At 38.8% G+C, this 288358-nt stretch overlaps 1 protein-coding gene and 1 long non-coding RNA gene across 2 annotated transcripts; one reads left to right on the top strand and one right to left on the bottom strand.

Annotated features, from left to right (window-relative positions):
- Positions 1-72129: 72129 nt before the first annotated feature.
- Positions 72130-81592, bottom strand: ETAA1 (ETAA1 activator of ATR kinase). The gene is made up of 6 exons (XM_071425051.1): positions 81287-81592; positions 79623-79760; positions 79280-79356; positions 77622-77740; positions 75181-77321; positions 72130-73389 (listed from the first exon to the last, which is right to left on the bottom strand). The coding sequence occupies exons 1-6, from the start codon at positions 81468-81470 to the stop codon at positions 73274-73276; spliced, it is 2775 nt and encodes a 924-aa protein (XP_071281152.1). The 5' UTR covers positions 81471-81592; the 3' UTR covers positions 72130-73273.
- A 9668-nt stretch (positions 81593-91260) lies between these two features.
- LOC139588526 (uncharacterized) lies at positions 91261-223965 on the top strand. Its single transcript, XR_011678729.1, has 3 exons — positions 91261-92177; positions 102779-102875; positions 223876-223965. It is a non-coding gene; the product is annotated as an uncharacterized lncRNA (long non-coding RNA).
- Positions 223966-288358: the final 64393 nt, after the last annotated feature.

The raw sequence follows: 288358 nt of genomic DNA, 5'->3' as shown, positions 1-288358 counted from the left end.
TTGACCTGCAGCGTTCCAACTATTGCAATCCTTGACCTTTGAAGAGCAGCTGTCAGTAACAACAGGCTTTTTTTCCCCCTCTCAAGGACTGCAGGGACAAGCAAATTTGTTTTGAATGTGTGATGTGAGGTAGTCAGTAATGGCAAAACACTCACATCCTCTATTCTCCAGTATTGCCTCTTCACCCGTAACTGCAATTAACACCAGCAAGATATTAATGCAGAAAGAAATGAGACCCTTGGCTCTATGTTGACTGATGGCCCAACAGATCTCTTAATCGGGTCCCTTCTTCTCCAAATACTGAGACACAGACAAACCCACAGGCTGTGTCAAAGGGATAAAGAGGAAGGCTTTAGATTTTTACTGACTAGTAAGTGGAAGGGACAGATGAATCCATATGGTAATGGTAGTCTTTTACCTTGTATTTCATACATGAAAGAAAACAGTTGAATACTTTCTTTGTGTGTGCTCTCATTTAAATAAGCACAAATCTGGGGTTGACCAACTCCCAGAGAAGTCAGTCAAAGACTGTCACTTGGATGTGAGGTATGCCTTACATGTTCCTTTGGAGGAGAGCCTTTAATAAAAAAACCTGTAAACTCATTTTGCTAGACGAAGTTGATGGCAGAGTGTCTTCATCCCACTTCCCCTGGCTCCTGCATGGCTCTTTGCAACAACATGCTCTCCACCAGCCCCCTGGATTTGGGGAAGCTGTTTATAAATAGTACATAAACTAGAGATGGGACCTCACATTGTAGGATTTTGTGGAATCTGTATCTAGTTGGCTGATGAATTACATTTTCTGTTTTAAAAGTCTCAGTGAAGAATCTGAAGGAAAACTGATTTGGTTTAATTTTGTACATGTCCAGAGATACGTTTCTCTCCAGATCAGATTTACTTGAATGCTTACACATGATGAGAGATTTTGGACTCAAAACAGGCTGCTGCTTGTTTTGACTTCCCAGCAGTTGTTGCTGTCAGTTATTCATGTTTCTTTTCTCTCCTGCCTTGCATCACCCTGGCTTCTGTGGGGCTTTTTTTCTTTTTGCAACTGTACTTTCACAGACAGTTTTGAGACTCCTGTTCATGCAATAAAACCTGAATTTGCTTCAAGTAAATACTCTTTCATTTTTTCACCCTGATTCAAGAGTAAAGCTAATGTCAATATATCAGACTTTCTCATTGGGATTTCAGAAGTCTTTGCTTCCAAACACCTTCCATAAATTTGGACTCCCAATTTTCTGTTTGTTTTGGGCAAGCTTAGGAGTCACTGCATTGGAGAGATGGGAACATGAAAAAACAGCAATGAAGGCAGAGTGAGGGACTAGAACAAAAAGTCACATGAAAACATTCCTATTGTAATTCCATGGGACTTCTTAATACATTGGTCTGGGCAAAGTGATATATTTGGAGAGGTCCAAGCAATTTGTCATGTAGCTTATTAGTTTTGTTTTCTTTTCTCTCTCAGACTCTCTGTTTATTAATTTACTTTATTCATACAAGAATTTCTTCAAACATTCTCAGAACATCTGGATTATTTTGGTTTTGACAAAAAAAATTCAGACATGGTATTCAAGCAGGGGATAATTATTGGCAAGGGAAGACTGGATATGATCTGAGCAACATGGTCTAGTCGAAGGTATCCTGCCCATTGAAAGGGGTTTGGAGTCAGATGAGCTTTTCAAGTCCTTTTCAACCTAAACCATTCCATGCCTCCATATTAATGGGGAGCAGAGGAGAAAGGAAGAAGGTAGAGTATTGTAGAAGGAGAATTGGAAAAGAGAAATAAATAAAAAACAGAGGGAGAACAACATTAGGAAAAGTTGGTGAGCTTATCTTATGGTCTTATGAAAAAGAAGGAATATCACAAGTTGTTATCACAAAGTTAACCCTGCCTATGTGCTTGTATCCTGATTGTTTCCATGTCTGAGACTGGGTTTCCAGATAATGCTCACTACTCACCCTAGTGACATTTCCTGAGGAGCAGCAGAGTTAAAAAAAGTAAATAACAGTAATAGCAAGTAATAATACTAACAACAATAACAATAAAAACAATGACAACAACCTGGCATGACCTGGTGGGACACCTGCTTATCTTAGACATGTACATTTTTCTTTGGTTGTGTCTTTTCTGTGTCCATAGACTGTCCTGTAATTCAGATTACCACCTTGGCTTGCCTTATTTTTAGATAGCTAATTTTTAGTGTCCACAGTCAAAACTACTCCAAAAGTCATGTTCTTTTCACAGAGATCACAACTTTGACAAGCTTTAAGTTTTCACTGCATGGCACCATATAGCTTAATTAATTAATATAGTTGGCTGATGCAGGGTCTCAGGGGTCTCACTCATCCTAGATTTTCCTTTTAGTAACAGTAATAATTTAAGGATATGTGCAATCTACAAAAGAGGGGAGGGGATGGAGCGCAGTTGTCAAAATGTAAATACCATTACTTTAATAAAAAAGAAATTATCTGATGATTTGACTGATTTTTCATCAGCTGACATGAAACAAAAGACATGGCAAGATTACAACTAACTTAAAATAGGAAAAAAGGGTTAGGAACTGGTGCTACAGGAAAGCAAATACAGAACTGAATATTTTCATATTACAGGCCTGAAGTTAAGCAGTACATTGTGCCATTGAAAAAACAGGGAGTTGACTTGGATGTGAAGAGCTTTAGTTTTGAATTTGGAGATTTTTCCTTTGCTTTTCTAGACTGTCCAGCTCCCACATTTCTGGCACTGTATCCATAACCCTGGTTGGAGGAGCTTATCTCAACCTCTCCACTGGGGAATGGAAACAGAACATATAGTGCAAGTTCCTTGGCTCATCATCCACTCTGACAACAACCACAGCAACAACAAGAAGCTGGACTTATTTTTACTACTTGGCAGTGGAACAGCTTTGGGAAGAAAAGGTTTCTGAAGTTACATTTTCATTAAAATTTGGGAAAATATTTGAGGGGGAGCACAAGGACGTATATTTAATGGTACATTGAAAGACTTATATTCACTTAAGCTGAGGCATGCATGGGAACAACATTTTCTCCTGGACAAATACAGAATGCAAGAAGCTGAAACTGAACCTGCAATTGAATCCATATCCAGAAAAACTGTTAGGAAAACAGACCAACAGAGAGGGGAGGGCAACCTTTGAATTAGGAATCGGGATTAATCTCTTCTTCAGCTATCATGTCTTAGTAAATAAGTCATAGTTTTTTTTGCTTTCTGGTCAAGCAAAAAAACTTTATATCAGTTTTATGACAATTTGTATCTTTTATATAATGATGGGAGATTCTGTATTGAGGAGTGTTAGTGTACTGACTCACAAGTAAGACATGTTTGATATTTTTGATGGACTGATTATCTAGATGTTAAGAATATTTTCCATACTTTGGAATAATAAGGGAAAAAATGACAAAATTAACATTTATTGTGTTTGAAAAATAATTGTTATTCATCACTTCTTGCAATTAGCACTGTGTTAATTATCTCTGCCTAGTTCATTTCCTCAGTTGCATCTGATGAAAACAGCAGTTTCTGGAAACAAAACTATGTCTATTGAAGAGATTAAAAGTATTGCAGGAAATCTGCAATTCATTTATTTGATTCTGCTACTAAAAAGTCTTTGTTAAGCTACAGATTTAAATCCTTTTTTTACTCCAGATTTGCAGAACTTTAAATAATAAACTCCTATAAATAGGTTTTCAGGAGTTCTTTTATGTGGAACATCTTGGTTCTGCACAATTCAGAAGTTGGCTGGTTCTCACATTCCTAATGATGATGTGCAGAAAGGAGTTCAGCATGTTGGCTGTTGATTTGTCAATAGCTTAATTCTCCATGACAACCTCCCCAGAGGAGTGAGAAAAGTCAATAGCACAAAGTTCACATCACCTTGGATAGCCGATGGGAGGCAAAACACAATAAGGAAGATAGAGGCCATAAACTGTGATAGGCAATGATTAACCCATCAAAATGGAGAAATATAAAGAAATATATTTTTTCATTTTGTCATTAAAATGACAAAATACTGTGAGTCATTTGACGCTGATCTAATTAAAGAATGTTCCAATGTAAATCACAGAGTTATATAATCTGAAAACCAGGGGAAAAAGGCATTTGGCCTAACCAGTGATTTCTGAAAAGTCCCTATAATTATATTCCTCCACTTGACATCTTTGTCTTCTACTTGTAGTTCATTTTTGTAAATTTGGTCAGGGCAAGCTCAAGCTAAACCCAGTCAGAGATAGAAGAGGAGCTCTGACTAGTTTCTGTATGTTTTTTTGGCGCAGCCAAAAATGGATTGGTCAATCAATTTGGCAGAATGGATTTTTTTTCCAGTTGGGGAAAATGATTTTTTTTTTTCTCAGAGTTTGTAATTGGGTCTCATTGTCATTTGATAATTTTCTTTTCTTCTTTATTTCTAATGGTATTTCTGGTGACTGTTTCAAAAGGTTTGCCTTTGGGAGAAATTGAGAAGAGAGATATGGATTTCAGATCTATTTTACCCAGGCCCTGGGGCTCTGAAATTCCTTTCTTTAACAGGAAAACCAGTAATGACTTGTTTTTGCCAGAACTTCATTAGTAGTAATTTGGTTTCATAACATAAAACCAGACTGGGTTGGTTCAGGTTTAGTTCCCTTTTTTACTGCATGCGCCAAGTCTGAAGATGAAATTACTTGGGCATTTTAAAACTTTCTGAATTTTGAAGCAAAAGTTAAAGTTTGTGAGCTTAGTTCTTTTGAAGAAGTTCAAAATATGTGGTGACAGGGACTTCTTAGCTTCTGCTTCGTGTTTAGATGTTGTTACTCTTGCTGGTATGCACCTTCCATCACAGATACCCCCTAATCTGTATTTGCTCTGATGCATGAGGCTGCCATATTTACTCACAGAAAGTTTAGCAGCTGATGAACAACAGTACAGAAATTGATTCTTCTAGTTTCTTCATGGCAAGAGGCAGCATTTCTGATTTTGCTGGTTTCATCATCTGTATCCAGGCCAGATATTAGGTATATGTGAAACAGGATCAAGAAGACTGATGACCAGCTCTTAAGTATGCTTTTTAGAATGTCCTGCTTTAATGCAGTTGGCCATATTGTCCACAGTGTGTGGTATAATTTCACATGAGTTCATGTCACTATGTTGCTCTCACCAATTTATTATTCATCTGCCATGTCTAAAATATTTATAGGCTGTAAGGTTTGTTTCTTCCCCAGCACCTGTAGTGTTTATGCCCAACAGTAACTTGGGCATCTGTCACAGCAGGCAGATTTGGTGGTTTTGGCTGCTGTTCCATCATCAGTGACCCAAAAGGCTCCCAAAATGACCTAATTATGAAATGTTGCTGACCAATAGCACATTTACATCTCTCTGTTAACAACATTAATTTTAGTGTAACTCTTTCACTTACTATCCTTCTGATCAATTAACAATGCCAGCATCTGCTATAGTGAATGTCAGGTCGCCATCAAATAAACCTCTCTTATCCATTAGTAATTATTGGCTGTGGTCTTCATCAAAAGAGTGAGCTTGAAGTGAATGTTCAGATGATATTTGACTAATGTACCATTTGAATTTGACCTCTTCTTCATTGTGCAGTGTAGGCTGATAAGAGACTTTGTTCCTTTCTAGTGAAACATAATCTTGTTCATTAAAACCTGAGGTATTTAATCACAGCCTTTTCAATGAGGCCAGAGTTTCTCACAGTAGAGGAAAAGACTGACATTGTCAGGGGCTGCTTCAAATCCTTCAAACCCTTGTCTTCTTTCTTCCTAGTTCAGTCTCCATACAAAGTCCTTGCAGGTTTTTGAGGTGTTTTTTCTGTTTTCAAGCTATTTCTATGTTCAGTAAAGCTTTCCCTTGTTGCACCTTCCTTGTCAGCTATAGTCACTCTTTCTGGTGATGATGAGTTTCAGTCTGGTGATGATGAGTTTCAGACTTGATAAGACAGGTGGGTGTTTTGCAGGCAGTTGAAGAAAATCGGAAAAGTTCTGTTGTTCCATGGATGAAAGTGGCTTAAGGCTCTCTTCAGAGGCATCAAGTCTCTTACTTCTCTAGCTGTGTAACAATTTTTATTTTAGAGTTAGGACTGTTACTGTTTGCTGGAAGATTAGGCTGTTGCTTTTACATTATGTTTAATGGAACAAGGTTGCCATTAAAAACACTGAGAAGGTGCAAGTATCTGCAAGTGGTCCCAAGCTTTATCTACTATTACACGTATTTTAAATTTTGAAATTGCTGTTTTTCTTTGAAGTGGTCTGTTTTCACTGAAAGAATCTCACTTCTAGCTGCAAAGTTCTTGAATTCTCCACATCAGCTCTCCATTCTCCTCAATTTTTATAATTTTTTTGGCCCCTCTAATTGGGCTGGTTTCTACTTTGCAGTGATTCTGGAAAACATCATGAAAGTCTTCAGGGCTATGGCTGTTTTCCAATACCTGCTTGATTCTCCATCCCCGCTGCTGTTTCCCAGTACAGATGTTTTTCCTATATCTAGTTGCACATTAGAAATAGAAAACCTCTTTCACTTGATACAGTGAAGTTAAATATCTTCTAAAGCCTACTTCCCAAGGTGAACAAGCTTGATTAGTTTGAAATTGGATGAACTTAGGTCTAATGAGCTGATTCTGCTAGTTGATTTTGTGAGGTAGAACTTACTGTTCATGAGTTTATTTATTTCTACTGGATGTTATTCCTTTAGGAAACTCCACAGATCTCTCTCATTACTTCTTACCCTGAGGATTACACACAGACAAAGACCCCAGCCTCTTTGTTGAATCTCACCTCCTTGAGAAGATTGCTACTACTTTCTTATTTCAAGGTACTATTTTGATGTTTCCATTTTGCCTCCAACATAAGAGGAAAGGAAAAACTGGAGTGTGATCATGGCCTCAAGCTCGCCCAAGCCCTTATGCTGTGGCTCATTACAACTCTTATAAATGGGCTGAACTTAAAATGAACTACAAATAGGACAGTTTCCCATGCATCAATTCAGGTGTGTGCTTTAGTGGTATTGTTAAATGAACACCTAGGCATTACGACTTTGCTTTGTGAGGGAAGAAAGATTGTATGTGCCATGTACATTTGCCACCAATCAAGGTGTATTGGAAAAGAGTTCCAGAAAAGAGGGCCTTATGGTGAGCTAGAAATGAATTCCCAACCTTAAAATTGCAATGACCAGCATCCAAACTCAAGTTTTCTCCTTTTTCCAAACTGGATGGCCAATGGCAAGACCAAAGGACTGTTAGAGACCCGAAACCAGTAAAAATTTGTAGCAGTGGTTTCATGCAGCAGGGCTGCTTGTGCTGCTGTGTTATCTAATTTCAACCTAGACAACTTTCTTCTCAGTAATGGATAAGAGTTGATAAGCAGTGATTTAGGGCTAGTGGGAGGGACAGATGCAGGAGAATAGCAGTTCTGGCTCTAACATTGTGCAGCCTGTTGTGTAAGATTAACGACTGTGGACTACTCTCTATTTTTCTCTCTCTACAACTGTGATCAATCGCCTCCAAGATCAGCCCACTGCTGGCTAGCCAGCAAATAGATAATAAGATCCCTGTGTGTTAAATATGCACAGCTGCATGTCTGACATTGCTGATCCATCTGCACTCCCAGATACCAAGGGCCAGCTGCCTTGCTGGGGTGAAGGAAGAAGAGATCCATTAAAGAAAGAAAGCTTGCAGTATAATCTCAGACCTTGTAGCTGCTCTGGATTCCTGCAGTCTCTCTCCCCTCCCCATCCTTTTTGGCTACAAAGGTTTGAAAGCACCAGACACTTTTACTTTACCATTTAAAAAGTGAGCTGGGTTGTCAGCTGAGTTTTCCCTGAGCTCCTGCAGTGCTAATTTTCACTTCCTCAAGGTGGTTATTCAGAGGACCTTGGCCAGTCAAATGAGTCACAGTACTTTCCTACAACACTCTTTTATTGCCTGACACTTTCATTCAGCAAGAAAATGAAGCAGTCATTACCTTTACTTCCTTCTCTATCTCCTGCTCTCCATCCTCTCCCCCTCCAAGTACTTTTGTTTCTGGCACACTCTTTGGCAGCTCTGAGAGAAGAAAAACACTATACTCATAACCTTCTGTGTGCTGATGGCTGAACTGGTCTTTAGGAGTCTGACAGCAGCTCAGTGAAGGAAGTGGCGTCAGCTCTTGCCAAGAGTTTAAAAACCAAGAGCCTTCAGCATTTCTCCTGGTCCATGGTCAGGCACTGGAGTCAGTGTGGGTGTTCTTATATATGCATTCTTTGAAAATAAAGATTCCTTGATAGTGGTGCCAAGGTAGAGATTAATTGTGTCTTCCTGTGTTTCTGTCACCTGCCTCTTACACCCTTGGGCAGCAAATTTTGGCCATCAAGGGCTGAAGAGAGAAAATGGGGGAAGGACATCTGTATGGAGGCCAGTGACTGCACCAAGGAGTGTTTTGCAGTGCCAGTGCTATGGTAAACACAGCTCTAAGGCTGCTGTTTCTGGGTGAACCAGCTCACATCTCGCCATGCTGGATGACAAGAGCACACTGATGTCTGTATTCAGAAGGCCACATAGAAGATGGGTTCCCAGAAAAGTCCTTCAGGAACTTACTACACAGACTCTTATTTGGTCTTATCCTTAATATTTTACTTGCAGCTGAAGCTGTGTGACATACTTGTAAAGGAGGAATGTCATCTCTGTTTTACTGACAGATGTAAAGATTCTTTAAACCTTTAAACTTTGATTTTATTATGTAAACTTCCTTGTCACTGATGTTCTGTCAGTACTCTAGTGGGAGGGCTTTCCTCCCCAGGTATAACAGTGCAAATGTTATGGTTATGGCACAAGGTTCAACTTGGTCAGATTCTGTCACATAAATATACATCAAGTTAAATCAAATACAGCTTTCACCCTGTTGGGAAAGCCCATTCATAAGAAGTTGTTTAAGGTTCACAATATAACCCAGTGTGTAAAGATAGCCAGTTCCTCTAAAGCCTTGTTCCTGGGAAGATGTGAAGTGTAAGTGAAGTGCAAGTGAAGCGCAAGTGGAGACCAGTAATTAGGTTAAAACTAATAGATGACCTATGTCCTTGGAATTTATATGCTTGGATTTCCAGTACTCACCTTTTTTTTTTTTCCCTTTGTTTTTGTGGTGAGAAACAGTGAAGGAATACCCAGAATCTGGGAGGGAGCCCTTCCAGAACAGCATGTTACAGACAGTCACTGTCTGGGAAAAAAGGAAGTGATAATACTTTGGAACATAATGACATTTTGTATATAAAATAATGGAATTGGCAAAAGTTTCATACAAGAGCACATGCTTGGTTATTGCTAACTGAATGTGAGAAAGAATCCCCTCCTCCCATCCTGTCCATCCTGTGTTTTAAAGTGCAAAAACATTAGCAGTATCTAAACCCCAAATGGTACAGAAAAGTTTAGCAGAATAAGCTAAAATTGATATAAACAATTGATAGAGGAGAAGATATGTTTCTCACAGTCTTTTGGAGAATTGGGTTTGCTGTGACTACAGATAGGATACTGCCCCAAAATATAGCAAAAATAGCAAACTCTATAACCCCTTTTGTGCTTGAAATATTGTGGAATCTGTTGTAAGCAGGAAATTTCCCTTGATAATTGAGACAGCCAAATAATGTATCAAATATACTTTCAAGGATGTATCATCATTGTTAATATTTTTCTTCATGCTTTTCAGTGTATTTTGTTAGCTAAGTGCTTGTTCCAGACTTCAGCCTGGTTTTAAAAGGGCATGAGCATATGAACTCCTGATAGGGATCTCTATAAGTGAGACTGGAGCCAAGGCAGTATCTAACATGAGTTTGAACCAAACTCTGGCATCAATATGATATTTTTTTCCTTGTTAAAACCCTTTGGAAAAGTATCACCCTCTTTGTGAGCAGAACAAGGCCCTGGATGCAAATGGATTTGAAGATTTTTAGGACTACATTTCTAAAGAAGACTTGATGAAGCAATAGGCATCTCAAATCCTTACACTTATTTATCCCAGTAAATTACATTTTGCAATCACCTGCATGTACATCTCACTTTTTACATTTAAATGGTGTACTTTAATCTCAGCTACCTCTTTGGTGCATTTTGATTAAACAATTGGAAGAATAAGGGGTCCTAACTTGAATAAATCACCAAAATGGAAAAAGCCATGACACTTCATTGGTTGTAAAGGTGGTCTAAGGTGATTTAGGCTACAGATGTGGGTACTGTAGTTAACTGCCCAAAGTTGGGTGGACCTGTGACCTTTTCTGAAGGACTTTGAACCCTGGTCTGCCTGGTTCCCATCACATGTTCACATTGCCTAGCGACTCAATCAGATCTAAGAGCCTTTCTTAGATAGGAATATTTGGCCTCTGCTTGCACAAGTCAGCAGGAGACACAGTTCAGAGTGGAAATCACAATTATTGTAATTTTATGTATCAAGATTTGTCATCTATCTATATACACAAGGTACTGAAGAGTGTGTACATAAATTATGTTGTTGAAACCAAACAGGGATAAGTAGATATCTAGTGGGTTATCTGACAGCATAACCCAGAGCTGATTTATGCCTGCAGTCATTCTAATGGAATGTGCAGTTTTTTGGAGGCCAGAAAAATTGGAGACTTTCTTTTTGACTTCTGTAAATTTTAGGCTAAGCCCCCTGTAACTAGTGCATTTCTTCATTCCCAATGGAAAAGGATTGACTTCCCCCTTCTTTACCAGAATTTCCATTAAGATAAAGATGAAGAGGCTATAAGATGTCTCAGCCTTCAGTGTTAAGGAAAATGGAAGCACCAGAAACAGGAAAATACCATTCGGAGTTATGAAACCATAATATGTCCAGAAAAAGCCAGAGAACCTCTGAAAGTTGTCTGATATGGGGGTTTTGTTAAAGAAATGTAACCAATTGAATCAGCCAAGATTCATTCAAACAGTTACAGGGTGAACAAGGCAAGTTGCAAAAGCAAAAGTGCAATTATCCACAGGAAATTTTTGCTTGTCTGTGGTACCTGTTCTCCTAAGACTTTCAGAGGTGTTCTAAAATCCAAACAGTAAATGTATCTGCATCCTTTGCAAAGCCAGAAGTGAGACTTCACTACAGCTCTAAATTTTGCCCTTTTTGGTAGATTTACTCTTCTTTGCTGGACCCACTACCTGAAATCCAGGACCAGGCTGTGTGCTTGCGTCAGTCTGTGTAGATCTAAAGTACTATCTTTTGACACAGTGAGGTTTTAATGGGATAAAAGAAATTTAAATCTGGCCTTAGAAGCATCACATTCTGGAAAGCTATGAGAAAGGTTAAATCTACATGTTGATATGCCAGTGTACCACATAAAATCTATATTCTCAATGTATTTCTATGGGGCCTGAAATTCTCATCAGGGTTCTTGTCCAGTTTTATAGGCTTGTGAAGGCAGATCATAAAAATCTGAAATTAGTGGGTTACCTCAAAAGTAGTTGGCTGCATATTTGAAATATATTTTAAGAAGTGTGTCCCATCAATGGTAATGACAAAATCAACTCTGTGTATATTGGTACATAAAGGAAAATGTACATCTCAAGGAAAAATACTTTGGGCTCTTTTCACCTTTGTGCATTTATAAAAATCTTTCCCACATACCAAAATGATTTCTCCTATATGTTTAGAGCACAAAAAAAAAAAAAAAAAAAAAAAAAAAAAAAAAAAAAAAGACAGCCACTAAATCTAGTAAGTTGATGAAAGTTGATGAAGTAGAGTAAATAGTAGAGTAAATCCTGCCTGCTGTCTGCTTTTTGGGAGAAAAAAATCTACTTTTTTTGAGTCTTCTGTAATAAATGATGACATTTTGCCCTCAAGGAGCAAGTGTGACTTTTCCTGCTGGCCACCACTCTCTTGCTTTCTCTTTCTTCTCTTTGGGTGCATATAACACAACCTCACTAAGGAGGAAAACAGTCTTAAATGAATTGCAAAGCTATCGATCTTTTTTTACAAGTGTTGTAACTGCATGATGTAGTCATAAATTAAAAGCCAAAATAATATAGAGAACTGAATGGTGGAGTCAGTTCTCTCTGTGCAATGGAGTCAATTCCCTCGAGCTGCAGCTGTGCAGGGAGGAAAACTGCAAACCCAGGAGAAGCAGCATTTCTTTTCTGGCTTTCCGGATTTTTCCTGGTAATCTTCTGAACCAAAGGTCTGCAGGTAGAGTGGTTTGCATGAAATGGAAATCTTGCAGGCAGAACAGGGCCAGGGGGAAGATTTTTAACCACTCTGAGTCTTATTGCAGGACTGATGACCACAGGCTTTCAGTATTTCTCTCCTCTTCTTTCCCTTGTGAGGCACCGCTTTGACTTTGGTGACAGAGACAACTGTGCAGGGCTTGGAGAAAGATCCTGAGTCAGGGTGGAGAGCAGAAGTGGTGTCCTCCTGCCATCCCCTCCTTCCATTCTGCTTTCCATTAGGGATCTGGGTAGATTTGAAGCAGTCCCTTCACATACTGATGGAAGATGCATTTGCATGTTTGGTTTCAATGGGGGAAACAGGCTCTGGGACTTCACACCTTCACTAAAATGCCAGAGTTCTCACTGCTTCTAAAGTGGAAATGCCAAAATAAAAAGTGACATATTTTAATTATGAAGTCGGGTGGAAGTGGGAAGGAGGGAATAGAAAGCAATCCAACAAGCCAAGATTTAGGGTGACATCATTTTCTATATAATCGCAATTCCAGCAGACACTCAATAAACATATCAGCATTGTTAAAATGATTTATGACCCAAATAGTTGAATATAAAATATTATCAATAGATGTGTCATCATTGATCTTTCCTGGGGCTAGTAGTTGAAGGATGGAAGAGGGAGGTGGTTTTAACAAACAATCCTTGACAGGAATCCAAAGGAAACAATGTGCAGGGACAGACAGCTGACAAATTCAGTATGGGGCTATTAAAACATGTGATGAATTTGCTGGGAAAGTATATATTTGTGGAAGAGGTGAGCTCATATCTACCATAAATTTGTCAGCTGTGACACAGTGTTCTCAGGCCTGGCATGAATAATGCCTAGCTATTTACAGGCTTTGTCTGGCAAAAGCTCTATCACTCACTCCAGGGTTATTTACAAAGAAAAGTGTCTTTCAGTTGCAAGGACATGACTTTGCCAGTAAAAGATAACAGAACAAGTCAGCCAGTGGCCTCTCCATGCAAGATGAGTCTTCTCCAGAGAAGCTCTGGGGCTGGAATGAATCAGATGGACTGCAGGAGGACCTCCTGGCAGAGTGCCTGGCATAGGCTGCAACAGTACATTTATCCACACTGATTAGATTAGAATTATTAATAGAGGTCTATGGAGTGGAGCAAAGGGTCATTTAGAGTTTAATTCTGTTCTCAGATAACTTCATTTCAGCTGATGGGATTGTTATTGTTGGGGTTTTATATGTTTATAGGAAACAATATACTCAATAATGAAGTCATGCATCCTTCTGGAAGATCAGGAGAGCTATTGTGTAGCTGGAGTGAAGTCTTCACAATTGTGTTAATTAAGTAATAGTGATTTGACTTTGTCTCCTCATAAAATGCATTTAAGAAGTGACTAAAAGCTGCTGAGAAAGTGTTCCCTCAATAGAAATATATAGCAAAACAAGCAAGAAATGAAAGCAGCCTTGGATTGAGTAAATAGAATTGCTGATGCAATGCTTTTACTTAAGATAGACAACAACTTGGTTTGGATTTTCTGCTTCCTGCTATGTTAATATAAATGGATCTCAGTTTACTATTGAGTATATTAGGGTTTTTTTCCTTGATAGAAGTGGAAGGCATGACATATAGATACCACAGTATATTCTGTGATATTTGTGGCATGTTTACATTTATCAGTTGCTTGTTTCAAGCTTCAAACCATGAAGTTTGAGATTGTGTCCAACTTCTACACAGTGGGCACCAAAAGTTAGACATTGAAATCTGCATTTGAGATGATAGATTGAAATGGGCTGGTGATGTCTAGGGCAGAATTTGTAAGTGTTTATGAGCAGTGCCAATTAAGCTACTTTCTGAAGAAAATTTAGACATATAAATCTCATATCAAACACTACAGACCAAAAATATTGCCTGTGTTCTTTTCTGAAATGCTGTTGTTTGGATTTCATACAGCATGTCATGGTGTTCTAATAGCTCAGTTGTGGTTTTGTGACTGTGTGCATTATCTTCAAGGCCTTAAGTATGTTGATAAAATTTTTCTGAGAAGTTTGATTTTACCTATTATTCAGTGGCAGGGAGCCAGCTTCTTGCATGGTGTAAATTGGACTCTTTCCATCCTCTTCAGTGGAACTGTAGTAACATCCACCATTTGAAATCAAATTAGTCAGTAAGCATGGAATGTGAAAAAGCAGCATATTAATTGTTTCGGGATAGGATTTCAAATGCAAGTGAAGGAAGTCTCTCATTCGTGACCCCAAGATTTGACCATAGAATAAATAATAAATCCTGACAATGCAAAATACTTCCTTAGCCTTCTAAAGGTAGTATTCTCAGTTAAAAAGAATGGTAATCCCACCTTTTTCAGCCAGAATGGTGCAGCTAGATGGTCATTGAGCAGATGCTTAACAGGATGGCAATTAATGAGGAGAAAGGAAGTCACAGCATTTCCAAAATGGCCATGAGCTTCTGCACTAAAGGATTTTAAAAACACAGGTGTTTATCTCACAGGCTTTGCAAGCATGTCTGACAACCCCATTGGTATGATAAACTGTAAGTGCTCCAAAGGAGCTATCATGGTCAATTGTGTCAGTGATATGTTGGCTTCAAGTGATTTAGTGTGTGTGGTATATGAAATAACTCAAAGGAGTTTATATGGCCCGTTGATCAACTCTATTCTGAAAGAACCCCTGGAAGCAGCAAGACCTATTGCTCAAAGTCAATCTAGATATGGCAGGTTTAATTCCCACCATGGTTAAAGCAGCACTATGTTCTTATATTTTTAAGTGGATGAAAAAAATATTAGGGGCTGGCCTGAATACTTTTATCCATTTTGTCTTTAGTTTATTGTGTTACAAATAGAAAATCAGTGATTTCCAGCCAGGGCATGGAAAATGGAGCAAATACACCTGCCATCATACTTCTACTTTGTCTCTTTCTCCACAGAAAAGTGTGCTGGTTCAGAAAAGAAAGAGACAGCTATTAAAGATTAAGCATATTTGAAGGGAATCTAGTTCTCTGTAAGCCTGGTGTTCATTTTCACTGGGGGAGGAGTGTTCTGAGTGTTTGGGAACTTTTGTTGTGAGGACTTGCGTCATCCATTCACTCTGGGAGTGAACAGACTGGAGATCTGATTTGGCCCTGTCCTGAGTCTGCTGGGAGAGTTTTGACAACTCTGGTACCCATTTGAATTTTGGCCATTCTATCTGTGTGTCCAAGGATTTATGCCTTTTCCTGGCTGTGTGTCCCATGACTTCAGGAATTTGCCAGCCAGAATGAAGATTATTTTAATGAAAAACAAAGTTTGGTTTCTACTACAGGAACCCCAACTCCAGCCCTGTGGATTCCCATTGAATCCAGCAGAAGTCAGAGGGAATACAAGTTTAACAAACAGTTCAAAGCCTATAAAGACAAAAAACAAATAATCTTTCTTCAATGAACTTTATGTCAGTTTCAGAAAGGTGTAATACTGCATATTGACTTGGTAGGAAAAATATTCCTGTGCTGGCCTGGAAACTTTGTGTATGCCTCGTTTTTATTGGACTTTATATCCAGCCAGCTGTTCCACTGAGTTTCTTTTTTTCTTCTGAGGATCTTATTGGCTGTGTTTTGCTAGATTTTATTTGGGCTTTTGTATTAAGAAGGGAATGGTAATAGACCAGCAGACTAGGGAGTTTTGAGGTGGAATTTAAGGTGCTTTATCTGCTTTGGAAAGGTCAGTGCCAGGCTACAGATCCCAAGGCTCTTGTGTGAAGCCTGGTGCCTTGATTCTTGCATTGCATGAAGGGAACTAAACTGCACATGGCAAAATATTTAGCTTGGAAAAGGGACATAAAGTCACCTCCTGAGCCTAGGGCTGTATCTGTGGGGGCGGGTGGGCTCTGGAGATTTGCAAGCACCTGACAGAAACTTTGAGAGATGTGGGAGGGGAGAAGTGGATGTGGGCCGGCCAGGTTTGCCTCTAGCACATGCCAGTCATGGACATGGGGAGCTCATGGAGCTGTTGGTGCAGCTCAGGTGGCACGAGTGGGAGACAGAGGTGGCAGAGGGGGCTGGAGGTGACAGGTCTGCCTGCTCACACTCTCATCCTGGATGGGATGCCTGGGCCTGGATGCCGTGCTGGCAGCTCACAAGGCAGGCCTGCATTCTGAAACCTGCTTGGTGCTGCGTTTTTTTGGGATTTTTTTGACTAAATATAATTTGACTATAAAGAAAAAAAAAACCCTTAAAAGCTCCAAAGTGTCCAGAAGGATGAATTTCTCTGACAAGTAACTTTAAAAACATGTATTCAATTGAGTCCATGTGTCTGCTTTCAGACAATTTGTACTGAAAATGCCTCCACAAGTAGAGACATTGCTGTAAATAATCAGATTTCAAACGCTACAACTCCTAATCAGTTTGAATATGGTTCTGGATTTGGAATAACAGACATAAAAACTGGCTATTCTAATACAAAAAAAAAGGAATTGTAAGGCCATCAGCAAAATCCAGCCCAGGAAACGCTGCCAACTTAAGACAAAGTAAACTGAGAGCAGTAAATCAAACTGAAACACATATTTTTATTGTGGACCAAACAATACAGGGACTAACATTTCCACAGGCAAGGCACAAATGTCCTTTTACTATCAAAACCAAAAGCTTTTAAACCTTCAAAAGGAGCTGCAGGCAAAGAGGCAAATAATAAATGACAGGCAGAGCTGGTCTGATGGGGGTTAGGCAGGTTGTGTTACAGGGGTCTTGAATGATTCACAAATGTCAGCTTGCCCTCCCAGCATCACTGCTGACCATGTCATCCCCAGCTGCTAACACTCGCAGCATTTTGGGGCAGGTGAGCTAAAACAGCTTAACAAGTGACCGCCCTTCAGCTGAGCATATCTGTCCTCACTGGCAGCTGCCTCTGTTGCAAGGCAAAGTACATCCACTGGTATTTCTTCTGCTGAAGATGCCAAAAATCAACATTCTGATAAGACAACCAACAGTTTGAGCTTGCAGTGGGGACTGCTGGCAGGGCCAGCTCAGCTGACAGGAGGTACCTCCTCGAGCTCTTCTGGCTGGGTCATAGTCCACTGTGAGCTTGTGCCCACGCTGTCACTGTGAGGTCTCATTCTGCAGCCACTGAAAAAGCAAGCATGCAACTTAACCCAGTGGATGCAGTTTGATTTGGCTTTTAACTTAAAATTGTCACTCAGGGTGTCAATTCTTCTGAAATCTTGTACATGGAGGAAATGTGCCTTGACTGCTACAGAGCCTGAGTTTCCCCAGCCAAAGGCAGGAAGTTTTTCAGAAAAGGGAAAGCTGCATCTCTTCTGTGTGGAAGAAATGCAGAGAGGCGCTACAGGGTGTTCCATCCACATCTGAGCAGATGAGACACCTTGTCATCCTTTTGAAATGTACTTCAGGGCCCCTTCATCAGGGTACTCTAGTCTTAACAGTTCTCTTTGCAGCCCTGTTTTCTGGCCTATGGCTGCCTTTCCAGTGCCTTGTCTCCATAGGGCTTATCCTCACACTGCTGTGGGTGACATTTGGCCCACACAGGAAGATAAGAATTAAGATTGAAAGGAACTTCCAAAGTCATCAAGTCCTGTCCCCTGCTGCTGAAGGCAACCACATCATATGATATCTTTCAAACACTTGTCTAGTTCCATCTTGAAACCATTTAGGTTTCTTGCCCTCACTACTCCTACTGAGAGGCTGTCTTTCTTCTCATGAATTATAAACCTTCTTCTAATTTCCAGCCTTAATATGTCCAGGGCAGTCTGAGCTGTGTTTAATAGATACAGAGAAAATAAATTAGTCATCAACTTGCTTTAATTTATGTGCATCAAGCTTTTGATATATGTCTAGGGCCCTACTGCTTCTGTATGTATTTTTTGCTCATGGGAAGGTGTCTGGGTGAGGGGAAAGTGGGGCAGCCCTGCTAGGTGCCTGCTGCATACTCCAGTTTGGGGTGGGGTGGGTGGCCTGGGCACTAAAGGAAAAAGCAGGGGGCAAGGGGACAAACAGAGAAGGAAAGTGAGGAGTGGGGAACAAGAAGATAGCTGAGCTGGGGCAAGGGCCAGGAACAACATATTAGGAGCAATTAGGCCTGGTAATGAGCAATAGAGAACTTGGGAAACAATGTGGGGCAAAAGGCACTTTTAAGAAAAATAGATAGTGATGTAGGTAAAACATAAGCAAACAAATAGTATTTATGCAACAGGCAAGCATATGAGAAGTAATCTAGCATGAATGAGAAGGATATACAAAGATTTTAGAGCAGGGGGAAAAAGAAATCAATTCAGCAATAAAAACCAAAATGGTTTCAAGGGTGAGGGTGTCTGGCTTGTGGAGGCACACTCCAGTTCTGCTCCACAAGCTGCCTGGAGATAAGCTCTTCTCTCAGCTGTAGATCTCAAAATTGAGAAATGAAGGCCTAGTCTTTATTAAAAAAAAGAATCTTTAGAATGCAAAAATGTATTTTCTGAGAATATTTTAACATTATTTCTGTGGAGAGCATGAACTTGAAGAGTGAATGAATGGTAAAAAAATTGTTTTCTGGTTCTCAACAAAGCTCCTTGCTCTGCTGGAGCACTTCTCAGTGAGAAGTTGATTTTTACTATGGAAAATATGAATACTAAAGGAGAAGCCATCCTTTTCATCAAAACAGGCTTCACATAATGAAAAAATTTCTAACAAATCAGATAATTTTGAAAAAAAGTGGGGCTTTTCCCCATCCCCAAGGCTAGCACCCTATGCAAGCATTATGTGTGGAAATGCATGGATGGAGTAAGAAAAATGTGCGGCAACAGAAATACAAGTAGGTGATATCACAGGTCTTTGTACTGAGCCAGCATTAGAAGTCCTGCAAAGAGAAGTATTTACTTGTGGTTCTTACCAAGCATTAAATTCTAAGTTGTATAAAGCCATGTCGGGTGGAAGAGTGAGGGAGCTGTAAGGTGACCTGTAATGCTGCATTTATGGCCACTGAGGATCTTGTATTGCAATGACTTTACACAGAGCAAACACTTGCACAGGGGCCTGCAAGCTCTACTGGGTAGGGATGGAGGCAGCATGGGAGGTACAGATACCAGCCACATCTGAGCCTCTAAATGTTTTAGCATGTCCTTGGCTTTGAGAAGTCCTGGGGATGAGGCAGGTCGTTCTGCACAACACTCGTGTGATCCTGCTTTGCAGGATCAGGATCTGCTGTGTGCATTCTGCATGTGGTGCCGATGTGATGTTCTGTCATGAGAATTTTGCCAGGGGCCAGGGAGAGCTCTAGCTTTGTACTTGCTGATGGTGATTATAAGCAATAAAGGGAAATAGAATTTCAGTTGTCAATGGGTAATCAGATGGTGATAACTTTGGCTATCCTATCTATTCTCCTGCTTTCCTTAACATACAATTTAGAAGATTCTTTTTGCTTACTTCACCTGGAACTCAGTGGGAAGGAATGTACCAATTCCTGTATTTCAAAACCATTCCTCTCAAGCTAAAGATAATTTATATCTTCATGTCTGTTATATGAGCCTGGTGCTGCCAGCACTAATTCTGGCTAATCTTGCAAATTAGCCAGAATTCATCCAAGAGCATTAGTCTTGCACTACTCTATTTTATTCAGAGATCTTTAGGTTTTTCCTTTATTTGATTTTTTTTCTCCTTGGATGCACAGGAGAAATGGATGGTTTCTGTCCTTTTAGAGAGAGAGCTAGTTTCCATCAGGCCAGTTAATGAACTGAATGGGATCTTTGGTGTTAGCACCAGGGGTTGCCAGCTGATCAGTGAGCTGAGGGCATTGCCTGCACCTTAGTACAAGTCATCAGGTGGCAAATTCACCAAGGAGTCTGCCAGCTGTTTAACTTCATTACAGTTTGTCATTATGTCTGCCTCCTTTTTTTTATTTCTATGTTTAATCACCTAATATAATTTTATCAGCTTGTCAGGGTGTGGGAGAGAGCAGTGGGGAATTAGTTTTACTTTCTCGTATTACATATCTATTTTGGTAAAATATTATGGCAAGTTCACATCTCTCCTACTTTGAAACAATAAGATTCAAGTGAACTAACTAAGCCTGTGAGTACCAAAGCATCTAATTTACTAATTAGATGCTTTACTAGTATTAACTCTTAGCTGTAAAACCAAAATAGGTGTCTACACTGCAAGATACATATCTGTGTGGTTTAAAATCCATAATGAACTAGGAATGGGCATCCAGACAGTTGCTTATAGATAGCACTTTCCCAGCTCAAAGAAGGCATTGGCTTTTGATTGAATTGTGTTATTGTCAGTATGTAGAAGCTATCACATACAATTAGAGAACTGAGCACCATTTCCAAAGGAATCCTCAGCTGCAGTTTGATGAGGCATCAACCAAGTCATTCTTCATCCCTTACAGCTTGGCCACAAAAAGGAAAACAACTTACTTTGTGCCATATATGTATTCAAGATGTGAAAAAGTATTGCAGGTTTGGTGGAGATCTAAGAATTGGTTGACTGGTACAAGATTTTCAGAGGGCAATTTATAGTGAGATTGGAAATTGAAATTCTAGCTATTCAACATTTGCTGTATGTGCCGTGCCTGGTTTCAGATGCTGTAATTGCAGTAGAAGTACATTCTTGCACGGACATCAACCCAAAAATAGTTGTTGTTAAAAAAAAAAAAAGTTTAAAAAACCCAGTAGGCGTCTGAGGTATCCTTGCAGCCAGATATATTGTAATGTTATGAATTTGGGCTGATGTAATGCATGCAGTGGTGTTCATCTTTTGATTCAGAAAAAAGCTAGTTTGACACATATCAAGGTGATTCTAAACATTCATCACCTCTCCTTCAAGAAACTGCTTCACAATAGTGATCCAAATTTCACTGGAAATTCCCCTTTGTGAATACACTGTATAAATCACACTTTCCCCAGCTCCTCCTCTGCCAGCTCTTCTGTCTACTGGCTGCATTCAGAAAATTACCTCTATCCCAGAAGGTCAGAACAAGTGCTACCAGTGGTGAGATCCCCTTCTATGGAATCTCCTGTCAGATTCCCTGGGGGTTTGGAGCTCTGCTGATTGTTCTCCAAATTACTGCATCTCTCTAACAGGCTTTAGTGTCTCAAAATTTACTCTATTCCTGACCTTCTCAGACCTCTCAGCTGGAAGTTTTCCACAATGCCATCAAACTGCACGGTGTAACCTTTTAAAAATGTTGTTAATGTAGGTTAAAATCACAAATGCATTTTAGGTTTGATTTCTCTTTTTGAAATTCCAAATTACGCTGCATATTGGAAAGGCCTGCTTTGGCTCGGAGCCATTCTGATAGATGTCACATTGCTAAACAAGATGGGCTTAGAAATATGCCTCAGTGTTTCCTTTTTTATTTCAAACAAATACAAGCAGTAGATTAACATTTGGCTGACCCTGGCAACAATTGCTAAATTTAATGTTTAGAACAACCTAACACTCTGATACTCTGTAGTCCTCCACAGTGGAATGTTGTTTTCAGACAGCTTTCCAAGCTGTACAAATTGTGGGCATTTCTACATCAGGAGCCAAAGGTACTGACCAGCAGATCTGATGGCATCCAAACCATGTGAGTGATAGGGGTTTTTTCTTGACCTGGTTATGCAAGCAACAGCAAGGTGTTCCTGCAAGCTGGCTATTTGCTTCAAAGGGTTGATTAAAAATCATACTTTTGTATCTGTTATAAAGTTTGTGTGATATACTGCCCAGAAAATCTTTCACTGTACACATGCCAAAAAGTGTGTAAGCAAGTGATAGAGTCAAATCATGTGGGAGAAAATTAAATTTTCATATCTTGTAAATGAAATATACATTAGGGAGTCTCTCCAGTGACCTCTAGACTTGGTAATTTTTGGATTGGATCTGAAGATCTAAATCATACAGCCACAATGGCCAGTAATGTGTAAGTGGTGGGTACTGCCTTGCTATGGGCCTGTGTCGGTAAACAAATAGAACCAGTTTTGGAGAACTGCTATTGACAGTAAAATTCTAATTTTGCTCCAGCTCCCAGAACAGATGTACCTCAGAGTCCATAGACTGCAATACTTAACTGCAGCTACTCAGCTGTGACCTTCAGCCTCAGGCTCACTGCAATAAAATTTTCATGCAACCATATGGAAGAATATTTTAATAGAGATTTACTGTCAGTAACTGTCCCAAAGGAGCAAATAAGGAAGCTGTAACATATTGCGTACAGTAAATCAAGGGGACTTCAATGGAAAAATGAAACCTCCCTGAGGCAAGCATCTTTAAAATTACAGGCAACACTTTGTACAAATATGTGTACAAAGGACTAGTTATGCACTCAGTTAAACAACACAAAATGGTTTTGATTTTAAGATATATTTATTAGAATTTATTTATTGTGTTTTGTATGTGCTAATGGGGGAGGGGGCCATCTAGCTGGGTTCACCAGCAACTGCTGTGCAAGTTTGATTTCATCAGATGTGATGCAAAATGGGCAAAAGCAGAGGGAGGGAGAAGGATTGCCAAGTTGATGAGTTCACACAGCAAATTGCATCTCCCAGCAAACACAACTGCAATGGTACTCTCTCAGCCTCCCTGACCACGTTGGAGGGTTTTAGTTAAAAGCAATTAACCTCTGCTATTGCACACTGCTTCCTGAAGCCTGGTGCAACCAGCAGGGAATGAAGGGGAAAGTCCTGCTGGAGTGCTCAGAAGCAACCAGGAAACACAAATGCCATAGCTTTGGGAGCATGTCAGAGCTGTTCCCTGCTGGCACTCCTCTGGGAACCCTCTTGCAGGCAGGCAGATCTGAGAAGCACGAATCAGCAGGGGCCTGTCTATTTGTAGGTCTTCAGGGAGTTCATAATTCCCTTTATAGAGCTTCAATCTCTTACTCTTTCCTTTGACAGTACTTTTTTGGGAATTTCTGCAAATGGATAAAGGAAAACAGGAATGTCAATTTCCCCTCTAGTCTCACACAGCACATACACTTGTTTTGTTCTTCTAACAAAACGAGTAACATGACAAGGCAATAAATCAGGTTCAAGTAGATTAAATGCTGATGGAAGTAAGACCGAGTTATCCTTTGAAATGTTCAGTACAGTCACGTAAAAACCAGCCTACCTGAAAACATACAGGTGTCTGCTAAGTACACTGACTTAGGAAGTATGAGATGAAAAAAAGAAGACATAGCAAAGCCCAGGGAAAAGAAATAGCCAAGTGACAGGAAACAAATCTGTCTTTTTGAAAGAAAAGTGGAGTATGGCATATGAGGGTCTCACCCAGCCACAAAAATGAGGCAATTGTTAAATTTCATTAAAGTAAAAGAAAATGATATAGTTATTCTTTTAGGTAAATCTTTGAGGGCAGAAGGCTTAAGGAGTGTTCTCTGCTTAGGAGGGCTGTGGTGATACAGATCTCAGGGCTGGGGTGCATTAATGCTTATTGCTTTGAATGGATTGTATAAAGCTTATTGCTTTGAAGGAGAAGTAGCAGGGGTGTATCTCAATAAAAAACTGTGAAGAAAGGAGTTACAACCATGCCACAAACCTGTGCATTTGGTGGGTAGGAAAATATCACAGGAGAGAATGAGAAAAAACAAATATTCTCCATTTTTGCAAATAAACACACTGTATAAAAGGAGCTGCACTTCATCTGCCATATTTTCTTAGAGTGTTCAGTGAGACCCTGCATTTTTACTAATTAAATGGTGCAAAGAGACCCCTAGAAAGTAAAAAGCACTTTTAAGTAGTCCTTTAAGTCCGGCCTCTGAGGGGCTGCTGTTGTATCAGTGACCTAATTCCAGAAGAACTTTATGATTTTCAACTGCTATTTCAAAGGAAGGACAGATTTTAACTTTAGAACATCTCATGCCTATTCTGGATAGCAATTAGAGGTGTTTTAAAGGAAAAAAATAATCTTAAGAAGAAATACTTTTCAGTTATAATTTTCAGCCATCTCTTCCTTTGCACTTTGCAAATCATTCATTTCTCTGCTCTAAAATAGGATGGGAAATCATGGGTGGCAGCTGTGTGATCCCCTTTGCTCCTCACATGTGCCTTCTTATCTGTAAGAAGTCCTTAGCTGCCATGAGTCTGAGCACTTCCATTTCTCCAAAATCTTGCTGTGCTGTGAAATAACAGCTACAGGCACATTTCAAAAGGCAGGCAGAAAGAAGCTTTTAATGACTTAAAGTTATGTCTCCCCCAGAGAAAAATGTGCCACTATGTATTTGTTTTGATTTTTATATCATTTTTGGTGGGGGTTTTGGTACTATCCCTAGTGCTGGATTCTGACATAAGGTTTTTTCCTTTTTGTTTCTATGCTCCTATTTCCATCTTGAAATGCTCTGTTCAAAGAATACCAAAATGAAAGGATTCTACAAGTTTTGTTTTGCTGTTGACAGAGGCTTTTGAGGAGAGACAAATCACTGAGTCTCAGAGCATCAGAGAGATTGTCGCTTCTTAGCTCAGTATCATTTAATCACCTGCAGGCATCCCAATTACCATAAGCAGAATTACTATCCCAATTAAGCAGCAGTCCTTGCCACTTGGTGTCATTAGGCTTAATTTGGTTCCTTGGGAAGTGTCCTGATTAAGTTGATTACCTGATTAAGTGGGTGTACTCTATATGATGGGCCTGATGCATCAGTGCTTTATGTCAGTTCTGCTTGTTGATTAAAGTGCTATTATGGCAGCGTAGAAATAGAGCAATGCCAAGGTGAATCTGGACCATTGGTTTTAGCAGTCATTGTCCAAGCTTGCAAAACACTTTGCATTTTTAGCAGGAAGTCACTGAACACAAACTACCCCTGGGTTTGTAATTCTGTAGTGTTGGAGAAAACCAAATTGTGGTGAAATTGGACAGGCATTTTGGTTTTTTCTTCTAAGAACAAGAAAGTGAAATTTGCTCTCTGCAAAGGAGATGGCTGATGTGGTGGAAATGGTCTTGAGAAATGCAAGATAGGAACATTTGGAATTTAAAGAGGGTGAAAAAAAAAAACAACCCAACCCCTTAACAGCTCAGATTACTCCTATTTTGCCCTGGTTTTCCATGCTTGAAAATATTGGTGTAGCATATCACCCCATTTCAACCCTGAGCTAGAAAACTGCTGTCTGAGAATACAGCCAGAATTATTTTTTTAAATTCTTTTAATCTCTGTTTGTGGTTCTTGACTATCTCTGGGTCTAACGTGGAATATCAGAATATTAGGAGCTACATTCATCCACTGATTGACACCATTAAATTGAGTGATATCATAGGAGAGGTTAATTAGACATAAAAAAAAATCACATATTTTCTATCCCACCCAGAAGTAAGAGGGAACAAAAGCAAAACTAGTGAAGCAAAGTCTAGGAAAACTTTCTTTTTCATTTCTACTGAAGGAATAAATCATGTGGGATACTGCTTAAGTGTTCTATCTTTTTGATATAATGACAGTACTCAAAATCTGCAGGTTAATCTTTGAGAATTTACTCCATATCTAAATCATACCTGTAATAGCATTCATCTCAGCTGCCTCTGGGCACATTTGTTGTAGGAGTCTATATTGGGATGTGTCTGGACTTCTTTCACAGGCGGGGAAGCAACAAAGGAACTTTTGGTGTCGACCCAACCTGGAATAGATATCTACATTAGGATGGGTTGCCCTGTTGGTGTAGAGTCTCTTCAGCTCACTCAGAGGTTAATATTGGTGCTGTAGGCACCTGGACTTGGCAAGGTGAATCAAAACTCCACTTTTCACTGAGGTGGTGCTACTGGGTTGCAGATGTGCCCACTACTTTCAGCAGAACACATTGAGAAAAGAATCTGCCCATCTGGCGTGAGATGGAGGGGTGGTATCTCACCTTACTTTTATCTCTTGTCTCTTTCTTCCGGAACATATTGCTGCAACTGGAGTTAATACAGCTATTGGCAATGATATGAACATATTTGATTTTTTCCTCCCATTAGGTTTTCATGGTGGACAGGAAGCAATTTTCCCTCCTGTCATGCCATTTATCTAAGGATAAAGGAGGAGGGATGCAAACCTGCATTAGACTGTCTTTGCTAAAAGAAATCAGTTGTCCAGCCATATCTGTTTGATCTGTCCAGTTGATGGAAGAGATACAGCACTGACTAAGCTGACACTGTATTGTCTGGACTGTTAGCCAGCTTTTTTTGGTGGCCCTGTACAGTTAAAGAGCAGAAAGAAAGCAGCTTGCCCAAAGGGCTAATCAGAGCAACCCCCTAGTTTAGGTGCTTTGAAAGCCTAAATATGATGGATATGGTAGCAGGGGAGGTTCTCCATTTAAAAGATTCTTAAAATATCACACAGCTGTTGTAATATTTGTGTCTTTCCTTCTTAGCCATTCCTCTCTAAAAGTCATTCATCCCTAAACACTCCTGCATGAAGACTACTTAGCGAATGGCGAGGTTTCATTTGGTAGACTGTATCCAGGGAGCATCCTTGTAGAAGTCTAGCTAACTTTTCAGATTGATCTAATCTGTACTGGGAAGTGGCTTTCCTAGGAAAATAACCTTTTCCTAGATATTTTATCTTGCATTTACAATAGCTTCTTCAAAGCAGTTGTTCTAGCCCAGACCACATGAATGAAAATGCTGGTTTGGACAGTAGTATCCAAAGATGCCTTTTGAAGTACATGAACCTGTGAGATAGAAGTGTGCATCATGAACGGAACTTTTAAATCTCCTTTTCCTTTGGAAAGCTCAGCCTAGCTTTAATTGCCATCAGGATGGTTAACAGTCTGTGCTGAGGAAATGATTCTGAACCTTGTTTGTAAGCACTCATGGGTCAGATTGAAAATAGGGATCCCCGTTATGAAATTGGGCTGATAGACAGCAGCTGGAGTGTCTGGCCCTTTGTACCGGCATCTCCTACGTGTGTACATTCAGCTGTTGGGACCTGAGCATGTGCAGCTCAGTATTTTCTCTATCTTTGTAATCTGGCAAGAAACTATAGTGCCCTGAAAGGTTACAGATGTGGCTATAAAGTTTGCATGAATACTTGCTCAGCTGCATGCATCACAGCTACTTGAGCCTGACTCCTCCTCAGAGTCAAGTAAAGGAGGAGCAGGGATTTCTGTAGAGAGTGCGCCTTTAAAATAAGAACATAAACACCCACTGCAGCATAGGATTCCCCAGGCTAGCTATCATTTGGGCTAGTAGGCCATATTCTGTAGCAAAAAATCCATATGGGAGTGTTTCCTGCTTGCATATCCAGCTGCCTTTGGCTGCTTAACCTGACTGATTTTCAGAAGCATCAGCATTCAGCCCAAGCCTATAAGGAAGCTCAGCCTCTTGTAGATTTTGCTATGCATGCCTCAGCTTGGCTTTTGCTAAATATTAGGCACAAACTCTTTATTTGCACTGCCTCTTTGTTTCATGCTCCTGAAGATATGATCCCTTTCCACAGATGTCAGCAATGATACCCACATTTGCATCAGTGTGGTGTGGCTGGGATGGGCAGAAGTGCCCCTATGGCTGTTCCAAGTGCATCTGCTCCCTGGGTTGAGTGATCTGTTCCTTGTTCCCTGCATATGCCACACGTTCAAGGTCTGTTCTTTCATTTTGACTGGCCAAACAGCCTATGAAGTGTCACTTCTTTGTGCCTGGATAAACACAGCACTTAGGATCAGGCATCTAGTTGGAATATTCACAGCAAATGTACTTAAAATGCTTTCTAAGACAGTTCTTCAATACATCATTTGGGGTCACTCCCTCTGGAAACTCTTGCCAGCAAACTTGTTCACTGGAACACTGACAGGAAGAAAACACAGAAAAGGTAAAAACATAATTGAATCCAATTCCTTTGAATGGAATGAATGAATGAACGAATATTGCTGTAAAATATTTGCAGCAATCGCGCAGATGTCTTGGATTTTGGATGAACTTGGCTCAGAAGTACCTTTTTTTCCCCTAAGTTTTTGAACAACATTTTACAACCCATAATAAGTAAGGAATATTAAATCTCATACAGTCTTTCCAAGATGATGAAGAAAAAAGGGCACTGTATCCTACTAATATATCATTGTCTCCAAGAAAGCTTTGGTACCTAAGAACTGGGAATGGACCTGGCTCCCCCAAATTGAGTACTTCCCTCCATTTCTGGGCTACAAGTTTTAGATTTGTAAATGTGTATTCCTGCAGCTTTCAGTGAGACAACCAGGATGCTCTGTGCTTTGTCATGTGTCTGTAAGATGAGATAAATCATCAGGATGTGTCTTGAGAGATTTCCACAATTACAGACCTTGGAAACTTCATGAAAGGAGATCATACCCCAGAGTTTGTGTCTTGCTGAGGTCAAAACCTTGTAAGAACACAGCTATTCTAAAGAATTAAATGTGAACCTGATGTTAGCACTGATTAATCTTGCTCATAAACTTCCAACTTGAGCCAAAATCTCTCTACATGCGGATAGCAGAGATGACAGCTTGATGGATCTGAAACTTAAAGCATTGTGTACAGTTGGGGTTGCTAAGTAGGACGAGGGATACGCAGAACCTTGGCTAGTCCTGTCAGGATGTATAAGCCCTTCACAGTTTTTTCAGATGAAGAGCAAAGATGGATTTATGTGTTATGATGAAGGGAACAGGAACCTTCCTACCAATGAATGCTAGGAAAACTCTTACATTTTCTCCTAAAGATTGCATGCCTGCATAAGCCAAGGAGATTAAAATTGATGGTACTGCATGCCAGGGGCCATAACCTTCAGAGAGTACAAGTGGCTTTTGAAGATCCCTGAAAAAGAATGAGACCTTCAGGTAATAGAGGGTATTTTTAGGGATTTTGGTTGAGTGGTTGGCTTGTTTTTACAGTTAAAGGAAATGAAATGAAAGCCCTAACTTGATTTCTCCTTGTAAATTAATCTGTGCTAATGATTGCTATTCATAGAACGGTGTACCCTCAAGGTCCCAAATGTGCAGAGACTTGTACAGCTATTTTATGTAGCTATTGAACCCAGAACTGACAAACAACTGCCTACAAAGTTAAAGGTACATGTCATTGCAGGAGTTGGGCAGGAGGAGGGGTTTGGAATCACTGTTATTTTAAGAGCTCAAACAAAACAAGGGTGGGTATAAAACATAAAATTAATTCTCTTTATTCAAACACAGTTTGTGATCAATTGCTTTCTTTGAGGCTCTCTAGCTAAGCCTTGTGCAGAAGAAAGTAGCAAGGAATCGCAAGTGAATGACAAAAATCAATCAAAGGCAGGAAAGAAAAACAGCCTCTTTGGTTTTGATAAGTATCAGTTCTGTTTCCTATGTGTTGGCTTCACCCACAGCCAGCTGTAATCAATAATATCTCTCCTTTGACTCCAGAGCACTTTGGGTGAAAGCCTGCTGCTGCACGTTTGTTTTCCACTGTGAGTCTCTGAGCAGCTGTACAAAATACTGGGCTGTGGTACAATAGTCCTGGGCCTTGTGCTGTGCATGGTGTCCTGCAATAATCCCAACCCAGGGCTGTGGCTGGCACAGCTGCCTGGTCACAGTGTGCTGCTGCAGTTGCACCATCCTACAGGAACATCCCATGCCATTCCCCTTGCAACAGCTTGTGGCTCAAGGAGAAATGTATCGTGAAGTGTATACTGGGTGCCTTCAACATCAGCTGCCTCCTAACAAGCTACTGCTCATGGGAGAGTTACTGTGAAGAAGTGAGTGCATGGCTTTACATTGTGGTTTTTTTCTAGCCAAACTAATTGGGAAGTGATTTGTTTCCTCACTTCTTTTTTAAAAAATTCCCTATCACCCCACCATACACAAACACACACAAATGGTCATGATAGTGTTTTGACCCTTCTCTAGGAAAGACAAAGAAATTGTGCTTAATTTTGGTAGATTTTTGTTTTCCAGTTTCATATGGAGATGATGCAGTTTTAAATTACTGCAGAAAAGAGACTCTTTTAAAAAGGGATGGAGAATCTAAAATATGAATAAAAATAGAAGCATTTTTCAAAAGGAAATGTAAACCTTTATTGGAAAAATTTCAACTGCGTTTTCTTGCTGTATTTTGTTTTATCTCTATGATTTGGAAGAAGAGGAAGGCAACTGCACAGTGCTTCATCCAGCTGACTTCATATTTGTAGGTGTGGAACAGATCTGTTTTAAGTTGCTGGATAGTCTTGGAAAACACATGACATTTCGGAAGCAAACTGGTGCGACAAACATTACACCCATGCAGAGGATAAAGCAGATGTTAAGGCTTCTAATAAACAAAATTTTAGACCTCCTAAACATTTAGATTAAATACAAAACTGAGATAATTAAGCTCTTATACCGGAGATTAATCATCTTGTGTGTTTCATAACCAAACTAGGCTGGGTTTTCCAGAGAAGTCCAGGTTTACTAGGTGTCCAACCTCAAAGAAAATTCCTTTTGAGAACTAAGGGAGTGTGATAATGAGGGTCAAAGCAGCACTGTATCTGTGTCTCTAGTGACAGCACAATTAAAGGTAGCTGTGATATATTGAAGTATTACACAAACCAAAAATTTCAGCAGCAAGCTGTTGGTGGAAGGATGTGGAAGTGAACCCCCAAAGTGTGAACAAGGTGTCTCTTGGTTCATGTTTTCTTGAGGTCTAATATTTGAGAGATCAGTTTTAAGCACAGAGGCCACAGTTGTAGTCCCATCCTGTCTGTCATCTGCTGGATCAGGTAGAAAGAAGATAAGGGAATTTTTGAAAGGGGTAGAAGACTGATCTCAGAGATTTAAAATTTTTTGTCTAGAACTGAAAGCGGTTTCCATGAAGTTTAAAAAGTGTATTTTGTGATATATTTAGATGTTCAGGCATTAAATCAGGTTCAGCTTTTGAATACAACCATCACACCCTGTTGCTATTTGTGTAAGACTGGGCCACCCTCATTCAAAGAGTGATACTGTTAAGCATTAAGAATAAGAACAGTGACTTGTAAAGAATATTGAGGCTGAATCACAAAGCTGTACTTCTGAAACATAAGTTTTCATTAAAAAAATAGAATGTCTTCTTAGCAAGAAACTGCAGAGTGCTTTAAAAGGCTAATGATGTTATTGGTAGGTGATATATTTTGAAAATGGAAGACAAGGAAGAGAAAACATAATTTCCTCTAAATTTAGCATAAATTCTATTACCTCTGTCATTGTTCCATAGGCCAATGGCACAGCTTTCCTAGAGCATCTGCTTCCTAAATTATATGCTATGGTTTGTTCTTTCAGAGCACTGTATTGTTTCTATGGAGATCAGAGCAAACACTTAGCTCTTCATGCCTATATAGGGTTTATGAGTTAAAGAATAAAAAGAGAGTAAGTTGGGCATCTATATATGTACTTAGGTACCAGTAGCTTGGAATACACTGGCAGTTCAGCAACTGTAAAAATTCGCTTCATGTTTAGATTCAGGGAGCTGAGTGCAGGGTCTCTTATAGTCAGAGACCCCCTGGCCATAGTCTGCAAGTTATTTACTGATCAGTCGTATTTTATCTTGATTCATCATCCTTTTTCCTTTTAGTTGACTCTTGCAATTAAGCACAACAACATTTTTAGACCCCTGTGATGAGGATTTAACTTTAACATTGCTGGGCAGTTAATACAAAGCATTTTTCCCATGTTGCTACATAGATACCATAAAAAGCAGGTTAGGATTTACTAAGTGGTGATACTCTTCCATTGTATATAGGAGGTGGAAGTAGATTATATGCTGTTTTGCCCAAAGCCTCTGTCAGAAGTGAAAAGTGAACTCCAACCCTATTTTCTTGTTTGGATGTCTATAATCCCAGAACAGACTTTCTATCTTATCTTGCTCACAAACTTTATTAGTGTGGGGCTGGACCTTGGTGTCCCAGCCACTCAGTGTAGTTATCCAGCAGTGTCTTGCAGGACTTGGGTGCTGGAAGTATTAGATCTATTTTACATAATTTATATCATTTACTCTTGAATGTCAGAAGGGAAAAGGAACCCCTAAGTTTGATTAGACACTAAATTCATTATTTCACATTAGAATTGCCTTCTCCAGAGGACCAAGGATACTTATTTGATTCAGTAACGAGAGCTGCAAAGGGTACTAATTTAGTAAGACTATTGACTGTTCATTACTCTGATGTTGCTCAAATAGCTGAGAGCATGTGTGGTGTTTAATGTGATCTTAAACATTACTATCTACGGTAAATCAGAAACAGGGCACAAGTGCTATAGCTGCTGTTTAATGATGTATGAAAATGCTGCCTGGTAAAGTGCACCATTAAGAAAATCTAAAACCAGTGCTGAACAAAGACCTGATGAAATATTGATACCTTTGAAGCCAGTACGATTTCTTCTTACTTGGAAGGCAAAGTCTGGGTTTCTGAAATATCAAACTTAACTTGAGCAAAGTAATGCAATCAGATGGATGGGAGCAAACTATCTATTAGGGGAAAAACAAACCACAAAACAACAAGGAAAAATAATATAGTTAGTCTTCAACATGTCAGTGTTTATTTTATAACTGGGAAGACTTCCAGTTCAACCATTACTCTCTTTCCCTTGAAATACTGAACTTTTCCCACCCCATCCTTAACTCTTTCCTCTTTCTTAGAGAAAGAATCAAATAAAAAACCTCCAACTTAGCAAGACATTCCAGTTCAAAAGATGGACTACAGGATGTAAGATTCATCCCATCTTTAAAACTGTAAAAAGTATAAAATGCTTGTGGAAGCTTTCTCAGGTCAGATGCCATCATTGCTACCTACACATTCTCTCAGAGATTCTTGGGAAAATCATCGCTCCACCTGCAATGGACTTGCATGTGCTAATCAGGGACAATGGTTCTCCTCTCCACACGGGTATCTGAGATAATGGCTCTGTTCAGCGCTGTCATGAACACTGTTACTTAACTCCAGACCAATAAAGTGCCCTCACTTTTGCCAATATTTTGCCATAAAGCTGGTGTTTGTGCTTGTAGACCTGACTCCAGGACAGGATTTTTTAAGCTAGGAAAGCACCTCTTTGACTCTTTGTGAATCAAGGCTCAAACATCTGTGAAAATTAGGTTATTGTTATTTTACTTTCAACTGCTTTGTTTTTTTTTTTCCCTCTTCCACAAAACTCAGGCTTTTCTGTAACTAGGGCTGTGGTAGGTCAGTGCTGTTGTCTATTTTTCCTGCTGCAAGGATCTTGTGTCCAGACATGTGATGGAAGTTCTCATAATTTAGGGTTGTATCATAGTTGTGGAAGCTGGCAGGGATGGCAGTATCCGTGCTGGGTGGTGAGAGTGACTCCCTCACAATAACAGCTCTGTAGTTTGTGTTGTGGGAGACATGAAGTTTGTCCTCCCCAGCTGCTGTAAGAGTGTTTTGTGGGTCCCATAGAGCCCTCACTCAGCCTGGAAAGAAATAAATGTGAAACAGAGAGGGTACCCAGAAATGGTTGAAGCAGGGAGTTTAATAAAACAAAACCTAAAGGAAGTGCTTCTTCACATAGCATGTAATGAAATTATGCTACTCGTGAACACAGGATGTTGAAGAGACCTGAAGAATAAACTCAATTCAAAACAAATAAAATAATAGGATTAGGCAACTTTATTAGAAGAGGTCCATTGCTGGTTATTAATGAAATAGGTAGAATGTCCAGGTCAAGAAATCCTGGAGCCATTGATTTTAGGAAACAGGAAACTGTAACCAGGATAGAATCATGCTTCACTGGCCCCATTTTTATATGGAGCTTCTATTACTGAGGTGTGCCAGGGACCTCAGGTTAAAGCAGAGCAGCCTTTCTGCTTAAAATATCCTGAAACTAGGGACTTGATTCAGTCCAGGTGAAACCCACAGGTCTCTGCTCTAAGAGGGATGGTGCCATCTACATGGATGTGAAAACAGGAGATCATATTTTGGGATTTGGCAAATATCTGGAGAGAGCCTTTTCTCTTAGCAAAGTCCCAGTGGTCAGTCTAAACTTGGGAGAAGCTCCAAATTGACAGGATAAAAGCCAGGCACATGGTTACTAATGTGAGGCTTTGAATAGCTCTGCCTACTGCAATATACACAATAAATGTACAGGATGTGTACACATGCATGTATGTTTCTGACTCTGCAAGAGGAGCAAAATGAAAGAGGATCAAGAATTATGTGCTCAATCTTTGGTCCAGCAGCATTTCAAGTTTTTTGGGGCTGCAGCATAACTTTTTTCATAGTGGGTATTTTAAAACCAAATAATAAAAGAGATTTCAGAGATAATTGATGTAGATCTGTGGTATTGTGCAAGAAAGTGCCCTGAGAAAGACCTTGAGATAGGCAGCTCATTCAGGTTGTAATTAGCTCACAAAGAATAGGTGAGGGGAGGGAGAAACCTCCAGCCTTTCTATTCTTCTCCTTAAACAAAGACCACCTTTACAAATATGTGTATTAGAGCCTTTGGTCTGCAAATATCTCTCTTGCTCACACCATCATAAAAGATTTAGAGTGCTGTATCTTTTTGATTACTAATTTATGCTGTTTACAGGCTGGGTAAGGGGAAAAGAAGAAAAGCTCTAAAAACTCCAGGAGCTGTGCCTTGTTATTAGGAGAAACCAGCATTCATCATTGTGCAGCCTGATACAGGATTTTATTTATTTGGAGAGGATGTAGAGTCCAGTTTAACAATATGGGTTCTGAGGAAAGTAACACAGAGTGGGAGCAGTAATGATGCCAGGTTTGGAGAATATTTGCTGAATGAGACCTGACATGAGTCTGAAGCCAGGCTCTTGGAGATGCAGTTCCACTAAGTTGTGGGAAAGGCTTGTGTGCTTAGCTTCATATGCCTCCTTCCCACCTCCTTCCCTGCATCAACCTGAGGCTGGCCATACACAAAGTGATCCCCTTTCCTGAAAGAAATTAGAGCCATAATGTCCCACTCGTATTTCCTAGAGGTCACAAGATGTTTCATCTACCTCAGGTGTGTGTCTACCTGGGAGCAGGGTAGCATTTTGCTCTTGCTCTGTCATGAGGCTGAAGGACCACTCTTACCATCTGTACTGCACTGCCATAGTCCCCCATTTCATTTCTCTCAATACCAAGCCTTGATTTTCATCAGATGGGTCAAGATATGCAAGGAAAGTAGGTCTAAGCCCTTCCAGAGACCCCTATAGGGTCCCTGAAACTTAATTTTTTTATTTCTCTTTTTCTTTTCCATTATTCAAGCAGAAATATGACTCTCCTCCTCCACAGCAGTGCAATTAGCACATTGAGGATCTACATATTGTAATCCCTTTGCATCTTTTCCCAGGATTTCTTAAACTCATTTCTTCATCTAAATATGTGACCAAAGCTTTTCCTCCCTTGCCTTGAATGAATTCAGATACTCCTTAAGTTAAAAGAAAAAATGACATTGGGGTGCTATCTCAACTTGAGAGAAGCCAGAGGAATCAAATTAAGGCCATCACCATCATGTGTCCTTAATTCACACATTTGTGGGAAGGAAAATTGAAAGTTCTGCAGCATGACTGAAAGATGGAATCCTGGTTTGTCATCTTCTTTTCTTAAAACATACACTTCAGTGATTTGATGGATCACAAGGATCCCTGTCTCTGAAACAAGGAAGTAAGATGATGCTCTTTTGCTGGTGATGTAAAATAGAAGACACAGAAAGGCTGTGAGGATGCATCCTCTGTTAGGCATGTAAATAGTTGCACTTGCTTGAAGTTAAGTACAAATTATGGCTAAACTATTTCTCAGCTAGTGAATTACAGGCATGGATAGTGTTTCCATTAGAACATGAAAGGATGAAAAAGAATCAGTCACACTTGAAAATATCAGTACCCATGTGACAGATGTGATTTGGGGTGTAGAATGTAGGCTTGTCTTTGCATATAAGTGGGCTCAGCTACTCTTTGTGTCTGTAGTTTTGTTCACTTGTACACACAGTCTGCAGATGATTTACTTTGATAATGTATTCCCAGTTCTGTTCTCTTTAACCTGCAAGGAGTTTCATCTGATGATGACTGGACTTCTTAAAAAATTCACTTGTACTTTTCAAAATCAAAAGAGCTTAGAGAAACATTTTATTAATAGGAAAAGCTGGCTTTGACATCTGTAGAAGAAAGGGGAAAGTAGGTGTCATAAATAGATCATGTATTTGCTTTTCTAAAAGTTCAACAGGGCTCAGTGGTCCGGCCTGAATATTTGCAATGTGCCTCCAAAATCTGCGAGTACCCAGACACCAGCATGCACAAAAATCTACCCATGGTGGCAACACATGCTTCTGTAGTTCAGAATAACCTCCTTCCCTGAAGGGCCACGTGCACAAAGTGCCAGTACATAATAGCTCTTGTAACTGAATTTTAAACTGAAAATAGCATCTCAGAATGGAAGTGCTGACATAGGCTTAGTGACAGCAGTGCCAATTTAACAGTTGTATGCACTATGGAGTGTTTTTCCAACATTTCTCATCTGAAAAACAATCTGTGCACGGTATAGATTAGTCTGGTTGGGAAAAAAAAATAAAAATTGTGGGGAAAGAAAACCCCAACTGTGGTCTTGGCTGCCAAACTCTGTCAACCAATGCAATCTGTGCTCCTGATGTTTACTGCTTGAAGCTAAATAGGATATTTAGCCAAATTTCAAGTTGTGCTACAAATAAGGCTCAATTTGTGTGTGTGCATACGTATGTGTGAGAGAGATGATTGCTCATTTAAATGACAACTTTATATATGATAATTACAGTCATTAATGAAGACAGAGTTACTTTACCATAGATTACAAGGATAAAAGAAGATCGCCCAAGAATCATGTTCTGGTATAGAGTAGAGTCAATAAGAAAATTAGTCCAAATATTATCCGGAAAATTGTTCTCAAATAATGCCCTAAAGGTTAAAGGAACAATGGGTGTAAATTCAGTGGAAGAAATTTGAAAAACACACTAGAGGTCACTGTTGCTACTTGAGCAAAAGCTTTTTCTGATTCCTTTTCATTTAAGACATTAAAGATCAAATATTTCAGCAGGGAAAAAAAGTACTTCTGTTTCTATATATTTCAAAGCATGTATGTTTTGATATTCTAAAAAATAAACAATATATTTATACAGAATAGATGTTTGTGCAATGACTGTGGAAATCGTATATACTTATGAAGAACTTGGAGTCATAGGACAATGCAGGTCTATTTTGTGCAGCATCTTTCATACAAATGACATTCCCCAATACTTTATAGCTTGTAGCATTAAATAATATAGCTTTAAATTGCAGAGATAAATAATCAGTGGGAAAGAAATTAAATGTTATGGGCAAGGGACAAAAGAAATGTTAGATATTTGAAAGCTGTGAGAAGGCATAAATTGCAAATCTGAGCCAAAGATAAATGAGGAAGCCAAACAAATAACTTTTGTGATGCAGGAGAAAATACTTCAGTCTTTGCAAATTATTCATGAGCTGGGTATTAAAGGGGAAGCAATAGTTTTATATCATAAATACAGTCCTATGCCTGGTTATATTTATAAAGATGTGTGTGTGTGTGTGTGTGTGTGTGTGTGTGTGTGTTTGAGCAAAGTGTGTGTCTGCGTGTATATAAATATATATTTAGATCGGCAGAAGAAATCCGTCTGAATGCCCAAGGGTGTAGACACTCACTATAAATGCAGGACTAGACCATGGCATGTTGCATTTGTTACAGCCTTCAGCAATTAAAAAGGACTGGATTTAGCGTAACATTTTTACTCATTGATATGGAGAATAAAATCATACACTTCATATAATAGGAATATTATCATAGACTTCAAAAGCAGAAGGTGAAATATTCCTGAAAATGCAGTTTTTTTCCTCTGGGGTTTTGGTTGTCTCATGAATGCCATTAAATTTCAGGAGACAACCAGTTTCTCTAACAGCTCAAGGAGTTAAGCTTGATAGTAAGGAGTGCAAGTGACTGAGAAGGCGGGTACATTGAATATTTTCAGAGAACACTGTTCTGTGTTTGGTCTTCAAGCTCTAATTATCACCTCATCTTTCAGAGCTGCCACTGCATTGGATATGGGTTTAGGGGGTTGCCCAGTGATGGTTGCTGTTTCTGACAACTCCTCACTTGCTAACACCATTGGGATCAGAATTTCCAGCTCCTTGGGAGCATTGATACTTTTCTAGCTTTCCCTCAGTCTTTTTGAAACGTGGATTTTTCCTCTGTACATCCATTGCCCCCTGTAAATAAGAAACTCAAGGGTTATTATCCCATACCTGTCAATATCACCATTTTTAGTTATAAAGCATATCCTTTACAATTTATCTGTGGTCTTATTGTCCCTTTTTTTCTGTGTGCCTGGGATTGTCAGGAATCTGGCAGCCCAATCAGCTGCTGCACTGACTGGCTGTGGGCTGTCTGGACAGTGGGCCTCTGCCACAGGCACACAGATTGTTTCTGTAGCTCTTGTCTGTTGGTGGTCTGGCATCATTCGATTCTAGGGGTCTTCAAACATCAGCAGCTCAAGATTATCCTGAAATACAGTACTGAATTACAGAACTGGGAAAGTAGCAGCAAGATTTTATCTACATATATTCTGTATGTATACAATATGAATTTATATATTTAATACAAGTCAGGGCCATGCTAAAGCCCTAGAGTTTTTCCCCCCAGAGTTGTAGTGTATTTTTTTTTTCTGAGCTATTTTCTTCTTATAGCATTAGGCATGGCCCTATCTTTACATATGACACTACCCACTACCTGTAATGTTTTCTATTTAAACATCCAGAGCATTCCTGATACCCAGGTAGCTTTATTAAAAAGTGGAAGTGGGGGAGGATTGGCAGCTGCTGAGGGATGATGGACCAACATGGTCAGTTTTCAACAATGATATTTTTATGTCTATAATTTTCCTCTTGGCCATCTTTGGACTGAGAAACTCTCTCCCTTATAAATGAAGCAATAATAATGAGGTCGACAGGTGGAAAACTGGTGTCTACATACAAACCTGTATGTAAGGGCTGAGACGTTCAAACTCAGATGCACAGTCTGAGTAATCTTTGAGAAATCTTATTTTGAGAGAGCTGCACAATCATTTTGTGGAAACTTAGCTCCAGCAGCTTCTTGCAACTGTGAGTTTAAACTGGATGTGGCCTGCGAGCAGTGTACAAGGAGAGGAGAGAATGAATAACTTTAAAAGACTGGCAGAAAAGTTCAGTTGTCTCCGTCTGGTTTTCCTGTTTGTATTGTTTTAGCATTGGTCTTTGACTATGTAACACCTGGCTTTGGGTCTTTTATTAAGTCTTCTTTTGAACAAAGCTCTTGTCAAAGTCAGAAAAGAAAAGAGGATACTAAAGCAGGAAAAACCCCATGTTACCCTTCCCAGTTTAGGGTAAGTGTGAGGGATTGTGTGGTGTATGAAAGGCTCAATGGATGATTCTGATCTTTTTCTATAGGAGAAAATACAGCCCAAAGGATAAGATGTTTTCCTATTGGCTCTCATGACTAGTATATCTTCTCCAAATTTGTCAGCAAACCCCTGTCCCTCATTCCTTTCAAGCCCCCCATCCAATTCCATCCCTAACATGCTCTCTTCAGTGACTATTACAGCCAGAGATGGAAAATCCTACATGTGCTTTTCCTTCTGTCATTCACCTTGCATCTCAGTGTATCCACTGAAGATGTTTGCTGTGCATACATCTCCTCTTATGTGTCAAAACCAAGACCAAGGTTTTGTGGTTGCCAGTGAGTTACACTTGGGTGGCCCAGCAGCTTGGATTGGAAATCATAAGTGAGCTGGTGAATTCCCAGGCTGCTACCAAGCTGGGCAGGTAATTGCCTCTTTCTGTTTTCTCTCCCATCTTATTTTTGTACTATAATTCTTTAGAACAGGGGATATCTGTTACTATGTGAATACACATAGGTATTCACAGGTGTAGTGTAATACCTGCTAGACATTACTGGAATGACTATTATAAATAGCTGGAAGATGATTTAGCAATTTTAAGGACTACAGTATTTATTTCCGTGCCAGCCTTTTTTTCCATGGTTATTTTCCTCTTTGTCTCTTCAGTGATTGTTTTTTCTGAACAAAAGCAGAATCTTACTTCCTTTATGAAACACGCAATGAAAATGTGAAAACTCTAGGTACTGCCTCAATATTATTGAGAAACAATAAAAACATGTCCCAGTATCTAGCAATCACTGCATGGGAGAGAAAGAGGCAGGAAATAAAAGAATCATGTTGCATGCCCTTACTGAACGAATATTAGCTCTTCAGGGTACTGTATTATCACAATGCACTCAAGAAATCCAAATTATTGTAACAGTCTGAATCAAACTTGCTCAGTTCCTTCCCTGTCACACAGGCTCAGCTGCTGATGTTATTTTAATCAAAGATTTGATCAACAATATTAGGAAGAGAGATAGCAGGGAAAATTAACACATACTTCTCACTAGGGAAGGGATTATTATTTTTAAATCTGCATTTAGTTTCCCAGTACCCAGAGTGATTTCTTTGGAGATAAGCACAGCAGCCAAATTGCTGTGTGCTGTATCTCAAAGACAGTAGAAATAGTCACAGTGCCCAGAAATTTACGTCATCTTTTTGAGGCTTTTTGAGGTTTTTGAAAGAAAACAATTCCTATCAGTTTTAGTATGAGGTGAAGGATCTTTCCACTTTGCAGTTTCATGTCTCATGTGAACACTGTTGGATGAAAGCTATTTTTCTTGCAGTTGGATTCATAGTATTAGCCTTTTAATTAAACCTGGGTGCTGGAAAATTAGATCAGCCCCTATGGGGGAAAGAAACATTTTCTGCATTTACCCTGTTATCCTCTCACAACAGGGTAACTCAAGTGAATATTCGTGTTTCCTGTAACTGTAAGGAAGGCAAGAAGCTCAGGACTGGCAGGTTTATGTGCAGAAACTTGTCCAGGTACTGGAAGCAGCCCTTTTCATTTTTGCCTGTCATTCCTCCTTTCCCAGCTGACTTGGGCAGACAGCACAGCGGAACGGTGAAGAGCGGCTGCCCATCCCACTTGGAAAGAACTTCCATTACCCTGTGCCACTCTCTTGGCCAAATGAGCCAGCTTTGGAGCAGGATATGGAATTTCAGTTCCTCTGAATAGCCAGGGGAGAAGCCTTAAAATGAGCCCAGTGCATTCATATCCAAGTAGGTAGCATGGTCCAGAATCCACATAACAGAGCTGAAACATGATGGCACAAGACATTTAACTGATGTCAAATTTAAATCCCTATTAAAAAGAAGTGTTCTCTAGTCTGCACCAGGCCATCCATTCTGGTAATCTCATTCCATATTTCTTTTTTCATTGAAAGAAGATGTAGATTAATGACAGAATGAATCTCAGCAGAAGGAACGCACTCCTTATAAGGCAGGCTTGGGGTAGAGATGGTGGAAATTGTAACATAGGATGACTTTATTGGCAGAGAAAGTTGCATTTGTACCATTTATATTTGAAAATCCTTCACCCAGGGCAGCATAGTTCAGCCAAATTAACTCCATCTGGATAGATGGAGCTGAGGATTTCCTGTCAGAAAAGGACCTAGAATGGCATATTGTAACTTAGGGAGACATTTTAAACACCTCTTAGTGACCGTAGTGGATCCATTCAGACAAAGGTGGTGGATGGGAGAGATACAGTGGGGACTCCTCAAAGGGATTAAAATCTGAAAAATGCCTGTTTGTTCAGCTGTCTCCACCCCGACTTGCTGTTGGCTTTTAGAGAAATATGGTTGTGGCTCTTGATGGTCTTGAATTAATATACAATCTCACCAGACAAGTGAATGTTCACTATTTGCTCTGCTGTCAGCACATGATGTTTAGTGAGATTCCTGTGATGATTTCTAAAGCCTTGGGTTCTGTAGTCACATGAACATAGAGTCATCTCTAGCTTCTTGTAAACAAAAAATCCAATCCCAGCCATAAAATAGAACTTTGATCCTCATGAATGTAGAAGAATAGGACAAAAGCATGTTGCCAATTTGCATGTTAAAAACAATGAATAGCAAATGAAAACAGTGTACTTTTGACAATGTCACAACCTTGAAACTTGCTTCATGATGGAGAGAAGATGCTGGTGTGAAGATTCAAAGCAGCACAAAGCCATATCATGGTGTAGGAAGGCTTGTGGTACCTAAGTATAAACTGGTCAGGTCACCTGTGGTTATTTAAACTCGGGTTTATGTGCAGGACCACAAATTTTCATGCAAAATGGCAGATCTTCCAAAACAGGCATTCTTCCCCTGCCACTCATTGGCAAAGCCTGGGTTTGTTCAAGGCCACCCATAACATCAGCAGAGAAAGGAAGTGGCACTTTTCCCTTCCCATTACCTGTCTGCTAGAGCAGTTTCTCCTCCCTCTCCTGTGCTCCTGTGGCCTTTTTGTCCCATAACTGCCTTCATGGGAAGGTCAAGACATACTCTCACATACAAGTCTGTGTTGTCAAAGCTGGTGGAGATGGAAGGTTTTGCTAAATATGCATTGGCCTGTGGAGAGAATTGATATGGCCATAATCCAGAGTAGACTAAGGGCATGTACTCTAGTACTTCAGGTCTCAGGAGCAAAATCTTAAAGTCCACATTTTAAGTAAAGGCTTCTCCAAGTAATGCACTCCCTTGGCCATAGAAAACCAGTGAGAGTGCCTGTGAATGGACCAGATTTTCCTATAGTCCCTGGTAGCCTAGTATTAAAAGCATCCCCAATTCATTATATATTGAAGGATTCTAAAGAAAGTGGGGTTTAAACTGCAAGATATGTGTCCTCAGAGCGTGACATGTGGGGGAAACAGGAAGGGAAGAACATGATCATGTCCTTCTCTCTTTGTGTACAGTGTGTGCAATGTAGTGCTTTTTTAAATGTATATTTTCATCTTATATTTTTTGACCCTTAAATGGAGATATTTTTTATGTATTACTCCTATGGGAAAATGTTTTTGAGTTTTCATGGGGGAGAGGAGGAAGAAAAAATGTTCTATATCAGCTGAAACAGATTTGATTTTTCTATTTTAGCCATTGAAGTGAAAAAAAAATCAATTATTAGTACAGCCCCAATCTGGGGATGTGTATTTCAGAAATCACATTATGCTGAATATGTGTATTCCAAACACAAAGTAAAAATCCATGGGAAAAGCTATTTATAAAAGAAATGCTTGCTCCCAGGTTGAAACCACGTGTCAGCATGCAGCAATCTGTTAAACTTGAGTTAGGAACCCCTGGAAAAAAAATAGTTGTTTGCAATGCCATTGCTGAGTATCATAATTCAAGCAGAGAAGTTTCATGCTGACGTTCTGCATAGGGAATGTTCACTACATGCCTTTGGTGGGAGAATTTTGTTTCTCTTCTCTCAGTAACATTTATTAGTTATCTATTTTAGCTGTCTCTTTCTAAATTAAAAAAAAATACATTACAAAAAACTTTTGCATATACAAATGATCAAGATGAATTTTCTGTAATTTCAAAAAATCATGGTCAACGTATCTTTCCAGAATTTGAGGCTACCTCCAGTTCACCTGAAGGGCTATTAATTTCTCCTCAGTGTGAATTTATGCAGCAGGGTTATTCTTAGAGAGTTAAGGCATAGGTAAGTCAACTCAAAACTTTTTTGCGGAGCTCAAACACAAGATGTTGTTCATAACCAGAGAAAATTATTTAGGATTGTCTTGCAAATGTGCTTTTGATTGGATTGGTTAGTAAGTTATCCAGGTTGGCCTGGCAGGAAATTGTTACAGATACTGTTGTCCCTTGGGGATTTTTCCTCCACCCACACCTTGTCCGTGCAGTGTAAAAGTATGATGCCTTTGAAGTCAAATTCTCAAGGTAGATGGTTGTGCTAAAATCAGTTGGGTTCCACTGTTGGGGTAAGTCATAGCTCTATTTTTCTATCTGCCATTAATTTTTCTGTGGGCTATGAGCCAACATCTGTTTTTTCTGCAGCAGGGTTTGATTCTCATTAATGCTTAGGCTTCTTAACACCTTTGTGACTGTAAAAATATGGCCTTGCAAAAGAACTTTATTTACACATATTTGGTGGTCCCCTTTTTAAACTTCTGACACACTTTTCTGCCTTTTCAGTGTGTTGCCCTGAAGAATTCACAAGTGTTTTGCTCTTGAATCAGAGTTTTCATTACTCTGTTGTCTGCCCTCATGTATAGTCTTTATTTATAAATTATAAGTAAAGATCTGCTAACTGCCCAACTGAGGATACTTGCTCATCTGCACACTTCAGTCCAAGTGCAATAAATACAGATCAAATGTTCACCATCCATATAGAAACAAGAATCTGATCCAAAGCACATTTTTATTTCTACAGGGTTACCTTCCATCACGTGTTTTGCTGTGTTATATATGGGTGCATCATTATTTAAATAAAACTAAGAGAAGGTGCTGAAAACAATTTTAATTGCAAGCTAGAACTCTTGGGACACTCTGAAAAGTAGCGCCTTAGCCCATATCTATTAATACATTTTGTCTGTGCAATTTACAGTGCCATTTATTTTACATCTTCCCTTCCCTTCCCTTCCCTTCCCTTCCCTTCCCTTCCCTTCCCTTCCCTTCCCTTCCCTTCCCTTCCCTTCCCTTCCCCTGTTGTGCCCATTTTTTAAAGGATCTGAGTATCAAAAATCATTGGAAATTTTACCTTCAGAAGTAGCCCTGGCAGTATGTTTGTCCCAAATTCACATACATGGATTTAGACAATTTAAAGCACAAAAATTTCCTCTTGCTAGCATTTATTTGGTACAGGAAAGTTGATACCTCTGAGAAAAAGTAAAATCAATCAATAATTAGGGGGCTAAGCTGACTCTTTGGCATATGCTGCTGGAGGCATCTCTGTCTCCCCCTGTAATCCTAGGGTTGTAAGGGACATTTGAAGACAAGACTACAACAAAGTCACAAAGAAACAAACCACCTAAACATCTGCCAAGACATTTTCTCAGGTAATTAGCTAGGCTAGTAGCAAATATTACTGTCCCAAGATGTTCTTCATCGCTCATGTCCTGGAGATTATTGTACTCGGTGCCACGGATGCAGGTGTGCTCTAACTGCGCTCACTGCTGGTCTGCCTTGGAGCTTTGAACCACATTGAAGGCAGCCCATGTCAAAGAATCATGGAACCATAAAATGTTAAGGCCTTGGAAGGTACTTTAAAGATCATGATCATCTCAACCTCCCCGCCATAGGCAGCGATACCTTCCACTAGACAAGGTTGCTCAAGGCTTTATCCAACCTGGCTTTGAACACTGCCAGGGTTGGGGCATCCACAACCTTCGTGAGATACCTGTTCTGATGTCTCATCACTCTCACAGTGAATAACTTCTTCCTAATACGCAACCTAAATTTCCCCTCTTTCAGTTTGTACCCGTTCTCCCTTGTCTTGGTGCGAGAGTTCTTGATGATTAGTCCTTCTCTGGCTTTCCTGTAGGTCTCCTTCAGATACTGGAAGGTGCTGTGAGGTGTCCACACATAATTTCCTATTGTATTTGCATTCCCTCCAGATGAAGGAAGGAATGATGAATCTGACTCCATGTTTTCAGAAGGCTAATTTATTATTTTATGATACTATATTATATTAAAATAATACTAACTATACTAAAGAATACAGAAAGCATACTTACAGAATGCTGAAAAGATAATAATAATGAAAACTTTGACTCTCTCCAGAGTCCTGACACAGCTTGGCACTGATTGGCCAATGAGTGAAAACACTCACACCAGAAACCAATTGAACAATCACCTGTTGGATAAACAATCTCCAAACACATTCCATGCGAGCAAAACAGAGGACAAGGAAATGAGATAATTATTGTTTTCATTTTTCTCTGAGGCTTTGCAGCTTCCCAGGAGAAAAATCCTGGGTGAAGGGATTTTTCAGAAAATGTGAATGTGACAATTTCCTTCTCCAGGCAGAAAAGTCCCAGCTTTCTCAGCCTGTTTTCATAGGGGCAGGTGCTCCAGTTTGTAAGGGAAGTGTTCCATGTCCTGTTAAATGACAAGACTCCATCACATCCACACTCCATACATCACTCCACCTACAAATAGAGGTCTTTCCCTCTGGACAAACCTTTCCCTGACTTCACAAGCCACGCTGCAGCATCCTCAGACCAGATGCAAATATGAGGCAGAGGCAGAGAATCCTTCAAACACTATTTAATTTAAATAAAGTAAATAACTTGAAGTAAATAACTCTCCCGCTTCATCTGTTTCCTGCCTGAAAAGTGATAAAGCAGGATTTACAGGAGTTAAAAAGAAAAAAATAAAGATCTGTAGACTTGTACTGTCTCCATCCTGGGACATGATTAAGATTTCTCTAGAAATTTTTGGTTGTTTTGGATGGGATGTGTCTCATGTAATTTTAGATGGCAGTTAAGTAGATGCTTGTGTCTAAGCCAGTTGTGGAATTTTCTTCTTCTTGATGTTGGGGTGTATCTGTCATATTTTTAGGCCCCTGCTCAACAGAGCACCAGGGCACGTGTTTTACTTTAAAGTGTTGGTTCCAGTCTTTGCTGTGGAGAGGTGGCTTTGAGCACTGCCCTGAGTGCCAGGCTGAAGTAGCTTCTTAGTGCTCTTTTAATGGGATGCTTACAAAGAATAGCAAAAATTATTCCACTACCACCAGGTTTATGCTAGATAGCAAAAAACTCAGTGAAGATCTATCAACGAAGCCAGAATTACAGAAGCAGGAATAAAAAATTTAGTTTTCAATGTCCTGTTTGAACTCGTGCATAGAGGTCCTCATCTCCAAAGCAAGATGTTGCTGTTTCTGTTATAGCTGCTGTATTTTATGTGTATCTATGACAAGCTTTAAAAACCTTTTTTGCATTATTGACTTTAAAAATATTACAGAAATGTACTTCTTTCACCTTTAGGGGTATTTCTTGGAAAACTTCTGTTCTGTCATCTATTCCCACCAGTGGTGGCCCACATAAGTGAAGGCCCAGAGACAAGAAGCGTGGAGCTTTTTATATAATGAGGTGGCAAGGAAGGCTGCTCCTGCTGTCTTTAGCTAAACTGGACAATGTTTTTTCTGGAACAAAACTTCTATGTTTCATCTAGAATGGGGGGAAAAAGCCTTAGCTTTATATATTTAGCGTAAAAAAGCCTTAGCTTTTGTATATTTTGTATAAATATTTGTACCGTGTTTATTCTCAAGTTTGTGTGTGGTCATCTTTAATTGTTTTAAATAATCATAATAAAGAAAAGAACCACTGTTTTTTTACAAGATAGTCAGAATGCAATTATGTAGGGAGGTTGAAGTAGTGGCCTAAATTTACACAGTTCAGTGAAATATGGAAGGAATGGATTTGTCTCAGAAAGTCTGAGACAAAACAGAGCTCTTTCAGGAAAGCCATTGCAAGTATCAGCCTGGATATTGGCAATCTCTGCACCTGCTAAAGATTCACATTAACACCAGTTTCCACTGCACCATCTTTTGGCTGTATGAATAAGAACAGCAGAAATTTGGATTTCAGAAGACCTTATTAATGGCATTGTGGAAGAGGGTGAAGCTAAAATGACTTCAAGAAGGAAAAAAAGGATAGAGCAGCTGAAAAAGGGTCTACTGTATGTTCAGGTGGTTTTGAAAGCTGGGCTGATGTTAAATCAAGCTTGTGGATGTGAAAATTAAGTCTGTCTCCTTGAAGCTTCTGGCAGCTGCCCTGAGAGCCCCGGTTGCTATAGAACAGTTGCATCAACACAGAAAGTGACACCCTTAGTTACGGGGATGAGATATTATACCTGGGTTTTGCTCTGCTTACTCTCCTTGCTTTGGGTTATTTAAGGCTGTTTATTTGCATGGACTAGGCTGAGTGTTTTCTAGGCTTTGACTGTTTACCTTTGCCAAAATAAAATTACCACTTTCTACTTCTCCACCCAAATACCAAAGGAGAAATGTCCAAACCTTAGCCCTTGATCTGAAGGGAGCACTGAATTTTGGAAGTGTCCCTCTGCTAATAATGAGCTGACTTGAAATCCTGTGTCTGACCAGCTCCAGACTTTCTGGGATTTGAAAACAACTTCAGATTTGATATTTGGCCTAGTTTCTTAATGAAAATGGAAAATTGCATTTCCTCAGCCTTCCTGAAGAAGAGCCCATGAACCTGATGAACTTGAGTTAAAAACAAGGACTAGCAGGATGCTATGTCTCCTCTCAGATGGAGGTCAGCAGGAGTTTTGAGCAACGTGGGACCGGCCCCTCTAGCTGGAAACTTCTTTATTTGCCTCTGAACTCCACAGCCACTGGGGTTTGAGACCTACACAGGTGTGCAGTGCTGAGTGAGCCATTTCTTTTGCTCAGAAGAGGATATTTGTGATGAGGAAAATGACAGATTTTATGTGCTCACATTTTTGACCCTCCTTAAGCAAAAAGGAAACATTTAGAATGCCAAAATCTTGTCTTAATATTTCACGGAGGTAAGTCTTTTATAAACGCGTTGTTGTAAATGGCACTATAAATTCTCCACTATGGAAAATTGCTATCTGGTTTGAAACAAGGCAGGATAAATAGAACTATAAAAGGTTACCTGGAGTAAACAGATAGGGTTTCCAAAATGTACCACATGAGATAGATTTGAGCTCATAGTAATCTGTTTTCCATGCTTAACATATGATCAGCATCAGCTGAACTCTGTAACTGAGCTGCCATCTGTATCAATCCTGTTCCTAGATGTCTTGGCCCTGCTAATGAAATCTGGAAGTGGAATTGTAAATGGATTCAGTGAATGGTAGATGTCAGCCCATTGCGTGATGGGCAATCATCAATCATCCACTGTCAGTTATTTCTGTCTCAGTGAGTAAGCCTTTATTTAAAGCATAAAGTAAGAATGTTGCCAGACCACAGGAACAAGCCCTGAGCTGTTTGCAGGTGCTGCTATTCACAGCTGCCAATTAAACCCCTGACATTTCCATAATGGCCAAGAGGCAAGGCATATGCACTTGATACAAACATTTTTGTAAAAATTAATCTCAGTTTATCAATACTTCACTTTTTTTCTTTTTTTTTTTCCCCAGAGCGACGTACAACATCCTACTTTGGGCCTATTGTTTGTTTGCTGTAGAAAGAGAGAAATATGAGTTGGAAAGCAGCCAGGGCATTCATTTCCCCAGGATATACAGAAGATTCCAGTGGCTCATTTCAACCCTTAATTGGGGAGGGAAAGCACAGTAGTGAGGAATTCCACCTTCAGAAAATGGTGTGTGTGCCCTTTGCCTCCCAGCCATGTGCACATGTTCAATTCCAGCATTTCTTATCACATGCTGGCCCCTACCTTGGTAAAAATGTAATGTTTGGTTTGGCAAATGCTGTTCCTGAAGTTACCTAGCCCACTGTGGTTTGTTGCTACTATAACAAAATGTTACCTTATCTGGATTTTTATACAGATGTCTGGACATACTTTTCTATCTGGTCCTTCTCATTACCCCTCCACTATCTGAAAAAAAAAAAGAGAAAATCCAAACCACAAAAACCTAGAAATGTGAGCATGTTTTAATATGCTCATTCTTTTCTTTTGGGCGGGAGAAAAAAAAGAATTGTCATCTTAACTTATCAAAGACATTCCTCAATATTTCTGCAAGTTTATATAAATTTCATAAAATTGCCAGTGATGAGCTAGGGTGTTGTTTTTTTGGTTTTTTTTCCTTGAGAAAATATTTTCATGGGAAAAAAATTATATATTTCTGCAGAAAAATAAACTGCCTAGTATTGCCACCTGACATTTATAGTTTGGAGGACATAAAACTTTTCAGAGGTCCTTTTATTTCTTGCTCTCAGCTGTTTATAGTTCTTCAGGGGTACCCTGATCTGTAAGTAAATACAGAAAAAGAAAGAACTACATTCACATTTTGGAGGAGATTTCATTACATGCTGATTGCTCTGCCCTTTTTTGCTGCAAAGACTAGAAAAGGCAGAACACTGAGTGGGAAACTGGATAGCACTGGGGCATTTTAAACTTGTCTTCTTCAGTCTTCATGGTACTGAGGGAGATCACATAAGTCACCCAGAAATTTGGAGTGGATTCTCATGTTTCGTTCTGTCTGGTTATAAAATGCTGCACTATTGGATGAAATTAATTTCTGAAACCTATAGAATTCTGTTAACGTGGCATATTTAGAATTGTTGTTAGAGAGCTTGCTGGCATGTGGGTTTTAAACTGGGTGTAATTGTTTGCCCAACAGCTGTGCCAGTGTGCTTGTTGTCAGATGCAGAAGTGCCAGTGCAGTTTTATCAGCATAACTTATTTTGCTTCACCAGACTGAAACAAGCTGTCCTGCCTTAAGCATTTAATGTCAATGGAAGTAGATAAGTGTACCTATGCTGAGTAATTTCCTATCTATCTTGGATCTGAAATTTTAAGTATAGAGTGAATTTTGCTTAACATTCCGCTTCTTTTGTCCATGTAGGTGCTTTGTGAAGTTCCACATTGCTTTTCAGGCATAGATGTTGCTTCAGGACTAGTTTTGAAATCAGCTAATTTGGCTTATTTTCTAACAAGTTTCTTAATTTTTAAAATTTTCTTTTTCATTCAAAACCACTCCAAATGTTTGAGATCTGTGAAAACATTGCCTTTAGATGTTAAATAAGAATGTTAAAAGCTGATTAATGTTTTAATTAGGTCTCTTCAGAGCTTGAAGGACCAAACTATCTGAGTTATCCAGTGTAGATCAATTAATCCCACATATATTGCTGTTTTGTTTTAAAATAAAGAAAAAAGAAAGCACTAACTTAAAACTAGCTGACTTAAAAAAGTCAAAAATCAAAAATTCTCCCAAGTCTCAGCATCAAGTGCTTCTCTGTAGCATATCTTTGTGGCTGCAAGGTAATTTCCTGTGTTCAGGATGACTCGGCTTTCATTATCACCCAACATAATCATCTTCTTTGGGTGCTTCCATGTAAGCAGAAATCACTGAGGTCATGCTGCTGTGCTGTCCTCGCTGACTTGGCCCCCCGCTCTGAGCTAAAAGGCAAAGGCAAAAGGTAACTAATCCCTGTTGGACTCAGTTCCTCTGATCTTGTAGATGTTAAGGAAATAATAACAATATTGCTCTGAGTATGTCCACATTTAGAAATGCAGAAATGTCCAAGCTGGATGTAAATGAACCATTGTGGATACTGGACACAGTCAAGATGAGCCAGCAGAGAATACCAAGAGGACTAATTTACCCTGCTTTTTGACAGTGGTAGCTCCATATAGGCAAATTTATCCTACCAGAAAGCAGGCTCATTTATGATTAGCTCATTTACAGCTAGTCTGACTACTGGAATTTGCAATGTAGACATACATTCTATTAAGATGACTATGTGATTGTTTTAAATAACAGTATGGAGGTTGAGATTTTGGAGGTATCTGAGGGCCTCCATTGAAGTTGGTTTAAGAAATTACTACCTCCAGTGATCTCTTTTGCAACTTCTGCTGAAGATGATATGCCCCATGAATCAGCACATGAGATCACATGCCTGCCTAAGAGCCTCAGGTGTTTACAACACAATATTTCAGCTTAAACCACTGAAGATGTGCCTGCATTTAGAGTCCTACTCTAAATGATGAACTGAATTAGAGCAATTGCATCTCTTGATGTGGCAGAAGCAGGCAGACAGTTTGGTGATAATGCTCTGTATCTCTCCTTTTAAAGAGCCCAAAGAGACCTGGGTGCCAGGACCCATGGAAATGTCCTTCTGCTCCACTGTGTATCAGTGGTTGAGCACCTCATTCTCCTCACATCCTGTCAAAAATCTTTGTCCTTTTAGGGTTGTGGCACTATCTAGTCTCCTACTGTAATGTTTGATCCTGGTACAGAAGGCAAAGCACAAACGCAGATTTCCAGCCTGATGACAGTGAGATTTCTCAGGGGCTTAAATCAAAACATAAAATTCCCTTATTCAAGTTATATTGCCTTTAACTTCAGAGAAGTTTATACATATGAACATTCCTGGTACAAAGGGATACTGGTATGTAGAGGAGGATTTGACATTATGAAAGCTAACAAGTACCAGTAGCCATTCTTCCTTCTATTGTTGCACTCATGCATGATGAACTCCAGGTCTGTTTCTTGCTTCTCTACTCCTGACACTGCCCAGCTATGATCTACTGTACTAACCTTACTAGCCAAGTAATGGCTTTCATGCGACCAAATCCCATCAGGAACTTCATGTCTCTTGTGGTAGTCTTCATCTATTGCTAACTTGTATTATCATTGGCACACTTAAAATTGTGATGTTATGTTTCAAAAGTTTTTAAAGCTGAAACACACAAGCTCTTTTATTTCTCTTCTGCCTCGTAGGATTATTTTAGCTCTACACATGCAAAACCTCATATTAAGCAAGAAATTAATCATATCAGGGTAAAGTAGCTACTGAAAAATTGCCAAGCACCGTAAACATTGGTCAAAATGCAGGCCAACCATTTGCACAGCAAGTAATTGAAGCTAGAGATTCACTGGAGCGGCGCGTAACTTTGGAGCGATGCGTAACTTTTCATTTTGAATTAGAAAGCTTTTCAAACATAAAATGATATCTGAGAAGACTGCACTACCTAAAAGGTTTCAGTAAACACTGAAAAAAAAAAAGTGTTAAAATATGCTGGAGAGATCAATCATGCTTTGTGGTTACTTGCTTCATGTAGTTTCACACACATTCTCTGATAAACAATGTCCTGCACACTCTGCCCAGACCCATTATTTTCTTCAGCACCAAAGCGTCAAGGGCCAGATCCTCATTTGGTTTAAGTCAGCAGAGCTCTGCTGAGGTTGACTGCTTGCCACTGATTTATGCCAGCTGAAGATCTGGCCTGAAGAGTGACAAAAATATAATTTTATGTTTTATTTATGGGTGTAAAACAATAGTCCTAAAGGGAGCAGATGTTCCATGTCAAGGGAGGAGGTTTATTAAATGCAATTCCAGACACCAAAGCTAATCTTTGTGGTCAGGGAAGGCATGAGGCCTGTTTTACATGATGAACTTTAATTGAAATCTTGCTCTTTTGTGTTCATTTATTTCTTCTATTTGGTAGCTGACAAGCGTCATTTAAATTACTTAACAGCTGCCAGACACCTTAAAAAACAATAAATAGTTGTCTTAGACACCTGGAGAAGGTTAGACAGTCTTCATTTGTCTTCCAAGTACCTGCTGAAATGGTATTAATTTGGTATCACATATTTTTAATTAAGTGGTCACTTCATTAACAAAATTTCCATCTGTTTCAGATGGAGCTGTGGGGAGAAAGATCACTCAGCTTATGGAGGGTTTTGCAATTGCAAAATGTCTTTTTTTTCCAGCTTGGATTTAAACCCAAAGGATTTTGAAATCATCTCGAAAAGAGAAGGGAGTGTCTGCCTCTAAGTCTCAGGCCTCAAACCTCTTAATGTCCACAGCACCAAAACTATTCCCTTTGTGGATGATCTTCCCTCTCTAGGTCCTAGAGCAGGAGTTCCTTGGCTGCCAAAAACTGAAGTTAGGGAACTGAAAGAAAATCAGTGGCAAAAGCCTGCTTGCAGGAATGTCACAGTTTTTTTGAAGCTCTCCTCATCATGTTTTCTTTCAGTGAGCCAGCATTTTTGACTCCCATGTCACTGCACCACCCTAAAAAGCAGAGAGCATTCAGTGATGTGCCTGTTCCTTGGGTTTAAATGGCCCAGAAATGTACCATGGTGAGATCTGAGCTCTTTAGAGGCACACAGCAATAGTCAGCAAAGCAGTGCTGATTCACATCAGATAAATTTTGGACTGAAATGCACAAGGATGACATTTACTCCCTGACCTTCTGTGCTCCTTCCCACACCCTCACATGGATCGCTAGAGAACAAGCTGTACTTATCAGAGGTCAACAGTGACATGTAAACTGGAGCTTCAGAAAGGACAGCAAATAGAAGAAAATTGGAGTGAATATTCCTGTATTCTATTAAAAGAGAGGAACAAAAGTAAAGATTGAAGAAGGCTGTGTATGGAAAAAGAAATGGAGAGGGAGCAGACTCCAGTGTGTCAGCTTGGATGGAAATCCCACATTTAATGTGAGATTTTGTTCTGAGTCAGGCTGAGCATAACAAGTTTGAAATTGTCTATGAACCAAAATTAGAAAAAAGAAACCTGAGGCTAAGCTGACAGTGGGATGCAGAGAATGCTGAAACATTTCATTCATGTTTCAGCATAATTTTTTGTTAATTTATGTTAGAAATCTGGTATATCTTCATTGGAACACTTTTCAACACAAACATCAGCAGCAACCACAACCTTCCATTCTATAAATATCAAAGGAGAAACTTCCAAGATTATAAAAAAGCCTAATACTTGTTATCCTCCCTGAATAAGAAGTTAACGGAATAAGTTTTTCACAACAGATGTATTTTGTTTGACATAACATTTGTTTCCTTTCAAAGCCACTCTGAATAACATTTTCAGTTGCACATTTCCAAAGGCATGACTCACTTCATGGGGTGGAATATGTCTATGGTAAATGTATTCTACAGCCACACTGGGCCTTCTAGACTCCTTTATAAGCTTCCTAGTAGAGAACCCCTTCACGACATAGTCTCACCTGTTTTAAACCTCTCCTTTAGGATGATGTGAATTAGAGCCTGAATCCATCTTTTTCCCCTTATCACCAAAAAGTAGTGTAGGGTGAGTAAGGATCAATCTAACTTCACCCAAATATTCTTGTCCTTGGGGACAGTTGCTGTAGGATATTGTGGTAAAGACTTCACATCTACAGATACCATATGCAAGACAAAGGTTTAGGCATTGGAGTGAAGTCACAGAAGAATAATAAAATGCTCCAAAAATACAAAGGGCTTAGTTAGAAAGAAGTATGAAAAGGCCTAAATGTACACGAATGCAAAGTGCAGGATGAATATGTTATATGCATAATGATCACTTCAAATGTGAAAACAAACTGAGGGGCAGTAAAAATTAGGATTTTCCAGGGAAAGAAAATAGAGGATGGGTTGTGATAACAGGGCAAACAATTTTCTTATCAGATGATCTGTTTTGTCTGGGGGCCAGTTTTCAGGAGAAGCAGTAGCCCCAGAATTTGAGTAATTTCATACCAGAGCTTGGAAATGCACAATAGAGATTATTCCTGTCTGGGAAGAGAATGAAAAGAGGGTCTACTGATCTCATCCAGCCCTCACTTCATTCAGCAGGAGTCTTTTCCTCTGACCGAAGCAGGATTTGGATCAGACCCTTTTTTACCTACCATGTTGATGTCTGTCTAAAAAAAAGACTTAGGAAGAGACATGAACGAGAGCCCAAGTATGACACTAAGAATGGCTTTTTTGGGCTGCTGTAAGGAAAAAGGCAAGTCTCAGAAAATTATGAAGCAGGCAGTTGGCAAATCAGAGGGACTGTTTTACAGCTGCAAGCTGAGTCAATCTCTAAAATGTCTTTACGGAATTAAATGACATTAAGCTTGGTGTCAGTAATTCCCTTAAAACTGTGAGCAAACACTATTTGAACAGCAGATTTAAGGGCAGCATCATCACTTGGCAACTTTTGCTACAGCAGGTCTTTGCTCTCTAGCTTACTCTATTTTTACACACAATATTTGAAAGATGTTTTGCTATGGTTAACAAAACATAGCTACGTTTTATATCTGATTCAAGAGACACCAATAATAATAGAAGTGGGGTAACATTTTTGTATATGCCCGACTGATTCCCTTTGTCTGTTTTGAACCTACCCAACGGCAAACCTCACTTCATTCTACACTGCTCTAATTAATTTGACAGGACTGGAAACTTGCTCTTCCTGTTCACACTTATTATTCATCTCTTCAGAATGCCATGTAGGGAGTATGAAGCACAATAAAGCAGTATTTACCAAATCCCTCAATGCTAAATACACCTTTTAAGCTGACTCTGCACAATACCAGCAGTGAGGAGATCTGACTAAAAGGGCAGCCAAAGAAAAACAACATTTTCCAGAGCATCGTCTCTTTACATATGGCTAGCAGGTCTTAGGCAAGGAAACTATGTCTTTATACCCCACTTCAAATTCTATAGTAGGCTCTGGGGATCCCAGCTTAGTCCTACTGTATCTGAAAGCTTTGCTGTAGCCAAAGCAAATGACAGAGTGATCATACTCAATGAGCTCTGATGTTAGTTCACAGGAGCCACTGAGTAATTTCATACAGGTGTATCTTTTAACCTTTCATCACCCAAATTAGAAACATCATAACACAACATAAAACACATCTGAAAAATCCATCGGAGACAGGAACTCAGAAAAATGCGAGTAGAAATAAGTGTTTTGAGATTTAGGTGTTTTGAGAAAACACTGACATTGAATGTTTGATTTCCTTTTTTAAAATTCTCAATGCAGAAAGGGATCTTTTACAAACACACAAAGTGATCAAGGAGTTTAAAAAGTGAAACATGTTTATTTGCACACACTAGGGAAGTAACTCAGACATTTCATATTTTAAAAGTGGAAGATCAGTGAAAGAGATTTTCAGCAGCAAGTTACCAGTTGGGTCCTTGAATCTAATCATGAGGTCCCTTTGCACTTTTATGCCTCTATAAATCTCACTTTACATGAAGCTAAAGTGAAGTTTTCAGAGTACCTGAGAAAATTTCTACATGGCATAGGGCAGCACTGTGCACAAATACCCACATCAGCTCTAAATGAACTAACTCAATTACCAAATGGGACAGAATCACTGTAGCAGAGCAGTTTTTCCAGCTTTCTGCTCTTAACCTCCAAATATTTCTTTGTGTGGCATCCACCAGAGTTAGTTGCCAGAGTGTGCAAGTCACTGTTTTTAATGAGGACTTTCAAAGAGGTGTGGAGAAGCAGATGGGCATTCAATGGGACTTTTCAAGGCACATGTTAAAATGGAAACTAAAGTAACTACACTTAGATGCTTCTGAAAATTAAACACTTTAAACTCCTGAAAAAAATCAGATAACTAAATACCTGCCCTGCTTCTGAAAAGTTTATGTTGAGTAATTTTTCCTAGCACCTGAATTTTCATATTCATATTTTTGGAAAAACATGGACACAATCACACACAGGCTTCCTTATTCCCTTTAGTCTTTGCTTTTTGTCATTTATTGACTTGTTCACCTATGGAAAATTTAAACACTATTCTTTTCACAGTCATGGAGCTCTTACACTGATGTTACACTGTTCATCTTTAGGCAAAACTTAATGAAGACAAACAGGAGACTCCCATCAGTTCAGCTTGGTTTTGGATCAGATCCTAATAGAGAGGAGTTGGGTTTGTTGAATTGTAGATAGAGTAACGGCATAACTCCTCTCTGAATTGTTGTAGAGGAAAACCCACTCTAAACAGATTGAATCTGGGAAAAAAACTTGTATAATTGGGAGAAGAATGGGTCCATTGACTTCAAGAAGAGCTACTGCATGAAAAAAAGGTGGTCTGGCACTGGCTTTTGCCATGCTACATGTGAAAGATGGTTCTTGAAACTAATTAATCCTTGAAAAGATCAGCTGACCCATCTCATTGTTAGCAATACATTTTTAATTATTCGTTTTAGTCAAGCATCATTTGAACACAAGTCAATTTGCAATTTCATTAGAGTACAGAAAAGGCCTGGGGTCTATTCCCACTAAAAAGGAAAAAATCTCTGGCAAAATTTCATAAAAGATGTTAATCCTCTAATTAATTTTATGTATCAAGCAAGAATTAATGTGTCCTGATATTTAAGCAGAAGTCATCTTGCCAAGAAATGCATTTTGTCATACCTTCCCCTCCAGGAAAACCTCTTTACAAGCTTTGTGGCAAAACACCCTGGCAACTAATGACTAGCTTTGAAGCAACATTCACAGACCATTTGCTTTGATGACATTTGGAGCTTTTATTCTCCCCCCCACACTACTCATTCCAAAGTCTATTGTAAGTGTAGAGCTCTCACCCCACTGCTTTTGAAGACTAATCAATAAAGTAAGATTTGTCAGGTTGCATCTGAGGAGTATCACATCTTTTAACTCCCTTCTTGGTTAAGCTGCTGTACACATTTTTAAACTAAACCTTACAAACAGATTTGAGTATGTTATATGTACTATATTCACAGGCATACAAGGGCCACGCCTTTCTTTTTTCTCTTATATTAACTTCAAAAGCTTAAAACTTCTGCCAGTTAACCTTCCATAAAACTGACATTATATGGTCATCATACATAATCAAGTGATGGATTGCATGCCAAGAAGACCCAAAAAGCAAATGTTTACACTTGTTATAACTATGACAATTACAGTATTCAAAAATGGAAAAAGAATACTTCACTCCATGCTAAAGAACTCCAAAGAAAACATATCCATTTTAGCAAATACTGAAACGAATTTTGAATACCTCACTAGCATCAGCGTAAATCCTTGAGTGAGGCAATCTATACTCACAGAAAAGAATCGAGATCAAAATATGGGCCAGAGAGTTTCATCTTTATTCTAACTTTTGACTTTTCTCAATCAATGCTAAAATCCTTAGGTCTGATTTCTCATTTTAATGGCTTTGTGTTGTGTGTCTCAACCATACCTCATCTAATTTAGTAAGATGTAAGCTAAGGAAGTACTTAAGTTACTTATCAAGGGTTTCAGATGACACGTTATTATTGTACTCAAAAGTCAATATTTGCTAATCATGTTAGTAGAGGAACTGATCCAGAGCTACAATTCATGAATTGCTAAGGCATTTAAGATTAATTAAACCTGTCTTCTCCTCACTTGTCATATACACACATAGCACAACACCCGCAACCCCCACCCCTACCTCTCTTCTGAATTGGACAAGTCAGTTTCTCCATATGGAAAACCTGTCTAGTCCACAGCTATAGGATGAAAATCTCTTAATTTTCTCAGTTTTCTTCCTCCAGTGTTGGGATGGCCATTCAGAACCTGACTTCAGGTACCAGGGCAGGTCATGTTCAGCACTTTGGGGTTGTGCCCTTTCTCTTTGACACTGGTACATCAAAGCAGGCCGTTGTATTCTACCTGTGATCTTTGCACAAGACTGTGGTTGAAATCAGGAGAGAGCTGCATGCTAGCAAAAGCAGAGCCAATCTGGCAGTGTGACAAGGTTGAAAAAGCCTGATTGCTCATCTTATTTCAACTGGGATTGTTCATCCCATGGTCTCACACGTTAAAGGTACTGAAATGCTGAGCAGGTCTTATTCCACATAGTGGCAGAAGAGAAGAAGAGAAGTGAGTTTACACCTTACTATCTATCCTAATTTTCATTTTTATCACGCATAATGGGAACAGTTAAAAACTGATCTATGTCTTTCTTTCTCTCTTTCTAAGCTGCTGTTGAATTTGGTGTGTACAACGTGAAAAGATTAGTGTATTTCCTAGGGCTAAGTGCAGTGTAAGCAAGTAATGTGCAAGCTTCCACATGCAGACTTGCCAGTGCAAGTTGATCAGGCTAGATTTCCAACCCTTCTGCTGCAACAGCCTCAGTCTCCTCTGAGTGTACCATCAGCTGCTCAGAGGCCATGTCAGTGTCTGGACCTGTGCATTTGATTAGCAATGTGATGGCTTCCTGATAGGATCATATATTTATTCAGAACCTGGCTTAGAAGGAGGTACAGATCTGCCTTGAAGCAGGAATCTCTTAGTGGCTTACTTGCTACCCAGAATATGTTACTGTAGTTTGTGTCTTATTGTGGTTTTCTCTTGCTTGACTTTAAGCAATTATTATACTGGTCTAAACAGAGTGGATTGAATGTTTATATGAGAATAATAGAGCAGAGTGGAGATTTGCAATCAGACACATTGGGAAAGTTTCTGATCTACATAAAACTTATGCAAACCAGGAGGATGGTTTAGATTAGCCCAGATTTACGCTCATAAATGGGACAGTAGTGTTGGAAGACACAGGTATGAATCAACAGAGTCACTTGTAAAATTGGTGTTTTGCAAAGACTTATAAAGGGGGAGGTGTTCACTGTTATCAGGAGATTGAATTGATATTGTGTATTAAATTGTACAGTGACTGCATGGGGTTTGATAAAGACATATAGAGCATCTATACGCACATTAAAAAAGTAACTGTTTTGAGTACTGTGGTATCCAGCCTGCAAATGTTTCAGATCAGCACATTATTAAGTATAATACTCAGATGGACATTTTGACAAATCAAAATGACACATTCTGTTTAATATTCCAACTAGTGTTAAACTATTAATTTAAATGTGCTAATAGTGGCTGTCATGTAAGTTGAGCATCTGAAAGCCTCCCAACAGTCATGCCTTATCCTCAAGTAATTTATTTTTTATATTAATTCAGTAAAAAAATAAGATAATTTACTCTTTAAAGTGGTTCCCCTCCCCCCTTTTTTAAATTAAACATTATTTTATGCATGCCTTTTAACTTACTGATTTATTAATTTAGCCCTGCCACACATAGGTTGAGTTACTATTTTTTTTCTTTATTTATTTGTCTTTAGATCAATGATGGTGTTATTTTTAGCATGCTTTTGACATATGCAAGATCTCAGGTTTTTCTCTGTATGTGTATCTATTTGCCTCGGTAAATTGTTAGTGAATATCACACTTACGCTTTACTGGTCTATGCAAACTCAGTTTGATAATCTTAGCTCATCTTCCAGTAGAGCACATATCTGTATCACAGATATCATCTTTGAAACTGGCACTAATTGGCATTTATGTTGGAATTCTCAATGGAATGGCCACAGACACAACGTGAAAATTTGGCTCTGTTGAAGGCAACAGGAGTTTTGTCATTGACTTTAATAGGGTCAGGACTTCTTCCAGAGGCTGAGCTGCCTCTCATACAGATGTTCAGACTGAGATGGGAGATTCAAATCCTCTGTGTCTGTTCATGACTAACAAAATGTCATTTTCTGCTAACCTTTGTCCCCCTTCTGCCAGATCTAGTCTTTTTTTTTTTAAAGGAGAAAGTGAATAAGTAAGGCCCCCAGCTTCGTATTGCATTGTCTTCCTCAAATTCCAGTTCCCTTCCCTCTCTTTATACTTGATATAATATCTCTCCAGGTACAGTGCAAGTTCTCTGTCTACTGTTATCTCTTGATTCTTCAGTTCTTGTTTATTTTTAACCACTCTGTTTTCATAGCAACTCTGCTTTCACGGATGCTCTTGCTCTTGAAAAAATGAAATTCTGTAATTCAGTCTATCTTTCTAACAACCCACTGTTTTCCTTGTGTCTGCCTCTATTTTCTCAGAAGCTGTTGTTTCTTGCCATTTCTAAGAAGTTTCTCACTCTCTGGTAAGAGAATCTACACTTCTCCAGGTTCTGTACTTGGCTTCATCTAAAGAGAATCTTTGTCCTTTTCTTTACTGATCCTTCCCTCCCAACACCTGGCTTCTGTAATCTGCTCTCATTTCAGTTTGCTTTGGATATGCACCTTCACTGACAGCTCCTTTATTTTTTTTCTGTCTCTCTTTGCCACTTGCTCTCCCCATCGCCTCACAGAGATGTCCATGTCAGAATCCTTGAGGAACTTGCCTTTCTCTGACAGTTATTCTCCTCTGTACATCACAGTTATTTGCCTCTGTGCATCCTGCTGTAACTCACATAATGGCTTGACTTCCTAAGGTTAGTTATTTACCACTTCTTGCTGATTTTCAGATCCACATCTCCTTTATCAATCCTGTTACACTTGCTGTTCCTCAGTTGTCTCCTAGACCATCTTTTACTCTTATCTTGCTGCCCCTTCTGCCACTGATTGTCTTCTCTATCGCAGTGGCAATCATGATTTTTTTCATCAGCACAAACTAAAAATGTTATGATAATCTCTGTTATTGATGGATGATGTCAGCAAGATCTCCCCACTTCCTCTCCTTCCATCTAAAGTACTGCTTGCTAATTCTGCCTTGTCTCCACCAACCATCATCTTCCTTGATTTTCTACTGCCTGCTATAAGAAATGCAAGACATTAAAAATTCTGTGAAATCTACTGCTTGAGGTTCTACTGCCATTTATCTTCCACTCAATTTATCTGACTGCTTCTCCCTTTCTTTTCTTTTACAGACTTCCTCTGTCCCCTTTTTCCTTTCTGTGTTTTCTTCTGTGTTGCTTGCTCCATAGAGTCGGAAGCATTTTTTTTGGTCATCCCTCAGCAATTTTTTTCTTTTGCTTCCTGAAATCTTTCATTAGAACTCATCTCTCAGCTTTGAACTGCGCCTTTCAGTCAAGCAGAGGCTTTAATGCGCTGGAAGACAAAAACTGTGATGCTGGCCAGAGGCCTGTTACTGTAATGTCCCCTCATGCCCAGGTACAGCCCCAGTGAAGTCACTGTTCCCAACATCACCTGGAGATGGTAGAGAGCACAGATTGGCACTCATGTTTGAAATGCATGAACTACATGTTCAGTACTACCTCAGTGTGCTACAATACATTGCTGTTAAGAACACAGAATAGTCAGCATGCTCAGAAATGAAATAACTGCATTTCTCATGTAGTAAAAAAAAAAAAAAAAAAAAAAAAAAAAGCAAATGGGGAATGCCTTGAAGCCTAGAGTAAAGCCGAAAGCTGCAAATTCTACAACTGCTCTTATCTTGCATTGAAACACACTGGCTACTCTTTTGAAAGTTTTGCATTAAAACTTAGGACAGGAGTTCTTGCTACACCCAATTACTTGCTGGGACATGGAAAGCCTTGCTACACAGAATTTTTACTGGGTGAGTTTTTAAAACTAAGGCCATGTAGGAATTAGCATGAGGTTATCTTGGTTTTACAGAGCAGGGTGATTTTTTTGCATAGGTTTTTATTTTATTCTGCAAAGTTTCCCCTGGCAACACAAAAGGAGTGCCGGATGAGTGCAACAATTGAACTCCCTATGACAGAAGTAACAAAATACTGCAGTGTGTGGACTATTAAGTGAGATATCAGAAATATTCCCTCTGACACAGGAAGAGAATGATGCCACGTAGTATGATGCAAAGTATTTAATTCTTTAGAGTCATGAACTAGAAGCTCTGTAGGCCTTGACTCAAGAGTCCAGATGTACTTGCGGACAAGTGAGTCATTTTCCAGTTCATACGGGGCTACCCTTGATGTTATGAACTTCAGACCAGTATATTCTGTGTTCTGCAAATTACTCTCTTTTTGTGTAAGGACCACGATACAGTTTGGACAAAGTCTAGAGCGGAAGGTTTTAAGTGGTGAGTTCCAGAAAAATGAATGGAAGAATCCAGAATTCAGTCTCCAGATCCATGTCACAACCTTTGTCATCGTTAAAACTCCTCCAGTACAGGAAATCAGATTAGATTAAATGTTTTGAGCCACTGCATGACCTCTGTATTCCACCTTCCTTGTTGTGCAGTCCATATATTATGCTGAACCATTTTTCTTTACAGAGTGATAGGAAAGGTTTTCTTTTGAGAATACTTCAGTTCTGAGCCAGCTTTGACCTCTGACTCAGAGATCAATGCTTCTCCACAGTCTTGAAATTTGGAAGGTGACCACCATCCCTTCACTGTGTCCCTGTGGCACAAAATCTTGTCCTCTCCCACACCTGTCTGTGTGCTAGCAGCAGGACCAGCTGGCTGTCCCTCGGCAGTCAGGCCTAGGCCTGCCCTCTCCATCACAAAATTGATTTGAATACATTTACATGATTTACATGATTCAGTTCTAGTGCCCAGGATTACCTCAGTTGGTCAGAGCATGGTGTTAATAATGCCAGGGTTGTGGGTTTGATCCCTGTATGGGCCATTCATTTAAGAGTAGGACGTGATGATCCTTGTGGGTCCCTTTAAACTCACAATATTCAGTGATTCTGTGAAGGTAATTACTGCAAATTCCTGGCCTCTGAGCCAGTCAGGGCTAATCAAGCCTCATGACCCCTTCAGCATAGTGCTGGTTGGCCATGCAGTACTATGCTTGCCTAGGAATACTGAAAATCTGTGTGGGCTACCAAGTGCTGTGTGAGTTGTCCAGCTGCAAGTAAATTTTCCCAGGCATTTAGAATACACCTTAGAAAAAGGAACTTAAAAAGGCATCTCTGTGATGTTTTCCAGCTGCAAGTAAATTTTCCCAGGCATTTAGAATACACCTTAGAAAAAGGAACTTAAAAAGGCATCTCTGTTACCAAGTGGACCATTGCAAACAACTATCTCGGCCAGCAAAAGGTGAAGCACACCTGTGGGGCTGGAGTAAGAAACCACAAATTTACCACTGAGCTAAAAAAAAAATTTTCATGTTTCTGTAGTAAAAGGACATTTTATGTATCAGAGGTTGACTTTCTGTGCACAAATCTTCTGGTTGTGCAAAGTGCCCCCGGCTCCACGGAGGAGCTGTGACAATTTATACCAGCTGAGGTGCTGCTCAGCATTTTTGGTTATGGACCTTATTTACTCATGGCTAGTTAGAGTTCCTCTGGAGCTGTTAACAGCACTGTGTGCATGTAAATCTTGCTTTAGATTACTTTGAAACAGTTAGGAGACAGCCTGCCTGTCTATAAAGTAGAAGCATCCTCAAGCATATGCCTGGCATAAGGTTAAAATGGAATAGTGCCCCAGCAATATGAAATATAGCTATTATCACCTAAGTGAATACCTACAAATTATGTCCACTAAAAAGTTGCCACACAGGATAATTAGGTGGTAAAAAAAATCCCCTTGTGTTTTGGCATAGCCTATTTCATTTGTGTCTGTGGTTTTAAGCAGCTTCATCCCAGAACACACCTAGCTCCTCATTCACTTCAGGGTGTTGTGCTAACTTACTGACATTTTCTTCTATGGCATCAGGGAGTGGCATCAGCCATTTTATTGAATTAAGTTTGCTAAACGGTCAAACAGCAGCCTAAGGTAGGCAAGGCCTGAAGTACTGACAGGCAGCAGCAGTTACTACTCTTTGCAGTAAAATAGGTCAGTGTAAATGAGAATTTAGTTGTCTGGCTAGCTACTTTCTGTGTATTCACACAGGTAATTCACATGTCCCTGTGGTGGGATGCAGCTATGCTGCAAAGGTCAGGTGGCATTTTCACAGCAAGGCCCTGAAACACAGACATTCAGAACCCATTCCTCTCCCTGTAACACTGTGAGTGGTACCAGCAGAAAACCAAGGTAACAGTGAACAGGGAAACCATTAGTTTGTAAACCTCCCTGAGATCAGTATGCACAAAGTCAGCAGTGAGCAGGAAGAAGGAAAAAGCTCAGTCTTGTGTATCCTTATCAGCTGTCCACTTCTTGGGCAAGCTGGTTCTGCAGAGCACATGACATTTCAATGTTCCCTGATGTTGTGTGTGAATATAGGGATATAAAGCACATATTTCTAGGTAGCAATAAAGGGGAAAAGTAGGTCCCCTGAAAAAATATTTCTGTAGAATTTTTTCGCTTATGATACTAAATTAGAGCAAAACTTCTCAAGACTGTTCTTGCAAGTCATTTATACCATAACACAAAAAATTACAGTAAGTCTCCATTAGTACTGTAGCTACTATTGTAATCAGTTTTGAAGAATATGCTCTATTAGTGGAGATATTTTGATTTAAGATCCTGTTGAGGACCAGTCTAAAACATATACTTTAAATTACTCTTTAAAATAAGTCCCATGGTACCTCCCTACAATGTATATAGTACACTGGCTCAGTGTAATAAATTCTTGTCCAATGTTGTCATTAAGTTGCAGTAAATATTGAAACTACCTTCATTTTAAAATAATTTACTTCTTGATTTTAACTGATATTCTTGTATAGAAAATTAATAAAAATATGTACACATATATAAAACAGAGCAGGACTTCTGCTTTCAGCTGTTACTATCAAGTATCCTGGCTTCTATCAGCAGTATGGCTGTTGACTGACAACAACATGGAGAAAACAGTCATACAGAGGACTTCTCAGGGTGAAAATGAAAGGAATGAAAGTCCCAGGCCCTCTCCTATCTTCTGTCATTTCTAGCACCAAATTAAATATTAATTAATTGAAATACTTCCTGTGAATAACAAAAAATCAGATCTGAAGGTTAGAAGCAACCATTTCTCATATGTGGTCAGGCCATCATGGGCACAACACTACCATGAAATGGAAAGGACGGAGAAATTCCACTGAGTAGACTGGGTGAGAAAAATGTCAGCTCTTTAGAGTCTAAAAAATAATAGTATTTTTCAGAAGTTTGATGAAACTGAGTGAGATGAGGGAGGAGAAAGTCTCAAAAAATCCTTGAATCTGCCAAAGAACTCATGGAGGCAATCATTGTTGCTAGAGAATCCATGGTAGATTCTCATAATATGGGACTCAACCAGAAAAGGTTCAATTTGAACTTACATCTTTTAGAAACTCCATTAATTAGTCTGTAGGAAATCAGGCTCAATTGCTTTCAGTGCTCACAAAACTACTTGTGTTTTTTCTGGAACACAGGCAAATTACTGAGATGACCAATATATGTCTTCCAAGAATATCTCTCTCCCTTTCATGAATGTCTGAATATTTTCATTTCCCAAATGTATACTTGTTTGACAGTTTTATACCTAACAGATGTTTTATGTAGATTTATTGGTCCCTCGGACTTTTCAAGAACATGAAAAAGGGTCTGTCTTTACCTGGACTACACTGATCGACATTATCTTAAACCATTGTCAAATTTCTTTCCATTCACCTCCATAAGTCTTTCCACAGGCTGCCCTCCAAGTTTTCTTTATATCTCTCTGGTTATCTATTACAGAACTGCCATTTGGTCAGACCCTTTTTAATGTGTTACACTATCAAGATTTGACACTGTGGTGGAGTGTATTCAAAGTTTGCTTTGATTTCTACAATTTTTTCATCTGTGATGAGGAGTCTTTAAAAAATTTCAGGTCTGCAGATTTCTATCAATCATATATGAACTTGTTGTTCTGACTCCACACACATCCTTTAGAAGCAGTCCAACTGCTCCTCCACTCCATACCCAGAGATTACAGACTGCTCAGTTTTAGCACATCAAACTTGGGATCCTGAAATGTTAGGAGTGCATGATTTACAAAGAAGAAAATATCTGAGGTAGAGATCTAACTAAAAATAAATGTAAATTTGAAATAGTAGATTGTTCCAGTCTCCCACAAAGGAGCAGGAGTCTGGTTGTTGTGGAAGCTTTAATAGGACAAGATTCCTAGTTAGAACTACACAGCACATCACATCAGACATTTTGGCATTACAGTTACAAAAGGGAAAGAGAAGAAAAGAGCCCTGAGGAGTTTCAAAAATGTCCATATGATATATGGATAGCAGGCTTCTCTAAGAGGTTGGCCTAGAAAAAGAATTGTACCAAAAATAGGTCTGTGAGACTCCACTCCCAGCCCATAAACAGGCACAGTTTTCCTTACTATTGGTTGGCAATCTGGCATTCCAAAAAAGGAGAAAATCTTGAAAGCTTTTGACACTGTATGTTGGATATTGAGGTCTTTGTTGATTTGACTGTCACTTCTGATATGTGGTGTACATTGAAGTCACAGGACAAGTGAACATGCTACAATTTCAGCAAGGTGGAAAATAGAGTAAAATCGTTCAATAAAGAAGTAGCTATTCCAGTTAATGTGGTCTTCTTTTGCAGCATTAGAGTTTACAAAAACATCTATCCCTAATGTCCCTATCCAGGTACAGTATAGCCTAAAAGAAGCAACCAAAAAGTCAGGAATTCAAATTTCTGAATTTCTAAGCATATTTCAGGATTTTGATATAGAACATGAGAGAGAACTTTTTCTAAGAATGATCCTTTGCAAGTCATTATTGGTGAAGGAAGTTGTGCTGATTTTGGCTGGCACAAATTTTCTTTGTTAATTTTCTTCACAGTGGCAGATGTGAGGCTGAGTTTTGGATTTATGCTAAACACATGGCTGGTAATACAGAAATGTTTTTGTTTATGCTGAGAAGGGCTTACCCAGAGCCAAGGCCTTTTCTGCTTCTTGTACTGCCATGCTGGCAAGGAATTTGGGGGTGCATGAGGAGACACAGCCAGGACAGGTAACCACAACTGACCAAAGGGATATTCCAGACAATATTGACATCATGCTCAGTATATAAAGCTGGGGGAAGAAGGAGGAAGTGGTGGAGCATTTGCAGTGATAGCATTTGTCTTTATAAGTCACTGTTAGGCGGAATGGGAGCCTGCTCTCCTGGGGATGCTGAACACCTGCCTACCCATGGGAAGTAGTGAATTAATTCCTTGTTTTGCTTTGCTTTCCCTATTAAACTGTCTTTATCCCAACCCAGGAGTTTTCCAGCTTTTACCTTTGTGATTCTCTCCCTAACCCTGCTGGTGGGGCAGTGAGGGAGTGGCTGTCTGGGCCCTGGCTGCTGGCTGGGGTGAAACCATGACAGAAGAGTTAACACTTCATTTACTGTTTCTGAACGCTTACTCGTGGCTTGGAGAACACATTTTTCTGTCCCTCATTATGTCCATTTTTTTTGCTGTCACGCTTCAGCTTTCTGAAGGCCTCTAACACCCATAGGTGCAGCTAAGTAGGTATAGTGAATATCTACTGGGATACTCAAAACCAACTGTTCATTGGGCTCTTTATCATACCCCTCTGAACCACCAATGTGACTCCCCATGAGTAACTTCCTAAGGTGCTTAAATATCCTTTGATACTTGGCCCTAGAGCTACAAAACTTGCCTGATGTACGCTCAGCTTGAGGCATGTAAGCAATCCCCCCTGCTCAGCCAAAAGAAAGTACAACACCTCAAACCTAACTTGCCATGATCAGTTAGAATATGATATTTATTTGGATCTCTTCTGTCCATGGAGTGTGGCAGTGTATGCAAAACTTCATTTCCATGTCTACACAGATCCTAATTTCCCAGGGTTAAAACTTAAGTTTTTCCTTTAGGGAGTACAAGCTGCAAAGAGCAGACAACCTTCATTTAAATATAGATCTATAAATCCTTTAGTCTTCACCTCTTTTAACCACATTGTTTGAGGTGAAAGCTGTTAATTGTGGTCTTTAGAAGTTATGTGGAAATGCAACCTTTTCCCCACAAAACTTTGAAACTTTGAAAATCAATAATATTTTTGATAAATGCTAGTGCTAAAGAAAAGAACTACTTGTAATAGTGAAATGCATGGGCTTGATTCTTTATTCAACTGAGTCACCCCCTTACCTCCACTGCTTTAAGGAATTCACTGCAAGAGCAGGATCAGGCCCTTAATGGTCTGCCAGCTCCATACTGACATTATACCCAGACAACTGTCACTGAAATTTATATTTAGTTCCATAAGAACAGTACATTAGATATCCTTAAATGTTTTAGGAGGCAGGACTTTTCTGGCAAAACCACCAGTACATGTCGAAACCAGAGCTGTGAACAAATACTGCAGTTATGATTTACAGCACAATTGCCAGAGTCTTCCCAGCTTCCTCTCTGATGGCTACTTACTCAGGCTGTCATTTTTAGCTCCACAGATTATATCTGCCTTGGCCTCTTCCACAAACACTGGATTCACTGGAGTGTGTTGCAGACAATACAGCTCTCAAACAATGAAGCATTTGTGTTCATTTTCTTCTATTTTATCTTAGGAATTCTACTATTTAGGTCACTATCTTCTGCTTCCAGCTATTCTTTACTGAAAAATTGTAGCTCTTTTTAGGCTTAAGAAGATAAAATCAATGAATTCATCTATGTTATTCCTCTGGGTATAAAGGTCTAGATGTAATAAGTGGTACACATAGTATAAGATTACATTGCTGTTCCTGAACTGCAGCCCCAAGATTAATTGTGCCTTATAGGCCAAAATTTGAAGAGCTGCTGGATGCTGGCCTCTCTGAAAATCTGATACAACTAACACAATAAAACCCCAGTATTACCAAATTTCTCAAATGCTTTAAATGTGATCCCTTCCTAGCATGAAGAGGAAAGGTGTGAATGTATGTCTGAGTAGAATTTTAGATAGAGATATGGAGAATAATGGTGAATGGATCCTCTTCCTGATTGTATCTGCCTTTCCTAAAAGAAACAAAAAAATCCACTACAGGTTTTACTTGAGAAAGATAATGCTTGGATTTTAGCAAGCAACATCACTCATTGTGAAATCCATCAATATCTGTGGAATAAAAATTATACTTACATATGGTGACATACAGGAATTCCATTTACATTACATTTAAGCTCACTTATAATTCTACTGACATAAAAAATTGGTATGCTCTGAATGAGAAGATGGGTTTTTAAGAAAACAGTCATAATTTAATTTAGAATGGATTTAAGATTGTTGTTACTATTTGTATAGGACTTTTTTGCCTGGAGGAAGATGTGGCTTCATAATGAAATGCCAGCTATTGAAATACTAAACTTCTTAAGTGTACATATGTATTAATTAAAATTATGTAGATACTTTCCTAATGAAGATCTATTGTCTACCACAATCAGTCAAAAGACTCCATGATTGAGGCATACTAGTGGGCCATCAGAACTCACCAGGAAGCACAAAGGATGCTGAGCACAACCTGTAAAATCCGTGGGGTCATGAGCCTGCTGCTCAACGTTCTTTCTCAGTGGTGAGGGGACAAAGCAAGTCAAGTGACAAAAAGAAGTAATTCTATTCAGTTTGTTAACTGAGAGATGGTATAGCAGGGCATTTGGGGATAGTCAGGCCATGACCAAAAAACCATGGCAGTTTGTCTCACTATCAAAAAATAGGCACTTATTAAAAGTAAAATAAATAACAAATAAATAACAAAGTCTCTCCATCATGATTAGTTTAAAAGCAGAGAGCAATAAATTGCATTTACCTCACTATCAAAATTGGTATGTGTCACACTGACCAGCAGATTCTTTAAATATGGTTTAAATAAGCACCACATAGGAAGTACTTGAATGGGTAAGAAGTGACAATTAGTAAAAATGGAGTTTTTGGAGTCTCACTGCATTGGAAAGTTTGCAAGGGGTTCTTTCCACACATTCCATGGAAAGAGCATTCCCCTTGTCATACACTGAACTCTTATTTTACAGCACTGACACTCATGATAAAGGATGAGCCAGTATATTTTGGCCAGTATATTCAAGGACAGAGCAGTGGTGGCATTTTAGGTGGGCAGCTCCAGGACCCTTCTATTGTGGATGCTGAGAAAATCAGCAGTTAGCTGGTTTTAAACTTTCTGAGTTTGCTCAACAACACACAGTGTTCAGGCTGTGTCATTTCCATGCAGAGCTTGGGGAACTATAATGTGGTTAGCCTGTATTATTTATCCATTATTTACCCCCATTTCAAACCTGATTAAAAGTCAGTCCTTTCACATCACAGAATGAAACCTTCCTAAAAAAAATACTCAACATGTACAGCTCCTTCCTTTCATCTTCTCAAATTGTAATTAACAAAATTATTCCTGAAAACAAAATTTACCCTGGTTTCTTTACAGAATTGTATCTGGGGAAACATACTGGGAAGGGAATGATGGTTAAGCTGAACACTGTTGTAGCAAAAGCCTCTCTTTTATCTTTCTCAATTTAACATTCTCGTGCATCAGTACCTTAAAAGCCACTTTTGTAACTCTCATATTTAATACTGATGGTAGTAGCCTTTTCTCATTGCCTTTTGCTTGGCATCTGGCCTGTTACCTGATTGTGTTCTAGGAGAGTCTAAACTAAGAAAAGCATACCTCAGATACACAGAGCAAATTATATTGTCTGGATAAATCAAATTTCTCCAATAGCTGCTGTTTGGGGTTTACATATTTTGGCGTTTATTTGGCATATGAACATGCAAATCTTTTAAACACAAAACTGCCAGCAGAGGCTTGATGATGCAACAAAATCTTGCTATTTCATGGTATGTTAGCTGTGGAGGGTATTATGATGAACTTCTTTGAAAAGCTGAAAAATGTTTTTTCTGGGTTAATTTTCAGTCAGATCAGTAAATGAATCCAACTTATCATATATTGCTCAACAGTAGCAGGGGAGGGAGCTGCAGCCACAGACTATAATGCTTACTGGGCACCTGCACGGGCTTTGGTGGCCTTAATCAACTGACACTGATCCCACAGTGGTTAATACAAGCAAAAAGACCCCAGGTAAATACTTCAGGACTGCACTGCAGCTGGTTGTATGTTGAAACAGTTTGTCCATCAAGGACTGTTAGCTTAAATGGATCAAAGGAAGCACTTTGTCACCACTATGGGTAGAAAACTGAGGTATCGAGTAATTAGGGAAATTACCAAGTGAGGGCTTCAGGTAAAGCCCATATGGAATCCCCATTTCACTCCCTTTTACCAGTTTCTGTAGTAGAGTATTTTCAAAAACAGACTAGAAAAATGTGAAAAAAAGTTTAATGATGACTTACAAATATACAATACTTACATTTTCAAGAGTTACAAAAACGGCATACTACAGAAACCAAAAGCTTCCCCCAACCTTTGGAGGAACATTTCCTAGTTACTTATTTACAAAGAAAAATTACAGTCACTTTTCATAGTGTCACATGTTTACATATAAATATTTCTCAGTTGAAAAATATCTTGCAGCTTACCCAGAAGCAGTTTTTGCAGTCTGAGCCTTACATCATCTATCAGATCAAAAATTCTATCACACCCTTAAGCTGACATGACACAGCATTCTTATAATTTAACCTTTGTTAATTTAGCCTTTGTTTGAAAATACGTACAACCCAGATGGCTAAAATGAGGCATAGTTGAGATTTCACCTAATGTATTATGTATTGCTCATGATTTGGTAAAATGGCATAGGCTACCTTTTTTAATTAGGTTGGTGATGTGACTTTAGAAAAAGGTGGTCTAATTTCCTTAAGGTATTTATAAGTTCTTCCTGAAAGGAATTTAAAAGAATATAACATGTCCTCTGCAGGACACTTTTTCACATAATGAAACTTTGTTAATAAATTCTTCCTTCTCTATGTACAGTTCTTACTCCTAGTAAGAGACAAACTGAGCACATTTTCCAAAGTCTGTTCATTTCCATCATTTTTTTGATGTTGTATGTTTCTTAGATTGTAGTTTATTTAACCCAACATTTTAAAACTTTCTTCTACCTGAGAGCAAACATTAGTATTTCTTAGTCTGTGTGTACTTGAGAGTCTTGTTATAGATTAGAATACTTGCGGTAATACAGCCAAAACACATCCAGTCTGTTTTTGACACTTTCATTATGTGAGTATACCAATACTTTCATGATTTTCAGGCCATATAATTTCAACATGTGACCTCAACAGAATTTTCATCTAGCTGAATGTAGTTTGGGACTACACATTTATAACTGATAGCTTTTAATTAAAACTAAGTAGCTCCAGAGTATTAGTTATAGTTCAGTTCCAGATCTTTTTATATTCAAAACCAGAAAATACATGCCATCAATAGCTGTGAACAGAGTTCAAAAAGTGTCTTCCAGCATTACAGTATTTCCCTACCAAAAGCTTACTCCACAGACAAAATACACTCCAAGTTCAAGCATCTTTAAAGAATGCCTGTGTTCTGGACTTTCTTCGTGCAAGAGCTTCTTGTTTTTTTCTTTCAATCTCCTCTTGAGAACATTTTCTATTTTTTTGTTCTACCACAGACACTGTAAATAAAAAAAACATGTATTAGGAGCTTCAGGTTTGTTCAATAAGTATTTTAACTTAGCCATTTCCAGTGTTTGAAGATCTATGGCAGGAGCACACTATTCTGATACACTAGGCACCCAAGTTAAAAAAGGCTCATCTATCCTGTCCCCTAGGCAGGAAGGGGGCAAGATGCATGACCTTTGTAGTGCTACTGATTACTACCTCCCAATGAAAACACTGGGATGCACACATTTGCTTCAAGGAAATTTTACTTGGGTGCCCTTCAAGTGAACCTTATGACATCAGAGTCAACATAGGAGATGGTGATGGATTAAGAAAATTAAGGCTATCAGAGTGAAAAGGGCTCTACAATTTAGTGAGTTAGGCAGAGATATGAACATGGAGATATTATAGATACAGGGGTCAGATACAGTACAGGTGTCACACAAATAAAACAAGATAGGTTGAAAAAAGGTCAAAAGTAGCAATAAAAATTGGCAAAGGAGACAAGAACATGATAGCTAAGCATAGCATTTTATATGGTGTGTTACAGAACTATAAATTCCCATACTATAAAATCCTGACCTCACTGGAACAAACAGGAACACTCCTTGAACATATCAATAATTTTACCATTTTTTATACACCAATTTCCAATTAATGTATTTTTCATAAGTATTCGAAGTGAATAAATAGAACAAAGAGTATATTTGTTTCTCACAAAAAAGTGTCCATGAAAAATTAAATAGCAATTTTCAAAAGGACCACTTAATATCAATTTTTTGGTTAACGCCCTTTCCCTTAAAATTTAAGATGAAGCAAGCTATGGTTTATCTGTACAGAAAATCTATGCTATTTTCATTCATTCCCTTACTCTCTAGAACATTCCACAGAATAACTAGTTATCTCTCTGCTTTTTTCCCCTTATAATCCAAAATTGCTACTTTCCATTTATATGCTTCTCTGCTGGGGAAGAAACATAAAATATTCATTCTTCAATAATTGATTGTTTTGTTGCTTTTGCAACACTGCTTCTTTATAATGGAGGTTAATACAGGACACTTTTAAAGGCATGTTTTATCAGAAAAAATATTGATTAAAACCTTGCCAAGCTGTGAGATCAAGTAAAAATAAGACTGACTGGTACTTGACTGGTTCTCCATTTCCCCAGTAAGTAACACTGAGCATGGAATATTACTGATGGTCTCTTGGGAATAAAGAAGTGACTGACCTCTCTTCTGGATGAAAGGGCATCTTAGTATTTGGACTGATAACACAACAATATTTCACTGGCAATTTCAGCCACAGAGCAAACAACAGAGGCTGAGCTCTGAAAAGTATCAAGTGATTTGAGGTTCCAAATTCCAGGTGTACAGTAGTATAAAGAAACTGGCATTCCATATCACCTGGTGTCTTCTTCCCCTGTCCCATCATTAACTAGGGTTTTACTATGCATCAAAATACCAGTATTTTTAAGTAATGGTTTAAGAAAATGGTATGCTGAGTGCTGCATCAGCCTATAATTGATCCTAGGGAACCTGAGTGTCTATGGAGAGAGGGTGTGAGGTATTTAGAGAAGTGGAAGGGAAACAGGTGTCCTGAAGGACAGGAATTCAAGATATGCATCAAGACAATTTAATTTTTGAGAAAATGAAGTCCAGATTCTCCTTAGAACATCTGCTAACACCTTAACTGAATAGATGAATACTGAAGCCTGTTTTAAGCTGCAGTACAGTATGAATTTCTCTGACATTCTGACTACAGAAAGGGAACAAACAGTCTAACAGTGATACAATAAAGACAAATACCTGATGTAGTCTGTGCAAATGACTCTGAAAGATGCCTCTTGAAAGGTGATTTCTTATTGTCAAGCTTGCGGTGCAAAGTGACATTCACCTGATTCTTGCTTCCTTCCAAATCCTGCAGAGTAATTCCAATGCCAGAATGATTCCCTGAACTCTCAGACCCTACATGATGACCACCCTGAGAATTGTTAATCTTTTGGAACTTAAACTTTGAAGGCACAAGTGAAGTTTTGTTACCAGAGGTGCTACTTGGAATCTTTCCCGCATTATACAAGAAATGTGAACTGTCGAGTGCTTTTCTACTAAAAATATCTACTGCATTAACAGGACTTACTTCAGAACCTGTCTCTCCTGCTGGCACAGAATTTGACCTGTACCATTTCCCTGAAACAGTCTTTGCAGTATCTTCAGAAGTATCTTGATTACAGTTTTTAGGGAGTGTGTATTTACACTCCACAGAAGGACCCGAGATTGCAGTCAGAGGATTTGAGATGTTCTTACAGTTCATGACATGACCTGTTGTAGCCAGCCCATGCACTGTCTTTGATGAATTCCTACAGGCATCATTTAGTGAGAGAGCCTCTTGTTTTGCATTAGTTTTTTGCACCAAGAGGAGATTGGGTAGTCCTTGTTTAGATGCTGGGAAACTGTTATCAGCATTTGATCTGGAATTAATACTACCTCCTTGAATAGTTTTAATTTTTTCATTTCCTTGTTTAACATCCTGGCTTTGAGTTTGCTTTTCTATATCATCACACACCTGATATAACAATTCATCATCCTCACAGTTTGCATCCCAAAGACTATCGGATCCACAAAACATACCTAGTATCTCATCAGAGAATTTCGGTTCATTCCAGTCATCAAATGACAGAGGACATTTCTTTGGTATTTCAACTTGATTTGAGTGACCTGTATTACCTTGGTTAACCACTTTGGTTAGACCATTAGGTTTCATGTTGGTAGAAACACTAGATGACTGACAGGAAATAGTATGAGTGTTATTCCCAGGTTTTCCTGCTGATTGTCTATGAGGATTAAATCTTGAAGGAAAAAGAAGAAGAGCATCGCTTTTAGGCTTAGTAGATTCATTTCCAGTCTCCATTTCAGATTGCACTGAAACAGGAATATGGTTCAAATCACTGTTTTGGGTACTCTTCCAAACAGATTTAGTTTTATCTGGTTTAACATCACATTTACCATGCAAGGCCTTGGTCTCTGTCTTGGCGTTTTCTGTCTTACATGGCTTTTGTAAAGACCATGATTTTACATGTTGTGAGTTTTTACTAGAATGTTTCAAAGGTGAATACTGCAAACTGTTAGATTTGCTCATAGTCCCCAAAAGAGTTACTGAATTGCCACTACTTCTTTGCTTTGCTCTGCTAGCATCACTGAAATCACGCACAAATGGATTTGCAGGAATTTGTGGTGGTTCTTCAGTACTTAGCAGTTCAGGATTTTGGGTTATTTGCATCACAAAAGAGTCATCTGCCAAAAGATCTGTATCCCAGTCATCAAAGCCATCATTAACTACTCCAGCAAGCTTAGCAGAGGCCACCAATTGTGTCTTCAAAGTAGGAGGATTTTTTTTGGTCAGGGTGTCAGTATCAGCTTTTGGTACATTCTGGTCCATGCTTCCTACTGCAAACAGAGTATCTTTTTGATATGCCTCGGAATTACCATGCTGTGTCTCTTCAACTTTCTCAGGAAGATTCTCCTCCTCCAACGTACTTTTAATTTTATGAAAACTATTATTTAAAGAAATATCTGACAGTCCTTGGCTCAACTGTCCGCTGCACTTCTGGGTAGAAGAGTCAAAAAGAGCATGAAGGGCTACTTCAGCCTCAAGGTCTACAGACTTTTGACTGCTGGACTGACAGGGCTCTGCCACAGGGATGCCAATGCCCTGTCCAACTGGTTTCAGGGACGCAGTAGGATCTGCTTCAGATCCTTCACCAAGGAGTGATTTCTGGTTCTTCGTATTCATTTCATCTTTAGAATTACTTGAAGACTCTGAGGTGCTCTGGATGAAGTTGTGACCAAGCTTCTCCTGTTCCTGAACAGCATCTAACTCTACTAGATTTTTATCAAACTCCTTAGCCAATTTCATGAGTTCCTCTTCAGGATTTTTTATTTTAAGATCTCTGGATTAAAAAGAAAATACAGAAAATAAAGTCAGAGCTACTGAGAAAGTTTGGCCAAGTTCAGTTACATGACCCTATGAGCTGCTCATTCTATAGTTTAACAACTACAAAGGTATGACTAAATCCCACTGCTTCCAATATGCAGTCAATATACACCCCCTGCAAGAAGACATAACAAGCCCACAGTTAAAAGCATTCTATATGCTAATGTACAATTATATGGTTCATTATACATAGAAGACCACATAATCTTCTTCATGAAAGTCCAGCTATGATGAGCAAGAAAAAACTGTAACTTACCTTGTACAACTTAACTTTGTCCTAGCTCGCCCTTTTACTACTATAGGTGTACAGGGGATAGCATCCTCACCAATCCATGTTCCTAAAAGGGAGTCTTCATTACAGCCTGCTTTTTCATCCTGAATAATTAGATTTATTCAGGAAATTAGAAATTAGATTATTAATTTATTTAGAAATTTATTTCAGATAAAGACTGGATTAGACACACATCTTACATTAGTTAAAAGTTGCTAAACTAAATAAACTGGATAAAGCCTGTTGAAAAGCACAGATAAGAGCAAAAACAAGTTAAGTGAGATTACTGCAACATTGTCCACTGATAGTTGCATCACTTTAAGTATATCAATTTAAAGCAGAACTTCAATTAAAATAACTGAATTATACTTTTGGCACGCAAGTCTAGTAGTCTAATTCAGGTTTACACACATTCATGTTACAAGCAGTCATCTAGTTTACTTTAGTATACTACTAAGGAGCTTGCTGAGGCCAGCAGCACAAACAAATTAGAGACCTTAAAATAAATTACATTCTGTATGCTTACAGAAAAAAATCTGACTTCTTCCACTACAACTAATTTACAAAAAGAGCCTTTAAACAGAATTAAGTGACATTTAGAAACTAAATGAAATTGTTTCAGAGCTTCAAAGTTCAGGCTTGAATTTGAATTCTGAAATGAAGGAGATACAATACTGTGATGAATTGTTTAGAGGGGCAGAGCAATGGGATGTAGGAAATTACTGTGTGTAAGCCAGCAAAAGTAATTTGAACTTTACTAACTAGGGTAGTTTTAAATAGGTTATCTTATTCTTAGTAAATTTAACATTTTTTAAAATTTATTTTTGTTTAAAAAAGAATATAAGCAGCAGATTACATTTATGGCAGAACTGTAATTATTTAAAAGGCATGCAGTGGCACTCCTTATCAATGACTTTCCAATTCTTTTAGTAAAATTTATCACAAATACGCTAAACAGTAAATATATTTTAAACAGCAAATATATTTTAAACAGCCCTGTCAAAAAAGCAGGCATGTTTTGCAAGCTAAATACTACAGATCTATTTTAGGAATTAAATGTTTTGTTCTTGTACTTCAAATGCAACAGAACTTTGGTTTTGACTTTCTGGGCTGTGGACATCAGGTTCATGGCAAGAGGGAAAGGGCAAGAGATACTGGGGTAAAGAGGAAAATTATTTATAGTATTGAAGCAAGGTTACTATGTTTATATTACTGCAAAATATCTCTCATCTTGGTCATCAAAAATCAGCAGTCAATCAAGACTCTTCAAAATGCTTAAAAACAACTGCCAAGTCAATCTAGTATTTGAAAAAACTCTTACCTTTTAACAGATGAGTAATTAAGGGTAAATAAACAGTATTCTTAAGACCAAGGGCAGCAATTTGCATTCTGAAAGTAAAGCTTTCCAAAATAGAGCTGCTGCAAGTCTCTTCATGTGCCCTTTTCTACAGCATCTGTGACTCACACAACAATCAGTAAATGCTATGCTTACTATTTTAATTCAATCCTGTTCTATAAACTAGTTTTCTATATGCCCAACTCTTACCATGACACTACTGTAACTAAAACAAGGCTAAGGCTGAAACACTACTCTCTTTTGATTAGTGCACATGCACAGCATTGTTTTAGAAAGTTACGATTACCTGAGGAGCAATACGATTAACAATTTCCGAAATTTCTACCGCGCATCTACTCGTAGTCTGCTTGCTTTTTCCATTGCCTATGAAAACAAACAAACTTCTTGAAATTTTGAATAATCTATCCAGTTTATGAAGTGCAGTACATCTCAAATAATTCAAATAAACCTATAGACATGGGAGCTTGATTCAGTGCTGTATTGAAGAATTTATGGGTTTTTAATGAAAGTAAAATCAAACAACCATTATAAGAGAAAATAACCTTTTAACAAGAAATCGTTTATAACTTTTGCTACACTCCCACTGCATGCCTCAAACAGATGTCCTGAAGTCTGGATTTTAGTATTACCTAATCTGTGTGCAACTGGTGAATGAGAATCCCAAAAGATTTCTTGCTGTGTCTCAGTGTCATTAATAGGAGAGCTGAAAGTAGGTATTCGGGATTTTCTACTCAATGATCTCTTTGGTGTTTTATGTAAACATGGTTCTGTGTAAAAAGAAAGAGGATCTTTATTAGAAAACAACAAATAAGAGACAAAAATCACTTAAAACACAGAACAGGTCAAGGCAAAAGAAAATGCATTAGGAACGTCAAGAATAAAAATCAAGTTCACACTCACCAGGATTCCTTTACTCACAACAGGAATACTGTACAAAACTAGATATGAAATACAGGACTCTTAGCTTTGCCAATCATATCTCCACAGAGATAAGAGAAAATTACATGATACTGACACCTTTCCACCCAAGATCCGATTGTAAGGATGTCAGTTCTTACATTGACTTAATCTTATATTAAGAGAAAAATTATGTATACCTCTATAAGAGAATATTTTGTATTCTTGCTTGCTTTGTGTCTTTCACCCGGACTCTGAGCTGAACTACTATTTTAATGGGCATCCAAACTATTCTGGGTCATAACCTACATTTGTCTATATTTCCTCCCCTGGGCCCTTCCAGCTAGGACTATTAAAAGCAGGAATGTAGGTATACAAAACCTGCTTGCAACTGCCTTTGATCAATAAGTGAACTAAACACCCTAAGTGAAACTCAGCTAGTCACCCCTACCCTTTAGAAATGATGCTGTAGATGTGAAAGCCTAGAGAAATAATTTAGAAGATGCTATTACTATGGGAGGAATATCTTAGAGGATGTTTTGCCCTGAAGTGCCTAGCATGGCCATAAAGGTTTTATCCTCTCCTCAGTTAGTTCTCAGTATTTGCTGTGGGAATCACAGAATACGTCAGGGTGGAAGGCACCACAGTGGGTCACCTTGTCCAACCTCCCCCTCAAACAGGGTCATCCCAGAGCACACACCACAGGATTGTGACCAGGTAGTTCTGGAATATCTCTCCACACTACCTGTGACCAGGTAGTTCTGGAATATCCACACTCTCTCTGGGCAACCCGTTCCAGTGCATGGTCACCATACAGTACAGATCTTCCTTATATTTAGGTGGAACTTCTTGTGCATCATTTTCTGCCTGTTTCTTATGCTAGTGCTCAGCACCACTGAGAATAGCCTGGTCCATCCTCTTTGCACCCTGCCTTTAGATATTTACACAGATTGATGATGTGCCCTGTTTTCTCTTTGCAAGGCTAAACAGATCCAACTCCCTCAGCTTTTCCTCATAAAAGACATTCTCCAAGCCACTAACCAACTTTGTAGCTCTCTGATGGACCTGTTCCAGGAACTCCATGTCTTTTGTCCTGAAGAGCTCAGAACTGGTCACAGTATTCCAAACGTGGCCTCACCAGGGCTGAACAGAGGAGCAGGCACACCTGCCTTGCCCTGCTGGCAATGCTCTTCTTAACGCACACCAGGTACCATTGGCTTGCCTGGCCCCCGGGGCACACTGGCTCAGCCTGCCCTTGACAGTAACAGCCCCTTCCCAGGGCACGCGAGCCGGGCGAGCTGAGATTTACACCGCACCAACCCCTCCTCACGGCTCAGCCGCGCCTCCCCCGCGGATTCGAGAGACGGCGGGCAGGGCCGGAGCCCCCAGGCCGTACCTGCAGCGCGGGGCGAGCACACCGCCGCCTCCCCGGCGGGCAGGCCTCGGCCCGCACCACGTTCCACCGGCCCCTCCTCCGCGGGGAGCTCCGCCCGCCGCCGCGTCAGCTGCTCCTCGCCCCCGCTGCGCCTCCTCAGGGCGGCGGGCCCGAGGGACAGCCCCCTCCGCCGGCTACTGGGCATGGCGGCCGGTAAGGCGGCACCGCACCGGTCCCGCTACCGACGGCACCGCCATTTTGCCGGGCTAGCGAGACTACCGCCAATTGGCCGCCGCCGTGCCGCCTCAAGCGGCTATTGGCCCCGCGCTGTGGAGGCGGGCGGATGGACGGGCTTTCGGACGCGGCGGAGAACTGAGGCCCCGCCCCGCCGGCCGTGAGGCTCTGCCGGGTCCTCCTGCCCCGCGCTGCCGCCACCGTAGAGTGGTGACACCCGGCTGTCCCTACAGCTGGGGGAGGAAAAGCTCAGCCATGGGCAGAGAGGCAGGATGTGCCCTCCTGCGGACTCTTGCTGTCGGCTTGGCCTGAGGTGCCTCGAATATACCGTTAGGAAATTCTGGCCTGATACCTTGGTGGGTGGAAATGCTACTGTGCGGGAGGGCAGGAAGGCTCTACAGAAGGATCTGAGACAGACTGGATTGATGCGCCAAGACCAATAGTTTGAGGTTCGACAAGGCCAATTGGGGGGTTCTACACTTTGGCCAGAACAGCCCCATTCAATGATAGAAGATGGGGGATGAGTGGCTGGAAACGGGATCCAGCAAAAGGACCTGGGGGTGGTGGTCACTGGCAGCTGGACATGAGCCAGCATGTGCAGAGGTGGCCAAGGAGGCCTGTGGCATCCTGGCCTGTATCAGGAACAGTGTGGCCAGCAGGAGCACAGGGGAAGGGCACCAGGGGAAGTGATTCTTCCCCCATTGATGAAGCGGCACCCCAACTGCTGTGTCAAGTTCTGGACCCCCCAATTCAGGAAGGACATGGAGGTGCTGCAGCGAGCCCAGTGTAGGGCAATGAAACTGGTGAGGAAACAATGAAACTGAGTCAAAGAAACAATTCTTACAAGGAGCAGCTGATGGAGCTGGGGGTGTTTAGCCTGGAGAAGAGTATGCTCAGGGGTGACCTACTTACTCTTTACAGCTCCCTGAAAGGACCTTGTAGCCCAGTGGTGGTCAGTCTCTTCTTCCAGCCAACCAGCAGCAATATGAGAGAAAATTTCATGAATCTTTGCCAGGGGAGGTTTGGGTTGGACATCGGGAGGAATTTCGTCACAGGAAGAGTGGTTGCATTAGAATGGGCTGCCCAGGGAGTCACAGTCCCTGTAGATGTTTAAGGAAAGTCTGGTTGTGGCACTTAGTGCTGTGGTCTAGTTGACATGTCAGTCATAAGTTGGACTCAATGATCTCAGAGGAATTTTCCAATCTAATTGAGTCTGTGATTCTGTGAAACCCATCAGGCATAAATCATTTAATCCCAGTGAGGCAGGTGATGCTGGTGAAGAGAGGCTTACAGAACCTAAATTTGGTAGATAAGAAATTAGCTTGGGGTTCCTGAGGGACTGTGATACTACATCATTATTTTAAGCAATATAAATGCAAACATATGTATATGTTATGTAACAATGCAAATATTTCCTCTCTGAGCCTCTAAAAATAAATATAAAAACATATCTATTAAGCATATAGGGTCAAGGAGTGAACTACTCTGTCTTTTTTTTTTCCCTGGTTTTCATTTAATTTAATGGGAATACTTTGGGATAATTCTTAATTTGTAACATGTAAGCAGTGGGTTTCAGGGTGGATCAGGAGTAAGAAGTTTTGAAGTCACTAAAGACTGATTTCCTGAGCCATGAAACCTTTTCTTTTCACCTGAGGCCTCAGGCAAACAATATTCTTTTTCACTTCTCCATTCTCATGTGTAATTAAAGCCAAGAGAGCACATTTTAACAAGAAAAAAATAGGTACTATGTATTAAATAGAGAAACAATATCACATATGTAGCAAATTTATAGCAAGCACAGAAAGTTGTGACATTTGAGTAGTTAACTTGTTTATGCCAGACCTGTAAAGTATTGAGCAGACTGTAAAATATAAAGAGGACTGAAAAAGCAAGTCAAGATTTTGGCTTCAAAATCCATCATAGATATCTGAACATTGCTACTGTCTTGTAATCATACCAATGTGGGTAGGTCTGTACATCAGCATGAAGTGTGGCAAAGCTGTGCAGGATATTTTCATTGCCAGTTTGCACTATAGTTATTAAAAAATGGCTTCCCTGGACTTCATGCAATAGGCACTATGTAAGGTACCTGCTGCTTATTTATGGTTGGAATAGATACTGAGAAGAAATTTTGTACAGTAGCAGCAGATACATCTTAAGGGAATGCAAAACACTGAAACTGACACACTTACTAGAAAGTACTACTAGATCTTGATGTCTCCTACCACTTTCTGGCAGCCTTTTAGCAGCTGGGTACTGTACAGTGGTCTACCTTGTATTTCTTTCTGTTAACAAGCATAAATCTACCTTGTATTTCTTTCTGTTAACAAGCATAATCTGAAATACTGTCATCAGTAATGAAAATTAAGTAACATCTGTCATATTCACTGAATGTTACAAATTTTGCAGTGCCTTCTTTGATTTCTTCCTTTCTCTGAGCTCATTGTTCACTAACCCCATTCATAAAATGTGAATATTTGCCACAGGTCTTTCACACATTTGTGAGGTTTTACTCATGCAGTAAAAGCATTTTGGAGAAAAAATAGAAGCATATTTAACATGTGTTTCATTCTGCATGGGAGATCTTTTTGCATCAATTTAAGCCTGTGTAACGTTGTGTTACCAAAAGATGGCAAAACCCAAAATAATCTCTACGTATAGATAAGATAAACAGATTTATAATGGGAAAGAAATCCCACTTTCCTAATGAATAAAAGTGTGTGTATGTTACTGCAGCTTAAGAACTCAACTCTGAGCTGATACTGTTTATTAAGTTTAGGAATGTAGTGTTAGAAGTCTGTGATGTTGGAGGGTTTCTCTGTGGAGCTGTAGCCTCAAGGAGGGAGTTTGCATTCCCTTGGTGTGGCATGAGCAGCTGGATCAATGGCTAATTGTGGTGAGGCTGTGTTCCAGGGACTTGCAGCAAACTCCTAGTGTGCAGTTGTGAGTCCTACTTTCAAATCAAAAGGGATAAATAATGCAGGAGATTGAATGAATAATAAAGTTAGTTCAGTTTTTAATAGTAGTATAAACTGCCTGAGAACTTTTCACTGTATTTTATGAGACAAAATCTAAAATTAAATTAAATGAATGTGGCAGATCTGAGAAGTTTCCTAAGAATTTCCCACTGGTGTAATGAATTCATTGAAAAAAGGACTGAGAAAGTCTCATTTTTAAAGTCCTTTGAACCCAGAACTTTTAAGTGAGGATTTTTATCTTGGACGGAATATGTCTCATTAGTGAGTTTTTCAAAATATCTAATGTATTGCATAAATATAACAAAGAAAGGGAAGTGACTATGTTAATCTTTCATTCTTGTTAGGGCTGGGGAAAAGGGAAAATCAATAATAATGATTTCAATGAAAATATCAAGAATGAGTATGGAAGTTATTATAAACAATGAAATTAATTTGAAAAATACTGCTTTTTTTCTAGTATGTTTTTAAATGCTCTGTGATGTTTTCAAAGTGAGCAGTCTTTCATTTTGAAATTAATTTCTTTTCAACCACTGGAAATGAAAGAAGCAAAACACACACATGTTCATAATTTATCTCCAATGAAAACATGTGTCTATGCATTTTGATCACCTGAGACCAGGTGAAGAAGCAAATTCTCCAAGCCATATTTTCTGTGGTTAATTTGTTTTTAAAATGGTGTGGGTACAAACTCTAAAACTCAGGACAATTATATGGTACTTTAAAACATGTTTTCTCCTAAGGAAGGAGCAGTTAAGTAATGTCTATGTACCTATATGTCTCATGTGTTTCTACAGAGGGAGACTCAGCAAAGCTCAGGGATTGCAGATGGGCACTGAGAGATGTAACTCAGGGAACCTGATCTCTTCTAGCCAGCTCTTCCCCTTCAGAGCCAGCTTGGGTGTTTCTCTGCTGCACTGCCTCACCTGCTATGTCTGGTTTCATAGGAGATAATAGTACTTACTGTAGCATGGATTGTCCTGGGGAAAACTAAGGAGTCATGGTACAGCAGTGAGGGGAACTATATGAACAGAGGAGAGAATTTAGATGCTTAATGTAAGATGCATTTATAAATACATCTTTGTCCCTGTGACCCCAAACAAAAATTAACCAAGATACCTTTATAACATTTAACTATGAAAGTACAATATTTTCCACCTTTTCTCATCCCAGAAATCCTGCTTATCCACGTGTTATCTTAAGAAGCCTTGGAATGTTTGCTAAAATTGAGCACTGTGTGATTACATGAGTTAACAAGAAGAGATTTGTGTTTCCTTGCTGGTTTTGGGACCTTAGGAAAAACTGAGAGAATATCTGAAATGTCACCTTAATGGATAATATTTTTTTCCATCCATAGAGGAAGGCAGGCATCATGTGTGTATTTTTGCTTTTATTAATAGCATTTTGATAGTACAGTTATAAAAGCTTGTCCTTGGCTTGCCTTGAAATATCATACTGACTTTACTTATTATAGAATGTTACTTTAATTTTCCAAGGTGAAGTGCTCGCAGAGCAGAAACTGGTGAGGAAAAAAATATGGCCATAACAGTTACATATACCTTTAATTTTAAAGTGCTGTCCAGAAAGGTTTGCAGCAATTTTTGCTGATGCATAAATTGACCTAGACAGTAAATGATACATGACCTTAAAAATACCTGAAGTAGCCTTGCTTGGGAATTTTTAGTAGAGAGCTATTATATGTCAGAGTAATTTACACAAGCCTAGTTTATACTTTTGCATTCTCTTTTCCTCCCTCTCTCTCTGCCATGCCATCCAAGAACCATAGAAGCATTAAAAATATTTTACATCTATTTCTTTCTTTTTTTCCCCTCTTCTTATCATAGAGCTTCATCTTAATTTATTAATCACACTCAGAACATCTCATCAAATGTGGGACTAAAATGTGGCTCACAAAGACCTGATCCAGCAGAGCACTTAAGTACCTGCATAACTTCATTGCAATGACATTTTCCATTGCTCATTAACTGGAATTTAAAGAAAGTTTTCCGTTGCTTGGTGTCTGGGCATTTAGAGGTAATTGTCAGCCAAAATGGCTGAGCTATTTAGAAGAATTAGGTCAGGCAATGAACAGACTACAAGTTGCAGAGATCTGTAGGGAGCACTGGAGGTTCAGACCCCTGGCAGAAAACTGGAGATAGTCGTTGGGAGGGCCTTTCAGGTATTTATTGTAATGTAGACTTAATTCCACAGCTCTTGTCCAGGGATCAGAGTGAACTGCATTGAGGAGAAGAGTCAGGGTTGTGCAAGACAGAGGAGACTTATGCCTTAAACCTTAGCTGGGCCAGTCAGTTTCAGTGCACTGCTGCCTAGATACAGCTCAACAGCTTCGTCTGGAACAGGTATGATCACTTGGGCACATCAGTGTTATGCTGGCTTGCACTGAGGAATTATCAGGAGGAGTCTTGAGGCAGTCATCACCCATCCACTCAGTTATTTGCTGTGTCTCTCCTTATGCCAAGGAGCTTTCAGAGTGTCTCGCAGTTTTTTACTCATGTCCATACTATTATTGTTTGCTGTGGCATGGAGGATGTGCTCTCCCAGCTGAGATGCATCCTCTGCTACCTTATTATTAATATATGAAGAGAAGATATAAACAAGGATCAAAAACTGTTAATAGAAATTATGGCAGCAAGATTTTCTTTTGTTTTGTTTTGCTTAAATCTGTTGATCCTGCTATATTATAGCTCCGGGCTATCAAGTGGTGACAAATAGGTTTTCTGTTCTCTTCTCTTAGTTTCTGGAATTTTTTTATTCCTTATAGGAAAACAAGTTAGAGAGTTCTTTAAAGAACAAGAAAGAATGATTTCCAGTTTGTTTGGAAAGCCTGGCAAATGTGGCTCTACTATATATCCTGTAGATTTTTTTTTTCATCAGTGACAAAAACTAAGCTGTATTTCAGACCTCAACTTGCTAAAACTCTCACACGCTACAGTGTAAATTAGTGAAGCATTTTGTCAGCTACCAAACACAAAGCAGTGGATGGTGAGAGAGGAGAGCTTTTTGATCATGAATTCTGGTGAAGAAAATACGCACTGCTTATTTATTTAAAGCAGGTTTAGCTTTTGATGATACATCTGTTCCAGGAGAATGTTTAGCCTAAATAGCTTACTAAAAAATCAATGATCAAACTAGTATGAAGTTCTCCAAATGCAGTCATTCTCTCTGTTTCTCCAATATACTCAGCAATTTCTGGATAGATTATTTTTGTGTCGAGGGAACATTGCTTGCAATTGAAAAAACAATTTCTGTTACCAAAGTGCCTTTTTTGAGGCTTTCATTTTATAAATTCTATGCATTATCCTTTGAGCCTGTATTCCATTAACTATAAGTCAAGTTTACATGGAAATGCTTAACAGTGAAGTCTCCCTATTCCATGTGTGTGTGTTACTCTTATTATGCAACATAAACTTCTGCTGATTTTAATGTTGGAGTGATTAGAAGTTACCATCTCCCAACAGTGGTTTTGTAATCACTGTATAATGATTTGAAGTCTAGGACTAGTTCCTCATGGCCCTACAGGTGCCCTAACTGCCATTGTTAGTTGTTTTGGTGACAAGATTCAAGCTAGTACTGGATATGGAGGTTTGACTTGGAATTTTAGAGCCCTGGTTTCAGGAATGAAGCAAGAGAAAAATTTATGTTTCTGATGCCTGACTTGTTTTCTGGTGGAAGAATTTCTTTCTCTGGAATGATTGCTTCATCAAGCATTCCTTGGGGAATGACACCTTCCTTAAAGCAGGATTGAGTTCTGGGCCCAGTGTCCCTTCCAGCTTTATATGCCATGGCTTGGTCATCTGAATTCATAGAGTGAGCAAACAAGTGCCCAGATAAGAATTAGACACCCTTTTGATTATTATTTTTTTCATTTATTTTCAGATGGCTTTTCCTTTTGTCGTGTTGTTCACACATAATGCCTCTGACTCTTCCTATGTCACACTACATCTTTGCAGTAATTTTCTGTGCTGTTCTGTCCCTCTGGATTTTACAGCCATGGATCAGAAAGGAAGTGCAAGCCCTAGCAGAAATAATAAATCCACTGCAGGTCTTGAAGGTACTAACTTCTGCAAAACAAAATACTGCCTCAATTTTGTTACAGGCTAGAAGGGGTAATCAAAGTGAAATACATTCATTGCGGAATTGGTTTGCAAAGCCTGTTTCTAAACCATTACACACACTTTCTAGATTTCTTTCCCCCACCCAAAAGAGTAAATAACACAACTGTGTCTTGCCTGGCCTGTAACACTGCACCCCATGCAGCTCTTGTGCAAGGATTGTTCCCAAACCAGGCCTATCTCATGAGATGGACAGGAAGTTATGTTTGCTTGGAAAGGGGTCACTGGATATTATGAATCTGGATAACACATTAACATCTGTGAAGGGCTGCACAATGCTCTACTTGTGGGTAAGGCAGGGAACCATCCACAGGTTTGCTGCACTGGATTGCTGGGAATCATGGTCATCTCCCAGCTGCCAAATTGCCCAGAAGTCTGTGGCATATGTCCAGAAGGTTGAGATGGTTGGTCTTTGCTGGAGTAATATGACATTTGAAAAAATATTTTAGGAACTGTCTTATAATAGCAGGTATTTTTAATCTGTGCAATCTATCTAATTAGGTTCAACCATGCCCCATTCCTTGTCTGATTGCCTGAGCATTTCCGCTTAACCAGAGAGGTTTATTCAATAAGGTGTCCTATAATGCTATTTCCTTCCCTGAGAGTATATGTTATCATCCCCAACACAGACTTAAGAATCCCTCTACTTTTTCTCTTATTTTGACATCCTCTGTCTCCATGGTAAAGCCCTGTGCTTTAGTTAGGAGTCATCTAGCTAAGGAGAAACCTAGGTGAGACTTTTGATCACATTAGTTTTATTTTTAAGAACCTCGAAGATTCTTAACAGACACAGCAAGTATAGAGCAAGCACAATATAGGTAGAATCCCCATAAATTTAATACAATCTGGTTAAATTATGGATTCAAATAGCTAACAAGACTAGAAATAATAAGAAATTAATACAGTTGCACAGGCAGTTGACTCACTCTTACTGTCATTTCCTTTTGGCTTTGGTCATGGGGATAACAAGGTAAGAAATAAGTGTTTCCTTTTATTGATTGGTTTGATAGTTGGAATAAAGACAATTTTTTTATATATGAAAAGGTCTTTTCTAACTTAATATTATGTTAATTAGAATGAATGTCTTTCTGAGCCTTATTTTCTTGTTCATTTGATCTAATTTGCTGATTGATTTTTAATTGCCTACCGAGAGATCTTTACCATGTTGTGATTTGGGTTTTACGTTTACATTTGGAAAATAATGGCATGCCTAAAACGACTCAGAAGTATTGTACTAAGGAATTTCTGCAAGGGATAATTACAAATTATGATTTCTTCCTGCTTCCTAATTTTAGTGCAATCCGTTTTGAATTAGTACTCTTTAATCAAAAAGGTTTGCACAGTGTGGAGTAGTGACAAGGTGTATCAGTTAGGGAAGCTTCATGGTAGAGAGTCTGTCAGTTGGTGGTCAAATGGAAAATAAATCTCTTGGCTGTTTATGAATTGCAGTGAGCACTTCCCAACTTACAACATGTGTTCCTTTTCTCCATAGTAATGTTCTGAGATTCTTAGAATTAATGTATTAATAAGCTTAGAAATAGAAGTATAAAGTTCTAATAAGGCCAAGTGTTGATTAAAACTTATTTTCTGGTGACAGAAAATAAAAAAATCATAGTTCTTCTCAAGTTATTCAAGTTATTCCCTAAATGTTTAAAATTTACACCTTAGTTTTATACTGAATTAGTCCTGCTATAACTTCTAGCCCTTCGATCTTGTTCTTTCTCTGCCTGCTAGGTTGAAGAGCCCTCTATTATCAATTTTTTCTTCCCTGTGGGAGGCACTTGTAGCCTGTGATCAAATAATCCTTTAACTTTTACTCTTATAAGTTAATTGATTGAGTGTCTCGAGTCTCTTGTAGTAAGACATGTTTCCTAATACCATAATTGTTCCCCTGGCTTCCTCATAATCTATGGAAATTTTCACAGTCTTTCTTAAAACAACAGCAGGAACACAGTGAAACTACTAGTCAGTTCACTGATGCAAAATAAGATAATACAACCTCCCTATTCCTATTTATTATTATTCATACATCTGATGAGTATGGTAGCTTTTTGTTACTCTAAAAATTCAGTACTCTTAGAAGTACTCTAGCAGTTCTCTAAAAATTCATAGTAATCTGGTTACTTGTCATGGCCTGTGGTCCCAAAACCTTGCCTCCTCTGTGGGATCTCTTTTTTCCAGAGTTGAGTCTTTCCTCATTAAATCTGTCTCATTGTACTAATTCCTTGATCCATGGCCTTCCTGTTAGCTATACTGAGGTACATAATATCTGGTTACGGTCACCTAATCCAACTGTCTTCTCCATTATTTTCCATTTTTTAGTCATCTTCCCATATTGTGAATTTTTTTTTTTTAAAAGTGAAAAGTAGTCTAGGAGGCAAGAGCCAATTCCAATACTAGTGCCTTGTTCCCCAATCACATAATGATTGGTTAGATATATCTGCTACATAGTTTATAAGTAGTTTAGGATGCTATTCTGATTCACTGTATCTCATTTTAGCCATCCAAAAATTAGTTTCTAATGATTGCTAGTTTTCTAAGCTCTTAATAGTCAATGGAGAGAGATGGAGACCTTCGCAGAAAGATGGACTTATCTGAAAAACCATAAATCACTTTTTGACAGTGTCTTTTTCTTTTCATAGACTATAATGGGAATATAGAGAAGTTAAGACAAGCTGGCAAACTTTTAGACAGCTATAATTAGTGTGGATGAATCCCATCTCTTATGCTTTTTAGCTTTTCAGTCAAACTGTGGTGTGATGCAAAGCCAGTTCTCTTACAGGCATCTATCAAAATGGTTGCCTTTAGCAGTCCCATTTGTAATCACATCAGAAAATAGTATCAATTTAGCTTGACAAAATCTGCTTTCCAGAAACCCATGTGGATCAACTTTAATTTGATTATCCCTTTTAGTTCTCTATCAGGTTAGTTATCCCTTATATGCCTCTTTTGCTTTTTTATCAGATCCTTTTATCAAATCCCTATTTTTTTAATATTGACACACATCCAAACTGTGAAAAATCTGAGGCTCTGATGTCTTAGATTTTTCTATTTGTTTCCACTCCATCTATATCAGATGGACTTTTCTCTGGGGTACTCCTTCAATCCTTGACCAGACACCAGGAGGTCTCTGGATGACTTAGAGCCATTTCTGATAAGATGTCCTTTCCATGCAGCTTGTCCGTATGGTCAAGTCCTGCAACCTGCACAATGGAGGTAATGGTTTTGGGGTTTTTTTTAGCTATTTTTTGTTTTGGTTTGGTGGGGTTTTTTTGTTTGTTTTCAGGGTTTTTTGGTTTTGTATTTTAGGACTTAAAGTAAAACATTTCATAAATATATTAGATTGTGTGTTTCTCTTTCCAAACATGCATGACTTTAAACTTTTTGTGTTTTTATATCTGAGGAAAAGTTGCCACGTTTTTGATTTTTCTTCATCTTTCTCATTTCTTTTTCTTTGTAAAATAGAGATGTCTGATAGAAAACAGACAGACCAAGGTAGTCTGTTGCCTTCTGACTGCAGAAAGGCTTACAGGGCTGAAGGGAAGGCTGTGACCTTGTACTACTTGCTCGGTAAGTACCTGATATTTTTTAATTAATATTGTTGCATAAGCAGAATGCTCTGGAATAAGATGTTTTGCCTTCAAATTAAAAGAATGCTCGCAGAACAAAAGCAATAGGAGAAAATATACACAATGGTGTTTTCCTGAAGTGGAGACTCCCCAAAACTCAAAACTACCTGACAGAGAAGAAATACTCTTGTAAGACTGTTCAAGTCAATGTCATCTTAGAAACTACTGGTGGCAATTGAAATACCAAAATGCTAATTTACCTGGTATCAAAGTGATGAGCTGTGAAGGCAAGTCATTACCATCCTGTCCTGCCTGATCCCTCTGTCAGATTTTGAGCAGCACCTCAAAGGACAGAGGGTCTTATATTTCATTCCAACCACTCCTGTTCATCTGTTGGAGGGATGTGTTGCCATTGTAGAAGTATATCCTATCACAAGATGCATCAGGATTTCTTGAATTTAACAAATGGTGGACTGCAATGTCTACAATTAGAGGAATAATTTATTTTCTGTAAAGATGGATTAGAGAAATAGTTCAATGATATGTCCTTTTTTTGGATAAGGATTTTGATGGGAGGGCAAGATGGTATCACCTGGCAATGATATTTCACACTGCCTAATTCTAAACCTTCTGATAAGTATCAGGGATCAAGTTAATGTCTAGTAAAACCATCCACTGTTGGAAGTTAATTCACCTCAATAGGAGGTGTCTGGAATTTTATTTCTTCTCTTTCCTTAGTCTTACAACTTCCTTCATTTTTTGCTATTGTCTGCTATTTCTTCCACTGCATCAGAAGTAAAGGTAATAGTTTTGCAGGGGCCAGACTACCAAATGGGCTAGTTGGAGAGTTTCAGTTCATTAGGGTTCTGAGGGTGTTGTTTTTTTTAAAATTCCTACTTTGCCAGACTAGTGTCATGTAGGACATTTTGAGAGAATATTTCCAAAATGCAGTTTTGTAGTCTAGAACTAATATCTTGCAACACAGCAAGTGTTTCACAGCACTACATAGTTACCTTTCCAACATCTACATCATATTAAAAGAATATTTGCACTGAAGCAATTTCAGATCTTTGGGACAGATCACACTTAGGCTCGTTATAGGAGTTATCTAACCAGGAATGAGTTGCATTTCATCGTGAAGGTATTTACATGATTATTTCTTGGGAGGTGTTCATCCAAGTGTAAATTACTCTGCCTCAGAACAGATTTTAGCTGGTGCTGACAGCTTGGATGACTGGCACATTGTCATTTTCATAACACACCTAAAAGGAAGGTGCCAAAAGAACCTAAGTGGCGTTGATGCAGCAAAAAATTTCCAGTAAAAATTTGTCTCAAGGTATATGGCTGGTTTCAGGTAATATCTGGGATACAACAGATTAAAAACTATTATTTTTCTTTCACACTATTTAGGGAGGAGGGATCTCCATTCATGTGAAAGCAGTGTATGGTGATAATGCCATGGTAACACAAAATTATGTGGTTTATGCTTCTAATGCATACTCATCCTCTTTTCAGGTGTCCCTGAACTACTCCAGTTGCGTTAATGTCATGAAAACAGTTTATTTTCTCTCCTAGCCATTTTGTCAGAGGTCTTGTGGGGTGAAACTTCTGTGGTCTTGTGAATGTTTTGCCCTGATTTCCCAAAGAATAGAAGGGATACGCAGTCACTCCATGTGCCAGACAGTCAGTTGTGTTCCTCTCTCTGTTGACCAGTTACAACAAAATTCGATGTAAAAAATTATTTCTGAAATTAAATTCCTACTAGTATTAGGAAAAGTGGTGGTTAAAAAGAGCAGACAGACTCAATTTACTACCCCCATTCCTTTGGACAAGAGAATCGCCTCACTAGAGTGATGCTACATGTGCTCCAGGGTTCACACATTACTAAGCACCTCACATGCACTTTATTAGACAGAGTATAATCCAGACATGGAATGCAAATCAAAGTGAACCACACTTTGTGAGTTTACAGCTCAGGAAATGGAGAGAAGCTGCTTTCCTTCTGCTCACTGCAACAGAAGTCCTTTTGAAAAGAACCCTAGTTCCAACCTCTGCTTTGGAAGTGTGCTGCATGTGATTTCATCCCATTAGCTGTGATGGTCACCATTTGGTCCTGTAAGTGATGACGTGATATAATGGGGGAATGGGTTGTTGTCAGTGTTATCAGTATAAATCTTCCTGTGAACACTTGACCAAAAACACACGTTTTGCAATTATGTCAGTTTAAAGAAAGCAGCTATTTCCCTACAGTACTGCAGAATGGTTTTGTTTTTTCTTTTTTTTTTTTTTTTTCTGGCAAGAGATGTGAAGAATTTGCCATTTCTATATATTATAATAATTTTTAATGCTGGAATGGTTCACATCCAAGATTTTAAAACAGGAGACATGTAGCCTAGAGTTTTGTTTGTTTCATTTATTTAGCATGGCATGGCTAGGTCCTGGAATTAGCTTATATGAGGTCATTACCCTATTGATTAAATAGTGTGATGAAAAGGGCATGATAATACACTGCTGGGAGATTATTGCCAGACACTTTGCAAACAAAGCTGCTGAAAGGGGAGCAGTTGTGAGACCTTCAGTGTGGTGTGTAATTAGCAAGTGAGTGGAAATTAAAATAAAGGATACATGGCGTGATACAGTGATTATATGCAGATAAATAATATTTTGAATACTCCCTTTTGGAAGATGTATTCTAATGAGAATATGTCTTAGTACAGGAAATGTCTGCTGGGACTACACTATCCAGAATCCTTAAACAAGCTGTGCAGAAAGTTGTCCCCAACAGTGAAAAAAAAGCATGGATGCAAATGCTGTGGATCTGCCTCTCTCTTCAAAACTTTTTCTCTGTGTCTTTCTTCTCTTTGAAAAATCTCATACTGGTATAACTAGTGTTAGAGAAAAACAGTACATCTGTTCTTTTTCTTTGGGACGGAGCACCATTTCTTTAAAAAAACTCCGAGCAATCATTTGGGGGACAAGAAGTGGATTTGAACAAACTACCTTTCGCGTGGGAAACATCAGCCACTACAACATGAAAGAGTTGTCTAAACCTGGGATGTACAGGCAGTACCAAACTTCTGATTCTTGCACTCAGCCTCCCCTCTGTCCTCCTGCAGAGCACAAATACATGTTCCTGAAATAAATCAGGGTACCTACAAATCCCAACAGATCAGAGGCTTTTCAGGCAGCATCTCAGTTGCCTAAAGGGGAATTAAATGGAAATTTTCCAAATAAGGCATAGACCAACTTTAGGGAGAGAGCAACGGATAGACATTAGCAGACATCTTTCTGGCCATTTCTTTGCCCAGTTTCAAGATCCTTCCAGTCATGAAATTCAACACAAGACAAAGCAAATTTCCAAAATAATATCAATAAAATTCTTCAGAGCTGTTACCCATGGTTTAATAGATATGGGAGAGACAGCTCCTGTATTAGTGTCTATCAAAAATTTCAAGATGCACCATAAATAGGGAAACTTAAACAGCCACAGCAGCAGTAAGAGAGGGAGAGAAGAGGACACCAGGGGAAAAAAAATAAGGGAAGAGAGAAGAGAGGAAAAAAGAAAAACGGGGCTTTTATGGGAGAAAGCATCCACTCAAGGCAGAGGGGTTGATGTAGCCCTGGTGAGGGTGAAGTAAATGGGGAATACTCCATCTGGCTCTATTAACCTTAATTTTAATTCCTCTTTTCCATTTTTCAGCTTAAGTAAGCAAGCATATAGTCATGTTTATATAATAGCTGGGATAATGAAGATGGAATATACCAATTTGGGACTAATTCTGGCCCTCAGGAGAGCACAGGCACTGCAGCTGTGGCCAGCCCCTACCAAAAAGAAGTGGTGAGGAGAACAGCTCCTTGTGTCTGACTTGCCATTACATCCTCAACAGGGACCACCATAGTCTAGCCCTTAGAATAAATAGATTTGGTTAATTTTTCCATCTTTAGAGTTGGTTTAGCAGCTCTCAGCGCTGGTTCAGTTGTGCTCCCACTGAAGCTAATGAAGTGATTTCCTTGAGAACCCAACAAGCCCATTTAGAATCTTTCTCAGATACTGGAGTTTGTGTCTTCAGACTGTCTTTTGTTCTCTTCCTATTTGATATCTTCACCTTCCAGATCATAACAGGCAGGGTTTTCCTCAACTTTATCACAATGCTGTTACATACTTATAGCCATAATATCCCTTGATTTGAGGGTGTGGGAGAAACATGCAGCATGCCACATTTGACCACATCCTCTGAAACTGAGGTTGTGGTTGAGCTAATTATTTTCACGGCTGGAAGAGAACAGACAATGCTGCCTAAAGAGTGGGAAGATATGTGTCTGTGTGAGTCTGTGTTTGTGTGGTTATACCATCTGGGAAGAGCAGAGCCAGATATACTTCCCCTTGGCTTTTTTTTTAATGTGCAAATCCTCAGTAAACATGCAAATGGTGAAGTCTCATTTCTCTGCTGAAGTCCTGCGTTTGTCTGAGGGTTGGAGTGCTGGAGACTGCATCTTGCTGCAGAAACCCTGCCCTCTGGAATTCCTGTTTTTCATTCCCCAACTGACTCTTTTTGCTTCTGTGGGCAGGGGGGAAGTTGCCTTTCCTCTGCATTTCTCGTTTCTGTTACACAAGCAGTATGAGGTACCCTTTATTTATAATCTGAACGTTAGGGATGTTGGGCCAATCTGGTGCTTCCAGCTGGCTGAACACTTCCTAGTGCTTTGGATGCCAGATAGAATGTAATTTATTGTGGAAAACAGTAGGGGAAATACACTTCTCACTATCAAAGGTTAATGTAGAATATCAGCAGCTTTTCAGCAAGGGTACATGTATTGTTGGATAGTCTGTGATGATGTGTCTCTTAATAAAATAGAAAACCAAATTGCTTTCCTTTTTGATGCTGCTGTTTAGCCTCTTCTATTTTCCCTCCTTCCCCTCAGTTATTTTAACTCCTTCATTGCATTTTGCAGTTTTCACAAGTTACTTCAGGGAGAAAAATATAATTGTACTTTGTTTGTTTGGCAGGACACTGAGCAAAATAAGGGGGATTTTTTTTCTTTTCTTTTGCCTTTGTTTTAACTAAAACACCCATTTCTGTGCCAAGACAGAGCAAAACTGCTGAGTTAGCCGAGGCTATAAATTGAACTGATCCTTTTACCTCTAGAAAATATTAAAGCATCCTTCTGCCACTGAGCTGGCACTCATTGCTGGATCAAGTGCTACTATTAACAGGAAATCAGGAAAGTATATTATCACTCCAGTGCTGTCATTACCAGAGGGTTTCACTGAGGTATAGAATCTGGAAAGTGACACTGGGAAGACCAGAGAAAAATGGCATACTTTGAGCAAGGGAAGGGAAACTTCAGACAAAAAACTTGGAGACACATTAAGAGTTTGTGAAAGTACCCAACATGAAGGCAATTGGCTGCTTTTAAAGGGGATGTATTAGGTAAAGTGTCCCATTATTCTTCAGATTTAGAGATAAACTCATGCAGATTTTTCTAATGGGCTCATTTTATCAATTCTAGAAGGTCTGAAACCTGCCAAGGCAAGACTGAGTCAGGCTGGAATCTTATGAGGCTCATTCTGCACCAAGGAAAACCCCAAAGAGAGATTTTATTGGCAACTTTTTTTCTTGCCACTGAAGTAAGTTCCCTCTGCTTAAGTTCTTCTGCTTAAGAGAGGTTTTTTTTTAATCATCAGAAGTACAGTGAACTGCACTGATAGTTGAATTAAAAATATAAAGAAACATATAGAATAATAATAATTAAGTAAATGTAGTGGTTATTTAAGACATAAACTTATTACTTACCCCAAGTGTTGCCAAGTCAGTAGACGGGGAAGCTGCTTTCTTCCTGCAAAGCCATGCTGAATTCACCAGTTCTTTTGTCATTAGAGATATAAGGAAGACTTAGTTGAACATTTTGTTATAGTTCACAGTCTGGGCTGCATCTGACTTCTATTTTATGGGATAAAAAAATGACAAATAATAATAAATTCAGTTTGGTTTGCTTTTCCTTTTCAAAGTTCTCTAGAGACCTGAAATAATCTTCCTGACACCCATGCAAGGTAAGCATAGCTATCAAGTTTTACAGATGTGGAAACTGAGGCAGAGAGGTTAAATAGTGCCATTTGAAAATATAGGTGCCTAAAATGAAGCAGCTTGGGTCCATGATCCAAACACCAGAAGCTCCAAGCTCCTGATTTCACTAGAAAACAAGGGTGCTCAGAATATCCAACAGCAGGCCCTGAATGGATGTGCTGAATCTTCTGCAGAGCAAGTATCTCCCAAGTATGGTTCCCCATCCTGTAGTCAGACCACTAGACCAGAGCACTCCTTCATGATTGTCAGGACCTGCATGTGGTTCCTAGCCCCATTTAGGATTTGGGAATCTGATGTTTTTTACTGATATTTGTTCCCCACTTACCTGCTCTTAGTCAATTCTCTTAATTCTGTACCTGCATTTTTTTCTGTGTAAGAAATCTTCTTAATAGGCATGATCAACTTCACAAGAAAAGCATTATAGCAACATAAAATATATTTTTTGTTTCTTGAGATAGGCTTCCCTCTGAGAATTACTCACCAAGCCACATATTTGCTTTGCTCAGCACTATTTTATTAGAAATATTTCTTGTTTATTTAGTCTTATGCACTGGTCTGACATTCCCTTGTTGCTACAACACATTTGAGTAAGAGATTGAAGCACCCAGGGAATCCAAGATTATGCCCAGAAGTTAAAAACAAGCACTGATTTTAACTGTGATTTTTTGGGGCCTCTGGTTGGAGTATCAGCACATGCAATTTTTCAACATGTCCTGAGCTCTGACTCTGTGTAAATCTGGGATTGTTCTGGGTGTCTGAAGGCAGCAGCTCCTGTAGTTCACAACAAATATTTCCAGCCTGGGGCTCCCAAGGAGCAGATGTACCTTTGAAACATTTGTTATTTTCAGTGAGAACCTATTAGTTTGACTAATACAATTTCTGTCAATTCATAGTTGCAGTAAATTAAACAATATTGAGCTACTATTTCACAATTCTTCCAAAGTCATCTATTCCCTAAGCTACAGCAGAAAAGAATATTTCCTTGTCCCTCCCCCTAAGTTGTTTTCAAAAAAGTTTCAAAAATCATTCAGATAATGAGACTTTAGTGCTGTGAAATTTTATCAAAGGGCACTCTTTCCCTGGACTCAGATATGAGCATATTTTGCCAATCAGATAAAACTTCTCAAGCTTTTTTGTAGCAGTGCCAGTGGTTAACTTGCTCTTATTGCACTGTAAACAATTTCGTGCTACAAATAATTTTTCATATAATCTCTATGGGTGAACTCTGGAAAGATGATTTGTAAGAACATTTTCAAGAACTTTACAGCACAGTGTAGTCTTCAAGGAAATTAATGTTACTTAAAAAGGTTTTTGTTTAGATTAATAAAAGAAGGACTATATAATGAAAAGGAGTGATAGGGAAATGTTTTGATATAGTAATAGGCAGAAGAAATACCTATTAAGCAGGAAAATATCTGTATACCAACCCCCTCTCCATTTTAAATTGTATATATTATTTTAGCTGTTAGGAATCCATCCTTCCACCTTGTGAAAGCTGACAATTTTTACTTACAGCCTGAAGCTAAATACTGCAGTGCCTCAAAATGGAAGATGAAACAGGCCAACAGGTTTTCTTTGTCTTTTGAAAAAAGTGGAATGTCATTTCTTCTCCCTCCCCCTTGCGTGTTCCTTCCTCCCCTGCTACATCCCTACTGGTATTAGCAGCTTTTCCTCCAAAAAAGCACTAGATGGTGCCCCTTTTCTTTGAGAGTGACAGAGCAGGATTCCCAAGGGACATGCTGCCCTGCCGGGAAAAACATTCGGACACAAAAACTTGGAGTGTCTCCTTGTTCTTTAATATAATTGTTCCAACTCCTTGTTCCAATATAAGTCTCTTTTATGTCTTTCAAGTCTTCAAACCTGAACTGGATCCATCTTTAGGAGACCCTCTTGTTCCTGTTGGAAAATGAGTCAAGACTTCAAAGATTCATGTGCAGTAAAATAATTTTTTAAAAAGTGATTTTAAATCAAAAAGAAGAAGGAACAACATATGTACCTTCCTCCCTGTTGTCAGTAGCCCAGCACTGCAACATCAAAGAGCATTTGTATTCTTTGCTGAAAACTTTTCAAGTCAGCAATCTTTAATTAGATAGTAGCTGGTCAGTTTGACTGATATTAATTTGTTAATTTTGTTATGAACCTTAGCCTTTAACTGACTGAGCAGCTGTTTGTAAACAGAATTGATATTACACTTCAGTATTTCTTTCAAATAAAGTGCCAAACAGGGAATCTGGCCTAGCCTTGTATTCTGTGTGTTCTGCCAACTTATTCTATATCTTTATCCAAAAAAAGTTAGTAGTTATGTTCATCAGATTGTTACCTAGCCTTTGAAATTAGAATGAATAATTGCCTAAAAGGATATTACCTACGTGCATCTGTATCTCTCTCTGCAAAGTAATTCTGTTTACCTGGTACATGTCATCTTTGTATTTAGGCAGTCATTCTATTCTAGACCCTTAACAGATGAAACTTATAACATGACACTGAAACAAATTCAAAGTCAACAACAAATAAAATATTTGCTTGTTAAGAAGGAAAGTTGAGGCAGATATCTAATCTCTCATTGTGAAACCCCTAAAAATTAACTGAAAAAAAGCTGCTTCCTTTAAGCATTTGAAGTTTATTTAAGCATTTGAAATGGCATAAAAATAATCATTCTTTGAAATGACCCATGATAAATTAGTCCAGGTTTGTAATTTCTTACTCTTTTTGTAAATGGTCCTTAGAAAATTAGGTCCGTTGTCATCTGGGAACAAAAATTTAACTGGGAAAAGAAGCTCTAATATGAAACAGAAAGAATTATTCCCATGCTCTGGCTGCCCTGTCATATGTCATGACATGTGGCAGGTTGACTGCTCATTAATTCTATTTATATCAGTATGATAATACACCCCACTGAGTACACATGTGTTAAAATATTCATAAATTATGTTTAGTGCAAGCAGATATACATTACATGCCAAAAGAAGACTATTATTTAAAGACAAAACTGGTAAACAGTCAAACATGGAAAAGTCTTTTTAATGTTAGTCCAGTACATTGTGTATCATCAAACTCACATTTAATTGCCTTTACTTGCAGACTCTGTCTCCAGCAATGCAGTATCAATGCACCTTTATATTTTTACAGCTTGCAAAAGAAGCAGCTTTTACTGAAAGTAATTGGAATTTCAGCAATTACTGTAAATGTCACATTATCTCCAAGCAGTAACTATAACAGTCTGAAATATTTAAAATGAAGCTTTACTTTGACCTGCACATATTTCAAGGTACTTTTACATAGCTTAAAGCTCTACTCTAAATATCAAAAAATTCAAATGTGAACTATTTTTGAAGGGAAATGCAGTTTAGCTGCCAAAATAGTTAATAGTAAATTTTAGGCAAAAATTAGCCAAAAATAGTTAATCATCCTTGCTCAGGATATTTTATATTACATATATCTCTGTCTCTATCAATATTTGTATCTTAAATATTGCTAAACTTTTAAAAGGCCTGTTAAAACAGTAAAATGAAAAGTATGTTTTACAGGTAGCTAATTTTCCATAGAATGTGAAAATATTCTCAGAATATGAAACCAGATATATCTGTGTCTGAAAATCAGTTTGTTCAGCATCAAAATGCTCTTCTATGTGCAATCAAATTTGAATTTCTCCTAGCATTGGATCAGAATTATTAGAATATTTAGACATTCTTTTTTTTCAGGCAAGAAATCATTATAGATTATGTTGAATTCCTTTATTTAAAAATACCTTTGAAATTATGTTTTAAATTTAAAAATGCATTTCAGAACTTCAGAAATTATCATCGACTAATGGCACAGGTGTTAAAATCCCTGCAAGTTTAAAAATTATTAACAGAAAATATGAAATACTACACATTTATTTGCAGTTATTGTGATAGCAGTTTTCCTGCTAAGTAAGCACAAACCAAGCTGGTTTTGATATCCTGTCAGTGCTTCACATTTGGAAAACAATTTCAAAGCTTTTAAAAATATGAAATGTTGTAATGGGCACAGAGAGAAGGGAGTAGGTTACTTCATGGTGAAGGTTTGAGAAGATATATGAAGAGATTTGAAATTTATATATATCACAAAGGGAAAATAATTACCCTGCTTCTACTCAGTTTTAAGAGACCTGAACAAGGGCAGGATGATGTGACTGACTGTAAAGTGTACATAACTGTTCTAATCACAAAACCATGTTAATGTTTCTAGCAGCAGTGAAGCATAGTGACTTCTGATAAAGGACGAAGAGGGGGCACAGGAGCACGATGTTACAGAGTCAGCAGATTTACATTTGGTGGGAAAGATGGTTTGCCCTGGTGTTTGTGGGCAAAAATGTCACCCCTTGATTTTGGCTGCATTGCCAAACTCACCAGCGCAGTTGACAATTGCCCAGCTATGAAAAGTGGCTCAATTTTAGCCGTCAGTGAAATGGTTAGGACGAGTTGGGAATTTTCTCTTTCTTTGATTGAAAAGGCTGGCTTGAGGAAACTGAAACTTTTTCTTTTGCAAGCAGGTATCGATTTCAAAGAAACTCATCAGAAGAGATTTGTCAGCCGTCGGATGGAATTTCTGGTCGAGACTAGAAGGAGATGGCAAAGTTGGAGTATCAGGTAGCACCGCGATCGGTCAGAGCACTCACCTGGAATGTGGAAAATCGAGGTTCAGGCCTGGGGACTTGAACATGAGATTTACAGACTGCCCTGAAGATTTACAGAGTGCCCTGAATGGGCTTTTGAGTTGTTTGCTTGCTGTGCGTTTAACTGTTTATGTAAAGTGGAATCCTGCTAGCAAGCAGGAGGTCTTGAGACCTGATGTGTCCCTGATGTCTTGGACTAGACTAGGACCTGAGGCAATTTGTGGAAAATGGGAGAGAGTGGCAAAACAGGCAGCACTGAGTGCTTTACTTACCCACCTTTTAAATACTCTGCTCATCTCTCATTCTTGTGTGTAAAATTTAAAAAGTCTTGGTCCTGGAGAGGAATGAGAACATTTCTGAAGTCACATATTAGCTTTGTAAAATGCAAAACCTGCTTCTCCCACCCCACTACTATCTTCTTTGCCATAGAAACAAATTGCAAAAATCCACTGAATTCCTGGGAGCAAACTGTGACTCATGTAAAATGATTTGTCAATGGCTAGGGAGTTTACTGGATGCAAGGTTCACTGTAAGTATAAAAATTGCAGTCTCTTAATAAGACAGCTTTTAAAAATAAAATGCTTTCTGAATTTTAAGAAACTTTGTAATAACATAAGGCTTTTAATCTTGGTAATGTTAGTAGCAAATTATATACAACATCTAATTTTATCAGATGATAACAGTTGTAGTTTTTATCTTCAAAAACAGGTTGTGAATGCTTGAGGGGAATAACTCTTCATAGCAAAAGCTAAGTTAATTTTGTGTTGTCTTATGTTGCTGGCAGAGAAGCCTTTCTTTATTTAGTTCATCTCTTTTTTCTGTTTTTTTTTTTTTCTCCAAAAAAGGAGTCATTTCATGCAGCAGTTTATTTAAATACAAAAAAAAATCATATTAGAAAGGTCTCTAATTATAAGCTTTCTGAAAGTTTGTTATGCACTTTCATGTAAAACTTGGCCTCAGTACAGAACTGCTGTACAATCATTTTCATCTGAGATTTGAACATATTGGATGAACTAGAGCAGTTCTTTCTTCTATCCTGTCATTTTTTTCCCTTGGAAATGATGAGCATATGGCAACCACCCTTACTGGATTCTCAAACAACAGGAGGGACCTTATTTCAATTCCTACATCCTGTCATCAGTGAATCCCATGATATTTTGTTCTTGCAAGGCTAAAGATGTGATTCGCATTTGCCATAAGGACAGAGCTTAATGTGATGCCATTTTACCACAGGAGCCCTCAATCAGTTAATTAAACATGATATAAATCACTGCATGTATTTGTAAAGTAAGATTAATATGGCAAAATCAGAGTAATGAGGAATCCTCACCATTGTCTGAGTGTGAATCACTGATACGAAGATTACCCTTTTGAAACTGGATATCTTTGAGTGGGTTTTGTTGGCTTAATCCCTCAGACCGCTTTGTGCAACTTGAAACCCGGACCTGTCATCTTTAGCCAAAATTTCAGCCATAACTTCCTCAGCTTTCACCGAATCATTTAAATTAGCATTCATAATACTTAGAAAGATCAAGCCTTTCAGCATACCACAAAGCTTCTTCATACCACCTGGGACATTGGCAACATGTTTAATAAATATTTCATTTAATTTCATCAAGGAGATTCTTCTTTTGGGTTTTGCTTTCAGGGGATTTACAGGGTACCCACAGCAACACATGCCATCACTATGGTCACTTAGGTTAACAGACTTAATAAAAGGGGTTTTTTCTTTCTTGAAATGTTATGAGCCTTGTTAAACTAGGGCAATTACAGATACACAAGATAGGTGCTCTAGAAAGATCAAAGCCTCCTAAAGACAGCTCTCTAGGGTTCTAGAGCTCTAGTTGAAAAGCACTCAGTTTACAAAGTAGAGATTTATAAACCTATACTTTGAAAATCCTGTGTTCAAGTAATGCTAAAGGCCTGATACTATTTAATATGGAATTGACTTTAGCCACTCTCTTTTGACATCAAACTTTGAACCAGTCTGAAGGAAATCTGATAGATGGGCATGCCATGACACTGTGCATCCTGTGGCATGGTTTCTTTCATGGAACACTATTCCTTTGTTAAAGAGCACCAGGCCTGTGTTTTGCTGTTTTAAAGCCAGGCAGATCCTGCATATAGTAGGCAGCCATGACCCTTTGTATTTCAGTTAGGAATGTGTAGAAGAGGAAAGAAAAAGACAAGAAATGGTGCTGTCCTTGTTCTTGGACTGAATTCTGTGTTATCAGGGCAGTGAAGACAGGTCAGGCTAGAGGCAGATTCAATGAAAGGAAAAGGTGCCTCTGCAAACAGAACCCTATGCTGCAGGTCGTACAGTGTCTGAAGAGAGTCTCATAAGGATTATGCAATCAAAGGAGCTGGCAAGAGGATAAGATACAGTCAGAATTCTTAAGTGCTTTCCAGAATTCGTAGACGTTACTCAGAAGATGCTTCCATCAGCTTGAGACAGATCTTGATAGCCTCACTATGAGTGAACAGCACAGGTGGTATTGGTTTAAAATGTTGGAGGGTATCCCAGCTGGGATCGGGATGTCTGGGGGTAATTCAGTAAAGAAGTAAACTTCTATCTCCCAGGTCACAGGAGAATATGTTGCCATTGTGCCATCTGCTCTTTCACCAGTAAAAGGAGAAAAGCGAGAAAAAATATGTGCTTTCTGCTTCTCCCAGTGCAGTTGTGATGCTGGAAATCAAAGATCATGAGCAGAGAGTGCGGAAGTGACTTCAAAAGCCAAAGGGGAAAGAGAGGTTCTTGGACACTGTTACCTTTTCCCCATGTCACCAGCAGGAAATTGTTTGAGCAGACCAAGCAGTGGCTTCGTCTGAGTGCTGCATGCTCACAAACTCTGTGATGTGCAACTGATGGAGTCCATGTACCTCCAGAAATGGGTGATTTGTGGGGGGGGCTTTCAACTTGCTATTCTCTGCTCTGGAGCCTCTGCTTATTTTTTGTTGATACCACACTTAAGGGTTTGACTCTGTGAGCTCTAAGCCACTGCTTAGGAGCACACAAAACTGGGCCCTAAGCCTTGTGTGGCTGTTAAAAAAGAACCTTTGGCTGACTTTTTTTGTTTGTCCTGATGGCCTTCAGAAAACCAGTAGATCTTGTGCAGCTGGAAGTACTGTCACTGCTGTTGGAGTTTTGAAAGGTCTATATTTGCAAATGCATGAATGATGAAAGTAAAAAGTGTAACAGGAGAATCCCTGTTGTATTAATAACTTTTCTAAGCTGCAGGTGCATAAACATAAACACTTGAGATGTGATGATCTCCTTTCTGTGCTCTTCATTAGGTTAACACAGTGTAAATTGAAACTGAAGTGAAAAACTGTTAACAGAATTGAATTTCATTTCTGCAACTGTTTTTTCTCTCATTCATGTTCTTTTTAAGTTCACAAATTCAGATTTGCTTTTGATGCAGCACTTAATAAACATAATTTTGATACTGATTTGTGGATAGCTATTTGAGATTTAGCCTAAAACAATACATAAATTACCTGACAATACCTTGGAAAATGGCCTGTTTAAAGAACTTCACTCTTTTATGATCACTGTCAATTCAATTTTCATGACAAAGATTGTTACTATACCAAAATGGCTATACTGAAAGGCTGTCAGGAAAAAGATGTGTTCTTTGAAGTCTTAAAAGTATATCTGTGTTTGTTATGATGCAGCATTTTTGCCATCAATGGGTCAGTTACACAGAATGACTAAAAAAGAACAGAAATAAATAAGATGAACCAGCCTTAGAAAGAAGACTTTATAATGTGTGAGAAAAGCCTCTGGGGCTGGGTTATATCTGTGGATATGCTGAGCACTTGTGTGACCATTTGTGAGTATTGTCACTGGTCTCAGAGGCTGCAGGGTTCTCCTCCTCCTCTCCTCTCCTCTCCTCTCCTCTCCTCTCCTCTCCTCTCCTCTCCTCTCCTCTCCTCTCCTCTCCTCTCCTCTCCTCTCCTCTCCTCTCCTCTCCTCTCCTCTCCTCTCCTCTCCTCTCCTCTCCTCTCCTCTCCTCTCCTCTCCTCTCCTCTCCTCTCCTCTCCTCTCCTCTCCTCTCCTCTCCTCTCCTCTCCTCTCCTCTCCTCTCCCTTTCCATACACTCAAATATCCTGCAGCAGCATGAAACTCTCCCGTGTTTTTACAGTTTTCTGGTTAGAGTTGCTTCTTTTTCTACTCTTGGAATCCATCACTCATAAAACTTCAGTTACAGCTGCATTTGCTTACTGTGTGGCTTGCTTTTATGGCTCTTCCAAACCTATATTGCATTTTACAAAACCTGCTACATATAGTCCCATGTTCATTCTTGTTCTTATTTTTGCCCTATGGGTGATATTGCTTGCTTATTCAGTGCTGTCAGACCCTGAATAGCTTTGCTTTATTTATTCCTTTCTTACATTGTTGTGTTTTGTCTGATATCTAACCTAAAATTCCTTGTCATTTATGATGAAAACTTGCAAAATGCAAACAGTTTACTGAGAGGATTAGAGTTGATGTGAAGGATTAATGCAGAGCTAACGAATCTCCCTGCAAGATATTTGGATCAAATCCAGCCTGCACAAGTTACCACAAGTGGGCAGATAGAATGTACATTTTCATTGGTTTGTGGTAATTTTGTGTATAGTTACTCAAATATTGAGAAGCTTCTGTTTTAGGTAGGTTTGTATGATTTTGGGATTGAATCACTACAGTGCTTTATTCAGGATGTTGATCAAAGTGAATTTTACAATTGGTGCCTGAGCATTCATGGGAAAGGCACATGGAGCTAAAAAGAAGTTGATGTACGATGTAGAAATGTCTGTGTGCATGTCCAGCCAGGAAGAGGAAACAGGGCCACAGGACTTTTGTCCTCTCAATTGGCACAGCTCAGCACACAAATTGAAAATTTGTTTATTATTTTTTTTTTTGGAATTGAACTACTACACTCCCAACCTTTTTGAATATTGTTAAAAATATAGTGAAGTATCATGTCCTGCTCGTATATTCTTTGTAGAAAAGTTAACCAGAGGGAAAATTCTCAAAGGCCACATGTAAAATTATTGCCTGTGGACTTCCACTTATATCCAGCAATGCTGTCTGCAGAGATGCTTCCTGTGTGTAGCTGGAAACAGACTAGCTCAGAATGCCTGACAAACTTTCTGTCTGGGAATGAGAAGACTAGACAGAAGAGTGGTATGAGTTCCTTAAAGTTAATTTGCAGGTGAGAAAGTAGTGTCAAGTTTTTTGTATTAATCCCTCATGCTCCCCAAACACTAGTTCTAAATAGTACATTTAATACTATTAGCAAATATTGGGGTCGTTTCAGATGAAAATTTCAGGGCATAGAGCTCAAGGGCTAAACCCTCTTGTAGGGCTACTTGTAAACCAGCCTATGATGCTGGGGTCTTTGTTGATTCAAGTATTTGATATCTTAAAAACCCCATAACAACAACAACAACACCACCAAAAAAACAAATCAACCCCCCAAAACCACCAAACAACAACAACAAAAAAAACCACAAACAAACAGAAAGTCCAAAATCAACAACAACAGCAACAAAACAACAACAAAAAAAATAAAGCTAAAACCCACCCAGAAAAAACCCAAAAAACTGACCAAAAAACCCAAAAAACCAACAAAAACCTGAGCTTGAAAGTAATCAGGATCTCTGTTCATATGCTTTACATGTGATGTAATTTCCTGTAATGTTTCTTGTAGATTTGTAATCCTCCTTGTTATAAGATTAGGGTAGACTACAGAGACATGTACCTGAATTTTCCCTGAAAAGTCAGTGAGTGCAGTCAAGACTCCTCCATTTCACTGGATGAAGGATCAGACCCAACTTTCATATTTGGTGGTAATGCTCAGGTAGGCTTTAGTGGCTTTTGCTCTGCATTGTAATTTCTTTGCAGCATAATAAAAAGCTCTTTAGAACATTGCTACATAGATTAATATAGAAAGTGCTGGTGATACTTTTATACACAAAGAGTTTAATATGAGGATGCAAGAACAAATTGATTGCAGGCAATCCTGTGCTTGAGTACCCAGGAGTGAAAGGAATGATTGCAATAACCTCTGGGATTTCTTCTCAGATGTGGTTCCTGAAAACACCCACACCCACAAAGTATTGGGCACAACAGAGTATTGTTTCCTTCTGATGTGGAATCACAAAACCATATTTTACTTCAGGAGGTGGGAGGGTTGAGGGGGAGAGGAAACTCAAGAGACATTAATGTTTAATGTTTTTAATTTTGTAAAATGAACAACAAAAAGGATATGGTTTGTGAGTGTTGCCGAGATTGTTTGAACTCTGGCAGCTTGCTGTCAGATGAGATAGTAAAAGCCAGGAAGGAAGAAGAAATTGAGGGGCAAACTGATTAAACTGCTGGCACATCATCTTTGGCACCCTGATCTGATGGAAAAGTGAAATAACGGTGAAACAAATTTGGCATACATTGCTGTGGTTGCCACAAAATGACTTGCACCGCTTTGTATCAGACAGGGCCTTGAATTGCAGCCAGGCAGGTATATTTCTCTTCTTTGTGGAAGGTTCTAGCTGTTATAGAGCTCCTTTTCCTGACCAGCCCCTGGGTTGAGGACTGCATTAATTGTGCCTTTGCTTCACTTAGCCCTTCCAGATTGCCCTCTTCAACGCTGACAGAGAACATGTCTGTGACTGGGGGCTTCCAGGCAATGCAACATCTCTCAGGAATGGGGAGGAATTCTCAGAGGACTTAAGTCCTCAGCTTACCAAGGGTGTTTTAACCCCTGATAAATGCTGAAGGGAGTAATTCAAGTTATACAGGTTAGAGCAGTGTCTGTATATACTCTGCACAAAGGAGCTCAGGAAACAGCATTGCTTTTCTGTGGCAGAGTCTGAAACTTTAGGGTGGGGAAGGATAGGTTCAAGGGGAAAATAAATTCAGAAAAAAAATTCAGTCTGGAATCTGACAATAAATTTGTTTCAATGAATTAAAGATAGGCCTCTGGTATTTTAAAATAGTAAATAGACAATATCAGTGTTGGTAGTTTACTGTGCCACAAAAAAACCCCAACAAAACAACAAACAAAGTCAGGAAATAAAAATAAGAATTAATGCTCTTAAAGAAATTAAACAATGTTTACCTTTTGAAAGTGCAGCATTGCAGCTTTTATTGTGAAGCTGAATTTTTTGCAAAAAAAAACCTGCTTATATTTCTTTCTCCTCTTTGAGGCTGACTGATTGCTTTAATTGTAGGGTGTATGTGCTTAAAGTGCTCTGGTTGGTAGTATCCATCTGGTGTATACAAATCTCAATGGCCAGGGCATTATAATACTGTGCCTCACTGGAGGTTTTCCTGGATGGGGATATCGAAGTTGCTCCAGCACAGCTCTGACACTGGTGAGACTGTGGCAAAAGAGCAGATGTTACTGTAGGTGAATAATAATCTGCTATTATGGGGGCGGGAAGGGGGGCGGAGGTGAGCATACTACAAATTAAAACACTGAGCCCATTTAGGCGTGTGCTGGTTTATACTTTGCCTTCATTTGTGACATCTTTTTTAGGAGCCACCTTTGTTGTTTCTGTTCTGCTGGAGCCCAGAACCAAGATCAGGTCTCTCTGTGAGCCATTAAAACCTGCAAGAGACTTGGGAGGAAGGAACCTATCTAGTTATGACTATTTGCTATGTGGAGGGGAAGAGCTTTCTGTTGGGTGGCAGTCAGTAGCTTGGTGAGCCTCTGACCCATTGACTCCCCAGAAACTATGGGAATAGGAAGAATTTAAATTAGTATGACTCAGACCATAGTCAGTTTTCTATATGCCTCTGCTTTTGCTCTGGGCACTCTACATCTGGGTCCAGAAGTTGCTGGGACATTCATTCCTGGGGGACAGAGTGGTACAGCAAATGCTTGTTATCCAGGACAGATTAATACAAGAATTCATGCTATTCCTGCTGCAAGTGCCCTGGAACTTACAGAGGATAAAGTAATGCTTGGATTTGTTTTACAGTGGGCTAAGGATGGAAAGACTCCAGAAAGTTGCCTAGAATAATGTAGAGAAAATTTACTTTGAAGAACTAATTTTATCTCTTATTTTCAAGGTTACTGACTATTGTTTGTTTTTTTTTCTCTCACATGCAGCAGGGTCATTACCTGCACAGCCTAACTCAGGAAAAGCACTGTACTCAGCTGGACCAAACCCAGCTTGCAGGAATAAAAACATTTCATTGGTTTTCTCATGTAATTTCTGCTATACCAATATCTCCAGTCACTGTATTTCATGACTGTTAAAGATCTTTCATTTTATTTGGATGATCTAGGTACCCTATATTGACAACTGCTCTGGCTTCAGCATTACTGAAGAGCTACTGTGTGTTAGGACAGGCCTTAATCAATAGGTGTATGTTTTTCAAGCAATGGGAGAATAACTTAGAAGTGGAGTTTTAAAAAATGCAGCATGCTTTTATGAATCAGCTTAGTTCTAACTGGTTTAATTTAGTAAAGAGCCTCTTCAGCAAATGAAATTTTATGGCACCATTCCCAGTTGGTCTTACTCTCCATACAGATTCTAGATTGCAGTACAGGTCAGGAGGACACCTGAACTCCCCGGTGTGAGGCTAGCTGGTATTCAGCCGCTGCAGTGACAGGCAACTTAGGAAGAAATGATAGAATAGATGAGGAATGCAGAGCTGGGTTTTGATTTGAAACTGTATGTCTAGTCCTTTCAAATGATATTTTAAAGTGAGGCTAAAGATGTGATAAAAAGGAACTTGTTAGCAATCATTAGACCTAAAATTTAACCTGCTCCTCTACTCAGTTTACAGGCATGTAGTAGCTTGTTAGACTGCTGCTCTGCTCTGTACCAACAAGCAGGCTGAATACCAAAATGCTTTAATACTGATTCTAATTCTTTGGCAATTTTGCCACTGGAGTTCTTAAGACCTTTACATGCCTAGTCCTGTCACCATTCCTGCAACACAAAGTCCAGGTACTGTGCACTGCAAAACTTTCCTGGTGATTACAGCTCCCTCTTCTCAGTAAACCATGGCTGTTTAAAGACTATTTGGAACATGACCAAAAATAGAGGACAAACTTTGAAAAGTCCAGTTTGTTGCCAGACTAGTTTCCTTTTGAACTGACAGCTCTGAAGGGAAGAAAAAATCTGGAGTAGACAGTGAAAGCCTAAAGCAGCAGCTCTGTTCAAAGTGTCTGACAGATTGAAAAAGTCAGGAGCTGAGTGACATCAGAGCTCTCCAGGAAAAAGATCTTTCCCAGGCTGAAGAAACTGGTTCCATATCTCCTGTTCTTGCCTGGAGACATGAGGCTTGTCAGTCCAGATAGCTCCGATTTAGGTAAACATTTTTGTTCCCTTGCATTGGAAGGAGCATTGCCTTTCCTGAATGACAATCCACCCATGAAATGCTTTCAAACCTGTAGATCTCCCTCAAAGGATCCTGCAAGCAGTCCTAATCTGCCTGCTCTGGTTTCCCTTCTTACAATAACCTATTCAGATCTCCAGAATCAATCTCATAAATACAGAAGTGGGTTAAGGCACAAATACTCCCTCTTGATTTCACAAGTCTCCTGTTGTTGTTTTAGCCTAATCATGCTGTTTTGATGGGTTTACCTTGGCCTCTGTTGTGTTTCCATCGTGGCTAGCTAAGCTTCCTTTGCTTTCTACTGATGTTGTCCTATAATTAGTGTTTTGACTTTACATGACCCTGACACCGTGTAGGGGAAGGAGGAGGAAATATTGTATTGCTGATGGCTAATCCTACGCATTGCATAGGATTGCAGAGACTTCATCCACTCTAGCAACCTTTTTTCATTGTAAAATTTTTTGTTAGCAATAAAAGGATTAATTCTAGAAATCAAGCTCTTTGATTATGATAAGCATAATAAATATCTTAGACAAATTGCTATCCTTTTAAGAATATTAGTAAATGAAGACCTTTGCTCTTTTTGGCTGGGCTTGAGGATGCTGGTACATGTATTAACACCATCTGCACTGTGTGCTAATACAACTTCTTGTTGTCTGGTCTTCCTGGGAATGCATTATATAGATTGCAGCTAGTTCAGGATGCAGCTGCCAGGGTCATGACTCACACTAAGACTAATCATTATGCCTGGATTAGCTTCATTTCTTCGACTACCCATTACATTTAGCAGAGATGATGAGATGTTACTTTTAACTTACAAGGCTTGGACTAACACCCACTCACCTCAGCAATGTGCTTTTATAGTATATTTCTCTGGGTAAATCTAGAGAAGTAGAGTCTTTTGAGATGTACTTTCAGCTTGAGGAGCAAAACCTACAGCGTTCTGTGTGTGAAGTGGCACATGGTGAGATTCTTATATCTTTGGGTTCACTCCTCTGATGGGGACTTATTTCTGCCCAGAGTATACTGTCAATGCAGAACTTCTTGCTGGAGGAAACAGTGTGACAAAGAGGAGGATGAAAACTTCACCACCACTTCTTTCATAATTAACATTGCAATTTAGCTAGTTCTCTGGATTTAGTGCCAAGTGTTTTGAGTGATAGCCATCCAAAGAAATGCAGTTTCCTTGGAAGGGAAAAGCCAGTGTGAGTACTACCACTTTACATGCAACTAAGATCATGCAACAATAGGCTTCCCAACAGAAACCTACAACATAAATTCAGCTAACAGAAATGAACAGGAGTCTAACTCCACTGCATTCCGTGAAGCTGAATCTCTGAGATCTGCTCAAGCATAAAGGGAAAAAAAAAACCCACATGTACAGAAGATATTTGAAGGACAATTGACTAAATGTGCCTGTGGTATTCCACATCAGAGCTATGAAGAGGAAACTTGAGGTTACCTTTTTTATGTACATATGGTTTAGGTTCCCACCCCTAGGGTTGTGGCAAAAGCTATTGTTGCTAAAGAAAACCTGATTGTTCATTTATGGGGTAGAAAATAAGAAAGAAATTATTTAAATTATTTTATGTGCTAAATTTACTTCTTAATATTGTACAGGCTTTTGCCCCACCAAGCTACTCAGCCCTGAGCACAGTGAGAAAAAATATCTGTATCAGAGAGCCAGAGAGTGTGATAGCTACTGAGTGAGAAAACACCATTGTTTAGGAGGAGAAACAAATTTTCAGAAGTTTTATTTGGCAGCGTATGAAGGAATAGGTCTTGTTTCTCTGTTGAAAGTTCTGCTTTGCAATGGGCATCACAGCTAGAAGTTAGTTGTGTGTCATTTCTTTGGAGAAGGTCAAACTTCCTAAAAAGTGTCTTGTAGAAATGGGCTGGCTTTATCTCACATTGAATTGAAGCACTTAGCTGAGGGGCTTAAGCCAGGAATCTGTTTGCTCTCGGCATCTTCCTCTGTCAATAAGAGAGACCCTCCTTCCATCCTGAGGGCAGCTGTGCCAGCAGATATGTTCAGCCATACTCTGCAGGTGTCTGTTCCTCATCATCCCCTTTGAGATTTAGAAAAGAAGTACCTCAGGCTGGTGCTGAAGGCTGAACCAGAGGAATATGGCTTGCAATACAAACATAGTTTAGACCTAGGAAATTCGTGCAGAGCAAAGTCAAACCTGGATTGGGTTCTCCTAATTAAGCACTTGAAAACTTCCAGGTCTAATCTGGCAACCTGAAGACAGCTGGTGCAGAAAGCATACAAAAGAGAGAAGGACAACGCTTTCCCCATCTAAGCAGACACATTGTGTGCTTCATACCACAAGAGGAAATTTTAGGGAGCTATGTTTGAGGTATCCTCATGCTAAATCCAAGAAGAGCCCTGTCAGCTGACCAGGAGAGGTCTCAGGGCTCACCTGTGGGTTCCTCTGGAGCACAGAGCTGAAGGAGTAATTTGGACTTCAGGTTACGCTACAAGGCCTGAGAAAGGAATATTGTGCCTGAGATCTTGTCAGGTCGGGGCTGGTGTTTATATCCTACTTTGAGGCCAACTAAAATCCTCTGTGGAGCTGAGGAAAGAGCACCTTCAGGAAGTTAGTGTGTGATGGAGTTCTGCTGCCTTATGATTTCCCAAGTATTTTTTGGCAGTTGAGGGATACCCTTTGAGAAAAAAGGTTCAAAAGAGTGCCACCAGCCTGCTTGTTGGAGATGGGTGTCGTCTTTCCTGAGTTTTGCAGTTCAGGGTGGGGTAGTTGAGGGGTAGACTCAGTGACTCGGGGGTCCTTTCTACATCCTATATCCTATTATTGGAAATTAAATTTTTTGTGGGCTTTTTTTTTTAAGGTCTCAAAATGATTTTTTTTGCACCTAACACTTAGTATTTATCAGAATTTTGTAGTAAGTAGCTCCAGTAAGAACTACAGAGTTCTTTGAAGTGACAGCTTTAGAAATGCTAAAGACTCCTTCATGGAATGCACATGATTTTTTTTTTCCAAATTCAGATCTCCCTTTGATTTTAGTTCTTCTGGTGCCCAGTAATTCCTGAGTCTCCTGCTGCTCTGACCCCTGTTTTTTATGCAGTGATGTAAAAGAATCTTTTTGCTTTCGAAGCAAAACTGTCTACATAGGGACAATAAACACATGTGTACAGATTTCCCAGTGTCTACCTTCAGCTCAAACCTTCATTTAGTGGAGGATCCTTCAGTTGAACCTCTGTTTCCTGAAGAAATAGTAGTGTAGGTTTCATACCAGTTGTTTTAGAAGCAGATATATATGTATGTGTGTATAGGAGGCTTAAAGGAGGGATGGTGTGCAGTTGTTAATTTCCACAAAAATATGCATTAAGTGTCAACTATAAGCAGAGAAGTGAGGAGCAATGCTCAGTAGCTTACTCTGTTGCCTAAGGAATGTGCCCAGGAGGCTGGACTACAACTCCATTATCTGTCAGCAGTTTTTCATGAAATTAATCTTATTTTACTCCAGGTTCCTCTGAGATCTGCATATAAATCTGAAATTTATGGGAGGTGAATTTTTCTGGGGTGAATTACAAACCTCTGGACCCGAAAAATGTGTTGGTTATAACTCTGGCTCCTTAAATACATTTGAAGCTCCCTTTTGCCTTTCTATAGCAGAGGGAAATCCTTTTCTCCCTCTGTTACTTTTAGATGTTATTTACCATCTTGTTGTTGTGTTGTCATAAATTAATAAAGCAACGACTTTGCATGCAGCCAAGAAGATGTGCGCTTTGAATTCTTTTATGTGATCACTTTGGAGTGGGAAGAAAGAATGTTGTTTATTACATGATGTTTCTTTAAATCCCTTAGGATTAACATTTTCAGCTGAGTCCCCACCAGACCTCTTTGTAGGTCACTTATGTGTGATACCCTGGCTGCACCCATGGCTTGGAGATGTCTGTATTCAAATGACCTAAATTGCATTGAGAGGGAGAGGGGAAGCGGGAGGGAAGAATTGGTGAATTGTGGGAAAAAAGTCTGTCTGAAAATTTGACAAAATGCAGTTCTCCTTCCTGGAGAAATTAATTCAGAAAAAGACTGGTTTAAGAAATTTCAAAATACAAAAGAACAGATTAATTTAGGAAGGAAATGCTGTTATATAGCAGCTCAGAATGTGGACAGAAATGGAAGTGCAATTAGGGGTATGGTTACAAAATATGGACGCAAAAGAGGCTTTGCAGTGAGAAGTCTGGCACTGTATGATCCAGTAAATGAACTCAAATTAGCTGCATTCATATAAAGTTTATATGACAGTGAAGGAATCTTCTGGAAGTGATGGTCCCATTAGCAAAGTGATATGCCTTTATTAACTTTATACAGCTGCAATAATCTTAATGGAGCAATCTAGTGTTCTTCCCAAAGGAAGATCTTATCGCATTTATTAATTGTCCTTCTAGTAGTTATTAGTTCATCTGATCTTGGATAAATGAACAGGCTGAAAATTTTGATGCTGCAGATAGGGAATGGGTTTAATGCAGCATGTTAGTAACTGTGTTCCAAAATCAACTTGTGCCTTGATATATGTTTCCATCTGGCTGGACTACTGCTGTGCAAATATTTCATTTGCATTGTAGCCTGAATTAGTCACCTGTTACTAGTGTGCAAAGCAAGTGTTGTCTTCTTTCAGATCCTGACAAGTGGCATTTAAATGTACTTCTGTCAGATACATGAGAAATTAGGCTGCTGAGCACATCTCTGATGCTTCCTCTGACTGGAAAGTGAAGTAATGATTAACAGAGAGTGAAGTTGGAACAGTTCAAAGCTCCCTCTTTGAACATTGAGGAGGTGCTAATTCTGACTGCAGTAATTGGATGTTTTTATCTGACTTATAAAGTTTTGCTATGGTTTTTTGTTGGTATTGGTTTTGTTTATTTTTAAACAGAAATTAGTATAGAGGGAATAGGGATTCTTACTTCCCTCATGACACCTGGTTAGAACAAAAAGCAGCTCCTGCCACCCCGATTACATGGAAGACACAGGTGGTTCTGTGTGTCATATAATGATTTTAAGTGAAGCTTGTGGGGGGGAAAAAATAAATCTGAAATGCTTTGTTGATGCAAGGTGGCACCTGGTAATACTGCAGTGGTTTCTTTCTGATATGGAGATACTCCCCAGGAATGCAGCCTGTCTCCACTGGGGTGATTTTGAGGAGGATGACTCCTGCACCTGTGCATAATCTGTGGTCAAGACATGCTGGAGGAGTGAATGGAGGATGTTCACATGTTGTGGTTGATGGATGAAGAGTCTCGGTGTGATTTCTCCTGTTACCAGAGTAAAGGGAGGCACCTTAGGGATGAGAGGTGTAGGGCTGCAGGCTCTGAATCCTTCCCTTCTCAGTGAGGTGGGTATTTGGGTTTTGAATTTTGAATTCTTGCCCCTAGCCTCATCCTCCTCCAGCAGGGTATTTGGATACCCATAACAGAGGGCAGACCACCCAGTTAATTCTCTGGAGTAAAGCTGCTGCAACTCCTGGTGGGGAATTGAATGTATGGCTTATGCCCTAAAGCAAAGTGTATAATGCTTAGAGAACAGAGTGAGATTTTTTTTGTTGTTGTTGTTGCTGGACTATATTATCATGTTGGAATGCTGCAATTTGGATTTATCCCTAGATGGGCATCACTACTAATGTGCATTTAGCAAATAACATTATTAAGTTGAAAAGATGTCTCTTGCAAATTTTAAACAGAAGGAAAATAACAGCATTCAAGGACTTCTAATACATTTTTTTCTCAATATTAAGACCAACAACACTTTCCTCTCTGCATCCTACAGCATGATTTTTGTAGGCCATATAATGCTGCCATTTAGCTGCATGGGCCCATTGATTTTTTTAATCAAGCTGCACACAGGAGGAGAAAAAAATGCAAGAGAGAGAAAACATTTCCATTCCTAACATTCATTTATGTGTTTGTCAGAAAAGAATGCTAGTCTTGGCATTTATTTATGTGTGTGACACTACACTGTAGATCCATGTACAATATTCAGTGTAAACATAAGTTGCTCTCAAGCTTTATTTATGACCTCCTGCATCCAGTTGTAAAATACCTCGAAAAATTTCTGTTAAGCCAAAACAAGAGGTGAGATCCAAGGCAATAGATCCAAACCTAAAAGACCTGCAGGACGCAGGTAAAAACACCTTCTTTTCTCCATAGACTTAAACTGCAGCACTTGTGCTGCATAGCTGAGGAATGAGTAAAACAAGAAGTTAAACTTGAGAGACTGCAAGTTTAACTTGCAGTCTCTCAAGTTCTAGAGTGAAGGCTGTCTAGGGCTTACAGCTTTGTAATGCTGCTTTTACTGTAGGAAGTATGAGCAGTGGAGGAAACCATTTTTGGGTTCAGGACTTTATTCTTTTGCCCACATGAAGAAAGAAGAAATTGGTAGTCTTCATAATAATAGTATATTTCTTTGGATGCACATAAAATGTTACAGTTTATGAAAAATTATTTATAGCCTTCCTCAGTGCTGCGAGGGCAGAGGATATAATCATCAGTGTGTAAAGTAAAAAAACCTGAATTTTCTTAAGTGTGAGAAGAAATGACAAGAAGGAAGTTGTGCTGTTGATCCCATCCAATAGGTTGCCATGAGTAAGATTTATACAGAAGCTGGCTTAGGTCCAGGCTGCAGCAGAATTAAGCACCTTGCCCTGCACACCCAAACACTTGTTAAAGAAGCAATGTTGTTGGCATGAATAGTTGAATGAATGGTTACTTTTGCTTACACTGCATGCAAATGCTTTTTTCCTGTAAAATGTTTTTTTTTTTTTTTTTTTCCATTTTACTCACGGAATTGGGTGTCCTGTGACAAAAGGGGTCATGTAACTTACTTCACTTGGCAGCAAAATTGCATTCATCTTTTGAGCTTCCAAACTGTGTTTCATTTTTGTTCTGGCAGTGTATATTGGTTATTTCCCCCTGGTTTTCTTTAATGAGCTTGCCTTTATCCAGTTTTTGAAGATTTTACAATGACAAAGTGGAGCAACTCATGGAAAAGAGTTACAGGGAAGAAGTAGTGGAAAATTTTAAACGATCACATTTCTGCAAAGTAGCCTTTTGTGAAACTTATGCTACCATTCTCTAAAGAAAAAGCAGTTAAGTTATTTAAGAGGTTTCAGATTGTCTGGCTGATCAATATCAAGTACTAATAATGCTATATTAGCAAAGACCCATACCCTCAGGCCTTATTACCATGATATCCATTTATTGATACTAACATTTGATCATATACAAGAACTTATTTTGATGTTATTTTTGATGAATGTTTTTCATACATGCTATATGGCTTGATCTTGTAAACCTTTACTCATGAGGGTAGTCAGTTGTCTTCAAAGATTTTCAAGAATGGCCCATATGCAATACAACCTTGATTATCCAAATGTCAGGGGAGACATTGAATAAGTTCATATAATCGACATTTTGAATAATGAGGAAATTTCCAGGGCAATTAATAGATGTCAGGGGACATGACCATCTTTCAGATGACACGGAGTTTTCAGAAAATTTGGATTTTGATAGTCGAGCTCCTAATATATGTGCTATTGAGAGACTGAAATGGCAGAACACTTGAAATGTGCTCATATATTCCTTAATAGCCCTTTCTGTGGAATCAGCTAGAGTTCTATTTACTGTGGTATTGGCATTGAGGGTCAAATTGTCACAAGCATTTAGCTTAATATTGCAGTAACTCTGCTATTAAGAGTCAGGTTCCTGGAATACAGTGTTAAATCAATATCAGAATTGTCAGAAGTAAAATGTTATTTAGAAATACATCAGTGTCAATTTGGGAATATGGTTTTAAGAAAAAAATAATTCCATAAAATCATGAAAGTAAATAATGTTAAAGGGAGGAACCTTCTGGAGGTAATGAAAGAAGAGAAATCTTGTATCTTTTTTGGGAATGTGGAAATACCCAAGGGAGATTCAGTTTATGTCAGAATGGCTGCCTTAAATTTGGAGCTGGCCATGTGAAGATAATCCAAACCCACAACTCCTGGGTTGTGACTCCTGTCCATCTCTGCAAAGACCAACAGAAGGTCCTGCGGTAGGAGGCACTGGTTTCCTTCCTCCCCAGATGGCTACAGGGGAGCACCCATGGATGCATGTGGTTCTGCTGGCCCTGAGCAGGGAGCAGCGCTGGTGGTTCTGACTGCCTGTCCTCAGGTCGGCACCACCGCTGCCTGCGCTGGAGATCTGTCACAGCTCTCGTACCGGCTTGCTGGTTCCTCTACTGCCAACAAGCAGCAGAGGCAGAATGATGACAACCAGAACTGATAGTGTGCTGATGGTATCTGGCATTCTGTCCTGAGTCCAAGTACTAATGTTTGTAGGAAGCTGAAACTGATGCATCCATTTATTTTGGCGCAGAGATGAGCAATCACTTGTTTCCTAGGAAACATGGGGCTGTGCATATGCAGCTTTGAATGTGCACCCTAATGTTTTCCTTCATGGTGATAGAGTAGAAAGTTTGTCTGATGAGATCTAATATGCTTAAAGCAGAAGGGAAAATAAATTTGGAAAGTTGCACTATTTAAAAAGAAGATAGCAGCAATACTGCCAAAGTCATGAGGAAAAGGCAGAAATAATTTAAGAAAATAAAGGAAGTGTCCTCTCTGTCTATCTAATCTAGGAATCTGGAGATTTTTATAGTTGCCGAGCCATCTGCTAAGTTTCATTTATTGTGCAACTTTACTACATCACTATCATCTGCTCATTAATCTGCCTTTTTTAGGTCTACTTCTGAAATTCTGAACCTCTGAGCATCTGTCAAAAAGCTGCCATTGGTTTTGAAACAGTCATATGGTATAGTCTAAAGGTTTTTTTAGTCAGTCATTTTGTGTTGTGTCAATATTACTCAGCAAAAGCTTAGCAGTTCATAAGAAGCTCACATCAAGCTTGTCAGTAAACCACTGCCACCACACCCTGACTCTTTGTGTTTCTTACTAGAAAAGTAAATAAAACCTAATTATTGGCAATGTATACTGTATCTCAAGATGTGGCTTGGATGGCATGGCAGCATTTGGTCCACTTCTGATCGGAGCAGCACTCTCGGGTGGTGATTACCAAAAAAAAAGGAGGATTATAATCACAGCAGGATCATTGCCATTGGCTTAAATGGCTGAGACTGGGACCAAGGTTAAGAAGTTTTGGATGTTGGATCAGACCTGGCCATTCTGTTGTGACCTGAACACACATTGCTGAGATGAGGATAGGGAAAATAAAAACCCATTAATTTCAAGCAATGCACAGAGTTCCTCAAATACAGTGCCACATCCTTCAAAGGTGGTCAATTGATTCATTTGTCCTGCTCATTGTTAACAGAAAGAAAAAAATAAAAGAACTGATCTACCTGAAATGCCGAGCCCTGGCATCTGTGTCTGGGAGCATCTTAGACTATCCCATTTGTCCGTTATCATAGCAGCAGGCAATCTGATGTGTTACCTGAAAAGGCACTCGGAATTCAAATTCTTGCTTTCTGGCCCCTTTGGAGGTGAGGCAATCCATGAAGCCCCAGGAGCCAAATGAACAGCGGCTGCCTCTGTGAGTAAATGCTGCTGGAAATAGATATTAGCAGGTCTGAGGGGGAGTCCTCTCCTGCCAGATGGCTGCCAGGATGTCACTAGCCTGTGTGCAGCTTATGGATGCCTTTGTCATTCCTGCCCTGAGGTTTCCTGATATATTTTTTAGGCATTGATTTAATTTTGCCTGTTTTAGGTAAATCTTGGTAGAAGTGGATGATTCAGCTCAAGAATTGTTTTGTTTAGGGACTGATCATTCTGGCTTGATCTATACTCCTAATTTTAGAGGTTAATCTCTGCAGTCTTCTGCTGGGGAAGGCTGAAGCTTCCATTCTGAAACCTTCTGTGAAAGGACTAACCCTAGGCACTTTGAATCACACTCTGTCTGAATCTTTCTCTCTTGATTATGTATGGGACTAAAGAGACTGTATTTCTAATTTAGGTAGTTACAGATGAGGTACCACAAGATGGATGAGGTGATCTAATAGCCTGCTGATACTTCCTGACCCTGTGTTTCTGCTCTTTCTTTTGCTTCAGCTTGGGTGCTTGTGCTAAAATGGCAGGAAACTATCCCAGCAAAACAATGGAGCCAAGGCAATCTGAGCCCTCTGACTGTGATGAAGGTGGGGACCAAAACTGGTAGCATAAAGAGGCTTGCCCTGTAGATTGGGAACACTCAGCTGTAACCATGACCCTTGATAGTCACCTTCTATCCTTTAACTGAGGGCAAAGGTTGTTGAATCCCACTGTTGCTGTGACTTTTCTCAGTCCTTTTAATGGCAGCAGCAGCAGCAGTGACAGGTAGTGTTGGGCTTCTCACCCTGCCAAAATCTGTAAATACCCTTATTTAGCGTCAGACTCCTAACCTCTGAGATGTCTTTCAAGGTGGGACATTGTCCTGGTTTAGGGCAGATTTTGGGAGTAAACTTCTGAAGTGGTCTTTTCTAGAAAGCAAATTCAAGCGGACCCTCCCCCCCACAATGGGTTTGTGAGGTAAATCTCCTGTGAGAAAAGTGGAAAAAGCTGTTTATTTAACAAGCAAAGTACTCATAAACATGAAAAAATTAATAATATTAAACAATTGAACCTCTCATTGTTCTGAAGAGATGGCAAATTCAAGAGGGTCATTTCTGTGGGGTGTAGCTCGGTTCACTCAGTCTCCTACCTTACCCTTCTGTGCTGGGAATGCCACATCCTGGGCCCTGGTGGGCCACAGGCACGAGCTCTTAGTGGTCTTCTTGGTTTTCTGTCCAGAGCAGGTATAAACAGTTCCAAGAAAAAGAAAAAACACACTTTAAGGAACTTCTCTGCCTCAGCTAGCTAAAAGAAGTAGCTAAAAGCAAAGGAGAGCTCTGTCCCACTGTCTGTCCATCTGCAGTCAACACAGTCCAGGAGCAGGATGCGGAGGAGCAAGTACAGTTTCTGATAACAAACTCCGCACTTCTTCTCCCCAGCCTCACTCTCAGAACCAGTCTTAAAAGTGCAAACTTATTTCTGGGCTAAAGAGATGAATGGGGATACAAGCATCATAAAGTTACCCCAGGACAGACATACAATGAGATGTGCTGATTGTCTGAGAGGAAGGACAAGAGTCTTACCAAAAGATAAACTCATATAATCATCTTGACAGTAGGTGTTATCATTTATAATACAGTAGTACTTCTCTAAAGTTAATAAAACTGAAATCCTTCAGTAAAATTAGCTCTAAGATGTACTTTTTGCCTGATATTTAGAAAATAAACCTCTGCAGCAAAAATAATAGAGCTTCTGTTCTAGTCTCCTTCCATTAACAATAAATAATAGTGGAACAGGTGGAAAATTAGCATCTTGTTCTCTTACCAGAAAATATCTTATTTTGGATGGAAACTTGTGTATTTTTTCACAGAGCTCTTCTGACTTGTTTGTTTCTACATCTTGAATCAGAATTGACTGGCATGATGAGGGAAGTGAGACCTGAACTATTGTCAAAGTGTCTGGAGTAGAACCTCCAAGCAGTAGTGCTACAGTGTTTTCCATGCCTATATGTGATGAATTAATTGGATGAACGAATTATGAGAGAAAACATATTCTAAATGGGACAGCAAGTGATGAAATTATGGCCTTGGCCTTGAAGTCTGAAATAAGAATTTTACGTGGGGCCAGAAATCAAAAGTCTGAACTTTGTATTTAACAGTTCAGACTTTATTTGAAGTCAGTGATTTTTAGAGGTTATTATCTTTTGTGATCAAATTAGTGCACATTCATACCGCTTGGCAGGGAATGAATTGTGCTATGGATTACTTCTGGGCTGTGCTGCTGGATTTTGACAAATCCATCTAGTCCCATACTGTGGAATGTGTGGACAAGGTTCAGGTTTGTGTTGATGGAAATGGAAACCTCTTGCTTTACTGAGTTCAATTTGTTTTCACATGTGGTGTGTTGTCTATCTGGTATGTCTGTTTTATTTATAGCTATATAAATATAATTTTGAAAAAAGCTAGTTGGCAATTTTCACATCAATATTGTGTTTTCAACAGAAAATAGCTTATTAGTCAGCAGAGGCTGCTGGCAAAGCTTTATCGTTTGGATCTAAAAATATTTGGTTTTAATGAAGCATTGGGAAATAAAGGCTTGGAATTGTGGTTTTGCTTTTTTCCTGTAAAATCATGAAGAACTTGATGCATCTGTTAACAAATCATTTATTGTTAAAAACATTTTCAGTGAAAGTATATCACAGCTGGCTCAGACATTATGTATGCATTATGTATGTGTTATATTTTTTTTGTCTGCTGAGACCACTGAAAAGAAGTTCTTTGTGCATAGTAAGAAAAATTAGACTTGCAACAGCGGAGGTTTGTTGTTGTGTATTTGGTTTTTTTTGTTGTCTAGGGATTAAAAAAATCATCCCCGTAAATTTGCCAATATTTTCATTAGATCAGGCAGCTTTTCTTTGTGACTCCGAATTCCAAATGGTGTTCCCTGTTTGCTTAGAGAAAGCAGGGGGCCCACTTCACAGTGTTTGCTCTGAGGCTTGGGCATTGACAGGCAGGCATTTTTCCACATTTTTTTATTATCAACTAGAATAAGCAGTTTAATAACTAGGATTAAACCATCAGATCATGACAGAGCAACATTAGCTGCAGGAACCAAGTTGGAAAGGATTCCAGATGCGATTAGATGAATACCTGCCCGTAGGGGAAATAGTTAAGTGGGCCTCTGTTTTTATTGGTAAGGTAAATGTTTCATGGGCCATTCTAGGCAGGTATCCCAGGTCTGCATTTTCCCAAAGATGTTGCAAGTCCCTTGTGCCAAAGAATGTACTGTATTCTAAACCTGAGCCAAAACTTTCTCTCTGATGAAAATCAGCAGTTTTGCCAGAACACACAAGATTCTGCTATTGCTTGAATCATTTACATTTTTGTTATAAATGCAAAAGTGTGTTTATGGCATGCCAGTAGATGAATATTTTCTTCCGGGAAGGGGGAAGTGGGGAAAAGTTGTGACCAGAACCTCTGCTGAAGGGAAGAGCTCTCCCTCTGAAATAACAAAACATTACTGTTATCAGTGAGATGAAAAATGATCATAAAGTTATACCTTCCCTTATCCAACATAAGAAAAGAGGTGTTTATGTTTTTCATGACTGAATTTTCAGTATATTCACCTACAGATAAGTACTCAGGGCTATGAGAGACTTTTAAAAATAAGATTCAGGGAAGTGATTTCTGGAATGAGAAAAATACCTGTTTAGAGATCAAAATAGTATAAAAACTTGTTGGACTGCAGGAGTTAGGAGTGCAAGACTCCTTCTGTTAGGAGTGGGAAAATTCTGTCATGCTGTTTTAGCATCAGTGCTGAGAAACAAATTGTTCTCTGTTGTTAACTACTTTGGACCATCTCTGCAAAAGTATTAAGGTACCAAACAAAGTAACAATGTAAATCTGGCCCTGGAGCACTACAATGTACTTACCCCACACACTACACTACGATACTGTTCCAGTCTGTGTGATGAGAGATGTATTGTACAAAAAGACTTCACAGGTCTATCTGTAAACAGCTCTGCTTTCTGCCTAGTCATTGTATAAAAAATGAAATGAACTTAAGGTATCAAGTTAATATTGGTGAAGAAATAAAATGCCAAGTTAGAGTATACGATCATCTTAAAACATTTCTTCCCTTTTCAGTCTTGAGCACTCAGGCTAATAGTGCAAATGTGCTTAAATATCTACAGCAGAATAAAAATGTAAAGCTTTGAGAGAGTAATTCTAAATATGTCTCCTGAGTCCAGGTAAGTTTTCCAGAAATTATTAAAACCTGTAAATTTTCACACTTCTATTTTATGAAGTATTTGTTCTACCCCACTTAAATTTAAAGGTTGTTTTGCTGTAACAGTCTAAGGGACCTGGACTACTGTATAAAGGAGGACAAAGACTGATAAAAGTTTTACTATCACTCAAACCATATTTCAGTAAATACCCTTTTCTGATGGCTCTTCTGACAGCTTGCTGTGTAAAAGACTTAACCTTTGTTTCCTTTTCCATGTGGTATAGAGGAGAGTTTTAGATGATTGAAGAACCAGTTAGTGAAGCTCAGAGAGTCCACACAATATGGTACTGTATGAAGATGTTCTTCCCTAAGAGAAGTGTATAGTCCTGAAAGAATCAAAGGAATAAATAGTGGAAAATATTGGGGGTTTATAAGTTTGTCTTACAAGACTGGACTACGCTGAAGTTTGTCTCTATTTTTGCAAGTTCTTTGTTTATCTGTGGTCTGGTACAAAGCTTACTGAAATCAGTCTTTGTATGAACCCTGATGGACTTCTGATTAATGCCCTTAGAAAATTTACTTTGGCTTCTTTTATTGACAAATCTGTAAATCTGAAGTGAAATTAAACCAGGCCACAGAAAGCACTTTATTTCCTGCAAGGGAAATAACCTTAAAATTCTCTACCTTCATTTCTGAAATCCTTCACTGCTACAGAGCAGAGTGTCTGGCAGTTGTTCCAAAGAGTGAAGCTCCTCAGGTGTAACACACAGGATAATCTTACTGAAGAATGTGTGGGAGGTTTGCTCACTGGAGATTACAACAAGAGCCACTGGATGTGGGTCAGGAGAGGGCTGTGCGGCTGACAATAGCTGTTCAGAGAAATACAAGGAAAGCAAGGTGTAGCAACATTCATCTTGACTGAATCCCAGAATGACCCTGGCCATTTTGGCAGTCGGTTTTCCTCAAGAAATTCCATCTGTGGTTGTGAAAAAAAGTAAACTTTGCCACCAAAATGTCTCAGAGCGTTTCAATGATGTACCATAATTTTTGGAGCTAGACCAACTTCAGGTAAAAAGGGAGAGTGTCATCACAGGTTGCAAGAAGTATTTTTACAGGGGGTAAGTCAGTAACTTAAGACTGAAAGAATTGCTGCAGAGCAAAACAAGAACAAAGTGCTTCATAGGCAGGTCTGATAGACTCTGCTTGGACCTCATACAGGGGCTTCTGCTGCCAATGAAGGGCAGCCTTATTTGAAGGCCCAAACATGAAATGAGCTTTGGAAGAAGTGGCACAAGCTATATAGATATTTTGTTTGTAATTTGAGTTTTTACCCCTCACCTATTCTTTGCTAAAGTATTTCAGTCTTGAGTGCCTCCAGGCCTTGCAGAAGACTAAGTGGCTATGATAAAAAATGAGATCATGACAGAAATGAGGTAACCCTTTTCCTTTTGTCTTTCTCTGCATTTCTAGTGCTTCCAAAAGAAATATTTAGGTTAAAAAAGCAAACAAAACCTCCCTCCCAGGCCCATAGGTGAAGTAGTCTTTAATATTTTTGTTACTGTTTAGTTACAGTTTCCCCCACACCTGTGGCTTTAATGAGGCTTGAAAAAAATGTAGAAAAAACATCAATATGCTTCTCAGCCTGAAGAAAAGCATTTTGTTTTTTCAGGTTGGTCTGGAGCCTGTTGTAGTTGATGAGCCCTTTCAGTGGGCTTTGGATCAGGCCCCGACTTTCTTAATTTTCAGGTGTGCAGGGAAAGGGAGTACAAATGCATGTGGGTGCTTGAGTGTTGACTTTTAGAGGAGTTTTTGCCAGACCTAGCTGCTTTAGACCCTTTGCACAGAGGATGTACTTTTGCTCCCAACTTTACAGTAAATTAATGGCAGAAGCCATGTGAAGAAAAGGAGTCAGGGAAAACCCAAGCGCAGGAGTGTTTGACCTTTTCTGCTGCTCTGTATCTCCTCTCTCTTTGCCCCTCCCCGCCTCTCTCTTTACCCCACACTTCCTGGGGTGATGGTGTGATACTTTTACTTGGGAACTTGTGTGAAAGTTGAAATCAGACTGATAAAGATGTGGAAAAACCTTTCAAACATGAAATTTTTAGCTTTTTGATTAATTGAAGCTATTCAGCTGTTCTTTTATTTTTGACTGTACCTTGCTGGAAGTTTGGAAAAAAAAATGAAGAAATGAAGAAACAGCCTTTTTCTTCTTGTATGTCTTGACTTTATATAGGCACCTGCTTACAATATGAAGTAATTTTAAAAAGGCCTTCCCTTTTTTAATTATTTTGTACTTAAAGCCTTAGGTATGATTTTTTTCTTCCAACTGGGATTGATAATGATGCTTTTTTCTCAGAACAGATACCCAAATACCAAATTGTTGAACAGATTTCTCCTTTGGAAATGTCACTGTAACTTGCAAATACCATGTGTACAATGCAGCTGTCTGATTTCTTAGGATTACAAAGAGGCAAGACCATGTGAAGCCTATAAACAAGCTTGAAACTCAATGCATAAAATTTCAATGTTTATTTCTAATGTTTTGAGATTCCCCTTTGCTGTAGTGTGTTTGCTTGCAAAACCTCCCACCCTCCAAGTGATCATGTTGAATTTTGTACCTTTTGTGATTATTTCTGTTCACATACTCTTCTACAAGCCTGAATTATGCAGTACATTTTTATTGTCAAACTTGTTCCTGCTTTTTATTATTTAATCTACTTTTTTTTTTGTCCACTACCACACTTGCATTTTTGGGTTTTTTCATCTCTTTTTATTCCTTCCTAGCAAGTTTTCTTTTGTTTTGCCTTTTCTTTTAATTGCCCACTCCTCAGATGTGGACTTCTGAGTTTCCCCATTCTGAATTGCCACTGAGGCACATGTTTTTAACACTTTCTTGTTGTAATTAAACAATTCTTCATGGGTAGTTTACCAAAGAGGAGGAACTGACTGGCTGCTGTTGGTGTTGATCAATATGATGACTGTATCAGTTTGTCATCTGGTAAAGCCATTGTCCTCCTCTTCAGCTGGTGTTCATTTCTGTTTGTTCTGTTACAGAAGTATCAATATATGATGTTTTTGTTCAGGTTTCACCCAAAGAGATCTTTTGATAGAAAAAACCATCCTCTTTGCTTTAGCTCTGTGTGTACTGCAGCAGCAGCTTGTGATATTGTGCTAAAAATTCTGTAGTCCAAACAGATTTGCTTCAGATCAGTGACTGCATAGAAAATCTCCAAGGAATATTTATGACCAGATGACACCCTTACCAGAACCAGATTGGCACATGAGAAGGCTTTTTGCTCCTGGAGATGCTGTTTTTATAGAGTGAGACATAGATCATTTAATGCTCATATCCTCTGGTCAGGAGGAACTGGATTTCAGGGGATCTGAGCCTTGGTCACTGCATTTCCCAAAGAACATAGCACAATACCTGCATCTTCTTTTCAAATTGGAGTTGACTTTACAGCTTCAGCTGGAGCAGTGTTGAGGGGATTGCCTCCCAATGGAAGCAGCTGCTCTGCTGCAAGGCAGAACTGCCTGCCCTTTTTAATAACCTTGGTGAATTAGCCCAGTGCTTTCAGAAGGGACAAGGGCTAGCACAAGAGCTGATCACCATGGATTTTGTTGTCATTATAGATTCTGCCCCCCCCCAACCCCCCTTTAGGTCTTAAATGCACTTGCTGGAAGAAGGAAGTTTGGAAAACAGCAACCTTCCTGCCTTCCTGCTTTTGCTTCTTGAATCTTCCAATTGCTGCTGCCGGCAAGACAGCCTAAAACCCTGCTCCAAAATGACTAGTGCTAACTCTGGAAATGTATGTTTGCCCTTTTTTGGGGCATTCATCATATTCTTAGCCTAGTAATGGTCCTGTGCCTGCAGTGGAGAAGAAAAAAGAATAATCATTGCTATGCAAGATGATGAGATGCTGCAGGAGAAATTAGTGGGCCTTTTAGCAGGCATTTGAAGGTATATAAGTGTATTCCCAGGCTCTGTGTGACCAAAGGAGCTTGGGAGATGATCAAATGTATTGCAATTCAGAGTGTCATTATATGCTTAGCAGCCAAGCTTAGTACCTGCTGGTTTATAAAACCAGGTCCTCTGCATAACCCATGGACTCTTAAACTCTGCCCAGAATACCAGACCTCAAGGATGCGTAATGTGAAGCATTTCAGTGTGTTTGGCTCAGCCACACCTACCTTTGGAGATAATGTCCAGAAAGAAATTCAGTCATCAGCAAACTTTACTGCTGCACTTGTCTGTGTCCTTTTGTGACTGCCTGTAATGAGAGGGCCTGTAGTATGACCACTGCTCTTCACCTGTCTTTGTGGTACTGATGAGAATTGGAAAGGGCACTCTGAGCTTTTTGCAGCTATGCATTACTTCATTTTCTTCCTGAAGGAGTTGAAAACTGCCCTTTGCTTTGATCTCTATTCCAGGAAGGGGACAAAATAAACAGTGTTGGACTTGTGTGAGGCTTTCTTGTGAAGTCAGAGAATGTTAATTGCTCATAAAAAAATGTTTTCCCTCACAGTGGGAAACAATTTTTTGGTTTTTTTTAATAAATGGCTTCTCTGCTTTCAAATGGTGAGTAAAAAGAAACTTGTAGAAGGACAGAGGTGCGGCATCACTGAAAGATCTGTAGCAAGACATCAAGGTGCATCACTAGTAACTGTTTCTTCTCACAGTTCTTAGACAGTCATATAATTGTTTAGGTTAAAAAAGACCATTAAGATGGAGTCTCACCATTAAAACTGAGTCCAACCATTAACCCAGCACTGCCAAGTCCACCTCTAAACCATGGCTCTTAAGTGCCACATACATAAGTCTTTTAAATACTTCCAGGGATGATGACTCAACCACTTTTCTGGGAAGAATATTTCAGTGTTGGAGAACCCTATTGCTGAAGAATTTTTTGTAATACCATTCTAAACTAATAGTGGGCAGATTTAGATTAAATATTGGGAAGAAGCTCTTTACCCAGAGGGTGGTGAGGCACTAGCACAGGGTGCCCAGAGAAGCTCTACCTGCCCCATCCCTGGAAGTGTTCAAGGCCAGGTTGGAGAGGGCTTGAAGCAACCTGGTCTAGTGGAAGGTATTCCTGCTCGTGGCCAGGGGAGTGGAATGAGATGATCTTTAAGGTCCATTCCAACCCAAAGCATTCTATCATTCTAAACCTCCCCTGGAACAACTTGAGGTCATTTCCTCTTGTTCTGTTTCTCATTACTTGGGACAAGAGACCAACACCTATCTCACTGCAGCCTCCTGTCACATAGCTGTAGAGAGTGATAAGATGACAAGAAGTGATTTCTGGGTACCATCAAAGGATCTCTGCTTGTGTCAGGCCTTGTTTAGTCTTGTGAAGGTGTTAAAAATGAAAAGAAAATTGCTCAGCCTTTTCTTTGTGAAACTAAGGAAAAGCATCAGACTGCTGGGCTGTGCAGAATATCTCAAATGACAAAGTAAACTAAAATCAGCTTGCAGAAGAGGGAAAATACACGGCATATAGTCAGGATATTGCAGAGACTACTTAGTTCCTACTTGTATTGTGCTAAACAATGGTAGCTCTTCTCTGACTTTGTCTGCATCTTTAGTCTTCCAAGACACAACATGGAACAGTGACACAAGATTCATGGTTTACGTAGTCAAAAGCTTATGATGGGGTGTACTGGAATGTGAATTCATTAGCCATTTATGTATTTTAAGACCCAGCCACACAATGTATCTGCTATTGTTGTCTTTTTGTTGTAAATGTGAGGAAACTTGTTGCAAACATCCATGAGGTCAAAGCAGGAATACAGGCAGGTTTGCAGCCTACCTCATGTAGTGGAAACTCATATACTTCTGTACAAAATATGAAATAGTTTTATCCCACCTAAAAGGTGCAGATAGAAATGAAAACTTCCAGTTCTTAGGCTTTCAGCAAAGTTAATAATTACAGTGTGAACAGGTGAAATACCAGATGTGACTTCAGTTTTTGTTTATAATTCTGAAGAGTTTATGCATTTTAGAGAAAGATTTACATGAAGAACATAGATAAGTAAATAAATTGAGAGAGTGTATGATTAATATTTTTAAAATAGTAAATGCTTCCAATTCATAACATTCTTGAAACAGATCAGCCATAAGAACATTGTTTTTCTTTCTGCTTTACAAGGCTGTCTGTGTTTTGTTTATTTACTCTACAAATTTATGTTCAATGCCTCCTTTTCTATTTAACCCACAGGAGAATTTTGGTCATTAAAATTAATTACTACATATTTAATTAAATAATTTAAAATATATATACATGACAAATTAATGTATGGGAATGAAACATTAAATACCATTAAACATTTAATCCTTTTGATTGAATAATTAAATTAAAATGAATTTAAAAAATTAATAACGACAAAGCAGGAGAAGGAAGTCACATGTGCGAGATCCAACATAATGTTAAGAAAAGGACCCACACAGTTTCACTATTTGGAAGCTACTGCAGGCACAACTGGTACTGCAACAGATCCACTCTATGAGCAAGGCTGCTTATTACTGCTTACCACTGTCCTTATCTGTTTCTGCTCCTCTTTCACTATGTCCAGAGCAGCGAAAAAAATGTTATTTTTCGCTTTCAGTGTTTCTGCAGATTATGATTCTATCAGAGATAGAGTGGCTGTAAGGAGATGGCATCAAGACAGGCTTAGCAGTTTGAACAAGCAACAGGAGCTCGTTTTGTAACTGTTTCAAGCAAGGCAGTGGAAATGGGTCAGCTGTGTTGACCAAACTGGAAGTGTTTAGATGTGAGTAAATAAAGTAGCTAAGAAGATTTGAAATACGGTAATGAGGTAAATGGAGTTTGAAGGAAGAGGTCTTTTCTAGCAAAGTTCCATAGCACCAGTGGATTGGTTGCCATTTCAAGTTCGATGGGACTTGTTCAGAATGGCTACATCTGGATAAAACATGAAATTTTGGGGGAATTTGAAATATGTAAACACAAGCTTGGTTACAGGCTGGCTGGAAGATCAATATTCCAGTGTTCTCACTGCAAAATGAAAAGTCCCGAGATTTTGAGTCCCAGTTTGATATCTTTAGTGAGCTGCTTCTAACTCTTTGGAATTACATTTTTACTTCCAAATTTTTGATTAAATAGAGTAGTTTTGGAAGAAGCAGTTCAGTTTTGTAGTAATCCCATTTTAATAAACCTAGAACATCAGCAGTGATCTTGAATCTCTCAGACAAACAAGATTAGGAATTTCTTCAAATAAAAACTAAGTACATGTTTGAAAAGAGTGAATATTTATTTATTTTTATCTCTAATTGGACCTATTCTGCACTAAATGTAGGTTTTCACACACTTTTAGTTGCTTGGTTCCATTGAAACTTTTTTTTTTTAATATTCATTTTTTAAAAGGCAAAATAATGTTGCAATTGCTGTTGGCACTGCAGTGGGATCTCTGGCCTGCTCTTGCCTCTGCCAACAGGTAATATTGTGCTGCTACTATAAGCCTCAGTTTTCCTCACCTGTAAAGGAGATTATCTTATTGAAATGTGTTGGTAGCAAAGGTGGCGGAAACTCGGCATATAAGATGGCTATTATGGAACAGTCAGATTTAATACATGTCCAAATGCTGCATCTGTATGACTTAATACTGCAGAGATGATTATGTTAGAGATTGTCACTTATATAGTGAAATTAGATGGATTTGATTGTGTGATTCAATTGCAGTAAGTCTGCATGGGGAAAAAGAAAGTGTCTTAAGATAGTAATGGGCATGATTCAGAGTGCTGATCTGCATTTAGGTGAGAATGTTTCAATCTGGTACAAAGAGATTCCTACTCCAGTCTTTCTGTGTCCACTCTTGCCCAAGTCCTTTAGCATTCAGAAGCAAAATCCTAAAACTTAACCCTCTCAGATCTGACTGGTGTTAGTTCACTCTCTCATATATTCCCCCCCACTCCTACAAAGTTCATAGTGTTGAAAGTGGATCTTGGATTCTTCTTGCTATGAAAAGGTGCAAGCCATAAAGCTCAGATTTAGGGGCTTGAAATTCTTTTAGAGCTGTCCTGTATCTGGCAATTTCTGTTCCTTTGGGCTTGACAGAATTTTTTTGGCAGTTAAATTTTCACTCTCTGTGTTTTGGTTCAAATAAATCTGAAACGTGGAGCAGAGTTCAGTCCAAGTGAGTGAGTTTCCCATGGTTTCTGTCTGAAATAATAAATCCTTCCTTGGAGAGAGAAGGGCAAACCTCCATTTGGTTCATCCAGAAGATTTATAGATGCTTTATGAACCTGGGTTTAATTTGGAGTTTGCAAGAAAGTCCTTCCCTATTGTCTTCTATTCCTGTTTCAACTCTGGGGTATAACCCTGCCTGTGTCAGAGTTAACAGCAGTTTTTCACTCCCATTTGTAGCAAAGGCGGGATTTTCACTCTGAAGTTCTGCCTGTTTCTGTTTATTGCCCTTACAGGCCAAATACTGAGTTAGTAACTATACTTAGTGAAGCACTTATTGATTTCAAGGCAGAATTTCGAACCCTCAGGATTCCATACTATTCCTCTTAACTCTATTAAAATTGGAATTGTATTAGCTATCAAATGATCCAATAAATGGCAAAATTTAATTGAAGAAGTGTAGTTCACTGAGGGCAGATACATCCCTGGATCTTTTTTTTCCTGTGTTTTTAAAGAAGACTCCTTGGCTGCCTCAAAAAATTCTCATGCCTACTACCCCAGAACTTATTTTACCATCTATACACACAGTATATAGCATGCCTCCTGATTTTACAAAAGAAACCCTGGTGTTGTTCTGCTCTTTGACCTGCAGCCTTCTTTACCCCATAAACTGGAGCAAAAAATGTCTGTCTAATCGATCCTTATTTAATAAACACGGTTATCAATGCCTTTGAGACAGCTGTGTGGCATGGGGACATCAGGACATTTGCTGGCTTGCCTTAATTGGCATGGCAACGTTGGTTTTTGGCCTGGCACAGCAGATAGAAAATTGAATTTACAAAATCAAACTGTAGTTATCTACATTCCTTGATGTCTTCCCAGGTGAGCTACTGGGCTTCATGCTAATAACTTCTAAAGCAAGCAAACTTCAGCTAATTATGTGCTAGTTTATTCTCCCTTGCTAAATTTTGGCAGGTTGCTTCTGTAAATTATGAAAAATAAATGTGAAATATGCAGATGTCTTTTGTTTGAAGCAGATGTTTGGTCCGCCTTGCCAGAATCTAATCAGCTGTTTCCCCAGAGTTTTTTGTTTCTCCCCCCACCCCCAATATTGTCCAAGAGTTTATGAAAACATGAAGAGTTGAGAGACCATAGAACAATAGGACATTTTTTTATTTTCCAGCTACCAGGCTTCAAGGTTAATCAACATAGATTTTTTTTTAGGCGGTTGTCTTCCCTGGCTAAAGTCTCAGCAGATGCTGGCATAGGGCCCCTAAGGCACAATGTTGTCTGAGGGCAGAATTTGAATGCAACCTTGCCTCTCATGGGGGAGGTGGTGGTGAGCTGGGAAGGAGCCAGTGAAAGCTGGCTTTGAAGTCCTGATGGTACTGGGTGGCCAAGACCCGCCAAGACGTATGTGCTTCCCCCATGGGAGCCTCAGATGGGGGAGGTAAATATCTCCAGGGGTGCAGAGCAGTTGTGTTAAAGCCAAGGTGGGTGGCGGATCTGTTCCCTTCTTTGTTGCCCCAAACCACCCCTCTCCATGCCCTGTTGCCTAAGGCCTGGCATGGAGGGAGGATGGATGGGCTGGTTATGTGCCCCACGCTGCCTGGCTGGGCTAGAGGGAGACTGGCAGGGGTGCACTAGTGCTTTGTTGTCTTCTCAGGCAGCACCACTCAGCAGCACAGGGTCTGATCTGTCTGTATCAGTATGGGCTACATGCTGTGGTCTCCTGGTTATCACAGCTGCTGAAAGTGAAGCTCCCTCCAGAAGTCTGGTCCACACCATACCTCATACTTTTCTCCTGGCTTAAATTTTAGTTTGGAATTGCAAGACACAGGTGTGCTGATACAGCAGCTGTGCCTCCCTTGCTATGATACTGCACCCTCTGAAGGAGCATTTCTGTCTCAACAGCAGCATTTACTAGTTAGGTACCAACATAAAGTGCAGAAAATGCTCCAGATGAAGATTCCTCAAACCTTGAGAATCATCTTCCCTGCTGTTAAAGCTCCAGCAGGCTCATCAGAAGTTCAGTATAATAGTAATTATTTTTTTAGTAAGTGCTGAACACCTGCTTTGCACTTTCTGTTAAGGCTTTCACAGCATTTGATTGTGCATGGATTTAAACTTCCAGCCCTCCTACAGGTTAAGTATCAATTTCCCCACTTTGCTTATAGGGAAACAGACACAGAAATAGGCAAAGTGATGTTTTCTTAAAAGGAGAAAAAATAAGTTTTGTGTTTAAAAGACTTTAAGGGTGTAATGCCATCCTGAGGATACTAGTCCATGTCACAGCCTTCCACTGCACATTTTTTTCCAGATGCCATCAGGCTTCTCTTGTGGGTCAGCAGAAAGGCAGATATTTCTGCAGCACAATGTTGGGATTTAGCTCTGAGTGTTTGGAGCACTTTCTGTTTGAGTGGATCAGCTGATCATTTCCAAAATCTCTACTTTTACCTTAGGTGCTGGAAGATGAATGGCTGTCTCAGTTGATAACAAATGAACATCTCTAGGAGCCAAGAGGTACAGAACAGTAGGCAACTTCTGAGCAATCAGTAGTTCAATATTATGGTCCTACTTATTTTTTATAATTGCTGAAGCAGAGATCAAGAGTCTGTTGTGATAGGTGCTTTGGAAGCAATTAAAATGAATAGTCCTTTCCCTGGGGACAGAGGTCTTGAGATTGTGGCAAGATGCTCTTTACTTCTAAATAGATTGCTGGAGGGAAGGATAATTCAGCAGCGTAAGACTGGTAGGGATTTTTTATTTTACAGTAAAACTGAAAGGGGAGAAAAAACATTACCAATTTTTATTAGCTTCTTTACATTTAGAGTTGGAAGAATCTGGGTTTGGTCCTTACAAAAGCAATTATTTAATCTGACTTTATCATCAAGGAATATTATTTTTTAAAAAATGAATCCTCATAAGGCAGTATGAATATATAGTCCTTTGATTATTCAAAAAATTGTACAAATCAAAATAAATTTGCCTGAGCTATTTAAAATAATTAACCTTTGACAAACCTCCCTCTCTGGTAATAGAATAGTAACTATATGAATAAAAGATAAGTCATGATATTCAATGAATTACAATATTCATCCCATAAATTACAGGATAAGATAGCAGCAAAATTTATGTTTTTATAACTGCAAAATGTCCTGAACAGTAGTCCCTGTACTCTTCAGGTTATTTTCTCTTCTGTTTCTTTGAGGTCTGCGACACCTCTTGTATGAGGGGCTTCCAAAGCGATGTAAAGTGATGTTAAGTTTTGTCAGTGCTCACAAAGGCTGTGACCCAGGACTTCCTTCCCTGCCCTTCCTCCCTCTGAAAGGGAGTCTGTGCCTTAATGGGAAACCCATGCTACAAAGGGATTTTCCTGAATTGTAACAGTAAGTACAAATTATGATCCTGGGAATCTCCTGCTATATAACCAAGTACAATGCCAATAAACCAGGGGTGTAAACCACATGAACATATGGACAAAATATGGTCTGAATGGCATGATTATGTTTCTCAGGCCATAATGAATTCATCCCAAGGTGCAACTGTGCATCTGTTGTTATAGTATTCATGATAGCAAACTCTACAGTTAAGGTTGCAGTTTAAGTCAAATTATAGCCACCTGTTTCCATTTACTAACAACTTTCTTAAAAATTATTCCTTCTGGACTGACTTTAAAACTGGCAAATCAATTTTAAAATAGTCATTCATTTATATATTTATTTGGGGGAATAATATGCTTGATTTATAGAGTAGGTAGGCTGAAAGGCACTCCCTTCCTGCTCCTTCCTCATCATTCCAACCCTGTCAATTGTCACCAATGCATTTCCTTAAAAATAAATCAAATCCTCTGGATCTTGAGGGACAGATCCAACTCGCTTTGATTTTTTGGTGAATACTGTATTGGGCTTTCTGAGGCTCACTTTGTGGCTGCTGGCATGGGCTAATACTGTGTAGGACAAGATCTGTTTACTGCATATGAAGCTTTAGGTGCTTGGAAGTTAGGAGTCTTGTCAAGAGTAGTTTTCTACTATATTTTCCTCCTTGTGAAGTCAGTAAGCGTTGCTTACATGGCATCCTATCTTTCTTTAGCTGGGAAAAATCCAAACCACAATCTTTATAGACTGGAGATAAAGTGTAGAATGCTTGATTCTTGACAGTTGATACCAAGGAAGGTAAATTTCTTTAAAGCAAGTTTATTGCCCCTCTGGGAGCGATGAGATACCAAAAGGCTAAATGCTATTATCAAAAATTTAAAAATGGCAATAGAGGGGAATCTAGGTTTGGGTCTATAGACATCATGTTCTCTTTTAGTGTCTATCTTAAAATCTTCTAATGCACAAGTCAACTTTGAAATGTTTTCCAAGTTAAGGCATACAAATATTAAAGGAAGGCCTGCTACTCATCCTTAAGACAGAGATCAATATCAGTGTTACATACAATATTTTGAAGTGTGAATGACCCTGAATGTGATAGACTCCCAACAAACGTTTATGGAGCAACATAATTTCTTAGCAAGTGTCCATAATGTATCTGTTATTGAATGCTCTCCATTGTGGTTTCATCTGAGAGGAGTAAATGACACCATGTTTTCAGGTTTAGTTTTGATAGGGCAGTATAGGGAGCTGTTTGGTGCACTTTTGCATTGGGTTTCCTTGCAAGCCCCCTCCTGACAGCTGTGTGAGTGCAGGAGGGAGATTACATGGTTCTTCTTGAAAAACTAACTCACCACGTCATAGTCAGCTCCCTCTAAGAGGCAAATGCTGACCCCAGCCTGCAGCCTGAAGGGCCAAGTTAGACTCTGGTTTAATCCACAAAGGCTGGTAAGAAAAAAAATATTTCCTTCCCTTGACACTTTGCATTATTGCTCCTTTTCTTGCATGTTGCTTACTGCTACTCTGGAAATGAATGCACAGTACATTAGGGTGCACAAAAGTCACAGAAGAGAGTTCCTTTTACTTCTGTTATGTAAGTGGTCCCACTCACAAGGGACAAAGAAGTTCTCCTGTGCACACAGAGTGCCTCCTTTTTTATGCAATAGCATTGTTCAGCATCTATAGATGTATAATCTAAAACGTGGCTTGAGAAGAGTACTCATACCCTTATGCTTTCTCAGCAAAGAGGAAGCTGAAAAAAGACTTGCCTATAGCCTCACAGTAAGGCAAGGGGAGACTTGGGGTTTGGAACTGAGATCCCAACCCTATGCTAACCCCTGGGGTGTGGTATTCACATGTCCTCTGAACAGAGAGAGATTTATTGATCTCACATTTCTCCTGAGAGAAGCTGTGAGAGAAGTAGAGAAAAGAATGATCAAAACAATTCTTATCTCTTTTGCTGCTCCTGTGTTTGTGCCCATGTGGAATGTGTTCTGGAGATTGTTTAATCGAGGTGATTGCTTGATTGGATTCTGGTGATAGTGTTTTGGATTCATTGACCAATCGGATCCATGTGTGTGTCAAGACATTAGGGCAGAGAGTCATGGGTTTGCTAGTTAGTTAGTGATAGTTCTTGTTACTGTAATATAGTTATAGATAATATAGTATAATAATTATTTAGCCTTCTGAATCAATGGAGTCAGATGCCAATCATTCTTCCCAGACATTGGGGATTGTAACACCGATACTGGAGGTCTTCTTCTCAGTGCTGGCTCTGCTGCCTTCAAGGCTGTCTGTGCCTGGGAAGGTGAGAGCATTAATGGATTGTAGTGCAACAGCTCTGTGAAACCTCTGCCAAGTGCACAAAAATGATTCAATTTGGCCAAGTCAATGATTCCACTGTCATTGTTACAAGCCGGGACAGCCATTGTTGTAGAAATTGTTGGAGATAGTAGCAAAAGACTGTGTTTTGTTCGGGGTTTAAAAAAAAAAAGTGTAAAGTTGCTGCTTGAAATTAGGACTTGCACAGCATTTTTGTTCATTTGCTCTCCTGTCAGCATGTTTTCTACCAGACTCCTGTTCTCTTGGGTGGGACAGAGAAAGATGCTGGCAAGATGGGCAGATGGATGGCAAGCTGCCACTCAGCCTGGAGCTTTGCAGTCCACAGTTACCTGGACCCAGAGGGCCACACGTGGCATGATTTGAAGCCTAAAAGAGAAAATGAACTTTCAGTGACTCATTTCCAGTAACTTTTTTCCTTACCTTTCTTAAAAGGTGCCTTAGTTAAAGCTTGTATTATGACAATTAAAAAGAGACATTGATATAATTATGTAGTAATTGCAGTAAATTATTAAGATGAAATCATTAAGGCAGCTTTTTCTATTATTGCTGCTTAAGGTAAATGTCTTATTATATATATATTTGGAAAAGAATAAAATAAGAATTCTCTTGCAGCTTTAGTATTACTAAAAATAAAGGAAGACTGTACTCTTTTGCTGCTGCTTACTGACACTGTCAAGAATAATGTGAATAGCATGGAACCAAAGAAAAGTGTGTTCTTCCCTGAGCCCCAACTGAGTAGCATTATAGCTCATTTTATCAGGCTCTCAATTGTGAAGTGCCCTTTTTTTTTCTTGAACTTGCAGACAGAGAAAATTATTTATTTCACACAAAAAGGGTATTTTTATGCTTATGAGTGACCCATTTGCAGAAAAAAATGTTATTTACATAGATGAATTCATAGGGGAGAACATGAAATTGACCACTTTCTTTTCTTTCCTCATGGAAATCTTGTGTGGATATTCTTGTTTTCTATTAGGGATGTAAGAATAAAGAAGGGGGAATATTGCTTCAGTCTATCCTTCTTAATAGGCTTTTTACATGGGCCCAGAGCCCAGAATGTCGGCTGGTGGCAGTGATATATGCGATTTCCAAGATTTGGTGCATAGCAAAATATTAACAATGATGCAACTTTTGTATTAATTAATTCTTGCTTATTGCTTTGCATATATTTATTTATGTTTTCAAGACAAAACAGTAGTGTCTCACTCGGGGCTGGTAATTGGATAGAGAACCTTTCACCTCTGCGTCAGGAGCTCAGATTTGTTACAGATCAGTACTGCCTGGGAGTTGCTATCATGTGACAGCTGCTCAGTGGCCCTTATAAAATGAGTTAGTGGTCCCAGTTCACTGCCTTGAGAGCAGGTGTCTTCAGCACAGATCAAACCTGAGGGTGCCAGTGCAAAACCAATAGTTGGTAGAAAAGAGGAATTGCACTTGGGTATAATGCTCACGGTTTGCATGGACTTAAAAAAAAAGTCAAGGGAGCAAACAGACATGTCTAGATCCTCAGCTGGTGTAGATTTGGCATAAATAAATGAAGTGTAGCTGCAGTGATATCACCAGCCAATTAAAACAGAACTCACTGTGGTCGGACTGTTTTAGTAATCTAAAGGTTACTGATATTACAGTAATATTTTAAGATGAAAGTTATCAATCCAAGTACCTTAGAAACAAAATCACATTTAAAACAAATTCAGGCTTCCTGAAATTTGGAATAGCACTAATTCTTCTGTCTCATGATGCCCCGAGATAACCATACAGTTATGGTTAATGGATTTTATTGTTTGTTGTCCCAAAGGAGGTGAAACTGGATTTCAAAGATACATTAGTCTCCAACTTTTAATGACTCTCTGCTTATAATGGCTTTGCCTGTACTTCTGCCAGGGCAACAGACCCAGGCAAGCAATTCTGAATTGTTGAGGTGTGGTGATGGAAGAAGTAAAGACTTCCACCGAGGAAGTCCTAACACTAGGGGACCATAAATGTCCCACAAAACTTAAGAAAACCCTAAACTTCTAGAAGTTAAGAAGTAGTATAGTTATCTCTGATATCACTGAAGTCTTGTTTAAGAGGTGTCTTAGTCCTGTCCGACAGTGTGCAAGAGAAAGTAAGAGAACTATTTGCCCTAGAAAAAAGTATTTCTGTTATGCTGAGATTTTGCTGTAGTATCTCAAATCTGAGTTATTTTGGTACTTATTTCAACAGGAACAATACAATAGCAAGGGTGTCTTAATTTTGTTATAGAAGTGAAATATTTATAAATTCTCCAAAGTAATTCTGTGTTTTAAAGGGCATATTCTCTATTTGTACAGGATGCATCATGGAAAGAAGTTCAACTTCTTCAGCCTAAGGTAGACTTCAGCCTTAATTACAGAATAGTGGCTAGCACTTCCATTGCTTTAGGCTTAAAAATGATGGAGACAGAAAAGTAGCCTCTTATCAGTAATTGCTTTTCTTCATAATGTATAACTTATATTCTCAATCTTTAACTATTCCCACGTCTGGTATAATTTAGGGAGCAGGCTGTTGTTACTTTTTCTTACCTCAGAGCTGCTAGATGAGGGGACAAAAAGGCAAGCAAGAAAAAAAAGGGAGAGGATTGGAATTAGGATAGAGGATAGAATGGGTGGTGAAATGAAATTTTTACTGATTCAGTCTGTGCTGAATGATTCAGTCTTATTTTCTGCACTCCCCTGGTTGTTAGTTATGGACAAGGACTAGAAGACTTGCCAGATGTCTTTAAAAAAAAGCCAATTATCAAAGTGTTTTAATCCTCTCTAGTGTCAGATTCCTTCACAAACTTGTTCCTTGCGCCATTCATAGCTTATTATTGACTTAGTATGTTGTTTGTTTTTCAAAGTCTGACCTGATTAACTGTCTAGGAACAATTAGGGCCATGATGATACAAATACAGTATTCAAAGGCATTTGCTTCAAAAGGATCAGTTTCAGTATTTACAGAACTGAAGGTGGTGGGATTCAGCTACAGATTAGTCCAGCCATTAGAAAAGGAGGCAAACACTGCTTGTGCAAATACTTTCGCTACATCTAAATTGAATACACTGAGGCTTTGGAAGAAGGAAGGGTAAAAATTCCAGCTGCCTCCTTTCTTTCTAGCTGAAACGTGGAGGTACAAGGGTGTAGCTAAGCTTACCTTATTCAGTCACCCAGAAAAAGACACCACTTGAATGCACTCTCTGAATAGAAGGCACAATGGTAATAGCAACGTCACACAACAGAATGGCTTCTGCCAAATCGCCTTAGCCTTTCTGCATGATCATCAGGATCAGCAATCTCTTAACCAGCCCATTCTCCAGGTTTTGCTGTAGCAGTATGCTTTAATTTGAGATTACTCTTGCACATACACAAGAAACAAATAATTCTTGAGGGATGGTTTAAAGAGGAAAAAAACACAACAAAAGAAATGTCACAATCCAGAAGAGCCAAATATTGGAAGGTGAAAGGAAGATTAAGAAGAAATTGCCTGTTACAGAACTTCATTAAAGCCATTTATTAGCTTTGTAATGCCTAACAGTCTTCTGGCTCCAGAGTTTTTTCATATAGGGGGTGGATAAGGGCACATTTCACTTTCATTTGCATTCTTGATCCCTGCTGCTCTGTTTATGGCATTGATGCTATTCATACAGTCTTTGCAATATTAATTTTTAATTTATGATGCTCATTAGGAGACACTTAAAACAGAACAATTATCATTTATCTTGATATATTATTTACTAAGACTTGCTGTCATGGTAAGGGACCTGTGATTAGTGGGAGGGGAATAAAAAGCAGTTCCAAAAGGTGCTTGGCTGAATGGACTGAATCTGAGGAAATGGTTGTCACCACTGAAGGCCTGAAGTGCTGATGTCTAAGCAAAAGACTTGCAGCACCTAATCAAAACTCAGGAGGAACCTTTGAAGACAAGACTGGGACAGTGCTTAATGAACCTGCAGGATAATATTAATGAAACTCTCCTGTAGACCACCAGCTCATCAATTATTCATCCTGCTTTTGTCCTGGTACTTTACTGTCTTCCTTTTTGTCTCAATATGATTACCTTTTTTTAATTCCCTATATCCTCATTTTCCTTTGGTGGTGTTGCTGACACGTACCCCTGGTAGCACTTCCTCCCTGGGAAATTCTGTTTCTTGAGGTAACTGTACAGTATCCACAGGAACAAGATAGGTAAATTGTGCTCTTTGAAGGCATTTGGATAACCGTGCTGCATTTATTAAGACTTAGTAAGCCAGATCACTGACATGACAGCCTTGGAGAACCTGATTTGTTAAAGGCTACCACACTGGAAACTCAGAATAATTTATGCAGTTCTTAATTAATTTTTAGGGTTTAGTAAGTTATTGTGACACTATATTGTTATTATATGGCAAAACAGAATTTCAAATAGTAGTGACCTACTCGGAATATATCAGACATGCTCTTTCCTCTCCCGCTTCCATAACTGTCCCTCTTACAGGACTTCTGAGAATCCCTGCCTTTACTCTTTAAGTTCCCAGGTTGTTTATGATGTATGCTTGTGCAGAAGAGAAGGCAAATTGGATGTTTTGGAGCCTGATAATTGCAACTCTGTATCTGAAACCAGTTGTGGTATTTTTGACTCTGTTTTGTTTTGTTATTTTTAGACTTCCTGAAAGGGATATTATTTCTGTTTGTTTTCTGTTTGACATCAAAGCAGGAACAACAAATTACTAATTTTGTAACCTATTCCCTGGACCCTTGGCTTTTAATTTTTTGAACCATTGCACAGCAGCAGTGGAACTGTATGCAGAAAACCTCAAGGGCCAATACCATCAAACACCTTTGAGACACATGCACCATTCCCTGCCTTTTTTCTGTTGAAAAACTTGACACTGCGACTAATCTCAAAGGCAGCCACTGTATTGATGAACTGTGTTTTCTAGAGGGAAGGATAGGGAAGGAATTACAAATTATGAGGTTCAGCAATTCTGGCACCTTTTATTCTCTTCCACCTTCTGGATTTTGCACACTTGTATTTAGAATGTATTTATATCAAAAGGGGAAAACAAAAATCCCTGTGTCTGCTGTAATGGGAAAGCTGATGCAACAGTCTGTGATGACTTCTTCAAAATAGTGTAATAAGGGCAGTACACAATGCTGCAGCTTGTATTTATGCTATGTAGCATGTTTCATCTGCAAACCAGTTTATAACCTTACCAGAGTTATCTTTGCAGCACTCCTGTGGCCAAGGCACATAGGCATTGTTATCCTCTTTGTTATGTTGGATCAGAACTTCATTAGGCACTGGAATGCAAATACAGAAAGGCATGGGGGAATGTATTAAATGCACAAATAGGTAGTTCATGTTATTTTGCACCCTGCTGTGGATTCAGATCCTTTTGTAAAGAAAGCACTGCAGAATGATGATTTCTGCCCTTTCCCCAGCAAGACCAGCTTTGACTATTGCTGCACATAATTGGTGTTTAGAGTTAGTCACATGCTAAACCTGAGAATATTTATCTGATGATATTTGTTGTCTTCATTAATTGACATAATATTCCCAAAGAGTTTCCTTATTTTTATTCTACATGAACTCACTTAGATAGAATGTTAAAAATCATTAACATAGTTTGGAGATGTAAATCCTGTGGTCTGATACGAGATGAGCACTCAGAGCTGCAGCCTGACCCACGCATGAGCGATGTGACACATGCACATGTCAAACTGCAACCCCACACAGGAGCTAGCTTGTCTCCTGGAAACCTTATAGATGTGTTAGTGTGGTGTGCTCCTGGGCTCACTGTGATGGAGCAGGGGTATGAGGAGTCAGGCAGCATTACCCTTGTACAGTGATAAATGGAGGTTTCCTCATGCCCCTGTGCTCTCTCTGTAAGCAGGCACCAGGATTCGAACAGCCCATCTGAAAATGAGTGTTGGATTAAAATCAAGACTCTCTAGCTTTTTCTAGCCATTCCAGCTGGTGGTACTGGGTTTCATTCATCACCTCTAAGGAACATTTTTGGATTAGCCTTACATCTTTCCAACCAAATCAAAGCTTAGCTGCTCTGATAATTTAATGTTAGAATTGCAATTTACTATAAACCTTCTTAGCAGGCAGGTAATCAACTTAACAGAGTTTATTGCACAAGCAGCTGTTCAGCAATCTAATATTATTATTTTTTTTACCTGTTATTTGCAGCTGCAGAACAGGATAAATCCACATTAGTTCCAGTCTGCCTGACAAACAATCTCATCTCTGCCATGTTCTAATTTTTGATAACTTTCAAGATCTGGCTTCTTCAAACTAGGAAGCACATAAATTAAACAAAATAACTTTGAATAAACCAAGCCTGCTTAGTTTCTCTGGTGTACATGCCAAAGGTTTGGCAGTTATATGCCATGTTAGTGATTTCTTTTTTTTGTTTGTTTTTTTGGCTTCTGCTTTCTTTGTTTGTTTTCAAAAAGGGTTTACCTATGTTTGTCAGTGGTTAGTGGAATCATTAATGTTTTAAGATGATAAGAGGAATAACCCCGGGTGCTTATAGCATTTGAAACAAGGCACAGCAATGAGGTGAGATGAATAGGCATGTTCTTTCTAAAGATGGTGTGTGCAGTAACAATATCGGGGCTTTTAAACCATAATCCTGTTTCCCTAAAGCGTTCTTCATGATCAAATTCAGCTTTCATTGAATGTGGCAAGGGGGGAAAACTGATAGTGTGCATGTCACTGCATAGCATGGCATAGCTCTTTTAATGCTGGCCCTTTATAATCTTTGTAAGGTCTTGTAACTTTTCTGAATTTTGCCCAGGGATAACTTTTCCCTTATTTTAACATATTTCCTTTTGTCTGGTTTGGCCAGTAATTGACTTTGTCCTTTTTTCATTTATTTCTCTGCCTCCTGGTTGTAGCATCTTCTCCCTGGAGTCTCAGGTTAGAAGTTTTCCCTTTTGTGAAACCATGACAGGTGCCTAATTGAATGATGAATGTCCCTTTATTACTCTGTAATTGAACTGCCAGCTTTTTGATTGGTTTGTGGAGATGCTCCACTCCTCATCAAGCACTGCGGGGGGCTCCAGGGCTGGCAGTCTGGGCCTACCCTCCATCTGTCTAATCACATCTCTCCCCTACTTGGGTTTTGGGTGGGGAGGGGGCTCGGGGGGAGGGAAGTCATAATAAATTATGCTAATTCGGCATTGCTGTGACAATAGGAATATTGCACTCTTACGTGCGTGGTGGCGGCAAATGCGAGAAGACGTTTTGTCGTCGTGGCTGCCTGGCCTGACAGGCTCTCAATGAAGATTAATGGCCCTCACCTGAGTGACAGAGCAGGGGATTGTGGGGCAGCAAGGGTCATTCATCATACTCTGACAGGTGTCATTCACTCTGACAGCCGTACCACTGTTGCCTAGCTAGTTGTTCCATTTTTCTGCCAGTTAAGCAAGGAGTTTAATAACATCCCCAGAATTAAAACTCATTCTTTGTAGCAGGTCTGACAGCTGAAAATAAGAAAATCAATTCTTCACATGTTATAGCACAGTTAACTGACTAGGGTTTTGACTTTAATTTAGTCTTTGGGCTGAATTTCAAGTAGGCTGCTTTTGTAAGACATCATCTATTAAAATTTACCAATAGCACGAACTTCACTTTTATTATTGTGGGTAGATTAAAATGCAGCCTTTAATAGTGGATGTCATCTTCATTTGGTGCAAGCTCAAGTTCTTACCGCTCTGGTGAGGGATATTAGACTTCATCCTCATTAGTGATGTTTATAGCTTCTCTCTTCATTAATATTGATCCATTAAACTACTGAGAAAAACAAGACAGACACTAATATGAACCACTTTGTATCATTAAACTGTTTGGATTTCTTGGTTTCAGTCATTCTAGCAAGCTGAATAAAATATTTCAGAAATAAAAGAAAAAAAAAAGAAGAGACAGCACAAACTTCTGGCTACTCTTGGTGGGAAGAACCAGTTAGTGTTATGACTCTGTGCTGCTGATGGCTTTGTGCTTCCGAATGGGGCTGGCTAATCCTGGGGAAACACAATCTCAGTTTGTGTTTAATATCTCAGCTAGTGAAGCTAGGACAAAAATGTTTGTTGCCTGTTTCATTTAACTCATTAAGAACTGTTGTAGCTAAGGGACAGGCATGACTAGCCAGAAGCTGTACATGGAAACATGAATGAAGAAGACAGATTGATGTCTGTTTGTGTAACTTTGGAGTTTTGTGATTCACCAGCCTGACACCACCACAAAAAATGCAACCAGGATGCAGAGAAGGGTGAGACCAAGTGTTTCCAGTGGACCTGGAAGTAGTATTGTTGCTGTATAAGGTCAAAATGAAGCTGTATCCACAGAAATGTGAGTGGTTTGGGTTGATGTAATCTAGAGGGATTAATTCCACCGGCAGTAAGTGTCAAAAAAAGGCTGCTAGGGTGATCAGGAAAATACAGAGCTATCTTATAAGGAGAGAACAAAGGACTCCAGCTTGTTTGGACTAACAGAATGATGGCTGAGGAGGACTGTGACTGCTCTCTACAAATACTTCTGGGGAGGTAAACATGGAGAGTTGAGGAGAGGACTGTCTTGGTGGGACAGCCCAGGCCATTTCTTCCCATCTGTGTTCTTATAAAGCAGCCATAGTTTGTCTCCATGTAGATAATAAATCAAGAACTGAAAGAAATTGCATGTGCACTTCTCAGTCTCACTGAGATATTGTGAGGAAGGAAAGGTTTGGTTACAGGTTATGAGGGAGGACAGGAATTTATCACACGTTAGGAAATTTATTTCTGTCTCTGTTGCAAGTGGAGAGGGAGTCTAGGACAGCAAGGCTCTTCCACAGAGACTTATTCAGGTATCTGGAGTTTTATGAGAGAAGTTTGTACTCCTCGGTGGTGTAAATAGGGAGTTCTGTGCTTATATTTTTATAGAGAGCATCTTATAGTAAGCCTTACATTCTTGTAAATTTTTCTCTCTACTCAGTGTAAAATGTTAAATTATGTCCTGTGGAGGCTACTCTGCTTTGAAAGGAAAAATTTTATCCTCTGTTTGTTGTTAGTGTAATGAGTGAGCTGCATTTAAACAAACAGTGTAGAGGTAAACTGCATACATAGTGTAGAAAAGCAATTTGACTATACAGAGTGATAGATAACATTTTACAGGTCTCTATTTAGTCTTAGCTGATTGTGTATGTATGTGGTGTTTCTTTCTAGTGCAAAGAGAGGCAAAAAGTGGATGTTGGGTTTTTTTGTGAAATCATTAACAAATCATGTCCTCTCTAGTTCCTGCAGGTTATTGCAGTTTTTTGCACATGAGACATTAACTAATAACATGATTTTGGGCAGACTCTGAGGTCAGAAGACGAATATTGTATGGATGACCCTGTACATGCATATAAGGGCAAATGAATGTCTCTGACCAAGAATTATGTAAAGTGGCATGTTTAGGCCCTGTCTGACTCTTGAAAATTAAATAGAACCTTGGGCTCTATTTGGTTCCAGTTTTAGCCTGGATTGGAGGAGAAGGATCATCAGTGTTTTGAATTGATATGACAAATTGTTTGTAAGTTTGCTTTTATTATTTTTTAACTGTGCAGCCAAAATCATGTTTATTCTGAGTATTTTTAATGTGTAGATATATGGTGTGTGAATGAAGTGAAAATAGAGAAGTGGAAGGGCTTAGGTGTTTTCTAGTAGAACAATTGCTCTTGTTTTCAGTATCACTCATAGAAATGAGGATTGGTTTAAAATTATGTGACTCACTGAATATTTGGAAAGCAAGTCTTTTCACTAAAGGCAGGTTTTTCATAAGGCAACTCTAAATAAAGAAATGGTTATGAACCCAAATAATTATGCCCTCTAATAACTTTTATTTCAGGTAATAAGAGAAACATGATTAAAACATGCCTATTACCTCATTAATGCAAATGGCTCTTTGTTAAGTAACTTCAATTTTCCCCTTCTCAATCTGGCTGGCTCTGCACTCCAAAAAGAAGACTCAATGAGAGTTACACATGCAAAAAAATAGGAATTTCAACGTCAGAAATACCTGTCTGTAGGAATAAATTAATACAAGTTTGTTGTTTGGGGTCTTTTTTTCCTGAGCCACAACTAGGTATCTCACCTACCTTTCCTCATCATTGTCACTCTAATCTGACAAAAAGTTGCCCTGAATTTCCATGTATCCAGATCTTAGTGCAATTTATGTGCTCAGAGGCACCCAATGACTTGTCAGAAGATACTGTAGGATCTTTTAGAAGTTTCACCCCAAACGGAAAGTGAATACTTTGATGCTTTCTGTAGTAATTTTTTATAGAAGAAATTCCTAGCATGCATATTGTGCCTGCCAGGCTTAGTTAATCACAAGGAAGAACTTTCTCTATTATCATCTGTTATGCAACGAAGTCTTTATACTAATCAATTTCTCCAAGAATTTGTAATAACTAAAAGGTGCTGGAAAGTTTTGGATACTTCATGCTAGCAGCTGCTGAAGGCCACCAAGCAAGTGTGTGACTGCTATGAGTCCATTGTGTTTTGCCAAAATCTGACTTTTCTCTGTCATTTAACATTAAAACAATGTACAGAACCTGCTATTTGACATCATCCAATAGGACAGGATATATAATTCCAACTTAGGAAGTGCTGACCCTGGTGAATTGTGAGGCAGAGATGAGATTAGCACCCTGTTCTGCATTCCCTCTGACAAGCTGGCCTAGTTATTTTAAGACGTAGGAAGGTATTAACCAGTGCAAATAAAAATAGCAAAAGGAGTGCTAAAGTAGCTTCTTACTGAGCTGACTGTACTTCCCATTCTAATTATTTTCACTCAGCCCCTAAGCACTGCCAAGAGTTCATTCTTTCTGTATTTTTTTTTCCCCATGAATCCTGGCACCTGTTCATCATGTCTTTGTTCTGGGTAACAACATCTGTATGGAAATATTCAACAATGTTTTGGGGTTTTGAGTGGATTCTTATTACATTACTTAAACCAAAAGAAATTTGTTTCCACAGCATGGCCAGATGCCTGGCTTAGGTGAAGGTTTCACTGGCTATAAGAGCCTTAATGACTGAGTATATAAAATCTCTTGGGCATTTGAAGTGGGTTTCCCAGCCATCTACAAGTTTGCTAACCTATCCATAAGGAAACTCTTAACTACCCATGCCTAGATACCACCATGGGAAATCTTGAGTATTACTATGTCCACTTACTACAACGCTCTCATCCAACTAAAATGAACAAAGTCAACTAACTTAGCTGAGTGGACTGGTTTTTAATTTTACCATTAGATATTGACCATTTTGTCAGCTGTTTTGTGGTTATAAAAAGGCATTCAATTCAATTTTTATGTAAGCGATGCTTTTGTCCAAGATAGCTACAGATGCATAGTCACTGATGAAAGTGTAAAGTACTGAAAGTTTGATACTAAGTGTACAGCAGTGAAAACATGACTTAAAGAGGAGATTATGCAAGCAATTTGATTCTAGCAGGATCAATTACAGTAGAAGTTAATTTGATAGGGATCATAGACCTACACTGTAGCCAATTAGTAGGATGAAACTGGAGTACACACAACAAAAGGGTCTGATAATAAGCAAAGTGCTTAGGAACAGAAGCCAAATGAAAATGAAATAAAAGGCTGTCATCCAAAAATCTCTGGTCTTGAGAACATGGGACAGCCTCCAAATGGATGATTACGGCATTTATCACAAGGTACATTGGGTCAAAATACTCATTAAGGTTGGTACAGAAATAAACAGGAAACTGCATTAAAGAAAAACGTGATTTGGAAAAGAAAGAAAATGCTAATCTATTCTACTACCAGTTCTCTTGGATCTACAAAGGTACCATACATGCTTATGTTCATTCTGCTTTTCAGATCATAATTCCTTGTCTGAGTTAGGTTTTGCTGTTTGCTTTAGGTTTGGTGGTGGTACTATAAGAGAGGTATTTCCAGAGACTGGTCCAACCTAGTGGTGAGGCCGCCAATATACTTTGTCAGTGACAGTTTCCCCTGACAGGCAGGAGCTCAAGGTGTGTTTCAGATGAAGCACATCAGATTAAAACTTAAATATCCTTTAGTATGAGGTAGATTTGTTCTAGCTGCAGGAGAACAGCAGCTAGAACACAACCCCAAACACAGGCACTGCATGGTGACACTGCAGGTGGATGGCACTTCAAGGCATAATGGCAGAAAATAAGATGTACGCTTTAAGGTATAACGCTGCAAGAATGACTTTGGCCAGCTGCAGATGATGTTACCAGAATCTAAAAGAGTTACAGTAAATAACTTATGTCAGGTTGGTAATATGATGCTTGTGGAAACTGACCCAATGGCACAGGGGCACAGTAAGGGGATGAATCAAGGAAGCCTCTAGGAAACCAAATACTCTCCTAAAGAATGACACTTGGAAAGGTTTGGGGCAGAAGGAATGAAAATTACTTTTCAAGTAGAAATAGCCAGAAACAGACCCTACTACATTGGAGTTAAGAATTCTGAGAGTGTTTGAGAGACAGGAGACTTATCAAAGAAAGTTTATTTCAGATTATGTTGAGGAGTCCCACTGGAACCATGCTAATAGATTCATTTTAAGGCCTGAAAAGAACTTCATGTTTATTACTTTTGTAATACAAACCAAAGCACCTTATCTTTTAATTTTGCATTAAGCTGCTAATGTTTACTATCTGAGCATACCAGACGCTTACACTAAGAAGGCTTCTTTCTGGAAGATTTCAAATTGTTAAAAATATACCATCTTTTCCTTGCTTAAAGCATTCTTTTTTAAAATTATTAATTTTATCTTTGTGGATACCAACTATTTATCATCTTGCACATATCTCCTGCTGATTTAGAGATCAACACATGGATGTCTTTTGTTCGTATTCAAAAGTGGATTACTCTTCATCATGTGATGCAATAATCAGAGTCCTAACCTTCTTTTGGGTAACTCAGACATGTTACGGAAGTGTGTCAGTCAATGTTATTGCCTTTAACCAAAAAGTAATTTTATTAGCAATCAGTTGATAAAACCTGTCTTCTTTCCCCCCCCCCCCCCCCCCATAAACTAATGAAGTAATTAGTATTAATTAGCATTAATTCTGATCTTTCTTAGTTTTATACATATCTCATCCAAAATCAGTGTTTTCATAGCTTTTCATAAGGCCAATGTCAGGCTGTTCATCTTAGCATTATCTTAATTATCCTATTTATACTTCCTAGTCATTAACCTTCTCCCAGACAGTAAATGAAGCAAATCAAAGGCATGGATGGAAAATCTGTGGCATGCATGCCACAAAGAAATTTAGCTAAAGAGCTCCTATGCCATGGCTGGGAAAAAACCCTGTAGTTTTCAAGATGTCAGTGCTGTTACACATGAAAACAGTGACCTGTTCCTCACAAAGTAAAAGTGGGTAATCTCTGAATCTGCTATAAAAAGTTGGAAAAATACTGAATGTGTTGTTGTGTGGCTATGGATGAGCAGAACCCTTTTAGTTTACCCAGGAACTGTCTCTGGGCTTTACAAGCTCTTTAAAATTGGAGGTGCCAAGGCAAGAAAGAAATTCTTTCACATTAAATTCATCTTAGTCTGGATTTTAAGTTTTGTTAATAAAGCACAAATTTCTTAGAAAATTGTCCAGGGTTTGCTGTTGAAAACCTTCTGGGGACTGAATTTGAATTCATGCCTGATGTGGGTATGGATCTCCAGTAGAGATCTCTCTCTGCAGTGGACAGTTCAGTTCAGATCAGGCATCAATCTTTCAGAACATGTTCCTCTTCCTCCTTAACATCAGTATCAGGCAGATGCAGGGTCTGTTGATGGTGCTTTAGGGATACATCAAATTATCAATACAAATCAGTTCAGAAAAATTTATCTGGTATTACTCAAGGTAAAAATCTCTTATAACCTGTGAAATTGAATGAGCACACTGTTCAGCATACATCCTCCTGTTATATTTCCTTGAAAGTGGGTGTATGTTAAAATCCAGATACCTTCATTTATTGTAAAGATGGGAAAATATTTACCATTTTTTTCAGATTAATTTTGAGAATCTGTTTGGAAAGAAATGGTAATGAAATGATAATATTTTCACTGTTCTTGTAGGTAACGGCAGATTTCAGGTTATTTTGTTATTTTTCCCTGAAATTTCAGCAGCAAGTTCATATACTGAAAGATTTGACACCTGAGAAATAGCATCAGATGTACAATATTAATCTAGCAGGTTGCAGTTTTACACGAGGATAAAAAAATACAGTGCTTTTTAAAATATTCTTCTGAATTTATGGACATCAGTCAACAATCTGGAAACATACTGGCTCAGTCTGTAGTACTGTAGGAACCACTTCAAGTATCACTGTTACTCTAATTCTTGAGGCATTAATGTTGATGATAAACATGAAAAAAGAGTGTATATTGAAATGTTGAAAGAAGTATGTATGCTGTGGAAGCTGAAATTCAGAAAATGCTGGTAATCCTTCCTTGTAGGCTCAGGCTCTCCATGGGGAGCAACTGTATTCCAAGTCCATCCCTCTGCTTTAAACACTCTGTTATATGATTATTATTCCTTGCTCCGTATTGATAGGTCTGGAGTTTACATGAGTCATGGTGTCATTCTGAAATTCATATTGGTAATGACACATAGAACTAGGTTCTTAATTTAGCCATCTCAGTTAAATGTTTGAGGCTCATTGATATGAATCTCCAGGCTTAAAATTTCCTGACTTGGTGTCTCTGTTGGCAAAGCAAAGGTGGCTGAGAGAAGAATGGTCTGATTCAACAAGGCTCACATGATATTTTTCATTAAGTTAATAGAAATGTAGAAAAATTTCCTTCAGAAAACGACTCTGGAGGTCATCTGGAGCATCCTTACAGGCAGTAGCTGATGATGGCTCCTAGTGGACAGTCTGGCTTCTAGTTACTATCTTGCTAAAGGTTCGGTTCTTGTACAAGGTGGAAAAACAAAAACAAAACCAACAAACAGCAAAACCAACCGAACAAAACCCTGCACAAAGAACAACAACAACAATAAAAAGCCAAAATCCTATTAAATTTAGTGTAACTATGGTAGCTCATTTATAGAACTTGATAAATATCCTCATGTCATAGTGTGATTAAGAAATAAAACCAAGTGGTTTTACTTGAAGATTTCTACATGTAGAACATTTATATAGGAAAAACAGCTGAGATGATGTAATAGTTGAAGTACTTCTGAAGATGAGCAGTGTGGGACATAGCTAGATCTAATTAAACACACCAAAATTAGCATAGAGACAAAGTGTAAAAATAAATAGAATCACATGGGAAGATTAATTCTAATTTTTTTTTAATTCAATTTAAAAAATTGTATTTAATACTGAGACAAATATCTATGTAAAAGACCTTGGGGAAGTTCATTAAAAAGTAACTACATTAGCTGAGAAAAAATTTACCCACCTTTTCTGCCTATGTGCAGTCCCAACTGCACAAGTACCTGTTTCATTTGAAGTCTTCATGATCATACTGCTATGAAAAATTCTACAAACACTATGTATTGGTTCTTTCCATCTGCATGCATTCCTTAGATGGACTATTGTTCGCTGTCACTGAATAGGAGTGCTTTGGTATAGGAAACTATACTCTTAATTTTTAAACTAGTATCAGCACTAGACTCAAAAAGTGACTACAGCACATTACTAGCAAAGCGTCCCAATGTATGTTGATAATAATAAATTGGGTTGAAGTGCTATAAATGGCGCTGCTTCCAGACTGAGGTATGTCATCAGTAAATCTCACACTATTGTAACCCACCAGGAACAGCAAACACAAAGCTACTGAGAGACTGAAGAAATCAAAGAAGTTTGTATACAAGATTTAACAAAACATGGCACCTGATGACACCATTATTCTCTGGTCTTATGACATTGGCTTCCATTTCTCAGACTTTTCCATTTATGACAGACTACACGTTAGCTGTTTGGTGATGCTGCACTTCCATCATCTGCTGTGTCTGTCCCTTTTCTATAATAATTCTTCTGAGCTACTTTTTGTGTTCCTCTTATAATACAACATAGGAGAGAATTTCTTGCCCCCCTTCCTGGCTCCAAGGAGTTTTATGTAAAAGCTGATGTGCTTTTAAATGCTCTGCACATCGCCAGTGCTAGAAAGTCAGCCTGAACCCTGGAAACAATAGCTACTTGTTTACAGATTTAGAACAGAAGATCAACTTGATTTTTTTTTAAGTCCCAAACATTCTTTTCCTTTTTATTTTTCAAATCTGACAGGCCAAGAGTTGTGGAGCACTGTCATTAGAGAGCGGCCACTACAGAACCTGCAAGTTCTCACCTGCGCCAGTTGGTGCAAACAGCTACAGGGAATGTGGTGGCCCTCTCAGGGAAATAGGTGCTTCTACCATCCCAATCAATATTTATAAAAATTGTGAAAAGAATAAAAAGCCTGGGGCTCAGATAATTTGCTTATCTAAGTGTTTTGCTGCTTGCAGGGTACCTCTTGAAAATGAGGCTGGCTTACCTCAATTTCTGCAGCTGATGGCATTGCATCAGCTTTTCATCATCCTCAGTTTCCACTTTTCTTTAGCTTGCTGTCAGAAGTCTCCTCCGCTTGATTTTCTTCCTTCCCACACTGCACCGTCCATCTTTACTACAGATGTGGGAAGCAGAGGTTAAACTCCCCATTCCCTTTTTCGGTCTGTTTTCAAATAATGATACCATTATCTTTCAGCAGCAGGACTGGATAGCATTAGGTATCTCCATTCATTCAGTACATCAGTCAAACCAGCTAAAGAATATATTAGATAGAATCACAACTTTATCTGTCCAATACATAATATACCAATGTAGCACAAGAAGGGCTGCTCAAATTGATTGAATTGGTTTTTCCTACAGAGCTGCTTTGTGTATAGTGGGAAATATTCTGTATCAAACAATCTACATGAACAGCAGCCACGGTGTGACTAATCTCAGCAATGCTAATACTGTATAATCTCAGGAAACTTGAACAGGAGGATCAGTGTTCCACTCACTTCATATAAATGGCCTATATAAAACCTTATAAAACCCATCAGATAAAGGTTAGCTACTGCTACATTTAGAGCCTGGTGTTTATGACACAGGTGGGGTGTAGCAAACACAAACCCCGATCTCACAGGCAAGCAACCTTGGATCTAAGTGACTAAAGCCATCAATAGATGTGTCATCCACCTTAAAAGAAATAAAAACAACTAAAAAAAAAGATCTTCCTTTTATTTCACAGTATTTATTAAACAGTGATCTCCTTATAAATTTTTCCAAACTGAACTTTTTGTGTCCAACCCTTTAAAACAGTAAGCTAGTCACCTGAGCCAACTGCAGAAGGACAAAGTATTTGAAGATTCCAGGGTGATGGAATATTGTCAACATTAGCCTGCAGAGAAAATAAAAATCCTGGAAACAGTGCTCAGGGGAGCATGAAATTGGAACTTCTGCTAGGAAAAGCTTTCAGCTGAAGAGAGCTTTTTCGAGCTTTCTCTCATGGTGTGTAATAACGGGTTTGTACAATTTCCTTTTCCAGGTTGTATAAGGCCAGAGCTGGTGGCTTTGATGCACTTTGGCTCAGGCAGGAGGGAACATGAGCTCCAAGGATTTGCTTCCCTGAGGGAGATGGCATTTGGTACAGCGGGAGAAGAGAGCGAGAAACAGTGACCTGAAGAACATGAGTTCAGCTCCCAGCCACCACTGCATTTTCATTCTGCAGTTCTCACTGGTGCTGCCTCTACAGTTTGAGCAGTTAGTGATAGATCATTTCTGTTCAGGAAGATCATCTGTTTAGAAGGTCAGTTCTTTGCAGGGGTTGTTTGGGTGTTTTGTTTGTTTCCTGGGTTTTTTTTTTTTCTTTTTACTCTTTAAGTTCTAAAAGCTAACTGCCAAATAATACTTCCGTTGTTATTCTAAGTCTTTGTGTACTGGCTTCTCCCAACAGCTGTGCCAGGACAGTGCTGCAGTAGGGCCTGTCTTTTACTCTGTTTTCCCCCCTTTTCTATCATTCTAAAAAATCACACAGATAGAAATTTTTGATTTAGACCCTGATTGTCTCAAAGAAAGAGGGAATTATTTATAATCAGAGGGGAACAGGTTTTCATCACTGTAGATTGATGCATGTTTTAGAGCATTCACATTTAAGATGTCCAGAATACAATCTGCTAGATCCTTGGTGGATTGTAAATTTCTAGATTTGGGCTACTTTTTTCTTTTTGTCTGCTGAGGAAAGCTTTATGATCAATATTACATTATCTTGTCTGTAGAATGGGGCCCCTTCTTACTATCAGGAAGCCTTTTCTTTACTTTCATACCAATAAAGTGTTTCTGAGACCAGGGTTCATTCCTAATAAGCAACTTGAGAATTTCTCCTGAACTAAGAAATATTTTCCCCTCTGTGTGCCCTAAGCTTCAGAATACCAAGGAGCTTGCATGCTTTGATTTTAAGACAGAGCTTACAGACTAACAGCTTTTTTATCACCTTCCATCAAGAAAAAAGCCTCCAGGTGGATTAAGCTCTGTGTATAAGAAGCTTACAAGGTAGCAGGTGTCAAGTCCCAGTAAAGGTCATTCCATTAGGGCTATTCTCTTCTCAGACACAGCTTTCCTTGTGGACTTGTGTAAAACTGCCACTGAGACATTGGTGCACTGTTTTACAGGGCAGGGATGTTGAGCAAAATGCTGAAGCATGCACAGCATATTTGCCCTGGGATTTTAGGCTGAAGTCTAGCTGTAGGAATGTGGCCCAGATAAAATACAGTGGCACTGCTAGAGACTGGAAGCTCGGTAGGAAAAATAGCTTCCCATGTTTCTGGTCCAGTCATCCAAAAAGGTCCAGATGAAGTAGACAGACAGGGTGTTGACAGTATACCATAGAAAAAGTTGTAAGTTGTTAAAAAGAATTAAGAATCGAAATCCTTGTTGTATTATGATTGAGGGTCTGGAATGAGCTTGAAATATACTTGATGCATCCCATTGTCTATTGTTACTAGATCAAAGGAGAAAGACTGTAAAAATGAGTAAAAATCATGTGACAACTTATGCTGCCAGACATTTCAAGGCATGAGCAGACAGCATTCAGTCAGCGCTCTTGGATCATATTTCTGATTGTATCTCCTCAAAAACAAGGATCAGAAACAGAATTTCCTTTTCTTCTTTTTTCTTTTTTTTTCCCTTCAATGAGAATGATGTAACATGAGGAGCTCCATCCATACATGTACACCTTTCTTGCCCAGGCTGCGCTGTGGAGCTTTGCCCCTAGATGTGGGCTTATGGTGGGGTGAGCAGAAGGTGAAGGGTGGAAGAGGCCAGCACAGCATGATAATAGTTTCAACATTTGAGAAAGCTGCTCTAAGTGACATCTTGGGAGGAACAGTTTGAAAAGCTTTATTCAAACTTGTGCTGTTTCAAAGCACACTGTATGAAATCTTGCATGCCTATTTAAAAATTTAAGCTGAAGAAGTGACTTGCAGCAGACAACCATCCTTCTGAAAACTGAACTGGTCTTATAGAAACCAGACTACACTGCAGGAAAGAAATGGTGAGAAATCTAATCAGATAAGCACAAACAGCAATGAATTCAAAGCCTCAATGTATCTGTGAAGGAGAAAAACTGCCATAGAGTTATGTTAATGACATTGCAGAGAAGTCAAATTTTTCTGCTTCTATCTTCATTTCAAATATCTTGAGCAAATACCAGTTTTCAGCCAGTAAAGATGAGCCATTGATTGATTGATTGACTTGTCAATAAAAGAAATATTACTACCAGATGATGTCATGATGATAAACCATCTGAAAAGATATGCATAAGAGTTGTGAAGGATCTTAAACTAGAGAGGCTGAACCACTGGGAAGAAAGTGCTAAAGGAATCTATTATACCAGAAGACAAAAAGTAGCACAGGCACTAGTTGTCCTATTTTCTGCACATTTAATATGGCTAGAAAAGATCCACTTGAGAACTTATTTGGACTTCTGAAAAAATTTTTGATCAACAAGAAGCATTACTGCAAGTTTAGTAATGGGCTTCTCTGAATATGAGATGCTCAGTGGTGTGAATGTTAAAAAGTTATTGAACATCAGCTGATCCAAAAGCAATTGCCTGCGTACGTGCCCTTAGCCTGCAGCAAGAGTGAGGAATTTTGGATTGCCTATATCCTCTTCACAGAAACAGTGCATCTCTGCTTGGATTTGTAGAATGGTATAAAAAAGATGAGTTAAGCGTTCCTGTTAACTGTTCCACAAAAACAAGAATCAGAAGTTATTCAGAAAATTAGAGTCAGTTGAAATGGATTAAGAGAATCACTTTGCAGGCAGTGGATAAGTAACCTCATGGAAATTGGTCATATTTCACAGTTCTCATTTTAGGTCAGGTAGACATCTCTGTGCATGTTCATATTAGATGGAGATAAAAACAACCCTGAGGACAAATAGACCTTCAGGCTTTGGAACATAAACTGTGCGCTGATTAATAGGGTAAGGAGGAAACTTAGGACAGTGAGGACAGTGCTACACCCTATCTGTTCACCAGAGGATTTCCTTTGCTTAAGCACTGTAGATTTTTGTATTGGCTTCCTGATGGAGGGCTCTGTCCAATATGACAATTCCTGTGGTTTTTCCTTGTGTAATATGGGCATCAATTGAATCATACATTAGAGCATGGCACCATGATGGACCTCTGCTTGCAGGTACTGACCTTGGCATTTCAGCAGCTCCACTCTCTCCTATTTTTGCTGAATTTTGAAGTCCCTGTTGATTTGGTGGTGCAATTGTTCATGTTTCTTTTAAACATGCTCTTCGTGTTGATCCTGCTTGGCAAATGGTAGTGAGCTTGTGAGCTTTGAAGGCTGGCTTGAAAACTGTGAACATCTGAAGATCTTGTGCCTTTTTTTCGCTTTAAATATTTTATCTTCCAGCTTGAAATTATTCATTGGATCAACATGTGAACTGCTCCCATTGGGAAGAGACTGGCTGTGAGGATTTTCCCTGTATTTCTTCTTGAAAGGAGACTGCTGATGTTAGGAGCCACTGTTCTTGTAGCATGGCTGGCATTGAGAAAACATTTTCTCCAGAGAGAGACTGTTTGGTTGGGAGCAGCTGCTGCTGGCAAGGCTGACTGGAAGAGATCCTGTCCCTGGTGGTTTGGGCTGAGTGGAGACCCTGTTGCAGTGAAGTGTTGCTGCTGGAGCAGAGCCAGGGTGGGGTCAGTGAGCATGGAAGACTCTTAGCAGGAAGAGCTTCTCTCACAAAGGCCCTGCCTGTCCCCAGTGTCCTTAACCAAGTAGGGCTTGGGGGCTCCTGGTGCCAGCGGGGTGTTTCTGGGGATGGGTTCAATTGCTGGGATTGCAAGAAAGGCTTTGTGTGTCTTTGTGAGTGTTGAGTGTTTGTTTACATTGTCTAATGATGATTTGATTCACACTTAGAGCATGTTTGATTTAGCTCAGCAAATGTTATCATATTCAATATTTTAGTGTGTGTTTAATAAACATAGTGAAACCTGCTCAACTCTCCACCTCTATTAGGCATCCCCTGTCTTAGGGAACAACTTTAAGATATCCCCAAGGTTTCTCTTGAAGTTTTGCCTGACCTTTAGTAAAAGATGCCCTCAGCCAAGCTACTGAGCTTTGCTGCTCCCTTGGGTGAACTGCCTAAGAAAGGTTTCAGTCTGTTTCACTAATAATAATTTGGTTTTCTTCTCTGTGAATGTGTATTGGTTGTGCATGGTCTGGCTATTTTTTTCTTTTTTCACCTCTGTTCTGGAGTTGATTTTTACTCAGGTGATCCTGTTCTATTCTGCATTGGGTTGCTCAACAATGACAATATATTTAGATTATTTTCTTTCACTGATTTCTTTTAAGAGAATAATGTATCTTATGCACAAGATGGAGTTAACTTATGCACATACAAAACTATATACATACACATTTTCTTTAGCATCTTTGGGGCTACTGTTATTTATTTTCTATTTTTTGCTATTTTAGATTTCAGTGAATGTTTCATATTGTAGTGGATGGTAGATGTCTGGTTTTTACTTCTGGCATATGATTTTTACTTCTGGCACAACCAACTCCTTTGGTGTTTAGAAGTAAAAAAGCAGTACCTAGAAATTCAAGATTGGGTTTTATGCTGTTAGCCACTCTTACCTAAGAAAAGTAAAAGAAAATACCTTCCTGTTATGGGCTACAAGTTATCTGCACAGAAGGAAGCTAATGTGCTCCTAATTAGCTAGGAGGGGAAACCAAGGAACATGATACTACCTATTCACAGCTAATTTTAGGCTTTTGTTTAGCAGTGCTAACATAGGGACACTGACGTACCTGCAGACAACCCTGGGGGGTGTGTCAGCTTAAATAATATGCTGTACCATGTATCAGAGAGCTCTAGGCCTCAGCTGGTCAGACTCCCAGACCTCCTTGAAGCAGTGCTGAGATTCTGGAATTGGAGCAGAACATTTCAGGGTACCATGCTGAACATCTGTAACTGTAAGCCTGTGCTCACTTTTTTTTTTTCCTTTTGTAGACTTGACCTGGGATCTCCATTATGTTTATTTTTTTTTTTTAATTTACCCTTGATACCTGTTCTAGCCAGCTCAGCCTTTGTTGTTTAGAAGGCATCAATGCAAACTAAACAACTTATATCTCCATGCATGGATTTATTTGATGATGTTGAAAAAGGCATTATTTAAGAGGCAAGAAAAATGTTTCTTTATCATGGTGATGGTTTTAATTCTAAATAATCTATGATTACACAATAATAGAATGGTTTGGGTTGGAAGGGACCTTAGAGATCCTCTACTTCTGACTCCCCTACCATGAGCAGGGACAACTTCCACTAGACAAGGTTTATCAAAGTCCCATCCAACCTGGTTTTGAGCACTTCCAGGCTTGGGGAAACTACAACTTTTCTGGGCAATCAGTGACAGTCTTTACCAACATCACAGTAAAGAATTTCTTCCAAATATCTAATCTAACCCTACTCTTTCAGTTTAAAGCCGCTTTTCCTTGTCTTGTCACTCCATGCCCTTGTCAAAAGTCCTTCACCAGTGCTCTTGGACGCCGTTTAGGTACTGGAAAACCACAGTAAGATTTCCTTGCAGCCTTCTCTTCTCCAGGCAGGACAACCTCAGCTCTCTCAGCTGTCTTCACAGTGCAGGTGCTTCATCCTTCTAATCACCTTCATGACCCTTCTCTTGGCTCCTTCCATTAGGTCCACATCCTTCCTATGTTGGGGTCTCCAGATCTGGACTCCAGGTGGGGTGTCACAAGAGCAGAATAACCTCCCGTGACCTTCTGCCCAGGCTGCTTTTGTTGCAGCCCAGGATACAGTTCTCTGGCAACCAAAAATTGGCGATTTTGATAACTCCAGGAATATATACACTGATGCTTGAATATCTAATGCTAGCTATGCATTTTAATTTTTTTTTTAAAAAAGAAAGAACAAAAAACTCTGGCAATAACTGCTGTGAGTCACATTATAGCTGCAAATGTGTTTTGTGCCAGGAAAGAACGAAGTCAGGAGAGAATCTGAGCAGTAAAACTGCCTTGCTGGTTTTGCTTTGTCTGCAGAGGCTCTGCACAACCACTTACTTGGTCATCCCAATGGCAGGAAAAAAATGTGGCACAGAAAGGGGGAATTGGTTGTGATGTGCATATATACATATGAACATGCAGGTATTTCCACATGAATAAAACTATGGTGCTTACTAGAGCTGCATATACTGTCCCAGGCTAGGTTAAAAATGGGTTTGCATATATTTTCTGTCAAGATCATTTCATTGAAAAAAAAAGGGCTTAAACATAGGAACAACACACAAAATAAATCCAGTCCCTAAGCTTCGTGCCCTCCTTTTTTTCTCCCATTGAAACCCAGTAATCTCACTTGTAAATTTATAATCAAGGACAGATCTCGTTAGCTCACTGGAGCTAGAGGTATATAGAACCATTGTATCATTATTATTTGACTAGAATGTGTCATCTGGTGGTACCCAAATAAAAAGAAATAGCTTCTAGTGCATCTTCAAAGGTTTCGCTGTTCACTATGTAAAATGATAAAATTTACTCAGAGTTTTCATCTATTAAAAAAAACAAGAAACAGGCAAAAGATATTTCTTTTTAACGAACAACCACTGTCCAGATTTGAGAGTAAGGCTGGCCTTGAATGTATTCACAGTTCAGGCTATACCTTCTGCACATCTGTAATCCCAGTGCACAACACGCTGCATAAATTACTTGTGTTTGGCAAGAATGGCATGTGCAAAGAGGCTGTATCTTGGGTTAGAGGTATGTGTATCCTTCTGCATCCTTTAATACTTCCACAGTGCCAGCTGGGGCATAGATTATTTATGTATAATTTGAATCCAAATTCTCATATAGGTTTTTACACACATGTACCCTTGACTCAAGATTTTCCAAAGCTAACCATGGGACTGGAGTCTAAATGAGACAACTTTTGAAAGGCCTGGTTTTCAGGGCATGCTCTACGTCTCATGACCCTCATTCTAGATGGCTGAAGTTCATTGGCTCAATGCTATTGTTTTCCTTTGACAGTCGGACTCTGAATCCCAGAAAACCCCTGTGTTTTCCTCATGGAAATAGAGGAAATAAGAGGACCCAACTAAGTGTTTTGTCATGGTTGGTGACACTGATAAGAAGAAACCTAGTAACGCATAATATGCTATCAAAAATTACTTTCCCCCTAACACATGTTAAATTAGCCAATAAGCCTTGAAGCTGTGCATACCTGATGATTAATTTATGTTATTTTGTGGGCGTTTTTCTTTGAAAAAAAGCTTCTATCATGCTAGATTTACAGCATTGCAGAGTTTCACAATGTTGCAATGCTGTCTTCAATTCAGCCGCTTCATATTGAAATTTCACACACAATAATTGGCTGACCTTCACAGCTATGGCAGAAACTAATTAAAGCTGTAAGGCTTTGCTAGCTATGCTTTTGTGTGAAATGTGAAGTTTGGTGATAATGAAATATGGGGTGCAGATGCTATTGTCTCAGATAGTCTGTGTCCTTGGTTCACACTAATGAAGAACAGCAATTATTAAACAAAACGTATTTTCAACCATTAATTATTTGTGTTTTGATAGACTAAATGTCCCAGCAGCAGCTCCTTCTTCACTTCTTCAAAAAGTCATTTAATGTAATTTTGCAAGCCAGTGGGAGAGTTCTGAGGATGCTGCATGAGACTTTTACTGCATTTGGAGGATTAGTTTTAGACTCATTCTGTGGTGCATTGCACAAGAAACTGCACCACAAATGAAAGAGTGTTTTAAATGGGATGATATAAAAGTTTGGGGATTTAATTCCTCTCGACAGAATCTGAATAACACAATCATTATTTCTGTTGTTAAATTCATAAAAAAGACAGAAATTAGTATATGCAGGGAGCTTTTATGGGTAGATGGAAAAGGGCTATATCCTTCTGTCCATCTTTCTTACCCCTTTAAATGTGTCCTCTGTGACCTCACTTATTTCAGCAGAAGCAAAAGTTGATTTTTAATTATGGTCAATTGGCAAAATTGCTCAGGTGTCCTCTCATTCTCAAGAATGACTATTGGGAGAACAATGGGAAAAATTGTTTTATTTTCCCTACTGAGCTGAAATGTGGACTGTGTGTATGTACTCATATCTTTCTGTTACATTTGTGTGCTTAGTACTATAGCTTCATAAATTTGGAGCAACATTGACTGTAACGGTTAAGAACCGCTATGACTTGTATCTTCCAATCCCCTCCATTTATTCCTCTTCTTTCTTTTTTTCCCTTATACCTCCTGCCAGTCCTTCCCCAATGCTATGTGAGTTTCATGAACCGCCATTTCTCCTTCCATCTGCTAAGATGATCTGTTTAATGTCAACATGGCATGATTTTGTTGTACTTGAGGGCTACTATCTGCTCAGATTAGCTGGAGGAAGGACTTCACCCTTCCTGGAGATACCCAGCTGGGCCAGCTGCACCTGTGGCTCCTTTGTTTTACACTTGATTCACCTTTTGGAGGGTGTTGGGTGCATGCTTGTGGTACTGTGCTTTGTTTTGTTTTTCCCTTCTCCAGCCCCTAATGCTCTAAAGCTTCCATGCCCACTGCAAGCAGCAGTGGTTATGTCTACTAAGCTGAAGTGGAATATGTGCAGATGCCACCAGTGACATGTGACAAGGTGTGCAGCAATTATGAATGCTGGGGGATCATGGTGCTAAAGGCATGCAAGCAATGAATATCTGGGAGATGCCACTAGAAATCATTACCTTCCCCTTACTGAAGTGACTTATTTAAAAAACAGCAATTGAAAAGACTTAGTTGATAATTCCTATGGAATTTCTTAGGAACTGGATGATCTCTTTGAGCATCCCAGCCTGGTCATCAAGCAGCAGAGGTCTTCCATTAGAGTGGAATATATTTGCTGTTTGCTTCAATACTGTTATTTCCATGTTTTAGCATCTGAAACATCATGTCTTCAGCAATTAAATATATGCAGTGATATCAAGGGATGGAACTGTTAGGGAAATACCATTACATTTTTGTCCATTCTTGGAAATACAGTATTGTCCTACCTGGCAGCCATAATCATATAGGAGAATAATTCTTTACAGAAACAACTATTTCAGAGGATTCTTTTGTATAAGCATTCAATTGTGGGTTTGTAGATAAGAAAAGAGCATATGTATGTTCTACATACTTATGCATCTTGAATAGATACCATTACCTGTACCTCAAAAACAGAGAAAGAAAACTGAGACAGAATTAGAGACTTCTTATTCCTCCTCACGGGACTGATGATCCAAGAGTTGCTTCATTTGGTGTTTTTTGAGTAAGTCTCTCTGAGGGTCTTAGCACTTCAAATACCTAAATATCTTCAGATCAGTAACATACTTGCTGAGCTGGAAATTTTGCATTCTCCAAATAAGCAAAACAGTAACTTGCTCAGGATTGTTAATAATCATATTTACAAGATTTTCCTGCCCCTGGAGTACTCCTCCTAGGGTTAGTGTCAGAGGGAGCCCAGAAATCCAGGTAGATGTGGCCAACTTGGCTCCCAATGATAAATCCTAGTCTTGAATGTGTGTGTGGCTCTCTTCTTCATCAGGCAGGGTTTTCTTATCCAGGCATCATCCAAAGGCTGCCTGAAGAGCAGCCCTGGATGTAGAGAACATGTGCTCCTCCAGCCCAGCCTTGACCACAGTGCCTTCTTTCCAATGTCACTGTTGGTCACAGAGGTTTTCACATGACTTGGTTTGTGTGTATTCATTAGCATCCTATATATGTATTTAACAAATTATACAGACCTTGACATACATTCATGAAAAACAGAGGTACTCTCAGCAGCTGTGGCTGTAATTAAGATTGCAAGGTAAAGGAACAATACGTACTAATATTACAACACTGTTACTCTCAAAGTAAAGTTTTCCAGGCTTTTTCACTCATGTCTGTTCCAGATTTTGATGGCATCTTGGCTGTAGCAAGTTGCTCTTTGAACATATAGCACATATATTGAAAAGTACAAAGCTGTGGATGGGGTGTGTGCATGTGTGTGTTTGGGCACACACACACGCCAATTGCACAACAAGGCAGTTTCCTATTAGTCTCACTTTACAGCTTCTGATGTTTACTGTGACAAATTTCAGTAAGAGAGGATTTTTGATGCTGATTTATTTGTGAGGCCAGCTTTATGACATTCATATATTGCATGTTTTTGAGTGACATGCTTTTTGTGACTTTTGAAAGAGATTCTGTTGTAAAAGAGTGAAATTGAATGAGTGAGTCATCTCTCGCACATAAAATATATTTGAAATTACCAAAAGCTTTAGTTTTTACTGAACAATATTAAAACTATAGCAGGAAGATGAAATTTAGCATTCTTGATGCAATCTGACAAACACATGGAACACAATTGCTTGTAGTAGTGGTGTTTACAAGGTGCAAAGATGTCAGTGTGCAGGGTAGAAAGGTGAGATTTTACAGCTCAGTGAAAAGGATATTCCCTGTGACGTAAATATTTTAGCAAGCACGACTGTAATAAAGTAAAACTAATGAAAGACCAACAAACTACTAATCTTCTAATCCCAGAGAATAAATGGGATTTTTTAAAAAGCCAAACCCCAGAACTATAAAGAAATTATTTCCAACAGTTTGGCAAACACAGCACTTTCCTGTATTAATATTTGTCTTTCTGTCTGTATATAAATATAGTATATATTATAATATATCATATAATATAGTATATAAATATATTATATAATATAGTATATAAATATAAGTATATATAAATTTATGTGTGCAAAAGTGTTATATATGGGTTTTGTCTTTCTCATTCATAAAGAGAAATGAGAAGTAACATATAAGTAGGTGCTTCTGATGATGCAAATGTCAGCTCCTTAAAATAATTCCCTGGATTCCTTCAACTGACAATTGTGTCAGCTCATATCACAACTATGACAGAGTCCGAACATGGGGCTGGAATTTGCTGATTGCCTCTGTTGTTTGAATTTTTTTGAGTACTTGAGCTCTAAGACGGACAGCTTCTCTTTCTTCAAGTGTTTTTACAGCTCCAGGGTTAAACAGTAGTATCTTCAGAAAGCTCTATTGTGAAGTTTAGTAATTGACACCAATAACATAACAACATTAAATCATCCACTTTTTTTTTTTTTTTTTTTGTAGTGAATAAGCCAGTCTGCTTCTAAATGCATTAAAGGATAGTGTGTAGGTGGAAGAATTATGCTACTATTTTAAGAGCTAATAAATCTTTATTTAAGCAAGGGACCGCTAAAATTTAATTAGGCATATAAAAGCAGAGATCATTCTAAGGGTAAAAATACGCCAATTCTCACAAGAAAAGACATCTGCTTTATGAGAAAAGTGTAAGTTAAAGTGTATTCCCCTGTTACTACATCAATAGAAAAGCTGGTTGCAGGAGTCTAAGTGTAAAAAAGGAGGAAAAGAAGAAAACAAAGTATTTTCAGGCTGTGCATATGGGTATAAAAAATATGCTATGCAGTTAGTAATGTTACCTGCTCTGCTTGGCAGTGTTCTTGCAAACAGAATCTTTCTAACTCCTGAAGGATAGCCCTTTGAAAATACCATCTCACCACCCAGTTACTGATGCTCCACAGCCAGGTCTCAGTACATGGGTGAGCTGAAGCCTTTCTTAGCACTAGCTACATTGCCTTAGAGAGGTGTGCTGCTCATGGAAACGTTTGTGCACATCATGAAATAAATTGTGAGTGGCATGAAAAGTCAGACTAAGCAATTTTGGAAGATAAAAATTACATCGGACAAAACATTGCTCTTGGCGGATTTGCTCATGTGCCAGCCAGTGTGCTAGTAGGCATTAGGGAAAAAAGAGGAATTCCTGATTTTTGCATGTGACATAAGTTTTTCCTCTGGTAAGCGCAGAGTCACCATAGCATAAAAAATAAAGGATCTTTTTCTGGTTTGGCATCACCAACATCTCGGAAAAAATTATTGAGATTTTATACCCTCTCAATCTGTTCAGTGAAGAAGAAAAAAAAAGGTAAAACTACATGGCATATTAAAGGATCTCTTAAATTTACAAATGTGTATGAAGTTAAAATAAACACCTTCTCTAGATTGCAAGCTGCCCTGAGTTTTATTTCTGTCTGAGCTACAAAGCCAGGCAGCACAGGCTGCTCCCCTGCTGTAGTAGGGCTGGGGTAAGTGGCGTCTTCAGGTCTGCACAGTGGTTGGTCACTGAACTGCAGGTGTAGGTTTTTATTATGCAGATTGCTCATAAACTTTGCTGTGGGTGTTGAAGAGTCTGTAGAGTGACAACAGAGGATGCTTCTGTATCATCTTGGATAAAGGTCTCTTCACTTGGGTGTGCTTATTACCTGGAATGCTGTCGCTGGGCAGAGCTTTGGACAGCGAAGCGCAGAGCTCACCCCTGGGGCTTTGCTTGCTTTCCTAACATAACTATTAAATAACAAATACACTTTCATTTTACCCAACTAGTACACAGTCTTTGACCTTTCCTACTCTTTCTGTTTTACTAGCCTCTAAGACCTTTGGAATCTTTTCCAAGCCATCATGTGGTGCTTCATGGAGTGCAGGCAGAGCTTCGTGGTGTAACGAATTGTCTGAGCAAATTGCTGAATCTATACTGAAGATTTTGAGGAGCAGCTTATACAAATACATGTCAAAAATAACATGGTGCAGCTCATTGTGCTTTAAGGGCAGGACATACAATGTAAATGACCTTTTAATTAAGGTCACCCTGCTTTCTGTGTTTATTTGATTATGCTAAAACTATCGTAGAACAAACTCTTATCTTAACATATTTTAAACCTGTGTTTTGCCAAGTGAGGAGTACCAGAATGACATAGTACAAGTTATCTAAAATGCTGCCTTCTCAGTAAAGCTTACGTTTGTGTTGCTGCCCATTCGTCTTTTTATTTTCTCTGGGAATGTGACACAATCCAGGAAAGCTCATTCTGTGGGGCAGACCCTTTTAAATGCCAGGTGCTGTGTGCTCTAGGCAAAGATAGTCACAACTTGGCTAAGGAAGGTGTCTCTCATGTCTCAGCTTTCAATATTAATTTGTTCTGGCAAGAGTGCCAAATGTACACTGAGTTGCTCACATTCATATAAGAAACTGAACTTGTGATAGGATCTAAATGCTTTTATTTTGACTTGAATATACATATTCTGGGATTTTCCTTCTCTTGGGCTAAAAAAACCATGGCAATTTCATATATCCAATGCTTCCAATTTTTTTGAAAAGTGAAGGAATGTTATTAGTAACACTTGTGTGTGCAGCATACTGTTTTGCATATAAAATACTAACTCCTGTATTCAGCTGTCTTGATTTCCTTTGTTTTGTAGAGTAGACAGGGCTTCAGTAGCTAGGCTTTTTTGCTTACTATTTTGACAGTTAAGGTATGGATATAATTCAGTTGGCAGGAGAAAACCTTTGGTCTCTAGTGAACTTAGAATGTAACGTGAATAAATGCCTGTTATTGATGATGAAGACCAAGCAGATATTTTGAACTAAACATACTGGGCAAAATGGACCACCTTCTGGCTTCTGTCCTATCTGCATGATCCCATAGTGGCCTGCTGGACAGATGGTTTGGTTATGACATGGTGAATTGCAAAGATTTTTGTTTCTCCAAAGTAATTGTTTGTACAAATCACAGACTTTGTATGCGTAAAATTCCAGCCAGATGTTGAAACAAGAAATGAATCAAGTAATTGATTTTGCTGGGAACTGTGGTGATACCTATTGCAATTTGCAGTGGGACATGTTAGTTGGGAGCAGAGGAATAGCAATGGCTTCCCTTGGAGCATATACTTTATGTTTAGAGATGTGATCTGCAAATGCAAATTTACTGATACTATAGCTTGAATCATTCCCAGTGTTTGAAGTGAAATATTTTGGATCTAAAATAATTAAGACTACTGATTTATCCAAAGCAGACAGTTTTTGTATTAGCTCCTCTCTCTCTTTCCTGATTTCCCATATATTCCACACATATTTCATATCCTTCCTCTGCTCATATCTATAGCTGGAGTAATATCTGCAATTCTCCAGTTTCTCCCAAATTGCCTAGCATTCTTTACTTACCACAAGGAAGGCTGCAAGAAAATGCATCTCACAGGTTTTCACACAGATATGGCATACAAAGTCATGCTGAGATTTCATCAGAGGATCTAGGTGGCTAGATTGTGAATGTGAGTGGAGCAGCTAGGCAGTGTCTGAAAAATCCGAGAACATTTTAGCACCTTCCAGAAAAAGATGTCTGCAAATGAGCTAGGACAGAAGCTGAGGAGAAACACTACTAGCAGACTAGCAAAAGGGTAACTAATGTTAGAGATGACATCAGTTAGATTTTGTGTAGCTCCAGCAAAGACCTCTGCAATTTGAGCCTATAAGAAAATTATATTTAGCCCATTGTGGAGTCTTGGTAACACAGGACTGGGCCATTAAGAGTCATGGCAGAAAGCTGGTACGAGCCATCCAGGCTAGTGCAGGAAAGGTGGTGTTTGGGAGAGCTATAAGAGGAGTGCAGAGGTGAAGACAAGGTGATGTGAAGAAGACAAGGCCATACACTGAAAGTGAAGGCTGGATGCAGTTCTAAGGAATATTTAAGATAAACTCTGATAACTGCAAATGTTACTTACCTTTGAGCTCTGAATGTGCATCTGAGTCTACTCCTAGCTTTCTGTAGGGATGAGATGCAGGAACTGTCAGGAAAAGCTCAGAGGTGAGCTGTGGTGGCATCACATGGCACACAGGAAATTTTAGGAGCCAGGACTGCACGATGGAATGGAGTGGGGATGCCCATTCCTTTCTTTGGACTGGTCCTCAGTCTGGGGTCAACAGACATATCCTTCCATCCACTTTCACTCTAGACACCTTGCTGAATGATTCCCATGCCCTGTTCATTTTCTAGCAATGTACGGCCACTGCTAAACAACAGAGAGAAAGCTTGGGCTGGAGCTGTGTGGAAAACTTGTCAGATTAGTGATAGGTTCTGGCTCTGTTTTTAAATAAGTGCCTTCTGCTTTCAAATAAATTGTGAACAGATCCACAGCAGAGACAAAGCAATTTTGAGTAAAGCAAAGGCCTTCTGTCAATAGTGGCAGCTGAAGGATCGGATCCCTCTAGTACTTGTTGGCCTGTAGCTTTGAAATACTATTTTTTTGCACTTTTGTCCTTTCAGGAGTGAACCTTTGAAAAGGTTATGTGTCATGAGAACAAACCAGAATCTAAATATAGGAGGAAAAAAAATAGATTAGTTGTCTAGATTTTGAGAACTATGGATTCTAACCCATCCCCTTTAGCTGATGGCTCCTGCTGACTAACAGACAGGCACAGTATCCTGTCTTCCCCCTCCCACGTCCAAGTCTGCTGCTGCCATTTCTCTTGATGAGAGGACAGGCAGCATAAAGGACAACAGTTTAGAGGAGAGATGTGACTCTTATTTCAGTAATATGATCCCTTTACAACTCTGTTTCATGAAAACTTCTTCCCTTTTCCTGTGGTAACACAAGGGAAATATTTGTTTGCTACACATGCTTTATTTAGATAAAGGAACAAGGGGGACAGTGTCTTGCCAGCATTTAGAAATCAAAGAGGTTAGAGACTATTAATTCAGCCTATAATTAATCTGTTTTTGTATAGAATTCTGCTATTTATGTGACACTAATAAATGTTTGAAAGGATATTTCCTTTTATTTTACCCTTCTGCTACGTAGAAGCACTAACTGGCTAAGCCAGCACATGCAGCCTCTGTTAATACGGTTCAAATAACAATTTCTTTTCTGCCTTGTTCACAAAAATAAACAGAATGAAAGAAACATAAAAGTGTCAGTAACAACATCTTGCAACTTGGAAAAAAAGGATTTGAATTACTAGTAAACTTAACCCCATTGCACACTACCACACCCCCTGCCCAAAAATACAATTTAATTTCACATGTTTCTGGCTTTAGTTGCATACAGCTGTGTTATAGCTTAAAACAACTAATCTTTTTCTTTTCATTTTCTGTATTTTAATATATTTTTGGTTTACAGGAAATATTAGCTGTTTGAACACATCTTGCAGCACATTTTCCTCTTTAAATTTATCCACTAAATACATAAATAAGGGGTTTGTACTGGGAATTTCTGTTCTGAATTGTATTTGAGGAATGCTTTTAAAGCAAGCTGAGGAAAGTGTTTTAGATATGCTCATCCAACTTGCACAGAATTAGAAAGGAAATTTTCTGCTTTAGAGTTCTATACTTACTGGGAAAATATTCAGTTTTCTGGATATTCATGTGTTGGGGTCTCATTGAGTGTACTATTCATTCCTCAAACGTGTTCTTATTTAGAATTTGGGGGAAGTCTATGATAAATCCACATATAATGAAAAATAGCGACTTGCAGTACAATAACCAGCCATCCCTGTAATCTCAGCTGACCAGGACGTGTCATTTTTTGGTACTGAGTAAACCTCTAGCGTGGTTTGGTTTAGGAAGCTTACCCCAGTGTGGAACCTGGTGTGTTTGGGACGCTTTTCTGCGGCTGCCTGATGGTATAGAAGGGTCTGAGCCGTGGGAGCCCAGCAGGGGGTAGCCAAGCACTGGTAAAGAAGGAAGCCTCCAGCTTTGAAGTATCCTTCATTCTACGGACAGGACTAGTGAGCCTGCACTCTCTGAACAGATTTTGCTTCCTCAAGGCTTGGGTTATTTACCCTGTTGGTGAGCAATGGTGCTCTTTTTGCTGGGAGAAGCCGCAGTGCAGGAATCACCGCGCAGAATAATGTGCTTTCTTTCTTTCCCCCTCCTCTTTACCTCTGGAATGCTGAGAGTTTAGATTGCTCAGGTGAACATTCCCCAGCTAAATCCTTGGAAGGTGAACAAGAGGGGAAACTGTTTTCTTCTGATAAACTACTGTATTTTTGCAAGTGTTCAAATTTCTTGGCATAGAATACATTTTTTTTCTTTCAAAGCTGCTTGCCAAACGTGTACATAATTTGCTATGCCTATGGAGTTGCATCACTAAGTGAGGAAGCTATGCTTTCCAAACTGAGACTGGCAGCTGGCAAACATAAAATATCTCAATGTTGGCGAAGTCCCACCAAAAAAATTAGACACCTGGTTTTGAAAAATCCAAAGCTGGGTCTTCATTTAATATAAAGCAACTGATCTGGAGCCTGTGCTCACTTTCACAACTGAGAACTTGGTCACAACTGCTCCATTTTGCAGCTGAATCTGTCTATGATGGAAACTGAAAGTGTGTTCTGATATTGGCCTGGAAAATTGCTGGAGAATATTTCTCCCATTCTCTCCCACCCCCAACAAAATAATGGGACTTGGCTGGCTAGCTAACATACTGCAGATTGCAGGGATGTATCAGCTTATATTTAAAAATCGACTGCCCTTCACTTGTGTTGCACCCAGGCCTGCTGGTTTAGCTCAGGAGCCTGCCTTGCTAGGCTCTGTGTCAGCCTCTTCTTGCAGGCAGCATGTGTGGAGGCAGACAGTGGTCCCAGAAAAGGATTATTGGAGATCACTTTGATGCTTGTCTCCAGCTCTGCTCTGCATGACTTGGTGGGCTAGCCTTTGTTTCTGGCTTCTGCTCCTTGTCTCCCTCCTCTCTGCTGGCAAAGTGCTGCCTGCATGACTTGTGTGCTCCAGAAGTGGCTGGAGCTACTGAGGCTCTGGAGATTGGGTCAGTTCAAGTTTTGCCTTGACAGATGGAGGGGGAGAAGAGTTTCAGCCTTCAGAGAAGGTGGAGGAAGCAGCAGCAGAGCTGGTGGGAGCTGTACAACCTGTGGGAGCATGAGGCCCCCAGGGAGAGGTCTCTGTCTTCTGTTGTGTCTCCATTTGCCCAGGGAAGAATTAGTGGGGAAAAGTACCCCCCAGTCTCCAGAGCTATTGTGTCCTGAAATTTCAGTGATTCCTTGTGCAAAAGTTTTGTGCCGTGTCCATGCTTGGTGGCATTGTGATGTATTCTTTGGTCATTATTTGTGAGAAAGACGTAAATGGTTATTGTCATTCCTCTCCTAAAACCAAGGTGTTACTGCCTGCACAGTTTAGAAAGTAATACATCCTACCTAATGTGTGGATGTTAATATAAAAGCCCCTCAGTTTCGTGTAGCCCATACTTACCTTACTGCTACCTATGCCAGGCTGCTCCTGTGTTGTTTCCTTTGTTCTGTTTTCCTCAGTGCAATGAACCCTTACGTTATGTGTTTCTGCTGTAGTTTTAACCTCTAATATGCAACCATTACAGCTTATCTCGTCTCCTAAATTACTCTAAAATCCAATTATAAAATCCTCTTTCCCTCAATAGCATACAACTTGCCATATTACTGAAATGCTCGGTAGCTTTTTTGTTTTTTCTAAATTAATAATAACTACCATTTTCCGTCTGCTCTTAGTATGGAAGTCTTTTATATCATTGTGCTGCTTTCCCATAATACATGTTATGGTTCTTTTTATATGCTAGTTATGTTTGGAAAAAAACAAGAAAGATTTTGAAAAGATGTGCCAGTCAACTTCTTTGTATCAAAATATAACAATGAAAATCCTTAGGGGAAACTTAGCAGAAAATTCCCAATAGTAATGTATCCTGCCTGAAGAAAATGTCAATTCATCACTTGGTGGACCCTTTTTTTTGGGCAGGAGCAGTTGTTACTTCAAACCAATTTCTAATGATTTCAAAATAAGGTTCCTGAGGTAATGTGTGAAAAGAAATTCAACAGGGCAAGTGGAAAACTCTATATTCAAAGTATTCAAAAATATCTTTGTCTTACCATTATGGTTTCTAAATTTCTAATAGGCTTTGTCTTGTTTTTGAAAAATCAGATTATAAAAACAGACGTGATTTACTTTGGAAGTTTATTAAGTACATATCCTGAGTTCCTAGGTTCTCCTTTTTCAAAGTGCTGCAGTTTCCATATTAGTCCAGACGTTGATTGTGCCCTAACACTAAATCTTTTGCTCTTAGAATATTAACTATGTTGATAAAACCACTAGCCTGTTTTTAATAAACTCTTCAGTGCCGTAAGCATTTTCTGAACCCCAGTGTGAAGATCTGGTGATAAAAGGTATGCAGTGGAAATAAAGATGTGCCGTGAGAGCTTGAGTGAGATTTTCCAGAAGGGTTTGCTAACAGTAAATAACATCTTCACTTGGTCACATACAAATGCACATAAATATATGTTCCTTTACCCACACTGTCCAATGTTATCTAGTAATTAGCCAAGTGCAATAAATTAATCAAGGAAGGAGTGCACACCGATATAAGAAGGTTTACCAAGGGAAGAGTCATTTTTACAGATCCCATGCTAAAAGTTATGTGGCCTGGAATTGGATGGATTTTTGCAAGTTTACAATGTAAGCTGTAAGATCCCAGACAGCCATAATCCTTTGTGCTGTGGGATCCCAGTCCACCATCCTCATGTGAACTTCTTTTTGCCTTTCCATAGGAATTACATATGTAAGGGTCTGAGTGTTGATTGTACTCTGGTATTTCTCCCATCCTATTTAATTGGACCGTAGCACTAAAAAAAGGCCTCAAAGACTGATTTTTAAAGGGCAATGCTTGGCTTGTCCACCAGTGAAGTGAATGGCAAAATCCAACTAGCTCCAGAAGGGTCTGATTAGAGCCCAGCCCGCCTCCCTTTGATTGAATGTTATTCACAGCCCCATCCTCTCTCCCAAAAGTTGAATGAAAATCTTTTTGGTGTTTTTCTGGCCTAGTATATTCTAGTTTGGTATGCTACAGTTCTCATGCATTTGGAGTTTTGAGGTTATGCAGGGGTTTGTTTGTTTGTTTGCTTGTTTGTTGTTTATTTTTTGAATTGTAGCTTGCTTCTTTGAGATTGGGAAATCTATCACTTAATTTACTTCAGGTCATAAGAAATAAACCTGTATCAGCACAGACAAAGAAGTAATTAAAAATATATTTATATTTTAAATTGAACTTCAAGGTAACATTTAGATGAATAATTATTTACTGTTTTGTAAATGATGACATATATGACAGCAATCATGCTTTAGTACAAGTGCTTTTCTGTTTTGAATGTCTCATTAGTTGCTTTGCAGGGCTGTACTGGTTTTTTAAGATTCAGATTCAAAATCTCTTCTGATTTCTGCTGTTGGGGTTTTGGCAGTGGGCCAGCTCCAGATATGCATAATATTTCACTGTTAGACCTTGCAAACAGAATATCCTGCTGTGCTAAAGAAAACATTGTGTTTCTTACCACATGAAAATAATCCATCACTTTTCAATCAGCACACATGTATACACTGGTGTGTGCATGCACACACGCACCCCCCCCCCCCCCTCCCCCCCACTTCTACCTGCTTTTCCCATCAGACTCCAGAAAAAATTGATGACTGTGATGTGAAGGGTGGACTCTTTGTACATGATCCATAATAAAATAATCAAAATATATCTAACATCTGATTTACAAAACAATATGGAGTCAGAGGGAAGCTGAGGTAATAGACCATCTGAAGATCTCTCTGACCTTGTTCAAGGAGCAGTATCTTTTTTTTTTTGTTTATTTAAATGTTACATGGAAAGTGAGAATGTAAGTTTAAGGCAAGCTAGAACATCCCTTTGCACAGATCACCACAGCTGCATAGAATGCATTATATAAAAAAAGAAAAAAAGCACATGTTTACAAAATACAAATGCTGCCACATTATGGTACAGTGAATAAGGAGAGATTTTCCTCCTTGGAAATTACACAGGAGGGAGCTTATTCACGGTGGAGCACAGAAAATATGTGGGTGCATGCCCACAGGCTGTGGGAAAAATAATGTGAGTTCTTTTTTTTTTGTTGTATTGTGCTGGATATCACTGTACATTTATGACGCTTTTTCTGTACCACTGAAATCTGCGTGTTTACCAAGGACAGTGATATCTAAACAGCATGCCATTTAAAGAAAAGTGGTTAAACAAAAGAATAATTTAGCTACCTAAATTTGTCCTTTGTTTACAGGCAGACAACATATTACATACCAGTACACAAGTGCTGTAACAGTAGTCAATGAATCTACAGCTAATTGAGGTGTAGTAGAGTAAATACACCTTAATCCAACTAAGTATTTAGGCAGTATTTCACTTTACACTGAAGTTAGAACGGCAATCAGGAGTTAAGTCCAAGGGGTTTTTTTCTACTTATATGTTGCCCTGCTCTTCAGAATGTAGTCACTGTGGGATGTCTCTATAGCAAACTGAGAGAGGGACCACTCAGAAGTGCTGTTCATAAGCTATCATAAATAAATGAAGAGCCTGGAAGTGGGAGGACTCATGATGTATAAACTTGTGGAAACTCCCTCTTTTCCCTCTGCATTCCTCAACATTTTGCTGAATGGTAATGGATTCAGAAATTTAAGTGTAGGACATAGCTTTTTATGCCTATTGGTAATGTGCCAACAAAATGCACATGGACCATTCTGCTAGGTAAGATCATGGGATCTCCAGAGGATTCTTTTTCTCTCTGTCTTTCAAGGCCTTAATATTTTTATCTGTCTGTGTCTCAGATCTAAATCCAAAGCTATAGGGTGCAGCAGCTGAAAGAGCAACATAGAAGGATGCAGTGAGCAAGGTTAAGAAGAAGCACTGAGAGCTGGGGAATCATCAAGGCATTTAAACCCCAACATTCTTCACTGCTGCTCTTTAAGTATTTTCAGTCATGCACTTCTAGACCACTGAATTTTGAACTTCTGGTCACCCCTTTCTTCCAGATGTGAAAACAAGAGCCTGTCAGTGGAAAAAGGAGTTCTCAACAGAACTATCACAATGCAGTTTGTGACATGAGTCAGAAATCAGAGTTCTATTCTGTTGCCATGATAATACTTGATTAAAATAACTTACCAGGCTGTCAGTTCAGCGGTTTTGTTGCCAGTCACTTACTTTTTACTTTCTTAATTATTTTATTGTTCTTTATCTAGGTTTAGGAGATTGGAAATTGATACAATATATTCTGACATCTTAATAAAGCATGAGAACATTTGGGCAGCCTTTTCAGGATTGTTTTTTTTTTTAAATTACTTTCCTTTGGTGTTCCATATCTTTCAGCTCCCTTTCCAGTTTTCTTTTTAAACATGGAGTTGTAAGAAGGAGAATGTGGAGAGGGTAAATAATGAAAAAAAGGCCTTGTGGTTGGAGAAAAAGATATCTATTTTCATGCCTGACCTTAACAAGGCAGTTACTCACTTTGTACTGATCATTTTACTCACCTATGAGATAAATAAAATAATATACTAATTTTGGTCGAAATAAACAGAAAATACGTATTTGTAGAAAAGACTTGAAGTCTTTGCCAACATTTTTACTTGTGGAGAAATAAACATTTTTCACTGTTTGTCTGACTTTTCAAAGTTCCTTACAAATCCAAATGGAATTAACTGAACCTGTGGTCACTCCAAAAGATGGGGAATACCCTTTGTGGTGGTTTTCTGGTCTTAAATGTGAATGAAGTTTTGAGCAGTCTTCAAGAGACTCACTTCAGTGTGTGAAGCAAACAGTTCACTTTTCTCACATACACTATATGTGTATATGGAAACAGAATTATTGACTGATATAGTTCCATTTCGGTTGGTGACTTTTCAGAATGTTAACTTTTCATGTGCCTGGTCCTTCAATGTCTTTTTATCCCAATTACAGAAGCATTTGAGTTTCAGAATTGTATCTGAGCATTTGTAGCACATAGGAAATGCCAGAAAATGCAATTTAATGAACAGCTTTTGCATGTGGAATTATTTACATTATTATTTTTCACACAAGAACGTTTTCATTCAGCAGAAGCTGAAGAATGATGTCAGAAAATCCCATGAACTTATCTGTCAGAATGGCTTGCCTATTTTAACTCCACATTTCTGACAGTGCAATTTTTTATCCTGTTCATTCATAGGATCCAGAAAGAAAAATGTAAGGGGGGATGATGCATCTAGCATGTAAAATACTCGTCAGCCATGTTGTTTGTGTTAATTCCATGTACTACCGTGTAGAAAGCCCCGTCTAAAGCACTTTACTGTTAATCCCCTTCTGCTGTGAGAAAAGCTGTTTTTCACCCTTTGGGATGAGTGTGGACCCTTTCTTTGGCTCACAGTCACCTCAGCAATAGCATCCAGAGGAGGTGTCCAAGATTTTCCTTTGTCCAGAAGTCTTCTGGCTTGACAGGAGGGACTCTGAGGACAGCGGGATGGAAGAGGAGGAATGAGAAGTAAGGCTGGGGGACAGGATCTCTTATTATTTACTCTAGGGAGGGGTAGAAGAAATATTCCAAGTCTCCTGGCAGAAAGAGACTGGAGGTCATTGGTGACCAACAGGTAAAGAATATGCTGATAAAGCATGATGAAGTAGAGAAAAGAACAGTACATGTGGAGCCTGGTGATACCACCTTGGACCACCAAGAAATAGCTGATGCATGAAATGAAATACTCACAGTTCCCAAGTGACAGGCAGAGAAGAAAAATAACCAACATAAAAGAAAAATTAAGGTTTGTCAAAACACTACCAAAATTAAGAGAGGGAAGTGCAGTCAGCTAGTTGTTCCAAACACCTAAAAGTGCCAGAAGGCACCTTATGGAGGAAGCATCCATCAGCAAAATGATAGGGGGTTTTTGTTACTGACCATAGCAATATTTTTCCAGGTATTTCCTCTCTGTCTTATATAAGCACTAGTTAAGAAGAGGAAAGCAGTCCTCAATCTCCCTGTACAAAAACACTCAGAGCAGCAGCTCTTTTCTCTCTTTCCTTTTTCATAAGGAGACATTGTGACCAGAGAAGGATTTCCAATTGGAAGAGGTTTTGTTACCAAGGAAGATGTGGATGACAAGGAAGGAGATGAAGAAGAAGAGTAATTATAAGGGATACCTCCAGCACAGTGCAAGATTAATGTTCCTCCTAATTTATCTCATATTTCTTCCACAGATGATGTTCCAACCATCTATGTTTGTATGGTTAATACTGAGGGTTGAGAGCAGAGAAGAACTCCTCAGGGTCTGCTCAATTCTTGCCATCACCCTTTCAGCAGTGGGGAAAAAAATCCCCTGTGTGATTCCTCGCACCTTTGCACCAGGGTAAATGAGAGGTTAGAGGGATTGTCTGGAAGGAGGTGCTAATGATGCTGATCAGCATTGGACAAACCAGGCCACTTGTGCATTGTGTGGGGCAATTGTGGGAGTGCAATGATTTCTACAATGAAGGCAGTCAGCTGTGGTGGAGGTCTGATAAATCAGAAATGCTCTAACTATAAGCTCAGCTTCTTGGAATATTCCAAATTATCTATCATGCTGGTAATTGCTAAAAACTGCCTATATTTTAGATGTATGTGTTTGCAATGTTATTTGGAGCCTTTATCCCTGTAAGAAAAATTATTATAATTCACAAATTACAATGTGCAACTGTTGGTACTTTATTTTTAAAAGCTGTGCACCTGACACAGGGAATGTGCACAAGTTGTTGGCTTCAGTCAGAGGTCCCACTAGAAGTGAATGCCTAGCAGGAGACTGCTGTCCAAAGAATGACAGTAAATTATTAACTTTTAAGCTACATTTTTATTTATTTACTAATTAATTTATTTATCTAGTCTCCTATTGTTTAAGAAAAGTTGTATTTGGGGAACAAACTGATACAAATATATTTTAAAATACTTTAATATTCAACACATGAAATATTACCTGCAGAGCACTATCTTCCTCTGAAAAGAGAATCAGTGTAACTCTTTGCATGACCTGATTCACCTGAATTTAGACAGATATTCTGAAACTCTCTAACAGCAGAATAGGTCTGTCTTTTCTGGTACCTTTCACAGTTCTTTGTCCAGTTTTAAATGAAGCAGTCAAGGAAAATATCATCTGTCTAGCTTGCAATTCCCCTGTTGTAATACATTCCTTGTTATGACTTTTCTCTACCCTCTACCTTCCTTGTTTAATTTCACCCTTTTTGTATTTTAGTTTAGCTTAGCAGCCATTTGCTTACATTTTTTCCTCTATCCATCCTCATCTCCTGCTGTGACATCAGTCATTGTTTCTGAAGGAATCAAACTACAGCTACCTGGGAAATCTGGGGTTTGTGCATTCCTGAGTCCCACAGCTGAAGGGAACCTACCTTGGTGGTCAGATCTAGAAAAAAATTGTTAGAGTATTAAGGGATAGCTAGATTGGGATAAGGGATTGCTAGAGCTTCACCTAGACTGGTATCATACAGATATTTCTTTTTCTGCACTGAAGGTCCCAAACTTTCTCCTTTTCACATTCCTGTTGGTTGCAATGCTGGGGATGTTATTTTTCTCTCTGCCACAAAGGGTTAAGCTCACTGTATCCCTTCTGTGAGAGATTTTAAAAGGTACCTTTTACCTTCAGCTGTCCCTGATATCTCCCCAGGTATAATTTGATGCAAGTTTATGCCAATGTTAACATTTTTAATTTTTAAACCAACTTTGAATTCTTGCACTTTGTACATGAAAGCTGTTAAAACCTTGCCCATTTAAAACAAAGAATAACTGAAATAATAGGTTCTTGGAATGTGAAATTTACTCATATGTAGCAGATTGACACAAGGCTGAACATTCACCAGAAATCTTATATTATGTCCTCTGATTTACTGTGAATCACTTCACATTTACAGTAGAAGTACAGATAAAATCATATCCATAACACTGTGATGACTATAAGTGGTCTGTTTCGCTGCTTTTTAACAGACAGTTGAATCAAATAATTTTAGAAATCCCATACCAAAAAATGCTATGCATTTTCCTCTCTGTCTTTCTCTCTCTTCACTACAGTACATGTCTTGCTGTTTAGAGCAAACTGACTGTGCTCAACTTGTTCTGTTACTGTGTTGCTGACATCGATGTTTTATTTACTGAATTACAGTTGTGTTTGAGGCCTCCTTTATTTCCAGAATGTTTTGTTAAAGTCTTGCGTACATTAGGCATTTTACTTTCTTTCCCTATAAAATATTTCATGATGTCCTGATCCAGTAGAAAATTTTCTTGTAAAGTCTGGCAAGAGCTGCAATTACTCTGGACTTTTGGGGCAGCAGTGCAAATTTTATTGTCAGAGTTATCACATCCCCTTCTGTTCACCTGCTGTGTTTTTATGACTTAAAAATCACATCACCTTGTTTATGATGACAGTTTATTATTGAGTAGGAATATACCAAAAATATTTTTTCAATTATGGCAATAAAATATTGGAGATTCTGCCTAGGCCATGTGTTAAGGAGAAATGTAGGGAATGTAATTCCCCTTGAGAAACCAATGCAATTAATTTAATAAATATAGGGAGTGAAATAATTAGATTAATAAATTAAGAGGGTTTCTATTTGTCATTTGTTGATTATAGCTGGCATCTGTTTGAGTATTATTTTGTTGGGAAGTGCAGGTGTTTCTGCAATAGGATTTACTGTTAGTCTAGATGTAAAAAAAGGTCATCCCTTAGTATATTTCCACTTTGAACATATTCAAAGAGTTATCTAAACTTTACAAATTTTAACTAAATTCTTTCTTCTTTTCCCAAACCAAAATAACTGAATATTATGTGCTGTTATACTGCACAAATATCCATACCAACAGTATTAGTTTCTTTTATTGGATATAATGGATCACTCTTTGCAAGTAAAATACCCACAATTACTTTATCTAATGCATTATGCCCAACAGGGCAAATTCAGTGCAAGCCAGGCCATTTGGTACTTCCAACTGGCCCAGATTTGTTGAGTTTGATGTATGTGGAGTAAGCAGTAAAACAACCAGTTTGGTTGGTTTTGGTTGTTTTTGGTTTGTCAGGTCAGTGAGTGCTGGTGCAGCCCTACAGACAGGCTGAAGGTGTACAATGCTCAGGGGAGTGGGTGAGTGACAGTTTTGCCTTAATCAACATTGAGCTGAACCTCTCCTCTGCTCTCACTATCAGTATGCAAATTACTAGGGAAACACCCTTATGACATAAGGTGTGTTAATTCATATCGCCGGCCAGGGGGGGTCTATGTACAAATCGCAAGTGGGACAGGACAGCTGGAGACAGCATCTCGAGCTGTTGTATTTTCCAGCATCAGTCTCATTACATGGTGATGACAATGGGAAGCTGCCAGCAGCTCACGTCCCCAGCAGCAAAGAACTTCATGTTACAACTTGCTTTAAAAGCTTCTTGACCAATCACACAAAGCAAAAGCATATTGACAGTAGTTCTATCCAATCACTATAAGCACATGTACCTTTGATTAAAACCATGCTTGCTTATTTTAAATACAATACTTACTTGTAAGCCTTAAAACACAATGCACAGAGCTCCATTATTAAGCTTAGAACTTCCTAACATTTTGCTAGATATAGTTTTCTGTAGCTTAGGGAGTTATTCTAGACAAGCGTTAATACACAGACCATTGTTCTATTTGTCCTTACTTTTCTGCTATTATATAATTTTTCTGCTGACAAATCTTATGGCTACTGCATAGCTCTAACCGCAGTTCTGCTGTGTCTGAGGCCTGCCTTTTGCAGCTTTCCCAAAACCCTCTGTTTTTGAGGATTCCCACAAATTCACATACCTACTTAGATGAACGTTTGAGTGCACTTTAAGTTGTATACTCTTATATGGCTACTGAAAAATCCATTCATTTTAACACCAATGAAATCTGAGTGAATACAAACACTGATATTTGAAATGCTTCTTTTCAATAGGTGGGAAGAAAAAGAGATTATTTTCAGGAACGTTTCTTCTCATGCTTAGGTTGTGCAACTGAAACACATTGAAGAAATAAGTTATAAATATATACTTGTCCCATAGTAATTAATTTCTGAAATTCTTCAGCTCTGATCTGCAGTCAAAATATCAATGTCTGTAGGGCACGTGCTGGGAGCCTGGGGAAAGCAGTGAGCCTTTTTCAGGCTGGCCCAGGAAAGCTTCATCCAAAGGAGTTGGAGACATGAAAGCAATAAAGTTTGAGTCTAAATCACATCTGTGTAACCAGCACTCAGATGCTCATCACCCAGGGCAAAAATGCACCCCAAAATTAAAGTGAAAAAGACTGAGACCCACCAAGTCATAGTATGTGACTTTATTATTGTTGCTTTCCTAACCTGGGAAGCATCAGCTCAAACTTGTGGTCTGTTTACACTTTCTGGGAATTTTTCATTTAATGGTACGAATTAGCCCATTCCTACAGCTGATGCTGCATTTTTATTAAAAATACTGCTCACCATCAGGTTTTGGCATTACTACTCTTGCCTTACTACTTCATTGCCACTTGGGTGCTATACATGTAGAAGACCTTGGAATATCCCATTTTCCTGCCTGGTTTGCAACCTCTGATAATTAGGGAGTTGCTGATTCAAGGATGGGCTGGCTGTTTCATTTTTTACCAAGACACTGCAAAAATAGAAAGAAAATTCTATGCAATGATGTAAAAGTAGGACTTAATTTGGACAGCATAGGCATATAAAGATATGGTGGCTGTAAAAGCCGTTATCTTTTAGCAAACAACAGTTGCTTATCAGATAAGACAGTGATTTTAATGAAGAATCATAGATAAGGACAGAGCAGCACATTGATTAATGCACACAACAACTTCTCCTGAAATCTGACTGCATTAGGTGTTCACTCTTTTGTGATGATCTGCAAGCTGCAATAAAGCTTTTACAGTTATTCAATATCATGAATAATATTAGCAGGATTATCAGAGTTTCTAGTTGAAATGGATAACTCCATCTCCTGGACTTCCTAAAGTTCTCACTTTAAACCTGCATTATTATTAGACAGACATAAACAAGGGAAAGAAATTTCTGGGAAAGAACTGAGGGGGGAAAAGGGAACAACATATTTTTTTGTTGTTGTTGTTGTTGTCATACAGTGTAACTTGAATATATTGTAAGTAATTAGGAATTCCCTAATTTAATCCACAGTAGTATACAAAAACACACCACTATGCTTTTTGGCTGTGTTTGGCTTTTGTAAATGTGCTTTAGAAAAAGGCTGTTTGTCACCAGTGAAAAATCAACTAGCCTTTGTAGCTGGACTGATTTATTTTTGAATGCAGGCTATTGTTAAATATAATTTTTTTTTCATTTTCTTTGAGTCTAGTCCATACATCACACTTCTGTCATGAAGAAAGTTATACATAATTCCTGGGGCAACATGTCCCCATTTCCCTTTTAGATTTTTCTGATCATTGAACCCTGCAATAAAATGGTCCCATGCACACCTGTTTGACACCTGGGTGGTGCAGTACATGGGTCGTGGTTTGAGGCACTGAAATAGAGTTGCTGTGATCTCACCCAAATTCAATAGAGCAAAACTTGTTTTAAAGGGAAGCTTTTTAGGTCTAGGTGGGATTCTAGAACTGGAGGATGGTCTTAATTTACAGTCATCTTCCTGAAATCAATTATTCCTTAAAACTACTGTAAGTTACCAAGCTCACAAGCTGTTTATTGTATTGCACATGAAATTATACTTAAGAAAGTTTGTATTTGCATGAGTGAAAATGTGCAGTATAAGGCTTCTTGTCTTGAACATCTTTTAACCTGCTGGCTTACCTGAGATGAAGAGAGAAATAATGCAAATGACTGTGAGTTTGACCGTGCTGAGTGATGTGTGAAGGAAGCATGGAGTACACGTGCTTTATTAATGTGAGTTTCTCAGCTAGTAAGCCATTGTATATTAGTAATATCACAATTCAGGACTAATTAATGCATCATTATGGTCTCCTAAAAGGCTTTTGTCAGTGTGAGGCAGTGTACATGGGTTAGTATTTGTTCTGGAAATGTTTTATTATTATTGCTTTATTGTAATGTGAAAGCTGATTTGGTGCCTTGAATTGCACTTGCACCCCTAGAAGCATTATTTTAATTGGAAATATTTGCAACTAAAAATACCAGACATAAACCATAAATGTGTAGTGGGCCATTTTCTAATTCTATAAAAGGAGACTTTCATTAAGGGTAGAGAGATACAGATATGGCAGCTGGGTGGTCTTGAATCCAGAATCAGAGAATTGGTTCAACATTTAGAGTTTGTCTCCAATACTCAAGGGCTGATCCTACACATTCCCCTTTTTCAGGCCTGTTTAGGGCCTTGTGGGGAATGCACAACTTTTGAGAATCAGATCTGAAAGTCTTCCCAGGGAACATGCTTTTGAAGAACATCTGTTTTGAAAACACCAGGCATGTGCAAACCAGAGTGAGACCAAGGTCATCTGAAGTTTAGCTTTCCTCTACCCAAGAGCTGCCTGTAGTCATTTTTCTAGCTTTATTTTCATCTGGTCCCTGCATAGCAAAAATTCTGCTCATAAAGCAATCACAAAAATTGTTATGGCCCTAAAGAATGCTGCTGAAAACAAATAAGTGCTGCAGTTTCTAGATTCCATCCCTAATTAGTAAGAGGGGTCAAGTGTCAGGTCCATCAGTGAGCTGTAGTATTTCAGTTTTCGATCAGTAAAGGTCTCATTCATTTAACAAGACAAAGAAGCTGAGAATTTTCTTTGTGACATTGTTCTGGTTCCCTTTCCTTCTCATGTTATTCCTAACTTTTTCCTGATAGATTAGCTTGGGTTTTTTGAAACTGATCTCTGGATAATACTTTAGTGGACTCTTAAATCACCCTTTTTTCCCCATTCCTTGGCAATATAGTTGCTTCCTTTCCATTAACCTACTGCCTGATTACACCAACTGTCTGAAATGCAGTTTGAATTACTCTTTGCATACGATCTTATCTGACACTAACATCTCCTTCCATTTTTTAATCTCATTTTAAGGACATGAACTATTTGGAGTTCCTTCTGCCCCTTTTATCTAGATTCCATTTTCTTAAATGAAAGAAAATCAGCTTTTCCAAGGGGAATAGTTTAATTGTTCAGGGTGCATGATTTGTTGTGACCTTACAATTGTGCAGGACCACGGTCCGTGGTGTTCCATGCAAGTGATCAGAAGGGGCCATGCTCGCCTTTGAAGTGGGGTAGCTTATCAAAAAAGTAGTAAGTTGGATCAAAATTTCTGTCCAATTAACTGTGTCCTTTCCACATAAGCATGGGGGTTTTTGTATTGTGGACTGCTGGGGGTTTTGAGTAAAATTTACTGCCAAATCTATGTTTTAACAGACTAGTATGAAGTATTTTCATTCTAACCACCTATTGATTCATCTAAGTTCATAGATGAATAGTCATAACTTGAAAGATTTATTGAGTTCTATGAGTCTAATTTGTCTAGCTTATTTGTTTTACAATAAGGCCACTTTTCTGCCTCTGCTGTTCTGTCTGTTCAGCTTTATTCACTAAACCTGTGGCTCATATTCTCTACTGCTTCCATGGGACTCATCGTATGGCTTGGCTTTGTATGGTTTCGATTTAATCAAGAGGAAGATGAAAGTAGGTGTGTGTTACTTTCAACTCCGCAGTCATTTTGCCATCCATCTTAGTCAATGTGTGGTTGCCCAGGACACAGCATTAATGATAGCTGTCAAAATAATAGTCAGAAGGTTAAAGGTCAAGAAAAATATGTTAAAGACTTCAGGGTGAACCAGATGATAAAGTAACTCATTTAGGCCATTAAATGCTAGCATAGTATGGACTTGATGGCTTCATGGGTTACTAGAAGCAAGAAGAGTAAATGGGGACATCTTCAAGTAGTTTACTCTTGTTAAAAGATGAAAAAAGATGATAATAGCATTACCAAACAACTGCACTAAAGGCAATTTTCTTAATTACCATGCTGACCCAGCGGTGCACAAGAGAGGTCTTGTTATTAGAATGAGAGTTTTTACTTTCCAACAATATTAACCCTTCTTGGTACTCTATGTTTTAATTAAGAGTATTCCTGGAAGTTCTGCAGCTCTCAACATTTTTACATTTATTTTTGGGTTTGTAAAGCAATGAGTCAAGAGATAAACCATTGCATCTTTCTTCATTGGCTGAAGCAAAGGGTTCACTTGTTGAAGCAAAATACCACTGAGTCTATGCTTCATTTTAGGTCTTTCTCCAATAAAGCTATGAGTCATACATTTATGGAAGGAGCAAGGCTGAGCAGCTAAATAGTCTCTGACTGTAAAAACAGTAGTGTGAAGTTGTCTCCCTTTCCCTAATTTTTTCAGCAAGGCATTTTGTTTACAGTTGTTTAGAAATTAGATGTTTTCAGTTGTTTAGAAATAGACTTATTTTCTGGAATAATCTAGGTGAGAAAAAAAGTTCTGCAAGCTATTATACTTTTTCTAAACAGTGAAATGTCATAGAAAACTAGAAAGTTTTATATGTATCAATAAAAGACTTTCAATTTCACAGCCTGTAAATGGGGGCAAGGATTAATAATTTCCTCAAACCTTTAACAAAAAATTCCAGCAAGATTAATGTAATTTGCACGTGTTGTCTGTCTTCTGTTACCTAGCTGGCCCTGGTTAGTAAAGGCTTCATCCAGGCTCTAAGATTTTCTGGGACATTGACTGTCATGCCACAGGGACTGCTGGTTTGCTAGTTTCTTAAGGGATCTTTTTAGTAGTTTACTTTCATTTGACTTGCCTATATGCCTATATGCTCAGATATGTTCTTCTTGAAGCTATTGTATTGTAGTTACATTTGGTGGAGAGGAAATACAAATCTCAGCATCAAGCAAAATGTCGTAGGCAGATGAATTCCCTGCTGTTCCAGCATCTAAAAAAATTATGCATGTACAGAACACGTTATTAGAACTTGAAACATTATTTTTAAAAAAAAGGAGGATTAATTTGCAAGTATCTGAAGTTGTGACATTATACTACCATGATGAAATAAGAGTAAAGTGCACTAAAATCAGCTGGACTGAAAGTTTTGGGGAAGTCATTACTGCTACTGTGACCATCATCCACTGTTCAGAGAAGGCCTATATTGATACTATCAGTTAGTACTGATAATTCGGGAGGGGGAGACCAACGAAACTGGAGACACTGACTGAAACATCTAGAGTGTCTTGCTGTAGAAGGTATTCTTATGTTTTCCTTTCGGCCTCCCTCATCAGAGGAGTTTTCAGTGACTATCACTCAATGTGGCATGTCAAGCAGCCTGTTCCCAGTCTTTGAAGCTCAGAGAATTATTGGGAGCATGGTAACAAGGGCACATAGAGCTGTTACAGCACCAGATTGATCTCCATGTACTTTCCCTTCAGAAGCTGTCTTTGAATTGGAGTTTGGCCTAGAGCAGAAGCAAATGATCTGATTTTCGTCACTTATGTCACATTGATTCAGTTCATGGCAATTTTGGTGATGTGGGGGAAAACTAGATTCCTTCTGAAGGAAAATGAACCAGCAGTTGAACTTCAGGTACTTCCCAGCAACTTACGAGTGCCCTATAGGAAACAAGTGCCCAAAATAATGGCTGGTCTTCTACGTATGTGGGAGGGATATTTTATCCAAGGATCAGGTAAAATCTGGTTCCAGTAACCACTGAAAAGGGCATATTCTATAGATGTAGGGCCTTCAGCATGAACTGCAGTAATCGCTTGATCTGCTCTTTTCACACCAAACACCTTGCTACTATAGAGTCAAGGCATCTAATCTAAAATGATTGTCCAGGCTGGTATATTTTCTGTGTCACTTGGTAATTAGTTAATTATATTATTAAGAATCTGCAGTATATCATACTACTATATCAAATTCTATTTCTTTTAATACTGTAATATCCTCAACAATCCCTACTAATTTCATGGAACTACTGGGCTTGGCACTGTAAAAACATGTAGGAATTTTGGCTAGAGCCTCTTGAAAGAGCTCACAATCTACCTCAGTGCAATAAAGTGAGTAGCATGAAGGAAGGTCTTTAGCCTGGCTTCCTGGGAGACAGAAAAAGTGATTTGTCCAAAATGAAACAAAAAGTATAAGGTAGAACTAACATTTGAACTTATGGACTTTGAAAATCATTCCAGTGTCTGGACCAAGGCACTGGCAAGCTTATTTCCCATCACATTTTCAAAGCAAATTTGCTTCCATATTTGCACTATTTGTGAGTTTATAGTAAAGGACTGTGTTCCAGCCTTATAGTAAGTTTAAAATCATATATCTTCTGATGTCTGGTTTGCAAAAATTGTTAGCTGACCAGGCAAAGAACATCTGAATGGCTAATGGAAACTTTCTCTTCCTGCTAAATGGGGCAGTTGGCTAATTTGTTTAGCTAAACTATATTAGCCATTGGGAAAGTTTTATTATCACAGACAAAAGCAGGAAGCAGGGAATGGACATGCTGTGTTTTTAAAATTAAAGTAATTTTGAAAAACAAACTCACTTTCTTATTGATTATTTCAGTTGTTAGATTAGAGGCTCATTACTTTTAATAATAGGATAATAGAAGATAGAAATGGAAAAGATCTATTAGATCATTGAGTCCATCCCCATTACAGGGTCAGGTATATGTGGATGGATGTATCAAATATTAAACTCATATGACACAGTAAATCCTCTGTTTCCTCCACAGAGTGCTGATGCTAAGAGCTTTGACAGTGAGTTGTTTACTCTTAAAAGCAGCTTCTGAGCTACCTTCTGGCCAGCTCTTAGGCAGATGTTTAGTTGGGAGAGAAGAATCCCAGGAGCCCAATGAGAAATAAGGTCATGGTGTGGCCTTTTTCCCTCCCATAGCTGCATGCCTGCAGCTACTGGCAAGTGAATTTCAACATGCACTCGGGCAAAGCCAAGAGATGCCTTTGCAAGGCTGAAGTCCAGCTCCTTGGTTTTGTTCAAAGTGTATCGTTACAGTGAGAGAAACACAGAGACTGAGGAGTAGTTTCTCTTTGATCTGTAGTGCCAGTGGGGGGAATGGGGTAACACAGGAGATCAAGACACCAAATCCAATGGCTCATTGGTTTTTTGTGTAGTCTGCAGCAGCTGCCATAGGGACACTGAGAGTCAGGTGAGATGTGCAAGAAGAAAGTGCATTCCAGATGCTCAGCACCTGGTTTCAGGTAATTGATCTTAAACCTCTTCGTCTCTCTTCACTTCAGTTTTGTAGCAAATAGTCCTGTTTGGAATTGAACACCCCTTCCCCACAGAGCTAATCCTCTTCCCACAGACTTGGGCTCCATGTTAGGCTCCATAATATTTATAAGGAACATGTGAAGGTTTGTGGGGTTATTTGTGAACATTATGGAAAAGGGGTTGGAGGTGGAAGTCTTACTTCACATGTCCATGGTTAAGCTTCTGGGAAGCTTCATAGATGAGGAATCCAGAAGGTTTCCCCAGATGTATAAACATACCCAGTCTTAAGAGGCTACCTTTACAGCGGTCAAATAAATTTATTTGATACAAAGGGGTCATAAAGACTTATTGTGGGTTTTTTTCCTTTATTTCTCACTCTATAATTATGGTGGAGAAGAATAAGAAGACCTTCAGCTTAAAGAAGTACTTCAGCTGTTGTATCTCAAAAAACAGAGACTGTGTCAAACAGTTATATTAGAATGGACTGTTGAGAAGCAGTAGTCTGGTTAGTTCTTTCAGGTATTACATCACTGGCATTATTAAAACTTTTGCCTATAAGCAGTCCTTTTATCTTCCCTAGAACTCCAGTAAATCTACTCATGTGGGTAAGGGAGTAGCATTCATTTACTGAGCCTACTCAAACAGGTGAGGAGGCATATTAAGTTCAATAAGAACTAGTCTTGTGCAAAAAGATGAATCACCTCACTAAGCATTCAAAAGATTTAAGGAGAAAGTCAGCCCTTTTTGATTCTGTCCTTATATTGATTTTGGGGAAACTGCTAAATTTAGAGCAATTAGATACATTGGAAGTAATTAAATGCAAAAGTGCTGTAGCAATTAAAATGGGAGGCCATGCTGCATATAGAACAGTTCAAGCATTTTATAGTTTTCTCAATTTCCTTAAAAATTGCAAGAGTTTTTCAAGATTGATGCCTTCTGCAATGATGCATCCCCCTATTTTGTTTTTTAAAATTGGGCCATGGTACTCCTCACTGGTTTTTGCTGTTAAGTAAAATCTGAGTTGTTGTTTTTTTTTTTAAGTATAGACATAATAATTTTAAGTCACAGTGTATTGCACATGCCCAGAACAGCCTCGATCATTTCCAAATTCAAGGACTAATAAAAATTGGAAGCACTCCAGTAACTTTAAATTACTTTGCACATTGAAGAGTGATTTAAAATCATTGAGCTGATTCAATTTTTTTTTTATATATGCACTTCAATTTGGAAGTGAGTCAGATGGACAGTAGTGTGCTGAAGAGGTATGAGACATATTGAATTAATTTAAACATTTTTAATTCAAGAAAGAGAGAAAGGAGGGGTAATGAGGTTCCTAATAGGAACCAAGAGAACACCCCCATTTACTGCCACTGTGTGGTTAGGAGTAGGATGATAAAGCAGTGAAGGAATGACCAACACCATCAAGGAGTTAGCTTTTATAGTATTAGTGTGCTAGTGATATGAAGGATTGCCAAAATTGGTGGGATCTGGAAAAAGCCCTGTGATTATGCTTTATTTATTACAAGTATTGTTTTCAAAGAGATTTGCACACCTGTGCATGTTTTGTTTTCCTCTTGCAGATAGATCAACAACAGGACAACTGACTGACTTGGGGAAAACCACATACACATGTGCATACATGTGTATAAATGTAGGCAATGTGCAATTTGGCTTCACAGCATTTGTTACTTGACACTGGTATGTATGCAGAAAGAAAAAAGCTGGCATATGGAACTGCCTGGCAGCATGTGAATATTACTTCAGCATTCATGCACAAGATGCATAAAATTAAAATAAGAAAATACTTCTATTTTGCAAGACAGTGACATGATGGCCATTCCAAGGTTAGTGAAATTTACCCATTAATAAGTTGCTCTGGTCCTCCATAATCTATCCAGTGGGAATGTGTGATATTAGTATCCTAGCTGGGTTTTTTTGAATAGATGACAGACTAAAGCCTTCACATAAACTGCGGAGGTAGACTGGGATAAAAAAAATCCAAAACTAGAAAAAAAAAAAACAACAAAACTACCCAAATATTGACTTTGCGAAGAGGCTAGTAGTTTTTATGTGACTCTTCATGCAGAAACAAACATGTTTGTCTATTTTTAGAGGAATCAAAGAAAAATTTTGATAGAGAGAGATGTTTGAATGCATCCATTTTCTTTGAACATTAAATCACCCTTTGAGTAGGATTTTGTTTTGGGGGTTCTGTATTAATCCAAATTAGACATAGTCAGCAGTGGTCTCTGATTCTAGTTACAGAAAAAAAAAAAAAAAGAGGAACTGGCATATTTTACTCAAAAGTCCAGTAGCAGAAGAAAGGTGGGATTTCCTCCTTGTTCTCTGCCACATATTTTCCTCATATTCAGGAAATTTCACTGTGGGTCAGGAATTCATTAAGTTAAAACCTGACTTCAACAGTAAAAATCATGCCATGTTATATGCATGTTTCCATAGCAGTTCTTGCTGTGGCTGTTTGTTGGCATAAAGACCTCACATTAGCCTTTACTAGACAGACATACTACCTTTACACAGAGTCCTGGGATGAACAGACTGACTGCTAAAATTGACGTAGCAGTTGTGGGCATTTTAACTTCATGGCACTAAGCTGGGGTAAGCTTCTTCTAACCATATATTTAACAATGACAGCTGACAAAATGTGAAAGATGTTTTTTCTTTGCAAAGCCACATTTCAGTACTGTTGCCTTATTCAGCTCCTTCAAGGTGTTCTCTAAAGTGACCCTACTTTTAATGGTAAACCACTCAACCACTGAGTGTTTGTAACCATGGCAAGAGAAGGCCTTCATATAAAATACTCTTTGTTTTGCATTTCCCATCAAGAAGACATTTTGCATTCTCACCATGGAAATCCGGGGCCCAATCTTTTATCACATTAACTATCTCCATGCTTTTCCAACATTAATAATAATAATAATAATAATAATCCTTTTGCTTCCAGAGAGGACTGAAGCATGCCCTAGTTTTCCAGAGTATCAGCAATCTCAGATTTCTGACCATCTTTGTTTTTGTTTCTCACTTTGTGTTTCCGTTCACTTTTGTGCTTTCACTGGTTGATCATATCCTAACAGTATCCACCACCCTTGAGCTCTGTTCAACAATACCAGTCCACTGGTTCCTGTTTAGGAAAGAGGTTGTTCATCCCAGTAAATGTGATAAAGCAGAATCTAAGTAGGAGGAGAGGGTTTGTAAGTTTAAGAATGATCTACATGTGCCATGTTGGGCTCATCCATGCTGACTGTCTCATATTCAGGACTGTCTCATATTCAGCTTTTCTTCTTCCTCTTGGATTTGGATGCAAGCAGGAAACCTGATACAGAGGGCTGTCACAAGAGGAATCGAGATCCCTTGGCAGAAGGGATGCTCCTAAATGATAAGCAACAACTGGAGATTAGCTTTAGGCAGCCATGGATTGCCCTTTCTGGTCTAAGTTGCAACAACTTATGTTTGGGAAATTTCAGAAGGCCAAGCTGCTTTTCATCAATCTGTTTTCATTCATTGTGTGCAGTTTTTGATCTCAAGTACATCTTTCATATGGTGTTGTCTAGTTCTCTTACCATCTTTTCCTGAGCTCCCAGGGGTTTGATGGTATGTTGTTTTGATTTCTATCAAATTAGATAGCCTCTCAGACACTACAATAATTGTTGGCCTATAACAGCCACTTTACTGGAAGTCATTAGGAAATTTTCCAGCCCAGCAGTATACAAAGGAATGACTCCTTGACAGGCCTCAAATGCTAAACATTTAGTGAGGGGACCACGACTCTCATGAATTTGATCCTAACTCAGACAAAGCTTTCTTGATTTATGCATTAATTCTTGCTTTTGCAGTTTTCTCAGAGAGGTTATTCATGTTTTCACTTCAACAAACCAAGACCCTGCTCTAAAAATCTATCCTGGGCATAAACCCCAGTTCTGCCCCTGATGGCATTTGTTCAAAACCAATACAAATATCTGGCCCTCAAAGCGGATTTTTCACACTCAAAGATAGCATTATCAACTCGCTTTTTAAAACTACTTAGGGTTTCTTTAAAAATGTACTGTATCTTGCAGAGGCAGCAAAACAATACTGTAGATATGGAGGCTATCCATTTTCATTTACTAGATAAATCAATACTCACATAAAGCCTGAGTAACTTGTTGGCACTAAACTATGCATCACCATTTTTACTAAAATTTGTCAAGCTTCAACCATATGAGCTTTTATATTTCTTTAAAGGGGAGTATGCGTTTTCATGTTGCATTATATGAAATTTATAGTAATAATAAACAGTAATAATCAAGTTATTAATCTTCTCTGAAAAGTCTAAGGGAAGGGGCTTTTCTCAACATAAATAGAGTAAGTAGAATTACAAAAAGCTCCACTAAACCTTGGTGTGTGACTGAGAGAGGGATGTTTCATACTCCGTAGTTTACAGGCATATGTTATACTGTACACACCGTCTGCAAGCACTTTAGAAAATCCTGGATGCTTAGCATAGTCTTAAATCAGGCGTGTTGCCAATTGTGGATTAAGTAGAGGATAGCTGGGTCATTTTCCGAGGAGTTCCTTTACAGTTCAGCCTTTTTTCTTGGTGTTAATGCTTTTACTGCTGTTGGGTGAAGGGAGGAGAGGCTTGGAATACCCTGCCCTAGGGCCTCCTAAACTGTTCATCTGTCATGGATCATGTCATGGAACAGAAATGTTTGTTTTTGCTCCCATTCATTTCAACTGGCAGCCAGTTATTATTAGAATGAAAAATTAAGCTATTATGCAGTGGAAGCCTTTCTGGCTCTATCAAATTTATGGAGTTAATACAGCAAAATTATCCTTTATAGTGGGTATAAGCAGCTGTATATATAATGCAGGCCCCTTCTTGATCAGTCCAAATACAAAATGGCAGCCTTGTTTTCATTATCAGCATTAAAGCTTGATATGGTGTGTTACCTTATTTCAGAAATTTCAAGGGAGCAGTTAATAAATTAAAAGTACTGTGGGTTACTTGATTAGACATTTAAGTCCATTCTCTGATCTTCAGGGTCTGCAGATATGCTGAGTTGTTCTCAGAAACAGAAAAATCATAGAATTTCTTTAGACTTTCCAAAATGTTTATTTTCAAGTGCACTTGACTTTATGTTTCCTGGGGTGCTATTTGAGTGGATTTATTTATTTATTTATTTATTTATTTATTTATTTAAAATGGGGAAATTAGCTATATCCTTTACAAACAAACGAGAGGTGTGAATATTTTTATCAAGCTTCATATTCTTGAGAATCTGGGGTCTCAAACTCTAGTGACTCATACACCTTAGACATAAGGCATTCACAAGGAGCAAGGTGCCTTGTGAGAATAGAAGGGGATGAACTATGCAAAAGACAGAAAGCCAAATGAATAAATAGGAGACACATCCAAGAGGGAAAGAGTTTTAATAATATTTCTGTACTTGAAGTTGCAACTTGCCCTTGAGTTTTGCATGGAGTGCAATCTGTTCTAAATTCAATTTTTCTTCTCTCTAAAGAAATTCCAGATCCACCTCAGTAATGCAGGCACCTTACCAGAGCATGCCACTGCAGTATAAGGGATATTTATCATCCCAAGATTTTGCCCCCACTTTCTTGTCTCTGAAATAATTGTAGTAAGGTTGTCAAGTTGGGGTTAAATGGAACATTATCTACACAGATATGGGATTGTCTTTGCAACACGTACTCCAGATGTACTGTTTCTGTGTCTTATTGGCACATTTGGGATGGATTTGAAAATAAATAGAAGCAAGTTTGTAGCATCTCATACAGTGATTAAACCCATCTTTGGCACTAAGCAGTTATTGTGTGAAAGTAGTACTGCAGGAAGACAGAACAGAGAAAGAAACATGATTTTCAAAAGCAAAAATTCTTTGTGAGAAAATGCAAAAAAGTTGTTAAGCACTTGAAATTTTGAGTCATTCCTGCTGAAATTATTCTTGTGGACTTTATCAACCTGTGTGTACCAGTATCATAGAGGACCAATTAATTGCACTCATAGTTGCCTTTGAGCTATTTTGAAAGTAGAAAGAAGTCATTTTGTTAATGGTTTAAACAACACTACAATCATTATTTATAGTTTCTGCCAGATATTGTCTTTATAGTAGATGGAAACACAAAGTTACTCTTATATTTTATGGTCCCTAATGAATTTTGATGAGAAACTAAGGAAAAGGAATTACAATCCAGTAGTTAAATACAAAATATAATTATTAAAAATAAAATTTGCTGCACCACAACTCTTGACCAGAATATGACCCCTCACAATATTTAAAGAAATTGCTATGAAGCACAATCTTGAGGAAAGAAAGGAAAAAAATTATTTTATCAAGTAAAAGTTGCTTGAAGAAGTAGCAGAAACCTTATAAAAAGTGGAGCTGGTGTTCAGAATTCACTAGGAGTGGTTCCTCTTCTAATGAGATCCCTGATTAGCTCCAGCCTGAAGGTGTTAATAGAAGGCAGCTGTGTATCTACCAAAGTTCTCAGCATCCACCTCCTTTTCCCTTATCCAAAGCCCCTCTCTGACTAGCTCCCTCAGGAGCCAGGTATGCTTCAGCTTTGCTTATCTGTTGTTTTGTGCCTCTCTGTGTACAGGGAAGGTGCCTTTTCCCTGGTGTCCTTCTGAGAGGCTGCTGTCCTAGTCCTTGGTATCTGGAACTTTTCTGGGCAGGACAGGTTTATTCTGTCTTGGGTGGACTTCATTTGTTTTACTGCTGAGTAGCACCAAGCATGGGACAAGACTCTCCTACTCCTAATTTATATGGTAGGATCCATCTGAAAGGAATAGGGAGACAGTGATTCTGGCTTATATTTAAAAAGGCCCTTTAGTACAGATGTGCTCCGAGGTATGTACAGATTTTTTTATGCCTCCCTTATGGATCCTGCTATCCTATAAGAGTTGTACGAACAGGTTGAAATGCAAAAGACAATCAGACCTCCAGTAGTGATAAAGTGAAATAACTGGATGTGCAAAGAATTTATTTATTGGTGAAGGACAACAGCTATGAAAGTGTGTTTGGTTATGCTGCCTATCACAAAACACAGAATATCTCATTTTCCTTCAACAGTAGTAGGAACACAAGGAGATGGAGTTTTTAAGTTTTGTCACAGGTGCTAATTTCTGCTGATACTTTGGTCCTTTTAAAAGGTATCATGAAACCTTAAAGAGGTTTTAAGTAAATTTGGAAAGATTCACCTACTGAACTACTTATAGTGGTCTTTTCTGAGATCATCTAGGAAGAGCATAGAGATATTACATTCTAACAATGACACAGCCAGCTCTTGCAGAGGTCATGAGTGCCAAGGAAAGCACACAGCAGCACGTTGATTTTTATTAATATCCTGTAATCCAGAATTTGCAATGAAATGGAAGTTAAGCTATTGTTCATCTTTAGATAGATCTTAAGGTCAGAAACTGAAGAAATGTGTAGAGGAATGACAGTCTTGTGAGTTTTGGAAGTGCATAAATCCTGGGGTTTGTGTTATTTCTGGCTAAACTTTTTGTGTTCATCTTGAAGGGATACGTTTTCATTTTAACCTATTAATCTCAGTATATCTTTTTTTGACACAGACCTATTAGGAATTTTAGAGACTACAATATAGACTCCAGATGCTAGGTCCTCCTTCATCTTTTTGGTGCACCCTTTAATCCATAACAACCAACACATTTATTTTATGAGCCCTCACAATCAAGAGAGTCTTAATATCCTTTCTGGCAGGTTTTCACTCTTTGATTTCACATTATATAGGGGACTGGATACTTTGAACATACTTTAGAAACTCTCAAAAGTAAACTTTTTATGGTACATTCTTTACATCTCCATGGTAAATCCTGTTGTGCTTTTAAAATATGCTCACAGGCACATGTATGGAAGTGTAGATGTATTATAAGCTGAATGATAACACATGAGATTGTGTGCTGGTTGTGTGTTGTAGGTTGACAAGGTTGATTGTTCCAGACACAGTGACCAAACCTCACTGGAGATATCCAACGTCCAGGGAGAGCCCTCCTCTCCTGGTTTCATGACAGTCCTGGTACTAAGTAGTGAAATAAAACACATACAGATCAAATTGCACTAAAAGTTGGTATTTGTCTCTCCACCACTGAGATCTGTTGTGATGAACATAGCCATAGGTTTTCTTCTGCTCTTGGAATTTCAGGCAAAGAGAATTTCAATTCTTTTCACTTTTTAAAATTTATTTCTCTGAATGAAATTGATTTTTTGTTTGTTTTCACCAACATGCCCCAGTTGATAATGTTGGGGTTACAGCATGCTTACGTGAGTGCAACTCTGATTTTAGTTCCCAGCAGGTAGAAAACTTTCTTCCCTTTTTCTTCTTTTTGTGTATGTGCCTCTGTATCTCCTTCAGAAATGCAACTGTTAGAATTTGTAAATCCTACCAGTGAAAAGATGACACACAGGGAAAAGCAAAGATGTTTACCCATCAGTGAGCTAGACAAACATCTTCATTTCAGTGATTCAGACAACAAATCAAATAAAGAAAGAAACCCTCTGATGAGCTCCTCCATTTCTTCCCTTTATCCAGCTCATCTGATGCTGAAGTGAAATACATTTCTGCAAGTACAGTCAAGCCATAAATTGAACAATGAATATCTTGTCCAGTAAAGCTCATATCCCAGCTGGGGTTTTCAGCAGCCTGAGCAACATTTCTGAGGGGAAGACCTTTATGAATGAGATTAAGGAGTGCCCATATTCAGCAGGCACCGCTCTTTTCCCATATGACTGGAGGAGTAATGACTCTGTCTGTGCAAGATCCTGGCTGCTCTCCTGCCTGCAGAGGAAAAGAGGCACTCTGATCCCATGCTATTTATGTTGGGAACATTTGGGAGTGGGTTGGGCTGTACTTTTACCTCCCTCTTTAATCACTGCTCTGGGTTGATTGAAAGGTACTGAGACAAGTATTTGAAGGTGGTTTTATGCCTTGCTCTTTTAGTGCTTGTATTCCTAAAAATCTGGTCCCTTCTGCTGAAAAGTACCTGAGTGTTTGTGCCCAGTAAGGATCACCACAAGAGGGATTTTGTGCTAAATTCTGGTCAAGGATGTAGGTTCAGTCTCTTGTGCAGTCTCTAATAGTGCCAAAGGTACAGAAGTACCCTTGCAGATCTGCTTTTGAAAGCCCTCTCCTAATGATGTGATTTGTAGCTGCACTGATATGAGTCTTTGAATCTGGTATGCAATGGAAATTACAAACAAGACAATTCTAATCTGTTGCCAATCAAGCTGTTGTCATACTAAATTTTTACCTCTTTGTTGCTAAATAACTGGCATTTGCATCCATATTGGTGGTCCTGAGAGGACCCTAGGAAGAGTGCTGAATCCTCTTGAATGTTGTACACTAGAAACAACCTATGTGTTGCTGCCTGGGGTTTTTTGGGTTTTTTTTTAAGAAAAAATCTCTTGGATTTTTGCCAGTGGCTTGGAAAGTGGCTGGATTTGGACTACGTATTTTCTTTCTCAAACAAGAGACTAAAATCTATTTGGGTTTTTTTTTAATGATGATGAAAATTAGGAAAGGAAGGGTACGGTACGTGTCAGTGTTAGTTTGAAGCTATGCTGGTTTAAACCTGTTTTTCTGTTTCAAGTACTTGTCATATTCCATTTGGTAGCTGCAAATCCATAACAGTAAACACCTTGGAATCTTTGTGGCTTAAGGTTTGGCACATTATGTGTAGTGTGCTGATGATACAGGAGGTGGGTCTGCTGTATCTGCATGAGGGAGGGCCCAAACACCCAGTTTACCACACATTGTAAATCTGCTGATGTTGGAGTTGCCTTTAGTGTGTAAGAAAGAGGCTGAAGATCCAGAGGACCACTGCAGTCTTGTGAGCCTGACATTAAAACCAGTTGGAGAGAGAAAAATCAGCAAGAAAACAAAGATTCGGGGGGGGGGGGGGGGGGGGGGGGCGGTCTACATCAGACTTTCCCCTTTGCTAAGATAAATTAGCAATTTATTATTAACAACATTTTCCTACAAACATGGATCAGGACTGCTCCTGAGCTTTTTGGGTTTTTTCATTCTGGGAGTCTTTTTAGGGTTGGGGACAGGAAAAGCCATATTTCACTGCCATTATCCAGTATTTTATCAGGGAGAGAGGCTTGAATTCACATTTTCACCATGTATTCTCTACACAGACATGGAGAAACACAGATGTGCAGATAATGTCACCCACATTTTGCCCTGGCTTCAGGACCATAAGCTAATTTTATAACAATTGACGGTGACTTAAACTAATGTTGCTAGGGTGCTGTCAGTGATGCTGAATAAATAGGGAAGGACTTCAGGAGAACAGCAAACAGCAGCTGTGACGACTTTTGTTCTGAAGCTACCTCTGCATGCCAGATTTTACCCTCCAGGCACAGCAGCAGAGCACAACTCCCACCTGTTATCTCTCACCATTGAGGCTTGCTTCTTTCTGTTTAAGTTAGGTTAAATATTTCTCCTTTTCCCAGGATTCAGAGCTCATCAGGCCAGCTGTGGTGCACAGTCTTGAAACACAAAACAGCTGGAGACATAATGTGAACAAAGTTCACCTTTTCTTGTTTACATTTGAAAGCTGCTGCACTATTTATGGGATGATGCATTTGTTTAAATGAATGTCCAGCTATTATTGATTTTTCATCTCCGCTTTTTTTTCCCCTTTATGATTGTGTCCCTGGTGTTGCGCAGCAGAAATCTCTCACTTAACACACCTGCTCACAAATTGACTGTGGAAAGAATTAGGCCATGTTCTCCCTACTGTTTCTGTGGTGGAACTCAGGCATGTATTAACCCAAGAGACCCCATGGAGTCTCTCTCTTTCCATTTGGCATCCCCACAGTCCCATTTGAATTTGCACCTACCTGTTGCACAGTGTAACAAAATGTCAGCTGAGTAGGTAGCTCCCTTTTCTTACCTTCTTTCTCCCCTCCCTTTTGATAAGAGGCCCTGCCTCTGATCACTTATATCCTTCTGGGATTGTGTGAGAGGGAGCAAGAAGCAGGGATAGAAATTGAGAATTTCAACATCTTTAAGGGTTTGGAGAACTAGTAGCTTGGAGGTTGTATACACTGCATATAAGAGTCTTAGTCCATAATTTGACATTCTCAACAACTTGCATTGAGCTGAGGTTTCAGTTTAGGAACAACAGCTAGTAGCAATGGCAATGGAATTACTGAGGACCTGCTACACCTTTCAGAAGCTTTACTTTTTCCTGCTCATTAACAATTAATGCCTTGTTTTGTGTTGAATTTGTCTATATTCAGCTTCACTTTAAGAAGGTAACTTTTATACATTAACACTGATCCATATTACTGCTGTGATTACTTCATTTATTTTTACTACTGTCCCAAAAGAGCTACTTGGACACTTGAAGTTTTGTAGGTCTGGTTAAGGTAAGACAGAAACAGCCTGGCGTGCAAGTACCATACTTGAGGCATCAGTGCTAAACATCGGGTGATCAGAATTGGTTGGATGAGGTCCTTTTTTTGGTTAGAAATGGTGCTTCTCCCCACCACGATTGTGGAATAACTTACTTAGAAGGAAAGTTTCTTCTCTTTTCAGAGAAAAGTTGGCTCATGCCCTAAAGCCTGGAGATTTATGTTCTTTAAAATGTGTGTGGGTTTTTTAATCCTGTTCAATGTAACTGTAGATGGTCTCCATAGCCATATAAATCCTCCACTATTCTCTGATTCCAGCCAAGACCTTGGCTTCAGTGATACCTGGTTGTTATGTATTCTACTGAGTTAGAGTGAAGCTCCCTGTCTTTGATATGGCTCCAGTACTCAATACAGGGAGGAACTTGCTTTAGTCCATCCAAAGGATTTACACAGTATAATCCATGGGTCTTCTCAACAAGCCACCATTCTTAGCCAGCTAAATGTAAGCATAACCTCTCTCTCAGTCTGTTTCTTCTTTTAAGGATAGATCCTGCACTCCTAAATGTCAATCAAGGCAAATGGAGGTTGAATATTCTGTTGATTGACACAGGCTGAAAGTCCCCCAAGTGCTGGATTAATTCTGCAGAGAAAATTCTTGAGAAGGTTTCTTCAAAAATACTGTGTATATGAGTGTTTTCAGTTTTGCTTTGTCACTTTTGCATGTCACTTCTCGTCTGGATTTGTCTACCACATGCGTAATTTTGTGATATCACTCTTGGGGAAAATTGTTCCTGTTCCTCTTCTTTAAAGAGTCACAGAGGTTACTCACTTGTTGTCTGTGATACTAAATTGTCCAATCTGTCCCTAAGACTTTTTGAAGTCTGCTTTTTAGTGGATATGAAAATCTGAAATTCATTCTTGAAGAAGCTTGAAGCTTCTTTAATGAGAAAATGAGATCACTTTAATCAGCCTTGATCTTTTGAAGTCTAACCATAAATATGATTGAGATATGAATACCCAAATATACCTTTTGTTCCCCGTTATTCCGATTCTTTAGCTATGTAAACATCAGATTATTTTAAACGTGACAAATCTGTGTTCCAATGAAGCCTTTAAAAGTCACTGAAAGTCCATCTTCCCCATTTAGTTAGAGTAATTTAAATCTGGAATAACTCAATTTGCTTAATTTGAATTGCATTGACATAGGTGTGGCTGACAGAGGAGGCTGGCTAGCAGTTCCCAACACCAGGAAATCATGAGGTCACACTTGCTTCTTGGTCCAAAGACAGCTTTGTCTTCATTCCAGGTAAAGCCACACCAAAAAAAAAAAAAAAAGAGTGATTAATAATTTTTGGTTTCTACACCTGTGTTTTAGTCACAATTGGCATGTAGGGTACAGAGGCATCGAAATACCTTGAGCAGCTACAGGAGGTTTAATTATTATTGCCTAATAATGTATTGCTAGGAAAAATAATGTAAAAGAAAATCCCCCTTTCCATTTCTCTGAGTAAGAATAATATTAGATATATAAAAAAGTACACAGAAACCTTGATGAAAATGGCTGAGAATATTTTTTTAAAAAGTCTGTCTGACAATAATTTTCTGTATTAGTTCATAAACATTTTCACTTCAGATCTTCTCTCCCTCTCTCTGTTCCCACAAATAATTCACACAAATGTAATAAACCAAACCAGACTCAAAAAACCACTAACTTCTATAACTAGGAAGTAAAAGTACCCTTTACTTATTCCAATTATTGTTTGAAATATTGCTTTTATAAAAAAAGGGAGAAAAAAGTCACCACGTAAAGAAAGGACAGAGACTGAGACCAGTATGAGTCATATAAGAGGGGAAGTGTGCTCCCTTTCATTTTCATGAAATTCTTGCCAGAAATACTTAGTAATAACTGCAAATGCTTTTTCTGCAAAAGAACTTTGAATCATTAGGTGAGATCTTTCAGAAATGTGGTGAACTCATTGACAAGATTTAGTTAGTTAATTAGTTAGTTTAATAGAATAGATATATTTCTTCTTTCCTGCTTTGCAGAAGAACTAGGAACTTCTCTCTGAAGTTTTTAGGAATATGAATAAGTTGGATTTTTTTTAGAAATATGAATAAATTTTTAGGAATATGAATAAATTATATGTTAACACTTTCTGTTCTGTGTTAATCTATACTACTGTTGCTGAAAAAATTGTGTTGCATCTATTAAGTTTTTGTCTATGCAATTTCTCAGGCACTGATGGATATAAACTGAAGATTTACATCCTTATTAGTCTATCTGGACTTCTTAGAGTGTATCCCTCTGTTAATAATCACCTTTTCTGAATGAAATATAATAAAATTTTAACATTCCAGTATCTAATATTAAATTTATTTAAAAATACTTTAGAGTATTTTAATGTAAACAACTTATTTTAATAAAGATAAAAATTACTTTAAGGCATTTGAGAACTTTGTCATTCAGAAATATTTTTAGTACCAGATTTTTATGGATTTTTTTTTTTTAATTAACACAGTGATTTATGAAGCACTAAGCTGAGCTGAGCATCCCCTTGTTTACTTTGGGCAAACTGAGTGACAAAAATAGACTGTTTAGTGGCATTTTCCTGTACCAGGCAGTTTTCATTATCTCACAATGTATTTATGGCATGGCAATATAAATTGAAGTAGATTGTATTGGCACTGCCAGCATTAGTAAAATATTCCATTTGTAATACATCTAGCACTGCAGGTCTTCATTGTGTTGCCAGTGGAATTTTCAAAATATGCATCATTGACATAAGTCTGCTCTCCTCAAAGTAAGTGGAAATTTTAGATGCTGAAATAAGAGCAAAATTTAACTAGTGAGAACTTTTGGAATGGAAAACTGAATACAGGGTAATGATATTTTTAATAGAAAAGATTGTGCTGTCTAACAAAGTTTAATGAATATTCTTAAAGATGCGCAATTACACATTTACATAGCCATTTTTACACTTTAAAAAAATATTTTGATAGCTATGGGCCAAAAATGATATCAAATGCAGTACCTTTGTCAATATGGTGAAGTTAATTTATCCTCCAGCATGTCTGCTCTGTGATCCTCTCTTAAGAGTCATAATATTTCTTCCATACTGGCTGGATTCAGGGTACAACATAGACTGTCTGGGAATAAATCAGGATTATGTAGAGCAAGTAGCTGTTATTTATGAGGCCATTGTTCACTGGCGAAGAAGTTGGAGTGTATGTAGCTGACATGATGGGAACAGTGAGGAGGAGACCCCTGAGATTGCAGGAGACGTTTTCCTTTTCTCACTTCTCTACCTGGCACCTGAAGAAGAAATTTTAAGGAAAGGCCTGCTTTGTCTCTGCAGCTTCAGACAGAAGCCAGCCCACTGGAGATGCAGGCAGGAGAGAATTTAGCTGTTAAAGTCAAAGAAATATTTTCTGATTAGGTGTGAACTGATTTTATTATTTTTCCCTAACAGCTTATAAAGTGACCCACTTTAGGTAACTTTTTATGAAGTATCAAAAATCACTTATCCAATGCCAGAGCTGCTGCTGACAAATTTCAAGCTTTTATTTCAAAGCATGAAACAGTTAAGTGGTTGGAAGAATTCTTTTAAGCATGAGAAAAGCAAAGTAATGTGAAGAGCTGTGCATTTATTTTGAGATGTCTGCAGTCCCAGTTCTCATGAATTTTTACTTGGTGTGGTGATCTAGTCAGTTCACATGATATTTCTCAGCTTTCATCTCATTGTTTCTCTGAATATGAATAAAATCAACAAACACCAAAATCAAACTACCAGCTCCCCCAAATCTCAATGTAAAACAAACCCACCAATTTGAACAATTTCCTTCCAAGTGACTGCATTTGTCTGAAAGCAGTGTTTTAAAGTGGGAAATGTCAGTTGATCTGCTTGATAGGTGCTATGGCTATTTCTTGTGCTTGCAGACACAGCAGAGAGCTAAAATTCTGACTGTGGTGTGTATGAATAAGGACACACCAAAAAGGATCAAACTGATTTCATTTGGATAACACAAGGAGATCAAGTTCCTCACCAGCAAGTCCCATGCAATGTCAGCATGACAATAATTAAATATTTTTGTTGTGGTTCGTTTTATGTCTGTTCAGTGTTCCCCCATTGTTATGTCAGTGGTCTTGCCCGGTTCCCAGTTATTTGTCAATCCCAGAACCCCTCCCAAGTTGTTATGGTTACTCAATGTATCCAATTCATTCTCCTCCCCTGACTGCCCGCCTATCACTCGGCACCCCTGCCTCCTTTTCCAGAAACTTCTGGCCTGGGTGTCGGGTGATTGGTCTAGGGGCCAGGGCCCCACCTGCAACGGTGTTTTATTGGCTCCCCAGTGTTGTCAATCCCAAATGTATTCCTGTACCTCTCTCCTTATTCGTTGTCCTTCACCCCTCCCTTTCCCTTTATAACCCGAGGTTTTTCCTGCCTTGGGGCTCTTGGGTTCTTCTCCCTCGCCCTCCACGTTTCCCTACCAATAAAACCACCTTCCCAGAAGAAACTGAGAGTTGCCCCTTCATTTCATCCTGCGACTTCAGAGTTCTTTACTGCGGCCACATGTCCGTAAGCCTGTCATCGCTAGGCACCGGGCCCTGACTTCATGTTGGGGAAGTGCCTGACTGGCTGGAGGTTGGCTGGACACTCATCTAGCCTGGGCGTTTTATTTTCCACCGGCCACCGCTCCATATTTTAAATCTTTGTTATTTATAAAACAATGTCAGTTTTGAATTAAAGCCCAGATCTTATGAAGATTTACCCATCACGGATTGTTGTAAAGTTAAGCAAGGTTGCAGGATCTTCCCATGTAATTTTCACTTGTGATTAGTTAATTTTGCTTCTTTGAGTTTTAGAGGTTTAAATGTAAACTTCTGAAAGCTTTCTGGAGTGATTGCTGCTTGGTCCTACATGATGTCTTTCAACTGAGCACTGGAAAATCAAGACTACTAAAATCACTGTGGGGGAACATGACTTTAAAGGAGTTTAGCATTGCAGAGCCAACTTTCCTTTCTCTCTGGGAAGAATTTCACTGGAAATTGATTTGCACTTAAAGAAATGAAATTTGCCTAAATTGTTAAGTAGCATGCATTTTCTTTTAGGGAAAAATCCAAGTATTCATGAACACTCAGGGTCTCCTTAATCTGTGAAGTGGTTGATGGTAGGCATTCCTGAAACAGCCTGTGTTACTGAAACTTAAATTTATAAACAAAACTTGTTACCTTGATAAGTAATCAGCAAAAATATAATATTTTAGGAACATATTTCCAAAGTAGGAAACTCAATCTGATCTGATTACTCATGCTCACTTAAAAAAAAAAAAAAAAAAGTCAGTCAATACCAGTTACCAGATTTTCTAAAAACTAGAAGAGTGGAGAAAGGGAGAGGCTTATAGAATTGCATATAAAAAGGCAACTTTGGTACAGTCTAATAGTTGCTTAGAAGACACAACACAGACTTGACTCCCAAACTTGACCCAGTGCACTATCAAGGCTGTCTATTAGGAAACATGCACATTCAATGGTACAACTGTTAGGTCTTAAACTTTGTGGTAGAGTTTGGGTAGTCTCTTGATCAAGGCATGGTGGATTCATAAGGCAGGAGCTGAAAATACTTCTCTGTAGAAATGAATCTTGACCATAGTAGATGGAAAAGGGAAATGATTTAGTTATGCTGATTCTGCTAAAGAGCTCCAGTTATATATTAAGGCAGTAAAACTCCCTATGGAACATGGGAGGAATGTATTACTGGTTAATTACAACAGCAAGATATGCCATTGAAGGGATTATTACCATATTTTATGATGACTGTTTTATCATCTCCTTGTTTATACTTTCCTTTGGTAATGAACTTACCTTCAGAAGTTTGAAATATTTAATATTTGAGCGCTAAATATTGTACCCCCTGTATTTGATAGGAGTAGATCTTTATATATGGAGTAAGAATACAGCTGCAGGTGAATAAAAAGCTGGATGAGAAAATGGCATTTTCAATAATAATATGTAGTGTCCATGCATCAACAGTGGTGTGGTTGTTTCAGTTTAGTTTTTCTGGTGAGGTATATGAAGCAATACTTTTTTTTTGCGATGAAAAGCAAATTCTGTTCCAGCCAGTGCGGCCTGTAAAGCTGTTAGATTCCCAGGCCAGTTTCAGCAGCATCACGTCAAATGTGGATGTCTGAAAGATGAACATCTCTTGTTTTAAGTAGTTGGACAACTGTTTGATTGCTCCTTCTATAGGAAAATAATCTCTTCATGGATGGCTATAAGTGGCATCATTTTTCCTTTGGGTTCCCATTGCTGTTTTCTGTATATATTACACATCTGGACTGTAATGGAAACTTGTTCATTCCTCTGAAACATCTGTTGTGTCCTGCTGCAGTGAAGACCTACTGTTATTTTTGGCTGTGTACTCCATAATTGTATTAAATCTTTGTCTAGTGGCCTCTCTTCCAGGTAAAATCAATTCAAAATCACACAGAAGTAATTAATAATTTTGCAGAAAGTGTTACCTTATTTCACAGCTAGGGTGTTTTATTTTGTTTTAAAAAGCAAGGTGAAAAAAGGCATGTCAGTGAAAAAATAGAAAGAGCTTATGTAAATATCTAAGGAGAAAAATGTTAGGAAGTTTCCATATGGAAAAAAAGATTGTTCCTTTCTTCAGTTTAAAGTATCAATCTGGTTATCCTGTTTATGCAGCTGCTCATAGAAAGGCCTTAAAAAACCTCCCAAACCCCCAAACAAACAAAAACCAAAAAAGGGTAGTAATGTAATGGATTCTTCTAGTAAGAGGAAGAAGGAAAATGAAAGAAAGGATAAATTATAGAATTTCAGGCTCATGGTGATTTCTGATGTTAAACCCTGGAGAGGGCAGAAAGAAGTGATGGCACATATTAGCCACCTCTGGAGCTCAGAGCTTACTCGGTGAGCGAGTCAACTAAACCAATGAGAAAGAAAAGCCTTTTATCTCCACAAACAGCTCTGCACACCTAGAGGAGGCTTTGTGTCCCACCATTGAGAAGATTTCAGTGAGAATCACCACATGACTCTGGGCTAATTTTTCTGCTAGTTTTTCCTTCACTCCTCAGGCACCAGATTTTTTTTTTTGGCTGCTTTCTTAGCATGGTAGAAGAAAACAAGAGGAAACAAGTGAATTCTGAGAAAGGGAACCAGGATTCAGTGATTTTGAGTGTGAGAAGCAGTAGAAAGCTTCTATAAATGTTCAGACAAAATCTTTGCTTTATTGTACTGTGATCAGATCCCATGCACTGTCCTGATACTGTCCTGACACATTAATTGTGTTCCCTGCTATGCTGAAAAGGATGGGAGACTTGGACTTGATTGCTACAAGACTGTGGCTTTGCAGGGATAGTTTTAAACACTACCTCTTCTGTCAGTATTCAGGACACAAGGAGAAGTTACCGGTTAATTTTTTATTTTACAGCAGATCAAAGCCGGAGAATGCAAGAGAGATACTCCCACAAAGGAAAACCAGATGCATTTTACAAATACCGAAATTGTGCTATCAGAGCATTAAATATTTACCAGTGAGTGTCTGCCCATTGTGTACTTTGGTATATTTAATTTCTTTTTATTGTTATTGTCTGTCTGGACTTGGACTTATCTCCTTGGCCGAAGATAAAGGATGATTTGTGTCATGAACGTACAGCATGTGAAGTGGTGCTTAGGTTTTTCTTGAGATTCAATTAATGAGGTAAGGAAAGGGCAGAGGTATGGAAAAAGGCTTTGCTAAGCTGCCTTTTAAATTTCATTCCATACTGAAAATGGAACTCTGTCAGAAATAGTTTTGGTTTTGAAGGTCTGCTCTGTGTTAGCAGTACAAGAGGCAGCTGCCTAAAATAAGAAAATGCTAGGAGGGTGTCTAGGGGCTGTTTATTGAGGGCAAGGCAGGCAGCTGTGGGTGGTGTGTGTTTCCCAGGCTGTTGCTGATAACAAGTGGATGCTAACATACTAATGTGTTTTTACTTTTCGGCAAAGTATTAAGGCTAGAGAGTTGTTTGCGACACATGGTGATTTGTTGAAAATCGCTATTTGCAAAATAGAGGGGACCTGTTATATTAGCAGAACTGACAAGAAAATAAAGAGCTATTTTTGATTTTGATGTTGTTCAGTGGTTTTATTGTTTTTTGGGTTTTTTTTAATCAACAACCTTTGAGACAAGGAAAGATGGACACAATGTTGGCTATTACTTACCAAATCAAATGTATTTAAATACACTGTCTCTGATATTTAATAAAAATTGTAGTGTAGCTTTTTGTGGCTAATAAAACTTGGTTTACATTACACCCCTTGCCTGCTATGATTTGCCTCCTAGGGCTCACTTAGAGTGCATTAAGAAGCTACACATAAGATCAGTGTGATTTGCTGCAAAACTTAAATAATTCATTTATGCACCACTGCTCTCAGACAGTGTTTTTACAAACGCTGTAATGAGACAAGCTGTGAAATGTTTTACATGGTGGAAATGAGGTCTGCTACTCAAGAAAATCTTTCCGCACAGATTTTATTCCTTGAATTCTTCAAGAGAACTTTCCAAGCATTGTGGTGTGGACCTCCAAAGCACACTGATGTCCTCCCACTGATGAGGCTATTTGTCCTAACTTAGCAATATCTTTTTCTTCCAGTACTTCTTGTGTTTTCACTGGAGGACCTAAAATGAGCATGGGATACTTAAGGAATGCAGAGTGGAAACTCTAGTTCATTATTCTGGGACAAGATCCTTTCCTGACTATGACTATGCCTTGTCTACCACACTGACACTTGTTCTTACTCTGCTCTCTGCCATACACTTGACTTTTTAATAATGGGCATAGAAGGAATTGGATTGATCAAGTTAAAATAGACCACAACTAAGCTTTATTGTCAAGGTCATTGACAGCTCCCCTGATGTTCACTCTAAATTCTTGTCCTCTGGAGTTGTGTTCCTTCTGTGTAGACATAATCTTCAATGCTCTCTGCAAAAGTCTTATTGCCCATGCTTAAGAGAGCTTAAAAGTATGTCCTGCACCTGCGCTTTTAGGAAGCAGTTCTCCTGATATGAAATATCTCTATTATTTACACTAAATTTTAAAATAATTTGTATTTCTCTTATTCTAGTAATTTGGATGGAGAAGGGGGAATAGCGCTTGGTGTTGGTGAAGGAAGGGTGACCTCTCTGTCATTTTTTGATGTGTATTAGGCTATAGCTTTTAACTATAGGATCAGATCTAATTTGTTCTACAGGAAGAACAAATTACAGAAGAATTAAAACTTAAACAAATTAGTCCAAAATTAGTAATTGGGTAAGAATAATCTGTTTACACCATGGGTCTGACTTTGCCAGGAAAAGTATCCAACAGATTATATTTCCCATGCACATCTCAGCACTGATTTAAGCTTTACATGAGATAGTGGGAAAACCTAGGTATAATTGAGACTGCTGAATGGCTTTATTTGGAATTTGTAACTAATTGAAAGAATGTGTAATTAGAAGTCGATTTTAATTTTTAGTATTAAGACAGAAATTCAATTTTTCATAATTTTTTAATGTGTCAAATTTGCTTTAGAGTCTTTTGCTAGAAAGTATTTTGCAATTGCCTGTAGCTTTGCATAGCCCTTATAAAACTTGAAGTGTACAAAGGAGATTAATATTTTACAGAATGAAAGCTGGAGAAGAAGGAAGAAAATAAAGTGCTTGTGCTACTTCTAGGTAGAGATCCTTTTGAATTTGCTAGCACTCCTGTGAGCATTCCCCCCCTCTTCTCAACCAGACTTGAATCTGAGAAAATTACCATCTGTGCATAGATATGCAGGAAATGAGCTAAATTTGTAGTGTAAACATTTTCAAATGAATATTTGCACAGTACAGTCTCTCAGTAATGCATTATCCTTTTTCATTTGGTAATCAACACATATCCCTTATGAGTTGTGTTGAAAGGGAAGAGAGTGACTCTCACTAAACTCTAATTATCCTCTCCTTCCTCCTGGGAAGAGCTCTCTTTAAGCTCCCTTTTGTGAGCTGCTCTCTGTTTCACAATCATTCCACTTCTTGATCATTCTTTCTCCATATTTTGCCTCAAAGCATACTGTAGGACACAAACCCAGGCAGCTCTGTGTAGGGGTGTCTGCTGAATTCCTATAAGGTAGGATTCCCATACCAGCACAAAGCCTCAGTAAGATTCAGAGAAACTAACTTTCAACTGAGGTTTTATGCAGGACCCGGGTTTGTGTAATACATAAATATTTCTTGGCTTAGGACTGGGAGAATGACATATTTCCATTAGCCTCGAAGTAGTTTTGACTCAATTCGATCTGTAGCAACATGAGTCAGCTGTTTCTGCTAAGCAGTGTTTCTAATTCAGCCTTTTTCCTAATAAGCACGTACATATAACATGAGCTTCCTACACCGATTAATCTGTGTTTCCTCCATATGGTTTGTAGATTTTTATTTTCTTTTAATTCTGTGCAAGCTGCTGAATAGTAAAATGCAGTCAAGATCTTGCTCTAGTGAAAAACGGACTCCAGCTGAAGTTGCCAGGGAATTGCCAAAATTAGCATATCCTGGTAGTTTTGAAAGGAATTTTTCAGCCCATCCATCTGACTACTAGGGCTAAAGTTTTGGGTAGTCCTGTATAGAAGTGTTTTTCTGTAGAGTAAATTTCTGAAGGCAGGGTGTGTAGAAGAAGAAGGCTGGACCAAAGCTCACTGAAGCTGGGTCAGAAGGACAAAGAAGTAGGTCTGTGGAGTTTGTCCTGAGATCACTCAGCTGAGATACTACACCTCAGCAGAAAGAGAGGCAGAAAAAATGGGGACACCAGAAGATGGGGAAGAATAAGTGTTTAGCATAATATTGACCTTAAGAGGTTTGGAAACAGATACTTTTCATTTGGGGAGAGTACAAATTTACAGCCTGTGCATGGAAAAGAATTACTTTGTTTGCTAATTTTAATGTGCAATTAGGAGAGTAAGAATGATGCCACCAAAGCTTTTTTATTTGTGCCTCTGGGCTATCAGTGAAGCTGTAACCCTGTTCATGTGCATCCACAGATACAGAGAACACAAAGACAAAAGGGATGCACCCATGCATGGTAAAGCACTGAAAAATCTAACCACTCCCCCCCTACCCCTTACAGAGACCTTGATTAACACCCTCTTCTCTGCCCTACAAGAAATAAAACTGAACAGAAAAAAGACCCTTTTTCTTTAGTATCAATGAAATCTAATGGCATAATTTTTCTCCTTCAAGCAGGGAGAATGTTAATTCCTGGAAAGCACTTTATACAAATTAAGGTCCTTTCCCCTTCCAAACATAATTTTTAACAAAGGAATCAATCTCTCTCTCAGCAAATCAAGGTGAACAAATACATATACAAAATAATTAAATTGCTTTTTTCTTATTATAAGAGTTTGTTTGATTTGCAAAACCAAGCTGGAATATTTATGCCCTCCCTTTTAGGGAAGGTCAGCAGATATATACTCAATTACCTATTTGTACGCATTAAATCAAATGACTCTAAATTCAATATTTTGTTTTTTAATTTTGTCTGAGCAGGAAGCTGGAAATCCAAATTAATGGCTCTTCCCCAGTGACATAAATTCTGCGAGGTGTTTGTAGCTTGCTTGCCTCGTTAAAGTTCTCTGACATGATTGATAACTCTTGTCCTCTCTGACTGTGAAGGCTGCTCAGCAGAGGCAAGTAGATCATGCAGAGAACTTGTACTAGGATCCAAATTCAAGATGTTTTCATTTTTTCTACTTCCAGGTTGTGAGGAATGGCTTTTAATAGGTTGGTACCCTCCTTGTTTTCTCACTAACAGCTGCTGTTGGACGTGATAATATACCAAAGTCACTGCAGCTGAGCAAGGAAAAGTAAAGCTTGTCCCTATGAGGTGTGTGGGGTCTGTGAAGTCCCTTCTGCTGAGAGAGGAACTGCTGTTCTGGGACCTTGTGCACACCCTGCACACACCTGGTTATTTTAACATGCAAAGGATCCCCATATGAATGGTCTACCAGATGTCCCACTTTTTCCCCCTTTCTGTGTTTAACCTGTGCACTGACTGGCTGGACCTTGAACTTACAAGGCCAGGTTTCTTCCAGTGAACCACTAAATTTCCATAACAAAAATCCAGACAATAAACATTTCAAACTACTTTTCACTGTCTTTTTAGTGTTCAATTCATTTTTGCAAGCAATGATTGACCCTTGTCTAATTCCAAGACAGCCTTCACTCCAATGGGCTGGGATTCTGATGGACCAGTGCAGGCAAGATGAGTTGTGAACACCTAGGGAAAAACTTCTGTTAATTTTGGTGCTTGGCTTTAATCTCATACTTTTTATCCCATTGCATGTTGCTGGGGCAGAGAGTGGATTTGTCCTCTGTGGTTTAACATTTGTGAGGCTTGTGGATTTGCTAAGGGATATCTTGCAATTCATATTATTGGGATCTTTCCTGTAATGCAGCAATTCAGTCCCTCCTAATTTGTTCAAAATAGAGGAGCTTGACTTGAGCAATAGGTATTATCTGCAGCAAGTTCTCAGTAAGGTATAACTGAAAATAGATTAAATGTCAGATACAAATTTTCTTGATCTGGCAATCCATGCAAAAATTGGGAAAGCAGTCTTGAAACAGTGAATATGAAACATTCAATGAAATTCCCAGAGCTTTGAATATGAATCTGAATCAAGGATAAAATTGTAAAAAAAAAAGCCCTTACAAAGGACTGAAGGAATGAATAGCACCAGTTACCTATTGCTGCTGATGTGGCTGGAATCCCAGCCTGGGTACCTGTGTTGTAGCATAGACACATCTCTCTAATCAATGTTAATGCTACTTTTTATTCTGTCTTTAGGCAAAAACAGAATGTAAATGTAAGTAAAAGAGCACATTGCTCTTTCCATAATCCTTGTGCTCTGAACTACTTTCCCCCCATAGGCTATTAGTGTCTTTGAATAAGAATCCAGTTCTTTTCAATAAACACTGTGCATCTGAAGTGGCTACTAGTAACTGAAGTGACAGCTACTCAACTGCTAGCAACCAAGAGGAGCTTGCTAAACCTGAAGATGTCACATCATTTTTGCAGCTCCATTTCAAAGCTTTTGGAGACTGAAGTGCCACATTTTCAGGCAGAAACAGGTAGTCAACTAGGGTGTTTATTCATTGAAGGTCAGGCTTTTGTATTATGAAACTTCTAGCAGATGTGATAAGCAGTAAATTGCAGATCTATCACCTTCTTTTTTCTATCTTTTTTTCCCCCTGTGAGTGTGTGTGTGAAATCAGCAGAATACTGCCTACATTTGATTTATGGCCCACTTTTGACCAACTCTTATCAGGCTCCCACAAGCCCTTTTCTGATGCAGCTCGTGTCTGAATGACAATAGACAACCAATGCCATTATGCTCCAAAATCCCTCTCTGCATTCTAGACACCTAAGATTACATCTGGGATATTGATTTATTACTGCCCCCACTACTTTTTTTTCCCCCCACAGGGACCAGTTTGTTCAGCCTGAACAAGATAGACTATTATTAAACTGAGCAAACTACTCCATGTGAACTTAGTAGAGAAATAATCATTTGCAACCACCTTTCTAACCACCCAGGTTCATAAAGAAATGTAGGTGTTGAAATATTAAGACTGTTTACATATGGGTCCCACAGTTCGTGTTTGTTCAGATTATATATAATTTATATACACGAAATGAGACCCAACAGGCATTCTGTTGTGTTGGACATTATAGGCATATTGCCTAAAGCACCTCAGTATTGCCACCCAATGTACAAAACCCAAATTATTACAAATCTTCGTTATAGAAATACCTACTGTAACACCAACTGTATCTCTGACAGAGAGGTTTTATGACATGTTTTAGAGCCTCAGCAAAATTTATATATTCTACCATAGATTTTTTTCTTCTTCTTTTTTTGGGGAGGGAGAGGAAGCTATAAATTTTACAGTACATTGGATTTTTATATCTCCTAAAAATGTACTGTGCAGGATTCACATTTAATATCCCTCAGCTATAGTAATCTGTGTATTTAAGTCAGTAAGTGAGGAGATACAGACAGGGTTTCTAGTTAAAAAGGATTTTTTTTTCTTCTTCTTTTTCCCCCCCAACTCCCCCTTCCCTCCAACAAGCACATACCTCACCCCTATATCTTCTTTTAGTTAAAATAGTATTACAAAAAATAATTATAAAAAATTACGTGGATTCAAATGCCACATGTGAACTCCTCTGGCCTGCTTTTAAGAAACTCTGAGCACCAGCAATTTCTTCAGCTGCTCTGAGAAAAACCTAGAGGGTGGCATGGACTAAACACCACAAACAGAGGCTTTCAGAGGTTTGCTCTCCCTGTTCTTGGTCATGGGACAGATCTGCTTGACTCTCAAATAGATGTCCCATGTTCAATGTTCTACCTCAAAGGATTTGTTTTATTCTGCCTACTATTCATTGTGTTTGAGTGTCTATCATTGCTTTTGTCCTGGGAGACTGGGTTTTTTTTTCCACATGGGCAGAAAGTATCACACACAGGCTGTAATTTAAGTATTTTCTTTTAGGCCTTTTTTTTGTCTCCTGTGGAGCAAAACACTCTATAAGCAAAGAACCAAATAAAGCCAGAATCAAGTCGGGAAAAATTAACTTCTGTCATTTATTACTATATGTCAGGTGTTTATCATGTCTTTTTCTCATATTTAAGAATAAAATAACTCCTATGGAAAAAAAAACCCAAACATTTTTCATTTGAAGTTTTGTAATTATTCCATATTTCCTTCTGTGGGCTTTTATTTCTTCTCTGTCCATTCAGGGCTTGATCCTGCCTTGATCCTGTCTGTTCCAATAAATCACCTATGGATATGCTCAAGGGCATTTGAAAGCTCAGATATCTATGCATGGTTTGGAAATACTGAAATATTTTTGTTTAGAGATAGCTGGTCAATGGGGTGTCTGAGTAATGCCTATAACCGAGGCCTTGTGGAAAGTGAAGATATTTTTCCTATGAATGTCACACCTTTTCAATCTAGTTGAGCATCTAAATACCGGAATGAGAAAAGGAACTGTGTTGGTGCTGAGTATGACTGAGTCTGTTCAGTAGCAAAGAAATAAGTTCTACAAAAATACATAAATCAGAATTACACAGACCCACAGATTGCATTGCTGTTGGTAACTGAGAGCACTATGGCTCTGCAAGGGTACTGGGGAGTTACAATAGTTTCTGGGCAGAGTAGGGAGAATAATTAAAGGCTGATGGAAAAGGATGAAATGTTTTTTCCTCAGAATGGAGCAAGTAAGAGGGGATGTGAAGGCAGCACAAAACAAGTGGAGAGTCAAGCAAACTGAAATATGGCAGGCTGAAAAACCCAAAAGGGAACACTTTTTCCTGTAATGTGTAACTCAGCTGGGAAATTCATGCTTCTATTCAACAGAGAACAAATCAAATTTTAGAGAGATAACCAAATTTATAGCAGTGGTCCATGCTACAGCAGGAAGAGCAATGTCAAGGTCATTAGCAAAGCACTGCAGCCAGCCTTCAGTATCTGGCTAGCTGGGGCTTGGGAAGGACAAGTAGCCAATAACTACAGGTAGCAGAGTTGCACTTTGGAGCTTAGTTCTAGCCATGAGAAGCTAAGCTTGAATGACTGTTGTCCTTATCCAATATTGTATTTCCATTAAATTCAAAGGGTTTTTTTTTTAAGTTTGGGATAACCAGGGTGTTGGATGTCCTGTGCAGAATGTTGTTCCCAGTCTCCCTATCTCATGGCTGACTATCGTACAGAGAAAGCAGAAATCACAGCAATGCAAACAACCCAGACCAGATTTAAGTCTTGCTGAAGCTGAAAGTCACTTTTGTTACATTCACTTCTGTTTGGAGTAAGCTTTTTAGAGTATTTCTGGCCTGTTTTACAAGTGTTGCATCATTGCATCTCAGGGTCACCAGGAAAAGCAGTGGCAGAAACCTGCTCTGGGTAAGCCAGATTTAGAGTTTTTCTGACTTCACAGTGGACCTCTTTCTCTGTCGTGGAAACTCCACCATTCTCATGTTGCAGCTGACTTGAAATTGTGATTTATTTGTCTAAAGGCATTTCCTGGTTCTACTTAGTTTTGGAGCAGAAACCTGCTTTGTTTCTTTTAGCTCCTGGTGTCTTCTACCCTGCAATATAGACACTGGCCTGCAAACTATTGGCTTGCATAATGCTGCTTCAGATAAAGGTCATAAATGGTCTTATTTGGAAATTAATTCAAATAAGAAAGAGAACGAGCCAAAACCAAGACTCTACTGGGCATGTTAATAATGTCATTTGTTTACGGAGTGCAAGATCTCTGCTGGAGGACATCCTGAATCATTGGCTGCTGCCCTTAGTGTTTGCCTTGGGTTGTCCCTGTTGTGAGTGAAGTGAGTCCAAAGGTCAGAGAGACTCTGCTGGTTCAACACTGCCTGAAGATATCTATTCAATTCATCTTCTGTATATCCAGGCTGATATTTTGAAAGATGGAAGTTAGGGTTTTGATACTTAAAAAAAAATAGACAGGATTCAGTTCATACAGTGGACTAGTGTACAGTCATTGGTGCTACAACCAGGAGAAATGAGTGCTGTGGTTCCTGCGTTAACCAGGAAAAAGGAGGTTGTTGAAATGCTGGAAGACAGTGGCAGTGGACAGAACAGGTGTTTGAGGGCAGTGTCCATGGTGCACATGACAAGAATGCCTGTTGGCATGAGTTTTGGTATGCTTATTTCTTATGCCTGTAAATTCTGTGTGGTTTGGGGTTTTTTTCTGAGCAGTCTTCAACCCATGTAATGCAGAAATATTCCCTTGAGAAAACATCTTTGTTTCATTGCTCTTCTCATACATACACAAAAGGGGGTGAGAAGACACAGTTAAAATATCATTTTTAGAAAAGGGTATTTATTGTAGAGGCAGGCAGGGTTTGTGTGGCTCCATGCAGAAAGTATGCTGAATTTCAGCAGGTAGCAGGTAAAAGAGCTGACAAATAGGGAGCAATATTGTCAGCCATGCTGAAAAGTGCTCTGATCCCCTTTCCTAAGCATTTTCTCATCAACAACAACAAGATCAGATGTTTATTTCAGACACAAATAACAGAAACACATGGCTTTTGGCTCTTTCTTTCAATAAGTAGCAGTAGCAATTAATTATCTCTTGGAACATGTTACATCTACAAGAGAGGATTTTAAACCCTCACTTTGTTTTTAAGATTTGACAGTATTTCTGAACTGTTCAAAGGTGCATGTTTAACATGTGGAACAAGCTGGCATTCTGGCTTCAGCAGCAGGGACACAAAGGCTGTCTTCCCACAGGTTCAGTTGCACTTTTGGTTTAGGAGAGCATGTTTCACTTATTACAATGAATAAAGAGCAGGGGATATTCAAACACACTGCGAGGGTCTCCTGGGTGTAGCTGTGGATAGTAGGTAGTATTTATGCACACATTTTTTTTGTATGCTTGTCAACAGCTCTTTGTGTCAGCCTTCTCTTTTTTTTTTTTAATGCTGGTTGTCCTCAGGAAAGGAATGAAAAGGAGTGAATGTTGTCTCAGCTGCTATAAAGTGCTACATTCTGTCAAGTATAAATCATCATCCTGAAGTTCCTTAACCTTAATATAATTTAGTCTCCATGTGTCATCAGTTGAGCCCAAGCCTTCCAGATGAGTCATTCACTATCTGCTAGATTTGTAGGGGCAAGCTAATTTTTGTATATAATGAACCTTATGCATAGGCCTCTTTCTTTCTGCACTCTGCTCATTGAATTGGAATGGCTTTTGTTGGACTGAGAAGGTGCTGTGAGACAAGCAGGGTTGTGACAGGAAGGAGAATAGGAAGCAACCAGCTCCAGAGCAAAAGTCCTTGTAACAGCAAGAGTGTCAATGGAGTGGTGTAAGGGCTCTGACACTCCTTTTCTCCAATGCACCAGTGTGTAAATCAGGAGTTGCCCTGTTGCAGCAAAGGGAAATGTAGTTGAGAAGCTTCTGCAGAGCTACCTACCATGCACCTAGCCTCAGCTGCCTGCAAAGCAGTGCAGGTGCCCAAATGAGCACTGGTGAGCACTGAGGAAGTGTGAGGACCCCAGGGATGACAGCAGAGCTCAGCTTGTGTCCTCAGCAGCCACCTCAGCCCACCAGCTGCTTTGCCAGCATCCTGCACTGCCCAGAGGTCACATAATGGGTTGATTTTAAGGATGTAAAGCAAGAGAATATAGCTACTGACCTTGTGTATTTTTACAGGGAAATCATCCCATGCCCAGGGGCTGGCATGATGCAGGTGGAGCTCACTGGAAGGTTTGACAAATGGGCTGTGGACACTGGCACTGTGTGTGGAGCAAAGGCAGGGGTCGGTGTAGTGTGTATAAGATGAAAGATGAGGACAGGGCTAGGTCAGGAAGAACACTGTATCTTGAGCCATAGCCTTTTCCACTATCCAAACTCCACAGAATCAGTTTCCCCATCTCCTCCAGCAAATAAGAGGCATTTATAATTTACACTTCTAAAAACTGCTACCTATTTCTACTACTTTGTGGGTTAAAAAAAATACCTGAACATGTACACACAGAGATATAATTGAATAAAAATCCCTCCATAGCTTCAGGTCATCACTCTTTTGGCTGCATGAAGCTCATCTATTGACAGAAATCATCTACCTCCAGCTGATCTTACTTCTCAGCCAAGGTCTGAAAGTCTGTCACCTCCTGTCATGATCTGTCATACAAACATCACACACAGCGGTTAGAAAGATTTGTTGCAGGTCTGTTGGATCATTTTTCTATTTTTTTTTAATCCACCTAGTATAACCATCTATTTTTTTTAAACCACCTATGTGGTGTTGAATTGTCTTATAGCTCATGGGCAGAAGCTGGGTCTGAGTTTATTTTAGTAATCTGCCCAGATTTTTCACAGGAATCCTGTGGACCGCACAGAAAATGCTTGAGTCAGACTCTTCTCTACTCAAGACTCAAGAAGGGCATGTGTTGAACTAAACACATATATCGTCATCTTTGCTGAGGGGATACGGGGTGGAGAAAATAAAAATCAATGCTGTCTGTGGCTGAATTTCTAGTTGTGTTTCACAAGGCTGTTACTTGGCTCATCTCTTACCTCCAGACATTGTAGAATAGCCCTGCTGCATTCCTTTTGCGTTGGACTGTCTGGATTTTTTCTCCAAGAATATAGGCTTGGCCTATTACTTCTGCTTCTCCTCTGTCCTTTACGGCCTTTCCCCCTCTTCCTCCTTTTTGCCGCACAAGGCTGTCACAAACTGTGTCTCTTGATGCCTTCTGTGGCTACTCTGTCACCTTCCTCTCCAGGGCTCTGAGTGGGCAGGGCCAATGAATTGCTCCCCTAAGCCCAAGAGCTGCAGGGTTTTCCCTCAGAAAAATAATGATTTCTTCAGATTTGAAGATTTGAAAGGCGTATTTAAAGTTACAAAGAGGAAGTGTACTTGCTAAAAATCATCTTCATTTGAACAAAAGTTATTTATACATATAAGATTTTTAAAGACGTCTTGAGAGAATTGAGAGAAAGGACTTAGAGGTTGTTATATAATCTTTGAGGTCTTTGTGCTACATTAGAGCCTCAAATCAGAAGATACTTGTATCATTGCAATTGATGTCCAATTTAAACATTTTATCTTAACATGGTTTAAACTGATAAACTTTTAAATGCATTTTAAACATAACATAAAACTTAAGTGCAGTTTTTCTTCTTTTAAGCAAATTCTTGCTGTTTTTCTATTGTTTTCTAAAAACTCTTCTTTTTGCTGTGACAAAACAGTTCCAACTAAAGAACTAAAAATACTATGAATTGTAATGACAATAAAAAAAGTCTACGTTCAAGGTCTGGAGAGAGTAGAGTGGAGATGTAATTTTGAAAGCCCCTAATAATTTATCTAGACCAAACCTCCTAATCTGCACTGCATCACCTATTGCATGGAAGATTAATCAATCAGGTGTATTGATGTCATTAGCTAGTTCATCCTCAGTTCTTGGCTAGGTGAAGAGTCCATGAGGACAAAGGTCTTATCCTCAGCTGCATGACAGGGAGCAAGACTGAGGCAAAAGTAATGTTTGAAAGGTTTTCTTTTATTTGTAGAACAAATGTTTTCATCCAACTGTAGCACAGTCAAACAGTGTGAAGGAAATATAACAACCCCCCTGTCTCTTTATCTGTGTTTTTATAAGGTCATCCATCACCACGGTATCTAAGAGTCTTTCTTCTTTCCTTTAAGGGTCCTGGTCAGGAGTTGAAAATAAGGAAAAGAGAAGAAGAAAAACCACAAAGAAAGAGGCATCTGAAAAGTAAAAAAATACAGAGCTGGAGGTGAACCTAAACACTCAGAGGTAATTTGCCTTGAGGAGCAAGAACCCTTGAGACCTGTGTGTAGACTTTTGAAAAAAGACCCTGTGAACAATAGTAAAGGCTATGAACATACCATCCCTCTGACAGGTATGTAAACCTTAAGATTAAAATAACAGCTTCAAAAATCCTTCTGTCAGAGTGAGTTTGCTTTAGCTAGTCAGGGTTTCAGGGGAAGTATCATAAAGACAATATATATCAAGTGGAGGTAGCTAAGGAAATTTCTGTTTGAAATTTCTAAACAGGTTGGTCCTTGAAGCATATTATCTAAAACTTGACAAAGTTATCATGACATTAAAATAACATTATATACCATCAAGTAATTAAGGGTTATACCCAGTGGATTTTAAAAATGTTTTTTTCATGTAGGCTGAATCATCTTTAAGATAAATTTTGTACACAAGAAAAATGAAGAATCAGAAAGGGCACAAAATTTGAGTTCTCATTTTTTGTCCTTTTGTCAGTTATTATTTTGATTTTAAAAAAAGTTCACCAACATTTCTGGAAATTCCAGTACTCTTTTACTTCACAAAGTAATTGTGAAGGATTCCTTAACAGGCTTTTGCATTTTTGTCTTAGTTTAACTATGTCTTTCCACGCTGTCACTTTTAATTGTGAGAGGTGGTTTATTGTACTTACATTCACGGTACAGGAGGAGGAGGAGGAGATGGTGGATACTTCAATCACATGTGAATATCTCTGAACATCCACCAGTTGTCTGCTAATCACATCCTTCCAACAAACACAAGCCACTAACCAAACCTCTTTTTGCAAACTGTAAAAAAGTAAGAGAATTCTCAACAGCAGAAAGCAGATATGCTGTATATTAAAGGAGTGAAATTATTCAGTGAGTGTTCATTGATACTTCTTTGAGCAGCAACTTCCTCCTCCTAGAGATCTTAGCTGAGGTTTGCAGATGACCACAGGAAACGATGTGGTTTCTTGTCACTAATAATAATTACGTGAGGCAGCAATATGTGGTGCAAAATATTATTACTCAGTAAGTGGCATTTGACTGACCTAGCTACCCCAAAATCTTATTGCTAGCTTGTATCACCACTCCTTCCAGAAACACAGTAGACTTCAAGAAATGTTTAGCAAAAACTTCAGCTGATGTCAGGCCACGTACAGGTCAGATATAAGGCCCACCAGAGTAAAAGGCTGGCTTCCACTGTGGGGCAAAGTAGACTGAAGGGTCAAATTCTCAAAATCTTCTCATAAACTCTGGCATTTACTTTGACAGATCCCATACCTCCATACACAGCCACTGGTTCAACAAACTACTTAGACCTACGACCAGCTTAGAAAGATGTGAGTCATTGCACTGCCTTCAGCACAGTGACTCACATCCCTGAGCAGCATCCCCTGAGCTGCCCCTCTGGGCTGGCCCCTCCACTCCAACAGGATGCTGGGGTGGCTCGTCTGCAGTTTCAGGTGTTTATTAAAGGCAAAGCGGTCATGGTGATGGATTGTGTTTTTGCTGCCCAATTGGAAAGTATGACCCCAAATAACGACCCCAAATATTGGGATCTCTGTGTGGTTCTTTCCTATTTGTCCCACCAAGAATGCCATATGTAAAGGCATTATAATTCAAGAAGTTTTTGCAGAAATGCCACTCACAATTCTCAAATAGGAGCAGTCAAATAATTTCTTTGAATTGTTTTGCCTTTACTTCAGTTTCTATGTACATGTTCGATGCAATTAACTTCATCACAAATCCAAAGAAATGTTCACAGTTGTTCCTGGGACGTCTTATTTGTGCATGTCTATCAGAGAATCATAAAAATCAGAGACAGAAAAGTTATTTTGCTTTAGATCATCTCATCGCTGCCCTTGCCAGCACAGATCTTTTTCCCTCTACAATATATTCTCCAGTGCTTTGTCCAGTCTAGCTTTAGGTAGATTAAATATGGTATTTTCTCCCTGTCCTGCTAGAAGCTGTTGGAGAGGCTCAGAGGTAATTGACACTGGCACCCTTTGAAGGTGTGTTGTGGACCTTACCACACTTTTCATTTGTATCCAAACACAATGCTTTCCTCCAGCTGTCATGAGTATTGTGTGGCCATAATTCTTTCAGTGTTCTGTGCTGAACACTTGCAACTAAGATGGAGCAAAAGAAATGAAAATGTGGTTTTGGTTTCTTTTTGGCAGACAGTGTACATAGGTTTAGTTCATTTAAGCAACCCAGAGGTGAAATAGTAAGATGAGGGCCTTTAGAGTATTTTGTTGATGAAAACTAGAGGTGTTGAGATATGGTGTGCTTGTCTGCACATGAGGATTTTACCTAGATAAAGAGGTGTATTTTACAGGGCTCGATTAATAGCTACATTTGAAATACTGTCTGCTCTCATAACACAGAAAGCAGATTTAGCCAAATGGTGGGTGCTTTTGAAGAACACTGCTGATGATATCCCAATTTAAGCAAAGTAGTAATAATGTTTTCAGCTTCCGTTTCCTCTGAAGAAATGTATCAAGTGTTTTACTCAGTCCTTGCTCAAACTGTGCTGCTGCTTTGAGGTTGGGACATGTCTGCCACTCCGTGGCATGACAAAATATAGCTTAGACTTGATGGGAAGCCAGCAGTAAGCTGCTGAGCCTTTTGTATTCAGACTCTTATTTTTTAACTATTCTGTTTCTCCTAAAAGATGGTAACACACTGTCCAGAACAGAAAACAAAGGGTGTTAGCTGATCTCTTGGTTTAAATGTTTCTCCATGTCACCAGAGCCTCAACTTCTAATTGTACCAGCCATAGACCTATAAAGCCAGAATCTCTAGGTACAGTTCTCCATCCATATCACTGTCATCATTCATTTCTATCGCCTTACTGAGAGGGGAACGCTGTCTCTTGGTGAAGCCTCTTTAATTAATACTTTTACTCAATTCATATAGAAGGTTCTTAACATAGGGATTATTCATAGCACTCTCACTGCTTGCTGTTACTGCCTCTGAGTTCATGAATCCTGAACTGAGATCACATCATGTAGCCCAGAATTTCTTGGACATGTAGTACCCCATTAAAAGGTCATTTTAAGCAATTAATATTTTATTTTTCAATACTTACAAATATTTGTTATAAACTGGGCTTTAAACAGCAGCTAATGAGGAAAAAAAATCCATTACATTAATATTAAAACATGTTCAAAAGTTTAATTATAAGAAGGAAAATTTAGCTGAACTGTTACAGCATACATTGCAGTGCCCTGCTTTGGCCAGTTCATGTCAGACTGCCACATTCAACTGAGAAGGCAGATTTTGTTGTGTTCCACACAAAATCCAAGAAACCAAACTGGTGATTTAGGGAACAGCTAAATACTCCATGTTCTGGTCTTGGGCAATACGCTTGTCTGAGACTGGGTCAAATGCTGCTGTTGAAATCCTGTGTGTGACTCATGGCTGAGAAGGAGCTCTGCTGGATTTGAAAGATGAGGGTTTGTGCCTGCTGGAAAGCCCACTCTTGAAAGTGGGAGTCACCCTCCTGACTCAAACTGTGGTCTTTATATCCAGCTCTGAAGGGTCCCCCATTCTGCTCACCCTGTACATCAGAGACCTGACTCAAGTGAAATCATCTTCTCTTTGATAGGGATCCTTCCTTGTAAGACATTGATTTGTTTTGTTTTGTTTCACTTCACTTTCTTGTAAACTCTTTCTAGGAAAGCCTTCTTGGGCTGATTCCCCAAAACATTACACCCTTTAGGAGAATAGTATTTGAGTATTTACCCCTTTGTAATACAGGGCTGAAAACAGGATAGTTTTAAAAATAAATAATATTAAGAAATTATCCAAGTCATAATAATCATAACTCTGGCAGTTGTTTTATATCTTTACCTCAAACCAGAATGATGAAACATCTCTGATTAATTACCCTACAGGAGCATTTAAATTCAGCATTTGTAATAGTTCTTAACAACTGCCATTGGTGTTATTTTTCATTGAGAAGAAAAATGGTTATTGCTCACATTGACCTCCAGTAAATCTTGTCACCTAGCCCATACCCTAGTCTCGAAATATAATTAAAGCACTCTGGTTTGATAATAATGACTTACAAAAGTGTAAGAACTAGCATGTACATTTTCTCTTTTTTATTCCTTTTAAGTTTCATACAAAAGGAAAAGTAATGCTATTGAATTATCTTAAATGGCCATGACTGATTTATTTCTGTCTAGAAATGTTGTCATTTGCATACATTATTTTTTTTCTAGGATTACTTCGATGTTTAATTGACCTTTTATTTTTGTTTTTTTAAGATGATTTTAAATTCAATCCACAGTGCGAGAAACTTCAGAGGACTGAAGCAGTTGTTTTTATCCCACATGAAAAAAGGTGACTAAACAAATAAATAAAAATGAGGTTTACAGCCATATATTTCTGCATACTGCTGTTTGTGATATTCTGTGTTGTTGTAGCAACATGTTCCTCATCTATATTTAGTTTAATAGCTGCTTTTGGAATATTGCAAGCTAGTACAGTATATTATCAAGTGGTTTGAATGACATCATAACCTATGAGTGTCATCTCTTGTGGGTTATAAAATCCTCCCAAACCCTCCGTTTGTATTAATGTCTTGTAATATAATTTTAAACCAGGTATTATAGTTTACAGTGGAAGGATAAAATTCTGGCCTGCCTTGTACAATGCACTGGGGGAAGAAGAGGGCAAAGAATATTTCCCACCCTACTCAGGCATGGACTGGGCAGGATAGGCAGTGCTTACTGGGCTGAGGGTTTCCCAAGGACCAGGAGAAATTTGTCAGTCTCTAGGGAGTATTTTAGGTGGTCCCTGTGTGCACTGAAGAACTTGATCTTTTGTTGAAATTTGGTTTGGGGACAGACGCTGCACTCTGTCTTTTGCCGTATTGCCACGCGGTGTACCCACACACATCCAAAACCTCACTGGAGGTCTGTATCTCTGTCGATTGAGGGTTGAGTGACTACCTTAAACTGAGTTTAACTCAATTCAACTAGTGTTGGTCCTGCTAAGCCCAGTTGTTTTTGCAGGAAATGTGGAATAGCACCTTCAGCAGTTCTATTCCTTGGTGCAATTCTCTTTCCTGTTTCTTAGAGAGGAATATATTTCTATCTCCTGTAATCCTATTTTATGTTGGAGGCCTCCTTATATGGTCATTTTAGTCAGTTGTTGGGGAATCTGTGGCCGGTACCTGTCTTCACTGAAGTGAAAGGGGAAATGGAAATCTCTGTGAGTGTCATGAATTACAAATTTTAGCCTATATGCAGATGTGGAAACTGCAAGTGTATGTGGGTCATTGGCCACTGTTATGGCCCTATAGCCCTCAATAGATCGCAAGATCTATTAATTTAATTACTCTAGAGTAATTAAATGAAATTTGTTGTCCCTGTTGTCCAAAAGGGTCTCCCTGTGTTTTGGAAGGAATCAGACTGCTAGAAAAGGGCTGCTGTGGGTATTGCTGATCTCTTTGCACCGCTTTGCCATTCTGCTTCTTCCCCCAGATTCCATCAACCACCAGCACAAAGTGTTTCTGGATCCAAGGTGATTCTGAGGTGGGACACAAGCTATGTCAGTAAATACATTTCAATCTAATGAAAATGCAGTCATTTTCATGGCAAACAACTAATGGCATGTGCAAGGTACAATGCAAAGTTGTCTTATTCAGGAGTGTAAGGGCAAATTGTGAAAATTCCTGGTAGAATAAACTTGATGTATATTGTATGCACAGAGGCCCAAAAACTGTTTCTTCTGTTTGTAGTGAAATATTTAGCATCATATATGTAACTTTTATCCTATATTATTTGTCCTGGTGTAAATTTAAAAGCATGTTTGTCTTCTAAAAAATTGTTTGCTAACAGATATAATTTTTTTATTCATGAAATGTTCACCATAAATAGTTCAGCTGGTGTAATTTCTGCCACTATAAATGATCAATAAAATGTTATTAAAATGTACAGTCCATGCATATCTAATTCCACTTACCCACATGTTACCTAATTACAGATTTTAATCGCCTTCCCTCCACCCCTGAAAACCTGCTTGGCAATGTGGATATATTGAAAATGTCTAAAGAAAATCACCTTTGCTTTCAAAGAAAAGAAAAGAAAAGAATAATGTATAATGCACCCAAAAGGTTAAATTTATCATTCTGGGAAGAGAACTGCATATCACAGAAGCTCTGGATATTTTTGGCATTCAACTTCTCCCACCCCACTCCCTGTCTTTAATCACACCCAGAATGCAGTGCTTGTAAACTGTACTGATGTGTCAACTATCCTCTATTTATTACATCTTACGCTTTAAATATCACCTCTGACAAACAAAAGAAAAGCAAATGTTCCTAAATTTCCTGAAGGGCTGAAACATCAAGCCCGGATTATTATTGTTTATGTCTCAGCTTTAGCAGCTCCAATGTCTCCATGGTCTGCTGTGCGCCGTGGTTGGCAATGATGGATGACCATTACAGCAGCTTATTGGAAATGGCTTGATTTATAACCTGTTCTCCCGCCTCAGTCTAATGGCTTCATTTCTTTCCTCCAGTGCGTGATGCCACAGCCAAGGTCATTGCGCCAATGGCCTTTTGTTGTTAGTTTGCTGATGACCACTGTGCCCGAGAGTCGGCATGCAGGGAGGGTGAGCGGGGGGGGACACAGCCAATCTTTACATTTTATTTTTTTTTCCCCCTCTCAGCCCTGATAACTGCAGCAGAACAGTAGATTAAATGCTGTCTTCTATTTGCTTCCTGTGCTTGCCAGACAAGGGGCTGCTTTATGATCCTCACTGGGAAAGTCTATTACTCACATCTACTTTAAATGACCAACATCAAATATATACAGCTCCCATTAAAGCTGAGATCAATAAAAATGCCATTAAGATAGTAAAAGTTGCTGATATTAGTGAAGCCCCCAAACAAAATATTTGATTTTCTTTCAGGTTGTTAGTGAGATGGAATACGAACATATAAGAGAAAGGAGAGAGGGCCATGCCCGTGGTCAATAATTTATCTCTGAGATTCATTCAGCCTCTCACCCAATATTTCCCTCCTGTCTATTGATTCCTCATCATTATTTGTCATAAGCTGTCCTAACTCAAGGAGAAAATATGCCCTCCATGTCCAAGGGGAGTCATACCTGAAGAAATAGAAAGGAATTTCATTAAAAGCAAGAAAGGACTGTCTGGGCTTTGAGAAACTCCAGCAGAAACTTACACAGACTTGTGTTATGTGTAGGGTTTGGGAGGGCGGGGGGGTTGTTGCTTTTTTTTTTAAAGCAGTATTTGAAGCCCATTAGACAGTGCCATGACAGAAAATGCCTAAACTTTGAAGCAAGTTGCTTTGATTACATTTTGTTGCCAGGGAGCTGTGTTTGGCCCTGAATGAAAATTGCTTTATTAAAAAAAAAAAAAAAAAAAAAAAAAAAAAAAAAAAAAAAAAAAAGGAAAGAAAAGACTAAAAAGCCAACTTATACTCTCCTGAGCCATGCTGCATGCTGAACCTGGAGTCTCCTTCAGGAGGTCACCAAGGATTTGGCACCAGCAGCCTGGCCATCAAAACAAAGTACAAGTGATGGTAATATAATCATTAAGATAAACTGTAGCCCAAATGGTAAAAGCATGAGTCGCGAAATGGAATTAAATTTTTAAGTATGGTTATTTGCTAAGAGGCTGTTTAAAACAGGCAATATTTTAAGTTAATGAGACCCATATGTTTTATGGTATGTCATTCAACTGCTTTCTTTGGAAATGGCTTGGAACAATAGCTTTCATGCTTACTTTGTAAAATCCAGAAAGGATAGTGATTGGGAGGTGCACAAGTGGAAGAAAATCTGTAAGGCATAATGTTGCATGTTAGGAAGTGTCATCTGTGTGTTGGTATATTTTTCTCTCAAAAAGTGAGTTTAACCCCTTTTACTGTGGCTGAGTATCTTGTGTTCCCACACCTCTGTTCCCTCCCCCTTTTTTTTTTCTTTTGGAGGTGAGAAAAGTCTTTGGAGGGGACATTAATTGAAAGAGAGATAGATTTGCTTATGTAGCTTTTGCATGCTTCTCAAGTGATATTTCTGTGCTTGAGAAACATCAAGCTTGCCTTGGATATTTTTTGGGGTGTTCTTATGACAGGATGGCTGCAACCCTGGCAGAGGTAGTGAGGAGGTGCTGAGCTGCCTCCCTTACTCCATACAATCCTTCCCCCCACACAGGGATAAGTGAGCAGTGCAGACTTTTTGTAGCTGGGATAGAAATTGGGGCCTTTCCTTGGCATATGAAGGACCCATAAAGTAAATGCCCACCTGATATCACTGTGGTTACCTTCTCCCCTCTCTTTTCCTTTTACACTCCTTTTTTTTTTTTTTTTTGGTAGGCATTACTGTGGTCACACTCACTGTAGCTCTAAGGTTCTTATTCAAATACTTTTGTTCTCCAGTTTTAGAGACCAATCTGTTGGAGTTAGGCCTGCCTCTGCCTCTGCCATGTTGTTACATTTCTTGCTAGAGCAGGAAATATATGCTCCTTCACAGAAACTGCATGAAAAGGCGAAAAAAAAAAGTCTTAAATGTTTCTGGTTTTTCATGCCTTTTTGTTAATTTGCACTATTAACCAGGATAAATCATTACTGGTTTAAATGTCTGTGGTCACATAAATATGTACTTCTGACTCTCATTAATTCTTATCGGTCTGAAGTACTGACAAAAATATATTAGCTGGGAATACCTGAGTTGAAACTGTAATTTAGTTGCAGTCTTTTTAATTATACATTCTGGATAGTATCATATAACTGGTGACAGAAATAAGCCAACTCATATTCACCTAGAACAACTATTCCTTGATTCTTTGTAGACAGTCAAGACTAGAGGAGAAGAATAAGAAGGAGGGATTTGAAAAATAAAGTCCGTAATTTTTCACCTGCATTTTTGTACCCATGGTCAACTTAAAGAATGAAAAAAAAGAAAAGAATGAAAGAAAATAACTAAAATCTTAGTGTGACCGATAGATTGCAGATGTTGCTTCCTTCTTTACCCCAGCCTGTACTAGGGAGAAAAATCTCTGCCTTCTGTCTTTTTCACCCTTAACTAGTGAGAGCTACAAGACCATGGATGCGAGATGAGAAGTTTGGGTGAAGCCTTGGTGTGGATTTGCCTGGTTGTGAAAGAATCAAAAAAGAGTGCCCCAAAAGGGTCTGTGATCACAGGCTGGCTCTCCCAGCTGGTGGTTGGTTTTGGAAAAGAGTGAAGCTTTGTGGGACTCAACGCACAGCTTTCTTTGAATGTGGCAGGGAGAGGGACTTGTTTAACTAGAAAGGGGAGCGCAAAGCCCTGATTTTTTTCATGAGGAACTTTGAATGACAAATGCTATTTTAAGTGTAGAATTAGGAGCACTAATTACGGCTGACATTGTTTTGTAATTTTTATTTCCAACATTGCACAATGCTTGGATTTCTCAAGCCTTTTCTAGAGAGCTGTTTTCTGACTGCATAAACAGCAAATGGCAGATTCAGAAAATTAACTGTTTCCGTAATGAATTCAGAGAAACTCACATGGAAACACTGACTCTTAAGATTCATTTTTTATAAATGTGGAGAGAACTGGAGTTCTGACCATATAAAGGTAAAGGCAGGTGTTTCTCCAGAGCTATGGTTGGCTTTTTCAGAGGTTACACACAGAGAAAACATCTCAAGATTACTCTGTATGTAATGTGTTATCAAAGCTTTACTTTTTAAATCTGTTGCCTTTTGAAAATGAGAAAATAAATAGTGACATGAGAATTGGAGGGGTTAGGAATAGGTCCTGGTGGTAGCAAAACCCTGTGTTTGCTGTAACATATTCCCTTCACTTCTTCCACTTTCCCTCATTATCTTGTTTGATATGTGTAGCTGAATAAGCATGTAACCTCTAAGGCTGTGGAGCAGATCATTAGGAGTTACTGATTAACACCATGTTTCAATAGCAGATACTGAGTTCTTCTTTTTACACACCAAAGGGGTATGGCTTTATGATTTTTTAATTAGAGTGTAAATATTGCAGCATCATAAACTGTTTGATTTATAGATGACAGCAAAGTTTGCACTTTGGGAAAGGACAAGGGAAGCTTCAGATGTACAGTTTCAGTGCCCCCGTTTGCTTGTAACAGCTGTCCTGGTATTTTTTCTTTGGTGAACTCATCCTATCAGCCTTATCCATAATGCCTGTGGGTCCAATCTGGCAGGATGACTTAAATTCCTTTTTTATATTTCTAAGCATAAGTAGTACTAACATACTGTACATTTAAACTGATGAAGTAAGGGAAAAAAGTTTGGAGGAATATTAAGCTCATAAGGTGACCAGAAAAGTTGATGTTCTTCATGAGGATTCCAGAGAAGTGGGGCTAGATGCATCACTGTAATTTTCAGAGGCATGAGAGAAATTATAAATCAAGACTGACAAAGATTTGAGGTGTTGGTGGATAATAGAAGGGTATTTCTGAGATCCCTGATGCAAAATGTTATCAAGTTTTTCAGGATGAAGACTCCTTTCTCAGGCAATCAGTAGAACTTGGCTTCCATGTGCAGTGCAAGTTAGGAAACTCACAAGCAGTGAGTTTAACTGGATTTGAATCAGCATTATTTACCAATGGGGCACCTATAATCCTCAGCAGAAGTTGTTCATTGGAAGTTTGGACTCCTCCTGGTCACCAGGCTCTTTGTGCAACATCTCTGTTCTCGGAGCAGGGAAAGACTTTGCAAACACTGAACTTCTTTTCTCTATGAATCCTCCTTGCTCCATCTCCCTAACTGACATTCTCCTCCAGCTTGCTGTCAGCATGGTTGCACTTGCATGGGAGTTATTCAACACGAGGATGCTCTTAGGAGCACTAATCTACCAAGAGAGGCCTAATTCTTTGCATAGGGGGTTTTACAGATCCTCCTTCACTAGTATGACTTGCCTCTTTCCATCTTGCATGTCCTTGGGAAACTTCTTGCCAGCATGGCCAATGTGATTTGTTTGTTGAGATTTTGGGGGGATGTGTTTTGGCATGGCTCTTTGTTGTGTTGCAAGCAATTGGGTTTCTTTGTTGAGCTGTTTTGTGGCCCTGTACACAGCCTGCCTGTACCATTCCAGTGTGCCAGGGCTGTGGCAGGGACTGGAGGAAGTTGAGGGGATGGTGGGTTTGACTCTTTCTGTGCCTGCAGGAGAAGCGTAACCTCACCTGAATGTTTGTGATGACAGAGAAGAAAAAAGTTAAAGCAGACAGTTTTCCTTAATATATACTTGATTTAGAATAGAATTTGTCAGTTGGAAATATTGGACAGCTTTCTGTCCCTAAATACATCACATAGTGAGCAGTGATGAGATGGTCAGGACAGACAAGATGGAATAAAACCTGCAATATTAATTCTCCTTTCTACTTCTTAGCGGAGCCTTTCTGAGTCCTCCACATTGGTCTTTTCTCTACTAGAGCACCAGGGACCACCTCTCTTGTCTCAGACCAAACCTTTTGGAGAGGAGGCAGCCAGCTGTGACAAAGCAGGAGCCCAGCTTCAGAATTTAATCTTTTCAGAAAACATTGGCACTCTGTTCACCTTCTTTTTTCTGTAGCAAGAAGACTAAAAGCATAATTTTCTTTTAATGATATCCAAAATGTTAATGAACAGTGATGAAATCCAAAAACATGCCATAGTGTCAGATTCACCCCTCTCTCTGCTGGAGCTGTGCTTGTTTTACTACAAGAAATATTTTGTGGCTCTACAGTAGCAGCCTGGGTTTTGTTACCAAAGGCCCAAATAGTGAAGTTTGGTGGGGTTTTTTTTCATCAAACTTGTTGAAAGGCCTTTCAGTGCAAACTTGATGTCAATGGCAATTACATATATGTTTACAGATTATGGCTCTGATCCCATCCTGGTAAATGTTTTTGCACATGGTTAAATCTGCATGTGTAATTGCCTAGAGAATAAAATCAGAAGTGGTGAATGTAGGAAGATAATAACTTGAACGGAACTGTTTTCTTGTTGTTGTTTAATTTTGAATCTGTTCAACCTTCTGGGTTCAAAAGTTCACCTCAGTCTTGACCATTATTGAGCTTAGATTCTGTTTAGGAGAAACTGTGACTGCAAGTAAAGCAAAGGGTCAGAAGAAAACAAATCCAACAGAATATATAAAGTGAGAAATGAAGAAGGCAGAAAGACAGAAAAAGGAAAATATCACATCTTGGGTAAGTTCTTGGTTTTATAATGTTGAAAGGCGCTTTGCTGCTGACTGCACTGAGGCTGGGATTTCTTTTGTAACACCACCTGGTTCAAAAACCCTGGAATTCAACCAGAATGTTTCTGTTGCATGTAGTATTCCTGTGTCATTTATAATGAGCTTTGTTTTGTAGTTCTGATGCATACTTTAGCTCCCAATCGCCCTTAGCTGCAACATGAAGCAGCCCAGTCTTTGGGGGCTGGGGGGAAAGTGAAATTACAGGAGAGAATGGCTTTTCCCCCACAGAGGCTTCAGAGCCTCAAATGCATTTATTTTGCAACTCAGTTTCTTTGTGACTCAATTTCTTTTGTGTTTATTGAGCCCCTATGTGATACAAATGAAGCTGGTGCCAAACATTTTATTACAAATTTCATTTTAAAAAGAACCAAGAATATTTCAGTGCCTATATGTGCCTACAGTCTTCAGCATCCTCAAGAAGAAGTTCTTGTGTTATTAGTGCTGAATTTGAGGATTGAATTTGGGTGTCTTAAAGGTGAAGCCCAGTTTGCTTTGCCAGATATGTTTAATTTTCCCTGCATATCAATAAGGAAGAAATTTGGCTTGGTGTTCTAACTTGCAAAAGCCCAGACTTATATCAGGAAAGTGCAAAAGTTATGTAGGGGCAAAGCTACACCAGAGATATGTAAAGTGATTTAACTCTGGTGTCAGCATGGGAGCAAGAGAGATTACTAGGAAATACAGATTTGTCTGATAGCATACCAAGCACTTCAATACTTTTTGGGTTGGGATGTCAAGACTTATATTAATTATTAATATTTTGGTATTCTTGAGATCCTAGTACTTCACAGAATAAACTCACAGAAACCCACCCGTCATCAGCATGTAAAAGGTCTTCCTTTCTTTTTTCCTTGCAGTAATGGAACTGCACAGATTCCTGCTCCAATTCTGCTGTGTTTATTTGGCTGGAAATGACCCACCTCCTTTTAAAAATACTAGCATTGGTTGAATGGTAAAAACTTGTAACAAGAATTAAAAATCCAAGTGTCATATTTTAATACTTATTTTAAAGAATGTAGTGTTTAAAAAGTAAGATAATTTCTCTGAGTCCCTTGAGAAGCATTTCTAGTCTATGAAAGAGCCCAGACTTAATGGGTTAAGTACTTGAAAACTGAAGGAAGCACTCCAAACATTGCAGAAAGTCTGAGGTTTTAAAGAGAGAGAGAAGTATTTGAAATGCTACTTTCAAGTCAGGTCAGGGTTTTCCAGTTCAGAGATATTTCTTGTTGTCAATAAACTAAAAATGGAAAGAAAAATCCAAACCCTGGAAAGGAAGGGAAGTCAGAGAACCTGAGTAAGTGATGATTTATCTGATAACAAAAATCCTACTACCCTAATCATTCATAGTTTATTTCTTTGGCATGCGACGGTTAAGAAAAATCCACTGAGCACTAGTAATTCCACTATTGCGAAAGCCAAATCCTTCATTTAAACTTTTGAGACAATTTTTCCATTTACTTCCCTGCCACTCAAGCAAAGAGCAGAAATCATAAGCTCACTCATACCAGTTCACCTCATCAATTAGAAAAGAGACAGGAGTTGCTTCCAGATGAAAAGGGGATGCAGCACAGGAAAAATATGCTGGAAAATCAAAATTGATTGCCTCTAATAACTTCTGCATAGTGTTCCAAACTTGGGTTGGCCATGTTAAGACATCCCTAAACTTTGCGAAAGTTAGGATTTGGAGCTGTCTGCTACAACAGAATCATCAGAGAATATTGTACTTAATTAAAGAAATTGATATAGGGAACAGAGCCAGTATTTTGTCTTATTTTAAATAATTAAATTGTAAATTAATACACTTTAACCCAAATTTGAAAACCTAAAGTCCAACCACAAATTTTAAGTTTGTGCCTGCTGCCAGCACTGCCATTCAGTAGTGCACCCTCTTACAAGTAGCAGGATTATGGTTGATGAGTTCTTCGTGTTGACACATGAAAGTTAAATGCAGAACAGTGTTTGCTGTATGGTTTGGGGGTTTTTAATTTGTTTTAACACCACCTTTGGCATCTGTAAATTTATACAGTATAAATAAAACCTTAATGGACAGAGTGAAAATCTGTAGTTTCCAAGCTCTCTGGTGGGAAAGTTTTGTGCATTTGATAAATAAAGTAAAGTAATTGGAGAAAATTGTAACGTAATCCTCAATCAAAACACAAGTGTCTTATGCAGCAGAGAAAACAGTGTTGGTCTGCTACTTTTCTTTAAATGGAGAAATTTTTTCCCTACTCATATCAGGCTTGCAAAGCTTTTGCATGGACAGTTTGTCAAAAAAATCTACCTCTTTGGAGTTGAAACAGGTGAAGCTGTGTCCTCCCACTGGAAAGCAATTGTTTATGGGCTGGAAAAGGATCTGTGGTAGCCTTCGCATGATGGTTCAAGAACCTCATCTTGAGGAGGCAGCACGTGTTGGTGCTGGAATTGTGTCTTTGGAGGGAGCTCAGTGTTGGAGAAGGGCATATGAGATGTCCTTATTTTCTTTCTTTCCACTGTGGATAACCTAGGGATGATGAGAATGAAAGGAATCTCTTTCTACAAAGAAACCTGAAGTTTCATAGTTCCAAAGGCCAGTGTATCTCTGCCTTCACTTGAACCATAGATCTGAAGCACATGTTTCACATCCCTCCTGACAGGATGTGAAACAAAAGATAAAAGTCACCATTGTGCTGAATATGGTGCAGGATTTCTTACTTTTTGTTATCTCTTATTTTCATTTCTTCTGAGAAAAATGGGCCAGAAGCCTATTAGCTCAACCACTTGAATTTTTGTTCAACCTTTATCCTGAAATTTAAGAGACAGATTTAAAACAACATTATTGGGAACCATTCCCGTAAGTCATCTAGTTTAAGGGAAAACACTTTCATGTGGGTGCAAAGTGAGTTAGAGAGATAGGCACTCACACAAGCTACCAGTGCCTCATTGTGAACCTGGGAGGATGTGGATACTGAAATTATTAAATTTGCAGGTGACACAAAGCTTGGGGAGTCTGAGGCAGGTTGTTGAATGGGACTAGATTTCAAAATTGTCTTGGTAAACAGGAGAAACAGCCTGGAGCTGGAGAGTGTGCTTGGTGAGACCAAATGCCAAGCTCTGAGCATGTGTGGAAATAAATACTCTGACAAACACAACCCAGGAAGCACAGTTTTATGAGAGGGGACCAAATAGAACTTTAGGAGGTTAGTAGGTGAACACAAACATGCTTTTAGGGAAAAAGCAACTATTTCCAAGACAGGGAAGATGGTGTACATACAGAGTGTACATACAGATGGTGTACATACAGATGGTGTACATACAGAGATGAGGAAGGGCAGTCATCATCTCCTTTGTAAAGTACTGGTGAGACTTCTGTGGTGGTGTGCTCACTTTTGGGTGTGATAAGGAGGAAAATGAGCTCTAGTGGGAGAGGTTGCAAAGGGAGCAAGACAATTTCTTGGAGGTTTGCCAAATGTGGCATTTTGAGGACCGACTGAACTAAGGATGTGTACAGTAAAAAAGGCTAAGGGAGCATGATTACAGGCATCAAATCTATAGAGGGTGCCTGCACAGAGAAAGGGAATATTTTTTTTCTGTGTCCCCTTGACACAGAATTAAAAATAGTGGGACTAAACTATAGAAAATAAGATTGTTAGATGATGGGGACCATATTCTGTCAGTATAGACTTTATGGACTCAGGAGGTATAGGAATTGCAGGTTCCAAGAAGTTTTGCTAAATGTGTGGATAAAGATGATCCTTCTACAGAACCATTCCATTGACAGGATGACTGTCATAAGGCCTTAAATTTGAAGTTAAATAGTGAAAAACTGTATTCCTGAGCCTTTTTTCAGGAAAATACTAGTAAAGAAAGTTTTCCAAAGAAATCACCCCGTTATCAGCCCTCTTAGAGGGACCATTTATAGTTGTGCACATCCCCAGCTCAAAGCACTTTCAGGGGCACTATGGATGCCTCTCCTCACTCTTTGCAGGCATCTAACATTGAAAATTAACTACTTAGAACTAAAACCAAAGAAAACAAACTAAAATAGAATGTTTCCACAAGCCAGTGTTGTTCATATACTCTATAGTAAAAATTAAATATAAAATCCTGTCTTTTGAAGACCAAGAAATGGCACAATGGAAGAATATAATAGAGTATAAAGAGAGGCTAAAGTATAAACTAGCAGTGCAGAGCCAAATGAAAGACTCCCTTCCTTCAAGGGTATTCCCTTCCAGGGTTAGATATACTGCTTTACCTTGGGATTCTGTTTTATTTCATGACGTTTCATCTTTAGTTTTTGTTATAGCTTTATTTCACTGCATGCAGTATGGATTCATCTTGTGCTTTCCAAATGTGCTGAGCAGAGGAAAAATCTGTGGCACTGAGAGTGGGAACTCTGATCATATAATAAATGTTTGTGAGATATATGCATGCTTGATGGGAGAGGTTGGGATCTTACTAACTTTTGGCATTTTAGGCCTACAAGCACCAGTGGTGTGGAAATAACATAATGTGGTCTGATACCAAGATCAGTGGGGCCCTACAACAACCAAGGGCAGGTTATTCACTGCCTGATCTGTGTGCAGGCTCTCAGACACAGCGGTTGTGGAGGCAGGCCTCGAATCTGCTGCTCGCAGAAGTCTCCATCAGCACGTTGGTATTTCTTTCTGAAGAGATCTCTTTTGCAGAGGTCAGAACTGCCAGCTTGTCAGGTATTTCCCAGAACTGTCAGTCTCTCCAGGGTGCAGCAGACTGTGGTATACAAAGCCACAGGACTGACATATCACTTATGTAGTTCTGCTAGACTTACCCTCTCTGTGAAGTATGCAAACTGTCTCTGTCTTGTGCAGCATTTGCATTATCTAAAGCTCACTATGTATGCTGTGGTCCTTTTGCCTTTGCAAATGCTGTTTAAATATAGCATCCATAAATAAATGTTAAATAATTCATGAACATAATTTTGTAAATTCTGCTAGGCCACACCTCTCTGGGGGCATATTTATGAACATGCGTCAGCCCGGAATCAATGTGTCTGCCAAGCGTCCTACCTCTGAGGCAGAATTCCCACATCTAGCCCAAAATGCTGCAAATGACTCTGATTCCACTTCACTAGTCATCCATCATACTGTCACTTTAATTCAGATGCTGCTACTTGTTTTAATAACATACATCTTACACAAAGAATATTGCTAACACAAGATTCTTGAGGTAGATTTTTACAACCTCATAAAATGGTATTAACCCTTTGATCCCTGATATTCTTTTCATACAGCTATTTTTTTATGCTTATCAATAACCTGTGTTCATGGGGTCTATTCATCCTGGAGAATCCGACATCAATCACTGCAGTAAAAATATTATTCCTCCAGCATTACCCTAAAGAATTATGGAAAGAATAAAAGTGTTATTGCAGGAATTATTTAGCAAACAATACATGGATAAAATGTATTATGGTAAGTGTTAAATTATATCACCACATTACAGAAAACTACCTGAGATATCACAGAAGGTAGTTCAGTGTTTTTTCTAAGTAGTTCAAAGAGAACAATAGCAGAATCCCACAAAAGATTTTACTATGAAACCGTGAAATGACAAGGCAAATGATGTATTACCACATAAAATGATAGTTTACAGGGAAAAAAGGAAATTCTACTTGCCTATTTCTCAGTTACACCCGGCGATATTTTGGGAGTGAGAGGAGGTGAATAATAGTAATTTACATTTATCTGCTTAACACCTAAGTATTTAAGGGACTTACTTGTTAGGTTTTTTACATGTCTTTATAGAAATACCTTCCTTCTGTTATAACAGAGCAACATGGAATATGCAATTTTAAAAAATGTTTTGCTTCTATTCCAAGTAAGAACACTCTGAGTTATTTCTTTCTTCCTTCTCCCTGTTTTTTTTCCTTTGAGGTCAGCACCAGGAATTAGAAAAGGTTTTACTGAAATGCTTGATTAACAAAATACTAAAATCATGCCAATATTTTTGGTAAAATTAAGGATACCTAAACAAGGTTGGGTTCCATGATTTCGCCAAGTAGACTCTTATCAGTTAATGCAGATTTAGAGAGGGGGAAAAAAAGCATAATGTTGCACTGGGCTCATGGGATTCATTTGATCAACATGATTAAATTATTTCCTTACTCAGCTAGAAGGAAATTACTAGTAACCAGACATTATGTGTCTGTTAATTATGTGCAATAAGGTTCTCTGCTATCACACCAGCTCTTGTGTTCATGTTCTGTGTGTCTTAAAGACATTTTCATTTTTAAAATCTAAATATTGAAAAGGGACAGCTATATTTTTCTTTCCCTTATTTAAAAAATATCTAAATGTAACTATTACAGTGCCAAAAAGCACTTGTGAGAAGCAGCTGTTTGTCCTTTGTGTAATCATAGGTAAGTTTGTGGAGGTGACATGCCAGCATTTCATGTGTTTTTGGTTGTTCCAACCAGGATTTTTTTTTTTGTATGTTCCAATTGTTCATTTTTTTTAATTGGATCATTTATTATTATAAGAAATGAGAATGACAGTTTGCCAGAAACCTGTAATTTTGCTTGAAATAGTTAATCTTCCTGATGCAAGATCTGCTCACCTACATGATGTCTTTGTCCCAGATCTATATTCTTCTCTGATGGTGCCCAATCTAGGATTTCAAAAGGATTTTTTATAAAGGAAGAAACATATGGTGCAAGAGAGGCCTTATTCTTTTTCTAATGAAATGATGGGCTTCTGTTTCATATTAAAGTGTTAATAGGTCTGAAATTAGGTCTCAAAAAAGAGAATAGTGCTTTTAAAATTCTTAATATGATTCATTATCTGCAGTCAAAACCAGATGACATTTATTTTTATCCCAAAAATAAAAAAAGTCAAGCCACAAGGAAAAAAAATCCTGGATCCAGGCTCTGATTTATTGAATGGAAAGCTCTTTAGAATCAGAGCCTGGGCTGGAGGCTGGAGGTTTTGTTCGAGTTTGAGAACCTTCATATGTTTTTGAAATCTAAACAAATATTTCAAAGAAGGTGGTGTCACATTTGAAGTAAGTGATCCTATTAGGCACTGGGATATGGCTGCTTTGTTGAAGGACTGGGCAGCATTTTATGTATGATAGTGTGGTATACCGCTAATACACCGAGACATCACTTTCATCTGAAATGCCGATAGAACTGAACTTCTCTCCTGCACTTTGGCTTTCAGTCTTAATAATGAATGAATAAAAGTTCAGAGGATAGAAGCTAAATGGATATTGTACTTTAAAAAAAACGAATTTTAACTAACAGTGTGCCAAGCTATTCAGGAACAAGTGAAAGACAGTAAATAGAAACATTTATTATAAGTTGTTGGGAAGTCTGTACCAAGGCATTTGTATTAGTTGTACTGGCATAAAACACTAGGAATTTTGATGCAATTAAAAATGTGTATTAATTAGAAATAATGAAGGTTTGATGACATTTTCTTGGTTATTGGGATTTTGGGTGCAATCTCTTTTGTCACAGTAAGCTTCCACAGGATAGCCATCTCTTCCATAGCTGGCTATTTGAAATCACTCTTTTTCTCTATGTCTGCCAGGGAATCTGGGAATCTAATGGGTTTTGTAGATCTTGAGCCTAGAAAGCACTTTCTCTGGAAGCATCATCTGGATGATGCCTTCAGACTTTCCCTATCTGATTATTACAAACCACCAAGCTTCAGTGGCCGTGGTCTCTCTTGACCAAGAAATCTTGTTGGTGGTCCAGATCGTCATTAACATTCATCTTCATTATTAAAATGTCAGCTCAAATCTAGAGCAGGTCCAGCTCAGAACAGTCATCAGCATTTGTAGCATGTGGCAAATAAGAGCATGCAGCAAAAACAGCCTGAGGTTTCATGTAAACCTTACCAACGTCTTCTCTTCCATAATCTGCCTCCCACCTCTAGGTGCTGGAACTGCTTGTCAGGCACTCAGAGATGCTCTCAAATGTGAGTGGAAATGGTTGTATATAAGTAGGGCTTGTGCTCGGTTCTGTCAAAGTCACAAAACAACTATCCTCAGCCCTTTTTGAGTGATACAAAAAGAATTATATACCAAAGAACTAATCCCAAAATGATGTGGGTATGTGTGGAGAGGTACGTCTGACATTCACATTAATACCAAATGAGTTCATCATGATTAATGTTATTACATTAAATATCAAAGGAATTAATAATGATGATTAGACCATTATTTTAAGGGGTTACCAGCATGACACCAGCTCATTTTTTAACAGCTGTAGACACTTGGGTTTTTACTTTTTTCACTCTGTGCATTTTCAGTCCTCACCTCCTTTGACCAAATATACTCACTTGGAATTTCATCTTACTGAATTTATGATTTTATGGCTGTGTTTCCTGTCAGGACTAAATCCAAGTTCTGATGAAGTCATTAGAAGCTTTGCTATTCACTTCATTGCTGCAAAAATAGGCTGTGGCCTGATCCTGATTTCCTTGGACTGACAAGCACTGTTTCCATTGGTTTCACTGGACTATTATATCCCCCCTTGAACCCAGAAAAAAGCTTTTTAGAAGATCTCTGCTTGAAGGACAGTTCCTTATGTGCATTTTTCTACCTTTAAAAAAAAAATGCCTTCATAGAGATCAGTAAGAAAGTCCAAATTACATGTGGAACATTATGCTTTAAATAAAACTGCCTCAACTAAGGAAAAAAAAAAAGGTCAGATGCAGACTTTGCAAATAGGAAAAATACCTGAAACAGATGATTGAGGGCTATGTATTTTACAGGAATTGCTGTCAACACTTGGGTAATCCACTATTTCTTGATGCGCAAATAGTTTTATATGCCACACTTTTAATAAAACTAAAGAAGCCAAAAGATATCATAAATTATTTACTTAGTAGAAACTACTAAAATCTACTAAATCTGTTTTGAAGTACTAATATCATACACGGTATTTAAAAGTGGCGGATGTCAAAATATCATTTATAAAGGAGAGAAAGCCAATATTTTTCCATTTCTAATTGGAAATTCTTATATAAAAGGATAAATTTTGTAACATTTATCTCCTTTTCTTTACTTTTTGCTTATGCTGTTTTTTTTAAAGGCCTTGGCTATGATTAAACTGCTTCTTGATCAGCTGCTGCTGATTAGTAATTTCAACCTTTTCACAGATACTAGGAGTTAGAGTTTTACTGGCTTTAATTGTCAATAATTTTTCTGTGGTTGCTTTATAAAATTTATAAAATTAGGGTTTTACCTTGGCCTTTTTTTCTGCAGTACAATAAATTGAAGAAAAGAGGATTAAACAGGCTGCAATTTGTTATAATGTTGTTTTTCCTATAGGTTTTCCTGCTCTGTCTGAGGCATTCCAACATCTTCAGCAAAATACATCTATGTATATCTTTATATTAGGAAATTTAACATGTAAGGGACCATTCTGTGGCAGTAAGGCTCTTGGGCACAATGCTACTCACTTGCATAATATTTTACCTTTTACCTTTAACAATAAGATGATTGCACAGATGGTTGCACCCATTGCCTGTTGGGAATGGTCCTTGATCCATAAAAATACCCAATCCTTGCCAAGGATTTGGACAAGGGAATGGTGGATAGGTTGGGTCAAAGCATGCAAGGAGTGCAACTGATGGTCAAACAGCAGAGGTGGTGGCGGTGTTGTTTGTGAAGTACACAGCTTTGTGAAGTTGTTTGTGATACAAGTCCCTAGTATCACTCTTGCTACCAAATGCTGGTTCAGACATTAATTTTTCTACTTCCAGTGTTTGGGTCCACGTTCACTGTGTCCATTTTGTGCCCTTGTGTGCTGATTTTTCAGATGAGTGATACCTTTCTCTTCCAGTTGGTGTCAGTGGATAATGGTAACTTTCTGTCTCTAAGTCTTGTTGTAGAAGTCCAAATGCAAAGTTTTGGGGTCAAAGTCCCCTGTTTATTACTCTCCATTTAAATATACACTTATACCTCATGGAAAGTATCAGGATTAAAGTGTATATTTTAGTGTACAAACTTCAAGTTGGCTGATTTTCTGTATCAGATCAATATATTCCACCTGAAAAATCCGAGTCCAGTTGTCTTTAGCCAGATCTATATATTACATATTAAATGTTCTCTAAGTTTTGAATTATTATTAAATATAAAGACAATAAAATAATGTACATTAGGGTCTTTTATGCAGAGTAATCTGCCTGCTGGATAGACACACACAGTCTTGTCAGTAAGTGATACAGAGAGATATCACTGTTTTTGTTGTTCCTCAGTTACGACTGAATTTCTCTGCTCTAAATACACCTGCAAAATGTTTATTAGAAATAGAATATTCTGCTTTCAGGTTTGGGTGGTGTGCAAGTAGTGAGCTGACTGAAGAAAAGTTCAACTTCATGAATGTGCTTTGAAAAGTGCATTGAGTTCCACTGGTGTGTTACAACACAAAGACAAGGAATCAAATCTTCTAGGAATATTTTGAATTATTATAATGGAGAATCCAACTCCTATGTGCATGTTTTAGTTCTGGCTGGTCATTTCGTTTTGCTGCAGTAATGTCTAGAGGTTCCTGAGAGATTTCTGCTCTGTGAAGCATTAGGCTCAGTGCAGGGAGGATACCTCAGAAATACATCCTGCTTGACTGCCATCTGGACTGTGGCATAAGGAAACAGGTAGGAGAAGTCTGAGTGTGGAAAACCTTCCAATATGGTGAGAGAAAAGGGTGTGGCCAGAGTGGTATCTCAGGATTTTGCTTGCCTGGCTGGTGCCAACTGTTGGCTATCTGAACATTTCTAAGGACTGCAGAGGACATCAGTTTGAGCTGCGTCACTAGCTCCAGGGGAGTCGGACATTCAATGGCTCCGGCACTTGTCAAAGCTTATGTGATAGAGGAAGCTTTAAATGTGTGACAGCAGCACCAAACCACTTTGTGTCATTTGCTTGACAGGCAAGACAGGTGACAGCAGCCTCGGCCAGTGCCACATGTGTGTTGGCAGAGCACCCGTGGGGCTGGGACCTCCATCTCCCCACACCAATGTGGCAGAGGGTGTTGACAGGCTCACCTGCCCCCGTGCCTTCCCTGCAGTGGGTCAGCAAGACTTATAGCAGTCTATACTGGGAGAGTGTTACCTACTTAAACTGTTTTTCTGACTTAATAAGAATTTTTCATCTATAGCAAGCCAGTTTAAAATATTGTCTATACACAAACAGTCATTCTGAATAATAGGCCTGCACACAGTAAATGTCAGCTCTTTAAATCACAGAGGACTTCGGAAGCGGAGTAGAGAATGCTTCATAACAGTTTAAACTTCAGCCTCCCATTTATTATGTATGTGTTTATAAATCTCTGAGGGGCACTCTTTTCCCTTCTGGGAAGCCCAAAGGAGCAGAGTTGTTTGTCAGCCCAGCTGGGTGGTGCATGGTGCTGTGGTTGCTCCTTTGCATTCTGACCCCATTTGGTTTCAAGGTTGATATCCAAGGTTGTGCCTGAGGAAATTTTATTTTCTTTTCTCCTAATAGCTGCATACAGGACCTTTTATTTCTAGGAAGATAGCACCGTCAGAGCAAAAAGTGGTGAGGGGTCAGCAGAGCACGGTTGTGCTGTGTTTTTCTTTTTAAGCTGAGCATGAGTGATCACCACTTTTAGAAAAGGGCTCTCCATTTGCCACAGAGGAAGAGTGTAAAGGTATCTTGCTCAGCCATGGCGTTGAAAAATTTCTTCAGCATTCCCATCTATCTTGGTTAGTATGAATACTTTAGCATTAAATGGAGAAAAGGAGAATCCATCAATAGTTAATAACTGACCTTAAGATAGGAATTCAAAGTTCACTACAATTAAACCCAAGTGTCAGCAGAACCCACAAGGGAGGCTATCAATATATTTGACTATACCTACGCATAGATGGCAGATTTAAATTCTGTAAGGGAAACGACTGTGCATTATTCCTAATAAAAACATATCCTTCTACTGTCTTATATCACAGACAAAACACAGAAGTTCTGTGTTATGAATGATAGTAGGAGAAAACATACTGAAGAGCAAATGTGATTCTGGATGGAATTTCATCACATGACTCTATTGTAAACCAGATGTTTGTCAGATTTGGTGGTTGAATGTATCCATCTTGAAATTTTTAATAAGGTTACATAAAGGATTAAAAGCAAACATTTACAATACATAGGATTTAAAGATAATTATATTTATCTTAAATTGGGTATTTGCTTGGTAGATTGTTAAAAATATTTACGTGATCTATCTATGGTGCAGTGCACCTCATGGATGGCTTCTTTCATTATGTTGTTTGATGTACATCCACAGCATCAGAAAAACAAAACATAAAGGGACTGTTCCACAGACATAAACAATACATGTGATATAAAAAATATGTTCTATTATTGAAAAAAAAAAAAGGAATCTGCAGCCAAATCCAGGAGTTCTGGGATAAGATTCTGATGCCTGGAAAAGAAAATTACACTTTTCTATGAAAAGCAGTGATATCGTCACTGCAAGGGAAGCTGGCTCTGGGTAGAATATAGATAGGTTGTTACTCTTGCTGCTGCAGCTGCTGATGTTTTTTCCTTCAATGTCTTCCCCCTTCTGAGAAAGGAATAGGGAGAATAAAGCTTGAAAGAAGGATTGAGAAATGGGAGCAAGGGAATCTTGGGTTTGTAGCTGAGACTTCATTAAGAGATTGTTTCAAATTTGTGAATTTGTTCATGCCAGCTTCATTTTCATAGCTGTGGTCGTTTTGGGGGGCTACATTCAAGGCCACAAATTCTCAAGATTATTTACTCTAGTGTTCTTTTTATTGGCAGACAATTTACAAGGAAACTTTTTGGCAGGGTGTATCAAGTGTACACAGAGATGTACACATTGATGCTGCACCAGTATTTCATTATACTGGCCTCAAAAAAAAAAGCTCAACAAATCTATGTGATGAGTCTGAGGTTTTTATGTGAAATCATATTTAAAAGAATAGGAAGATGAATTCATCATACTCCCTGTTTTATTTTGGGAAATATTCTTTCCCTCAGTGGATTTCTGATTCATGGGGAACGGGGACAAAGTAAATCAAACTAGTAAAATAGGATAATAATTTTTCCTTTGACATTTTCTCCTGTGTAGCTACAGAGTGTGTAAGTCCACTTGGACTTCAGTTGTGATGCTATATACACCGACAGACTTATTGGGAATGGTGCTAAATGGCAGCACTTTGACCATTCCTGGTACCAAAAAGGTCTGATGAATACAGAGTCTCCAGAAGAATCTAGAGAATCTGAAGAAGAATCTACAGAATCTGAAGTCAGAGGACAGCATTAATGTTGAAATATAACATACGAAGCCCAGGAAGTTGGTTGCTCAATGTGGTGCTAATTCAACCACATTATGGATCATTTATAGCCCAGATGGACTATTACAAATGAAAGATATTGCTGATGATTGCTATAGCCAAGTTAATGTTGTGATAGAGGTGTTGACACTCACTAGCTGTAGTATGCAGCTGTAGCCTGCTGTCACACTGCTCTTCTGGCTGCCTCTTTCGCCTCCCCAAGCCCTCGTGCATGGCATAGCCTGGGAGGGTTCAGTACTGCCAGCTCAAAGAGCAAGGATATGTTCATTTTTCTTGCAGAATAATTCAGTGTGCAAGAGGGATTTCTAATTCAGAGCCCTTAACACTAGTCTTCCTTCAATAGGAAAAAAACCTCGGTACCACAAATTCTCAATGGAAGATAGCAAAAGTTGTCTTTAAGTACTCTGAGTCATGGAACATGGTTTTCTCATTTTTTGCTTGGGACAGGATAGGTTTGGGACTATGATGCATGGCAGAGAGAAAAAAAAAGAGGGTTACTGAAAAATTGTGAAAGTCCTGAAGAAATTTTCTGCAGGTGTCTCCCTGATACTGACTGGATTGTCCCCATCATTGTAGGAGATGCCACAAATATTTTGTGAGTATACTTTTCGTATTTTTCCAGCAAACCCTCTACATTCGGCATCTATGCAAGATGGGCATCGTCATCAATGTCTAGGCTTACATTTAGGCTTTACATCACAATTGCTCTGTTGAGATACAAAAATATATCTCAAAAGCTCAAAGCAGGACAATTGCTAAGAGATATTTCTTGCATTGAGTAATGTAATTTAAAAGCTTTGAGATTGTCTTGGAGAATGTTACCAAGTTTAAAATTTCAGCCAAGATCAAAGCATAGTGATCACAGTGAAAAATGTATTGCTGGAGAAGAGACTCAGAGGTGGGGGGTAGAGGACCCCTCCTCAGAGACTGTGTCCAAATTCAGTGCCCACTTATTTCTCTCTCTGCCCCTAGACCATGTCAGCTAATCTCATTTTAGAGACATAGCACAGAAAAAGATAAAACATGAAATAGCTGTATCTGACTTACTTTAAATGTCTGTCAAGTTTAATGTCTTTTAAGTCCTCAACGGATTTATTTCACTTGTATCAGTCACTCTGTGACAGGTGTACATAAATCAGAAAGCAGTCTGGGAGAAGGTCCTTCAGTTGCCAACTTGCCTTTATCACAGATTCCCACAGAGTACATAGTTATACATGTATATGCAGAAGAGATTTGAGATTCAGTGTAATCATCAAGGAGTGTTTCTTTCCTCATAGCCAAATACCCAGAAGAGCTGGATGAAAAGGTTAGACTTATCTGTCAGGTTTTTTGGGTACAACAAAGAATCTTGTTCATTCAGGCTAAATAAGGTGTAATCTCATCTACATGGGTCAAATATTCCAAGTTCATTTACCAATTTTCTGGGCAAATGTCACAAGTTCCAGACAGACTTAGTATAGAGTGATGCAATCTATCAATACTTAAGCATATTGAGGGGGAGCATCATGGCTGGGAGTGCTATTTATTCAGTGAAGCACAGGCTAAATTGAACAGCATGCTTTGGATAGAGAGTGGGGGTCTACTACTCATCTTTCCAATGAGCTTTTTTATTTCCATGTAGAGAGATTTTATACTCAAAAGGACTGTAACAAAAGCTGTTTAGACTCACTTCTCATCCAAGTGTATAATTTTTCCCTGTTAGACTGTGAAGTCTTAAGGAAAACAAGTTTTTGCTAATAATTTTCAGTTCAGATTGGACCTGTGTGGGCTTATAAGGTCATTCGCTTGACTGAGCAACCACGGACGTTACACAGTGGGAAGTGGGCAGGGCTAGTGCTTGACAGCTGTTCTTGGGAGTGATGGCCATATGTATCCCTTGCCACAGGACTGGTTTTCTGATTGAGATCATTCATTTGTGGAAACACTTGCCTGCACTCTGAGGGATGATGCTGTAAATTCAAAATAACATGGAGATGCATTTGGTTTACGCGGGCATGAGCGGGCTCTGCTGGTGTCTGCCTGACAGCTCCAGCTGGCACAAGGTCCAATGGCCCTCTAAACCTTCCCTTTCCACCTAGGGGTTATCATTATCATAAAAAGGTGCAGAATAGTGTCCTATCTAATCAGCAAGATTGCATATATATACTGCTGATAAAGCCTTTTCATTGACTTAGTGGTATCACATGTCAGTGAGAAAACCTGTGGTCAGGTAATGTGCTGGGATCTGTATATGATTATAGGAAAAGTATTTTTTTGTGTCTTGCAACTCTCTCTCACTCTTTCTTTCCCCCTTGATCTTACTCATCCACTTGTCTTGTGAGCTTTGTTATCACTGAGAATGCCTTTTATTGTGTCTAGATACAGTGCCTGTCAGAATGATCTTGTTTGATATCTTCATTTCACAGATGAAAATAACCAAGCACACAACAACCCTTAATGGCCTTTGCTAAGGTTTCAAAGTGAGGTAATGTGAGATTCATGATTGCCTACACACATTGAATTCAGCCTTCTTGTGCATATGTGTCAAGATACAATCTTTAGTGATGTGCTTACTCATTATTTCTTCCACAGGCCACTTCCCTAAGCTGTAAGCCTGTTCTTCTAACTCACTTGCTCCCTGTACTTTTCCAGGTCTTTTAACTAGCATCCTGAAGGCACTGAGATGTTATGGTGACAACATTCATATGAGCCATCAATATCCTTGGGAAGCTCAGGATGCATAGCATTTTGAACTTTGGTGTTTATTTTTAGAGGGCTAAAATCAAAAAATTCAAATCTTACTTAGAGCTATCTGTGCAGAGTATACTCAGTCCATGAAGCAAATAGGTTCTCATCAAGAAGTGCTCTCATCACCAAGATAAGGCTTCATGCTCTGCAGAGCTGAAGTAATCTCAGCAGGTGTCCAGGGCAGGTTCTTACCTACTGTCTCTTCTGCTTTGTGTGTTGTGCCGAAATACATGGCTCATTAACCATTAGGGGACAGAGACAACACTGAAGTTACAGGATACTGGCGTGCTTTCACATGAGACTGTCAATGGGTATGTTTCGGGTTGGTTCTCTCCTGTAGCTGCAGAGTGTCATGGCTGATGTGAGAGAATAAAGTTCATCTACACTTTCAGGTAATTATCACATTGTTGACATGATGGAAATACAAGCAGTCTTCTCTGTCTGCAGCTTAGCAACTATCAAGGATGCTGTCTTTAAGCAGTTCCCTTTCTCCTTCCACTATCCTTTCCCATTTACATGTTTTTGTAGTTTTCTTGATGAATGCTCCCCAACATCTCAGAGGTTCAGAGTGACTATCTGGACAACTCATGTCCCATTGGCTTTATCTGTCCATGCCTTTTGGGTCTTAGACAACCTTTTGCCTGATTGCTCTATAATAAGAAGGCTGGAGAATCTTTTCAAAGGGACAAGATGTAATATTGCTAACATCTAATCCTTGTATGCAGCTGGAATTTTTCCTGTTCTTGAATTCTTGCCCAGAATCCACTTTAACACATGGAAACAGTGAGTAGCTTCATAATTGGCTATCCAACAATGTAGTTAACACCAGCTTGTTAAATAGAGGCATGGAGTCAAGCTCGCACGTCTGTAGGGCTTCATTAAGCCTTTATTTCCATTAGCACTTCAGTCCACAGCATCTGTAAATTCATAATTTAAATCCCCACTTTTTTAACTTACCAGTGAGTGATACACTAAATCCAGCCTGATTTTGCCTACCTTTGCAAAGGTGTCAAACTGCTATGGAAATAAATAAAACAATTCTTCATGCAGTAACCATCAGACATGCTGTGGTTGTTTTTTGTAAAGCTGTTGTCTTTCCTCAACTTGTTTTTCAATGAGGTTTTGAAAAGCCATTCCTAATTGTGTAAATATCAGAATATAATTGGCTTTCCAATTTCACAGCTTATCAGAAGGAGAAAAAGGGAAGGGGGGGAAAACTCTAGATATTTCAAAGACAATAAGTGCATTTGATGTAATGGTCTATGATTTTTGTCTTTTTTTGTTTAACCCAGGACTGAAGAAACAGATGGTAAGATTTTCTAGGAAGCTTAAAACAGAAGCCAAGCTAATACAAAACTGTTCAGCCGTCAGACAGGATAAATCCATTCTGTCGCTTTCTTTTCTTTTTTTTTCAAATTGCAACCCATCAAAAGAAAGGTTTAACTTCATAAAAAGATATTTACCAGGAAGCTTTTTGCAAAGAAGAAGGGCATGCTTTTTTAAACCAGATGCATTTTATTTTTCCTGGAACCAAGATTTATGAAAGCAGTATGCTCATATTTCTCCATATACAGTAATTGGAACTCATTATGCTAATTGTATTTCCATTATCACTAATTAACAATCATAGTGACCTGGCCCACAGTCTAATTTGTCTTTAATCTGTTTTTGTATAGGGAGTTTTACCCTGTAATTTCAAGGTGATAATTCTATTCAGCACAACTTTATTGAAAAGTGAAATGTAATACTTGTAATATTTAGGGCTGTTCCCATTCAGATAGTTCAAAGGGAACAGGAAGTGAATTTATACCTGTCCATGCTGCTGTGTTACTGTATCTGCCTCCTTCTTGCACTCTGCTTAACCTACCTGTCTAGCTTAACCTGTATGCAGCATATCTAGAGTAACAGGAGGTTGGTCAACACTTGCTGATGAGATTTGTGAGCTGTGAACAAATGTGTGTGTGTTTACTCATGGATAAATCTGTGAGAATTTGCCATTTTTCACTTTGTGACATTGCACCTACAGGTAAACAGGATTTTCCTTAAATGCTGTTTCTGGTGTAGTATAAAATACTTCCTATGTCCTGAGGGGGAAGAAAACCCTCTGAGCTTAGCACAAAAAGTGCTGTGGCCTTTTTTTTTTCCTTTTTACCTAGACAACATCTAAAGGCTTATTTGCTTTTTCTCCAGGGCTTCCCAGCATTCAGACATTTCAGGGTTTGTTTCCTGCACTTTCAGTGTGGGGGAAATGAGCAGTGCTGTGCCACTGGGGTTTTGCAAAACCTGCTGTACTGCTCATCCCTCTAGAATCAGTGTCATAAAAACATTTTCAGGACCTTATTTCAGGCAACCTGCCTGTTCTTTTCTGGTGGTGCCTGCCTACTGCTCTTTTCCCCCTGCTGATTCACTGGCTGTGCACTGCTGCTGATCTCATGTTGCTCCCATCCTACCCACTGATTGACTGATACCAATAATACTGTGCTGTGCAAGCCTTTTCCCTTAAATCTTTGGCTTGTTTCTTGGCTTTCTATCCACACAGGGTGCCACCTTTCAGTGAGGTGTGTATTAAATTTACCTGATAAGCTATATTATCGCAAACCCTTTGCACTGCCCCTGGTGTGCTTTGTCATTGAGAACTTCAGAAGCTGGGAGTGACACTAATCTGAGCCTGATCTTTCTGCTCCAGGAAGAGCCCAGCTCTCTCAGCAAAAAAAATTGTATCATTTGGTTTCAATGTAGCTTAAAAGCTTTACATGGCTTGTTGATTTGTTCCTGGATGAATATGTATATACGGTGATATAAATATATACATATTTTTCTCAAACAATTATTTTCCAAATTATTTTCTCTTGCAGTTCTTTTCTCCAGTGCCTTAGTCTCCCTCTACGTGCCACTTGCCTACTTTAGGATGAGGTGAATCACATCCCTCTCAAAAATCTTCACATCTCCTTTTCTTTCACACTGGAATGTGCAACCTTCCAAATCCACAAGTAAGCCCTGTTTCCATGTGACCCTTCCCTAGGGATCACTAAAGCCTCCCATGTCCCCAGGTCCGATCCCACTTCAGCTGCCTGGGTGGCACAACCTTTGCATAGTAAATGCTCCTTTTTCCCCAGCACATAAATCAAAGTGTACCACCTAATCGACAAAATAATCTTAATCAATGCTTTCACCGTCTGGCTTTCCCTAGCAAATATAACTCCCTGTTGATGTTTCCCATCCTCCCTTCTGTTATACCAGATGGTGTATGTTCCAATCTTTTTATTATCCTTTTCTGACCAACACTGCTCAGTCCAGAGATCTTCATACTGCATCCCCTGAGTGTTGTCTTCAGCAGCTCTGTGCTGCTCATTGCACCTTGCACTAATGACCCTCTTCTTCCCCCCTCCTTTGCACTGATAGTTTTCACAGTATTCATTCCCATAGATTGATCAGCTGATAGCAGGTAGCACGTGTGCTTTAGCCATTACATATCCTAAGTGACTTCTGAATAAATGTTGGCAGCATATAGAGTGATTTTGTTCTTCTGTGTTACAGATTGCTAAATTCTTCAGGATAGATTCAGAAGACAGCGACCTCTTCCTTTTATTTCTTTTTTTTTTTTTCCTTAAAGAAGATTACAGAAGTTGATCTGCTTCACATTATCTACAATTATGTTGTTTCTGGGTAGGATGACATAATAACATAAGCATCAGTCAGAAGAACTGTTCAGATTTGATTTATGGCTTTGTCTTTCTAAGGTGTTTACTCTGAGAAACAAGCATCATGTTTGTGTTGGTAAAGGGAAAAAGCAGGGCAAGATTTTTTTAGCCAGAGGCCCTACTGGAATATGGCACATTATGGAGGATGTTTCTTCTGTGGCATTCAGGGTAAACAGTGTAAGATAGGCTTAGTCTAGTGTTAGTTTAGTTCATAGGTTCTTTCTGTGCAAGTACCCAAATTTTTGCTATTTCTTATCCTTCTGTATCAAAATGGAGGCATTTTATATTCTTTTTCACTGTCTCCAAAAAATTTAACATTCTTTCCTGAAGGTCTGTGGCAGAATAACAGTCTGTGAACCTGAGATGTGTATATACTGTACATTTCACAGCCTCTTCAGAGCCTCTGCCACAGCAGCAGCCCCCAGGCTGAGCAGCTCCACGTTCAACTAGGCCAGCCTTTAGAACCATTTGGGTGGAGGAGAAACACAATCTGCCCAGACTTCCCAGCCCTCCAGGCTGCAGTTCCGCTCTCCAGGAGAACATGCTCACTTAATACAATTTGTAGCAAATGTAATAGATGTGTGGAGTTGAAAGAGAGGCTGAGTATCTAAATTGCAAAGACCACAAATCAGTTACTGAGTAGATAGATATGCTAAGTGAACGCCATTTTTCTGAAGTATCTGACAGAACTGGAAATCACAATGCAGAGCGATTTTATCACAGAGGATTTTCAATTTGTTGTTTAGAAAGATGGGTCAGTAAGCATCCACTTTATCCCTAATGACTAAAGAATGTAAATAATCTTGTTGTAACCATTTTTCATGTACATTTTCTGTCTAGATGAGGTATATTGCCTTCTAGGTATTTTTTTCCCCTATGAAGGGTCATAAAGGATTTTTTTTTTTGCCTCCTGTTAAAAGAGGCACTGCAGACTAATAGCTCTTTCAGTCATCATAGAGGTTGATGCAGCTAACATTTTAAGTGGTATTGTCTGCCAGTAATACTTAATCCTATTGTCAAAGACTGAAGTGCACAGAGAATGTGTTTTCCTTGGAAAGGTAGCCTGTAGGGAAATGTAATGACTATTTAACTCTTAAGCCTAGGCAAAGACTCTGCTCTAGTATCAGAAGGGTTATACCAGCTACTTATTCCAAGAAGAACCTAAATTTTGCCTTCTAATTTATTTAGTTTCATAACAATTCAATAAAAATATGTAACAACTCTGGGGATTTGTATCACATTCTTTCACTTGCAAGTTGCTGTTTTTTGGAAATACAGTCCTTTTTTTCCTCCACTGTTCTTTTGACTGACGGCGAAAAAGGTCTTCAAACATTTATTGCACTCTGATACAGGATTATATGTTCAGATAGGAAAAAAAATGTGGTCCATGTAACTCTGTTGAGGTAGAACAATTACTAGAATTTTACAAATAGAAGGGATCTTTGCAAGCTAATGGCCTGTGTAACATCACTCAAGCCACTCCCTGAAGCTTCCTTGAAGTCCAACAATTGTGACTAACCTTCAGACACCTTTTATGACTTTGTTGACACAACTTTGATTTATAAGTTTTCAGTGACGGAACATCAATTGAAACCTTTAATTGGTTGTCTTCCCTGTAAAGAAAAAAAAAAAAAAGAAAAAGGAAGTGCTCCATATTCTGGACCTTAATTTGTCTAATTTGAACTTCAAGCTATTGAATCTTGTTAAGCCTTTGTCAGCTAGATTGAAGAGTCATCAATTACCAATTTTCATTCCCTTTGATAATAGACACTTATAGACTAATAAATTATCCTTTAACCTTTTCTTCATTAAGCTAATAGATTGAACACCAGGAGTCTCTCACTTCCAGGCATATTTTCCATTTTTTTGTTCATTTGTGTGGCTCTGAATTCTCTCTGATTTTTCGACATCCTTCCAAAGTATAAGCACCAGATGCATAGGTGCAATGGGTCCTCCACTATAATCAGGGATGGAGTTCCATTGCTTTCCTCTATGCCTTCTTGCAATTCATATTTGTTTAGCAACAGATCACATTAACTATCCATTTTTTCCAGCAAAGTCTCCTGCAATGATTATTCTCTGTGACTTCTAAGTACCAGTTACAAGAATAGAATAATTTCCATCAATTCAGTTTTGTTCCTGGCTATATGATCTGACATTTTATCAGTTTGAAATGTGTACTGTGGGCTCAGCAAGGCAGAGAGATTACCAAACAATGCAACTCTGAATTTTATATTTGTTGTTTCTGTGAATCATATGGCAAGGTGTTTGATCCCTATTTCATAGAACACCAGTCTTTCTAGGAGAGAATAGACAATGCATTTTATTTTTTTTTTTTGTTTTAAAGGACTTATTAACATTGTAGATTACATCCTTTAACTACACAGTGGAAGTATTGATGAAAGGGATAAAAATGGAATTGACATTTTGAGGAATGTAGAATTGCAATGTAAACCTTCAAAGACACTGAAATAAAACTCTCCTGATAGCAGAATACTTCAAACACAGTTTGCAGGAAATTTTTACTTTTCTTGCATGAACCTTATACTTTAGAAATCGAATCTCTTATTATTTTACTTGAAAATTATCTGCAAATCTGTTGCAAAAATATTCAAACTAGATTGAAAAGAAATATTCAGGGCAGGAAGGTACAAAACCACTTTTTTCTCTGGGTCTGTATTTCTTTTGTGGCAGAAAAGTTACATTAATTTGTTTTGTTTTTTTTTTTTTAATTAAGACTGTGGTTAAGATTTCATCAAGTAAGGTACTCAAGCACAGAATTTTTTGAGGTTATAGGTTATAGTTTTTCATTTAATCGATGTCCTGGTTTTCTTGGGACAGATATTTCTTTTCCTCTAGTGCTGTGCTTTGGCTTTAGGATCAGAATCTTGATAACACTCTGATGTTTTAGTAGTTGCTGAGAAATGCTTACACTAAATTGGGCTTTTCCAGCTCATGCTACTGCCTGGCGAGCGAGGAGGCTGGGGTGCACAAGGAGCTTGGAGAGGGCACAGTGGGGACATATGACCCAATATGGCCAAAGGGCTGTTTGATGCCATATGATGTCACACTGAACAAAAAAGTGTGGGGAGTTGTCCCTGGGCTGCTGCTCAGAGACTGAATGGGTACTGAGCAATTGTGATGTGCATCATTTGTTTTGTATATTCATTTATCATTCTCTTATTTAACATTTTTATTTATTCCTAATATCTCTGCCTTTTAAATCCTATTTGAATGGTTTTATCTCTGCCTATGAGTTTTACTGTTTTTGTGATTCTTTTCCCCATCCTGCCATGGGAGAGTAGCTGTGTGGTGTTTAGCTGCCTGCTGGGTTAAAGCACAGCAACAGAGGAAGCTAAAACATGTCAACTCCACAGGCTCATCTCCACTGTTTTGTCAGAAATGCTTGCAGTTCAAACAATGTTCAATGAAAATATTAAAAATACTCAAGAAAATTAAGCATTAAAGAGAAAAGTGTGTTCAAAACCATACTGCCAAAATAGCAAAGATTTATTCAGTAATAGTTCATTATTTCTTTTGAACTTGGTTTTATAATGCCTGAACTATGGTTCTGAAGCAGCTGAAGGAAAATACTGCACTAATATATGGTGGTGGAAATATATACATTTAAATTAAAAACCCACAATCCTCTATAGCAGTAACATTTTCAGGGCAACACACTGAAGGGTAAAAGGAAGGGGGTTTTTTAATTGTAAAAAACTAACTAAATAAATGAAGTGAAAGGAGTTATTTAAGACAATAAAACTGGCCAAAAATATTCATGATTTCAAGAGAGGATTGAAACAACAAGGAGGCACTTCAGCAAGTGCCAGGGAATTTCTGCTTCTCCAAATACCTCTTCTCTTCTATTTATTCTCTTTAAACAATGTTTAATGCATGTATATTCCATAAAGCTTGAAAGCTTGCCTTTAGGGGCAATAGGGCATCATTCAGTTTCTTTTCATGATAATGCACTAATTTTGGCCTCCTTTGTATGAGAAATACAGGGGTATACTGGAGCAAGTCCAAAGAATGAGCACAAAGATGATTGGGGGGACTAGAATGTCCTTCATATGAAGAGGAGTTGAGAGAGATGTGTCTGTTCATCCTACAGAAGGCTCGGGGAGGATCTTAGCTATGTATGTTAACACCCATTGAGAGGAAGTAAAGAAACCAGAGCCAGGGTCTTTTCAGTGGTGCCCAGTGATGGGATAAGATGTAGTAGGTACAAATTGAAACACAAAAATTCTGTTAAATGTTAGGAAAAGCTAGGAAATGCTTTTTGTTTTTCCCTTTCCCTTTCCTTGAGATGATATCATCTTCATCCTTGAAACTTTTCAAAATCTGACTGTACATGGTCCTGAACAACCTGCTGTAGCTGATTCTGCTTTGAGGAGGTCTGGTAGACTAGGCTGTCTTCAGACTTGCCTTATGTTAATTCTGACAGATTCTTCATCTCAGTAATGATGAAGTTCAGGGAAAATTCATTAGAAGTATCAACTTATTTTTTTACATTAATGCTGCCTTCTTTATTATTAACACACAAAAACCCCAACCTGAGAAGTCAGTTCCCATTTTTAGTCCTATGGTTAAGGCAACTCAGCAGTCTCAAGGGGAGCAAAAAACTGGTGATAGCTTTACTGTGCATCTTCTAAGCTGCATGCCCAAGACATTGCTTACACCCCCTTTCATTCTCTGTGAAAAAGGGGATATACTGTTACATGGAGATATATTGGTCTTCCATGAATGTTAGCTCCTTACATAAAATGGCATTAATGTGTTATCACTGTATGCAAATCCCAGACCTCCATATTTTAACAACTTCATCAAGTTGTTCTGGGACCTTTCCACTAGCAGAATGAGAATCTTGGAATCCCTTATAGAGCCTATGCCAGCTGTGGGCTTTCAAAAGCATGGGATTGCACCAGAGCTAGTACTTCAATGTCTAGTGAGAGAGAGAGAGAAATTGTAATGGATGATTTTGTTGGCATGTTTTAGGCTGAACAGCCCAGCCATGCTGTGGAAAGGCCAGTGAGGAAAGTAATGGAAGCACTGTGGAGCCTTCAGACACCTCTCTGTGCACATGTGCCTGCAGAAAAAGTGCCTACAGACACTTCCTTTCCCAGTTTAAGGATGTATTTGAGCCTGATGGCCTGGGGTAAACACTTTTCAAATAACTTTTAAAAAGTTATGGTGGGTTTAAAAAACTCTGAAGGAGTTTTAAAAAGTTAAGTGTGGGTTTAAAAAACTCTGAAGGAGTTTTAAAAAGTTAAGTGTGGGTTTAAAAAACACTGAAGGAAGTCAGCTGTGCTGTTGAGATGTGAAAGGCCAGCTTACACAATGAATTTGCTTGCCATGAAAAAATGAAGGAGAAAATTAGGACTGAAACCTATAATCCAAAACAGTCAGGATTGTCTCCTGTGTTTTGTGGAGCTTATGTCTCCCTCCAGAGTTTAAGGATAGGAAAGATACTGTTGGTATTACATATGTAGAGCAGAATGTGTGGACACTTGGAATTCCCCATGCCAAATTGATGAACATTTTATTATCTTCTTTGGGAAGCATCCATAAAAAGCCAGACCAACATTTTCTGAAAGTTATGAAATAGTTATTAAAAAATGGAAATGTATGCTGTATGTATCTGAAAACTCTCTCTTGGAGCACATATGTTCTATCAAAGGGAACAAATGCATTGCAACATAAGGCCATCACATCTGTGAATAAAAGCTCCAAATACTTCTCAAACCTTATTTTGTTTCTCTTTGGTTTCAACTTCTATCTTAATGGAAATTTTTCTAGAGTGTAGTGGTTTGGCACAGTTGCAGAGCACAAGACAAAAAAACGAGATAAAGCCTCACTTATTATGTAATTCTGACCAAGACTGTTTTATGCCTGCTTTACCCACATCTTCATCCATTATACTTGCTTTACAGACATATATTGAGTGAGAGGATAACAAACAACTACACTAACAATATACAGAGACAATATACAAATAACTAACAATATACAGAGAAAATAAACTAAATTCTGGAAGTTGTAATCTGCTGTCATTCATAAATCTAAGTTTCAGAATGACTTGTTTGCTTTTATTCAAGATCCACAGATCTATCTCTCCATTGCAGTCAGTGAGAAAACCTGCCTCTTTCTAAATGGTCAGGTAATTGTACATGGAATGTGTTTAGGAGGTTCAGCTCCTTTCTCTTTCTGACTTTTCATCACCACTGTTTAAAGCTGTCTAATAAGGAGAGGCTCATCTAGGAAAACTATCCAAGATAGAGTACACCAACCTAGCACATATCACCGACTGCATGGCAAAGTTTCATTCAGATCCTCCTGTTGCTAGAAGTTGAGGATAAATTAATTAGATGTGCAGCTTATGCTGATTAACTGTGAGGTGGCAAGAGTGATTTCCAGTGATTTCCACTGTGTAATATAGATGTTAAATGTTCAGTTGCTGACCACTGAAGAGCATATGTGCTTCTCTCTACCTTAAGGTCAGCTTGCTGAAATTTCCAAGTTGGGCTAGAATATCATCCATCTGACTGATTTGGATCAGCAAGGAAACAAGGAGGAGTGCATCCCTGGGCTGTATGCTGTCACTGAGTCTTGAATACGGAAGATGCCTTTACTGTCAGCCTTGAGTGCTCAACACAGGCCAGATTACTGTATAGGGAAATATTTTTTGCAGAATCCTTTTGTGCAGGTTGTCTGGTTGACAGACAGGTAGTTGTCTTTGAGTTGGTTTTGAAAATCATTCTTCAGATGTTTGAATATCAGATCTCTAGCTATCCACCAAAGAAAGTAACAACCTTTATTCATGGAGATAGTGATTTATTGTCTGTGATGCCAGGTGTAGTGATGATGGGCCTCAGTCATGCTGCCCAGTTTCAGTTGCTCAAAATATCATGAAATGGGTTTTGAAGGCATTCATAGCTTACAAGAATAATTCCCACAGCATTTTTTCTCGGTTGTTTTCCATTTGTGTTGTGGCTGGGGGCCATCCTTTTTTAAGGTGCATTCTTTTCCCCCAACCTTCAGGGTTTTAATATATTTAAAATGAAGAAACAAAAATGTTGCCTTTGGGGTTTTTGTTGTTTTGGTTTTTTTCTTCTGAAGTTTCTTGATTCTAGATGCTGGATTTTCAAGAAATACACATGGAACCTTGAATCTTATAATGAGATATCTGTCAGAAGAGGTGATTACTGCTGACCTACTGCTAGGGACCAACTTATAGGTATGGTAGACTGCTGTGAAACATCCTCCTTTTCCTATGGGCTATGCTGGGTGCCAGAAAGTTTCCTTCTGAAAGCCTGAGCAGATAGGTGATATTTGAAACCTGACAGCATTGCCACTCCCCAATGCAGACTGAATCCAGTTGCATTCCTAAGGCCACAGCTGTACAGCAAGTTTGTGGTTTTATTTTTGCTCTTTTCAAGACATATTTTTAGTGCTCCCTATAATAAATCTTCATGTTTTGATTATGTGTAAAAAGACAGTGACTAGAGACAGAACACAGCACTACCAAAATAAACTCACTTAATGCACAATGATCCTGCCACAAGCACGGACTCCCATCTTTGCCTCATTTGAAGTGGTGCAGAGAGAAACATGGGCAGAAGGGAACAGCCCTGTCCCAGTGAAAAGAAAATAAAATTAAAAAGAAAGAGCACAAATATATTTGCTGGCAAAATGTGCACAAAGGGCTGCCTAGCAATTCTGCAGACTGTTTGGGCAATGTGGGGACCGTGTTCTGAATTACCGCAAAGGAGAAGGCAGAGCCGCTAACGCCAAACGCTAACGTGGCAAGTTGGCCACTGTTTCCTAAGGCTCAAAGTAGCAATTTGCTTTCTTAGAAAATGAGTGACTGGAGCCACCAGTGTTGGGACGTGGCCATGGGGCAGGGACCTGTGGAGTGGGGGGCCTGGGTGCCTAATTTTTGTTCCACTCATTATGAGAAAGACATTTTTGTTCCACTCATTACGAGAAAGACATTGAAGACACCACGTCCAAAGAAGGGCAAGGAAGCAAGTGAAAGGTCTGGAGCACAAGTCCTATGAGGAGAGGCAGAGGGAGCTGAGGAGACTCAGCCTGGAGAAAAGGAGACTCTTTCTGTCTACAACTCCTTGAAAAATGCTGTGGTGTGGTGGGTGTCAATTTCTTCTCCTAGGTAGCAAGTAACAGGATGAGAGGAAATGGCCTCAAGTTGTCCTAAGGGAGCATTATACTGGCTATTATGAATTTCTTTTTCACACACAGGGGGTTGTAAAGCATTGGAACAGGCTTCCCAGGTGAAGTCACTATCCCTGCAAATGTTTATAAGACATGCAGATCCTTACTTGAGGACATGATTTCATGGTGAACATAGTAGTGGTGCCAAGCTGCAGTAGGACTTGATGATCTTAAAGGAATTTTCCAACCTTAATTATTCTATGATTCCAATGCCACTGCTCAGCATTTGATGGCCAGAATGGATTATCCTGGGTGCAGGCAGCTCAGGGACCACCAGGGCTGGGTGATGGATGCAGAAGCCCTGGAAGATGTCACTGTCCCAGGAGTGCAGCCAGGCTCTGAGTGTCCTGCTGGTTTGTCAGAGTTCCTCATGACCTGTGCCTACACACTAGATGATATGATAACAATACACCTTTTTAGAGTGCATTTGGTGGTGCCAAGTACTTTGGTTGAAAGGGAAGTGTTTTTGAATTCTAAATGCCTTTGTTTAAGGCTGCATTTCTAACAGCACTTACTAAGCCCTAAAGAAAGCAGCAACTTTTGAAATCTGCAGTTCTAAGTGAAGTTTCAACTTTTTTGAAAAATATTTTTTAGACATTTTCCTCTAGAAGAACTTTCTTGAACCAAGAAGATTTCTCTTTGTCTCTTTCAGCAAATGTAATCACACTTGTCAAGTTCAAGTCTTAGCTCAGACCACATTTAATCCTAAAATTCTAATTTTGCTTCTCCTTTCAGTGTTAATTTACACTTTTAGTGTAAAACTCAGGTTTCTAAAATCCAGTTCAATGGTTTTTTATGCTCATATCAAAGCATGGGGAAGGGGCTGAGGCCAAAGAAATGTTTTTCCATTTTTTTTCTTGGTAAATAGACAAGATCTATTTGGAAGTTTCACATTTATTCTTTATTAGCTTTGTCCTAATGAGTGGCTGAGTATATTTCTAGTTTGAAACACTAATTTTTTTCTATCTCTTGAAAAGCAGTATCTTTTTCTCCTATACCCACATCTAGCACCTTTCTGCTTTTTTAAAGATTTAACTTCTTAGGATCTCCTAGAACCATATATCTCACTCATAATCTCTAAATTAACCAGAATTTCTATTAAACCATAAGTAAGGTACTTACTTTAGAAATATGCGTTCAAAGAAACCACTAAACTTCATGGCTCTATCAATATGTACTTATCTCCTAATGGTATACGTGTTTAATATATATGTAAATAAGAGTTATTAGCAGAGATTGCATGTTTAACTATAACTGTGGGTACCAGAAGATTACTCTGGGGATCTTTTAAACTCTTCTTGGTTTTATTCCACATGAAAATGATAAGATTTCTATTGAATTAAATTTAGTTTTATTTGAATTATCTTGATGTGTACCCAGAAAGTGTCCATTTAAAGGAAAATGTGCATCTGATTTCAGAGACTCCTAATGGATACTTCTCTTTGGCCACAAGGGCATATGGCAGGAACATTTTATTTCAGTATTACTTTATTGAGGAGCTGATCCAGAAAGTGTGATGTGCCCTGTAATTTGATATGGACATTTTCTAACCTTTGCAACAAACTATGGAAAGCTCTCCATGTATATCAGTTCTTGGGCTGAGCTAGAATGGATATTCTTTGTCAACTTTTTCTGGTGTCCTGGCAGTATTTTTTCCTTATTAAACCCGTAAGTTATGTCATATCTATTTCTGTTCTTTCTTTGAATCAGTCAGGGTTGTGAGTTTGGGGATTTTTTTACATTAGCTGTTTTACAGTGTCACTTCTATTCCTGACATTTGTATTTCTAGAAGAATTTGTGTGACATTTTTGCATGCTTAGCACCTGCAAAAATTGGAATTTATGAGCTCACTTTGCATACTACAAGCATACCTACATCTCTGATATTCACTAATTGAACTTGGAGCATGTAAGCAATCTTAGCACAGGCAGTCCAAAAGGGATGTGAAAGCCAAAGTAGGGGTTGCCAGACTATGTCTGGACAAGCATTCTAAGGGCTGTTTTGGACATCCTGCTTTCAAAAGCTATTTTAGTAGAGTGGAAGAGCACAACCAATTACCTTGTACTGCTTTTGCATTGTTCATGGCTTCCCTTCAGAAAGCAGGTGTGAATGAAAGCCAGGCACAGCAATTACCTAGTGCAGCTCAGGGCTCTTGGGTTAAGAAGGATCTGGAGCTCTCTGCCACTCAGGGCAATAAGCCTATTTTTCAAAATTTAGGAAAATTGAAAACCATAGGATTATATGGGTGAAATATATGTTTCAACTGTTCTGGATTTTTTGTTAGGTTTTAGTTTTTATTATGTTTTTCTAGGTCAGGTAGAGGAGGCAGAACCATGCTCATGTTGCAAAGACTGACAATTCAGATATGCCAGGGAGAAATGTGTAAGAAAAGCCTGGAAAGGATGCTAAGGATGTGGTGGGAACTGCGTGCTGCACAGATGTGGTGAGGGAACACCATATCTTTATTAAAAAAATAACAACAAAACAACCAAAAGAAAACATAGGAAATCTGTGGTTTTTCTGCACCATACTTGTGCTCAGTTAGGACGCCCTGCAATCCCTAGGTTAAGTGTGTCAGGCTGATGGGGTCAAATCCTGTTGTGGAAGAGCACAAATGGGAGAGTATGAGAGCAAGACAAGCACCTGTACCATAGGTGCTCTATACCACACACCCTTATTCAGGCACAGGAATTTCCTGGTTCATGGATGTCCCCAGAATGCGATCTGCCTCATCCATGGCAGGCAGCAGATCCAGCAGTGCTTCCCTACCTCAGTGTGTTTCTTACCCCTGTGGCAAGAGTTTGCTCAAACTCACTGTTCCTTTGTCAGCATCGGCAATTCTGCACTACTGAAAAGAAGCTGAAAATTAATGTGTGTATATTGCTAGAGTTGCTGACTCTTTCTTATGGAAAAAACATACCTGTTAGGAGATAAAAAACATCAAGTTTTATAAATGAAGTTGTATCCACACCTTGAGGCTGCACCAACAACATTATCCGCATGAGGAATTTTACCTCTCCATTATCAGGTTTGCTAAATGTAACTGGGCTGATTGGCTTCTTCTTCTTCATTCAAGGTTTTTGGGTAGAATTTCAGCTATATAAATGTCCCTCCTGAGTCAGATTAGATCTCTCTATCTAATCTAACTTGAATATTGAAATTACTTGGATTTTTTCCTCTCCTTTTTCTTGTCAATTTTCTTTTCTTTCCAAACTGCTACCTTTCAGTTGCAGAAAATACTTCTCTGCATAAATAGATAATGAAAATTTTAAGAATTCCAAGTTTATTTTCAGACTGACTTAAAAAGAAGGGTAATAATTTCAAAATATGCTCCAGAGTACAAATTGCAAAAGGACAGCTGCCATTTGATATGAGAGCATTGAAAGACTTCATTTTACTGGCATACTGTGAAATAAGAGAAAACAATTAATAAAATTTAAATAAATTAAATACAAAAATCAAGGTAAAATAAATTAAAAACAAATGCTGATGGATCAAGTGAAATATTTTTTCTTTAATTAAAAGGTTTTGATATTTGCAGAATAAATATTTAGACATAAGTGTCATAGCTAGGAATTAGATTGTCTTTATAAAAGTGTACTTTAGAATATTTTAAAATGCTGTTGAAATTATCATGGTGGAATTTCTATAATTTTCTTCTTTCTTTCTTTTTTTCCCCAAAGTAGAATGTTCTACTTAAAATCTGTTTTTCTTTCATGCACCACTCAGTCCAAAAAAATATCAAATGCCAACACATCAATTTAGTGCTATATTTAGTGCAATTCAGTCACATACTGAATTCTTCTCACCTTACTCACAGCATGCCCCTGCTGAGGTCAAGGGTTGGGTTTGAGCAGTCAAGCAAACATGTTGGCCATTTTTTCAGTTCCTTCATCAAGATTCCCAAACTATCGGCATGTGGGGGATGCAGATGAGCCACAAGAAAAGGTGTTTCATAGCAAATCAAAGAGAAGTGACCCCTCCAGTTATATGAAAAAATTAGTGCACTAATTTTTGGGTTTTTTGTATACTAACGCAAACCTTACTACTTTCATTTGGGTGTATCAAATCCATGTTACAGGGAGAAGAATATGACTTTTGTTATGGATGTTACAAAGTACCAATGCCTATGTGGATATGCCTTTTCTGGATTGGTGTTACCAACTTAAGTGTCAGTTTGTGAAATATTTACTCTATCTGCAGAGCAGATGGACTGGAAATATTCGTGTGAGTAAATATTTGCCATATATGCACTGCACAATCTGGCTGCATCCTTGCTTTTACTCTGTAATTTATGCTTTTTAAACAGCAATGAAGAAACCTCAAAAAATTCAAAGGTTCATTTGGATTCTCATAAACACCAAAAGCTTGGATGCTTTCCTTTGCCTCTTGGGGTTTTACAATTTCTATAGGAAATTTGGTGAAAGCACTTTCTGTAGCACTGTAGTTCAGAATTCTAGTTCTCCTTCAATCTAGATGCAGAAAAAGTAGGATAGCTGCAAGTTAGCTTGGATATTCACTGCATATATTTAGACTCCAATACATAGTACCATTTACATTTTTATCAAATATGAGGTTTAGTATAGACAATCCCATTTTTACCTAAAAATATCTCATCTGGTTTTAGCGTGGTTTTTGTTTTTTTAAAATACCTAATTCTGTTCAAGACCCTATATAAGAGAAATTGCATTTAGCTACTGTCAGTTGAATATGTCACCTACAAACTCATGTACCTTCTCTTGTGCTAGAGAAGCAGAGTTTCAAAGCACATTCACCGAGAGAAAGAGGAGAGAAATAGGAAAGTGTTGTGTTTTTTTTAAAATTATACTTTCAAATTATTTTTGTCTGAAGATTTATTAAAAGGAGGAAAAAAACCCCTAAAGTTCTGAAGGAATATTAACATAACATGCCTGTAACTCAAGCTGTGTTTAATGAGAGGTGCTGTTTGTTTCTGCCATGAGGGCTAGAGTCCAATGAGTGATAGCTATGAAAGAGGTCACATACATATTCATCAAATTCGACATGCACATGTAAACTGGTTTTAATAGGCCATGACAGCAGAAGTTGTGTCAGGCAAATAGCTGCACATGTGCTCATTCCCTCGACTGGCATATTTAGCCATTATCACTCTGGTATCCATGGATGAAATATTAGCTTGTTAACTTAAGACCATCAGTTGTTGCTGATGCTTAGTGGCAACCAAAAAAGCACAGATTCCCTCTGCAACTTTATTATGTACAGAACTAGCATTGAATTATTACAATTCACTGTAATATTTCCATTTCCTTCCTTTATTTATTATGGAGGATATTTGCAAGTGATAAATTGGAATGCAGCTACAATATAAATAAAGGGACTATTGATTCAAAAATACTCCAAGGATTGAACTCCATGAATTTCTTACACTGTGCTTCTGATTGTAGGTTCAGAAGGGACAATGTTGCTAAAGCATTAATTTTTCCATGAGCACATAGCAGCATGTTTGTGTATTGGCACACACGCACAAAAATAAACCAAAGGAAAATACAACCCTTCAGAACCCTCAGCACAGGAAGGGGTAAACGACCACACTTGGACAGTTATAAATCAGTGTATCCACTGCATCCAACTGCTTTGTTTTGCTGAAGGTGTGACAGTTCAGTTAATAGTTTACCTCTCTCCTAGGACTTGAAAAAAATTATTCTAGGTCCTCCTTTTCCCTTCTTTTAGGGGTATAGCCTCTTCCTAAGCTAGGAAAGAAGTAGTGAATGACACCTCTGTACAGAAAACAGGCTTACTTAGACAACAGCTTTGCATTTTAAGAAGCAAGGTGTGCTTTATTTTTGGTCTTTTCCCCAAAATGATGTTTTAAAACTACAGATTTTGTCTGACATGTGGGACAGGGCTATGATGGTGTGTTTGAAATAGTGGTCTAGGCTGCCACAGCAGCAAACGTACCTTTGTATGGTACAAGAGGGATGCATTGCTTCATAGACTTGTCTTAGCTAAGAAACCTGAACTGAGAGTTGAATATGGAGAAAAACCAGAAAAAAGCATTAAATCTTTTGTGCTCTAATTATGTATGCTGAGGTGTGAAAGCTTTGCTTTTCCAAAGTGGTTCCCTCGCATTTCTTGAAAAGCCTTTGCAAATACTGAGAGCTAGTGAAAGCAGATGTCAAGCTTGGACAAATTACAGTGTTGTTGATTGTAATTTAAAAGCAATAAAACAAGTCAGCACTGAGCAACTCATCTCACTGAAGGAGGAAGTAATTCCCTCTGTAAACAAGTCCCTCCCCTTCCCTTTTAGATTGGAGGACATAGTTGCCCAGGTCTCGAAGACAAAACCCGTTGGTGCACAAATGGGATGTGGAAGGTGGGTTTCAAGCTATATGCTCTTCCAGAGTGCTGGCTCATGACATGGTAGAGGAAAGATGGCAGAAAGCTCAAAATAATGTTTAGGTTTTCTTTTACTCAAGGACAGTAACTGTCTCCTTGGAGACAGCACTTACAAATTCCTGGTTCATGCTCTTATTTAGGTCATAGCTCCTGCTGTACACAGTCCATCCCCTAAAAAGCTCTTTATGCCAGGTCTTTTGTGAAGTTGGCCAAGGCAGCCTTACTCCCTCACAGAGTTACTCTCCTCCCTGTAGGGAATATTCCCATAGCAAACCACAGCTGCAGTGAGTAACACTAAAGAGTCTTTGGAGTTGAGGTTGATGTTTATTTTAAGAAAGCACACCTCTTTGTGATTTCAGACTCTGGCACAGCTGTGCATGCTATGGCCAGTTGAGAAACCAGTAAAGCTGGTTACACTCAAGAATAACTGCCTGTGCCTTTGCATGTCTTCTACTGCTTCTTTTTCATGTAAGAACACAGATGAAGAATGGCACGCTCTTAACCATGCTGTCTGCAAGGAGAGTCGGTTTCAAAGGGAAATATTAAGGAAAAGTACTGTGTTTCAGTTTTGAGGGACTAATTTGAAAATTATCTGTATTCACAAAAGGTGACAAGTTTCGAGAGGGTTCTCTGTGCTGATTTTTTTCTGTCTTCTTAATTGGACAGTGTCTAGCTCTGAGGGGAGCTGATCCTCCAACAGAGTAATGACCAGAGCTTTGAAGGTCAGTCTTGCTCTAATCATCTAGAGGTGAAGATGACATTAGAATATAAAATTGCAGGCACTACAAGCTGACCAAAATATTGGTTAACACTGAATGTTGCTACTCCAGGAACTTTTGACATCCAGATAAACAGACATTGATTCCTGCCAGTCTTCTTCATTTCTGAGTTGGAACATTCTGTTCCTCATAGATCTGGAGATACAGGGATCAGAGTTTCTGAGCCTGAAATCGCCCAGACAGCACCTCCCTCGGCAGCTCTATTGGGAGATTCTAGTGCAAGGGGCCATGTGGGAGGCTCTTAAGTGCTGCTGTGCTATAAATGACAATAATTTAGAAGCAGAGACATTGATGCTTGACACAAGCTAATCTTTTTCTGTTGCTCTACTTCGTATTTGTTGATGTATCAAGTCTGATATCAAATATTTTAAAAGAAGACCTGAGTTTTCTCCAGTATTAACTGTGCAAGAAGAAGTCTATCCTATAAAAAGACTTTATCTTTTTATTAAAAAATGCACTAAGTCGTGGGAAAATATACAAAATGAGGAATGATCTGATAAAAAACATGAGAGGCTTGGCTTTGGCTTGTAAGAACTTTTCTGAAAGAGAAGGGACGTGTTTGTATATTTCTTATCAAGCAGCTCCAGATTTATTTATATCAATCATTCCTGTAACATGACATGTGAAATTGGCATTATGATTTAACTTTACATTACAGCAACAAGCAACAACATTTTTGATCTTGTCTAGATGGAGGGAATGTTTTTTAAAAGTGCTTTGCAATAAATGGGAAGACTGGCTGCTCTTTAACAGTGCACAGTGTAGTTTTTGGTTCATCTGTGTTTAGGAGCACAATTTTTTATGGAAGCCAGAAGAAAGTTTTTCAAAACTTCTTAGTCATATTCAGAAACCTGTCCCCAGAGCAGGACAGCATTATGTTGCAGTCTTTGACAGAGTGAAGCTTTTGAGGTTTTTCTTCAATTTTCTGGCCTCAAATCAACTTCCCATCTTGAACATGCAGTAAACACTTGAATTTCATTCGTTCCAGAAGACAACCGCATCTAAGTTGCAATCATTGCTATTTATTTGATTTTTTTAGTGTGTTTGTTTGTTTGATTCTTTTCTGACAAGCTGTTTAGCCTCTTTATTCATGTGCTGAGTTGACTCATTATGTGCATGTGTAGGGGTCTAGGGGTGAGCTGGGGTCTCAGCATTTGCAACTGGAAGTCTAGTCAGTGGATGAGAGCTGATTGGTCACTTTTAGGTGTGTTTTAGTCAAAATCAAGACATAAAAAAAGTTCATTGTTAATACTTAAAAATATACATGCAGTTAAACTTACTGCAACTGTTCAACTGTTCCATAAGCTTCTGAGTGTGACCTAATGTTCCTATGGTGATATCTATTTGCTTTATAATCCTGTAGTGGTTTTGGTTTGCAAACCCACCCCAAATCCCATATTATTGGTGGGATAAAGGATCAAAAATGAAAAAAACACGAAGTGACAAAGCCCATACTTTATGTGCTGTATATAAGAAAGATATCAGAATTTGTCAATTTTGAATTAAGTCCTCTGTTAGCCTGCCTGTAGAAAAGATTTTATGCATTAGCAAATGACAAAATCCTGTGAAATGAAACCTGATTATCTTGTTCTTTCTCCTTTCCTCTGAATGTCTTTTCCTTCAATTAAAAAAACCTCATCTCCATCCTAAATTTTTAGGAAAAACCCTTTCAAGTGAGACTGCCTTTCTGTAACCATCTGCAGTACTCATGTCTACCAAATGCCAGCTGCACTGTCCCAAACAAATGACTCTAGGCTTTTCCTAGAGAATAAGCACAAACAGGAAATGAAGCCTCAGGTGTTTCCTTTACTTCCCTGACCAACAGGAAAAGTCCTGTAAATCAGTTCTGATCATTTTTCTGAGTCAATAAAACACATTTGGCACACAGCTCCCTAATGTTTATGGGGAGGGTTTTCTGATGACATGACATATAGAAAATGGTGTCTTGCATGTGTTTTTCCTTTCTCTCCTTCCTCACTGACTGCTGGGTCACTGTTGTCTGGTTAAATATACACAGCGTGTGCACTATTGAATTCACACTTCCTTGGCGAAGGCACCTCATACAGAAAGCTCACTCCATAAATAACCTAGGCTGTGTGTTTATTCTGCTCTGAAATGCTGTAAAAAATAAAAGGCTACCTATGAAAGTTGTTTGTCTAATAATGGAGGAAGGGGATGATATTGTAAACACTGTCCAAATGAATTGTAGTAACCAGAATAAATGACGGTTGCTGTTGCTGAGCACTGAAACTGAATTCAGGCCTTTCTAAATACATCACATGTGACTTTAATCCATTCCAGAGCCCAGGTCTCTTCCAAGCTTGGAAATTTGATGCTCTGAGGTGCTAAGCCCCCTCTATTGCTATAGAAATCAGTAGGGAAGCAGCCTGCTCACAACTCCAGAAAGGTGATCAGTCTGTTGAGAATCCAGTCCTCCAGGCCTGATCCTGCACAGGGTTTCTATCTGCACTTAATTTTGGGCAAGGATATATCACCTTTTGCAGAAGGATCATTCACTTGTCTAAGTCAGCATGTATCTATATACAGGTTTACAACATTGTGGCCGTCATCTGGGTTCACTTTTCATGTTGCTTGTTTCAAGTGCATACTCCTTGCTCCAGTCTACTTGAATTAAGACCCATTTCTCTTCCTAAAATCAGTGGTTTATCTCCTTTTGGTGGACAAAGATTCAAAGCACAGACCTTGTTGATAGTAAATGGTGCCTAGGGTGTAAAAAAAAAAAAGTGTTTACAGTGTGTGCAAGAGACTGTGGAGGATAAAATTAAACTATATTCAGCCCAAACTGATTTTATGTGCAAGTTTAATCCAAGGGGTACAGAAACTCTATGGTGTGGAAGAGGTGGATGAAATAATACAGCAAAACAAAAATGTTCTCAGCCATCAATATTTGTTGCCTGAGAGGAGGGTGAATCCCTCTACAAACAACCCTCTAGATGCCACCACTTAAGAGTCTGAAAAGGAGGTTTTTTGAGGTCATATTCAAACCTTTAATAGCAGGCAGGCAGTTTTGACAATATTAATTTTCTCTCGGGGCAGCCCAGCAACTCTGCCTCTCATTTACCTGTCCCCAGCAACCTGGGCAGAGCAGTAACCTAATCCTATGAGTTTTAGGGCTGCGGGGCAGAGGCAGTGCCTGCAGGGCTCTCCAACCCATCCATAATTATCTGGCTGGCAGAGGAGTGCCTCAGGTTGCACATTAGGCCCTTGCTGAGATTAGTAATTATAATATCAGTTTTCTCCAAATAGGTCTGACAGAATGGCACTGGTAGCAGAGGTGACTCAAAGTTTAGTAAGTCTTAGGGAAAGTTTACTGTCTCCTGCTGCTTTCTGTCCCACAAATTTGGCTTTTCTAATAACCAGAACCAGCCACAAACAGTAGGAATCCTTTTCAATCACTATTAGCAACACTTCATTTCTGTCATATTTGACCCCTGGCAAGCTGCAGCCCAGCAAAGAGCATTCCCTGCAGAAAGTAACCAGACATCCAGGATTTACTCTGTGACAAATGACATTTTTAAGGGCCCTTAAAAAACACTGAGACAAATTCACAGCAGGAATCTGGAAAGCCCTTTACCAAACTCCAAATGAGATAAGGGATAGCATAGCTCTTACTTAGTAGCATCCCATCTTTATCTATTTCTTCCGTGTGACTTCATCTTTGCTGGTACCTCCAATAGGATACTGCTGCTCCCCTTCAGTGTCTTAAAAGCATGATAAGGTTATTTATGTTATATAAGGAGAACTTTCATAACACAAAGGTGTCTTTCTAGATGTTTTCACTTGCAGCTCTTTCTGAGTAGCTCAGCAACCCTGTTTTCACTAGGGGAAAAAGTGAGGCCTAAGGAGGCTGTTACAGTCACTAAGTCAAGTTCTAGTCTATGTCTTAACTTTATAATAATTTTTGCAGTTATCGGGAAACAATATAATTATTAAAATTTTGTTGTGCCCAAGAAAGAAGTCACAGAGGGATTTTTTTTTTTCATGTTTAGTTTCTTGTCAAAACAGTCATACATTTGAGACTAGGCTGCTGACACTAGTGTCTGGGTAATTCACATTTTATGGATCTAAGATGAGTGCACCTGGAAGTGCCAGGAAGAGGCAATCAGAGGGAGAAGAGAACAGAATAACTAACTGGTAGAATAAATAGGAAATGTGCTGACTTTTCCTCTTTAGACACTGTCAACTTGGTAATTTTGAGTTAGGTCTTGGATGCTCAATGAGATCTGCAGGATAAAAATGAGGCTCTAGTATGCTAAGTGTAATGAATATATTAAAAAGTCAGGAGAAAATGTGACAAAACAGATAAAAACAGGGCTTTTGATGCCACAGCTCCTTAATTGTTTTTTCCAGCCATTCTTCCTTCTTTATTTAATTTTATTTTCATCTTATTTAATTTTCTGTGATTTACAGAGGGGAAAAAACAGAAAAACATCTTGACCAATGGTTCACAGCCATTCTGATCCAGCAGTCTTCAGGGTCACCGACGTTCTCCTGCTCTTCTGCCCAGTTGTGTGAGCAGGCAGGCCAGCAGCACTGGGGCAGAGATATACCAGGATGTGGCAGACCCTGTCTTCACTGGGAGAACGACATTGTTTGCCCTCTGATGATCATTTTCTGCAATGCTCACAGTTGAAATTTGAACATATTCTGGAGGATGTGTTGGAGCTGTGCCCACAGGCCTGTATCTCTGTGACCTGGGAGCTTCCCTGGAAGCCAGGGTAAGGGCTGCTCTCTCTAGTCAATGAATATATGCCCAGTGCATCCTTGCTTTAGTGACTTGTGAGGTGCTTTGCTCAGTGCCAGGACTCCTACGAGCAATTTGGGAAATGTGTTGGTGACTGGAGACAGAAGAGAGGACTGTGAACCCACTGAAGTAGTGCCATGCTTTTTGATCAAGAGTAAAAGGCTTTACTTGTTCCTATGTTCTTTCCTTGCACAGTGCCTTGCACTCATACCTCTACTTCCAAAATGCAAGTCTCACCACAGTTTCTAGTTTTCTGTGTTCTGTCCAGTCTACATCTTCCTTGGCAACCCGGTTGCTTGCACCTTCCACTTTGAGTCACCCAACCAGCATCCATGGGTAGGGAGAACAGGCTGGGTCCACTCGCATGCAGCACAGAAAGGCTGGATGCCTGTTCAGCTGTGTAATGGACCTTACCAGAGACTGGGATTAGGTGAATGAATACCTACGAGGTGCAGGAGTTGTATTTCTCAGCCATTGACGTAATGATAAGTGTATGATAAAAGGTTGCACAAAAATTATTACTGCTTGCAGTAGACACCTGTGAGAGTATAGGGGAGAAAAAAGCAACCAAACTTGGAGAATTGCTGTGTCTTTTCAGGCCTGAAAGTGAGCTTTCTCTAGAGCCTTTGGTCCACAACATTTGGCATTTTGCTGAAGACTAAGCTAGACTGATCAAAAAAGAGCTAGACTGGTCAAAAAGACTGAGTTAGACAGTGATGAGGGACCAATTACTACATGCATTGAGCTCTGTGAAATTGTCTTCTTGACTTTAGTATGCTCATAATATACAGAGAGTAGTTTATAAGAAGGGCCAGCCTTGTTGCTGGGATTGTATACATTGAATTGAAAGTATTTTCCAGCCATCAAAATAGCCTTTAAGAGTGCATTTAAGTTTTGACTAATCTTCTCTCTTATGCTTCCATTTGAGGCATACCAAGTGAGTAAAAATAGCACAACAGAGCTGAAATTCTCTCAGATGCTAGTGGGGTCCATGGTTCATGCTAAGTTAGATCAGTCAAGAGAACCTGGATGAAACAAAGCACGTTGGGCATCTGGAACAAAGTGCATGGCCTACTACTGTCCCCACTCAACACCCTACTCTTCCCACCTCAGAGGTTCTAGCTGATACATTTATTTAAACAGCAGAAGTTGTGCTGTTAGACAACCACTTTGGCTGAGGCAGGGCCAAGTATCCCATTGTGTTTTGTCAGATTGCTTTTCAGCTGGCTGAAGTTCTTCAGCCATGCAGTATTACCAGCTCTGTGGTTGGGGTCAGTGGGGAGAGATGTGTGGTGTGAGGGTACATCCCAACACGTGCTCAGTGTCATCACCTTTTCAAAGCCCATGTGATACCTGCTCTTTCAGTGCTCAAGCCGCTGAAGTCCACTTGCAGAAAAGACAGGTTTTCCTCAGTTATTTCTTATTTATTCTCCCCCTTAATGCCATTAGTTGATTTTCTTTTACTGTGGCCAAAGACCTGGATTTCCAAGTTCCATCTGAGACCAAAGGTATAGAATACTTCTAAAAACTCAATGCAGTTAGTGACAAAGCCCAGTTAAAATTTCATCCACTACTGAAAATTCACAGTGGAACAATGCTAATTCTGCAGCATGTGAGGCATAAAAGACATCAAAAGAAGTCCAGTCATGCTGAGGAGGACAGGCATGTCTTGTGTTTAATGCATGGAATGGAGATTCAGGAGTCAGAAGCCAAATTCATGATTTCTCAAATTCCCTGCCTTAGCCTTGATGCCTGCCCTTAGCATTGCCATATACTATCTGAACAAAGTTTCTGTGTGCCTGTGCAAAGCCAAATTTCCTTAAAAAGCCAAAAGGCCTGACACAACCAAGCCGTGCTCTTGAAGTTGCCATCAATGTGAGGTATGCCAGTTAAAGTGGATGGCTGAATGCTTAACTTTGAGTACAACTTCGTTTCTTGATCTAACCCACAATGTAGAAGTATTTTGGGCTTGTTGACTTGCTGCTGTGCTAACGCTCATTGTCATGGTTCATTTCTTTTTTGTGTGTTGCCCTAGTGTGAAAATCTGTATCTTTACATTTCTAGTGACAGTCTGGTCCAGACTGAGTTAATATAAAGCTCTGCAGAGAAACAATGGGGCAGGCTGGTATTAAAAGGAAGGGAAGAAGAGGTGACTTAAAGTTTAGGGAGTCTTAGAGAAAGTTTACTGTCTCCCGTTGCTCTCCATTCGACAGAGTTGGCCCATCTAAAACCAACACTGGCCAGCAGCAGTGGGAATCCTTTTCAATCACCATTAGCAACACTTTTATTTCCATCATACTTGACCACAGCAGGCTGCATCCCAGTGAAGAGCATTCCTTTCAGAAAGCCAGCAGACATTCAAGTGCAGCGGATTTACTGTGTGAAAATGGCATTTTTAGGGGCTTCTAAAAATGTTTAAATGAATGCTCTTTTTTTATTTTCTCACAGCTTGATTCTCAGCATAGAAAGCCCTTCTTGCTAAACAGTTTTAGAGTTTCCTACAGGAGCTTAGAAGTTAGGTCAACATTCGCAATATGAATGTTCAGTTGCTGCTGTGAAATTACACATTTCTTAAGGCCTCTATATTGTTAAAACAAATGTTTGTAGCTATTTTGTTCAGGGTGAATGAATTGGCCTTAGCTATGCATATTTTCAAGACAACAAAAGAATTCTGCAGTCTTTTCATTTCAATGAAACTCTGCAGTAATGTTTGCAAGGATTTCTTGCTCTGACTAGAAGGACAGCTTTCCATAGCACAGCCTTATGCAAGTTGAAAAGAGCCAAAGGGAAAAATCTCCCTCCAGTTTGGTCCTATTCCTAAAATTTTCCATATCTCGTTAATCAGGAGACTGGTTTCAGGGCAGAGGGAGCCAGTGAAGGGACATAAAGGGAAAGCTTGTTTGTTGGAGAGAACTTATAAGAATAAAGTCAGTCTCCATTACCAATCATAGCTAAAGCAGAGTTACAAGGAGCTGGATAAATTCAACTCATAGTGCAGTGGAGTGCACTCCTCAGACTTCCCTTTACTCCCCAGACCATATTAAAGAGGCTTAGTTTGGTTCCTTTCCTGTGTAGAAATACCTGGGCTCATGCCAGTCCTGGCTGGAATCAAAGGGAATCTCTCTTCTGCAGTGAATTATGTGACAGGCAATTATGTGCAAATAACTATAAAAGTATGGGTTTTGTCAAGTTCCTGTAAAATCCCTATTTTGTGTTCACAAACTTTTACTGTCTTCTTCCCTGAAGCTGAAGATTTTAGAAGCAGCTTGTGAACTTTGTGCCCCTCATAATTTATTTTTTCCTGATCCCACTTTTAGGGTATGGGCTGCCCCTGTGATGGGATTTTCACACTTTGATTCCACATACCTCTCCGTACACAACCTATAATTGTGTTCCAGGTCCCACATCCCTAAATTATTAGCCCAGTCACAATTTTTTAGAATTACCACAGAGAAATTATCATATTTAGGCAGTTTTTCAGCCCACCTATAGGATGAATCATCTCCCTGAGTGATTGTAGTTTGTTGTTAATTACGTGGCTGGGTGAATCATCCTCTAACTGAGATGCCACTAGTAAATTCAGGGTCAATCCAAGCCTGGGGTGTTCCTGCCTAAAGCTCTTCTGGTCATTCAAAGCAATGGGTACAAATTTGGTTTGTGCTAATATGAAAACATAATGCAAAATGCAGTCTGAAAACTGCATGTGCTGTGGAACAGTTTGACATACTTCTGATGTTCTCAGGGAATAAGTGTGGCAACACTTTGGGAGTCGCGAACATAATTTGAATATTGGGCTTTTTAATTGATCCCAGTCCTGATGAAGACCGACTTGACATTACATACTCTATGGTCACTGGCACAGCAGGAGTAGTTAGGCAGAGGGGATTGAGTGGTGTGTTCATGAAAGACCTAATGGAAATTAAAGATAAAATGGTGCCTCCAGGAAATTATGCTCCCCCATAGATGTGGTGTGTTCTTTCTTATACCAAGAATATAGGGAATATTTAATGAACTGGATCTTAAGTCAATATAGTGTGTTCCCCACTGCAACTATGTGGTCTCCATTAAATACAGTACAATATTTTTGATGGGCAAGCAGATTGGTTTCTTTTGTTTTTTTGTTGCTGACATTAGCCAAGAGCTTACATTTCCAATTTCCTACAGTAAATTGTGCTTGTCCACTTTTGAAGAGTACGGAACAAAGGTGTATAAATGTGTATGTCAAGGGCGGCACTGTGGAAGATGGAGTTCAATAGTGCAGGTTCTGCTGGTTTTAAACTAGATTGAGGTGAATATTTACCTGACTGCCAGTTGTATTTTTTCTAGAAATCACTGCCCTACCTAGAGTTCTCATGTTCTTGTGCACTCCTAAATGATAATAATATTTAGTTAAAAGGTATTTGGGCTGCAATACTGTATTTAAATGACTGACTCATTCAAGTGCACTACAGACTGTAAGTTAGAACTTCATGGCAGGTTGGCCAATTCAGACTGAAGGTGAAATGTGCTCAAGGAACATGAGTTTATCTTTTTTCTGCCAAGTAAAACCATTCTTGTTTCAATGGTATTTTCCAGTGTAATGTTTATTATTAGGATGTAGGTGGGAAAGTGCATGTCTCCTATTTTGGCAGCAAAATCAGTAGCCACTGCTGAGATGATTTGAAAGTGCAGCCAATGCAATGTTCACAGTGATCAAACTGGAGCTATTGCTGCTATGTCAGATGCCAAAGATACATAGTTAGAGACTTCATTCAGGGAGAATGAGGAAAATTCATAGTCCCATGACATTAAACAAAGAGAACAGCCAAAACCCTTATTATGTATTTCCTTTTTTCCATTTCTTTGTATGTGTTTTTTTCCTCTTTTACACTTCTCTGTGTCGTAAGTGTTCTTTGTTTAAAAGATTTTGTAGGTGTTGGTTACAAAAGCATCAGAACCTGTAGTTTGATCCATCCAACCAGCTCCTCCTGCCACAGACAGCTGTTTTTTCCTTTCAAACCCTCCAAAACCACTCTGACCTAGATGCTTCATTTTTAAAAAGTGAATCATCAGTCATAACCTTTGCAGTAAGGAGAAGATACTTCTGAAGAATAATTGAAAAATTTCCTTGCATTCCTTTTCAAATAGTGTCTGTTGCTCTTTGTGTAGTAACTGTTCTTTTTCTGTACCTAGCAGTTCTTCTTACTGTGTATCTAACTTTTTCATCCTGTCTCATGACATGCTGATGATTTGTCTTCCCACTTGTATCACGTTCCCTGACTTTTACCCTTTCTATCTTGTTTCTATAGGCCTTTCCCGGTACCACTGAAATTAATGGACATTTTGGCAATTTCTATGTCTACAACAAAGCAGTATGCTGCCTAAGTGTTGTTCCACCTAGCCCACTAGTAAACGTATCACGTTGCCTGTGAAACTCTGTCATGCTGGTGCTCTACAGGAAAACCACCACTGCTTTTGTCAGGTTAGCCAGGACGTACATCATTGCTAAAGAAGCAGTCGGGATGTATGGAAAATTAAATCAAACTCCCAAGATGAATTGGAGATTGGCATTCTCCCAGCTCTGTTCCTTAGGCTGAGATCTTTAGCAGACACATGCTGGAGGAGGGATCAGGAAAGAAGGGAAAAGATGGAGTAGGAGAAAGAAACACTTTAAATGTCCAAAGGCAAAAGATTAGCTCTCCTCTGCAGTAGTTTCTAACTCTCTGAAAACCTCTTGCTTTCAGCTACTGAATGAGTACTCACCATTCCAATTTCTACTTTTTTTTCTTTGACTCCATTGAAGTATAAATATCAGTCTGTCTAGTAAGGTAGTTTGTCTTTTGGAACAGACAAAGGTTAAAAAGTTCTTTGGAAAACTTTACAATAATATATAAAGAGCATGTCACCTGCCTTGTCTCCACACTGGAGTGCAGTGTTCCAAAATCTCTTAGTGAACTCTTGTCTTAAGATTCCTTTTTAGGTAAAATAAGGTTGTCCATGTAAACCAGACAAGGCAAACCAATTGGAATCTTAAAAAAAGATCAGTGGTTGAGAGATGAGGGATCACAAATCAGGGATTGGAAAAAATGTCTATATTTGTCCTGGACTTATCCCCTGTAAGCACTTTAGTGATGCATTAGAAAGCCAGTAACCCTAAGCTTTTTCTTTTCTGTAGAAACCAAAGAGGCATCTCCAAAGAATGATTCTGCTCAGCTAAAACCTGAGTCAGCCTGTCCACATAAAACATGTCCCTTTCTTGATGATAAGGGATGCAAAGGGCAACTCATTTTCTACTTTTGGCATTTCAAGCAAATGCTTAAACCTAGAAGAAGATGATATTGGTCCTTTATATATACTGTGAAGTTACAGTGTGTATGAATCTGGAGAGAGAAAAGAGGATGTTAGAACCAGGGACACAGAGGAAGGACTGGCACATGAATGAGGTTGTACATATGGGGCAAAGGAAAGAGAAAAGTTAATGGTAACCAGGAATAGATGAGAGTGATGGGCACTTGACAGAATCATCTGTGGTGATAGAGAGGAGGAGATGTGGAACAATGCCCCTGTTTTCAGCCATGTTCAGTCCACATAGGGTAACAAGACAACGTGAGAAGCTGAGAGTTAGGATTGCTTGGGAGGAGACAGCCAGATCCTCTCTGGGTGTACTGGGAACTGGCACAGATAGACTACATGCAAACCTCTGTTTCTGAGAAGCTTAAAAAATCAGGGATTTTATGGCTAAATTATTTCACTCACTGTCATTAATAATTTGCAGCAAAAGCAGACAAAAATAAAGTAACTTTTCCATGTTAAAAAAAAGCACCCTAAATATTTTTTTATTTTCTTTCAGATATTTGTGCAGGACCAGTATATCATAGCAATCCTTGAAAAGTTAGAAAAATTGTTTACTAAGAGACCATTGCTCTCCCATTTGTTTATTGCTTCATCTGACACCTTAAGGACTTCCCATGTTCCTGAGGATTGTCTATAAATCTTGTATCTTGTACCAAATTAGGAAGACCATCTGTTGAAGAAAATCTGTATAAGGAGGTTTCCTGGAATGCAGCACTGATGAAGCTGCACCTCTACCATCATCTGAAGTGCTGCTTCCTCTACAGAGAAGGGGCCAGGACTGGTTTTCTGTTGAGCAACACAGAGCTCCAGTGAATCCATAATTTGTAAATGTCTGTTGATTGAATTTGTGTATTAATGGTTATAAGGATCTTCCTCCTTCAGCTATAAATCAGATTTTATGGTATTAATTCATAGGAAATTATTAAAGCATCCCAAATAGGTAAAGATTTACAGGTTTAATATTAGCTGCTTGACTGGCATCTCCTCTTGATATTGTAGTGCCAGAAGACTGATGGGAGTGTGCTCATTTCTATGGAGTTTTTCTTCATTAATAACCCGTTTCTGACTCCCTCACACATGTGCTAGGGACACAGAGACAGTTATTTGTTCTGAATATGAGGCACTGCAGTTTAAATGTTTTTCCTTCATTTCACAATCCTGTATTCTCAGCCTTAATCAGCAACTCATTGCTGGGAGTGAAACAGCAAGGCAGTCAGGTTATGTTCTTCATGATGAGTTTTTGAAAAGTCAGGGAGATCCACTATGAAGAGTGTCCTGAGTTCTGGCCTTTTTTTCATCTGAGCATGCAAAAATTATTTCCATTTTGAATAATGTGCAATCTTTATTTAAAAAAAAAAAAATCATCTTCCTGGGGATTTGAAGACATGACAGCACAGACAACAGGGATAACATTCAGAAAATCTTTTCCTAGCTAGGATGCAGCAAAGAAGAAACAAAATGTTGTAAGAGAAAAGTTTGTGAATTGGAGAGGGTACAGGGCAATGTAGGGAGTGGCAAAGAGGTACTAATTGGGTCTGGAAACGTCCTGGATGGCCAGGAGGATGTGGTTGACTTGTAATGGTATAAAATAGGAAGAACTTTGTTGAATGACATTTGAATTCCAGTGTTTTGGTTCCTGGATGTGCATAACTTGTGTATCTCTAAGTAACCACATTTCTACAGCAAACAAGGCTGTGTAGGCATCTCAACTTTAATCTCCTATTAAAATAAACATTGCTGCAGAACTACCTCCATGTTTAATCCAATTCTTTAGGCTAATAACAAACTTGAGGGTGCTCCATTTGATTTTGATATAAACATTTTTCTTTTCTGGAAGGCACTGTACCTTTTGATCTCCTGAAAATGAGATGCTTTTTTGATGTCATCTCTCTCTTATAGGTCACACTGCTGTTCAGTAAACAGTGAGATCCTGACACCACTCATTTCTCACATTGCTCAAACCTAGTTCATAAGGCCACTTAGGGATGAGGTATAGTCACTTTTATCCATCATGATGGAACATGGATAAAATCAGTAGTTTCCAAACTAATACACAGATATAAAGGTTTGCCAAGATTTATCTGATCTTGAGAAATTTTCTTGCTTTGATTCAGCTATTAAATCTTGTTTGAAGAAGTTCACAAGTCAGAAACCTATCATCAGCTGATGGTGTGACTGGCAGGAGTCAATGCAATCATACAGCTCCACTATGCCTGAAGAACTGTCCCTCTCCCTGGACTTTGTTCAGAATCCCTTTCTGTAAAAGGCAGCAGTAGTGTCATTGCCACTGCAGCATGGTATAGTTATTGGTGGGAGGGAAGGATTCTTCATGATTGCCTTTATTTAAGAAATGTACATGGTATAAAAAGATTGGACTCTTCTGGTTTTCCTTCCAATAAGTTGATGCAAAAGTGAGTTATTACTACCACAGAGAAACAGAAGAAGTGTAATATTAGGATGTTTATATTTTAAAGGTGTTCCATTCACAGTGCCTGGAGGATCTTGTGATGAGATGTCACATTAAATAAGAAATACAATACTCAAATTCAATTGTCATGGAAAGAAGGTTTTACTTTTACTCTTTTCCAGCACTGAATCCATTCCAGAAAAAGTCTCAGTTTCAGAATTATTTCTGTTTTGCTTTGAATGCAGTTCACATATATTAAATGAAAAAGAACTTTCATGTTGTGATTAGAGAAAGTAGCTTAAAGAACATATTAATGCTACTTGCTCTTACTTTTGATTTCATGTTCCAGAAATGTCTGTGGTGCTTCCTAAAGATCACAAAGCATCATCAACCTCTCCTTTGCCATGCATAATGAAAGCCAGGATTTCAGCAATACTGGAAAGAAGCTTTATTTACATTGCACAAAGGAAAACAACTTTTTGAAAGACCAACATTAATCATGAACAGTACAGAAAATCACAATGTTTTCACAGCAAAACACAATCAAATGTTTTTACTCTAGCCAAAGAACCATTTTTTTGATTCTGAGAGTAGCACTGTTAATATTTAGAAGGCCTAATGCTGTTTACCCTTGGCTATTTCAATGATACTTTTTAATAATTTCTAGATCCTTACTTGTTGTCTTTGCTTGTTTGAAAAATACATTTTTCTTATGGTCTGAATGCAGTTTGAAAAGGTGTGGGAGATTCCCAAGGATTTCTGCTGAGACAAGTCAAATACTTGCTGCCTTTCTGTTACATCAATTGATTCAAGTTTTTAATCCTTCAAAAGCAACTTGATGCAAAAGTTGCATCTTCATGTCTTGAAACTCTACATTTCCTTCTCAACCTTCTTTGTTCACTGTTCCAAAGAGAACACAGCTCCCATGCTTCTAACAATAATAATATAGATCATTATATACATTACTTGTAAGAGCTCCTGGGACATCTTCCTGGTAGTTTCCTTCTGGTATGATCTATGGGTATTTACATTAAAAATCTGTGACCGCTTGAAAAAAATGGATTAGTATCACAGTGTTCCTGTTCCTGGTTTGTTGTTTTTCATGTACCTAGGAAAGTCCCATCCTACCTAACACTAATCTTTTTGGCATTGCCCTTTAATTGCTGCCACCCATCTGATCAAAACAGGGCAGAGGCTGCCAAGATCTAGTATTTCCTTGCTTTATTCCTGGAAGAATTTCCTGCTTTATTCAGTCTCCTCATTCCTGAATGTTTTCTGTACATCCGTTTGTGACTATTCCCCAAGATATTGTGTGCTTATAATTAGTGGAACTTTTAAGCATATTTAGGCCACTGTTCCATAATCATCTCTTTTTCCCTCTTTTTCAGTCATTCTTCTGTGATAGGCAAATATATTTCATGACATAATAATGTCCCTTGGTAGATTTGCTCTCATTATCTTAACGTGAATGTTTATAAACAATGGACTCAATGTGCCAGTTAAAACAGCTTTTGATTTTGCTTATCTGAAGCCAAAGTTCTCGGCTCCTTGTGCACAACCAAGCCATGTGTAAAAAGATATTCAGCTTTGAATGAGATTACTAACATCTGTTGCTGCACATAGCATTTAATCTTCAAACACCATCAACAACAAAAAAAATCAGGCAATCAGAAATGCAGGAGTGGAGAAACATGGGTGCTGTGACTTCAGTTTCAATTGCTCTTTACTCCAGTTTGCTTCTGCTAGTATCCAAATACAATTGTATATCTCTTCTTCTTTGTGATACTCCTGAGAGATAAAAGATGATTGCAATTTCCCAACTGTCCTGAAGAACAGAAAGTATCAGCCATACCTTCAGGTGTTCTTTGCATTTGTCATTGAGACACAGCTTGACAAATTTGTTTTTCTTTTCCTTTCTCTGTTCAGAGAGCTAAGATGTCTCCTGTATCAGGAGCTGAACCTTTCAAAATGCTTGGACCCTCACCTTGGAGCTTTTTCAGAAAGCTTGGGAAGAGCCCTGCTTCCAAATAGATGTATTTTTCTTTTTCTGGATGCCAGATGGTCTTGGCTTGTCACGAAAGTGTCCAATGCTCCTGGAGTCTGATAACCTTAGCCAACTGAGTCACAAACCTGTGTATTCATGAATTCTTGATAACTTTGCTGAAACCTCACAAATTCTTTTTACTGTTTTTCTGAGTCATAGGGATTCTCCCATGATTCACTGAGGGCTCTGTCAGACTTACATTTGTTGTGCTTCATGACATGTGTCTTGAAGCTATGATGCTTTTTAAATACAGGTTAAAAATAGCATGGAAGTAATAATGAGAATAATATAACAGACTGATGAAATAAAGTAAATCAAAGTTTAATGGTATCAGTAGAATTTAGTTATGACATTTTAGTTATACTGGTCTGTCTTCTAGAGTTTTAAGTCCTTGAAGAAGGAAATGTTTATGGAATTTTGTTGTATAACATTGCTGTTTTAAATATACCTGCTTGTTTGGTGCTATTATGTCAAGGAGATTGGATCTCCTTGACTGCTCTGAATTTTCATAGATTTCACAGAAAGTTCATCATAGGCTTGCACAGGCTGCTCCATCAAATGTAAATTCAGGTCTCATGTCCTTTTCAGGAGTCATGGTTAGTGAGCTTGCCCCAGAATTTCCTATGTGATTTGTGTTTGGTACCTGTGGTTATACCCTAGCATTCCTTGCAGTGGAACAGATGTTTGTCATATGGTCCTAAACATGGAAATCAGCCTGGTCTTTCTGAGCCATTTGTGTGCCAAAGAATTCAGTTATGGCTCTGAATGGGCCTGGGCTGTAGCACTGTGAGATGAGTTATTTAACAGAAATTCTAAAGTGTTTGGCACATTATGTTTACCAGGGTGAGGCAAGCAGGAATGAAATGCAGTCCTGGAAAGGGAGCTGTCATGCAGACGACTCACTGCAATCAAATGCTTTGAGAAAATATGGTCTCTAAATGTTATGTCTACAACTAATTAACTTTATTTATTGTAGGACCTATAGAATACGGAAACTGTGAAGTTTAGGGAAAATTAAATTAGGTTTTCAAACAAATGCCAGGCTGCCCAGTGTTCCTTTGTTTTTGAAAAAACTCCAACACTCTCTTTGCCAAGTAAAGTGAAATATGCTAAAATGAAAATGTTGATGTGTTTCAAGAAGGAAATTCAGTCACTGACTGAAACCTTGCTTTAAAAAATTGAAATGTTAAAATCATCTAGGTTTCAAGCTTAAAAGTAAGCTCATATATACACAAACTTTATTTAATCAGGAACTTTGACATTTCTACTTTAATCCCCTTCTCCAGACACTGTGTTGAAACATGCACAACTTGCAAAATATACTCACACTGAAATAGGCACACTTGCACTAGAGCTGACAGACTTAGTTCCAGTTGTGACTATATATGTATGTATGTGTCATACAATAAATATGGGGTTTTTCCCCACTTCCTTACTAATGTCTCAATATTGTTTGAGTATACTTGCATAAGAACTGATACCAATAGAGAGTTGATGCT

This window comes from Agelaius tricolor, unplaced genomic scaffold (assembly GCF_023055355.1).
Source record: "Agelaius tricolor isolate 1412-34295 unplaced genomic scaffold, bAgeTri1.0.p SCAF_1, whole genome shotgun sequence".
In the NCBI taxonomy this organism is placed as follows: domain Eukaryota; kingdom Metazoa; phylum Chordata; class Aves; order Passeriformes; family Icteridae; genus Agelaius; species Agelaius tricolor.
This window is presented reverse-complemented; position numbering and strand designations above follow the sequence as displayed.

Bases quoted from the DNA above. Each gene is read 5' to 3' on its own strand.
- ETAA1 (XM_071425051.1), bottom strand. From the start codon at position 81,470: ATGCCCAGTAGCCGGCGGAGGGGGCTGTCCCTCGGGCCCGCCGCCCTG. The intron at 77,741-79,279 runs GTAATCGTAACT...CTAATTATTCAG, and splicing joins TTAATCGTATTGCTCCTCAG to GATGAAAAAGCAGGCTGTAA. The intron at 77,322-77,621 runs GTAAGTTACAGT...TTTTTAATCCAG, and splicing joins ACAAAGTTAAGTTGTACAAG to AGATCTTAAAATAAAAAATC.